The following is a 285,562-nucleotide window of genomic DNA, read 5'->3' as shown; positions in this document are numbered from 1 at the left end:
GAGAGGATTGGTTGGGGTTGAGGGCAGAGAGAATTGGTTGGGATTGCAGGCAGAGAGGATTGGTTGGGGTTGTGGGCAGACAGGATTGGTTGGGATTGTGGGCAGACAGGATTGGTTGGGATTGCAGGCAGACAGGATTGGTTGGGGTTGTGGGCAGAGAGGATTGGTTGGGATTGCGGGCAGACAGGATTGGTTGGGATTGCAGGCAGACAGGATTGGTTGGGGTTGCGGGCAGAGAGGATTAGTTGGGATTGCAGGCAGAGAGGATTGGTTGGGGCTGAGGCAGAGAGGATGGTTGGGATTGCGGGCAGACAGGATTGGTTGGGGCTGAGGCAGAGAGGATTGGTTGGGATTGTGGGCAGACAGGATTGGTTGGGGCTGAGGCAGAGAGGATTGGTTGGGATTGCAGGCAGAGAGGATTAGTTGACATTGCAGGCAGACAGGATCGGTTGGGGTTGCGGGCAGAGAGGATTGGTTGGGGCTGAGGCAGAGAGGATCGGTTGGGATTGCAGGCAGAGAGGATCGGTTGGGATTGCAGGCAGAGAGGATGGTTGGGATTGCGGGCAGAGAGGATGGTTGGGATTGCGGGCAGACAGGATTGGTTGGGGCTGAGGCAGAGAGGATCGGTTGGGGTTGCGGGCAGAGAGGATTGGTTGGGGCTGAGGCAGAGAGGATTGGTTGGGATTGCAGGCAGAGAGGATTAGTTGGGATTGCAGGCAGAGAGGATTGGTTGGGGCTGAGGCAGAGAGGATTGGTTGGGATTGCGGGCAGAGAGGATTGGTTGGGGTTGCGGGCAGACAGGATTGGTTGGGATTGCAGGCAGAGAGGATTGGTTGGGGCTGAGGCAGAGAGGATTGGTTGGGATTGCAGGCAGAGAGGATTGGTTGGGGTTGCGGGCAGAGAGGATTAGTTGGGATTGCAGGCAGAGAGGATTGGTTGGGATTGTGGGCAGACAGGATTGGTTGGGATTGCAGGCAGACAGGATTGGTTGGGGTTGCGGGCAGAGAGGATTGGTTGGGATTGCGGGCAGACAGGATCGGTTGGGATTGCAGGCAGAGAGGATCGGTTGGGGTTGCGGGCAGACAGGATTGGTTGGGGCTGAGGCAGAGAGGATCAGTTGGGGTTGCGGGCAGAGAGGATTGGTTGGGGTTGCGGGCAGAGAGGATCGGTTGGGGCTGAGGCAGAGAGGATTGGTTGGGATTGCAGGCAGAGAGGATTGGTTGGGATTGCAGGCAGAGAGGATTAGTTGGGATTGCCGGCAGAGAGGATCGGTTGGGGCTGAGGCAGAGAGGATGGTTGGGGTTGCGGGCAGAGAGGATTGGTTGGGATTGTGGGCAGACAGGATCGGTTGGGATTGCAGGCAGACAGGATCGGTTGGGATTGCAGGCAGAGAGGATTGGTTGGGATTGCAGGCAGAGAGGATTAGTTGGGATTGTGGGCAGACAGGATTGGTTGGGATTGCAGGCAGAGAGGATTGGTTGGGGTTGCGGGCAGAGAGGATTGGTTGGGATTGCGGGCAGACAGGATTGGTTGGGATTGCAGGCAGACAGGATCGGTTGGGGTTGCGGGCAGAGAGGATTAGTTGGGATTGCAGGCAGAGAGGATTGGTTGGGGCTGAGGCAGAGAGGATTGGTTGGGGTTGCGGGCAGAGAGGATTGGTTGGGATTGTGGGCAGAGAGGATTGGTTGGGGCTGAGGCAGAGAGGATGGTTGGGATTGCCGGCAGACAGGATTGGTTGGGATTGCAGGCAGAGAGGATTGGTTGGGGTTGCGGGCAGAGAGGATTGGTTGGGGCTGAGGCAGAGAGGATTGGTTGGGGTTGCGGGCAGAGAGGATTGGTTGGGATTGTGGGCAGAGAGGATTGGTTGGGGCTGAGGCAGAGAGGATGGTTGGGATTGCCGGCAGACAGGATTGGTTGGGATTGCAGGCAGAGAGGATTGGTTGGGGTTGCGGGCAGAGAGGATTGGTTGGGGCTGAGGCAGAGAGGATTGGTTGGGGTTGCGGGCAGAGAGGATTGGTTGGGATTGTGGGCAGACAGGATTGGTTGGGATTGCGGGCAGAGAGGATTGGTTGGGATTGTGGGCAGACAGGATCGGTTGGGATTGCAGGCAGAGAGGATTGGTTGGGATTGCGGGCAGAGAGGATTGGTTGGGATTGCGGGCAGAGAGGATTGGTTGGGACTGAGGCAGAGAGGATCGGTTGGGGTTGCCGGCAGAGAGGATCGGTTGGGGCTGAGGCAGAGAGGATAGTTGGGATTGCGGGCAGAGAGGATCGGTTGGGGCTGAGGCAGAGAGGATCGGTTGGGATTGCAGGCAGAGAGGATTGGTTGGGGCTGAGGCAGAGAGGATGGTTGGGATTGCGGGCAGAGAGGATGGTTGGGATTGCGGGCAGACAGGATTGGTTGGGGCTGAGGCAGAGAGGATGGTTGGGATTGCGGGCAGACAGGATTGGTTGGGGCTGAGGCAGAGAGGATTGGTTGGGATTGCGGGCAGACAGGATTTGTTGGGGCTGAGGCAGAGAGGATGGTTGGGATTGCAGGCAGAGAGGATTAGTTGACATTGCAGGCAGACAGGATCGGTTGGGATTGCCGGCAGACAGGATCAGTTGGGGTTGCGGGCAGAGAGGATTGGTTGGGGTTGAGGCAGAGAGGATTGGTTGGGATTGCAGGCAGAGAGGATTGGTTGGGGCTGAGGCAGAGAGGATGGTTGGGATTGCGGGCAGAGAGGATGGTTGGGATTGCGGGCAGACAGGATTGGTTGGGGCTGAGGCAGAGAGGATCGGTTGGGGTTGCGGGCAGAGAGGATTGGTTGGGGCTGAGGCAGAGAGGATTGGTTGGGATTGCAGGCAGAGAGGATTGGTTGGGATTGCAGGCAGAGAGGATTAGTTGGGATTGCAGGTAGAGAGGATTGGTTGGGGCTGAGGCAGAGAGGATTGGTTGGGATTACAGGCAGAGAGGATTGGTTGGGGTTGCGGGCAGAGAGGATTGGTTGGGATTGCGGGCAGAGAGGATTACTTGGGATTGCAGGCAGAGAGGATTGGTTGGGGCTGAGGCAGAGAGGATTGGTTGGGATTGCAGGCAGAGAGGATTGGTTGGGGTTGCGGGCAGAGAGGATTGGTTAGGGCTGAGGCAGAGAGGATTGGTTGGGATTGCAGGCAGAGAGGATTGGTTGGGATTGCAGGCAGAGAGGATTAGTTGGGATTGCCGGCAGAGAGGATCGGTTGGGGCTGAGGCAGAGAGGATGGTTGGGATTGCCGGCAGACAGGATCGGTTGGGGTTGCAGGCAGAGAGGATCGGTTGGGGTTGCGGGCAGAGAGGATCGGTTGGGGCTGAGGCAGAGAGGATGGTTGGGATTGCCGGCAGACAGGATCGGTTGGGGTTGCAGGCAGAGAGGATTGGTTGGGATTGTAGGCAGAGAGGATTAGTTGGGATTGCCGGCAGAGAGGATGGTTGGGATTGCCGGCAGACAGGATCGGTTGGGGTTGCAGGCAGAGAGGATTGGTTGGGATTGCGGGCAGAGAGGATCGGTTGGGGCTGAGGCAGAGAGGATTGGTTGGGATTGTGGGCAGACAGGATCGGTTGGGGTTGCAGGCAGAGTGGATTGGTTGGGGCTGAGGCAGAGAGGATGGTTGGGATTGCGGGCAGAGAGGATCGGTTGGGGCTGAGGCAGAGAGGATGGTTGGGGTTGCGGGCAGACAGGATTGGTTGGGATTGCAGGCAGACAGGATCGGTTGGGGTTGCGGGCAGAGAGGATTGGTTGGGGCTGAGGCAGAGAGGATTGGTTGGGATTGTGGGCAGACAGGATCGGTTGGGGTTGCGGGCAGAGAGGATTGGTTGGGGCTGAGGCAGAGAGGATGGTTCGGATTGTGGGCAGAGAGGATTGGTTGGGATTGCAGGCAGAGAGGATTGGTTGGGGCTGAGGCAGAGAGGATTGGTTGGGATTGCAGGCAGAGAGGATTGGTTGGGGCTGAGGCAGAGAGGATGGTTGGGATTGCAGGCAGAGAGGATTGGTTGGGATTGCGGGCAGAGAGGATTAGTTGGGATTGCAGGCAGAGAGGATTGGTTGGGGCTGAGGCAGAGAGGATTGGTTGGGATTGCCGGCAGACAGGATTGGTTGGGGCTGAGGCAGAGAGGATTGGTTGGGATTGCGGGCAGAGAGGATTAGTTGGGATTGCAGGCAGAGAGGATTGGTTGGGGCTGAGGCAGAGAGGATGGTTGGGATTGCCGGCAGACAGGATTGGTTGGGGCTGAGGCAGAGAGGATTGGTTGGGATTGTGGGCAGAGAGGATTAGTTGGGATTTTGGGCAGAGAGGATTAGTTGGGATTGCAGGCAGAGAGGATCGGTTGGGGCTGAGGCAGAGAGGATGGTTGGGATTGCCGGCAGACAGGATTGGTTGGGATTGCAGGCAGAGAGGATCGGTTGGGGTTGCGGGCAGAGAGGATTGGTTAGGATTGGTTGGGATTGCAGGCAGAGAGGATTAGTTGGGGTTGTGGGACTGAGAGCAGTGTTGGACTTGGTGGACAGATTGGATAGGTTGGCATTGGGGAACAGAGATGAGTGGCTGGAGTAGGAGGACAGAGAGGAGTTGTTGAGTTTAGGGGATAGAGATGAGTAGTTGGGTTTGGAGCACCAAGAAGAGGGTTTGGGAATCTGAGAGGAGTATTTGGTTTGGGGGACTGAGAGTCATTTGGGACAGAGAGAAGTGGTTTGTGTTGGGGAACAGGGAACAGTGGTTGGGGTTTGGGGAACAGAGTGGATTGATTGGGGTTGAGTACAGAGAATATTGGTTGGGTTGGAGGGCAGTGAGAAGTGGTTGGCTTTAGTGGTGAGGTACAAAGAGGAGTGGTTGTGTTTGAGGAACAGAGAGGAGTGGTTGGAGTTGGGGATAGAGAGAATTCATTGGTGTTGGATGACAGAGAACATTGGTTAGGGTTTGAGTGACAGAGAGGAGTGGTTTGATTTTGGGGACAGAGAGAATTGTTTGGTGTTGGGTGAACAGACAGAAATCATTGGTGTTGGGGGTCAGAGGGAAGTGGTTGGGGTTGTGTTCAGGGAGGAGGGACTGGGTTTGGGGGACAGAGAGGAGTGGGTGGGTTTGGGGGACAGAGAGGAGTGGGCGGGTTTGGGGTACAGACAGGAGTGGTTCCGTTTTGGCAAACAGAGAGGAGTAGGTAGATTTGGGGGACAGAGAGGAGTGTGTGGGTTTGCGGGACAGAGAGGACAGGGTAGGTTTGGGGACAGAGAGGAGAGGGTAGGTTTGGGGGACAGAGAGGAGTGGGTAGGTTTGGGGGACAGAGAGGAGAGGGTAGGCTTGGGGGACAGAGAGGAGTGGGTAGGTTTGGGGGACAGAGAGGAATGGTTGGTGTTTTGGGACAGGGAGCAGTGGTTGGGGTTTGGACACAGAGGGGATTGGTTGAGATTGGGGGACAGAGTAGAGATTTGGGTTTGAGGGATAGAGAGGATTGGTTGGTGTTGGGAGACAGAGGGAAGTGGTTCCTGGAAGTTAGAGAAATCAAAGTTTTTTTATTTAGAGATTCAGCTTGAGCTAGCCTTTCTGGCCCTTTGAGCCAATTTAACCCTAGCTTAAACAGAAAAGTCAATCTTACAATGACCAATTAACCTACTCATTGGTATGTCTTTGTACCATGGGAGGACACTGGAGCACCTGGAGGAAACCCATGCCCTCATGGAAAGGAACGTACGAAAACCTGCTTACAGAGGACGCTGGTATTGAACAAACTCCAACCCTGTAATACTCTCGCTCTAACTGCTGCACCATTGACACTGTCAGCTTGGAGACTACATCAATATAACGTGTTGTTTCTCTGATCGGTGTCCAGCTTCTTCGCAAGGAAGGAGTTCCCAAATACAATACCGAATATCTCAGGTCCCAGATACCATGCCCAATATCTCAGGTCCCAGATACAATACCCAATAGCTCAGGTCCCAGATACCATGCCCAATATCTCAGGTCCCAGATACAATACCCAATAGCTCAGGTCCCAGATACCATGCCCAATATCTCAGGTCCCAGATACCATGCCCACTATCTCAGGTCCCAGATACCATGCCCAATATCTCAGGTCCCAGATACAATACCCAATAGCTCAGGTCCCAGATACAATACCCAATAGCTCAGGTCCCAGATACCATGCCCAATATCTCAGGTCCCATATTCTCAATGCTGCCTGTGAAGAGTTATACAAACTCTTGCAGTCATGTATTCTCCCCGTGACTGCATGGGTTTCCTCCAGGTGCTCTGGTTTCTCCCATTGTCTAAAACTTACCCATGCTTAGGCTAGGATTAAATTGGGGGATAGCTGAGTGTTTTGGCTCGAAGAGGTGGAAGGGCAACTCCATGTTGTATCTCAATAAATAAATAAACTCTTTTGATTGGATTTATGTTTTTGGATAATTATTTTAAAGTTAATGTGAGCCTCTTAAATGCATTCTGAATCAGGTTAAGTAAAAAATACTGGCGTATCTACATCGGAATCAAAATCAGGTTTAATATCATCCACATATAACCATATAACAACTACAGCACGGAAACAGGCCCTCTTGGCCTTTCTGGTCCTTGTCGAACAATGCAATACATAACAATGGAGAGGAAAAGCTATGAATTACCATATGAATGTATACAGAAGTTTTCATGCTTTATTGTCTTTCAAAATTAAATCACAGTAGATTTAATTCGGATTATTTGACACTGATCAACAGAAAAAGGCTCTTTCATGTCAAAGTGAAAACAGATCTCTACAAAGTGATCTAAATTAATTACAAATATAAAACACAATAATTGATTGCATAAGTATTCACCCCTTTCAAGTCAGTATTTAGTAGATGCACCTTTGGCAGCAATTACAGCCTTGAGTCTGTGTGGATAGGTCTCTATCAGCTTTGCACATCTGGATACTACAATTTTCCCCATTCTTCTTTACAAAACTGCTCAAGCTCTGTCAGTTTGCATGGAGATTGTGAGTGAACAGCCCTTTTCAAGTCCAAACACAGATTCACAATTGCATTGAAGTCTGGTCTTGGCCACTCCAGGACGTAAACTTTGTTGTGTTTAAGCCATTCCTGTGTAGCTTTGGCTTTATGCTTCAGGTCATTGTCTTGCTGGAAAACAAATCTTCTCCCAAGTTACAGTTCATGTGCAGACTGCATCAGGTTTTCCTCAAGCATCTCCCTGCATCTTGCTGTATTCATTTTACCCTCTACCTTCACAAGCCTTCCAGGGTCTGCTGCAGTGAAGTATTCCCACAACATGATGCAGCTACCACCATGCTTCACGGGTGTGTTTTTGATGATATGTGGTGTTTGGTTTATACGAAACATAGCATTTAGTCTGATGGCCAAAATGCTCAATTTTGGTTTCAGACCATAGAACCTTCTTCCAGCTAACTTCAGAGTCTCCCACATGCCTTTTCGCAAACTCTTGCCATGATTCCATGTGAGTTATTTTCTCAACAGTGACTTTCTCTTTACCACTCTCCCATAAAGCTGCGGCTGATGAAACACCCGGACAACAGTTGTTGTATTCGCAGTCTCTCCCTTCTTGCACGGTCACTCAGTTTTTGAGGATGGCCTGCTCTAGGCAGATTTACAGCTGTGCCATATTCTTGTCTTTTTTGATGATTGACTTAACTGTACTCCAGGGATATTCAGTGACTTGGAAATTTTCTTGTATCCATTTCCTGACTTGTTCTTTTCAAAAACCTTTCCGTGGAGTTGTTTGAAGTGGTTATTTTGTTTTCATGGTGTAGTTTTGCCAGGATCCTGATTCACCAGTAGTTGAACCTTCCAGATACTGGTGTACTTTACTACAATCACTGTGACTGCACACAGGTGATCTCCATTTAAGTAATTATGTGACTTCTGAAACAAATTGGCTGCACCAGTGATGATTTGGTGTGTCATATTAAAGGGGTCAAACACTTATGCAATCAATTGTTTTGTGTTTTATAATTAATTTAGATCACTTCATAGAATCTGTTTTCACTTTGACATGAAAGTCTTTTTCTGTCAATCAGTATCAAAAATGCCAAGTTAAATTCACTGTGATTCAGTAGTGTAAAACAATAAAACATGAAAACTTCCAAGGGAGGGGGAGGTGTGAATACTTTTTATAGGCACTGCATGTGTATCTAAAATGTTAAATTAAATAAGTAGCAAAAAGAAAAAAAGTAGTGAGGTAGTGTTCATGGGTTTAATGCCCATTCAGAAATCGGATGGCAGGAGTGGGGGTGAAGAAGCTGTTCCTGTATCGTGGGTCTTCAGGCTTTGGTGCTTCCTCCCTAAGAACAAGGCATGTCCTGGGTGATGGGGGTCTTTGATGATGGATGCATTTTTTGAGATATAACTTAGATATCTACATGGAGGATTCAGAAGCCGCTGAATATACATTGCTAAATCCTCCACACAGCTAACAGTGTGTGATTTCTGTTAGTTCATCCATATTCATGCAATTACACATCCCATTGTCTGTAAACCCAAGGGCAATCTCCTTCTGTTTGTGCTTTTAAATGAGTTGTTAGACTCACAGCAACTGTTACACTTCCACCAGATGGAATTTTAAACTCATTACCTATTCTGCTGAGCCACTGAAATACACATTTCCCATCTTGCATGTACCAGAAATATCTCCAAATTACAATCTTAACTGTCTGATGTAATCTAACAGCCCATTACTAAATGCTGCATTTCAATGTATTGATTTTACAATTCATGTCATGTTCTTGATATTTAATGCTTATTATTATTATTATTGCACTTTATTTTTTCTCAGCTCAGACAGGTAAAATCTAAGATAGGGACATAGCCTAGCACACACATTTCTCAATTGCTAAGAACTTTCGGACTATCCAATGGTGTTTTGTATTGTGGCTTTCTGAAGATTTGCATACATATGGCTGTGTAGGGCTAATGCTATTGTGTAGTGCTTTTGTGATGATGACCATAAGATGAGGGAGCACAATTAGGTGATTTAGCCCTTCGAGTCTCGTCCGCTATTTCATCATGGCTGATCCATTTTCCTTCTCGGCCCCAATCTCCTGCCTTCTCCCCGTATCCCTTCATGCTCTGAATAATCAAGAATCTGTCAATTTCTGACTTAAATATACCCAACAACTTGGGTGTGATAATAAATATTACTATTAGGCCTTTCAATCTCCTCTTTTAACTCAGTATTTTCTGGTGTTTTCCACATTGCTTTCTGTTTGTTGTGTGTGTTTGCAATGGCTGTAGCTATGAAGTAAGATGTTCTTGCTTGTTTATCCTGTATTATTATATCCAGTTGGTTATTATGAATTGTCCTAACTATAATAACCGATAAATCGTACATTATTTCATCATGGCTGATCCATTTTCCCTCTCAGTCCCAGTCTCCTGCCTTCTCCCCATTTCCCTTCATACCCTGACCAATCAAGAAACTAAATGAAGTTTAAATATACCCAGTGACTTGGCCTCCAGAGCCGCCGCCTGTGGCAACAAATTCCACAGATTCACCACTCTCTGGATAAAGAAATTCCTCCTCATCTCCATTCTAAAGTGACGTGCCTCTATTCTGAGGCTGTACCGAGGACATCTTCAAAAGGCAATGCCTCAAAAAATGTGTGTGTGTGTGTGTGTGTGTGTGTGTGTGTGTGTGTGTGTGTGTGTGTGTGTGTGTGTGTGTGTGTGTGTGTGTGTGTGTGTGTGTATTTACTGTAATTCACATTTTTTCTCTATTATTATGTACTGCATTGTACAGTCGGCCCTCTATAAGTAACCTAGAGATGATTTAAATATACGGGAGGATGTGTGTAGGTTACATGCAAGTACTACGCTATTTTATATAAGGGACTTGAGCATCTGCGTTTTTTGGTATCCGCGGGGGGGGGGGGTCCCAGAACCAATCCCCTGTGGATAAGGGGAGGCTGACTGTATTGCTGCTGCATAACAACAAATTTCACAACATATGCCAGTGACATTAAACCTGGTTCTGATTCCTGTACTGCTTCTCTGATGGTGTTGGTCGAGGTGTTGAGGATCCTTCATGATGGAAGCCGCCTGCGGAAGATGTCTTCCCTGGTGTCATAGGGTCATAAAAAAAAGTACAGCATAGAAACAGACCCTTCAGCCCATCCAGTCCATGCCAAACCATTTAAGTTGTCTGGTCCTATCAACCTGCACCGTCCATCACCCTCCATATCCCTCCAATTCATACACCTATCCAAACTTCTCTTACATGTTAAAATCAACCTTGCATGCACCACTTGTGCTGGCAGCTCATTACACACTATCACCACCCTCTGAGTGAAGAAGTTTCCCCTCATGTTCCCCTTAAACTTTTCACCTTTCACCCTTAACCCATGACCTCTGGGTGAAGTCCCTCCCAGCCTCAGTGGAAAAAGCCTGTTTGCATTTACCCTGTCTATACCCCTCATAATTTTGTGCAACTCTATCAAATCTCCTAATCTTCTACATTCCAAGTAAGGGTTGGAAGGGATTGCCTGTGATGGGACTAGGCAGAGTAACAGCTCAGTATGGACTAGATGGGCTGAAGGGCCTGTTTCTGTGCTGTCATGGCTTTATGACTAATGTAAATGAGCAGGTGATGGTCACCAGTTAATAGATGAGCTGCTGGTTATCACATTATTGTAACCCAATGCCTGCGAAGCACTGAAGCAAGGTAAATCATGCTTTACTGCCAAACACTCAACAAACTGCATTACCTAGTCCCACTGCAGGATTTGTTTGGAAAGCGAGGGTCTTTGCTGTAACTTCAAGAGGACAAACATAGTATACTCCAAAATAAATGATTCTGGCATTGAAGGGCTTGTCATATGAGGAGCATTTGACGTCAGCAAAATCAAGGAACTGATTATAGACCAGGAGAGGCAAGCCAGAGGTCCATGAGCCAGTCCTCATCGGAGGAGCAGAGGCGGGGGAAGTCAGCAACTTTAAATTCCTGGGTGTTATTATTTCAGAGGATGTGTTCTGGGCCAGCACTTGAGTGTAATTGCGAAGAAAGCACTTCCTTAGAAGTCTGCGGAGATTCAGCATGACATCTAAAACTTTGACAAGCTTTTATAGATGTGTCATGGACAATATATTAACTGGCTGCATCACATCATGGAATCACCAAAGCCTTTGAATGGAAAATCCTACAAAAGGTAGTGGATTCAGCCCCAAGAGGACTTTGCATCATGGGTAAAGTCCTCCCAACCACTGAGCACATCTACATAAAATGCTGTCGCAGGAAAGCAGCATCCAGCATCAGGGACCCCACCACCCAGGACATGATCTCTTCTCACTGCTGCCATCAGGCAGAAGGTACAAGAGCCTCAGGACTCACACCACCAGGTTCAGGAACAGTTACTACCCCCAACCATCAGGCTCTTGAACAAAAGGGGATAACTACACTCACTTGCCCCATCACTGAAATGTTCCCACCCAACCAATGATCTCACTTTAATGACTTTATTTCATTATCTCACATTCTTGTTATTTTATATTTGCATGTGCACAGTTTGTTGTCTTCTGCACTCTGGTTGATCTTTCATTGATCCTGTTATAGTTACATTTCTATAGACTTGCTGAGTGTGCCTACAGGAAAATGAATCTCAGGGTTGTATGTGGTGACATACATGTACTTTGATAACAAAATTTACATTGAACTTCTAACATGCAGTTAAATACAATTGATAAAAAAATCAGTTTTTGTGTGTTACTCTGGATTTCCAGCATCTGCAGAATCTCTTGTGTTTATAATTCTGAGAACATGAGTTGTAAAGAATCCTTGAAAGTGGGTCTGCAGTTTGTAGAATTGGTTCAAAGTTGTGATGAATGATGTTATCCAGGAGTTGGTTTCACCACCTCTCCCTGCCCCCCACCCCACCCTCGCTGCCATTTATGCTCTTTCCTGAGCTGAGGGCAGTTCCGAATGCAAAGGGCCCATGGGGCTGCATTGTTAGGGGCAGAATCTGACGCCTTGCTAGACTCCCCACTGAACACCTTTCATAGGATCCACGCCCTGGGCATTCTATGTCAGACAGATCACCGTAACACTGGTTAAAAGTATACAAGGCCAAGTTATAGAGCCTCAGGACATCCCATAATAATTATATTAAAGGGCAGATTGACAGTATTGCAATTAGTGTAACTCTTTGTAGCGCCAGTACCAGAATCAGGTTTAATATCACCCGGCATATGTCACGAAATGTGTTGTCTTTGCGGCAACAGTACAGTGTAATGCATAATAATAGAGTAAATACTGTGAATTACAGTAAGTATAGAGTTAAATTAAATAAGTAGTGCATAATAGAAATTTTTTAAAAAAGTAGTGAGGTAGTGTTCATGGGTTCAATGCCCATTCAGAAATCGGATGGCAGAGGGGAAGAAGCTGTTCCTGAATCACTGAGTGTGTGTCTTCAGGCTCCTGTACCTCCTCCCTGATGGTAACAGTGAGATGTCCTCGGTGATGGGGGTCCTTAATGATGGATATTGCCTTCTTGAGGCATTGCTCCTTGAAGATGTCCTGGATACTATGGAGGCTGGTGCCCATGATGGAGCTGACTGATTTTACAACTCTCTGCAGCTTACTTTGATCCTGTGCAGTGGACAACCACACCACCCCCCACCCCCACCCCCCCATACCAGGCAGTGATGCAGCCAATCAGAATGTTCTTCACGGTACATCTGTAGAAACCATCAATCAGGGTTCAATTCCTGCATTTGTCTCTAAAAGGTTTCTGTGTTCTCCCCATGACCTCGAGGGTATCCTTTGTTTGCCCCAGTTTCTTCACACGTTCCAAGGATCTATGGGTTAAGGTTAATAAATTGTGGGCTTGCTATGTCGGTGCCAAAAGTGCATGACTACGTGCATGGGCTGCTCCCAGCGCCTTCTCGCCGATCTGATCTGACAGAAGCGATGCACTTCCCTGTTTATTTCAACATGCATTTATTCAGTTATTGAGGTACAGCGAGGAATAGCCCCTCTGGCCCAGCAATCCCCTGATTTAATGTTAGCCTAACCACAGGACAATTCACAATGAGCAATTAACCTGCCAACCGGTAAGTCTTTGGACTGTGGGAGGAAACCGGAGCACCCAGAGGAAACCCATGCGATCATGGGAAGAACGTACAAACTCCTCACAGGCAGCGCAGGAATTCAACCCAGGATGCTGTAGAGCGTTGTGCTGCCCCAATCCAGTCCTCTGGAACCGTTCAGAATGTGGTGATTCATTACTAACGACTCCACAATCTCTTCAGCGGCCAAACTCCAGTGACTGTGTGTCACGGTAGTGTAGTGGTTAGCACGACACTTCACAGTGCCAGTGTTCAGAAGATCCGGGTTCAATTCCTGCCACTGTGTGTAAAGAGTTTGTCTGACCTCCCTGTGGCCAAGCAGGTTTCCTCCACACTCCAGTGAATCAGGTTCAATCTCACTGATATATCTCATGAAATTTGTTGTATATGGTACAATATGTAAAAAGCCTATAAATTACTATAATATTCAGTATATTGTTCATTATGTGCCATATTGTATGATGTGGGAGATTATGGTCTTGACCATGATTGTCCTTGACAGATTTTTCTACAGAAGTGGCCTGCCATTGCCTTCTTCTGGGCCGTGTCTATTCAAGACGGGAGGAATATCTTTAGCTGGAGGATGGTGAATCTGTGGAGTCCGTTGTCACAGCCAGTTGTGGAGGCCAGGTCACTGAGTGCATTAACACAGAAGCTGGTAGGTTCTTGATTAGATAGGGCATGAGAAGTTACGGGGAGAAAGCAGGAGAACGGGGTTGAGACAGAAATGGATCAACTATGATGGAATGGAGGAGAAGATTCGACAGGTCGAAAAGCCTAATTCTGCTCCTTTGTCTTATGGTCTGAATGACCTCAGTTACTATCAATACTCTTCAGAGATTTACCACCTGGCATCAGTGGTCGCATAACCAGGACTTGCGATATGCACCAGCAGCTCATACGACCCACCGCCATCTGCTCCCGTGGTTTCACATGACCCTGACTGGGGAAGGGACTAAGCAGATGCTACACCTTGCCTGAGGGTGATCTGCAAGCTCGTGGAGGGAAGGAGTGCCTTACACCTCCTTTGGTAGTTGTGGGCACGCTATGTTGGTGCCGGAAATGTGCCAACACTTGTAGGCTGCTCTCAGAACATCCTCAGACTGTGCTGATCGTTGACGGCAAAATGATGCATTTCGCAGTATGTTTCAATGTTTCGATGTGAGAAATAAAGCTGACCTCTCTCTTTAAATCTTTTCCTGGTTATGTGACAAACTCCAAGACGTTCACAGCCTTTTTTGTTGGGTTTGGAGGCTTGCGTGCCTCAGTGACCCAGGGAGCTATGCTGGCTGGAGTCAGGGCTTTACGCTTTGGCTCTTGGTAGGGGCACCAGTGCCAAAGAGATCAAAGAGTAATGGCCAGAGGAAGAGCGGTCCCTGGTCCTCCTGGCTTGGACTTTCAGCTCAGGGCTGTCAACCCTGACTTGTCAGACAAAACTATTACAGAAACAACAGTGAAGAGTCATTCTACATCTGAGTGTGACGGTATTCCTGAGTCTCCACACGGGTCTTGTACAACTGACAGTAGTGAAAACTGAGAGGAAGCTACTGACACGATGAAGGAAGCCCTGAACACCACCGGAGATGGAGGATCTTCTTTGCTGCCCTAAATGCCGAGAGTGTAATAGTCAGAATAGGATCGGGTATGTGACAAGAGAGGGAAACTCTGTGATTCCATCCCAATCAGCTGCCCTCAAGGACAAAAGAACAAGTGAGTTTCAGTTACAAAGAAGGCATGACAGCAAACAGGAGTTTGAGGACATTTGGTATGTCACCAAAGACACTTGCAAATTTCTACAGATGTACCATGGAAAGCTTTCTAACTGGTTGCATCCCCGTCTGGTACGGCGGGGGGTGGGGGGTGGAGGGCACTGCACAGGATCAAAATAAGCTGCAGAAAGTTATGAACTCAGTCAGCTCCATCATGAGCGCTAGTCTCTCACCATCCAGGACATCTTCAAGGAACAATGCCTCAAAAAGGTGGCATGCATCACCCATCACCCAGGATATGCCCTTTTCTGATTGCTACCATCAGCGAGGAGGTACAGGAGCCTGAAGACACACTCTCAATGATTCAGGAGCAACTTCTTCCCCTCTGCCATCTGACTTCTGAATGGACATTGACCCCATTAACACTACCTCTCTTCCCCAAACATTGACTGTTTTACTCCCGTCCATAGACTTTACCTGGCCTGCTGAATTTCCCCAGCATTTTGCGTGTGCTTCTTGGATTTCCAGCATCTGCAGATTGTCTCATTTTAACACTACCTCACTAATTTTTAAATCTATTTTTGCACTACTTATTTAACTATTTAATGTATATACTTACTGTAATTCTTGATTTTTCTATGACTCTCCATTGCATTATACTGCTTTATTTAACTTTATATATTTCACACTGTAATTCACAATTTTTATTTTTATGTATTGCTTTGTACTGCTGCCACATAACCACAAATTTCTCAACATATGCTGGTGATATTAAACCTGATTCTGAAAGTGAGAGAAACAATCCCACAAAGGTTCATTCTGGTATCCCGTCTAATCTGTTTAAAAAAATATGCAGATCCCTGAATAATAGATCACTTGCTAATTATGTTATAAAGCAAAAACTGGTGATTTGCAACCTATCCTTTGTCCAAAGGTGAGCAGGATTATTGGATTCCCTAATTGTTTCTAGATTAGGCATCTTCACTTTAAATACACATACATTTACCCAACAATGGGCTGTCACTGTTAGAAGTGTCTGATTTGACTGAGGAATGTGAATACACAGGACATCCCTGAGATAAGTAATGCAGCCTATGGTCCAGATCCCAGCCCAAGGAGTATAAATCCTGGGAGAGCACTGGGAGTGACAGTAACTACTGCCCAGGTAACTGCCAGCTGCTGGAGATCGGCAGAGGAACATTGCACCTCCCAATGTCTGACTTCAGCATCGACACCATCCTCTCCAAGGGGGCGGACAGATATGCTTCCAATCGCTTGGCCTACCCCTGTCAGCCTTTCCTGCTCCATTCTGCAGACAGTTTGGTGCCCAGCCACTGCAGCGTCAGCTACATCGGTCTCTACCTGGACCCTGTTTGTGTGCCGGCTGCAGGTGCCGTAACTGGCGAGGATTTCTACTTCGGCCACAGTGTGGGTCCGTGTTGTCCCCATAGGGCCCACCAGCCCCAGCATCACTACTGCCCAGGACAAGCAGGTAGGTCAAATATGATGGCAGAATACAGCATTAATACAACTTGGCAGTTTGGAGGATCAGAGGGATCTTGGGTCCGAGTCCATAGGACACTCAAAGCTGCTGCGCAGGTTGACTCTGGTTAAGAAGGCATATGGTACATTGGCCTTCATCAATCGTGGGTTTGAGAGGTAATGTTACAGCTATATAAGACCCTGGTTAGACCCCACTTGGAGTACTGTGCTCAATTCTGGTCGCCTCACTACAGGAAGGACGTGGAAACCATAGAAAGGGTGCAGAGGAGATTTATAGGGATGTTGCCTGGATTGGGGAGCATGCCTTATGAGAATAGGTTGAGTGAACTCGGCCTTTTCTCCTTGGAGCGACAGAGGTGTACAAGATAATGTGAGGCATTGATCATGTGGATAGTCAGAGACTTTTCCCCAGGGCTGAAATGGCTAGAATGTGAGGGCATAATTTTAAGGTGCTTGGAAGGAGATGTCAGGAGTAGTTTATAAGCAGAGAATGGTGAGTGCATGGAATGGGCTGCTGATGGCGGTGGTGGAGGTGGAAATGATAGGGACTTTTAAGAGACTCCTGAATGGGTACATGGTGCTTAAGAAAATAGAGGGCTATGAGTAGGGCCTAGGTAGTTCTAAGGTAGGGACATGTTCGGCACAACTTTGTGGGCCGAAGGGCCTGTATTGTGCTGGAGGTTTTCTACAAACATGTATACTTCTATGTAACGATTATGGCCTTTCACTGTGTACCAGCATGGACATCTTTCCAAAGAGATCCTGGGAGGTTACTAACCTTACTTGTAAGACCTTAACCATAACACCATAAGGTATAGGAGCAGAATTAGGCCATCTAGCCCATTGAGTCTGCTGTGCCGTTTCATCATGGCTGATCCATTTTTCTCTCAGCTCCAATCTTTTGACTTCTCCCTGCTCCAATCTTTTGACTTCTCCCTGTAACCCTTCATGCCCTGACTAATCAAGAACCTATCAACTTCTGTGTTAAATATACCCAGTGACTTGGCCTCCACAGCTGCCTGTGGCAATGGATTCCACAGATTCACCACTCTCTGGCTAAAGAAATTCCTCCTCATCTTTGTTCTAAATGGACATCCCTTTATTCTGAAGCTGTGTCCTCTAGTCTTAGACTCCCCCACCATAGAAAACATCCTCTCCATCAAGGCCATTCTCCATTCGATAGGTTTCAATGAGGTCACCCCTCATTCTTCTGAATTCCAGTGAGTAGAACCAGCAAACGCTCCTCGTATGATAAGACTTCCATTCCCGGAATCATTCTCGTGAATCTCCTTTGAACCCTTTCCAATGTCAGCACATCCTTTCTCAGATAAGGGGCCTTTTTAGTTGTTGTAGAGGAAACCCATACGTCTTTGGAAGGTGGGAGGAAACTGGAACACAGAGAAGAAACCCACATGGTCACAGGGAGAACATACAAACAGAGTGAGAATTGAACCCCTTACTGGTGACTGCTGGCAGTGTAACCACTATTACCTGTTGGTCAGGGCTGCTCTGTCAATCCAATCTTTTGATCAGTCGAGACTTTAATCATTTAGCCATTGGTGCCCGTGGCTCGGAGTTCTGGAATTCCTTCCCTCATCCTCTCCAAATCTCTTCTGAGAAACACCCAGCCGACCGGAGCATAGAAAAATGAGGGGAGATTTGATGTATACAAAATGGTAGGATGTTGTAGTTTAAGGGTGTTGTAGCTTAGGGTGGAAATGGGATAAGCTCCCGCAAACTACAAGTGCCTATAAAAAGTATTCCCCCCCCCCCCCCCCACCCATGGAAGTTTTCACGTTTTATCGTTTTACAACATTGAATCACAGTGGATTTAATTTGGCTTTTTTTGACAATGATCAGCAGAGATAGAATCTTTTGTGTCAAAGTGAAAACAGATTTCTACAAAGTGACCTAAGTTAATTACAAATATAAAACACAAAATAACTGACTGGATAAGTGTTCACTCCCTTCAAGTCAGTATTTAGTAGATGCACCTTTGGCAGCAATTACAGCCTTGAGTCTGTGTGGATAGATCTCTATCAGCTTTGCACATCTGGACACTGCAGTTTTTCCCCATTTTTCTTTACAAAACTGTTCAAGGTCTGTCAGATTGCATGGGGATCGTGAGTGAACAGCCCTTTTCAGGTCCAGCCACAAATTCTCAATTGAATTGAGGTCCAGACTCTGACTTGGCCACTCCAGGAGATTAACTTTGTTGTTTTTAAGCCATTCCTGCATAGCTTTGGCTTTATGCTTGGGGTCATTGTCTTACTGGAAAACAAATCTCCCAAGTCGCAGTAGCATCAGGTTTTCCTCCAGGATTTCCCTGTATTTTGCTGTATTTATTTTACCCTCTACCTTCACAAGCCTTCCAGGACCTGCTGCAGTGAAGCATCCCTACAGCATGATGCAGCCACCACCATGCTTCACGACATGCAGTGTCTGGCTGATGCTAAACAAAGCATATAGTCTGATGGCCAAAAAGCTCAATTTTGGTTTCATCAGACCATAGAACCTTCTTCCAGCTGACTTCAGAATCTCCCACATGCCTTTTCGCAAACTCTGGCCAAGATTTCCAGTGAGTTTTTTTCAACAGCGGCTTTCTCTTTGTCACTCTCCCACAAAGCTGTGACCGGTGAAGCAGCTGGATAACAGTTGTATGTGCAGTCTCTCCCTTCTTGCCCGGTCACTCAGTTTTTGAGGACGGCCTGCTCTAGACAGATTTACAGCTGTGCCATATTCTTGTCTTTTTTTGATGATTGGCTTAACTACTCCAAGGGATATTCAGTGACGTGGAAATTTTCTTGTATCCATCTCCTGACTTGTGCTTTTCAACAACCTTTTTGTGAAGTTGCTTGGAGTGTTTTGTCTTCATGGTGTAGTTTTTGCCAGGAAACTGATTCACCAACAGTGGACCTTCCAGATACAGGTTTATTTTTACTACAATCAATTGAAACACCCTGACTGCACACAGGTGATCTCCATTTAACTAATTAGGTGATTTCTAAAACCAATTTGCTGCATCAGTGATGAATTGTTGTGTTATATTAAAGGGGGTGAGTGCTTATACAATCAATTATTTTGTGTTTTATATTTGTAATTAATTTAGATCACTTTGTACAGACCTGTTTTCACTTTGACACGAAAGAGTCTTTTCCTGTTGATCAATGTCAAAAAATGTCAAATTAAATCCACTTAGATTCAATGTTATAGAACCATAAAACATGAAAACTTTCTCGGGGGTGAGTACTGTTCACAGGCACTGTATTAATGCTCCCAATGGCGTGTTCCTGAAATAGCCTCGGACAACCAGCTCCTGGCCTTCACGTGTGGCTTAGGTACTAGACCCAATGGAGCCATTTCTACTGACAGTAAAAGGGCCAAAGGCAGGTTACTGGCATCTTAAACCATTCACTTCGGATGGGTCTTGTCAGCTGTGGCTGACAGTTCATCTAGGAGAAGGAAGACCCTGATCTCAAATCTCTGCTGCCTTGCGGGTATATTCACTCATGGGGAGGGGGCTTCGGGAGTAAACCCCAAGGGAAAATCCGGTGCTGGAATCCCTAAGGACTCCCTAAGTTGAGTCCCCCAACTATGTTGGCTGACTGGCAATTCCTGCGATGGTGCTGGTGCCAAACTGTATTGGTCTCTGCCGTTCCTTTGGGTTCATTAGTTGCATGGAGAGGGGGAGCCCGCTACATGGGCAACAGCTTGCTCTCCATATTGTTCCGCCCTGGCTTGTGTATCTAGACAGCTTGGATGCAACATCGATGGCTGATGCAGGCCTCAACTTAGATAGGATAAATGCAAGCAAGGCCTTTCCGCTGAGCCTGGCTGAGAGGTCATGGGTGAAGGGTGAAAGGTGAAATGTTTTAGTGGAGGAAGAGGGGAACTTCTTCACTCAGGGTGGTGAGAGTGTGGAACGAGCTGCCAGCAGTAGTAGTGGATGTGGGTTTGATTTCGACATTTAAGAGAAATTTGGATAGGTAATGGATGGAAAGGGTATGGAGGACTTCGGTTTTGGTGCAGGTCAATGGGAGTAGGCAGAATAATAGATCAGCATAGACTAGATGGGCCAAAGGGCCTATTTCTGTGCCGTAGTGTTCTGTGACTCTAGTACTTGTTCATTTGCTCCAATCACTGCTCAGCTTTGTTCACTCGTGATCTTTCTGCCGGATCCCTTGGTCTTGCTGACGTGAGCTGTTTCTGGGCCCCAGCACTAGGTATCTTGAATCCAGCCCCTAAGGGTCAGATGAAACTTCATTCCCTGGCCCAGAAGGCGAAGAGGAGACGGAGGCATAGAACAGTTTTCACACAGCAGCAGTTGGAATATCTGGAAAACCTCTTCAACACATCAAGTTACCCAAATAGCAGCACCAGGGAGAAGCTGGCCAGGAAGACCCATCTCTCTGAGGAGACCATCAAGGTATGTGGCTTCCAGTCAAAGGACATTTGCAAGCAGAAACCAAATGGATGAATACCTGCATTACTGTAGCACCTGTTACATTCCCTTTCACAGCATAGAACATCGAACAGTACAGCACACAGTACAGGCCCTTCAGCCCACTATGTTGTGATAACTTTTTAACCTATTCTAAGATCAACCCAACAATTCCCTCCTACATAACAGTCCATTTTTCTGTCATCCATGTGCCTATTTCTTAAATGTTTCTTAAATGCCCCTAATGTATCTGCCTCTACCATCACCCTTGGCAGGACGTTCCATGTTCCCACCACTCTCTGTGTATAAAAAAAACTATCTCTGACATCCCCACCGCCCTCCGCCACATAATTTCCTCCAATCACCTTAAAATTATGCTTCCTTATATTTGCCATTTCTGTCTCTGTCTGTCCAATCTATGGCTCTTATCATCTTGTACACCTCTATCAAGTGACGTCTCCTCCTCCTCCTCCTTCACTCCAAAGAGAAGACTCCAAGCTCACTCATAAGACATGCTCTCTGATCCAGGCAGCATCCTGGTAAATCTCCTCTGCACCCTCTCTAATCCAGGCAGCATCCTGGTAAATCTCCTCTGCACCCTCTCTAATCCAGACAGCATCCTGGTAAATCTCCTCTGCACCCTCTCTAATCCGGACAGCACCCTGGTGAATCTCCTCTGCACCCTCTCTAAACCAGGCAGCATCCTGGTGAATCTCCTCTGCACCCTCTCTAATCCAGGCAGCATCCTGGTAAATCTCCTCTGCACTCTCTCTAATCCAGACAGCATCCTGGTAAATCTCCTCTGCACCCTCTCTAATCCAGGCAGCATCCTGGTAACTCTCCTCTGCACCCTCTCCAAAGCTTCCACATCCTTCCTAAAACATGGCAGCCAGAGCTGAGCACAATATTCCAAGTGTGGTCTAGCCAGGGTTTTACAGAGCTGCAACGGTACCTCGTGGCTCTTCTACTCAGTCCCCTGACCAACGGTAGCGTAGTGGTTAGCACAACGCTTCACGGTATAGGCGATCTGGATTCAATTCCTGCTGTTGCCTGTAAGGAGTTTGTACATTCTCCCCGTGGAATACGTGGGTTTTCTCCAAGTGCTATGGTTTCCTTCTACAGTCCAAAGATGTACCGGTTGGTAGGTTAATTGGTCATTGTAAATTGTCCCGTGATTAGGCTTGGGTTAAATTCGGTTTGAGATGCCAGAACGGTCTATTCAGCGCTGTATCTCAATAAAAATTAATGAATAAATAAATAAATATTAATGACCAAAATAAATATTAACTAAATGCAGTTTCTGTTGTAATGTGGGAAATGTGTCACCATGTCTGCGCATAGCAAGATCCCATAAATGACAATGTGACCATCTACTTTTGGCATGTTGATCGATGGATTGTATTGTAGATTACTGCAAGTCTGGTTCACTGTATTAATGCTCAAACTCACTGAGTTGCCTCAGTGGTTGTGCGGACCAGACCCTCGTGCAGCGGTGTCACCTGACGCGGCCGCCCAGGGAGGAGATGCTGGAGGTGGTGTGAGGCATAGCGGGGTGTGCTGGAGTCCTTGCTGGGTTGGGCGTTGGCCTCTTCCGTCAGTGCTGCTCTCCAAGGTTCGCGCAGTGTAAGACAAGCTCGATTGCATTTGTCTGTGGCTGCACTTGAGTCAGATGAGAAACTGCTAAGGGCTTGATCTTACAGAAACATGGCTCCAGAGCAACATCTCATGCACCATAAAACTTCAGGCTATGACTCTCAGGAACTTGGGCTATAATATGGTTTTTTTGTGTGATTGTATGTTTTCCTGCTATTATAACATAATGTTATATGTTCCTTGTGTTGTGTGTGACTGTTGGTATTGTATTTACACCTTGGCCCCAGAGGACACTGGTTTCTTTGCCTGTATTCATAAGACCATAAGATTTAGGAAAAGGATTTGCCCATTTAGTCCACCATTTCATGGCCGATCCATGTGTATGGTTGAATGGCAATTAAACTTGAATTTAGCCCAAAGACACCCCTACTCATCCTAGGTGTAATAGTAATTAAATCATTTATATCTACCTCAGATAGTCATAGGACCCAAAAAGGGGAATTGGAGAAGTATGAGGGAAAATAGGAATAAATTAGGGCCAGGGTTTTATGTAGAGGTTTAGTCTTTGTCACAATAAATCCTAGTCTGACATCTCTTCCAAAAGACAGTGTCTCCAACTCCCTTAGGACTGTGCTGGGAAACATTTATCCAGGGCATCGTCATAGGGTGATGCCTCAAAAAGGCAGCATCCACCATTAAGGACCTCCATCACCCACTGATTCATGAGAATGTTTCTAGGAATGAAAGGGTTAACACATGAGGAAAGTTTGATGGCTCTGGACCTGTACCCGCTGAAGTTTATAACAATGGGGGCGGGGGAATCTCATTGAAACTTCGAATATTGAAAGGCCGAGATAGAGTGGACATGGAGAGGATGTTTCCTGTAGCGGGGAGTCTAGGGCCAACGGGCACAGCCTCAGAATAGAAGAATGTCCCTTTAGAATGGAGAAGAGGAGGAATTTCTTTAAATAAAGAGTGGTGAATATGTGGAGGCCAAGTTATTGGTTTATAGGTAAAGCAGAGGTTAATGATTTCTTCATTTGTAAGGGTGTCAAAGGTGATGGGGAGAAGGCAGGTGAAAGGGGTTGAGGGAGATGATAAATCAGCCATGATGAAATGCTGGAGAAGACGCGACAGGCCGAATGGATTAATTCTGCTCCTATGTCTTATGGTCTGTAGTTGTTAAATAAATTCACCTTTGTAGTAAATGACCTGGAAACAAGAGGAACATAAATCAGCCAAATTGTCCATGTCTTGGTTCATTCACTTACAGAGAAGGTAAGAAGACACAACTGGAGTTAGTTGTGATTCCACCACAACTGATGGTGACACAGCCAGTTAGAATGCTCATCACGGTACCTCTGTGGAAATTTGCAAGTGTTTTTGGTGACATACCAAATCTCCACAAACTCCTAATGAAATACAATGTCTACAAAAAATATTCACTCCCCCCCCCCCCCCCGTGGAAGTTTTCACGTTTTATTGTTGTACAACAGTGAATTACAGTGGATTTAATTTGGCTTTTTTGACACTGATCAACAGAAAAGGACTCTTTCATGTCAAAGTGAAAACAGATCTCTACAAAGTGATCTAAATTCAAATATAAATTACAAAATAATTGATTGCACTAGTGTTCACTCCCTTCAAGTCAGTATTTAGTAGATGCACCTTTGGTAGCAATTACAGCCTCAAGTCTGTGTGGATAGGTCTCTATCAGCTTTGCGCATCAGGACACTGCAATTTTTCCCCATTCTTCTTTACAAAACTGCTCAAGCTCTGTCAGATCTGGGGATCATGAGTGAACAGCTCTTTTCAAGTCCAGCCACAAATTCTCAATTGAATTGAGGTCCGGACTCTGACTTGGCCACTCCAGGACATTGACTTTGTTGTTTTTAAACCATTCCTGTGTATGCTTTATGCTTAGGGTCATTGTCTTGCTGGAAAACAAATCTTCTCCCAAGTCGCAGTTCTCTTTCAGACTGCATCAGGTTTTCCTCCAGGATTTCCCTGTATTTTGCTGCATTCAATTTCCCCTCTACCTTCACAAGCCTTCCAGGGCCTGCTGCAGTGAAGCATCCCCACAGCATGATGCAGCCACCACCATGCTTCACGGTAGGGATGGTGTGTTTTTGATGATGTGCTGTGTTTGGCTTATGCCAGACATAGCGTTTAGTCTGATGGCCAAAAAGCTCAATTTTGGTTTCATCAGACCATAGAAACTTGTTCCAGCTGACTTCAGAGTCTCCCACATGTCTGCTGGCAAACTCTAGCTGAGATTTCCAGTGAGTTTTTTTCAACAGTGGCTTTCTCTTTGCCACTCTCCCATGAAGCTGTGACCGGTGAAGCACCCGGGCAACAGTTGTTGTATGTGCAGTCCCTCCCATCTCAGTCACTGAAGCTTGTAACTCCTCCAGAGTTGTCACAGGTCTCTTGGTGGCCTCCCTCACCAGTCCCCTTCTTGCACGGTCACTCAGTTTGTGAGGACGGCCTGCTCTAGGCAGATTTACAGCTGTGCCATATTCTTTCCATTTCTTGATGATTGACTTAACTGTACTCCAAGAGATATTCAGTGACTTGGAAATTTTCCTGTATCCATCTCCTGACTTGTTCTTTTCAATAACCTTTTTGCAGAGTTGCCTGGAGTGTTCTTTTGTCTTCATAGTGTAGTTTTTGCCAGGATACTGGCTCACCAGCTGTTGGACCTTCCAGATACAGGTGTATTTTTACTAAAATTAATTGAAACACCTTGACTGCACACGTCTCCAAAAACAGATCCCCATTTAACTAATTATGTGACTTCTAAAACCAATTGGCTGCACCAGTGATGATTTGGTGTGTCATTTTAAAGTGTGGGTGAATGATTATGCAATCAGTTATTTTGTGTTTGATAATTAATTTAGATCACTTTGTAGAGATCTGTTTTCACTTTGACATGAGTCTTTTTCTGTTGATGAGTGTCATAAAAGCCAAATTAAATCCACTGTTAATTAATATTGTAAAACAATAAAACATGAAAACCTCCAAGGGCAGGGGAGGAGTGAATACTTTTTATAGGCACTACATATCTATTTAAAATGATAAATTAAATAAGTAGTGTAAAAAGATAAAAAAAGTTGTGAGGCAATGACCATGGGTTCAATTTCCTTCTGATGGCAGAGGGGAAGAATCTGCTACTGAATCATTGAGTGTGTGCCTTCAGGCTTCTGTACCTCCTCCCTGATGGTAGCAATGAGAAGAGGGCACGTTCTGGGTGATGAAGGTCCTTAATGAAGGATGCCGCCTTTTTGAGGCATTTCTCCTTGAAGATGTCCAGTATGCTGGGGAGACCTTTGCCCATGATGGAGCTAAGTTTACAATTTTATGCAACTTATTTTGATCCTGAGCAGAGCCCCCCACCCCCATACCAGATGGTGATGGAGCCAGTTAGAATGCTCTTTACAGTATATCTGTAGAAATTTGCAAGTGACAAACCAAATCACCTCAAACTCTGAATGAAATATAACCGCTGTCGTGCCTCTCTTGTAGCTGCATCGATATGTTGGCCCAGGACAGATCCTCGGAGATATTGTCACCCAGGGACATGAAACTACTCCCCCTTTCCACTGCTGATCCCCTGATGAGGACTGGTGTGTTTCCCTTGTCTTACCCTTTCTGAAGTCCACAATCAATTCTTTGGTCTTACTGACATTGAGTGCCAATTTGTTACTGCAACACCTCTCAACCAGCTGATCTATCTTGCTCCTGGATGCCCTCTCATCACCATCTGAAATTCTGCCAACAATAGCGGTGCCATCAGCAAATTTATAGATGGCATTTGAGCTGTGCCTAGCCACACAGCCATGGGTGGAGAAAGAGTAGAGCAGTGGGCTAAGCACACACCCCTGAGGTGTGCCAGTGTTGACTGTCAGCGAGGTGGAGGTGTTTTTTTCCGATCCACACAGACTGCGGCCTCCCGGTGAGGGAGGTACAGAGGCCCAGGTTTTGGAGCTTATCGATCAGAACTGTTGGTATGATTGTGTTAAAACACTGAGCTGTAGTCAATAAACAGCAGTATGGCAACAACAGTATTAGTAACAGAATGCCATGGTGTGATTTTAAAGAGAACCGGGGGGCAGGGGGTGTTGATGTGGTGTCCTGCTCTGTACCCATCCGGGTGGCATAGGAGCATAGCGGCTAGCATAACACTTTACAGCACCAGCTGTATGATCAGCTTTCAACTAGAGCCACTATTGCAAGGAGTTTGTACGTTCTCCCCATGCCTTTCCTCCAGGTGCTCCGTCCTTCACCAACAGTCCAAAGACGTGCAGTTAGTTCAAGGTTCAAAGTAAATTTATTATTAAAATATGTATGTTCACCATATATACTGTGAGATTCATTTTCTTACAGGCAAGGTTAGTAAGTTGTGGGCGTGCTATGTTGGCGCTGAAAAGCATGGAGACACTTGTGTGCTGCCGCCAGCACACGCTCGGACTGTGTTGGTTGTTGAGGCAAACCATAAGATCATAAGAAAATAAGACATAGGAGCAGAATGAGGCCATTTGGCCCATCATGTCTGCTCTGCCATTTCATCATGGCTGGTCCATTTTCCCTCTCAGCCCCAATCTCCTGCCTTCTGCTCCTGTGCCTTCACACCCTGACTAATCCAGAATCTATCAACCTCTGCCTTAAATATACCAAGTGACTTGTCCCCCACATCTGCCCATAGCAACGAATTCCACAGATTCATCACTCTCTGATTTCATGATCCTCTGGTCTTAGATTCCTCCACTATAGAAACATTGTCTCCACATCCACTCTTTCAAAGCCTTTCACCATTTGATAGGTTTCAATGAGGTCACCCTTCGTTCTTCTGAATTCCAGTGAGTGCAGGGCCAGAGATATCAAACGCTCTTCATATGACAAGCCATTCAATCCTGGAATCATTTTCGTGAACTTCCTTTGAACCCTCTCCAATGTCAGCACGTCCTTTCTCAGATAAGGGGCCCAAAACCGCTCACAGTACCCAAAGTGAGGTCTCACCAGTGCCTTATAAAGCTTCAGCATTATACCTTTGCTTTTATATTCTAGTCCTCTCAAAACGAATGCTAACATTCCTGACGAAGGGTCTCGGCCCGAAACGTCGACAGCGCTTCTCCTTATAGATGCTGCCTGGCCTGCTGCGTTCCACCAGCATTTTGTGTGTGTTGTTTGAATTTCCAGCTTCTGCAGATTTCCTCGTGTTTGCTAACATCACATTTGCTTTCCTCACCACTGACTTCACTTGCAGGTTAATCTCACATGAGAACTCCTAAGGCCTCAGATTTTTGAATTTTCTCTCCATTTAGAAAATAGTCTACACTTTCATTTCTTCCACCAAAGTGCATGACCATACACTTCATAACACTGTATTCAATATGCCACTTCTTTGCCCACTCTCCCAATCTGTCTAAGTCCTTCTGTAACCTCTCTACTTCCTCAAAACTACCTGCCCCTCCACCTATATTCTCATCGTCCACAAACTTTACAATCGATACATTTCACTGAATGCTTTGATGTTTCAATGCACTTGTGACAAGTAAAAGTAATCTCTAAATTTACCTCACAGAGAAAGTTACTTAAGAAAATCAGTTCACAAAGTATTGGGGCATTCAGTACATATGCGAGGTGTTGTATTTTGGGAAGTACCCAAACCCAAGGCACAAACAAAATGCTGGAGGATCTCAGCAGGTCAGGCAGCATCTATTGAGGGGGAAAGCAGCCAATGTTTCTGACCAAGACCCTTCATCGGGATATGACTCACAGAGAATAGCAGGGCCCTGGGGGAGTATTGTGGATCAGAAGAATCGATAATTACAAGTACACGATTCCCAGAAGTGATGGCTCAGGAAGACGGTGGGGGGGGGGGGGGGCGGGTGGGGGTGAAGGTGGTGCTTTAACATTTAGTTCAGGCCTAGGATGGCGGAGTAGAGTTATAGGGAGAGATTGGGCAGACTTTATTCCTTGGAATGTAGGAGACTGAGTGGTGAACTTCAGAATCAGGGTCAGGTTTAATATCACCGGCACCTGTCATGAAACTTGTTAACTTTGTGGTAGCAATACAACACAATACATGATAAATACAGAAATAAACTAAATTATAGTAAGTATATACATGTATATCAAATAGTTAACTTCAAATAAGTTGTGCAAAAACCGAAATTTAGAAAACTGATGATGGGGGGGGGGGGGGGGTGGGTGAACCTGTTCCTCAATTGCTGAGTACATGCCTTTAGTCTCCTGTACCTCCTCCCTGATGGTAGCAATGAGGAGAGAGCATGGCCTGGGTGATGGGGGTCCTTAATGATGGACGCCGTCTCTCTGAGGCAGCACTACTTGAAGATGTCCTGGATACTATGGATGCTAGTGCCCATGATGGAGCTGACTGAGTTCACAAGTTTCTGCAACTTACTTTGATCTTCTGCAGTAGCTCCTCCATCCCAGACAGTGATGTAGCCAGTCAGAATGCTCCCCATAGTACATCTGTACAAGTTTTCAACCCAATCTCCTCAAACTCCCAATGAAATATAGCTACTGTGTTGCCTTCTTTATAGCTGCATCGATATGTTGGGACGAGGTTAGTTCCCCAGAGACGTTGTACCCAGGAACTTGGAGTTGCTCACTCTCTCCACTTCAGATTCCCCTGTGAAGTCTTGTGTGTTTTCCCTTGTGTTTCAGAAGTCGACAATCAGTTCTTCACTCGTACTGACGTTGAGTGCAAGGTTGTTGCTGTGACACCACTCAACCAGCTGACATATCTCACTCCTGTACGCCCTCTCGATACCATCTGAGATTCTGCCAACAACTTACGGGAGGGCTTAAAAAAACATGAGGAGGCAAATGTATACAATCTTTTCCCCAGGGAAAGTGTATCAAAAACTAGAGAGCACAGGTTTAGGGTGAGAGGGTAAAGACCCAAGGGACAACTTCTTCATGCAGAGGGTGGTGAGTGTATAGAACGAGCGGCCAGAGGTCATGGTTGAGGCAGGTACATCAGCAACATTTAAACTAAACTCGGACAGATACAATGGAATCTGTTTAGTTGGGACAGCTCATAACGTAAAAAGCAACACACACAAAATGCTGGAGGAACTCAGCAGGTCAGATACCATCCTTGGAAATTATATTAAAAAAACAGTTGATGTTTGGGGCCAAGACCCTTCTTCATGACTTTGAATTTCCAGCATCTGCAGACTTTCTTGTGTTTATCAGAAAAAAACAAAAACTAAATCAAGAAAATAGGCAGGATTCCCTTTGTTTATTTGGGACAACATGCCGCTTAATTGAGACAGGAGACTGTTGCTGAATAGTTTCTAACTAGCATCAGTTGTGTGCACTTCTGTGGCTGTTAGAAATACTCTTGAATGTTACAATAAAAGTGAAGATTTGGAGGAAGCAATCATTTAAAGCATTGTATGTAGGCAGTCCATTATCTACTTTAGGAGTCTGATGATATTGCTAATTTACAGTCAATCAAAAGAACGCAGCAGATGAATTCCTTCATTGATAACTATTAGGAACTAATACACAGATTTATAGTACTGTAGTAGACCATAAGACATAGGAGCAGAATTAGGCCATTCAGTCCATTGAGTCTGCTCTGCCATTCCATAATGGCTGATCCCAGATCTCACTCAATCTCATACACCTGCCTTCTCGCCTTATCCTTTGACGCCCTAACCAATCAGAAAATTATCAACCTGCCTTAAATAGACCCACAGACTTGGCCTCAACCGCAGTCTGTGGCAGAGCATTCCACAGGTTCACTATTCTCTGGCTAAAAAAAATCCTCCTTACCTCTTCTAAAAGATCACCACTCAATAGCCCATAACTGTTGACAATATTCCAAATGCGGTTTGACTAGTGCCTTATAAAGGATCAGCATTAGTTCCTTGCTTTTATATTCTATTCCCCTTGAAATAAATGTCAATATTGCATTTGCCTTCTTTACCACAGACTCAACCTGTAAATTAACCTTCTGGGAGTCTTGCACGAGGTCTCCTAAGTCCTTCTGCACCTCTGGTGTTTGAAGCTTCTCCCCATTTAGATAATAGTCCGCACTATTGTTCCTTTTACCAAAATGCATTATCGTACATTTCCCAACACTGTATTCAATCTGCCAATTTTTTTGTCCATTCTTCCAATTTGTCTAAGTCCTGCTGCAATCACATTGCTTCCTCAGCAATACCTACTCATCCACCTATCTTCATATCATCCACGAATTTTGCCACAAAGATAACAATTCCATTATCCAAATCATTGACAAACAACGTGAAAAGTAGTGGTCCCAATACTGACCCCTGAGGAACACCACTAGTCACCGGCAGCCAACCAGAAAAGGTCTCTTTTATTCCCACTCGCTGTCTCCTGCCTGTCAGTCATTCCTCTATCCATGCCAGTATCTTTCCTGTAATACCATAGGATTTTATCTTGTTAAGCAACCTCATATGCTTAATGTGCAGGGTGCAACCTTAATAAATGTCTTCTGAAAATCCAAATATATGATACCCACTGCCTCTCCTTTGTCCACCCTGCTTGTTACTTCCTCGAAGAACTCTAACAGATTTGTCAGGCAAGGTTTCCCTTTACAGAAACCGTGCTGACTTTGTGACTTATTTTATCATTAGTCTCCAAGTACCCCAAAACCTCATCCTTAATAATAGACTCCAACACTTTCCCAACCACTGAGGTTAGGCTAACTGGCCCATAATTCCTTTTTTTTTTTATCTTTCTTCCTTCTTAAAGAGTGGAGTGACATTTGGAATCTTCAAGTCTTCCGGGACCATGCCAGCATCAAGTGATTCTTGAAAGATCTTGACCAATGCATCCGTTATCTCTTCAGCAACTTCTCCCAGGACTCTGGGATGTTGTCCATCTGGTCCAGATGACTTATCCACCTTAAGACCTTTCAGTTTGCTGAGCTCTTTTTCCTTTGTAATAGCAATGGCACTCACTCCTGCTCCCTGACGCTCACAGGCCTCCGACACATAGCGAAGACTGGTGCAAAGTACCCATTAAGTTCATCCATTGCTACCTTACCAACATCATTTTCCAGTGGTCCAATATCAACTCTCACTTCCTTTTTACTCTTTATATAACTGAACAACTTTTAGGTTCTTGTTTTATATTACTGGCAAGTTTGCCCTCATATTTCATCTTTTCCCTTCTTACAGCTTTTTTAGTTGCTTTTTGTTGGATTTTAACAGCTTCCCAATCATCCAACTTCTCACTCACTTTTGCTACCTTATATACCCTTTCTTTGGCTTTTATGCAGTCCTTAACTCTCCTTGTCAGCCATGGTTGCCTGGCTCTGCCATCTGAGAAATTCTTCCTCTGTAGGACATCTCTATCCTGCACCTTCTGAACTATTCCCAGAAACCTTAGCCATTTCTATTCTGCTGTCACCCCACCAGTATCCTCCTTCAATCCACCTGGGTAAACTCCTCTCATGCCTCTGTAATTCCCTTTATTCCATTCCAATGCTGATACATGTGAGTTATGCTTCTCCTTCTCAAACTGTAGTATGAATTCAAACATATTATGATCACCATCTCATAAGGGTTCCTTTACATTAATCTCCCTAATAAGATCTGGGTTATCACACAACACCCAGTTTATGATAGATTTTCCCCAAGTAGGCTCAAGCACAAGCTGCTCTACAAAGCCATCTCATCGGCATTCAACAAATTCCCTCTCTTACAATCTGACACCAAACTGATTTTCCTAATCCCCTTGCATTTTGAAGTTCCCCATTACAATTGTGTAATTACCCTTATTACATGCCTTTTTCAGCTCCCTTTGCAATCTCAACCCTACATCTTGTCTACTATTTGGAGGCCTATATATGATTATTGTACTATAGTAGTATATGATTTTATATATGATTATATATAGTAGTATTGGTAGTGTTCTGATTTGTTCTGTATTTAATTTAGATACATAATTTGTTATTCAGTTAAACAGTGGTTTGGTTTTTTTTATTTTAAGGTGCAGCCGCTAAATTGGGCCAAAATGCACTGGTCCCAGTGTGTCCCAATTAACCAGAATCCACCTGTATGTCGATAGGAAAGGTTTAGGGCAGGGGTTCCCAACCTGGGGTCCACAGATTCCTCAATTAATCGTAGGGGTCCATGGCATAAAAAAAGGTTGGGGATCCCTGGTTTAGAGGGATATGGGCCAAACATGGGCAAATGGAACATGGAAGGGTTGGACAGAGGAACAGATTCTGTGTTGTACCAGTCGTTAACCCAGATAAATGTGAGGTGTTGCACCTCGGTAGGTCAAATACAAGAAGACTGCTCAGCATCACTGTTAAGGGCAAGATCCTTAACAGTGATGCTGAGCAGGGAGATCCTGGGGGTCCAAGTTCATAGCTCCTTGAAAGTGGCTACACAGGTTGATAAGGTGGTTAAGAAGGCTTATAAAATGCTTGCTTCTATTAGTCAAGGCATTGAGCTCAAAAGTCAAGAGGTTACGTTGCAACTTTATAAATCTCTGGTTGGGCCACATCTGGAGTTTTGCACACAGTTCTGGTCACCCCACTATAGGGAGGATGTTGAGGCTTTGGAGAGGGAGCAGGAGAGGTTTACCAGGATGCTGCCTGGTTCAGAGGGCATGTGCTGTCACTAGAGGCTGGATAAACTTGGGTTGCTTTCTCTGGAGCGGCAGAGGCTGAGGGGAGATCTGATGGAGGTTTATAAGATTATGAGAGACATGGACAGAGTAGACAAGGAGTATCTGTTTCCCAGGGCAGAAATATCTAATACCAGAGGACATGCATTGAATGTGTGTGTGGGGCGGGGGGGTAGGTTCCAGGGGGAGGTGAGGATGTTTTTTACTCAGAGAGTGGTGGATGCCTGGAATGTGTTGCCTGGTAAGGTGGTAGAGGCAAATACATTAGAGGCTTTTAAGAGATGTTTGGATAAGCACATGGATGTGAGGAAGATGGAGGGATGGGGACATGGTGTAGGGAGGAGAGATTAGTGTTTGGCTGTTTTTGATTTGCTTTTTAGCTGGTTTGGCACAACATTGTGAGCCGAAGGGTCTGTTCCTGTGCTGTACTCTTCTAGGTTCTATGATATTATAACTCTGTTGTGTGTGAGTTTGCTGGATAGAGGGACCAGAGGGCACATTATCAGAATTCAAAAATGTCCCTTTAAAGCAGAGACTAGGAGGAATTTCTTCAACCAGAGGGTGATGAATCCGTGGAATTCCTTGCCACAGACAGCTTGGAGGTCAAGTCACTGGGTATACTTATAGCAGAGGTTGACAGGTTCTTGATTATTCAGGGCATCAAAAGATATGGGGAGAAGGCAGGAGGATGGGGTTGAGGCCCTTCACTGGTTGGGGTCAACTATGGATGTTGCGTCTAGCGCCTTTGTTGTGTACACAAGCCAGGGCAGTATGATATGGAGAGCAAGCTGTTCCCCACGCAGCAGCCCCCCTCTCTGTATAGCCAATGAATCCAAAGGAACAGCAGAGACCAAAACTATTTGGTACCACCAGCATTGCAGGAGTTGCCAGTCAGCGTTAAACTCAACACTGGACTGTCTTAGGACTCCAGCTTCGGATTCTTCCCTTGGGATTTACTCCCGAAGCCTTCCCCGTGAGGCAGCGGAGGCTTGAGATCAGAGTTTTCCTTCCCCCTGATGAGCTGCCAACCATCTGCTCGAAGCAACTAGTTTTAAGGCACCAGTAACCCGCCTTTGCCCCACTCCTGTCAGTAGAAACGGTTCCACCGGGCTTGGTAGCTAAGCCACATGTGAAGGCCAGGATCTGGACTTGGTTCTCAGAGGCTGTTTGAGGTGCACAACATTGGGAGCATTTAATAGGTAGTGGGAGCTTGTCCCCATTACCACCCTCCATGGCTATGATAATTAAGGAACTGAATGGGGTTGAGCAGCATAATAAGTCAGCCATGATGGGATGGTGGAGCACACTCGATAGACCAAATGGCCTAAACCTGCTTCTATGTCTTGTGGTATTACAACAGTGACTTCATTGCCCATGAAGTGCTTTGGGAAACCACGAATGACTGAGAGGGTGGGCAAATTCTCAGGCAAGACCCCATCTGAAACCTGACAATCTGAGACTGCTGCACTCCCTAAACCGTTGCTGAGCCCTTCTTCCTAAACACTCCTCGTTTCCACGTAGGTCTGGTTCAAAAACCGAAGGGCCAAGTCAAGGAAACAGAAGGCGCCCCTCCAAGGGAAGGCGAGCACGTGTGACGTTGTGGAGGGTGCAGGCGAGGTCCCAGTCCATTCCGGTACCATGTCATGATGCATCAGAGTGGAGTGAGTGGCTGCTGGTGTCGCACCCAAACGCTCCCAGCTTCTGGGCGCCACTCTGGCATGGATTTTGTTAAACAGCAAAGCATGAAAGTATATTTACAAAATACAGTATCTACTGGAAGGAAAATGCTCGACATCACCTGATTAAAGTGAACAAGAGAAAATCTGCAGATGCTGGAAATCCGAGCAACACACACAAAATGCTGGAGGAATTCAGGAGAATCTAGGAAAAGGGCACAGTCGACATTTCTGGCCAAGACCCTTGATTTTACCTTAACCATTCACCTTAATCACTTATGCGTGACCACTTGCCGTGTCAAGGGCATTGTCACAACAAATGGTTCGATCCAAACTTTGAACTGACGCCAGCTGGGTTTTTTTCCACGTTTTGACTTGTCCAAACTCTGCGGATCCCGATCTGAATTACTGCAGACCAGCTCTGCAAAGATTCTCCAAGCCTCTCAAAAAGACATGGCTCGAATCCCGATGGTGAATGGTGCTTGCTTTGCACAAAGCCTGGTATTCATTTTTGGTTTGAAGATTTACTCTTCTGCTTGGTGAGCTGGCAATGGTGAAAGAAATCAGATAGAGTTGTAGTGTGATTAATTACATAGTATCAAGATGACTGGACTGAAGCAACAAGAGTTCAAACCCTGCTACAGTAGCTTGGGATTTTAAATTAAGTCAGCTTGGAATGAGAAGATTCTCAGTAATGGTGCACATGATGTAAACACCTACCTGCTGACAAATATCCTTTAAAAGAGGAAATCTGTGGTCTTTAACTAGTTTGGTCTTTTGTGACTCTGGGCCAAACAGTGAAGTCAAACTTTATTGAGGAAGAATTGAACTTTGACAGTATTGGTCAACTTTGCCACTAAATATCAGTCCTGTGAAGGGATAATAATAAGAGTAAAGAACTTTATCCACTCTGGGAGATTGTATCTCATTTTATATATATATATGTGTGTGTGTGTGTGTGTGTGTGTGTGTGTGTGTGTGTGTGTGTGTGTGTGTGTGTGTGTGTGTGTGTGTGTGTGTGTGTGTGTGTGTGTGTGTGTGTGTGTGTGTGTGTAAGAGAGAGAGAAGGGAGGGCGGGGAGAGGGAGAGAAAATGAGGGAAAGAAGAGGGGAAAGAAGGGGTAACAAGAAGAGGCAAGGGGAGAGAGGTTGGGAGAGGGAGATAGAAAGGGGGGAGAAGTGAGAGAGAGGAAGACAGAGAGAGGAGAGAGAGAGAATATATGTTTATCTGTGTGTACATGAGAGTATGTATGTTTTTGCCAGGGTTTCTGTTCTACTGTGAACACCCACAAGGAAGTGAATCTTAGGGTTGTATAATAAATTTTCTTTGAACTTTGTTATTGTGTGCTTCTATATGTAAGTTTGTACTTGCTTGTGTTCTACATTTGTGTGTATTTGCATATATGTCTGTGTACGTGTGTGTGTGTGTACACACGTGCATTTGCATGCAGACATGTGTATCTATCTGCCTGGAGCACAGGGACGTGCCCGCGGGTACCAGACCCACGTGCCAGCTCTGTCCACAGCCACAGTCTGTTGACACTCAGAAAACGAACAGCTGCCATCACCTACTGGCTCCATCCGCCGTCCCGCAGAACCTCAATCGTGGAAGTTTACAGTACCAGCCACTTGGCCCATTGTGGCTCTCCCTACCAGTCTAGGTTAAATCCACTCCCCAGCTCCCAGTGCTGCAGATTCATCGCCCTATCAGGTAAATTGTTTTTTTTTAATGCTGAGGATTTTTGGCCAGGCTGATATCCAGACTCCTGTCCTCTGACTGGGAACATTTTTCCTCATTCCACCCCTACCCCCCCCCCCCCCCCCCCCATCTGGGCAACAATTTTACTGCCAGGTCAATTACACCTCCCTTCAGCCTTCCAAAAAAACTCACTCACAGCCTCACCACACTCCAGTGCACGAGGTCGGAGGAACTGCACTCCAAGCCAAATAACTCTTTTAAACCACCCTAGAATGCTGTGTGAAAAGATCACAAAATTATCATTATTTACCATTGAGGAGAATTGCCTTCTGGAATGGCCGCAAAGCTTGAAACAAGCTCCCCCTCGTGTCCACAGAAGACAAGTACAGAGCTGCAGAACTTTCAAACACAAGAGAAGCTGGAAATCCAGGGTCTTCTTCTTAAGCCAATCATGCCTGCTGGGCCAAAGGCCACCGGAAGTATCTCTCCAGAGACCTCTGTCCTGGACTAGTCTTTCAAGTTTTCTCCATGTATAGCCCATCTTCAGAGATCCTTTATATCAACCTCTGCCTTAAATATACCCAATGACTTGGCCTCCATAGCCACCTGTAGTGACAAATTCCACAGATTCACCACTCTCCGGCTAAAGAAATTCCTCCTCATCTCCATTCTAAATGGAAGTCCCTCTATTCTGAGCCTCTGTCCTCTGGTCCTAGACTTCCACCATAGGAAACATCCTCTCCACATCCACTCTATCTGTGTCCTCTGGTCCTAGACTTCCACCATAGGAAACATCCTCTCCACATCCATTCTATCTGTGTCCTCTGGTCCTAGACTTCCACCATAGGAAACATTCTCTCCACATCCACTCTATCTGTGCCCTCTGGTCCTAGACTTCCACCATAGGAAACATCCTCTCCACATCCACTCTATCTGTGCCCTCTGGTCCTAGACTCCCCCACTATAGGAAACATCCTCTCCACATCCACTCTATCTGTCCCCTCTGGTCCTAGACTCCCCCACTATAGGAAACATCCTCTCCACATCCACTCTATCTAGGCCTTCTAACATTCGACAGGTTTCAAAGAGATCTCCCTTCATTCTTCTGAATTCCAGTGAGTACAGTAGGTACAGAGGAGATGTCAGGGGTAAGTTTTTTACTCAGAGAGTAGTGAGTGTGTGGAATGGGCTGCTGGCAACGGTGGTGGAGGCAGATACGATAGGGTCTTTTAAGAGACTTTTAGATAGGTACATGGAGCTTAGTAGAGGGCTATAGGTAAGCCAAGTAATTTCTAAGGTAGGGACATGTTCGGCTCAACTTTATGGGCCGAAGGGCCTGTATTGTGCTGTAGGTTTTCTATGTTTTCTATGTTCTATGTTCTACAGTTGAAGAAACATCAAATGCTCTTCGTATGATAAGCCTTTCATTCCCAGAATCATTTTGCGAACCTCCTTTAAACCTTTTCCAATGTCAACACATCCTTTCTCAGATGAAAGGCCCAAAACCACCCACAATACTCCAAGTGAGGCCTCACCAGTGCCTTATAAAGCCTCCACATCACATCCTTGCTTTTATATTCTCATCTTCTCGAAATGAATGCTAACATTGCACTTGCCTTCCTCACCACCAATTCAACCTGCAAATTAACCTTTAGGAAATCCTGCATGAGGATTCCCAAGTCCCTTTGCACCTTAGATTTTTGAATTTTATGGGATGTGGTTGCTAGCCCCAGGCCCAACCCTCCTACTTTCATAGCCGGACTTGGGACCATCCATGGCGGAACTGGAAACCCAGAGTACCGCAAAATGCCAGAGGAGCTCAGCAGGTCAGGCAGGAATAAACAATCCATGTTTCTGGCCAAGTCTCTTCATCAGGGCTGTCCCCCTAGCCCCCAAACTGTTGACTGCTTATTCATTTCCATAGATGCTGCCTGACCTGAGTTCCTCCAGCATTTTGTATGTGTTACCACTCAAAACCTTTACCCCTGGCGTTCAAGACATACTCAAGTCTGTAACCAGTCCCAGGAGCTTGTTGACCACTTATGGCCAATAATTCATCACTGGGAGGCGCTCATCCTAAAGTACGTGGATAAAATCAGGTCCACAGATTGCTTTGTATTGCTATAGCACCTTTCACGGCCTTGGGATGTCCCAAAGCTGTGAATCTGTGGAATTCGTTGCCACAGGCTACTGTGGAGGCCAGGTCATTGGGAGTATTTAAGGCAAAGGTTGACAGATCCTTTATTAGTCAGGGCATGAAGGGATTCGGGGAGAAGGCAAGAGACATAGGATCATAGATAAGTACAACACATGAACCAGGCCCTTTGGCCCGTCTAGTCCATGCCAAACAATTTAAACTGCCTATCTCATCGCATGCACCCGAGACCACAGCCCTCAATGTACCTATCCAAACTTCTCTTAAACATTGAAATTGAGGTAGCATGCACCACTTGTGCTGACAGCTCATTCCACACTCCTACGACTCTCTGAATGAAGAAGGTTCCCCTCATGTTCCCCTTAAACTTTTCACCTTTCACCCTTAACCTCTCATTGTAGTCCACCAAACCTCAAAGGAAAAAAGCCTGCTTCATTTACTCTATCTATAATTCTTTTAATTTTGTACACCTCTATTGAGTCCCTTCTCACTCTTCTACATTGCATGGAATAAAGTCCCAACCTATTCATTCTCTCCTTATAACTCAGGTCCTCCAGACCCAGCAACATTCTTGTAAATTTTCTCTGCACTCTTTCAACCTTCCTGTAGGTGGCTGCCCAAAACTGCACACAGATCTCCAAATTAGGCCTCACCAATGTCTTATACATCTTCACTTTAACAGAATGGTGTAGAGCAGGAAATGGTCAGCCATGATGGAATGGTGGGGCAAACACGAATGGCCTAATTCTGCTTCTCTATCTTATGGTCCCAAAGGTGAGTTACTTTTAAGATACAGGCACGAATGAAATGGAGGGAATGCAGTCATTCCGATACAGAGAGAGCTCCTGCAAACTCCAGTGAGATCCGTGATGGCAGTTCTAACCGGAGAGCGGGATCAAACGGGGACTTTTCTGGTCGGCTCATTACGGGAAGGATGTGGAAGCTTTAGAGAGGGTGCAGGGGAGATTCACCAGGATGCTGTCCGGATTAGAGAGGGTGCAGAGGAGATTTACCAGGATGCTGCCTGGATTAGAGAGGGTGCAGGGGAGATTCACCAGGATGCTGTCCGGATTAGAAAGGGTGCAGAGGAGATTTACCAGGATGCTGTCTGGATTAGAGAGGGTGCAGAGGAGATTTACCAGGATGCTGTCTGGATTAGAGAGGGTGCAGAGGAGATTCACCAGGATGCTGTCTGGATTAGAGAGGGCGCAGAGGAGATTTACCAGGATGCTGTCTGGATTAGAGAGGGTGCAGGGGAGATTCACCAGGATGCTGTCTGGATTAGAGAGGGTGCAGAGGAGATTTACCAGGATGCTGTCTGGATTAGAGAGGGTGCAGAGGAGATTCACCAGGATGCTGTCTGGATTAGAGAGGGCGCAGAGGAGATTTACCAGGATGCTGTCTGGATTAGAGAGGGTGCAGGGGAGATTCACCAGGATGCTGTCCAGATTAGGGAGGGTGCAGGGGAGATTCACCAGGATACTGTCTGGATTAGAGAGGGTGCAGGGGAAGTTCACCAGGATGCTGTCTGGATTGGAGAGGGTGCAGAGGAGATTTACCAGGATGCTGTCTGGATTAGAGAGGGTGCAGAGGAGATTTGCCAGGGTGCTGCCTGGATTAGAGAGGGTGCAGAGGAGATTTACCAGGATGCTGCCTGGATTAGAGAGTGTGCAGAGGAGAGTTACCAGGATGCTGTCCGGATTGGAGAGGGTGCAGAGGAGAGTTACCAGGATGCTGTCCGGATTAGAGAGGGTGCAGAGGAGATTTACCAGGATGCTGCCTGGATTAGAGAGGGTGCAGAGGAGAGTTACCAGGATGCTGTCTGGATTAGAGAGGGTGCAGAGGAGATTCGCCAGGATGCTGCCTGGATTAGAGAGGGTGCAGAGGAGATTTACCAGGATGCTGCCTGGATTAGAGAGGGTGCAGAGGAGATTTACCAGGATGCTGCCTGGATTAGAGAGGGTGCAGAGGAGATTCACCAGGATGCTGTCTGGATTAGAGAGGGTGCAGAGGAGATTCGCCAGGATGCTGCCTGGATTAGAGAGGGTGCAGAGGAGATTTACCAGGATGCTGCCTGGATTAGAGAGGGTGCAGAGGAGATTTACCAGGATGCTGCCTGGATTAGAGAGGGTGCAGAGGAGATTTACCAGGATGCTGTCTGGATTAGAGAGGGTGCAGAGGAGATTGACCAGGACGCTGTCTGGATTAGAGAGGGTGCAGAGGAGATTTACCAGGATGCTGCCTGGATTAGAGAGGGTGCAGGGGAGATTTACCAGGATGCTGTCTGGATTAGAGAGCGTGTCTTATGAGGGTAGGTTGAGCTAGCTAGAGCTTTTCTCTCTGGAGCGAAGGGGAGTTAATAGATGATCAAATGGACAGCCAGAGACTTTTCCCCATGTAGTCCTCCAAAATACAGGTTCTCCAGTCCACAACGTTGTGCCAACCTTTTAACCTACTCTAAGATCTGATACTCCTACATAACCCTCCATTTTTCTATCATCCATGGGAGAAAGGGAAGGAGGAGGGGACCCAGAGGAAGGTAATGGGCAGATGAGGAGAAGGGATGAGAGGAACCAGAATCAGGAATGGAAAGGGGGGGGGGCTTGTAGAAATTATCAGGTTAGATAATCAGGTATTCCCATCGGATTGGAGGCGACCCAAAAGGAAGATGAGATGTTGCTCCTTCAGCCTGAGTTTGGCCTCATAGTGGCAGTAGAGGAGGCCAGGGACAGACGTGTCAGAAGAGGGAGTCACATTGGGAGGCCACTGGGAGATCCTGCACTTGTGGGGCCTGTACTGAGACTATACAGAGATCGTACTGGGAGCACCAGATTCAGTAGGGCAACCCCAACAGACTCTCAGGTGACGTGTTGCCTCACCTGGAAGAACTGTTTGAGGTCCTGAATGGTGGTAAGAGAGGAGGTGTAAGGGAACTCTTTTTGGAGTTTTGGCTTCATATTGAGCCAGAAATCTTGACAAAAAAGCTACTAACAATTAAACATCAAGTACAGTTATTGAATAAGTTGATTTCTGGTTCTCTAACGTGTAATTCTCATCAATGTTTCTGGCAAAGCACAGTACTGTAGTAATTTTATGTATTGTGCTGTACTGCCGCCACAAAAAGAAAACAAATTTCATGACGTGTGTGAGTGATGATAAACCTGATTCTGATATGGGTTTCTATTGTGGACTGAGAGTGGGAAGGGGGCAGAGAGAGGGGGATCTTGGTTGGAAAAAGGGGAAGGGAGAGGGGAGGGAATGGGAAGCACCAGAGAGACATTCTGTAATGATCAATACACCAATTATTTGGAACCAAATGACCTTGCCTGGTGTCTCAGGGTTGGGTGTGTCTGCACCTGTTCCACCCCCTGCCCCTGGCACTCCTTCTCTGTCACCTGTCCCACACCCCTCCTGTGGCGCTCCACCCTCACCATTCCCCACATCCTTTGCTCCTCGAGTTTACAAACACGCTCGCTGCCCCACATTGACTCATACTGTACTGTGTAAAAGTCTTAGGCACGTAGCTGCAGGTGCCTAAGACTTTTGCACAGTGCTGTAAAATCTATAACTGGCAAACATTTCTCCATGAAAATTTTAAAAAACTATTTCAACACAAATGAAGTTTCACTAAAATTCAATCAATCTTTACAGAAACAAAATTCGAACTGCAGTTTTGGGTCTAATGAGAGCATTTCTGTGAAAGGCTACAGGATATTTTCCTTATGAAGCTGCCATAGAAATACTTGTTGCACTGGAAGACATTTACAATTTGAATAGATATTGAACAGAGATGAGGAGGAACTCCTTTAGCCAGAGGGTGGTGAATCTGTAGAACTCATTGCCACAGATGGCTGTAGAGGCCAGGTCAGTGGGTATAATTAAAATGGAGGTTGATAGGTTCTTGATTAGTCAGGGTGTCAAAGCTTATGGGGAGAAGGCAGGAGAATGGGGTTGAGAGTGATAACAAATCAGCCATGTTGGAATGTCGGAGCAGATTCAATGGGCCAAATGGCCTAATTCTGCTCCTATGTCTTCAGGACCAGCTGTTGACATCCTGTACATTTCTTCCTGACTTGGATTTGTGAGGATTCTGGAACAGTGAAAGGTAATTAGCGGATGTATTAATAGTCAGCTCCATTATGGGAACTAGCCTCTCCAATATCCAGGACATCTTCAAAGAGCAATACCTCAAAAAGGTGGCATTCATCATTAAGGACCCCCATCACCCAGGACATGCCCTCTTCTCATTGTGGACAAGGTACAGAAGGCTGAAGGCACACACTCAACGATTCAGGAACAGCTTCTTCCCCTCTTCCATCACTTTTAAATGGACATTGAACCCAAGAACACTACCTCAATACTTCTTAAAATTTCTATTTTGCACTACTTATTTAATTTATATATACACACCTATATATATACTTCTTACTGTAATTTACAGTATTTATTATTAGGTATTACAATATACTGCTGCTGCAAAGACAACAAATTTCATGAGATATGCCAGTGATATTAAACCTGATTCTGATTCTGAAAATTAACCATGTGGCATGATATCAGCGTGAGGTCAGGCTGAACCTGGAGGTAAAGGGTTAAACGTGCTCAGTATTATGTTCACGAGAAAGATCCCAGGAATGAAGGGGTTAACATATTGAATATTGAAAGGACTCGAAAGAATGGATGTGGAGAGGCTATTTCCTATAGATTAGCCTAGATGAGCACATTAGTCGACATGGTCCAGTTGGACTGAATGACTAGTTTTCAAGCTGTAGTTCTCTTTTACTCTAAGAAACCTACTGAATATTGAAAGGCCTGGATAGAGTGGGCATGCAGAGAGTGTTTCTTGGGTAGTGGGATCCCAGAGACGGTGCTGGAGGAGCCTCAGCCCTTGAGCTTGTCCAACAGGTCTGAGATTCCTGCCCCCCGTGTGGGTGAGAGTGGGGGCTGTAGGAAGGATGAGCAAACTAACTGTGGCTCCGTAGTTCAGGGAGCCATTCAAGAGGGAGAAAGAGGAGAAATGTAGTGGTAATTGGGGATAGTACAGTCAGGGGAATAGACAGAGATCTCTGTCGCGAGGATAGAGCGTCCCGAAGGCTGTGTTGCCTGCTTGGTGCCCGGGTTGGGACATCGAATCTGACCTGCAGAGGAATTTTCAGTGGGAGGGGAAAGATCCAGTTGTCATGGTCCATGTGGGTACCAATAATATAGGTAGAATGAGGAAAGAGGTTCTGCTGAAGGAATTTGAGCAGCTGGGGACTAAATTAAAAAGCAAAACCAAAAAGGTGGTAATCTCTGGATTACTACCTGAGCCAAGTGCAAATTGGCACAGGGTCAAGGAGGTTAGAGAGTTAAATGCGTGGCTCAGGGGTTGGTACGGGAGAAGTGGGTTTGAGTTCATGGTAAACTGGCACCAGTATTGGGGAAGGAGGGAGCTGTACCAATGGAACGGGCTCCACCTGAACCGTGATGGGACCTGGATCCTAGCGAATCGCATAACTAGGGCTGTGGATAGGACTTTAATCTAAATAGTATGGGGTGGATTCAACAGATTGAGGAAGTATCGATAAAGATAAAGAAAAAGCAAAAGATTTTGGATTTTCATTTGATGTTGTTAAACGTATGAAAATAAACATACTCTAACAGCAATTCATTCTATCTCATCACATCAACTCTTAACATCGCGATGGATTAGCTGCCGGTGTAATGCTTTACAGTGCCAGGGACGCAGGTTCAATTCGTCCTGCTGTCTTTAAGAAGTTTGTCCATTCTCCCCACGACCGTGTGCATTTCCTCTGGGTACTCCGGTTTCCTCTCACAGTCCAAAGGTGTTCTGCTTAGTAGGTGAACTCACAAGAATCCAGAAGAATGAGGGGTGACCTAACTGAAAGCTATCGAATGGTGAAAGGCCTAGATAGAGTGGATGTGGAGAGGATGTTTCCTATAGTGGGGGAGTCTAGGACCAGAGGACACAGATAGAGTGGATGTGGAGAGGATATTTCCTGTGGTGGGGGAGTCTAGGACCAGAAGACACAGATAGAGTGGATGTGGAGAGAATGTTTCCTGTGGTGGGGGAGTCTAGGACCAGAGGACACAGATAGAGTGGATGTGGAGAGTATGTTTCCTATAGTGGAGGGAGTCTAGGACCAGAGGACACAGATAGAGTGGATGTGGAGAGGATGTTTCCTATAGTGGGGGAGTCTAGGACCAGAGGACACAGATAGAGTGGATGTGGAGAGGTTGTTCCCTATAGTGGGGGAGTCTAGGACCAGAGGACACAGATAGAGTGGATGTGGAGAGGATGTTTCCTATAGTGGGGGAGTCTAGGACCAGAGGACACAGATAGAGTGGGTATGGAGAGAATGTTTCCTGTGGTGGGGGAGTCTAGGACCAGAGGACACAGATAGAGTGGATGTGGAGAGGATGTTTCCTATAGTGGGAGAATTTAAGACCAGAGGACACAGCCTCAGAATAGAGGGACATCCATTTAGAACTGAGATGAGGATGAATTTCTTTAGCCAGAGTGTGGTGAATCTGTGGAATTCATTGCTCCAAGCCTTTATATTGGGGCTGAGAGGAAAAATGGATCAGCCATGATAAATTGAGGAGCTGACTGGATGGGTCAAATGGCCTAAATCTGCTCCTATTTCTTACGGTCTTATGGTTAGTTGGTCACATGGGTGTAATGGGTTCATTGGGCCGGAAGGACCTGCTACCGTACTGTACCTCCAAATAAATCAAAATACAGTAACTTTTCATAGTCTTTATTTTGCTTTGTCTTACTTTACATAATAAACAGCTTTTTTTAAAATCTATTAGATCCCATTTGACATAAAGTGAATCACTCAGGAACACATCACCCTCAGAATCTCACCGGCCCAGTAAAATCTCACGTCACCATCCCTTCAATTAACCTCCTTTGTATATAAGTGAAACAATTGATGCCTCAATGGGATCTAAAAATGCAAAACAGAGGGAGTACATATATCCTGGGTTTTAAGTTACACACTATAATTGTGACAATTAGTTTTTCATCAGTATTTTCAGTCAATCATTAAACAGGAACCACAAACCAGCATCATATAATTGTGCATATAATATATATATTACATTTTATATATATATTATATTATATTATTTATATACGTGCGTGTGTGTGTGTGTGTGTGTGTGTGTGTGTGTGTGTGTATAAACAAAAGAGATTCTGCAGATGCTGGAAATCCCAAAGAGCAATACACACAAAGTGCTGGGGGAACTCAGCAGGTCAGGCAGCATCTATGGAGGGAAATAAACGGTCAGTGTTTCAGGCCAAGACCCTTCATCAGGACTGGAAAGTAAGGGGGAAGACTCCGGAATAAAAAAAAAGTTGCAGGGGAGGTGGAGGGGAAGGAGGACGAGCTAGCAGGTAAACACAAGAGATTGTGCAGATGCTGGAACTCCAGAGCAACACACACAAAATGGTGGAGGAACTCAGCAGGTCAGGCAGCGTCTGTGTAGAGGGATAAACAGTCGACATTCCGGCTGAGACCCTTAATCAGAACTGGAAAAGAAGGGGGAAGAAGCCAGAATCAATAGGTGGAGGGAGGGGGAAGGAGTACCACCTGTCAAGTGATAGGTGAGACCAGGTGAGGGGAAGGTGGGGAATAAAGTCAGAAGCTGGGAGGTGATAGGCAGAAGAGGTGAAGGGCTGAAGAAGGAGGAATCTGATAGGAGAGTGGACCATTGAAGGAGGAGGAAGAGGAGAGCCAGAGGGAAGTCATGGGCAGGTGAAGTGATAATATAATATAATATATATATCTTCCAGTCAGTGTATCAAATGAATGGTTATTCCATCTACTGAAACAACTGTTAATGGAGGGATACGTCATTGGGATCAAGGCACTAGAGTCAACTATGTCTGTAACTGGGTGAACTAGTAACGAGACCGTTATCCGCAGACTGTTTCCGAAGCACAATAACGAACAGAAGTTGAGGAGGAAGAACAGAGTCTGAGGAGAAGGGTGAGGAGGTTGTGAGGAGGTTTTTGTTTGTTTTACGACTGCATTTCTGCTCTCAACATCCACGGGAACCAACAGCAGAAAAGTAATCTGAAATGAGAAGAGACAGCAGAGAACAGCGAGTTGAGACTGAGAGCACAGAGTGATCAGAGGTTGGGAGAGGGTGCTCAAACCAACTAAAAGGAGGATAAGCCCAACTATCCCATTCACACCAATCTACGTCCACATTACTCAAAGCCAACGCCAATGTAAATTTATTATCAAAGTACATTCGTTTCACCACAGCCTTTTTTTGCACTATCTATTTACACACACACACACACACACACACACACACACACACACACACACACACACACACACACACACACACACACACACACACACACACACACACACACACACACACACACAATGTTCTACGAGGCTGTGGTGGCCAGTGCTATCATGTTTGCTGTTGTGTGCTGGGGCAGCAGGCTGAGGGTAGCAGACACCAACAGAATCAACAAACTCATCCGTAAGGCCAGTGATGTTGTGGGGGTGGAACTGGACTCTCTGACGGTGGTGTCTGAAAAGAGGATGCTGTCCAAGTTGCATGCCATCTTGGACAGTGACTCCCATCCACTCCATAATGTACTGGTTAGGCACAGGAGTACATTCAGCCAGAGACTCATTCCACCGAGATGTAACACTGAGCGTCATAGGAAGTCATTCCTGCCTGTGGCCATCAAACTTCACAACTCCTCCCTCAGAGTGTCAGACACCTTGAGCCAATAGGCTGGTCCTGGACTTATTTCCACTTGGCATGATTAACTTATTATTATTTAATTATTTATGGTTTTATATTGCTATATTTCTTCACTATTCTTGGTTGGTGCCGCTGTAACGAAACCAAATTTCCCTCGGGATCAATAAAGTATGTCTGTCTGTGTCTGTCACTCACTCACTGGCCACCTTTTTTCGGTACAGGAGATATCCTGGTGTGGTCTTCTGCTGCTGTAGCCCATCCACATCAAGGTTCGTTGTGTTGTGTGCTCAGGGATGCAGTTCTGCATGCCACTGTTGTAACGTATGGTTATGTGGGTTACTGTCACCTTCCTGTCAGCTTGAACCAGCCTCCTCTGATCCCTCTCATTAATAAGGCATTTTCACCCACAGAACTGCTGCTCACCAGATGAGTACTTCTGTTTTTGTTTTTCACACAATTCTCTGTGAACTCTGAGGACTGTTGTGTGTGAAAATCCCGGGAGATCAGCAGTTTCTGAGATCCTCAAACCACCCTGTCTCTGGCACCAACAATCATTCCACGGTCAAAGTCACTGAGATTTTTCTTCCCCATTCGGATACTCGGTCTGAACAAAAACGGAACCTCTTGACGATGTCTGCATGCTCTTCTGCTGTCGCATTAGATATTTGCATTGACGAGCAGCTGTACCTAACTGAGTGGCCACTGAATGCCTATCTATTTTTAATTGTCCAGTAATTCATTGCCTTTATATTGGAATGTACTTCAGTCACAAAACATCAAATTTCACGACACATGCTATTAATAATAAACTTGTTTCTGATTCCTTTGAGGTTTTTTTGTAGACATTTACAGGAAAATAAAGAAATACAGCAGAATTTATGAATAACTATACATAAATAAAGACTGACAATGTGCAAAAGAAGACAAATTTCATAACTGTCAGACAAAGTAATAACTTGTTTAAATGAAGTTCAGATATTCTAAATCAAGGATGTAAGAAATAAAGTCAATTCAATCAAGTCTTTAGGCCTTTCAACTGCCTGTAAGGAGTTTGTACGGTGACAGTGTGGGTTCCCCCCGGTGCTCTGGTTTCCCCCCACAGTGCAAAGATGTACGGGGTTAGGATGTTTTGGGCGTGCAGATTTGGTGCCAGAAGAATGGCAACATATCGCAGGCTGCCCTCGGCACAACTTCAGACTGTGCTGGTCATTGACGCAAAACCGACACTCTCGCCGGATGTTTCGACGAACACGTGACTAATAAAACTAATCTTTAACAAGCTTTATCTTCTTCACATACCGTAGGTGTTTCTTGAACCTGAGGGTGTAGTACAGTCCCAGGTGACTCAATTTCTCACATTAGGCTAACCCTCACATCTCCGGAATCAACTTGGTGAATCTCCTCTGCACCGCCTCCAAAGCCTTTCCTCAAGGAAGTTCAAAGTTCAAAGTGCATTCGTTATCAAAGTATGTATACTTTATACAACCTTGAGATTCGTCTGGCAACAGGCAGCCGCAAAAGAGAGAAACCCAAGAGACCCCATTAAAAAAGAGCTTCAAGCACCCGGTGTTCAGAGAAAAGGAAAGAGAAAGTTACTCATACAAACAGTAACTGCAAGCAAGTAGCGTTCTGAACTGAGTTCCACAAAGAGAGTCTGGGACGCATAGTTCGGTGCAGAGCTGAGTAAACATCATGGAGCAGTAGGCTGAACCGGGTGCCCATCGCTCGCCTCAGGCCCCAGCACCCTGACCTTTCCAATCTGGTCTATATCATCATCCAATCAGTGTGTTCAGTCACCTCGATACACACTCGGGCCTGGGCCGAGGCACCTCGATGCCGCCTGTAACTGACCTTTCTGATTCGGCATGGCGCTTAAATCAATGGAACCTCGCCCAGTGCCTCACCTCGCCTTGGTTCTGCCGCATCTAATTGCCTCCAATGGGAAGTTACAGACTATTGCTTGCAATGATAGTTTGCCAGGGAAAAAAAGTGATTAGCAAAGTATTTCGTTGTTTTCCTTGTTTTAGTTAGCTACCGGCCAGGAGTTGCTAAGATTCAACAGCGCCATTCTTAAACCACAGAAAGGAGACCCGACCTGCACGCAGAACTCCAGGTCTGGCCTCACCAGTACCCTGCGATGTTGCAGCATAACTTTCCTGCTCTTGAATTCAATCCCTCTGGCAATGAAGACGACTTGCCTTCTTGACAGCCAGCTGCACCTGCAAAGCAACCTCCCGTGATTCACGCTGAAGCACCCCCAAGTTCCTCTGCACGACCGCACGGTGCAGTCTCTCACCGTTTAAATAATAATCTCATCTTCTATACCGCAGATACGAACGTGACGTGGACAGGTGGCCCTCCCTCTTCCCAAACCCATCAGGAGCCATGCTGACTCAGGTGGAGGAGCGTCCATGGGCCAGCGGCTGCTCCCTGAAGAGGCAACCTCAGGAGAAGCCCCACCTCCTGGGCTCCATTGAAATTCTACCCCTTCCTCAACCCGCCTCATATATAGCCAATCACTGGCAAGTATAAGAATGGTATTTGTTATTTGTGAATTCAGTGCTGTATTTAGCTCTGTAATGTTCTTTGTGAACCCTCTGTGGTACAAGTAAAGATTCTAAGTTCACAAGCTGGGTGTCCTGTGGTCCATTATCAGTCACACTTACCACTGGAACCACGGTGTTAGTTTCATGCTGACAGGGCCTGAAAATAACACTGCATTGTGCCTGAACCTCTCAAAATTTGACCCGAGGACCTCTGGCCTAGGAAGGCTCCCGGTCCCTAATGCTGGGTGGTTTCAGGATTTTGGATTCAAATATACAAAGTCAAAACCAACATCAAATTTATTATCCATGTATATATTACCATACACTACCTTAAGGTTCATTTTCTTGCAAGCATTTACAGGGAAAAAAGAAATACAATAGAATTTAAGATTTAAAAAAAACTATACATAAACAAAGAATGACAAACAACCAACGTGCTAAAGAACTGGAATCAGAATCAGGTTTAATATCACCGGCTTACGTTGTGAAATTTGTTGTTACACAGCAGCGCTACAGTGCAATACATGATAATAGAGAAAAAATGTGAATTACAGGGGATATATATAAATATATAAAATAGTTAAATTAACTAAGTAGTGCAAAAATAGAAAATAAAAAGGTAGTGAGGTAGTGTTCATGGGTTCAATGTCCATTCAGAAATCGGATGGCAGCGGGGAAGAAGCACTGAGTGTGTGCCTTCAGGCTCCTGTACCTCCTCCCTGATGAGAACAAAGTACGTCCTGGGTGATGGGGCTCCTTAACGATGGATGTCAACTTTTTGAGGAACTGTTCCTTGAAGATGCTCTGGATACTACGGAGGCCAGTGCTCATGATGGAGCTGAGTTTACAACTGTCTGCAGCTTACAGATAGTGCAAATATTAATTAAAAAACTAAGTAAATAAATAATACTGAGAATCACAGCTGGGTCACAACCATTAGTGTCCAAATCCTCCATTGCGAATGTCACTGAGCCATTGTCATTTTGGGGCAGGCAAAGATGGTTAATCAAGCGCCTCTTATGGAAAATTTCAGTGAAGGCTGAGTTCACTCCTTAAAGGGGTCTGATACTCAAGCAGGCAGGGTCGGGGTGGGGGGAGAGGACGAGGGGGAGAGATGTGAACTGTGTACAGGTGGGAGAGGATGGGAAAGGAGCAGTAGAGTTGGGTCTCCCATTCTGTCAGTGTTCTCCAATGCCTCTGCCCACTGTTGAAGCCCAGGAGGCTAAAGGAAAGGTTCAACACACCAACAAAGTTCAAAGTAAATTTATCAAAGTACGTATATGTCACCATATACAACCCTGAGATCCATTTTCCTGTGGACATTCACAGTAGAAGAAACAAATACAACTGAATCAGTGAAAAACTACATCAAACTTAGTGGAGCTAAGATGTTGCCAGAAGACGGCTTCTCCGAGCTCATCTGTGAAACAGCTTAATTTTTTCCCTTTAATGTCATTTTTTTCCTTTTTAAGGTGGATGGGGTTCTGTCGGAGTCTGTGATTTACAGCTGCACTCAAACTGTTGTTCCTGCTCACAGAGCTTAACGTCAGGCTGTTTTTCGATATCCCCAGGATGCTGCCTGGAAGACACGCACCTTCGGGGTAAGGCCCTGCAGTCCCATGAACGAACCAATTCCATGCTGGAGTCACCAACTGAGACGTTGCTGTAGAAACAGAGCATCGCGAACAGCGGATCAGCTGTCGCAGGCATCTGCTCTCGGGCGATCACTCACTTTCTCTCGATAGTAGGGGAGCGTTTGCTTCCGATTCTCAAGTCAGAAAAGCGACACGGCGGACTTTAACATCGTAATCAGTGAGCTGTTTTGTTTTGCTGGTCTCCCCTCTCGGTGCAGAAAAGGGCTGACACCTCTCTGCCCCTTGTTAGGGACAGAGAGAGCGCCTCTGGCATGTCAAATTGTTGGGTGACCAATAGATTCTATTGGACTGCAGATCATGGTCTCTCTTTGGGGGCTTTGCTACTGCTTGCTTGGTGGGTGCTGGGTGCTTCTGCTGGACCAGTGAGGGGAGGGAGAGGAGAGGGGTTGGTGCTTTGCCACTGCTCATGCCTGGGAGAGGGAACTTCAGGGATCTAAAGTTTTCCTGTCATTCATTCTTTGGGGTTTTCTCCTGTTTCATGGATGTCTGTGGACAGTAAGAATTTCAGGTTGGATACATTCTCTGATATGAAATTGAACCACTGAACCACTGAACCAAACGAAATCTGACAAACACAAACAAAAAACATAATAAGAAAAAAAGGAATTAAATAAAACTGAGGACGTGAGTTGCGGGGCCCTTGAAAGTGAGCAAGCACTACATGGCAGATGCTGTTACCTGGATATGGAGCTCTCTGACGCAATATCTTTGGGGGTCCTCACAGTCGCCAAGTTCTTCTTGGGTTGAGTCACTGCAGAAAATGCCCACAAAAGCAGAGATCACCAAACACTACACTGGACAATTGTACACAATTCCACAACGCCTAGACCCCATGGGAACATGTTCAGTTCCGTTCCAGTACAGGATTGCTGTCCACGGTGAGCTAACTCCTCACAGCTCGCAAGGCTTGGGTCCCAAACAACTCAGTTAAAGCAATTTTACTCTGACTGTAGTCAGAACCCCAGTGTCATGTATTTAATATTTCAATAATACTTGAGTAATCTTGGTTGAGTAAGTATTCTTGTTAGTTTAAATAATTCATTACAGGTTACATGTATAAATATGCTACCATGTGATACATATGCAAGTACAAAGTTAAACCCACAGTTCTGGACTCCCACACCTTCCTTTGAATTAGATTAATGTTTTGAAGTTACAAAATATAACACCCCAGAACACAAAGCTATCTACATTTTAGTACTTAGCACATAAAATTGTACAGCATAACAGGGGCCTTATAGCTGACCGGTTCCATTATCAACCTAACCCTCCCCTCCTACGCACTGCCCATAATCCTCCAAAGGTAGGTCCTACACAGTGAATGGTAGGGCAGTCCTGAGTGTGGTACAGTACCGCGATCAGAGAACACAGGTCCATAATTCATTGGAATTGGCCTCATAGGTTGTGAAGAGAGCTTTTGGCACGTTGGCCTGGATAAATCAAAGCATTGAGTACAGGAGATGGGATTTTACGTTGAAGTTGTATAAGATATTCGTGAAGCCTAATTTGGAGTGCTGTGTGCTTTTTTTGGTCACCTACCTACAGGAAAGATGTAAATAAGGTTGACAGAATACAGAGGAAATTTACAAGGATGCTGCCGGGTCTGGTGGACCTGAGTTATATAGAAAGATTGAAAAGGTTGGGGCTTTATTCCTTGGAACACAGAAGGTTGAGAGGAGATTTGACAGAGGTATACAAAACTAGGAGAAGTATAGATAAGGTAAATGCAAGCAGGCTTTTTTCGCTGAGGTTGGGTGGGACTACAACCAGAGGTCATGGGTCAAGGTTGAAAGGTGAAAGTTTCAGGGGAACATGAGGAGGGTTTGAGAGTGTGTCGAACGAGCTGCTGGCACAAGTGGTACATGTGTGGCAATGTTTAAGATAAATTTGGATAGGTATGTGGATGATAGGGGTATGGTCCAGGTGCAGGTCGATGGGAGTAGTCAGTATGGCATGGACTAGATGGACCAAAGGGCCTGTTTCTGTGCTGTGCTTTTCTATGACCCTACCTTCATAACCCACCCAGGCCTTGGAATTATGGAACATTTCCCAACTTTCATTAATATTCAAAAATGTTGGTAAAAAAGTAAGAGTCCAAGAATGGGATTTTAAGGTGAGTGGAGGGAGGCTTAGGGGAGATGTCAGCAGTGGGTTTCTTTTAAAACCGAGAGTGGTGGGTGCCAGGGGTGCTGGAGGTGGTGGAGGCAGGTACATCAGGCAGTGTAGGAGCTACATAAACTTCACTGTGTATTTATTACATGTACTATAGAAATTCAACTGCCGGTCTTCCATTAAAAAAAACCTTGCCCAGGCTTGCGCCCTGGGAACTTTCCAAGGCGCAAATCCATGGTCTATCAAGACTAACAGAGGCCTACAATACTACAGAAACTAGTCACATGGGTTGGGAGTGTGGTAAAAGCGAAGGGAATAAGTTACGCATTCATCCTTACTTGCGGCAGTTCGTACATTGGGACCGCGGAGGTCCTATCTTTTGCTGACTGCTGGCATAATGCTCAATAATGCTTAACCGTATGTTTGCTAATTGCTAATAAAGGATCAAACCAGGGAATTCAACTCTTTGGAGCCATGGGCGTGTCACACACGTGTAACAACTCTGTCTGGGGTCACAGGCTGGCAGTGATTGTTTTGTTTCGATTTTGGATCAATTTTGCCACTACAGGGACATTTAAAAGACTCTTAGATAGGCAATCGGATGAGAGAAAATGGAGGGTTATAGGCTGTAGGACACAAGGGATTAGATTGACTGTGGAGTAGTTTAAAAGGTTGGCATACCATCACGGCCTCCAAGAGGACCACAACCTTGTTGTGGTCTGGAGGTTTATGTGCCTCAGTGACCCAGGAAGCTGTGTTGGCTGGAGTCAGGGCTTTGTGCTTTGGTTCTTTGGTCACCCATACCAAACGGGTCAAAGGGTAGAGGCCAGATTAAGCGCGGTCCATCAGTCTTCCAGGTTTGGGGGTTCAGTTCAGGGCTAACAACCCTGACTGGTCAAAGAAAATGTAACGGAAACAGGAATGAAGAATCCTTCTACATCTGAGTGTGACGGAATCCCTGAGTCTCCACCTGGGACTTGCATGATTGACAGTAGTGAAAACTGAGAGGAACTACCAAATGATGAAGGAAGCCCTGAACACCCACAGAGATGGAGGACCTTCATTGCTGTCCTTAACGCCAGTGGTGTAATGGGCAGAAACACCATCGTGGGCCGAAGGGCTCATACTGCGTTCTAATGTTCCATGTTCGGTTTGATTCCTCTTACAGTGAGTTAGCCCAGGTATGATGGGCCAAATGGCCCTGCTTCAATGAACAATCTATTTCAAGCCAACCCTCTCACATGATCTAAACGTACTTGTTACTTGGTGAATTTTTTTGTTGACGGTTCCATCACCCGAAGGAGTTTTAGGGCCCCCAATCCTGAAAAAGAAGTGAAAAGAAAAAGAAATGTTAAAAGAGAGAAAAAAGCCTCCTTCCCCTCTGCCCACCAGCTTTTTATTCCGGCACCTTCCCCCTTCCTCCTCAGTCCTGAAGTAGGTTCTCGGCCTGAAACGTCGACCGTTTATTCATTTCCACAGATGCGGCCTGACCTGCTGAGTTCCTCCAGCATTTTGTGTGTGTTACTCTGTCCATAGACACTGTCTGACCTGCCGAGTTCCTCCAGCATTTTGTGTGTGTTACTCTGACCATAGACACTGTCTGACCTGCTGAGTTCCTCCAGCATTTTGTGTGTGTTACTCTGTCCATAGACACTGTCTGACCTGCTGAGTTCCTCCAGCATTTTGTGTGTGTTACTCTTTCCATAGACACTGTCTGACCTGCTGAGTTCCTCCAGCATTTTGTGTGTGTTACTCTGTCCATAGACACTGTCTGACCTGCCGAGTTCCTCCAGCATTTTGTGAGTGTTACTCTGTCCATAGACACTGTCTGACCTGCTGAGTTCCTCCAGCATTTTGTGTGTGTTACTCTTTCCATAGACACTGTCTGACCTGCTGAGTTCCTCCAGCATTTTGTGTGTGTTACTCTGACCATAGACACTGTCTGACCTGCTGAGTTCCTCCAGCATTTTGTGTGTGTTACTCTGTCCATAGACACTGTCTGACCTGCTGAGTTCCTCCAGCATTTTGTGTGTGTTACTCTGTCCATAGACACTGCCTGACCTGCTGAGTTCCTCCAGCATTTTGTGTGTGTTACTCTGTCCATAGACACTGTCTGACCTGCTGAGTTCCTCCAGCATTTTGTGTGTGTTACTCTGTCCATAAACATTGTCTGACCTGCTGAGTTCCTCCGGCATTTTGTGTGTGTTACTCTGTCCATAGACACTGTCTGAGTTCCTCCAGCATTTTGTGTGTGTTACTCTGTCCATAGACACTGTCTGACCTGCTGAGTTCCTCCAGCATTTTGTGTGTGTTACTCTGTCCATAGACACTGTCTGACCTGCCGAGTTCCTCCAGCATTTTGTGTGTGTTACTCCATCCATAGACACTGTCTGACCTGCTGAGTTCCTCCAGCATTTTGTGTGTTACTCTGACCATAGACACCACCTGACCTGCTGAGTTCCTCCAGCATTTTGTGTGTTACTCTGACCATAGACACCACCTGACCTGCTGAGTTCCTCCAGCATTTTGTGTGTTACTCTGACCATAGACACCACCCGACCTGCTGAGTTCCTCCAGCATTTTGTGTGTTACTCTGACCATAGACACCACCCGACCTGCTGAGTTCCTCCAGCATTTTGTGTGTTACTCTGACCATAGACACCACCCGACCTGCTGAGTTCCTCCAGCATTTTGTGTGTTACTCTGACCATAGACACCACCTGACCTGCTGAGTTCCTCCAGCACTTTGTGTGTGTTACTCTGACCATAGACACTGTCTGACCTGCTGAGTTCCTCCAGCATTTTGTGTGTTACTCTGACCATAGACACCACCCGACCTGCTGAGTTCCTCCAGCATTTTGTGTGTTACTCTGACCATAGACACCACCTGACCTGCTGAGTTCCTCCAGCACTTTGTGTGTGTTACTCTGACCATAGACACTGTCTGACCTGCTGAGTTCCTCCAGCATTTTGTGTGTTACTCTGACCATAGACACCACCCGACCTGCTGAGTTCCTCCAGCATTTTGTGTGTTACTCTGACCATAGACACCACCTGACCTGCTGAGTTCCTCCAGCACTTTGTGTGTGTTACTCTGACCATAGACACTGTCTGACCAGCTGAGTTCCTCCAGCATTTTGTGTGTTACTCTGACCATAGACACCACCTGACCTGCTGAGTTCCTCCAGCACTTTGTGTGTGTTACTCTGACCATAGACACTGTCTGACCTGCTGAGTTCCTCCAGCATTTTGTGTGTTACTCTGACCATAGACACCACCCGATCTGCTGAGTTCCTCCAGCATTTTGTGTGTTACTCTGACCATAGACACCACCTGACCTGCTGAGTTCCTCCAGCACTTTGTGTGTGTTACTCTGACCATAGACACCACCTGACCTGCTGAGTTCCTCCAGCATTTTGTGTGTGTTACTCTGACCATAGACACCACCTGACCTGCTGAGTTCCTCCAGCATTTTGTGTGTGTTACTCTGTCCATAGACACTGTCTGACCTGCTGAGTTCCTCCAGCATTTTGTGTGTTACTCTGACCATAGACACCACCTGACCTGCTGAGTTCCTCCAGCATTTTGTGTGTTACTCTGACCATAGACACCACCTGACCTGCTGAGTTCCTCCAGCATTTTGTGTGTTACTCTGACCATAGACACCACCTGACCTGCTGAGTTCCTCCAGCACTTTGTGTGTGTTACTCTGACCATAGACACTGTCTGACCTGCTGAGTTCCTCCAGCATTTTGTGTGTTACTCTGACCATAGACACCACCCGACCTGCTGAGTTCCTCCAGCATTTTGTGTGTTACTCTGACCATAGACACCACCTGACCTGCTGAGTTCCTCCAGCACTTTGTGTGTGTTACTCTGACCATAGACACTGTCTGACCTGCTGAGTTCCTCCAGCATTTTGTGTGTTACTCTGACCATAGACACCACCCGACCTGCTGAGTTCCTCCAGCATTTTGTGTGTTACTCTGACCATAGACACCACCTGACCTGCTGAGTTCCTCCAGCACTTTGTGTGTGTTACTCTGACCATAGACACTGTCTGACCAGCTGAGTTCCTCCAGCATTTTGTGTGTTACTCTGACCATAGACACCACCTGACCTGCTGAGTTCCTCCAGCACTTTGTGTGTGTTACTCTGACCATAGACACTGTCTGACCTGCTGAGTTCCTCCAGCATTTTGTGTGTTACTCTGACCATAGACACCACCCGATCTGCTGAGTTCCTCCAGCATTTTGTGTGTTACTCTGACCATAGACACCACCTGACCTGCTGAGTTCCTCCAGCACTTTGTGTGTGTTACTCTGACCATAGACACCACCTGACCTGCTGAGTTCCTCCAGCATTTTGTGTGTGTTACTCTGACCATAGACACCACCTGACCTGCTGAGTTCCTCCAGCATTTTGTGTGTGTTACTCTGTCCATAGACACTGTCTGACCTGCTGAGTTCCTCCAGCATTTTGTGTGTTACTCTGACCATAGACACCACCTGACCTGCTGAGTTCCTCCAGCATTTTGTGTGTGTTACTCTGACCATAGACACCGTCTGACCTGCTGAGTTCCTCCAGCATTTTGTGTGTGTTACTCTGACCATAGACACTGTCTGACCTGCTGAGTTCCTCCAGCATTTTGTGAGTGTTACTCTGACCATAGACACCGTCTGACCTGCTGAGTTCCTCCAGCATTTTGTGTGTGTTACTCTGACCATAGACACTGTCTGACCTGCTGAGTTCCTCCAGCATTTTGTGTGTGTCACTCTGACCATAGACACTGTCTGACCTGCTGAGTTCCTCCAGCATTTTGTGTGTGTTACGACACTGTCTGACCTGCTGAGTTCCTCCAGCATTTTGTGTGTGTTTGTTACTCTGTCCGTAGACACTGTCTGACCTGCTGAGTTCCTCCAGCATTTTGTGTGTGTTACTCTGACCATAGACACTGTCTGACCTGCTGAGTTCCTCCAGCATTTTGTGTGTGTTACGACACTGTCTGACCTGCTGAGTTCCTCCAGCATTTTGTGTGTGTTACTCTGTCCGTAGACACTGTCTGACCTGCTGAGTTCCTCCAGCATTTTGTGTGTGTTACTCTGTCCGTAGACACTGTCTGACCTGCTGAGTTCCTCCAGCATTTTGTGTGTGTTACTCTGACCATAGACACTGTCTGACTTGCTGAGTTCCTCCAGCATTTTGTGTGTGTTACTCTGATCATAGACACTGTCTGACCTGCTGAGTTCCTCCAGCATTTTGTGTGTGTTACTCTGACCATAGACACTGTCTGACTTGCTGAGTTCCTCCAGCATTTTGTGTGTGTTGCAAAAGAAATTATTAGTTAGAAATCTCTCCCAGCAGCGCCTTACATGTGACCACGGTGATGAAAACTCCTAATGCTCCATGTAATAATCTGGAAGTGTAGGAAGAGCAGATTTTTTGGATTAATGAATGCTACTTCGGTTATGACTCCAAACACAAAAGTAACCAGCGTCTCTACTTTCCCGGGAGCCTAACGAAATTCAACAAAGGATGTGCTGACATCGGAGAGGTGTCAAAGGAGGTTCACGAAAATGATTCCAGGATTGAAAGGCTTGTCATATGCAGAGTGTTTGATGGTTCTGAGTATCTGCTCACAGGAAATCAGAATGAGGGGTGACCTCACTGAAATCTATCGAATGACGAAAGGCCTCGATAGAGTGGACGTGGAGAGGATGATTCCTATGGTGGGTGAGTCTAGCACCAGAGGACACGGCCTCAAAAATGAGGGGCGTCCTTTCGGAACAGAGACGAGGAGGAATTTCTTTAGCCAGAGGTGGTGAATCTGTGGAATTTATTACCACAGGCGGCTGTGGAGGCCAAGTCAATGGGTGCATTTAAGGCAGAGGTTGATAGATTCTTGATTAGTCAGGGCATGAAGGGATACGGGGAGAAGGCAGGAGATTGGGGCTGAGAGGGAAATGGATCAGCCATGATGAAATGGAGGAGCAGATTCGATGGACCAAATGGCCTAATTCTGCTCCTATATCTTATGGTGTTAAGTCCCCTTTGAAACACCGTTCTTAGTGATAAAACATAGAAGACATCCTATCTGGATGCATAGTGACTTAGTACGGCAACTGCTCTGCACGTGACTGCAAGAAACTGCAGAAAGTTGTGGACACAGCCCAGAGCGTCACTAAAAACAGCCTCCCCTCTACAGAATCTGTCTATACTTCTCACTGCCAGTACAATCCAAGACACAGGAGCAGAATTAGGCCATTCAGCCCTTTCAGTATGCTTCACGATTTGATCACGGCCGATACATTTCGCCCCTCTCCTGCTCCTGCATTTTCCCCATAACCTTTCACACCACGACATATCAAGTACCTGTCAGCCTCTGCCTTAAATGCACCCCAGTGACCTGGCCTCCTGGGTGGCGAGATAAAATTCAAACTCACTACAATTCACCAGCCTCTGGCTAAAGAAACTCTTCATCATCTTCCTTCTAAATATATACGTCTCTACCAAAGTAAAGTGCTTCTTCCCTCCACTAGCCTGCAGGTCACCCTTGGACAAGGTGTAGCACCTCCTTAGCCCCCCCCTACCCGCCCCACCTCAGTCAGGGTCACGTGAAGCCATGGGAGCAGGTGGTGGATGGTCGTACGAGCAGCCGGTGCAGATCACAAGTCCTGGTTATGTGACCACAGACGCCAGGCAGACAATCTCTGAAGAGTACTGATAATGGCTGAGGTCACCCGTCTTGCAAAGACACTGCCCAGAAGAAGGCAATGACAAACCACTTCTGTGGAAAAATTTGCCAAAAACTATCATGTTCATGGAAAGACCATGATCGCCCACGTTATATGACTTGGCACATAATGATGATGTCACACGATACGGCACAGAGTGAATGAATGTCCTGGCCTCCACTGCCGCCGGAGGCAATTAATTCCACAAATTCACTAGCCTCTGGCTAAAGAAATTCTTCCTCATCTTTATTCTAAACGGACGCCCCTCTATTCTGAGGCTGTGTCCTCTACCCCACCAACAGTAACATCCTTTCCACATCCACTCTATCTAGGCTCTTCAACGTTCAATACATTTCAATGAGATCCCCCCCCCCCCCTCATTCCTCTGAATTTGAGTGAGATGAGGCCCGGAGCCATCAAATGCTCCTCATATGACAAGTCTTTCAATCCAGGAATTATTTTTGTGTAACTCCTTATAACCTACTCCAATGTCTTCACCTCACTGCTTCCGTAAAGCAACCAGCATAATGAAAGACCCCACCCAACCCAGCCATTCTCTCTTCTACCCTCTCCCACCACGCAGAATATTTAAGCCTTTGAAAGCATGCACCACTAGGTACAAAGACAGCTCCCAACAAGCTGTTGTAAGACTGGAATGAAGCCCTAGTACAATAAGATGGACTCTTGATCATACAATCTACCTGGTTGTGACCTTGCACTTTGTTATCTGCCTGCACTGCACTTTCTCTGTAATTAAAACTCTATTCTGCAAACTGCTATTATTTTTCTTTGTACAACCTCAACGCATTGTTGTGATGAAATGATTTGTATGGATATGCAAAACAAAGATTTTCACTGTACCTCGGTACATATGCCAATAATTAACCAATTTACTGAATTTTAATTGTTGCACTGAAGTCCAAAGTTCAATGTAAATTTATTATCAGAGTGCATATATGGCTGACGGCTTACATCCCGGATGTAAATGTAGAATTACCTGGTTTTACTACGGTAAGATTTGACAGAGATGCCAAAAAGTGTGGGAAGAAGAAAGGAGGGGGACTCACTGTCTACATTAACGTAAGATGGTGTAACCCCGGGCATGTGAGTACAAAGATCTCCGTTTGTGAAAAGGATATTGAGCTGATAGCCGTGAGTATGAGGCCATATTACTTGCCTCGAGAATTCGCCAGCGTCATTGCGGTGATTGTGTACGTCCCGCCGCGTGCCGACGCAACGGTAGCGTGTGACGTCATCAGCTCCGCCGTTGCTAAGCTTCAGACACAACACCCTGAGGCACTGGTGTTAATTACAGGGGACTTCAACCATGTGACTTTGGACAAGACACTACCTGCTTTCTCCCAGTACGTGGATTGTTACACCAGGGGTAACAGGACTATTGACCTGCTGTATGCAAACGTACAGGATGCATATAGTGCATCCCCGCTGCCTGCACTGGGGAAAGCTGATCACAACCTGGTTTTGTTACAGCCCAGATATAAATCAATTGTGATGAGGCATCCCACTACCACACGCTCTTTTAGGAAGTGGACTCCTGAAGCTGAACAGGCCCTGAGAGACTGCTTCGGTACTACTAACTGGGATGTACTGCAAGGGGGGCTCTGTGGGGGCGTTGAGGAGGTCACTGTATGCACAACGGACTATATTAATTTTTGTGTGGATGCCGTTGTTCCTGTTAGAACTGTTCGCTGCTATCCCAATAATAAGCCCTGGATCACTAGTCACATCAAAGGCCTCCTAAACCAGAAGAAGAGGGCCTTTAAAGATGGTGATCGGTTGGAGCTTAAAAGAGTTCAGAAGGAACTCAGAGTACAGATAAGGGGGGCAAAGGAGCAGTATAGGAGAAAGTTAGAACAAAAGCTGCAGAAAAAAAGCATGAAGGAGGTGTGGGATGGGATGAAGATCATCACCGGATGTGGTGCAAAGCGGGGGGCAAACATAAGTGGAGATGTGGAGAAAGTGAACCAGCTGAACAACTTCTTCAATAGGTTCGACAGCACAATCTCACCCTCACCGCAGAACTCCACACCAGGCTTACTTCCCTCACAGGAAAATAGCCACTCACAGGAGACCTGGCCCACGCCCAGGTTTACGGCTGTACAGGTGGAAGGTCAACTGAGGAAGATCTGTACCAGCAAGGCGGCTGGACCGGATGGAGTTTCCCCACGATTACTGAGGGCCTGTGCGACTGAACTGGGAGAACCACTACAGCGCATCTTCAACATGAGTCTAGATCAGAGAAGAGTACCCAGACAGTGGAAAACATCCTGTATTGTCCCGGTACCGAAGAAACCACAACCAAAGGAGTTGAATGACTTCAGACCTGTTGCCTTGACGTCGCACGTGATGAAGACCATGGAGCGGCTGATAATACAGAATCTGAGGTCACAAACCAGGCACGCCCGGGATCCGCTTCAGTTTGCGTATAAGGAGAAGGTGGGAGTGGAGGATGCTATCACGTATTTGCTGCACAAATCACTCTCTCACCTAGATGGGGTCAGTTGTGCTGTGAGGATTACATTCCTTGACTTCTCTAGTGCCTTTAACACCATCCAGCCCAAGATCTTAAAGCACAAACTAACGGAGATGGGAGTAGACTCTCACATGGTGGATTGGATAGTGGACTACTTGACAGATAGACCTCAGTATGTGCGGTTGGGAGACTGTAGGTCTGACACGGTGGTCAGCAGCACAGGAGCGCCACAGGGAACCGTACTCTCTCCGGTCCTGTTCACCCTGTACACATCAGACTTCCAATATAACTCAGAGTCCTGTCATGTGCAGAAGTTCGCTGATGACACGGCCATAGTGGGGTGCGTTAGGAATGGACAGGAGGAGGAGTATAGGAAACTGATACAGGACTTTGTGATATGGTGCAACTCAAACTACCTGCGTCTCAATGTCACCAAGACCAAGGAGATGGTGGTGGACTTTAGGAGATCTAGGCCTCATATGGAGCCAGTGATCATTAATGGAGAATGTGTGGAGCAGGTTAAGACCTACAAGTATCTGGGAGTACAGTTAGACGAGAAGCTAGACTGGACTGCCAACACAGATGCCTTGTGCAGGAAGGCACAGAGTCGACTGTACTTCCTTAGAAGGTTGGCGTCATTCAATGTCTGCAGTGAGATGCTGAAGATGTTCTATAGGTCAGTTGTTGAGAGCGCCCTCTTCTTTGTGGTGGCGTGTTGGGGAGGAAGCCTTAAGAAGAAGGACGCCTCACGTCTTAATAAGCTGGTAAGGAAGGCGGGCTCTGTCGTGGGCAAAGTACTGGAGAGTTTAACATCGGTAGCTGAGTGAAGGGCGCTGAGTAGGCTACGGTCAATTATGGAAAACCCTGAACATCCTCTACATAGCACCATCCAGAGACAGAGAAGCAGTTTCAGCGACAGGTTACTGTCGATGCAATGCTCCTCAGACAGGATGAAGAGGTCAATACTCCCCAATGCCATTAGGCTTTACAATTCAACTGCCAGGACTTAAGAACTTTTTTTTTTTTTTAAGCTATTATTAATGCTTTTTGAGTTAGTGATTTAGATGCATATCATATTATTACTGAGTTAAGTATTGTATGTAATGAGTTTTTGCTACAACAAGTGTATGGGACATTGGAAAAAAATGTTGAATTTCCCCATGGGGATGAATAAAGTATCTATCTATCTATCTATCTATCTATCTATCTATGTCACCGTCTACAACCCCGAGTTTCATTTTCTTGCGGGCATAATCTACAACAGAATCAATGGAAGATCAACCAGAGTGCAGAAGACAACAAACTGTGCAAATGCAAATATAAATAAATAACAAGAACATGAGATATTGAGATAAAGAGTCCTTGAAGTGAGATCAATAGTTGTGGGAACATTCCAATGATGGGGTAAAAGAGTGAAGTTATCCCATTTTGTTCAAGAGCCTGATGGTTGAGGGGTAGTTCTTGAACCTGGTGGTGTGAGTCCTGAGGTTCTTGTACCTTCTACCTGATGACAGCAGTGAGAAGACAGCATGGCCCTGATGATGGATGCTGCTTTAATATGACAGCGTTTCCTGCAAATGTGCTCATTGGTTGGGAAGGGCTTTACCTGTGATGTACTGGACTGAATCCTATCTTTTGTAGGACTTTCTGTGACTACAGCAAGTTTATAGTGAGCAGGCCCTGGGACTACTGACATTTCTGACCCTAACCCTAACCCCAGCCACACACCTGTCTCCAGTTCTGCACATACACCCTGACTGCACTGGGACTTCTGGCTCACATTCTGGACTAATGCGTGAACCAGGTGCTGGCTGAACCACTGGGATTTCCAAACAATCAGATAGAGCCATAGAAAAGTAGAGCACACAAACAAGCTCTTTGGCCCTTCTAGTCTGTACTGAACCATTTAAGCTGACTACTCCCATGGTACTGCACCAGGACCATAGTCCTCCTTACCCCTACCATCCATGTACCTAGCCCAACTTCTCTTAAATACTGGTCAAGTCAAGTCAAGTCAAGTCACTTTTATTGTCATTTCGACCATAACTGCTGGTACAGTATATAGTAAAAATGAGACAACGTTTTTCAGGACCATGGTGTTACATGATACAGTACAAAAACTAGACTGAACTGCATAAAAAAATCAACAACACAGAGAAAGCTACACTAGACTACAGACCTATACAGGACTGCATAAAGTGCACAAAAACAGTGCAGGCCTTACAATAAATAATAAACAGGACAACAGGGCAAGGTGTCAGTCCAGGCTTCGGGTATTGAGGAGTGTGATAGCTTGGGGGAAGAAACTGTTACATAGTCTGGTTGTGAGAGCCTAAATGCTTCGGAGCCTTTTCCCAGACGGCAGGAGCGAGAAGAGATTGTAAGAGGGGTGCATGGGGTCCTTCATAATGCTGTTTCCTTTGCGGATGCAGCTTGTAGTGTAAATGTCTGTGATGGCGGGAGGAGAGACCCCGATGATCTTCTCAGCTGACCTCACTATCTGCTGAGCTTGTGTGCACTGGCAGCTCATTCTACGTTCTCATAACCTTCTGAGTGAAGAAGCTTCACCTCAAATATTTTACCTTTCACCCTTAACCCATACTTATATCAAATCTCCCCTCAATCTTCTACAATCTGGGGAATAAAGTCCTAACGTATTCAATCTTTTCTTACAACTCAGGTCCTTCAGTCCCGGCAACACCTTGGTAAACTTTCTCTGTACCCTTTCAGCCTTGTGTTGGGATATCCGGTGTTTACTCTAGTAAGTCAGCCTGTTTCTGTCGTAAGCAGTGCACTGGTGTGGTGGTTGGCTCAACGCTTTACAGTGCTGGCGACCCAGGTTCAGTTCCCACCGCTGCCTGTTAAGGAGCTTGTTCGCTCTTCCCGTGATCTCATGGGATTCCCCAGGGGCCCCGGTTTCCTCTCACAGTCCAAAGATGCACCGGTTGGCAGATTAGCTGATCATTGTAAATTGTCCTGTGATTAAGCTAGGGTTAAAATTGGGGGATTGCTGGGCGGTGTGGCTTGAAGGGCTGGAATGGCCTATTCCATGCAGTATCCCAATAAATAAATAAATAAATATAAATGCCACACACTGAGTGCCGATTTATCTTTGTACGTTCAGCACAGATTTCTGCCCCACAACAGACGCTGGCACTCTGCACGATGGGAACATGGCGGAGAAAGCTCTAAAGATGCGACAAGCACCCAACAGGTCAGGCAGGAGCTACGGAGAGGGAGACAGGTTTAACAGTTCAGTTTGATGATCTTTTATTACAGCTCATTTAAGAGGCTGTTAGAATATGCAGGGGATGGAGCAGTTTGGCTATGTGCAGGCAAAAGAGGTTAAGTTTGATTCAGCATTGTGTTCAGAACAGACATTGTGGGCCGAAGGGCCTGTTCCCGCGATGTACTGTTCTATGTTTCACTATACACTTTATTGGTACATCTGTACATCTCCGCAATAATGTAAATATCTAATCAGCCAGTCATGTGACAGCAACTCATTGCATAAGAGCATGCAGGCATGGTCAAGAGGTTCAGTTGCTGTTTGGACCAAACGTCAGAATGGGCAAGAAATGTGACCTAAATGGTGATTGTTGTGCCAGATGGGGTGGTCTGAGTATCTCCTGGGATTTTCACACACAACAATCTCTAGCACTTTCAGAAAATTGTGCAAAAAACAAAAAATTATCCAGTGGGCAGTAGTTCTGTGGTAAAAACGCCTTGTTAATGAAAGAGGTCAGAGGAGAATGACCAGACTGGTTCAAGCTGACAGGAAGGCAAGAGTAACTCAAAAATCCACATGCTACGACAGTGGTGTGCAGAAGACATGAGTGATCGTGGTCTTTCCATGATCAAGATTGTTCTTGGCAAACTTTTCTATAGAAGTGGTTTGCCATTGCCAAGACAGGCAACACCAGCCATAATCAATACTCTTCAGAGATTGTCTGCCTGGCGTCAGTGGTCACATAACCAGGAGTTGGTAATATGCACCAGCTGCTCATAAGACATAGAAACATAGAAAACCTACAGCACAATACAGGCCCTTCGGCCCACAAAGCTGTGCTAAACATTTCCTTACCTTAGAACTACCTAGGCTTACCCATAGCCCTCTATTTTTCTAAGCTCCATGTATCCATCCAGGAGTCTCTTAAAAGACCCAATCGTTTCCACCTCCACCACCGCCATCAGCAGCCCATTCCACGACTCACCAATCTCTGTGTAAAAAATACTTACCCCTGACATCTCCTCTGTACCTACTTCCAAGCACCTTAAACCTGGGTCCTCTCGTGCCAGCCATTTCAGCCCTGGGAAAAAGCCTCCGACTATCCACACGATCAATGCCTATCATCATTTTATACACGTCTATCAGGTCACCTCTCATCCTCTGTCGCTCCAAAGAGAAAAGGCCAAGTTCACTCAACCTATTCTCATAAGGCATGCACCCCAATCCAGGCAACATCCTTGTAAATCTCCTCTGCACCCTTTCTATGGCCTCCACATCCTTCCTGTAGTGAGGTGACCAGAACTGAGCACAATACTCCAAGTGGGGTCTGACCAGGGTCCTATATAGCTGCAACCACCATCCACCAACTACTCCCGTGGCTTCACATGACCCCAGCTGGGGTGCTACACCTTGTGCAAGGGCGACCTGCAGGCTAGCGGAGGGAAGGAGCGTCTTACACCTTATTGGGTAGAGATGTATCTCCACCCCGCCCCTCTGACATATATGTACTTTGATCATAAATTTACTTTGAACAGTGACGATACTGCCCGCGGAGTCATGGCTGACAACACTAGTGTTGAAGGTTACCTCTGCACTCTGGATGGAGGGGCAAACACCCCATACTTCGGGGAACAAGTGTAGTATCGAACTCCAAACACTGAGCCGTCGTGCTTCCCGGTCGCCTTGTCCAGCTCTATCCCATACCAGTATCCTGAGGGGACAACAAGTGAACAGAAACAACGGTCAGTGGGAGATACTCCATACCAGCAGAGGTCAAGATTCAAGGTAATTTGTCATGTGTACATCAGACCATACAATAAAATACATTCTTTGCGTTAACAAGCAACACGCCCAAGGACGTGCTGGGAGCAGCCCGCAGGTATTGCCACACATTCCAGCGCCAATGTAGCACGTCCACAATGCTCGGCGGAACAACACAGAACACAACAGTTGCAGATACGGACAGAGAAATGGCAGATGGAGTTTAACCCAGATGAAGGAGGTGGGGCAGTGTTAAGATGGCGCTAAATGGCGACTTCTTTGCTTGCATCTTTGGAAAACAGCTTTATTTCTACCTTTGATACCTCATTTTTTTCCTTTTCAAGGTTCTTTTGAAGACCCTGGCCTGGAGTTACACTCTGACTTCAGTTCTTTGCGGGAATGGGACCCGCTCTCAGGGCTTCACGGCCCGCCGCTTTTCGATATCCCAAGGACACGGCCTGGAAGACGAGTGCGTCTTCAGGTTTTCGGAATTTCATGGCTCTGGGCGCGTGCTGATTCTAGGCCGGTGCCCCTGACTGAAGTGTCACGGGAGAACACAGAACTTCAGGAGCAGCAGGTTAGCTGCTGGGGGTTGTGTGTCCGAAGAGCTTCGCCTTTTTGGTGCCGACTCTCTGGGCGCAGAGCTTGGAAAAAGCGACGCAATGAGTTGGGGAAGTCCAGAACGAGGGGTCACAGTTTAAGGGTAAAGGGGAAGCCTTTTAGGACCGAGATGAGGAAAAACTTCTTCACGCAGAGACTGGTGAATCTGTGGAATTCTCTGCCACAGTAAACAGTTGAGGCCGGTTCATTGGCTATATTTAAGAGGAAGTTAGATATGGCCCTTGTGGCTAAAGGGATCGGGGGTATGGAGAGAAAGCAGGTACAGGGTTCTGAGTTGGATGATCAGCCATGATCATACTGAATGGCGGTGCAGGCTCGAAGGGCCGAATGGCCTACTCCTGCACCTATTTTCTATATTTCTATGAATGTTTAACATTGTAAATCAGTGAGTTGTTTTTTTACTTCTCCCCTCTCACTGTGAAATGGGAACAGCTCTTTTTCCCTTACTAAGGAGTGTCAAATTATCAGGTGAACGTGTATTTTTTTTGGGTACTGCATGTCTGTGTCTTTATTGTTGCTTTGCTGCATGCTTGAGTGCTCCGTGGGGGGTGCTGATGCTGGTGGGGGTGGGGGGATCGTCACTGTGCTGCTGCTTGTGCATGGGAGGGAGGAGCTGGGGGCTTTGGGGTTCTAATGTTTTAACTGTCATTCATTCTTTGGGGCTCTCTGTTTTTCGTGGATGCTTGAGAAAACAAAGAATATCAGGATGTATATTGTATACACTTATCTGACATTAAAGTTACCTATTGAAATGTGAGGTGTTGAACCTCGGTAGGGCAAAAGCAAGGAGGCTGTACGTTGTTAAGGGCAAGATCCCTTAACAGTGTTGCTGAACAGAGAGATCTGGGGGTCCAAGTTCATAGCCCCTTGAAAGTGGCTACGCAGGTCGATGAGGTGGTTAAGACGGCTTATGGAATGCTTGCTTTCATTAGTCAAGGAAGGCACTGAGTTCAAGAGTCAAGAGGTTATGTTGCAACTTTATAAAACTCTGGTGAGCCCACATCTGGAGTATTGTATACAAATCTGGCCACCTCACGATAGGAAGAATGTTGGAGATCATACAGAAAAGATTTACGAGGTTGCTTCCTGGTTTAGAGGGCATGTCATCAATGTGTTAGGTCCAGGATAGATCCTGAGATATACTGACACCCAGGTCAATATTGGTTGTTTGTCAGTGAGTGTTTTCATAAATTCTATTGTGTTTCCTTATTTTCCTGTAAACGCCTGTAAGAAAATGAATCTTGGGGTAGTATATGGTGACATACGTGTTCTTTAATAAAATATTCATTGTCTTATTCGATGAAGCTACAAAGAAGGCATGATAACAGCTAGACTTCATTAGGAGTTTGAGGATACTGAGGATATTTGGTGTGTCACCAAAGACACTTGCAAGTTTCTGCAGATGTACCCCAGAGAGCATTCTAACTGGCTGCATCACAGTCTGACATGGGTCGTCGGTGGGGGGCAGTTTCTGCACAGGATTGAAATAAGCTGCAGAGAGTCAGCTCCAGTGTGGGAATTATCCTCTGTATTATTCAGGACATCTTAAAGGTGCCTCCAAAAGGTGGCATCCATCATTAAGAACCCCCCATCACCCAGGTCATGTCTTGTTCTCATTGCTACCATTAGGGAGGAGGTACAGGAGCCTGAAGGCACACACTCAGCGATTCAGGAACAGCCTCTTCCCCTCTGCCATCAGATTTCTGAATGGACACTGAATCCAAGAATACTACCTCATGACTTTTTTTCATTTCTTTTTTTGCACTACTTATTTAATCTAAGTATTTAACCAGAATCAGAATCAGAATCAGGATTATTATCACCGACATGTGTCATGAAATTTGTTAACCTAGTAGCAGCAGCTCAATGCAATACTTAATATAGAAGAGAAAAAAAATAATAAATAAGTAAATCAATTTCAGTATACATATATTGAATAGTAAAAACGTGCAAAAAACAGAAATAATGTACTGTATATTTTTAAAAAGTGAGGTAGTGTTCAAGGGTTCAATGTCCATTTGGGAATGAACGGCAGAGGGGAAGAGGCTGTTCCTGAATTACTGAGTGTGTGCCTTCAGGCTCCTGTACCTCCTACCTGATGGTAACAGTAAGAAAAGGGCATGCCCTGGGTGCTGGAGGTCCTCAATAATGGACGCTGCCTTTCTGAGACACCGCTCCCTGAAGAGGTCCTGGGTACTTTGTAGGCTAGTACCCAAGGTGGAGCTGACTAGATTTTCAATTTTCTGCAGCTTCTTTCGGTCCTGTGCAGTAGTCCCTCCATACCAGACAGTGATGCAGCCTGTCAGAATGCTCTCCACGGTACAACTATAGAAGTTTGTGAGTGTATCTGTTGACATGCCAAATCTCTTTAAATTCCTAATAAAGTATAGCCACTGTCTTGCCTTCTTTATAACTACATCAGTATGTTGGAACCAGGTTAGATCCTCAGAGATCTTGACACCCAGGAACTTGAAGCTGCTCACTCTCTCCACTTCTGATCCCTCTATGAGGATTGGTATGTGTTCCTTCATCTTACCCTTCCTGAAGTCCACACTCAGCTCTTTCATCTTACTGACGTTAAGTGCCAGGTTGTTGCTGCGGCACCATTCCACTAGCTGGCATATCTCACTCCTGTACGCCCTCTCGTCACCACCTGAGATTCTACCAACAATGGTTGTATCATCCGCAAATTTATAGATGGTATTTGAGCTATGCCTAGCCACACAGTCCTGGGTATATATAGAGTAGAGCAGTGGGCCAAGTACATACCCCTGAGGTGTGCCAGTGTGGATCGTCAGCGAGGAGGATATATTATCACCGATCCACACAGAATGTGGTCTTCGGGTTAGGAAGTTGAGGATCCAATTGCAGAGGTAAGTACAGAGGCCCAGGTTCTGTAACTTCTCAATTAGGATTGTGGGAATGATGGTATTAAATGCTGAGCTATAGTCGATGAACAGGTGTTTGTGTTGTCCAGGTGGTCTAAAGCCATGATGGGAGCCACTGAGATTGCATCTACCATTGACCTATCATGGCGATAGGCAAATTGCAATGGGTCCAGGTCCTTGCTGAGGCAGAAGTTCAGTCTAGTCATGACCAACCTCCCAAAGCATTTCATCACTGTCGATGTGAGTGCCACCAGGCAATAATCGTTAAGGCAGCCTACATTATTATTCTTAGGCACTGGTATAATTGTTGCCCTTTTGAAGCAAGTGGGAACTCCACCCGTAGCAGTGAGAGGTTGAAAATGTCCTTGAATACTCCTGCTAGTTGGTTGCCACAGGTTTTCAGATATATACCTAATGTAAATTCAGCCCTTTTTTCTATATTATTATGTATTACATTGAACTGCTGCTGCACGGTCAACAAATTTCACAACATATGCTGAGGATATTAAACCTGATTCTGATTCTTCAATGCAGCCAAACATCAAGCCCTTAAACGCTGGAATTCACTTTATAAACCCCCCACCCCCACTCTCTCCCTTTGTAAGATGCTCCTTAAAGCTTACCCACTTTACCAATAAGTTGGTCAACAGTTCTTGGTTAGCTATGGGTCTCGATGTCATGACCTTTGATGTCACTACTGCAAAGCACCTTGGGACATTTTACCATATTAAGGTTGTAACAAAGGTTTAGATGCTACAGACGAAGAGGTTGCCTTGTGCTATTCCAGTTGCCACACTACAGGAAGAAAGCAGATGCACAGCAGAGAATCACAAGGATATTGCCTGGAATAGGGAATACCTGTAAGGAGAGGTTGGATAAACTTGGGCACAAAGTGCTGGAGGAACTCAGTAGGTCAGGCATCGCCTACGGAGGGGAATGAATAGTCAATGTTTGAGGCTGAAACCCTTCATCAGGACTGGAAACGAAAGAGGGAAGAAGCCAGAATAAATAGATGGGGGGCAGGGTAAGGAGGACAAGCTGGCAGGTGAGGAGTAATGAAGTAAGAAGCTAGGAAGAAGTAAACAAATTGACGAAGAAGGGATCTGATCGGAGAACAGTGAACCATGGGAGAAAGGGAAGGAGGTGGGGAACCAGAGGGGTGAGATGGGCAGAGGGAAACCTGAATGAGGCCTTGGGGAGACATGTCAGAATGGGATTGGGAAGTGAAATTGAAATGGGTGGACACTGGGAGATCATGCCTTTTGCAGTAGACAGAGTGAAGGTGCTCGACAAAGCCGTCCTCTAATCTGCATCAGAGATACAAAGTACATTTATTCTGCAGTAAGGTTCAAGCTTCTTGAATCTGTCTATTCCATGGGTTATTTGTTATCATAAGATGTTGTTATCTCTCTAGTCTGATCTAGTTTTTCTTTAAGACAACCATGACCTCTTCGTTCCTTCTCTCTTTTCCTCTGCTTCTTTGCTCTTGTAATACTCAATAAATGGCCGTGAGCAGCAGGTTTATGCCTCTTTCTTGACTTCTAAGGAGAAGAAGTGGGGAGGGTCAGCAACTTTAAATTCCTCAGTGTTTATCATTTCAGAGGATCTGTCCTGGGCCCAGCACACAAGTGCAATTACGAAGAAAGCACAGGGGTTTGCTGGGACTCGGCGTGACACCTAAAATTGGTGACATTTGTGTATTTTGATTTTTTAAAAATCCATAAAACCACAAGATATAGGAGCAGAATTAGGACATTTGGCTCATCAAGTCTGCTCCACCATTTCATCATGGCCGATCCATTTTCCTCTCAACCCCATTCTCCTGCCTTCACCTCGTAACTAATCAAGAACTTATCAACCTCTGCCTTAAATACACCCAATAACTTGGCCTCCACAGCCGCCTGTGGCAATGAAATTCACTGCTTCTGACTAAAGAAATTTCTCCTCACCTCTGTTCTAAGTGGACATCTTCGATTTTGAGGCTGTGCCTCAAATTCCTCCTCATCTCCATTCTAAATGGGCATCCATCTGTTTAGAGGCTGTGTCCTCTGGTCCTAGAGGCCACAGCCTCAGCAAGGCCCAGATTCTCAACAAAGAAAATTCCACTGTAGATTTTATTGCCCACTCATATCCTTTCTGCAAATCTCTACACCATGAAAAGCATGGCGACAAACCCCTAGGAACCCCTCCGCCTTTCAAAGTGGTTTGATTTCCATAGAACAAGGGCTCCAAAAAACCATCCCAGTAGTGAATAACTAGAACACAGGAACTCACAAACACCACACCCCGGCTTCACACACCTGGTGCAAAGTCCGTTTTGCCATAATACCGAATAATTCCTGGCTTCTGCCCGGCCACCAGGACCTGGTCTCCAATCTTGATCTTCGTGCCCTCTGGGTCCAGGCTGCCCACCGACATCGACTTCCTTCTCAAGGCTGTGGAGAGATACAGGAATGGAAGAACAGATACCAAGGTGAAATGGTTAGTCATCGAAGAGTGATCTCTGGCCATGGTGGGCGTAACACTTTAATAGCACCCGCAGTATGATCAGGGTTTAATTGCAACTGCGGTCTGTAAGGAGTTTGTATGTTCTCCCCATGACCGTGTGGGATCCCCCCCACCCCTGGTGCTTCGGTTTCCAACCACAGCCCAAAGACATACCAGTTAGGGGTTGGTAAGTTGGGGCCATGCTATGCTTGCACCAGAAGTGTGGTGACACTTGCAGGCTGATTTGATTGGATGAAAATTACACATTCCACTGTATGCTTTGATCATACAGCTATCAGGCTCTTCAACCAAAGGGATAACTTCACTCAACTTTGCTTGCCTCGTCACTGAAATGTTCTCACAACCAAGGAACTCACTTTCAAGGACTCTCCATCTTTGTTCTCGATACTTATTGCTTATTTGTTTATTCTTATTATTTCTTCCTGTTTATATTTGCATGGTTTGTTGTTGTCTGCACTCTAGCTAAATGCCTAAGTTGGGTGAACTTCCATTGATTCTGTTACAGTTATTATTCTATAGATTTGTTGAGACTGACTCTCAGGGATGGATATGGTGACAGATACGTTCTTTGATAATAAATTTACTTTGAACTTTTTGCCCTTGGTAAATCGATGCTGGCTCAGCCCAATCCTATCACTGCTATCTAGATATGCCACTATTTCATCTTTAATAATGGACTCTAGCATCTTCCCCACTACTGATGTTAGGCTGACAGGACGATAGTTCTCTGTTTTCTCCCTCCCTCCTTTTTTAAAAAGTGGGATAACATTAACCATTCTCCAATCCTCAGGAACTGATCCTGAATCTAAGGAACATTGGAAAATGTTTACCAATGCATCCGCAATTTCCAGAGCCACCTCCTTTAGTACCCTAGGATGCAGACCATCTGGACCTGGGGATTTGTCAGCCTTCAGTCCCATCAGTCTACTCATCACCATTTCCTTCCTAATGTCAATCTGTTTCATTTCCTCTGTTACCCTATGTCCTTGGCCCATCCATACATCTGGGAGATTGCTTGTGTCTTCCCTAGTGAAGACAGATCTAAAGTACTTATTAAATTCTTCTGCCATTTCTCTGTTTCCCATAACAATTTCACCCAATTCATTCTTCAAGGGCCCAACATTGTTCTTAACTATCTTCTTTCTCTTCACATACGTAAAAAAGCTTTTGCTATCCTCCTTTATATTCCTGGCTAGCTTGCGTTCGTACCTCATTTTTTCTCCCCGTATTGCCTTTTTAGTTAAGTTCTGTTGTTCCTTAAAAATTTCCCAATCATCTGTCTTCCCACTCACCTTAGCTCTGTCATACTTCTTTTTTTTTTAATGCTATGCAATCTCTGACTTCCTTTGTCAACCACCGTGGCTTTTGCGACTGTCAAACATTCCAACATTCAGGTTGTTGGTCAGTAGAGCGAACAAATAAGAAAGATGGCAAAGGAATGTGTAAGGAGTTTCACCACCCTCACTACATTGGATTTAACAGTGAGGTTTAGGTTTCTTTAGTTAAAGTTATCATCAACCATTAACTAGATTCTGAAAACTTGCAATCACTCAACCACACTTCATTTACTTTGTGCATAAGGTGCACAGCATGGCCCCTGTCACTGAACTGTTCAGAACGTTGAACAAAAATATGTCAATTTTAAGTAGAAATTGACTACTTAGATCCTCCAAGAGGTTCATAACCTTGTCATAGGGTTTGGAGGCTTGTGAGAGCCCTGACCTGCACAGCTATATCGGCTGGAATCAGGACATTATGTTTTGGTTCTTGGTAGGGTCACCCATTGCCAAACAGCCCAAAGGGAAGAGGTCAGACTAAGAGTGGCCCATGTTCTGGGGTTTGTTTGACCCTGACTGGTCAAACAAAACTGTTACGGAAACAGCAATGAAGAAACCTTCTGCATCTGAGTGTGACGGTATTCCTGAGTCTCCACCTGGGACTTGTATGACTGACAGTAGTGAAAACCGAGAGGAAGCTACTGACACGATGAAGGAAGCCCTGAACACCCCCAGAGATGGTGGACCTTCATTGTTGCCTTAAATGCCAGTGGCATAACATGCAGTAGAGTGTCTAGTTGGATACAGATATTGACCAATTGGTAACTTACTGTATGGTCAAATTCTTACTTACATAATAAACCGCCAATCACACTCCAACACCACAGGTATAAATAGCCAATAGAATTTATGCATTAACATCCAATAATACTACAGAATTATTAAAGTAACTGACCAATAGTAAGTGTCATCCTAGGGTCCTTAATTTGCATCTTTATCTGGCCTCGATATGTCAAATGACTCTGGTCCCTGCTAAGTACAGGGAAGCTATGCTCTTTAAGAGATCTTTCTTCAAAAGCCTCACTTGTCTGGGTTGACTGCACACTACAGTAGATTCCACTCAATTGGACCACTGGTAAATCAGACCAGCTGCTTATTTGGGACAACTCTTAAAGAAAAAAAATGAAACGGGAAAATAGCCGGGATTCCCTCGGCTTGATTGTGGTTGGTTGCTGCAGATTTTGCATTGAACTCACAACTCGGCCTTGTAAAACAGACAAATGCTAAAGAAACTGCAAGGTTGTCACCCGATGCACCAAACAAGGTGCGGGGAGGAACTAACTGGGGCAGGAGACTTGCTGAACTGTTTCTAACTAGCGTCAGTCGTGTGCACTTGTGTGTTCACTGTGCTTAAAGTACACTGTTTTTAAATAGCATCAGTTGAATGTGTTTGTGTTCAAAAAGCATAGATTTTTGTCACTGATAGCTGGCGAGAAATAAGCCGTGGGACGATTCAGAACAGTTTTGCTCACTGTGGTTTCAAGCATTCAGACTTGGAGATGCCAGAGAGAAAATGAAACTATTTCTCTACTTCAACAAGTTAAGAACTACAAAGAACTTGAAGGTATCAACAATCATCTTGAATGTTACAATGAGAATGAAGATTTGGAGGATGCAATTGTTAATAACATTGTATGAGGGCAGTCCATTATCTACACTAGGTGTCTGCGCTGATTTTGTTCATTTACAGTCAATCAAAAGAACACGACAGATGAATTCAGTCAATAACTATGAGGAACTAATACACAGTTTTATATTACTGTAGGAGTATTGATAGCGTTTTAATTTGTTCTGTATTTTATTTAAATACATAATTTGTTATTCAGTCAAATGGTAGTTTGCCTTTTTTAAAATCTTTTAACTATTTTCATGAAAATTCAGCTAATTTGGGCAGCTGGTTAATTGGGCCAAAATGTACTGGTCCCGATACGTCCCGATATTAACTGGAACCTACTCTATTTGTAAATTATCTTTGCCTGGATGTTACACTTTGCAGCAACTTCCACGAAGGCTCTTGACTACACAAGTGCTCATGTGTGGGTTACCACTGGACAAATAGCAGTGGGCCTCTGGGTGCTGTCAATGTGGAGTCCGTCTGTTCTCCCTGTAACCATGCAGGTTTCCGCTGCATGGAGTTAATTGTGGAATGAACTTTTAATTGGCTATTTTTAGGTGGTACACATGCAATCACCCTTGGACAAGGTGTAGCACCCGTTTAGCCCGGTTAGGCTCGCATTAAGCCATGGGAGTTGGTGGTGCATGGTCATATGAACATATCTCCAAGTCTTGGTTACGTGACCAGGCAGACAATCTCTGAAGAACACTGATAATGGCTAGGGTCACTTGTCTTGCAAAGACACTGCTCAGGAGAAGGCAACGGCAAACCACTTCTGTAGAAAAATTTGCCCAGAACAGTCGTGGTCTTGATCGCCCACATCACACAACATGGCACATAAGGATGATGATTATATACAGAATGCTAAATTTAACGGTGAATTTATCATACCCTTCTCAAAACTCTGTGCATACCGACACCTAAATCCACGGCTGCTCCAGTTTCCTCCCACATCCCCAAGGCTTGCAGGTCAGAAGGTTCATTTGCTCCTATTGACAGGTGAGTGGCAGAATTTTGGGGGCAGGGATTGATGAGAATACAAGGCGGGTTGAAGTAGAGTGAACGTGCAGTTGGTGGTCGAGCACAGACCCGATGGGCCGAAGAGCCTGCTTCTATGCTGTGTGCATCTCTCTCTGGCTGAGGTGGATTTAAATAACCGATGCGTGTTGTTGCCAATGCAAACTGCTCACGTGTTAAGTGCCTGATGCTTTTCTACCCTTCCTAATGTGCACATCTAATAAAATTACCTTTCTTGTCCTTTTTGGCCTTCCCCGTCATCCGTGCAAAATCCATGCGGGGCGTTTTGGGTGTCGATGTGACTGAAGAAGGGGTTTGGTCCAGGATTTTGCTGATTTTAGACACGGGAGCAAAATAACCTGAGGAACAGATGCACAGTGACAGCATGAAACAGAGAAACAGGAGCCACCTGACCTCGCACTCTCACCCGGACTTTCACAGCTCCACCCCGGCCCAGACTAAGGTTCATAGTGTTAAATGTTCTGCAAAGTGTTCTCGGGTAGCGGCGTGGAGGTAAGATGACAAGGTGCTTCATAAAGTGCTGGTGAACCAATTAGAAGCTGAAGATATTGGAGGAAGTATATCTTACAGGGAAAGGGGTGGAGATACGCATCAACCAAAGGAGGTGAAAGGCACTCCTTCCCTCCATTTAAACTGCCTACTCCCATCGACCTGCACCAGGACCACAGCCTTCCACACCCCTAACATCCATGTACCTATCCAAACTTCTCCCAAACATTGAAATTGAGCTACTTGCGCTGGCAGCTCGTTCCACACTCCATAAAAGGTCTATATTCAATGGGGAAAGTTAAAACAGATTTCTGTGGGGCAGCGTGTTAGCGCGGGTGGTTAGCATAATGCTATTGCAGCGCCAAAGACCCAGGTTCAATTCCTGCCGCTGCCTGTAAGGAGTTTGTACGTTCTCCCCGTGGCTGCATGTGTTTCCTCCGCATGCTCCAGTTTCCTCCTACAGTCCAAAGATATATGGATTAGGGTTACTAACATGCAGACTTGCTACGTTGATGATGCCTGTTGGGCTACCCAGCACAATCCTCGCTGGTTAGATTTGATCTGATGCAAGTTTTATGTTTCAAAATACATGTGACAAATTAAAACTAATTATTCTAACAGAAGTATCTCATGCGTCACCTGATGCAGCTTCCCCAGGGGCAGGGGAATGTTCCCAGGGCAAAGGCTCCCCTCCTTACCGTGCTTGGAAGGGCAGATGAAGTAGCTTATCCCTCCAACACTTCCATCATTCTTCCCCTCAGGTTCGTCCAGCTCCACGCCGACCCACTGGCCGCTGGCAAACTCGGCGGTGCCGCAGAACCGCAGGGTTCCGGCCTGCAAAGAGCAAACGGCTGCTGTGAAGCGTCCTGGGGCAGAACTGGCTTCTGCACCCGAGCTGTGGGCCCCTTGTTTCGGCAAGGATGTGCCGAAACTGGAGGGGGATCAGCGGAGGTTCAGAAGAATGAAAAAGTCATCATATGAGGAGCATTTGATGACTCTGGGCCTGTACTTACCGGAATTTTGAAGAATGAGGGGGCAACCTCATTGAAATCTATTGAATGCTTCAAGGCCTAATAGAGTGGATGTGTAGAGAATGTTTCCTCTGGTGAGAGAGTCTAAGACCAGAGGACACAGCCTCAGAACAGAGGGATGTCCCTTAGAGTGGAGATGAGGAACGCCTTTATCCAGATTGGTGGACCTGTGGAATTTATTGCCACAGGTGGCTGTGGAGACCAAGTCATTGGGTGTATTTAAAGCAGAGGTTGATAATTTAGTTAGGGCATGAAAGGATACAGGGAGAAGGCAGGAGAATTGGGGCTGGGAGGGAAATGGATCAGCCATGAAGAAATGGCAGAGCAGACTCGATGGGCTGAATGGCCTGATTCTGCTCCTATGTCCCATGGTCTTATGGTCTTTTAAACGGCTCCTGGATTGGCCTTTTGGCCCATCAGATCCTTGCTGTTGTTGGCCACCTGTAATTCTTTAAATACTCCCACAATGATTATCCAGTCAAATACGTTTGCCTCTCCTGCCAAACACTGTGGTTTGCCATCAGGACTTGAAATCTTTCAGCATCCTGCAAGCAGGGTTGATTCAGGGGAACCTGTAGATGGAGTATATTGAGATTGGTGTGCCACAATAGCAACGTGGTTAGCGCGACACCATTACAGCCCAGTGCGTCGGATTACAGATTAGGCGAGGATTAAATCGGGGGACTGCTGGGTGGCAGAGCTCGAAGGGCTGATTCCATGCAGTATCTCAATAAATAAGTAAAAACATTGTGGGATCTGTTCCCTGGAAGGGCAGAATGGGCCTTAGTTCAACATCGTCTAGAAAAGAACTCTGTAATCCTTAGCAACACACTGCACAATAAAGTGCTGGGGAACTCAGCAGGTCAGGCAGCATCTATGGAGGAGTGTAAACAGTCGACGTTTTGGGCCAAGACCTTTAATTGTGGGCTGAACTTCCAGTAATTGCCCCCCATCTTCATCATTCCCCATTTCTGTTTCTCTCTCTCAACTTCTCTCCTTACCTGTCTGTAGCCTCCCTCTTGTGCTCCTCCTCTTTCCCTTTCTCTGGTGGTCTTCTGTCCTCTCCTCTCAGACTCCCCTTTCTCCAGCCCTGTATCTCTTTCACCAGTCAACTTCCAGCTCTTTACTTCACCCCCTCCCCCTCCCAGTTTCACCCATCACCTGCCATCTTCTCATCCCCCCCCCCCCCCCACCACCCCCAGCTTATTATTCCGACTTTTCCCTTCCGTTCCAGTACTGAAGAAGGGTCTTGGCCCAAATCATTATTCCGTGGATGCTGCCTGGCCTGCTGAGCCCCTCCAGTAGTTTGTGTTTGTTGCTCTTTCCCCTTACCTTCTCCCCATCCACAAGGACGCGGTCCCCCAGCTTGAGGCCCAGCGAGGTCAGCATTAGGTTGCCGGGGATGTTGTCGTAGTTGGGCAGGGTGACCTTGGGGAGGTTGCAGCTCAGGGGCACGGCGTCCAATAACAGCTGTTTCAGCTCCTTGGCAACCATGGCTGCCTCGGCCTTGTCCAGGCTCATGTCCATTGGGTCGGGAACGACATCGGCAGGAACTTGCCCCTTGCGGTTCTGTTGGGCAGGAAAAGGGAGGAGCTTAAGAACAAAGAGAGCCTCAGGGATAGCATTCCTGCTGGACAGAGCAGGATCTCCACTCAAGTGAGGAGTATCAAGGCCCAGTACGCAGGCATTAAGGGACGGCAGAGAGACAAACACTGGGACATTCAAGCCTCAGGCTCCACCAGAGACCCTGGGAACTGCATCGACTGGAACTGCAGGACCGTGCATGCAATGGACAGAATGGACTTGGCGGCAAAGAGTTAATGATTTCCAAAGGAGCAGGTATGGAAAAGGAGGTACACAGGAAAGGAGAGGGATGGGGGACAGAGGGAGACGGGGGGGGGGGGGGGGAGCGATGGAGGGAGTTGGGTGGGAGAGGGGGATGGAGGGTGGCAGGTGGGAGAATGAGACAGAGATGAGAAAGATGGGGGAGAGAGGGACAGTGGGAGATGGAGAGAGAGAGCGGGGAGAGGGGGATGGGGAGATGGGAGAGAGAGGGATGGGGAGATGGGAGAGAGAGGGATGGGGAGATGGGAGAGAGAGGGATGGGGATGGGGAGACAGGGAGGAAAGAGGGATATGGGAGATGAGGAGGCAGAGAGAGGGACTGACGGAGAGGGGAGAGAGAGCCACAGAGAAATGAGGGGTGTAGAGAGTAGGATGCAGTGAGACAGGAGGGGGAGATGGGGAGAGAGGGATGGAGGGAGGGGAAAGAGGGTTGGGGAGATGGAGGGTGATGGGGTAGATGGGGGAGGAATGGGGAAGAGGGAGAGGAATGGAGGAGGGGAGAGGAATGGAGGGGGAGAAGAATGGAGGGAAGACAACAGAAATTGACACAGGGCCATCTCATGCCATCTTTTAGCTCCTCATTTGTTCCTACTTGTCTACACCTGCAAAGAACCTCTTCTTTTATTCTCAGGCAGAGCTTAATATCTCTTGAAAACCAAGATTTCCTACACCTATTATCTTTACCTTTTATTCTGACAGGCACATACAAGCTTTGTACTCTCAAAATTTCATTTCTGAAGGCCTCCCACTTACCAAGTACACCTTTGCCAGAAGACAACCTGTCCCAATCTACACCTGTCAGATCCTTCCGAAACAATCAAAATTGGCATTTCTCCAATGCAGAATCGCAAACAACAGACCAGAACTAATTTTTTTCCATATTTATTTTGAAACTAATGGGATTGTAATCACCAGGTGCAAAGTGCTCCCCCCCACCCCCACACAAACTTCTGTCCCCTGCCCTGTCTCATTCCCTAATAGCAGATCCATTATCGCACTCTCTCTCTCGTCAGGACTTCTATGTACGGATTAAGGAAACTTTCCTGAACGTGTCTTGACAAACTCTATCCTATCTGCTCCTTTTACAGCATGGGATTCCCAGTCAATGGGGAAAGTTAAAATCACCTCCTATAACAACTTTATGTTTCTTGCCACAGTCCTTCCAAATTTGTCCCTCTAAGTCCCTGGTCATTTTTCCCTGACTAGTAACGCCACCTCTCCTCCTTTAATCCCTCCCTCTCTGTCAAGCCTAAAACAGCAGAACCCAGGAATATCGAGCTGCCAGTCCTGCCCCTCCTGCAACCAAGTCTCACTAATAGCTATTAAATCATAATTCCACGTGTTGATCCATGCCCTGACCTACTCTGAGAATAATCTAGTAATTCCTTCCCACATAGCCCTCCATTTTCCAGTCATCCAAAAAAGTTCACAGTACATTTATTATCAACGTATAACCTTGAGATTTGTCTCTTTACAGGCAGTCGTGATACAAAAATACTCAATAGAACCCATAAAAAATAAAGCCATCAGCAGAAAGAGGAAAACAAATCGTGCAAGCAACATTCTAAGAGTCTATCTAAGAGTGTCTTAAATCTCATCTAAGAGTGTCTTAAATCTCAGAATCAGAATCAGGTTGAATATCACGGGCATTTGTCGTGAAATGTGTTGTTTGCAGCAGCAGTACATTGAAGGTGAATGCACCTCACAGTCTCTGTGCACTAAAACCTCCCTCCCAGTACTTTCCTCCAATCACCTTAAAATTATCCTCCTAGAGGACCACAACGCTGTCGTAGGGTTTGGAGGTTCTTGTGCCTCAGTGACCCGGAGAGCTATGCTGGCTGGAGTTGGGGCTTTGGCTCCTGGTAGGGTCACCCTTGCCAAACAGGTCAACAGGTAAAGGACAGGCTAAGAGTGGCCCTCTAGATGATCCTCCAGTCTCGGGGAGGCTCAGCTCAGGGCGAACAACCCCCGACTGGCCAAACAAAATTGTTACAGAAACAGCAATGAAGAATCCTTCTACATCTGAGTGTGACGGTATTCCTGAGTCTCCACTCGGAATTTGCAGGACTGACAGTAGAGAAAACCGAGAGGAAGCTACTGACACGATGAAGGAAGCCCTGAACACCACCAGAGATGGAGGACCTTCACTGCTGCCCTGAACACCAGCGGGATAACAGGCAGTAAGTAAGTACCTTAAAATGATGCCCCCTTCTATTAGTCATTCCTGACCTGGGAAAAAGGCATTGGCTATCCCTCTATCTATATCTCTATCTATCTATATTTTACTCACCTCTATCCTCCTCCCACCTCTCATCTTCATTTGCTCCAGACAGAAAAGCCCTGGCTCTCTCAAAAGCCCTAACCTCATAAGACATGCTCTCTCACCCATGCCTTAATCGATAAATCCTGTACCTCTAAATAAATAATTCTCCTGTGACCCTCTCCAACAGGGGAGGGGCATTAAGGGAAGGGAGGAGAGGAGGCGGGGCCGTGGAGAGTTGGTACGATGTGTTATATTATAGGGAGGTGGGAAGAGGCTTTAACTTCGTTGAGCAGACGATCGGACGCACGCGCACATTCGCTGCTTACCCGTACGGCCGGATTCGCCCCGTGCTCCAGCAGACACTTGACCGCTCCCAGGCAGAGGTTAGAGGCAGCGATGTGCAGGGCTGTTCCATGGTTGAAGTCACTGCAGGTGGAATTCAACACTGCAAACACAGGGGAGGCTGCAGTGAGCCCTAGTGTGTCCCATGGGTGGGGAGAAGATCGAGACCGACAGCCCACAGAAAGACCCAGACGTTACCAGCTGCACTCAAGCCACCAGTGAAAGGGGTGAAAGGCTGGAGGAATGGCCAGTGGCTGTGAAGGAGAACCTTGGCATCAGAATGACAAGTGGCCCATGGGTAGAACCACTGCCTCGTAGATACAGAGAGACTGAGATAGACAGACAGAGACAGAGAGAGACAGCGTGACAATGACAGTGAGTCTAAGACAGAGAGAGAGAGACAGAGAGTGAGGGGGGAGGGTGAGAGAGAGAGAGAGGGGAGGAGAGAGGGGGGGAGGGAAGAGACAGAGGGGAGGGGAGAGACAGGGGAAAGAAGGGGAGAGAGAGGGGAGGGGAGAGAGGGAGATGGGGAGAGAGTGGGGGACAGTGGGGAAGAGAGAAGGGGGACAGGGAAGAGAGAAAGGGGAGGGGGGGAGAGAGAGGAGAGAGAGGGGGAAGAGAGAGAGAGGGGGGGAGAGACAGAGGGGGAGGGGGGGGCAGGGAAGAGAGAGAGGGGGAAGAGAGGGTGGGGGATGGGGAAGAGGGAAGAGGGAAAAGAGAGGGGGAGGAGACAGAGGGGAGAGAGGGCAGAGAAGGGGAAGAGAGAGGGGGAGAGAGGGGAAGAGAGAGAGGGGGAGAGAGGGGAAGAGAGAGAGAGAGAGGGGGAACGAGGGGAGGGGCAGAGAGAGGGAGAGGGGAAGAGAGAGAGGAGGGGAGAGACAGAGGGGAGAGAGAGAGAGGGGAGGGAGAGACAGAGAGGGGAGAGAGAGTGGGGAAGGGAAGAGAGAGAGAGGGGAGAGAGGGGGCAGGGAAAGGGAGAGAGAGGGGAGAGAGAGGGTGGGGGACAGGGAAGAGAGAAAGGGAAGGGGAGAGAGGGGGGAGAGAGAGAGGGTGGAGAGAGGGGGAATAGAGAGGGGGAAGAGAGAGGGGGAGGGGGAGAGGGGTGAGGGAGAGAGGGGTGAGGGAGAGGGGGGGAAGAGAGCAAGAGAGACTGAGAGAGAGAGAGAGAGAGAGGAGAGAGAGGAGAGAGAGAGAGAGAGAGAGAGAGAGAGAGAGAGGAGAGAGAGAGAGAGAGAGAGAGAGAGAGAGAGAGATGACCCTCCTCTCTTTTCATTGAATGGAAATCCCAAACTGCATCCAACCACACCGACCGGAAACTCCAGTGGAACAGGAACCTCACCCACGACCCAGAACACTAGCACCCTCCCCCACCGCTGCACCCTCGACAAAGCGCACGGTAGTTATGAGCCCGCTCTACTCCCAGACCTGCCGCTCAACCAACATGAAGGCTCGGTGAGCCATGTGCACACAAAGGGGCCACAGGCTCCAGATTTGAAATATTGTTAGTCCTTCATTGTCGCTCGGGGTCCACACCCTGGAAATTCCTCCCCAGTTTGCACCATGGGAGCACCTTGGCTGGGAAGGAAGCTTTGCTGAGGCTGAACGCCTCTGTCCCGGAAGGATAGACTGGCCTGCCTGGGGTAGCCCATAATCCATTGCTGATATACACCTACCTTTTGATTTGTGAGCCTTAAGCAGGATGCGAGTGATTTCCGGCACGTCGAAGTAAGCGGCGTAGTGTAGGGCGTTCATGTTCGTCCAACGACTACGTAGACCGACGTCAGCTCCAAGGGAGATCAGCTGGTTGCAGAGGCGAGCCGCCGCTACAGGGTCCCCTGCACGGAAACAGCAACCTCACCCACAATGAACCAACTGAATCGAACCCAGAGTACATCCGGAAGCCTCACAGGAACAGGCCCTTTGGCCCATCTAGTCCACGCTGAATGTTAATCTGCCTATCCCCATCGACCTGCACACTCACACCACCCTCTGAGTGAAGAAGTTCCCCTCATGTTCCCCCTAAACCCATGACAAGTTTTGGTCTCAGCCAATCTCTGTGGAAAAAGCCTGTTTGCACTTAATTTTGTATGCCTCTATCAAATCTCCCCTCATTCTCTTATGCTCCAGGGAATAACATCCTAACCTATTCAACCTTTCCCTATAACTCGGCTCCTCAAGTCCCAGCAACATGCTTGTAAATCTTCTCTGCACTCTTCAAAGCACATTTATAATTAAAGTATATAACCCTGAGAGTCATCTCCCCCCACAGACAGTCACAAAACCAAGAAAACCATGGAACCCGTTCAGAGAAAGCATCGAACACCCAACGTGGAAACAAATAAGAACAAATCGCGCACTTGGCAAAAGAAATGAGTGAAAAAACACAGAATATAAAACATCAAACCACAGAGTCGTCGAAACAGTCCAGCAGCGTTCAGTTCAGTTTAAGGCTGCATTGTTCGTTGACTGCAGGCCACAGAGCTCAGTCCGCCCAAATCAACATCACACAAAATACCAACAAAAAAAAAGCAGTAACCCGAAGCCAGGGACGCGGAACATGAACCACAGAGTCTCAGTGACATCTTTGCAGCAACTGATTAAAGCTTGGTCCAAGGGGTGTGGGGGTGTTTAGGAAGGAGGATGGAGAAGGTTTAACAGCCACCATTATTGGAATACCTCTCCCTCGTTTCTTGCTGCCAGAGGCTTGACACTGGATAGGGTTTGATTGGCCCGGTTTGTGGGGACTCATTTTTAGAGGACTCTACAGTTCATGTTATGATGACTGGTTTCTGGTTACACCTCTTTTTTAAAAATCACTATTTTGTGTGATTTTGATCGGGGCTGACTGGCTCTGAGGCCTACAGACAATGAAGCCATAACTTGAACGGAACTGAACTAAACTGAACATTCCTAGGCACTGCGGTTTGACATTTAATATCCAGTGTGTTATTCACCTCTTTCTTTTTGTTGTTTGCACGTTGAATGTTTGATTTTATTTCTTTGAATGAGTTCCATAGAGTTTGTTAGTTTTCTGGCTGTCTGCATGAAGATGAATCTCAGGGTTGTGTACTGCATACACACTTTGATAATAAATGTACATTTGAATCTTTGTATAATCAAATCACAAAATGTAAGTGGTCAGAATTGCAAATGAACGTCACTAGGAGGTTACAGAGAGAGAGAGGGAGAGAGAGAGAAAGAAAGAGGGATAAGAAAATAAAAGGCTTTGATAAAAAGGGCAAGAATCAATCTCTCTCCCTGCTTCCTTCCCCTTTCTCCCCCCACTCCCCCTCTCATGTTGGTGACACAGCAGATCGTAACATTGGAATTGTGAGCTGTTCTCCGCTCTGACTGTTGCAGGAGTGATATCTCTCTCTCTCCCTCGCTAGTGATAGAGAGAGCTTGTCTGAGATGTCAAGGTGTTGGGATGGACAGTAGTGTTTGATGGACTCTAGATCATGGTCTCTGGAGGGCCTGTTGTTGCTTGCGTGGTGGGTGATCCTTCTGCTGGAGCAAGTGGGAGTAGGAGGAGGGGGTGTTGTTGCTTTAAGGGCTGCTCGTGTATGGGAGAAGGAGGGTGGGCATTGGGGTTCTGACGGCCCTGTCATTCATTCTTTGGGATTTTCCTCCTGTTTCGTAGCTGCCTGTGAAGAGTAAGAATTTCAGGTTGTATACACTCTCTGATATTAAAATGAACCATTTGAATCTTGGGCAATTTTCAAACTGGGGTGTTGGGAGCAGGGAAAGCGGGGAACAGCGGACACACTACTGGCAGAGCCCAGCGGGTCAGGCAGCATCTGTGGAGGGAAATGGGCGACTGACGTTGCGGGTGGAGGCCTTCACCTGGAATGAAATTTACAGGCGAGATGGCCGGTGTGAAGAGGTGGAGGGAATGAGTGGAATAAAAGCCAGCAGGAGGAGCGATAGGTAGATGAAGGGTGGGAATAGTGACAGAGACTGGGAGGTGATGGGTGGATCCAGGTGAGGAATGGTGAGAGGTAGGTGGAGGTGGGAATAGTGACAGAGAGACTGAGAGGTGATGGGTGGATCCAGGTGAGGAATGGTGAGAGGTAGGTGGAGGGTGGGAATAGTGACAGAGGACTGGGAGGTGATGGGGTGGATCCAGGTGAGGAATGGTGAGAGGTAGGTGTGTGGGTGGGAATAGTGACAGAGACTGGGAGGTGATGGGTGGATCCAGGTGAGGAATGGTGAGAGGTAGGTGGAGGGTGGGAATAGTGACAGAGACTGGGAGGTGATGGGTGGATCCAGGTGAGGAATGGTGAGAGGTAGGTGGAGGGTGGGAATAGTGACAGAGACTGGAAAGTGATGGGTGGATCCAGGTGAGGAATGGTGAGAGGTAGGTGGAGGTGGGAAATAGTGACAGAGACTGGCAGGTGATGAGTGGATCCAGGTGAGGAATGGTGAGAGGGTAGGTCGAGGTGGGAATAGTGACAGAGACTGGGAGGTGATGGGTGGATCCAGGTGAGGCAACTTGTGTTAATATTATTTTGTGTCTGTATGCACCGGATTGTAACTATACGTGCTGCGTGTGACTGTATAGGCTGTGTTTTGCATCTTGGCCCCGTAATATGGAGAGGTTAACTTATTTTGCCGATCGAAAATTGTTCTGAAAGTCGCTTCCACCGTGCCGGTTACTGACGATGTGTAGCTGCCTTCCCACTGGTTAACTCCAGGCACCCATTTCTGCTCCCAGGCCAATGTGCCGTCCGTCATACCTGTGGCTGCCTTTCAGTCCTCAGCTGTTATAACGGTGAGTGGAGTGAGTGAGTCTCTCCAGGCTGTGAGTCGCAGGCAGCACTGGCGAAACCTTTTGGAAGGTGTATTTGGAAGGTGTATTACAGTTCCAAAGTAGTGTTAAGGTAGCGGCGGTAGGCAAGAGCCGGGCCAGATTGAAAAGGTCAGGGTTGCCGAGCCAGATTGAAAAGGTCAGCGTGCCTGGGACTGGGGGCAAGAGCCGGGCCAGATTGAAAAGGTCAGGGTGCCGGGACTGGGGCAAGAGCCGGGGCCAGATTGAAAAGGTCAGGGTGCCGGGAACTGGGGGCAAGAGCCAGGCCAGATTGGAAAGGTCAGGGTGCCGAGACTGGGGGCAAGAGCCGAGCCAGATTGAAAAGGTCAGGTTGCCGGGACTGGAGGCAAGAGCCGGGCCAGATTGAAAAGGTCAGGGCGCCGGGACTGGAGGCAAGAGCCGGGCCAGATTGAAAAGGTCAGGTTGCCGGGAACTGGAGGCAAGAGCCGGGCCAGATTGAAAAGGTCAGGTTGCCGGGAACTGGAGGCAAGAGCCGGGCCAGATTGAAAAGGTCAGCGTGCCGGGACTGGGGGCAAGAGCCGGGCCAGATTGAAAAGGTCAGGGTGCTGGGAACTGGGGGCAAGAGCCGGGCCAGATTGAAAAGGTCAGGGTGCCGGGACTGGGGGCAAGAGCCGGGCCAGATTGAAAAGGTCAGGGTGCCGGACTGGAGGCAAGAGCCGGGCCAGATTGAAAAGGTCAGGTTTGCCGGGACTGGAGGCAAGAGCCGGGCCAGATTGAAAAGGTCAGCGTGCCGGGACTGGGGGCAAGAGCCGGGCCAGATTGAAAAGGTCAGGGTGCTGGGACTGGGGGCAAGAGCCGGGCCAGATTGAAAAGGTCAGGTTGCCGGGAACTGGAGGCAAGAGCCGGGCCAGATTGAAAAGGTCAGGTTGCCGGGAACTGGAGACAAGAGCCGGGCCAGATTGAAAAGGTCAGGTTGCCGGGAACTGGAGACAAGAGCCGGGCCAGATTGAAAAGGTCAGGGTGCCGGGACTGGGGGGCAAGAGCCGGGCCAGATTGAAAAGGTCAGCGTGCCGGGACTGGGGGCAAGAGCCGGGCCAGATTGAAAAGGTCAGGGTGCTGGGAAACTGGGGGCAAGAGCCGGGCCAGATTGAAAAGGTCAGGTTGCCGGGAACTGGAGGCAAGAGCCGGGCCAGATTGAAAAGGTCAGGTTGCCGGGAACTGGAGACAAGAGCCGGGCCAGATTGAAAAGGTCAGGTTGCCGGGAACTGGAGACAAGAGCCGGGCCAGATTGAAAGGTCAGGGTGCCGGGACTGGGGGCAAGAGCCGGGCCAGATTGAAAAGGTCAGGGCGCCGGGACTGGTCTTCACACCAATCCGCGATGTTTGCTCTTGCTCCATGCTGGACTACAGCGACACCTGGCTTTGTGTCCGTGGTCTCGCAACACTTACTCGGCTTTGGAATGTACCTGTGCCAGCTCCAGCAACACCTGGCTTTGCGTCTTTCATAAAACCAGTCCTGAAGCTATTTGCTTACTTTTGATTGTGCACATGATTTTTAAAACTCTTTCTCTCTGTGCATTGGGTCTTTTTTTGATGAGTTCTTTTGGGTTTCGTTGTTTTGTGGCTGCCTGTAAAGAGATGAATCTCAAAGTTGTATGACAATGCTTCGATAATAAATGTACTTTGAACTTTGAGTTATTGGGGAGGGGGGAACTCATGTTTCGGGTAAATACTCTTCAAGTAGTTGTTAATTGCTTGTTTAATGTTGTGTAACTTGGACAGATTTAGCAAGTGCATTGAATGCGAGCGGTTTCTATAGTTTGAATGACTTGGATGAGTGCTTGTTCGATTTACGGGCGTGTAAAGTGTTTCACTGCTTGCTTGTGAATGAGGAGTTGCTGTACTTGCTCGCAATCGGCGCCCGCTGTCCCACTTACCGAACCCAACAGCTATTCAGTTGTACGCATGCGTTGGGTTGAATGACAATAAATTTCAAAGACACGGGTGACCCCCCCCCCCCCCGCCATTATCCGCCCCACCCGGGCGCAAACGCACACACTGAGCACCCTCACCCTCACCACCTACCGACGCCGTGCGCTCCGGCCTTGCAGGCGTAGTGCAGCAGGGTCATGTCCGTCAGCCCGTCACGGTCGTTAACGTGGCAACCCCTCTTGAGAATCTGCATTGGCAACAAAGGTAAATCAGCAAGAGGCATTCTCGGTAATCGAGGGGAGCGGGGGAAATCTCGTTCATCCCATGCTAAAGCAGGTCAGACGTGCATATTAATAAAAGGCAGAGGTTAACCTGGGTAAAAGTGGACCACCAGATATTTGAACACCAGGTCTCAAGTCCTGGATGCCCCCGGGACTTAGAGACAAGAGATAAAGGGGGAGGCTGGGCAGTCTAGGACTTTAGTCCCCGGAGCATGGGAGAATGAGGGACGTATACAATCGTGAGGTCCCTCATGACAGACCCAGGTTCCCTTATTTTTTCCACATGTATGTCAAAACGTCCAGTGAAGAACTCACAAAAAAGCTGGAGGAATGCAAAGGAAAAGGAGTTGGTCTTTCTGGCCGAGTCTCCTCACCAGGACAGGAAAGGAAGGGGGAAAAGGCCTGAATAAGAAGGTAGGGAGGTGGAAGGTGATATAGAGAGAATAGGTTTAAGTGAAGCCAGGTAAAGGGGAATATTCAGTACTGTGCAGTTAGCCACATAGCTAAGACTTCTGCACAGTACTGTAGTAATTTTGTGTTTTGGACTCTGCACTGCTGACTCAAAAACAAATTTCATGACATATGTGAGTGATGATAAACCTGATTCTGATCTGGATCTCTATTGTGGGCTGAGACTGGGAAGGGGACAGGAAGAGGAGAATCACGGTTGTGAAAAGGGGAAGGGTGAGGGGAGGGTGCGGGAAGCACTAGAGAGGCATTCTGACTGGAATCAAATTACCTTGCCTGGTGTCGCAGGGTTGGATGTGTCTGCACCCTCACCGCCCCCCCCCCCCCCACCTTAAACCTATTCTGTCTATATCACCTTCCAGCCCTCAATCGCCCAGTTCATGCCCTCTTCTCATTGCTACCATCAGGGAGGAGGTACAGGAGCCTGAAGACACACACTCAACGATTCAAAAACAGCTTCTTTTCCTCTGTCATCCTATTTCTAAATGGACATTGAACACGTGAACACTACCTATTTTGATTTCCCTCTTTTTGCACTAGTCATTTAATTCAACTTTATATGTTTACTGTAATTCAGCTTTATGTATCGCATTGTATATATTTACGGTAATTTTCAGTTTTCATTATCATGTATCGCATTGTACTGCTGTCACAAAGACAACAAAATTCACAATGTACGCCGGTGAAATTAAAACTGATTCAGTTCTGATTCAAAAAGGTGGCATCCATCATTCAGGACATCCATCACCCAGGACAGGCCCTCTTCTCATTGCTACCATCAGGGAGGAGGTACAGGAGCCTGAAGGCACACACTCAACGACTCAGGAACAGCTTTATTCCCCACCCCAACCCCACCATCCAATTTCTAAGTGGACATGAACACTACCTCACTACTTTTTATTCTCTTCTTTTGCACAACTTACTTAATTTCACAAAATACCTTGGACTTTAATCTTGCCCTTCGGCAGATCTGGCAATTACAGCGGCATTTGAAGCATTACAGAAGAAAAGGAAATAATGGAAAGGTGGACAGAGTACCATTCAGAACTGTACAACTACCAGAGTAAAAGGGATCCAAGCATGCTGAATGTCCAGGAACCTTCCAATGAGGACATATATCCTGTAATTCATAGTTTTTATTATCCTGCATTGCAATTTACTGCTACCGCAGAGCATCAAATTCTACGACATATGGCAGTGATATTAAACCTGATTCTGATATACAGGATCACATGTACCTGAAAAGCTTGCCTTGCACTCTATTCATACGGATCGAACCATTAAACAGAGCACTGAGATAGAACCAGGCGGACCAATAAGACAATACAGATCCCAGCGTAACAGCCAGAGAGAAAGTGCACTGCAGTTAGACAATGAGAGGCGGGCTCAGAACGACAGAGCTTACAAGGCTGACGGACCCGAGCAGCAACTTCTTCACACAGGCAACGGTGAGTACACGGACAAGCTGCCGAAGAACGTCGTTGAGGCAGATACAGTACAATAAAGCTTTCAGGGAACACTTGGATAAATACGCAGGTATTAGGTTGTTTGGAAGGATGTGGATCAGACACAGGCTTGGTAGGCACCATGGCCAGCATGGATGAGTTGGGCCAAAGGGTCTGTTTTCCAGCTGCATTGGAAGGGGAGTGGGGAGGGTAGATGCTTTGCTGCTGCTTGTGCATGGGAGAGGCTTTGGGGTTTAAACGTTTTTCTCCCTGCCATTCATTCTTTGGGTTTTTTTCTGTTCGGTGGATGTCCGTGAAGAGTAAGGATTTCAGGTTGTATACTGTATCCATTCTCTGACATTAAATTGAACCATTACTCTTTGAATTGATGGCCAAACCAGAGATGGACAGATTTAGGTGGAGAGAGATATAGAAGGTTACAGAGCCAAGCAGGTAGGTGTGTTCAGGCACACATCATAGATGGGGGTAACTACTGGGAAACTGGTCCCCCCCAACACCTGAGGCATCTAATATTTTCTGGCTTATATGATAGATGGAGCCCAAACAGCCTGAAGCATTGTCGAGAACCCCTACACCCATTGCACAATCTCTTTCCATCAGGAAAGAGGTACAGGAGCATCAGGACTGGGACTGCCAGACTGGGTAACAGCTTCTTCCCCCAGGCTGTGAGGCTAATGAATACCCTGCCACCCCCGGGGTCTTGTCCCTACGACAGCCAGCTGTTTACTGCTTACCTCTGCCTCACACTATATGAATTTTGAATTGTATTTTATGAATTTATTTATGGTAATATACTGTTTTATGTACTGTGTGTAATATATGTTTTGTGGGTGTTCTGTGGTCCAGAGGAACATTGGTTTGTTTGGTTGTATATATGCAAGTCAGATGATAATAAACTTGAATTTTCTAATGCCTGCCAGCTTGTACTCCTTCCTCTCCCCTCCACCTTATTATTCTGGCTTCTGCCCCCTTTCCTTTGCGATCCCGATAAAGCAGAAGTTCATTGTCCCCACAGTTAAGGGCCCATGGCATAAAAAGATTGGGAACCCCTTGTGATAAAAGGTCTCAGCTGAAACGTTGACTGTTCACTCCCCTCTACCGCCGAGGGCTCGTCTCTATGACAGCGAGCTGTTTACTGTCTGCCTCTGATGCATGCTACATGCATTTTGAATGATATTTTATTAACTTATGGTAATATATAGTTTTATGTGATGTATGTTGTGCGGGTACACCGTTGGTTCGGAGAAACATTGAATTGTTTGGTTGCGTTTATGTACAGTCAGATGACAATAAACTTGAACTTGAGCACTTGAAAGCACAGAAGGCAACAGCTGGTAAATGGGATTAGTCCAGACGCGTCCTTGATGGCCACAATGGACAAGATGGGCTGAATGGCCTGTTCACATCAGATCAGAAGGAACACCGGGAGATACACATGTACCTGACTCCTCCACGTACTTTCCTCCAGCACCCAGGGCTTGCCCTTTTCTCACTGTTGCCATCTGGCACACACTCAGCGATTCAGGAACAGCTTCTTCCCCTCTGCCATCCGATTCCCGAATGGACTTTGAAACCTTGGACACCACCTCACTTTTTTAATACACAGTATTTCTGTTTTTGCACACTTTTTAATAATCTATTCAATATGTGTAATTTACTTGTTCATTTATTATTATGTTTCATTTTATTTATTATTACTATTTTTTTTCTGTCTCCTGTTAAATCGAAGCAAGAGGCCGAGAGGGAAGAAATAAAGGCATCTCGGAGAGAAGCCTTTTTTTAAAAAACTGATCGGTAGCGTGCCAAAGGTTTAAAAAGGAGAGGAATTTTTCAACGGTCTTTTAAATCGAAGCAAGAGGTGGAGAGGGAAGAAGTAAAGGCATCTCGGAGAGAAGCTGGGAGTGGACTGAGTCAGAGTGAGACGGCTTCGGCTGTGAACAGGCAGAGGCGAGGGTAGGTTCCGGTAAGTTTTGTTTTGTTCATTTAGAGTAGAGAGAATGCCAGGCAGGATGCTGGAATGCTCCTCTTCTAGGATGTGGGAAGTCAGGGAGACCTCTGGTGTCCCTGACAGCAATACCTGCAAGAGGTGCATCCAGCTGCAGCTCCTAACAGACTGCGTTAGGGAACTGGAGCAGGAGCTGGATGACCTCGGGATCATTTGGGAGAATGAGCAGTTTATAGATAGTAGCTTCCGGGTGGTAGTTACACCTAAGGAACAGGGCACAGGTAATTGGGTTACCGTCAGGCGAGGGAAGGGGAAAGAGCAAGCAGAGCAGGGTTCCCCTGTGGCCATTCCCCTCAACAACAAGTGTACAGATTTGGATACTGTTGGGGGGGGGAATGACCTACCTGGGACAAGCTGCGGCAGCTGGATCTCTGGCACTGAGACTGGTTCTGCAGTGCAGAAGGGAGGGGGGAAGAAGAGGAGAGCAGTAGTGATAGGGGACTCGATAGATGTACAGACAGGAGGTTCTGTGGTCGTGACAGAGACTCCTGGCTGGTTTGTTGCCTCCCAGGTGCCAGGGTCAGGGATGTCTCTGATCACGTGCACAGCATTCTGAAGTGGGAGGGTGAGCAGCCAGATGTCACGGTACACATCGGTACCAATGACGTAGGAAGAAAGAGTGAGGAGGTCCTGAACAGTGAGTGTAGAGAGTTTGGCAGGAAGTTAAAAAGCAGGACCTCGAGGGTGATAATCTCCACTGAGGGTAAGAATAGGATGCTCTGGAGGATGAACACGTGGCTGATGAACTGGTGTATGGGGCAGGGTTTCAGATTTCAGGATCATTCGGACCTCTTCTGGGGCGGGTGGGACCTGTACAAGAGAGACGGGTGACACCTGAACTACAGGGAGTCCAATATCCTTACAGGGAGGTTTGCTAGTGCTATTGGGGGGCGGGGTTTAAACTAGATTTGCAGGGGTATGGGAACCAGAGTGCCAGAGTAGATAGTGGAGCGGGGGTGAAAATAAATGATGTTAAAGGTGCATGCAAAGTCACAAATAGAAGGGTTGTGTGTGGTGGTAATAATCTTCTGAGGTGTGTCTATTTCAATGCGAGGAGTATTGTGGGGAAGGCTGATGAGCTGAGGGCGTGGATTGACACGTGGAATTATGACATTGTAGCCATTAGTGAAATTTGGCTACAGGAGGGGCAGGACTGGCAGCTTAATGTTCCAAGGTTCCGTTGTTTCAGACATGATAGAGGCAGAGGGATGGCGGGGGGGTGGCGGGGTAGCATTGCTAGTCAGGGAAAATGTTACAGCAGTGTTTAGAGTCTGCTGGAGTCCTCTATTGCATCCGGTGCTCCCGGTGCGGCCTCCTCTACATCGGTGAGACCCGAACCAGATTGGGGGACCGCTTCATCGAGCACCTCTGCTCCATCCGCCACAACAGACAGGAACTCCCGGTTGCCACCCACTTCAACTCTGCCTCTCATTCCCATCTAGATATGTCCATACATGGCCTCCTCTACTGCCATGATGAGGCCAAACTCAGGTTGGAGGAGCAACACCTCATATACCGTCTGGGTAGCCTCCAGCCTGGTGGTATGAACACTGAATTCTCCAATTTCCGGAAATTCCCTCCTCCTCCCCCTTCCCCTATCCCAGGTCGCTCTCTGCCTCTCTCCACTTTCAACTTTCTGCTTCTTTATCTCTACAGTTCTTTCATGTTTATCTCTTCCCCCTCCCCTCTTTATCTTTCCTCTGATTGGTTTTCCACCTGGCGCCTCTAGGCCCTACCCCCTCCCCTATCTCTATTACTGGGCTTCGGCCCTTTCTTCCCCCCCCCCCCCCCATTCCTGATGAAGGGTCTCAGCCCAAAACGTTAGCTACTCTTTTCTCATGGATGCTGCCTGACCTGCTGAGTTCTTCCAACGTTGTGTATGTATTCATGGATTGGGACAGGTTGTTCTCTGGCAAGGACGTCGTTGGTAAGTGGGAGGCCTTCAAAGGAGAAATTTTGAGAGTGCAGAGTTTGTATGTTCCTGTCAGGATTAAAGGCAAAGTGAATAAGGATAAGGAACCTTGGTTCTCTAGGGATATTGGAACTCTGATAAAGGAGAGAGATGTATGACATGTATAGGAAACAGGGAGCAAATAAGGTACTTGAGGAGTATAAAAAGTGCAAAAAAAATACTTAAGAAAGAAATCAGGAGGGCTAAAAGAAGACATGAGGTAGCTTTGGCAGTCAAGGTGAAGGATAATCCAAAGAGCTTCTACAGGTATATTAAGAGCAAAAGGATAGTAAGGGATAAAATTGGTCCTCTTGAAGATCAGAGTGGTCAACTATGTATGGAACCAAAAGAAATGGGGGAGATCTTAAATGGGTTTTTTGCATCTGTATTTACTAAGGAAACTGGCAAGGAGTCAACGGAAATAAGGCAAACAAGTAGTGAGGTCATGGAACCTATACAGATTGAAGAGGAGGAGGTGCTTGCTATCTTGAGGAAAATCAGAGTAGATAAATCCCCAGGACCTGACAGGGTGTTCCCTCAGACCTTGAAGGAGACTAGTGTTGAAATTGCAGGGGCCCTGGCCGATATATTTAAAATGTCGGTATCTACGGGTGAGGTGCCGGAGGATTGGAGGATAGCTCATGTTGTTCCGTTGTTTAAAAAAGGCTCTAAAAGCAATCCGGGAAATTATAGGCCGGTAAGTTTGACGTCGGTAGTAGGTAAATTATTGGAAGGAGTATAAGAGATAGGATCTACAAGTATTTGGATAGACAGGGACTTATTAGGGAGAGTCAACATGGCTTTGTGCGGGTAGGTCATGTTTAACAAATCTATTAGAGTTTTTCGAGGAGGTTACAAGGAAAATGGATGAAGGGAAGGCAGTGGATGTTATATACATGGACTTCAGTAAGGCCTTTGACAAGGTCCCGCATGGGAGGTTAGTTAGGAAGATTCAGTTGCTAGGTATACATGGTGAGGTAGTAAATTGGATTAGAAATTGGCTGAATGGGAGAAGTCAGAGAGTGGTAGTGGAGGATTGTTTCTCTGAGTGGAGGCCTGTGACTAGTGGTGTACCACAGGGATCAGTGCTGGGTCCATTTTTATTTGTCATCTGTATCAATAATCTGGATGATAATGTGGTAAATTGGATCAGCAAATTTGCTGATGATACAAAGATTGGAGGTATAGTGGACAGTGAAGAAGGTTTTCAAAGCTTGCAGAGGGATCTGGACCAGCTGGAAAAATGGGCTGAAAAATGGCAGTTGGAGTTTAATACAGACAAGTGTGAGGTATTGCACTTTGGAAGGAAAAACCAAGGTAGAACATACAAGGTAAGTGGTAGGGCACTGGGGAGTGCAGTAGAACAGAGGGATCAAGGAATACAGATAGAAAATTCCCTAAAAGTGGCGTCACAGGTAGATAGGGTAGTAAAGAGAGCTTTTGGTACATTAGCCTTTATAAATCAAAGTATTGAGTATAAGAGTTGGAATGTTATGGTGAGCTTGTATAAACATTGGTGAGGCCGAATTTGGAGTATCGTGTGCAGTTTTGGTCACCGAATTACAGGAAGGATATTAATAAGGTTGAAAGAGTGCAGAGAAGGTTTACAAGGATAAACCTTCCCAAGGATAAATGTTCCCACAGGTGTTTCTGTGCTGTAATGTTTTATGGTTCTATGGTTCTAGATTATGTATTGCATTGAGCTGCTGCTGCTAAGTTAACAAATTTCACGTCACATGCCGGTGATAATAAACCTGATTCTGATTGTTCTATGACATTGCTAAAAGTGTACCTTACAGACCAAGCCTGAAAACTAACTGGTTGTTAAGTTAACAAAGTTCAAAGTAGATTTATCATCAAGATACATATTGTATATAAGACCACAAGATATAGGAGCAGAATTAAGCCATTTGGCCCATTTCATCAGGGCTGATCCAATTTTCCTCTCAGCCCCAATTTCCAGCCTTCTCCCCGTATCCTTTCATGCACCGACTAATCAAGAATCTATCAACCTCTGCCTTAAATACACTCAATGACTTGGCCTCCACAGCTGTCTGTGGAACAGAATTCCACAGATTCACCAGTCTCTGGCTAAACAATTTCCTCTCCATCTCCATTCTGAAAGGGTGCCCTTCTATTCTGAGGCTGTGTCCTCTGCTCTAAGACTCTCCCATCATAGGAGACATCTTCTCCAAACCCACTCTATCGAGGCCTTTTCACCATTCGATGGGTGACTTCACTAAAACCTCTCATTCTTCTGAATTCTAGTTAATACAGGCCCAGAGCCATCAAACATTCTTCATATGACAAGCCATTCAAAGAACATGATTTAAACCCTCTCCAGTTTCAGCACATCCTTTCTAAGATAAGGGGACCAAATATTCTCATAATACTGTGCTCTAGGTGAGGTCTCACAAATGCTTTATAAAGTCTCAACATTACACCTTTGCTTTTATATTCTAGTCCTCTTGAAATGAATGCCAGCACTGCATTTGCCTTCCCCACCACAGACTCAACCTGCAAATTAACCTTCAGGGAATCCTGCACAAGGATTTCCAGGTCCCTTTGCACCCCAGTTGTTTGTATTTTCTCTCCATTTAGAAAATAGTCAACCCTTTCATTAATTCTACCAAAGTGCATGACCATACACTTCCCAACACCGTATTCCATCTGCCCCTTCTTTGCCCATTTTCCAAATCCGTCTAAGTGCTTCTGTAGCCTCTCTACTTCTTCAAAACTACCTGCCCCTCTGCCTATCTTTATATCGTCGGCAAACTTTGCAACAAAGCCATCATCATCCATATCATTGACATATAACGTAAAAAGAATCTGTCCCAACACAGACCATTGTGGAAGACCACTAGTCATCGATATATGTCACCAAATACTACCCTGAGATTCATTTTCTTGCAGGCATTCACAGTAGAACAAAGAAATACAATAGAGTCAATGAAAAACTACGCATAGACTGAAAAACAACCAGCAAGTAAAAAGAAGACAAACCGTGCAAATAAGTAAATAAAATAAATAATACTGAGAACATAAGTTGTAGAGTCCTTGAAAGTGAGTCTGAAAAAAAAACTTGTGGAACTTACTTATTCCACAAGTAAGTTGTGGAATAATTTCAGAGTTTAAGGTGAGTGAAGTTATCCACACTGGTTCAGGAGCCTGATGGTTGAGGGGTAATAATTGTTCCTGAACCTGGTGGTGTGGGACCTGAGGCTCATTGTGGTGAGTGAAGTTATCCACACTGGTTCAGGAGCCTGATGGTTGTGGGGTATTAACTGTTCCTGAACCTGGTGGTGTGGGACCTAAGACTTCTATGCCCCCTGCCCAATGGCAGCAGAGGGAAGAAAGCATGGCCTGGATGGTGGGGCCATTGACAATGGATGCTGCTTTCTTGCAGTGGATGAAGCAATACACAAGATCTGCCAGCGTTCCTATCCAACAGTTCACCCCACCTGACTATACTGAAGGTCAGATGTCCCTGTTCAGACTGAGCTCGCATCTGTTTAAAATCAGCAATCGATCACTAAAGCACAGCTGGACCGGGGTTAACTGAGTCATACACACGGTATATCAAGGGGATATACAGCTCTGAAGAATCAATGTTCCCTTAGGCTTTCATCCACCAATATTCATCACTGCTCCAGTAATGCTTCATAAATAACCTCCTGTTTCTCCCTTTGCATCACTGCACTGATTTATTTATCGATGCCTTTTACAGACAGAAAAGAGAGGCTCACACACAAAATGCTGAAGCAATTCAGCAGGTCAGGAAGCATCTATGGAGAGGAACAAACCGTCAATGTTTCGGGCCATGAAGGGTCTCGGCCCAAAACCCACCTTATTCTGCCACCTTCACCCTTTCCAAATGTCAACTGTTTATTCATTCCCACATATTCTGCCTGACCGGCTGAGTTCATCCAGCATTTTGTGTGTGTTGCTCTGGATTTCCAGCATCTACAGAATCTCTTGTGTTTGAGATTTATGGCCTGTGCAATACCCAAATATTGAATTAACTTTATCACTGCATTACCCAATTGTCCCACTTCTTCCTGTCTACACACAGACCACCACCGTCCCCAGAGTGAGATACATGTAAAGGCCGTTGCCCTGTTAAACGACAGTCACTTCATCCTCCCCAGTTTCCTGAATCATGATTAGAGATTCTTTGTCTTTACAGCTCTCCCCACTATTGAGCATATCTACACTGAGCACTGCCACAAGAAGGCAGCACCCATCATCCCCACCATCCAGATCATGTTCTCCTCTCACTGCTACCATCGGTCAGGAGGTACAGAAGCCTCAGGTCCCACACCACCAGGTTCAGGGACAGTTATTACCCCTCAACCATCAGGCTCCTGAACCAGTGTGGGTAACTTCACTCACCACAATGAGCCTCAGGTCCCACACCACCAGGTTCAGGAACAGTTATTACCCCACAACCATCAGGCTCCTGAACCAGTGTGGATAACCTCACTCACCACAATGAGCCTCAGGTCCCAGGCCACCAGGTTCAGGAACAGTTATTACCCCACAACCATCAGGCTCCTGAACCAGTGTGGATAACTTCACTCACCACAATGAGCCTCAGGTCCCACACCACCAGGTTCAGGAACAGTTATTACCCCACAACCATCAGGCTCCTGAACCAGTGTGGATAACCTCACTCACCACAATGAGCCTCAGGTCCCACACCACCAGGTTCAGGAACAGTTATTACCCCACAACCATCAGGCTTCTGAACCAGTGTGGATAACTTCACTCACCACAATGAGCCTCAGGTCCCACACCACCAGGTTCAGGAACAGTTATTACCCCACAACCATCAGGCTCCTGAACCAGTGTGGATAACTTCACTCACCACAATGAGCCTCAGGTCCCACACCACCAGGTTCAGGAACAGTTATTACCCCACAACCATCAGGCTCCTGAACCAGTGTGGATAACTTCACTCACCACAATGAGCCTCAGGTCCCACACCACCAGGTTCAGGAACAGTTATTACCCCACAACCATCAGGCTCCTGAACCAGTGTGGATAACTTCACTCACCACAATGAGTCTCCGGTCCCACACCACCAGGTTCAGGAACAGTTATTACCCCACAACCATCAGGCTCCTGAACCAGTGTGGATAACTTCACTCACCACAATGAGCCTCAGGTCCCACACCACCAGGTTCAGGAACAGTTATTACCCCACAACCATCAGGCTCCTGAACCAGTGTGGATAACTTCACTCACCACAATGAGCCTCAGGTCCCACACCACCACGTTCAGGAACAGTTATTACCCCACAACCATCAGGCTGCTGAACCAGTGTGGATAACTTTCCATGACCATGATAGTTCTTGGCAAATTTTTCCACAGAAGTGGCTTGCCGTTGCCTTCTTCGTCTTTACAAACCGGGTGACCCCAGCCATTATCAATGCTCTTCAGAGATTGTCTGCCTGGCGTCAGTGGTCACATAACCAGGACTTGTGATCTGCACCGGCTGCTCGTACGACCATCCACCACCTGCTCCCAAGATTTACGTGACCCTGATCAGGGTGTTGGGGGGGGGGGGAGGGTCTAAGCAGGTGCTTCACCTCGCCCAAGGGTGACCTGCAGGCCAGTGGAGGGAAGGAGCACCTTACACCTCCTTTGGTAGAGACATATCTCCATCAAATGCCTCTATCAAATCCATCAAATGCCTCTATCATATCCATCAAATGCCTCTATCATATCCATCAAATACCTCTATCAAATCCATCAAATACCTCTATCAAATCTCCCCTTCTTCTCCCACACTCCAGGGGATAAACTAAACTATTCAACCTCTCCCTGAAACTCAGGCCCTCAAGTCCTGGCAACTAATTGATATTGTTGGTTTGAGAGGTGTGGCTGTGATAACATATTTGCTGCCTGTCTCCTACTGAACCTGCCTGCTTTTATTTGTTTGTTTATTTATTTATTGGGAACCTTCCAGCAATCCCAATTTAATCGACAGTGACCTTATCTTGGGGCAATTTACAATGACCAATCAAACTGCCAACTGGTATGTCTTTGGGGGGAAACTGGAATGGCCAGGGGAAACCCACGTGTGGTGACGGGGAGAATGTACCAACTCCTTACAGGCAGCGGTGGGAATTGAACCTGTGTCGCGGGCCACCATGCCGACCCTGCACTGCTGTAGTCGGTGTGGTGTGGAGCCCTCATGGAACATGACTCAGATTAACGAGTTCGCGCACCAACTCACTTCGTTTCCGATGGTGTCAATTTTGTGTTGCACTTGGGGAACCCACTGCCGGATGATTGCAAAGAGCTCAGGGACGGTCGTCTGCGGGTTGAAGAGGATTTCCTGACAGGCTGGGTCGTTCGGATCAAAGAAGGTGAAGGCTGTTTAGAATGGGGAGAACAACATTCCAATCAAACACTGGAGGTGGAGCTGAAAACATCTTATCTCAGAGGAGAGGAGTTGCACGTGGAGGCAGGGTGGGTGAGAGGGATAAAGAAGGGTGAGGGGAGAAGGGAAGATATTGGGAGGGAGGGTGAGGGCAGACATGGGATGAAAGGGATGTGAGGGATATGGGTTGGGAGATTGGGAGGGTGAAAGAGAGATATAAAGAAGAGTGGAGGGGAGGGGAGGAGGTAAGGGAGGGTGGGAGGCAGGAGATAAGGAAGGTATGAAAAGAGGGTGAGGGAAGAAGTGATAGATGGAGGGAAGGCAAGAGGTGGGGAGGGAATGGGGCATGAGATGAGGGAGGGTGGTAGGCAAGAGGCAAAGGAGGTAGAAAAAAAGGGGAGGGAGGGACAGAGGGGGAGGCTTTGAGGACAGGAATGGGAAGAGGTGAGAGAGGAAGAACTGAAGAGCTACCATAGTCCTTGGGCAGTGGTGCTGGGGCCGAGGGGTGAACCATGGGCTTCTTGCGTCTCTCCATCACCGGGCTGTGGAAGTCCACAGGCTGCACTTGTGGCTCAAGGGGCTCCTCCTCAGACGCCACATCTGCCACATTCTCCTTCGTCATGTTTAAATGCGGCCTGCAGAACACAGAGAGATGGCGACATTAGGATCAACAGCCACGGGTATAAACAGGATCAGAAACGGGCTGAGGATAAAACCACAGAGGGAACTACTCTCTGTTGCTTTCACAGCCACCACTGGAAAAGGAACGTTCAAAACCTATTCATCAAAGTACAAACATGTCACCATATACACCCCGAGATCTGTTTTCTTGCGAGTATTCACAGTAGAACAAAAAAATACAACAATTCAATGAAAACCTACACAGGGACAAACAAACATTGGGCAACAGAGGGCAAACAATGTAAATACAATAAATAAATAATACAGAGAACACGGGTTGTAGAATCCTTGAAAGTGAGTCTGCAGGCTGTACAATCAGTTCAGTGTTGTGGTGAGTGAAGTTATCCACACTGGTTCAGGAGCCTGATGGTTGTGGGGTAATAACTGTTCCTGAACCTGGTGGTGTGGGACCTGAGGCTCATTGTGGTGAGTGAAGTTATCCACACTGGTTCAGGAGCCTGATGGTTGTGGGGTAATAACTGTTCCTGAACCAGGTGGTGTGGGACCTGAGGCTCATTGTGGTGAGTGAAGTTATCCACACTGGTTCAGGAGCCTGATGGTTGTGGGGTAATAACTGTTCCTGAACCTGGTAGTGTGGGACCTGAGGCTCATTGTGGTGAGTGAGGTTATCCACACTGGTTCAGGAGCCTGATGGTTGTGGGGTAATAACTGTTCCTGAACCTGGTGGTGTGGGACCTGAGGCTCATTGTGGTGAGTGAGGTTATCCACACTGGTTCAGGAGCCTGATGGTTGTGGGGTAATAACTGTTCCTGAACCTGGTGGTGTGGGACCTGAGGCTCATTGTGGTGAGTGAGGTTATCCACACTGGTTCAGGAGCCAGATGGTTGTGGGGTAATAACTGTTCCTGAACCTGGTGGTGTGGGACCTGAGGCTCATTGTGGTGAGTGAGGTTATCCATACTGGTTCAGGAGCCTGATGGTTGTGGGGTAATAACTGTTCCTGAACCTGGTGGTGTGGGACCTGAGGCTCATTGTGGTGAGTGAAGTTATCCACACCGGATCAGGAGCCTGATGGTTGTGCGGTAATAACTGTTCCTGAACCTGGTGGTGTGGGACCTGAGGCTCATTGTGGTGAGTGAAGTTATCCACACTGGTTCAGGAGCCTGATGGTTGTGGGGTAATAACTGTTCCTGAACCTGGTGGTGTGGGACCTGAGGCTCATTGTGGTGAGTGAAGTTAACAACACCGGTTCAGGAGACTGATGGTTGTGGGGTAATAACTGTTCCTGAACCTGGTGGTGTGGGACCTGAGGCTCATTGTGGTGAGTGAAGTTATCCACACTGGTTCAGGAGCCTGATGGTTGTGGGGTAATAACTGTTCCTGAACCTGGTGGTGTGGGACCTGAGGCTCATTGTGGTGAGTGAAGTTATCCACACTGGTTCAGGAGCCTGATGGTTGTGGGGTAATAACTGTTCCTGAACCTGGTGGTGTGGGACCTGAGGCTCATTGTGGTGAGTGAAGTTATCCACACTGGTTCAGGAGCCTGATGGTTGTGGGGTAATAACTGTTCCTGAACCTGGTGGTGTGGGACCTGAGGCTCATTGTGGTGAGTGAAGTTATCCACACCGGTTCAGGAGCCTGATGGTTGTGGGGTAATAACTGTTCCTGAACCTGGTGGTGTGGGACCTGAGGCTCATTGTGGTGAGTGAAGTTATCCACACTGGTTCAGGAGCCTGATGGTTGTGGGGTAATAACTGTTCCTGAACCTGGTGGTGTGGGACCTGAGGCTCATTGTGGTGAGTGAAGTTATCCACACTGGTTCAGGAGCCTGATGGTTGTGGGGTAATAACTGTTCCTGAACCTGGTGGTGTGGGACCTGAGGCTCATTGTGGTGAGTGAGGTTATCCACACTGGTTCAGGAGCCTGATGGTTGTGGGGTAATAACTGTTCCTGAACCTGGTGGTGTGGGACCTGAGGCTCATTGTGGTGAGTGAAGTTATCCACACTGGTTCAGGAGCCTGATGGTTGTGGGGTAATAACTGTTCCTGAACCTGGTGGTGTGGGACCTGAGGCTCATTGTGGTGAGTGAGGTTATCCACACTGGTTCAGGAGCCTGATGGTTGTGGGGTAATAACTGTTCCTGAACCTGGTGGTGTGGGACCTGAGGCTCATTGTGGTGAGTGAGGTTATCCACACTGGTTCAGGAGCCTGATGGTTGTGGGGTAATAACTGTTCCTGAACCTGGTGGTGTGGGACCTGAGGCTCATTGTGGTGAGTGAAGTTATCCACATTGGTTCAGGAGCCTGATGGTTGTGGGGTAATAACTGTTCCTGAACCTGGTGGTGTGGGACCTGAGGCTCATTGTGGTGAGTGAGGTTATCCACACTGGTTCAGGAGCCTGATGGTTGTGGGGTAATAACTGTTCCTGAACCTGGTGGTGTGGGACCTGAGGCTCATTGTGGTGAGTGAGGTTATCCACACTGGTTCAGGAGCCTGATGGTTGTGGGGTAATAACTGTTCCTGAACCTGGTGGTGTGGGACCTGAGGCTCATTGTGGTGAGTGAAGTTATCCACACTGGTTCAGGAGCCTGATGGTTGTGGGGTAATAACTGTTCCTGAACCTGGTGGTGTGGGACCTGAGGCTCATTGTGGTGAGTGAGGTTATCCACACTGGTTCAGGAGCCTGATGGTTGTGGGGTAATAACTGTTCCTGAACCTGGTGGTGTGGGACCTGAGGCTCATTGTGGTGAGTGAAGTTATCCACACTGGTTCAGGAGCCTGATGGTTGTGGGGTAATAACTGTTCCTGAACCTGGTGGTGTGGGACCTGAGGCTCATTGTGGTGAGTGAAGTTATCCACACTGGTTCAGGAGCCTGATGGTTGTGGGGTAATAACTGTTCCTGAACCTGGTGGCCTGGGACCTGAGGCTCATTGTGGTGAGTGAGGTTATCCACACTGGTTCAGGAGCCTGATGGTTGTGGGGTAATAACTGTTCCTGAACCTGGTGGTGTGGGACCTGAGGCTCATTGTGGTGAGTGAAGTTATCCACACTGGTTCAGGAGCCTGATGGTTGTGGGGTAATAATTGTTCCTGAACCTGGTGGTGTGGGACCTGAGGCTCATTGTGGTGAGTGAAGTTATCCACACCGGTTCAGGAGCCTGATGGTTGTGGGGTAATAACTGTTCCTGAACCTGGTGGTGTGGGACCTGAGGCTCATTGTGGTGAGTGAAGTTATCCACACCGGTTCAGGAGCCTGATGGTTGTGGGGTAATAACTGTTCCTGAACCTGGTGGTGTGGGACCTGAGGCTCATTGTGGTGAGTGAAGTTATCCACACCGGTTCAGGAGCCTGATGGTTGTGGGGTAATAACTGTTCCTGAACCTGGTGGTGTGGGACCTGAGGCTCATTGTGGTGAGTGATGTTATCCACACTGGTTCAGGAGCCTGATGGTTGTGGGGTAATAACTGTTCCTGAACCTGGTGGTGTGGGACCTGAGGCTCATTGTGGTGAGTGAAGTTATCCACACTGGTTCAGGAGCCTGATGGTTGTGGGGTAATAACTGTTCCTGAACCTGGTGGTGTGGGACCTGAGGCTCATTGTGGTGAGTGAAGTTATCCACACTGGTTCAGGAGCCTGATGGTTGTGGGGTAATAACTGTTCCTGAACCTGGTGGTGTGGGACCTGAGGCTCATTGTGGTGAGTGAAGTTATCCACACTGGTTCAGGAGCCTGATGGTTGTGGGGTAATAACTGTTCCTGAACCAGGTGGTGTGGGACCTGAGGCTCATTGTGGTGAGTGAAGTTATCCACACTGGTTCAGGAGCCTGATGGTTGTGGGGTAATAACTGTTCCTGAACCTGGTAGTGTGGGACCTGAGGCTCATTGTGGTGAGTGAGGTTATCCACACTGGTTCAGGAGCCTGATGGTTGTGGGGTAATAACTGTTCCTGAACCTGGTGGTGTGGGACCTGAGGCTCATTGTGGTGAGTGAGGTTATCCACACTGGTTCAGGAGCCTGATGGTTGTGGGGTAATAACTGTTCCTGAACCTGGTGGTGTGGGACCTGAGGCTCATTGTGGTGAGTGAGGTTATCCACACTGGTTCAGGAGCCAGATGGTTGTGGGGTAATAACTGTTCCTGAACCTGGTGGTGTGGGACCTGAGGCTCATTGTGGTGAGTGAGGTTATCCATACTGGTTCAGGAGCCTGATGGTTGTGGGGTAATAACTGTTCCTGAACCTGGTGGTGTGGGACCTGAGGCTCATTGTGGTGAGTGAAGTTATCCACACCGGATCAGGAGCCTGATGGTTGTGCGGTAATAACTGTTCCTGAACCTGGTGGTGTGGGACCTGAGGCTCATTGTGGTGAGTGAAGTTATCCACACTGGTTCAGGAGCCTGATGGTTGTGGGGTAATAACTGTTCCTGAACCTGGTGGTGTGGGACCTGAGGCTCATTGTGGTGAGTGAAGTTAACAACACCGGTTCAGGAGACTGATGGTTGTGGGGTAATAACTGTTCCTGAACCTGGTGGTGTGGGACCTGAGGCTCATTGTGGTGAGTGAAGTTATCCACACTGGTTCAGGAGCCTGATGGTTGTGGGGTAATAACTGTTCCTGAACCTGGTGGTGTGGGACCTGAGGCTCATTGTGGTGAGTGAAGTTATCCACACTGGTTCAGGAGCCTGATGGTTGTGGGGTAATAACTGTTCCTGAACCTGGTGGTGTGGGACCTGAGGCTCATTGTGGTGAGTGAAGTTATCCACACTGGTTCAGGAGCCTGATGGTTGTGGGGTAATAACTGTTCCTGAACCTGGTGGTGTGGGACCTGAGGCTCATTGTGGTGAGTGAAGTTATCCACACCGGTTCAGGAGCCTGATGGTTGTGGGGTAATAACTGTTCCTGAACCTGGTGGTGTGGGACCTGAGGCTCATTGTGGTGAGTGAAGTTATCCACACTGGTTCAGGAGCCTGATGGTTGTGGGGTAATAACTGTTCCTGAACCTGGTGGTGTGGGACCTGAGGCTCATTGTGGTGAGTGAAGTTATCCACACTGGTTCAGGAGCCTGATGGTTGTGGGGTAATAACTGTTCCTGAACCTGGTGGTGTGGGACCTGAGGCTCATTGTGGTGAGTGAGGTTATCCACACTGGTTCAGGAGCCTGATGGTTGTGGGGTAATAACTGTTCCTGAACCTGGTGGTGTGGGACCTGAGGCTCATTGTGGTGAGTGAAGTTATCCACACTGGTTCAGGAGCCTGATGGTTGTGGGGTAATAACTGTTCCTGAACCTGGTGGTGTGGGACCTGAGGCTCATTGTGGTGAGTGAGGTTATCCACACTGGTTCAGGAGCCTGATGGTTGTGGGGTAATAACTGTTCCTGAACCTGGTGGTGTGGGACCTGAGGCTCATTGTGGTGAGTGAGGTTATCCACACTGGTTCAGGAGCCTGATGGTTGTGGGGTAATAACTGTTCCTGAACCTGGTGGTGTGGGACCTGAGGCTCATTGTGGTGAGTGAAGTTATCCACATTGGTTCAGGAGCCTGATGGTTGTGGGGTAATAACTGTTCCTGAACCTGGTGGTGTGGGACCTGAGGCTCATTGTGGTGAGTGAGGTTATCCACACTGGTTCAGGAGCCTGATGGTTGTGGGGTAATAACTGTTCCTGAACCTGGTGGTGTGGGACCTGAGGCTCATTGTGGTGAGTGAGGTTATCCACACTGGTTCAGGAGCCTGATGGTTGTGGGGTAATAACTGTTCCTGAACCTGGTGGTGTGGGACCTGAGGCTCATTGTGGTGAGTGAAGTTATCCACACTGGTTCAGGAGCCTGATGGTTGTGGGGTAATAACTGTTCCTGAACCTGGTGGTGTGGGACCTGAGGCTCATTGTGGTGAGTGAGGTTATCCACACTGGTTCAGGAGCCTGATGGTTGTGGGGTAATAACTGTTCCTGAACCTGGTGGTGTGGGACCTGAGGCTCATTGTGGTGAGTGAAGTTATCCACACTGGTTCAGGAGCCTGATGGTTGTGGGGTAATAACTGTTCCTGAACCTGGTGGTGTGGGACCTGAGGCTCATTGTGGTGAGTGAAGTTATCCACACTGGTTCAGGAGCCTGATGGTTGTGGGGTAATAACTGTTCCTGAACCTGGTGGCCTGGGACCTGAGGCTCATTGTGGTGAGTGAGGTTATCCACACTGGTTCAGGAGCCTGATGGTTGTGGGGTAATAACTGTTCCTGAACCTGGTGGTGTGGGACCTGAGGCTCATTGTGGTGAGTGAAGTTATCCACACTGGTTCAGGAGCCTGATGGTTGTGGGGTAATAATTGTTCCTGAACCTGGTGGTGTGGGACCTGAGGCTCATTGTGGTGAGTGAAGTTATCCACACCGGTTCAGGAGCCTGATGGTTGTGGGGTAATAACTGTTCCTGAACCTGGTGGTGTGGGACCTGAGGCTCATTGTGGTGAGTGAAGTTATCCACACCGGTTCAGGAGCCTGATGGTTGTGGGGTAATAACTGTTCCTGAACCTGGTGGTGTGGGACCTGAGGCTCATTGTGGTGAGTGAAGTTATCCACACCGGTTCAGGAGCCTGATGGTTGTGGGGTAATAACTGTTCCTGAACCTGGTGGTGTGGGACCTGAGGCTCATTGTGGTGAGTGAAGTTATCCACACTGGTTCAGGAGCCTGATGGTTGTGGGGTAATAACTGTTCCTGAACCTGGTGGTGTGGGACCTGAGGCTCATTGTGGTGAGTGAAGTTATCCACACTGGTTCAGGAGCCTGATGGTTGTGGGGTAATAACTGTTCCTGAACCTGGTGGTGTGGGACCTGAGGCTCATTGTGGTGAGTGAAGTTATCCACACTGGTTCAGGAGCCTGATGGTTGTGGGGTAATAACTGTTCCTGAACCTGGTGGTGTGGGACCTGAGGCTCATTGTGGTGAGTGAAGTTATCCACACTGGTTCAGGAGCCTGATGGTTGTGGGGTAATAACTGTTCCTGAACCTGGTGGTGTGGGACCTGAGGCTCATTGTGGTGAGTGAAGTTATCCACACTGGTTCAGGAGCCTGATGGTTGTGGGGTAATAACTGTTCCTGAACCTGGTGGTGTGGGACCTGAGGCTCATTGTGGTGAGTGAAGTTATCCACACCGGTTCAGGAGCCTGATGGTTGTGGGGTAATAACTGTTCCTGAACCTGGTGGTGTGGGACCTGAGGCTCATTGTGGTGAGTGAAGTTATCCACACTGGTTCAGGAGCCTGATGGTTGTGGGGTAATAACTGTTCCTGAACCTGGTGGTGTGGGACCTGAGGCTCATTGTGGTGAGTGAAGTTATCCACACTGGTTCAGGAGCCTGATGGTTGAGGGGTAATAACTGTTCCTGAACCTGGTGGTGTGGGACCTGAGGCTCATTGTGGTGAGTGAAGTTATCCACACCGGTTCAGCAGCCTGATGGTTGTGGGGTAATAACTGTTCCTGAACCTGGTGGTGTGGGACCTGAGGCTCATTGTGGTGAGTGAAGTTATCCACACTGGTTCAGGAGTCTGATGGTTGAGGGGTAATAACTGTTCCTGAACCTGGTGGTGTGGGACCAGAGGCTCATTGTAGTGAGTGAAGTTATCCACACTGGTTCAGGAGCCTGATGGTTGTGGGGTAATAACTGTTCCTGAACCTGGTGGTGTGGGACCTGAGGCTCATTGTGGTGAGTGAAGTTATCCACACTGGTTCAGGAGCCTGATGGTTGTGGGGTAATAACTGTTCCTGAACCTGGTGGTGTGGGACCTCCTGTGCAATGGTAGTAGTGAGAAGGGAACATGGTCTGGATGGCGGGCGTCCTTGATGATGGGTGCTGCTTTCCTGCAACTACGCTCCTTGCAGATGTGCTCACTGGTGGGAAGTTTTCTGTGAAGGACTGGGCTGTATCCACTACTTTTTATAAGCCTTTTAGAACTGGTGCAGGAGAGGGCCATTCCGCTCATAAAGCCTGCACAGTCAGAACAATAAGACAAGTGGGGCATGCGAGCTTGATTTCAACGTCTAAGAGAAGTTTGGATGGTTGCATGAATTTTAGGGGGATGGAGGGCTGTGGTCCCGGTGTAGGTCGATGGGTCTAGGCAGTTTAAACGATTTGGCATGGCCTCGATGGGCCAAAGGGCTTAGATAGGAACATAAAAACATAATCAATAGGAGCAGGAGTCAGCCATCTGGCCCATCGAGCCTGTTCCACCATTCAATAAAATCGTGGCTGATCTGACCATGGACTCATCTCCATCTACCTGCCTTTCCCCCATAACCCTTAATTCCCCAACTATGCAGAAATCTATCGAACCTTGTCTTAAGCATATTTACTGAGGGAGCCTCTACTGCCTCCCTGGGAAGAGAGTTCCACAGGGTCACCACTCTCTGGGAAAAGCAGTTTCTCATCATCTCCATCCTAAATCTACTCCCCCAAATCTTGAGGCTATGTCCCCTAGTTCTAGTCTCAACTACCCGTGGAAACAACTTTCCTGCCTCTTCCTTATCTATCCCTTTCAAAACTTTATATGTTTCTATAAGATCTCCTCTCATTCTTCTGAATTGTCCTTTTCTGTGTTGTACTTTTCTATGACTCTGTTTCTGACTTCTCATCTTATCTCCCCTTTAAAATACCATAAAAATAACCAATGGGTTACATCACAGTCAGTATGGACTGGAAATAACATCCCGTCCTCACTGACAACTAACACCGGCACTTCTCAAGAATGCTCTTCTCTCTCATCGTTCACTACCGTGTGATTAGGCACAGTTCAAAAGGTGTTGAAAATTTGCTGATGACACAACTGTTGTCAGCAGAGTGTCAGACGATGACGAGGAGGCGTACAGGAGCGAGCTGGATCAGCGGGTTGAGTGGTGTTGCTGCAACATCTTTGCATTCAGCATCAGTAAGACCAAGGAACTGAGTGTAGGCTTCAGGAAGGGGAGGGTGAGGGAACAAACGCCAGTCCTCATTGAGGGATCAGCAGTGGGGAGGGCGAGCAGCTTCAAGTTACCGGGCATTAATATCTCTGAAGATCTATCCTGGACCTGGTTTATAGGTTCCAATGCACAAGATTGCAGGAGGCTGCAGAGAGTTACAGGCTCAGCCAGTTCCATCACGGACGCACCACCAAGGCCATCTACGAGAGGCAATGCCTCAAGAAGGTGGTATCTACCTCCAAAGATCTTCACCATCCAGGACGTGCCCTCTTTTCATTGCTACCATCAGGGAGGAGGTACAGGAGCCTGAAGCCACACACTCAACATTTTAGGAACAGTTTCTTCCCCTGTCATCGGATTTCTGAATGGACATTGAACCCATGTACACCACCTCACTATTTCTTTTTTTCACACTATGTATTTTTTAATTGCATCTTGTAGTAATTTTTATATATTACACTGTAGTGTTGCTACAAAGCGACAAACTTCATGACATATGTCGGTGACAATAAACTTGATGCTGATAACAGAATATCTACAGGGGGACCCACATGGTCACAGAGGGAACGTGCAAACTCCATGCAGAGAGCAGGATCTACCCCCAAAACAGTGAGACAAGTTCAAAGTAAATTTATTATCAAAGTACATTTATGTCATCATATACAACTCTGAAATTTGTTTTCTTGAGGGCATACTTAATAAATCCATAGAATAATAACCATAACAGAATTAATGAAAGACTGCACCAACTAGGGCGTCCACCAGAGTGCAGAAGAGAACAAGCTGTGCAAATACAAAAAGAAAATAATTATAATAAGTTAGAAAGCAATAAATATTGAGAACATAAGACGAAGAGTCCTTGAAACTTAGTCCATTGGTTGTGGGAATATTTCAATGATGAATGAGGTAAGTAAAGTTGAGTGAAGTTTCTCCTTTTGATTCGTGAGCTGGTGGTTGAGGGGTAGTAACTGTTCCTGAGCATAGTGGTGCGAGTCCTGAGGCTCCTGTACCTTCTTCCTGAAGGCAACAGTGAAAAAAGAGCATGTCCTGTGTGGTGGAGGTTCCTGATGACTGATGCTGCTTTCCTGTGACAATCTTCGTGTAGATGTTTCCAATGGTGGGAAGGACTTTACCCGTGATGACTGGGCCACACCCACTACTTCTGTAGAATTTTACATTCAAGGGCATTGGTGTGTCCATACCAGGTTGTGATGCAGCCGGTCAATATACTCTCCACCACACATCTATAGAAGCTTGTCAAAGTTCATGCTGAATCTTCGCAAACTCCTAAAGTTTTTGAAATTACACTTACGTGCTGGGCCCAGGACAGGTCCTCTGAAATAATAACAATGAGGAATTTAAAGTTGCTGACCCTCCCCACCGCTGAATCTCCGATCAGGTCTGTCCCATGCACCTCGGGTTTCCTTCCCCTGAAGTCAATAATCAGCTCCTTGGTCTTGCTGACATCGAGCAACAGGTTGTTGTACCGGCACCAACAGGTTATAACAACAACCTCTTACAAACACAAGAAAGTCTGCAGATGCTGGAAATTCAGAGCAACACGCACAAGATGTTGGAGGAACTCAGCGGGTCAGGCAGCAGCTATGAAAAAGAGTGAAGAGTCAGCATTTCGGGCCGAGACTCTTCTTCGGGATTGAGAAGGAAGGGGGAAGGTGCAGAATTAAAAGGTGGGGGGAGGGTGTGATGTCTTACGTTTGGTCTTTTATAGATTTTGTCAATTGGAAGAGATTGTGCTCAGGGTGCTGGGATCACCAGTTCACGGTCAGTCAGACCCAGTATAAATGTCAGTGTTCTGTACCCTTTCCCTGAGTACAGGAGCTTGTAGATCCATATTCAACCTGACGAGCTGCTCCTATATCTTCTGTTCCAGTCCTAATGAAGCATCTCGGCCCGAAACATCATCTGTTTACTCATTTCAATAGAAGCTGCCTGGCCTGCTGAGTTCCTCCAGCATTTTGTGTGTGTTGCTCTGACCATAGACACTGTCTGACCTGCTGAGTTCCTCAAGCATTTTGTGTGTGTTACTCTGTCCATAGAGACTGTCTGACCTGCTGAGTTCCTCCAGCATTTTGTGTGTGTTACTCTGTCCATAGACACTGTCTGACCTGCTGTGTTCCTCCAGCATTTTGTGTGTGTTACTCTGTCCATAGACACCGTCTGACCTGCTGAGTACCTCCAGCATTTTGTGTGTGTTACTCTGTCCATAGACACTGTCTGACTTGCTGAGTTCCTCCAGCATTTTGTGTGTGTTACTCTGTCCATAGACACTGTCTGACCTGCTGAGTTCCTCCAGCATTTTGTGTGAGTTACTCTGTCCATAGACACTGTCTGACCTGCTGAGTTCCTCCAGCATTTTGTGTGTGTTGCTCTGAATTTCCACCATCTGCAGATTTTCTCTTGTGTTCTTATATCAGCTGTTTTCCCTTATCTAGTCAAGTTTATTGACAAGTGCACAAGTACGGTGAGGTACAATGAAAAACCTGCGTGTGTCAGCTTTGCAGGCATGAAGGTACAGAAAGCACATGATATAAATTAAATAGTGTAACATAAACCATAAAAGAGAGAGAAGAAGATGAAGACTGCAAACACAAAGGCACAGAGTCAAAGCCATTGTAATTCAAGAGGTGGTCCATAGTGTTCCATTGCTGGGGAAGGGTTAGGTTCATACAGGCTGGCTCTGTCCTGGTAGTTACCATTAGAAAACAAGACATAGCAGCAGAATTAGGCCATTCAGCCCATCGACTCTGCTCTGTTATTCCATCATGGCTGATCTATTATCCCTCTCATCCCCATTCTCCTGCCTTCTCCCCATAATCTTCGACGCCCTGACTAATCTAGAACCTATCTACTTCCGCTTTAAATACACTCAATGACTTGGCCTCCACAGCCGTCTGTGGTCACGAATTCCACAGTTTCACCACCATCTAGCTAAAGAAATTCCTGTTCTAAGGGGATGATCTTCTATTCTGAGGCTGTGCCCTCTGATCCTAGACTCACTCACTATAGGAAACATTCACACCACATCCACTCTATCTAGGCCTTTCAATACTTGATACGTTCCAATGAGATCCTCCTCTCATTCTTCTAAATTCCAGTGAGTACAAGCCCTGAGCCATCAACCACTCCTCATGTATTAACCTTTTCATTCCCAGAATCATTCTTGTGAATCTCCCCTGGACCCTCTCAAACACATCTTTTCTTAGATAATTGGCCCAAAACTGCTCACAATTCATCAAATGTGGTCTGACCAATGCCTTAAAAAGCTTCAGCATTCGATTTTTGCCTTTATATTCCAGTCCTTTTGAAATAAATGTTCACTTTACATTTGCCTTCTTCACTACCAACCCAAGCTGCAAGTTAACCTTTTGGGAATCCTACATGGTGACTCCCAAGTCCTTTTCCAGTTCTAATTTTTGAAGTTATCCGCATTTTGAAGATAGTCTCTGCCGGGAGTTCCCAACCTGGGGTCCATGGACCCTTTGCTTAACGATATTGGTCCATGGCATAAAAAAGGTTGGGAATCCCTGGTTTACAACTTTATTCCTTCTGCCACAATGCAGGACCATACACTCCCTACACTATACCCCATCTGCCAGTTCTTTGCCCATTCTCCCAACCTGTCTAAGACCTTCTGCTTCACCGACATTATCGAAGCAAACTTGGCCACAAAGCCACAAATTCCATTACAACAGTCTTGTCAAAACTAGTTTCCCTTTCGTTAAGCTATGTTGAGTCTGCCCAATCCTATTATCATTTACTTAGTGAAATCATTCAACAAATCTACAAGGAGCATCCACAAGAAAGCGGCATCCATCATCAAACACCCCTAGACCATGCTCTCTTCTCACTACAACTTTTGGGCAGGAGGTACAGGAGCGTTAGATTCCACACCACCAGGTTCAGGAACAGTTATTACCCCACAACCATCAGGCTCCTGAACCAGTGTGGATAACTTCACTCACCACAATGAGCCTCAGGTCCCACACCACCAGGTTCAGGAACAGTTATTACCCCACAACCATCAGGCTCCTGAACTAGTGTGGATAACTTCACTCACCACAATGAGCCTCAGGTCCCACACCACCAGGTTCAGGAACAGTTATTACCCCACAACCATCAGGCTCCTGAACCAGTGCGGATAACTTCACTCACCACAATGAGCCTCAGGTCCCACACCACCAGGTTCAGGAACAGTTATTACCCCACAGCCATCAGGCTCCTGAACCAGTGTGGATAACTTCACTCACCACAATGAGCCTCAGGTCCCACACCACCAGGTTCAGGAACAGTTATTACCCCATAACCATCAGGCTCCTGAACCAGTGTGGATAACTTCACTCATCACAATGAGCCTCAGGTCCCACACCACCAGGTTCAGGAACTGTTATTACCCCACAACCATCAGGCTCCTGAACCAGTGTGGATAACTTCACTCACCACAACACTGAACTGATTCCACATCCTACAGACTCACTTTCAAGGACTTTACAACTCATGTTCTCAATATTATTTTTTATTTGCACAGTTTGTCTCCTTTTGCACATCAGTTGTTTGTCTGTTTATATACAGTTTTTCATAAATTCCACTCTATTTAGACCATAAGACCATGATAAAGGAGCAGAATGAGGCCATTTGGCCCATCGAGTCCGCCATTTCATCATGGCTGATCCATTTTCCCTCTGAACCCCAATCTCCTGCCTTCTCCCCGTATCCCTTCATGTCCGGAATAATCAACCAATATTTCTTTATTTTCCTGTAAATGCCTGCAAGAAAATGATTCTCAAAGTAGTGTATGCTAACATAGACGTACTTTGATAATAAATTTACTATGAACTTTGAACCACTCTACCTAAAATCTGATCATAGTTGTCCATAGTTCAAGTTAAATTCAACCACACATGAATACAGCCAAATGAAACAGCGTTACTCTGGGGCCAAGTTGCAAAACACAGTCCCAACAGTCACACGCAGTACAAGGCACATATAGCGCATATAGGATCACAAGCACATATAAGATATCAGTAAAATACTTATCAGTCTCCTCCAAGAGGAACACAACCTTGTTGTTGTGTTTGGAGGTTTGCATGCATCAATGACCCGAAGATCAATGTTGGCTAGAGTCAGGGCTCTATCCTTTGGCTCTTGGTAGGGTCACCCATGCCTAACAGGTCAAAGGGTAGAGGCCAGACTGAGAGTAGCCCACCTGTCCTCCAGGTTCGGGGGTTCAGCTCAGGGCTAACAACCCTGACTGGTCAAACAAAACTGTTACAGAAACAGCAATAGAGAATCCTTCTACATCTGAGTGTGACGGTGTTCCTGAGTCTCCACCCGGGACTTGTATGACTGACAATAGTGAAAAATGAGAGGAAGCTACTGACATGATGAAGGAAGCCCTGAACACCGCCAGAGGTGAAGGACCTTCACAGCTGCCCTTAACACCAGCGGTGTAACAGGCAGCAAGCAGTAGTAGTACAGTCACATATGAAACAATTATAGTCCGATGAATGCCTCAGAAATCTGCAAGCTTGTCATCTGCCGAGTGAACACTGGGGGGCAGCACAGACCACAGCCTGGACGCCATGCCACACTGCCTCCAGTGGAGCACACCAACTACGCCTCTTGTTCATAAAACACAGAACAGGCCCTCTGGCTCGCAATGCTGTGCTGAACATTAATTAAACACCTATCCAATCACTATAACCTACTCAAGGACTGGTTTAAACACAACGATGCAGCAGCACAAGCATCAACTCTCCTCTCACCTGTCTCGGTGAAAGCACCTGCTCCCCCCTCTCCACCACCTGCCATGCAAGCAACACCAAGGCCCCCAAAAGCACCACGCTCCAGAGTCCCTCAAAAAAAACTGTCCATCCCAACAGATTCTCTCTCTCCCTGACGAGGGAGAGAGAGGTATCACTCCTGACACAGTGAGAGTGGAGACCAACCACATAACAATTACAGCACGGAAACAGGCCATCTCGGCCCTTCTAGTCCGTGGCGAACGCTTACTCTCACCTAGTCCCACCGACCTGCACTCAGCCCATAACCCTCCATTCCTTTCCTGTCCATATACCTATCCAATTTTACTTTAAATGACAATATCAAACCTGCCTCTACCACTTCTACTGGAAGCTCGTTCCACACAGCTACTACTCTCTGGGTAAAGAAATTCCCCCTCATGTTACCCCTAAACTTTTGCCCCCTAACTCTCAACTCATGTCCTCTTGTTTGAAACTCCCCTACTCTCAATGTAAAAGCCTATCCATGTCAACTCGATCTATCCCCCTCATAATTTTAAATACCTCTATCAAGACCCCCCTCAACCTTCTACGCTCCAAAGAATAAAGACCTAACTTGTTCAACCTTTCTCTGTAACTTAGGTGCTGAAACCCAGGTAACATTCTAGTAAATCTTCTCTGTAATCTCTCTATTTTGTTGATATCCTTCTTATAATTCGGTGACCAGAACTGTACACAATACTCCAAATTTGGCTTTACTAATGCCTTGTACAATTTTAACATTACATCCCAACTCCTATACTCAATGCTCTGATTTATAAAGGCCAGCATACCAAAAGCTTTCTTCACCACCCTATCCACATGAGATTCCACCTTCAGGGAACTATGCACCATTATTCCTAGATCACTCTGTTCTACTGCATTCCTCAATGCCCTACCATTTACCATGTATGTCCTATCTGGATTATTCCTACCAAAATGTAGCACCTCACACTTATCACATTAAACTCCATCTGCCATCTTTCAGCCCACTCTTTAACTGACCTAAATCTCCCTGCAAGCTTTGAAAACCTACTTCATTATCCACAATGCCAACTATCTTAGTATCATCTGCATACTTACTAATCCAATTTACTATCCCATCATCCAAATCATTAATGTGTATAACAAACAACATTGGACCCAGTTCAGATCCCTGAGGCATACTACTAGTCACCAGCCTCCAACCTGACAAACAGTTATCCACCACTACTCTCTAGCATCTCCCATCCAGCCACTGTTGAATCCATTTTACTACTTCAATTATTAATACCTAACGATTGAACCTTCCTAACTAACCTTCCGTGTGGAACCTTGTCAAAGGCTTTACTGAAGTCCATATAGACAACATCCTCTGCTTTACCCTCGTCAACTTTCCTGGTAACCTCTTCAAAATATTCAACAAGATTTGTCAAACATGACCTTCCACACACAAACCCATGTTGACTGTTCCTAATCAGACGCTGTCTATCCAGATAATTATATATACCATCTCTCAGAATACTTCCTATTAATTTACCCACCACTGACGTCAAACTGACAGGCCGATAATTGCTAGGTTTACCCTTAGAACACTTTTTAAACAATGGAACCAAATGAGCAATACGCCAATCCTCCGGCACCATCCCCGTTTCTAATGACATTTGAAATATTTCTGTCAGAGCCCCTGCTATTTCTACACTAACTTCCCTCAAGGTCCTAGGGAATATCCTGTCAGGATCCGGAGATTTATCCACTTTTATATTCCTTAAAAGCGCCAGTACTTCCTCCTCTTTAATCATCATAGTTTCCATAACTACCCTATTTGTTTCCTTTACCTTACACAATTCAATATCCTTCTCCTCAGTGAATACCGAAGAAAAAAAATCGTTCAAAATCTCCCCCATCTCTTTTGGCTCCACACATAGCTGTCCACTCTGATTCTCTAAGGGACCAATTTTATCCCTCACTGTCCTTTTGTTATTAATATAACTGTAGAAACCCTTTGGATTTATTTTCACCTTACTTGCCAAAGCAACCTCGTATCTTCTTTTAGCTTTCCTAATTTCTTTCTTAAGATTCTTTTTACATTCTTTATATTCCTCGAGCACCAACAACTGGCTGTCTCGATGTTACAGTCTGCAGCATCACTTGTTTCAACAGCAGCGTACACTGCTGTCTCGATGTTCTGATCTCCCGCCGTGCTTCAGTCAGCGACAACCCTGAGGGATCGGTTGTGGAGGCCAAGTCATAGGGAATACTTCGAGCAGGGATTAATTGCTGAGCGGATAAGCATTACAGGGAGAAGGAAGGAGAACGTGAGCATGCTGTGTTAATACCGGAACGTGTGGCAAAAACTTGTGGGCACATCCTTAGGCTGTGTTGGTTGTAATCGCAAACGGCACATTTCATTGGATTTTTCGATGTACATGATTAATAAATGCATCTGAATTGGAATAGTTTGAGAAAAACAATCAGCCATGATGAAATGGCGGAATAGATCTAATGGCCTGAATGGCCCAATTTGGATCCTATACCTATTTTATTTAGTTATTGAGATACAGCGTGGAATAAGCCCTTCGAGTCGCACCGCCCAGCGATACCCCAATTAAACTCTAGTCTAATCACAGGACAATTTACACTGACCAATTAACCTACAATGGGTATGTTGTTGGACTGTGGGAGGAAACCAGAGCACCCAGAGAAAACCCACGTGGTCACGGGGAGAACGCACAAACTCTTTACAAACAGCAGCGGGAATCAAACCTGGGTGGCCGGTCTGTTCCCTCCAAGCTGTGCGTGCGCACACGCGTTTTCTCAACCAGCGCACAAAGGAAATTAATGTGCGCACAAAAGGTTAGGTATCTAAAATAACGTAGTAAATAATAATTATACTTAATGAAAATAATCTTTTAGCTAAATGTTTCTGTTAACTAGTTAGTTGGTTTTTCAAATACCACAATGCACGTCTCTAATTTACGTCACCTCACCTTTCCTGTTCCGGTTTGTACAGCCGCATCGTGGCGGCAGCCATCTTTGGCAGACAGTGTTCATATCGTAAAGCTTACAGAGATCTGTTTCAAATCCTGTAGATAGCTTACTAAGTTTTTATTGAAAAAAATATTGACTATGTCAAATTCAAAAGAAGCGAAGGGCGAGAAGTGCAAAAGAACTGCAAATTTGTTTAAAGTTGAATGGCTTAACAAAATAGTAGAAACTGCTACACCGAAAACGTCACAGCAGATACAAGTTCGCTGTTGAGTTTTATAAATAGTCTTTGTGTTCATTTAGAAGAAAGGTTTCCTGAAGATGAGGTACCAGAATGGTCAACTTGATTTCTCTGCAACTGCAGATTGTGACGTCACATTTGGCGACGAACAAGTTAATGCCTTATGCCTAAAATATCATGATTTTCTAGCTGAAAATACTGTAACAGTTAGACAGTTTAGTGATTTCAAATTTTCCGTGCAAGAAAAAGTTAAATCCAAACTGATTTCAAACTTTGCTCAAATGGTGGCATTTGTGCTTCAAAATGAACAGTTCTGCGACCTTGCACAGTCGATGGAATTGGGGGAACCTTTCTTGCGTCTCCAGTTTTATGTCAAATATTTTGTAAACCTACATAAACTGTGCCATGTGTGCATTCAGTGCGCACATACTTTTGTCACAGGAAAAAGTTTGCACAACGTAAGATTTTTACGCACGCTGACTACTAAAATTCAGAGGGAACATCGGTGGCCGATATTGTAAAGCATTGTCCTAACCACTGATAGTCTCGTGGTGTGTCACAGAGAGCCAACCAGTTATCCGGAGGTTTGTGGTCCTGATCCTAAACCTTCAGTGAGAGGAAACTACTCCGTATCTGCACTGTCAAGCTCTCTAAGAAACTTTCTTCTAAAAACAACCCTCTCACCTGGGCTCAGGCACCATCTTGGCTCGTTAGCTAACTCTGCCCACAGCCACCTGACTCAGTGGTGAGAAGGCTGCCTTTCGTAAGCAATACAAGTCCAGGGTCAGTATGATTTGAGGTTCAACCATACAGGAACATTGGGACGTTCCGATTAAAGAAACCTCAATTTCAACGAATGCTGCGTAAATGCTACCCATACAGAATTATCGGTGGCCCAGAAATAACAAACGTTCACCAGCATAAAATTATAAAAGAAGTATATTTACCAGATTTGCAACTTTATCAAACAGTTAACAGAGAAAGAAAAAGAAAGATAAAAGAGCCTGTTACAGTTAAACAAGTCTAAGTGTGCACATAAACGTTGGAGCTTGTTTTTTTAGTAGCTTTACTCATGCCCTTGAATTCTCATCACTAGCCACAGGTACAGCTTCCCTTCTCGAAGCACTCCCTGTCAAAGGGTCTCCTCTTCAGATGGGACCCTCCGAACATCTTCCCTAGTGTTTGTCTCTCCACACCTTCCACCAAAAGACCCCAAACCAGACTACTGCCCTTCAGAAAACTCTTCCCGCCCAGCTCTCTAGAACCGTCTCTGATATCCCACAATCCTGACTGGTTGACACAACATTCCTTAGTTGGACAACGTGGCTCCTTAGCTTTAGCTGAAGCCAAGACACTCTTAGCAGCAGAACACACTGCTTTTGCAGAAACTGCTAAAGTAAAATACCTCACAACATAGCAGTAGAAATCGTAACCCGGGAATTACATAAACTTCAGGGGTTCAAACCTTGATCAACGCTGGGATGATCAAGAATTGAACCAAAATTATTCAATAACTTTAAGGACTGCACAAATTCTCATTTAAAAGGTCAGGATTTGGGAAACCTACAGAACTACGGGTTGATGCCTTGTGAGATGAGCCATTTCATTAATACCACACATTCAGGGGGATGTTAAGGTTTATTTAGCACTACTTGGCTCTTCCTTGGTCCATTTATCTCTCCTTCCATGTTGCTGATGTATAAGCAGTAGTGGGATCTTGCTCTGCATAAATTGACAGCCATGTCTCCAACACTGAGACATTGTCAATGGTTCCATTTAATATCAGGGAAGGTATACGGTATACTACCTGAAATTCGTACTCTTCACACACATCCACAAAACAAACCCCACAGAATGAATGATAGAAACATTCAGCAAAGCCCTGAAGCCCTGCCTGCCCCCTCCCTTCACACACGCAGCAGCAAAGACATCGACACTCCCCCTCCCCCTCGCTTGCTCCAGCAGAAGCACCAACCCCTCATTCCCCTTCCTTCCCCCCCCCCAACATGGGCTCTCTCTCTCTCTCTCTCTCTCTCCCCCCCTCCCCCTCTCTCTCTTTCCCCCCCCACCCCACCCCTCGCTTGCTCTGAAAAAAATTGATTTCCAGGGTATTGTATATAATTTGCGGCCATCAGGGAGCCGCTGTCAATATGCCGGAGACTCCCGGAACTTCCAGAAGAGGTGGGACGTTTGCAGTCTGGGAGCCCGATGGCTGCAGGCCACAGGCACAGAGTCTGTCCAGCTCAAAGGCTGGTCCGGGAGTCCGATGGCTGCAGACCACAGGCACAGAGGCCGTTCAGCACTGTACTAGTCCGGGAGCCCGATGGCTGCAGGCCACAGGCACAGAGGCCGTTCAGCGCTGTGCTAGTCTGGGAGCCTGATGGCTGCAGGCCACAGGCACAGAGGCCGTTCAGCACTGTACTAGTCCGGGAGCCCGATGGCTGCAGGCCACAGGCACAGAGGCCGTTCAGCGCTGTGCTAGTCTGGGAGCCTGATGGCTGCAGGCCACAGGCACAGAGGCCGTTCAGCACTGTACTAGTCCGGGAGCCCGATGGCTGCAGGCCACAGGCACAGAGGCCGTTCAGCGCTGTACTAGTCCGGGAGCCCGATGGCTGCAGGCCACAGGCACAGAGGCCGTTCAGCGCTGTGCTGGTCCGGGAGCCCGATGGCTGCAGGCCACAGGCACAGAGGCCGTTCAGCGCTGTGCTGGTCCGGGAGCCCGATGGCTGCAGACCACAGACACAGAGACACGTTAGTGCTGAGTTGAGCTGAGAGCCCGATGGCGGAAAAGCTATGGTGAGAAGAGGAAAATGTGGCTGCCAACAACACTCTAAATGACTGAACCACTAAAAAAATTAAACAAATCCAACGACGGCTGATCGCAAAGTTGGAGTTAATCCCATCTGGTGAGAGAGGTGAGGGTAACTGCAGAGTAGCAGTTAACACATTGCTTTACAGCACCAACGATCACTGAGCAGGGTTCAATTCCCGTCGCTGTCTGAGAGGAGTTTGTACGTTCTCCCTGTGACCGTGTAGGTTTCCTCCCACAAACCAAAGATGGACGGGTCAGGATGAGAGAGGTGTGGGTATGCCAGATATGTGGTGGTACCAGCAGGCTGCCCCAGCACAATGCCCACTGATTTGATGGATACAAAATGATGCATTTCACACCCCTTTCCTCCTCGGGCCTTCCCATCCCCGCACCTGAGGTTCAGATCCAAAGATGGGTGATGGGGTGGCGATATGTCTCTACCAAAGGAGGTGTAAGGCACTCCTTCCCTCCGCTAGCCTGCAGGTCACCCTTGGGCGAGGTGTAGCACCCGCCTAGACCCTCACCCCTGATCAGGGTCATGTGAAGCCAGGGAGCAGCTGGTGGATGGTCGTACGAGCAGCCGGTGCAGATCACAAGTCCTGGTTATGTGACCACTGACACCAGGCAGACAATCTCTGAAGAGTATTGATAATGACTGGGGTCACCCGTCTTGTAAAGACACTGTCCAGAAGAAGGTAATGGTGAACCACTGCTGTAGAAAAGATTTGCCAAGAACAATCACGGTCATGGAGAGACCATGATTGACTACATGATACGACCCAGGATATAACGATGACGATGAGATATATTAAAGGCTTAGTCCAACAAATAATCATAATCCAGCTCACCATTAAACAATGAGTGGCAAGTCCCCGGAATGTACTGCCAGGGAAAATGGTCTAACAGTTCAACTTAATATCAGAGAATGTATACAGAATACATCTGAAATTCGTACCCTTCACAAACATCCACGAAAGAGAGAAAACCCCAAAGAATGAATGACAGAAAAACCTTAGAACCCCAAAGCCCCATCCCCTCCCCCCTTCCGCACAGGAGCAGTGGCAAAGTATCAACCCTCCCCACACTTGTTCCAGCAGGAAACATCAACACCTCCCCATCACCCACCCGGGAAGCCATAGCAAAGCTCCCAAAATCTATAACCCAGCACTTCGACATCCCACAGGCACATTCACTCTCTCTCTCTCACTCTCACTCATTCTCACTCACTCTCTCTCACTCTCTCTCACTCTCTCTCTCACTCTCTCTCACTCTCACTCTCTCACTCTCTCTCTCTCTCTCACTCTCACTCTCTCTCACTCTCTCTCACTCTCTCTCACTCTCTCTCTCTCTCACTCTCTCTCACTCTCTCACTCTCTCTCTCACTCTCTCTCTCACTCTCTCTCTCTCACTCTCTCTCTCTCTCACTCTCTCTCTCTCTCTCTCTCTCACTCTCACTAGCGAGGGAGAGTGAGGTATCACACCTTCCACAGTGAGAGGGGAGACCAACAACTCACTGTTTCGATGATACTATCATTACCGATGATACTGTCATTACAGATGCTGCATAATAATATTGAAGAGACTCTTGGGCAAATGAGTATGCCGAGAAGGCAAGAATATAGCCAATGGACTAGGAAAGCAGATCTGATTAATTAGTTGTTCATCTAATTAGTTCAGTGCAACATCACTGTCGAAGGGCAGGTCTTGTGCTGTTCTTTTCCAGTTTCTATGTAACGTTATTCCTAACTGCCTTCTACCGCTGTAATCAGCAACAATTTCTACTTCAAACCTGCCGATGGGTGTGAGCTGATCCTAAACCAAATTCACAACTGTTGTATGCTGTGGGTAATTGCAAACCCCTTCCCCTTCACCATCCCCTTTCCTGTTACCCTCTTTCACCCTACCTACCCATCACCTGCCTCTGGTGCTCCTCCCCCTTCCCTTTTTCTGTGGTCTTCTGTCCAATCAGATTCCCTCTTCTCCAGCCCTTTATCTCTTCCACCAATCAACTTCCCAGCTCTTTACTTCATCCCTCCCCCTTCCAGTTTCACCTGTCACCTAGCACCTTGTATTTCTTCCTCTCCGTCCCCCCCCCCCCCCACCAAACCCTCTTACTCTGTCTTTTCCCCTTCCTTTCCAGTCTCGAAGGGTCTCGGCCCGGTGTTCGCTCTTTTCCACAGACGCGGCCTGACCTGCCGATCCCTCCGCATCTTGTGGGTGTCGCTCTGGACTTCCAGCATCTGCAGATCTTCTCATGTTTGTCTTATGCTGTGGTTTTCCCAACTTCTGAGGATACAATCCCTTCGGTGCGGGATTTCAAGGTTGCTACCCATTTCAATCCCATTCCCATTCTCACCTCCGTCCATGGTCACCTTACTATATTTTGTAACTTCAAAACGATAAATTAATTCAAAGAAACTCACGGGGGGTGCCCCAAAATATGGGTGCACTTCCAGTTCGCTTTAAGTGAGGTGTGCATGTATCACGTGGTAGCATGAGGATATATGGAATTCACCGTATTTATAACCCATGAATTATTTAAACAAACAAGAATACTTAATCAAATATATATACACACACACACACACACACACACACACACACACACACACACACACACACACACACACACACACACACACACACACACACACACACACACACACACACACACACACACAAGATTACTCAAATATTATCGAAGTATCAAATACACATTACTCCTCTTCTGCCAAGATGAGGCCACTCTCAGATTGGAGGAGCAACACTTCATATTCTACCTAGGTAGCCTCCAACCAGATCACATGAACATCATGTCCTCCAGCTTCTGGTAATTTCTCCCTTAACCCTCCTTCTCTCTTTTAATTCCAGATGGTCTCTCACCCCTTCTCTTCACCTGCCTATCATCTCCCTCTGCTGCTCCTCCTTGTTTCCTTTCTCCCATGGTCCACTCTCCTCTCCTATCAGATTCCTTCTTCTTCAGCCCTTTACCTCTTCCACCTACTTCATCTCCCATCCCCACTCACTCGCCTTCCTCCTCACCTGGTCTCATCTGTCACCTCCCAGTTTGTACTTCTTCCCCTCCCACCAATTTCTTATTCCAGCTTCTTCCGCCTTTCTTTCCAGTCCTGATGAAGGGTCTCAGCCAAAACATTGACTGTTTATTCCCCTCACAGATGCTGCCTGACCTGCTGAATTCTTCCCACATTTTCTGTGTTGCTCAAGATTTCCAACATCTGCAAAATATTTTGTGGTTACTGTCTGAAACCCTTCCTTCATCAAAAGAGTAACCAAGTTCTAATGGACCCATTTACCTCCCACAAAGATCTGGTGGTCTTAAAGAGAAAATTACCATTCCAACATGTCGGTCCATAGCCTCCTCTTCTGCCACAATGGGGCCATTCTCAGTTTGGAAAAGCAATATTTCATATTCAGTCAAGCTGGCCTCCGACTTGATGGCGTGAACATTGATTTCTGCAGCTTCCAGTAACTTTCCCCACCACCCCCCTTCCATTCCCCATTCTGGTCTCCCTCTTACCTCTTCCCCTCACCTGCCTATCACCTTTCCCTGGTGTCTCTCCTCTTTCCCTTTCTCCTATCAGATTCCTCCTTCTTCAGCCCTTAACCTCTTCAACCTATCACCTCCCAGCTTCCCACATCACTCACCCCTTCCCACCCATCTAGCTTCACCTATCACATTCTAGACTGTAATCCTTCCCCTGCCCCCGCCTTTTTAATCTGGCATCTGCCTTTTTGCTTCCCAGTCCTGAAGAAGGGTCTCAGTCCAAAATGTTGACTTGTTATTCCTTTCCATAGATGCTGCATAACCTGCTGAGTTCCTTCAACATTTTGTGCGTGTTACGCTGTCCAGCTTAACTGTGGGACAATGGATTCCACTGCTTTCAGCAAGAGTGCATTCCTTTCTACCTTTTCAGCTGCAGATTTAGTACCATACAGATTTAATATTCCTGGACATTGGTGCCTTGAGGATAGGTAGACTACAGAGCATGTCTCATGGGAAACATTCATCAATATCATCATTATGTGCCATGTTGTAAGACATGGCAATCTTTGTCTTTCCATGACTGTGATTACTTTGACACATTTTCCTACAGAAGTGGTTTAGCACTGATTTCTTCTGAGAAGTGTCTTTACAAGACGGGTGATCCCAGCTTATTTCTTTATTATAATTATTATTTTTCTTGTTTTTTTGTGTGTTTTTTGTTTGTTTCTTTGTATTTACTGCGAAATCCGCAAGAACATCAATCTCATGGTTATATATGTTGACATATAGGTACTTAATACATTAATAATAATGTAAGGGGTTTCTTCTTTCATGTTACTGTTAAGGCTAATAAAATGGCTTCTTTGTTATTTAGAAATAAAAATGCTTCTTTGTTATGGTAACTGCTGAGAAAGTGCTTTTCTGGGTTTTGTTTGGGTTATAATTACTGATAACGAGAATTGTATTCATTTGTTAACCAATTGGGATAGATGTTATTCTTTCTTGTGGGTCTGTAAACAGTTGTTTCGCGGGCTTTGGGGAGAAGGCGCGATGGGGATAGAGAGAGGAGACGCGATGCTGTAAGCTGGGTGACGGAACAGACCCCGAGCGGGAGCCCGAGGCCCAGGGTCTTCGACGAGGAGAGGAGACGAGGCCAGATTCGTGTGGAGCGTCTGGTCGACCACCATTGTTGGTCCCAGGCAGCGGGTCGAGGAGGTCGAAGGGGATCGAATGGTGGCAAGAAAACTTCGTTAACTGAGCTCCAACGGTTGTGCACGAAGTGGTTGGACTTTGATAAGTTTGGCGTCTTTTAATTTTAAATTGTATCTCTACTAAATACATAGTTCCAGTAAGATCGATAAAGTGTAATCATTTAATTGCATATGGTGTACTGTCTGTTATTGGGTTTGGTGGGGACATCACACAGCATCTACACAAGCTGATTATCCAGTTTGGCGGGGCCGAAAGCTGCTCCCCCTAGACAAGAATGAGCTGAGCGAGACTGAGGCTTACCAGGGGGGCTACAATAATAATTTTACTTTCTGAGCCCAAGAGCCACAAGGTAATGTTACCAAACCCTGGTTAGACCACACTTGGGAGTATTGTGTTCCATTCCAGTGACATTATAGGAAGGATGTGGAAGCTTTAGAGAGGGTGCAGAGGAGATTCACCAGGACGCTGTCTGGATTAGAGAGGGTGCAGAGGAGATTGACCAGGACGCTGTCTGGTTTAGAGAGGGTGCAGAGGAGATTCACCAGGACGCTGTCCGGATTAGGGAGGGTGCAGAGGAGATTTACCAGGATGCTGCCTGGATTAGAGAGGGTGCAGAGGAGATTTACCAGGATGCTGTCTGGATTAGAGAGGGTGCAGAGGAGAGTTACCAGGATGCTGTCCGGATTAGAGAGGGTGCAGAAGAGATTTACCAGGATGCTGCCTGGATTAGAGAGGGTGCAGAGGAGATTTACCAGGATGCTGCCTGGATTAGAGAGGGTGCAGAGGAGATTTACCAGGATGCTGCCTGGATTAGAGAGGGTACAGATGAGATTTACCAGGGTGCTGTCTGGATTAGAGAGGGTGCAGAGGAGATTTACCAGGACGCTGCCTGGATTAGAGAGGGTGCAGATGAGATTTACCAGGGTGCTGTCTGGATTAGAGAGGGTGCAGAGGAGATTTACCAGGACGCTGTCTGGATTAGAGAGGGTGCAGAGGAGAGTTACCAGGATGCTGCCTGGATTAGAGAGGGTGCAGAGGAGATTGACCAGGATGCTGCCCGGATTAGAGAGGGTGCAGAGGAGAGTTACCAGGATGCTGCCGGGATTAGAGAGGGTGCAGAGGAGATTTACCAGGAAGCTGCCTGGATTAGAGAGGGTGCAGAGGAGATTCACCAGGACGCTGCCTGGATTAGAGAGGGTGCAGAGGAGATTTACCAGGATGCTGTCTGGATTAGAGAGGGTGCAGAGGAGATTCACCAGGATGCTGCCTGGATTAGAGAGGGTGCAGAGGAGATTTACCAGGATGTTACCTGGATTAGACAGGGTGCAGAGGAGATTTACCAGGATGCTGTCTGGATTAGAGCGGGTGCAGAGGAGATTTACCAGGATGCTGTCCGGATTAGAGAGGGTGCAGAGGAGAGTTACCAGGACGCTGCCTGGATTAGAGAGGGGGCAGAGGAGATTGACCAGGATGCTGCCTGGATTAGAGAGGGTGCAGAGGAGAGTTACCAGGATGCTGCCTGGATTAGAGAGGATGCAGAGGAGATTTACCAGGATGCTGTCCGGATTAGAGAGAAGGCAGAGAAGATTTACCAAGACGCTGTCTGGATTAGAGAGGGTGCAGAGGAGATTTACCATGATGCTGTCTGGATTAGAGAGGGTGCAGAGGAGAGTTACCAGGATGCTGCCTGGATTAGAGAGGGTGCAGAGGAGATTTACCAGGATGCTGTCTGGATTAGAGAGGGTGCAGAGGAGATTCACCAGGATGCTGCCTGGATTAGAGAGGGTGCAGAGGAGATTTACCAGTATGCTGCCTGGATTAGAGAGGGTGCAGAGGAGATTCACCAGGACGCTGCCTGCATTAGAGAGGGTGCAGAGGAGATTTACCAGGATGCTGCCTGGATAAGAGAGGGTGCAGAGGAGATTTACCAGGATGCTGTTCGGATTAGAGAGGATGCAGAGGAGATTTACCAGGATGCTGTCTGGTTTAGAGAGGGTGCAGAGGAGATTCACCAGGACGCTGTCCGGATTAGGGAGGGTGCAGAGGAGATTTACCAGGATGCTGCCTGGATTAGAGAGGGTGCAGAGGAGATTTACCAGGATGCTGTCTGGATTAGAGAGGGTGCAGAGGAGAGTTACCAGGATGCTGCCTGGATTAGAGAGGGTGCAGAGGAGAGTTACCAGGATGCTGTCCGGATTAGAGAGGGTGCAGAGGAGATTTACCAGGATGCTGCCTGGATTAGAGAGGGTGCAGAGGAGATTTACCAGGATGCTGCCTGGATTAGAGAGGGTGCAGAGGAGATTTACCAGGATGCTGCCTGGATTAGAGAGGGTGCAGATGAGATTTACCAGGGTGCTGTCTGGATTAGAGAGGGTGCAGAGGAGATTTACCAGGATGCTGCCTGGATTAGAGAGGGTGCAGATGAGATTTACCAGGGTGCTGTCTGGATTAGAGAGGGTGCAGAGGAGATTTACCAGGACGCTGTCTGGATTAGAGAGGGTGCAGAGGAGAGTTACCAGGATGCTGCTGGATTAGAGAGGGTGCAGAGGAGATTGACCAGGATGCTGCCCGGATTAGAGAGGGTGCAGAGGAGAGTTACCAGGATGCTGCCGGGATTAGAGAGGGTGCAGAGGAGATTTACCAGGAAGCTGCCTGGATTAGAGAGGTTGCAGAGGAGATTCACCAGGACGCTGCCTGGATTAGAGAGGGTGCAGAGGAGATTTACCAGGATGCTGTCTGGATTAGAGAGGGTGCAGAGGAGATTCACCAGGATGCTGTCCGGATTAGAGAGGGTGCAGAAGAGATTTACCAGGATGCTGCCTGGATTAGAGAGGGTGCAGAGGAGATTTACCAGGATGCTGCCTGGATTAGAGAGGGTGCAGAGGAGATTTACCAGGATGCTGCCTGGATTAGAGAGGGTACAGATGAGATTTACCAGGGTGCTGTCTGGATTAGAGAGGGTGCAGAGGAGATTTACCAGGACGCTGCCTGGATTAGAGAGGGTGCAGATGAGATTTACCAGGGTGCTGTCTGGATTAGAGAGGGTGCAGAGGAGATTTACCAGGACGCTGTCTGGATTAGAGAGGGTGCAGAGGAGAGTTACCAGGATGCTGCCTGGATTAGAGAGGGTGCAGAGGAGATTGACCAGGATGCTGCACGGATTAGAGAGGGTGCAGAGGAGAGTTACCAGGATGCTGCCGGGATTAGAGGGGGTGCAGAGGAGATTTACCAGGAAGCTGCCTGGATTAGAGAGGGTGCAGAGGAGTTTCACCAGGACGCTGCCTGGATTAGAGAGGGTGCAGAGGAGATTTACCAGGATGCTGTCTGGATTAGAGAGGGTGCAGAGGAGATTCACCAGGATGCTGCCTGGATTAGAGAGGGTGCAGAGGAGATTTACCAGGATGTTACCTGGATTAGAGAGGGTGCAGAGGAGATTTACCAGGATGCTGTCTGGATTAGAGCGGGTGCAGAGGAGATTTACCAGGATGCTGTCCGGATTAGAGAGGGTGCAGAGGAGAGTTACCAGGACGCTGCCTGGATTAGAGAGGGGGCAGAGGAGATTGACCAGGATGCTGCCTGGATTAGAGAGGGTGCAGAGGAGAGTTACCAGGATGCTGCCTGGATTAGAGAGGATGCAGAGGAGATTTACCAGGATGTTACCTGGATTAGAGAGGGTGCAGAGGAGATTTACCAGGACGTTGTCTGGATTAGAGAGGGTGCAGAGGAGATTTACCAGGATGCTGCCTGGATAAGAGAGGGTGCAGAGGGGATTTACCAGGATGCTGTCTGGATTAGAGAGGGTGCAGAGGAGATTCACCAGGATGTTACCTGGATTAGAGAGGGTGCAGAGGAGATTTAACAGGACGCTGTCTGGATTAGAGAGGGTGCAGAGGAGATTTACCAGGATGTTACCTGGATTAGAGAGGGTGCAGAGGAGATTCACCAGGACGCTGCCTGGATTAGAGAGGTTGCAGAGGAGATTTATCTAGATGCTGCCTGGATTAGAGAGGGTGCAGAGGAGATTTACCAGGATGCTGCCTGGATTAGAGAGGGTGCAGAGGAGATTTACCAGGAAGCTGCCTGGATTAGAGAGGGTGCAGAGGAGATTCACCAGGATGCTGCCTGGATTAGAGAGGGTGCAGAGGAGATTTACCAGGATGCTGTCTGGATTAGAGAGGGTGCAGAGGAGATTCACCAGGATGCTGCCTAGATTAGAGAGGGTGCAGAGGAGATTTACCAGGATGTTACCTGGATTAGAGAGGGTGCAGAGGAGATTCACCAGGACGCTGCCTGGATTAGAGAGGGTGCAGAGGAGATTTACCAGGATGCTGCCTGGATAAGAGAGGGTGCAGAGGAGATTTACCAGGATGCTGCCTGGATTAGAGAGGGTGCAGAGGAGATTTACCAGGATGCTGCCTGGATTAGAGAGGGTGCAGATGAGATTTACCAGGGTGCTGTCTGGATTAGAGAGGGTGCAGAGGAGATTTACCAGGATGCTGCCTGGATTAGAGAGGGTGCAGATGAGATTTACCAGGGTGCTGTCTGGATTAGAGAGGGTGCAGAGGAGATTTACCAGGACGCTGTCTGGATTAGAGAGGGTGCAGAGGAGAGTTACCAGGATGCTGCCTGGATTAGAGAGGGTGCAGAGGAGATTGACCAGGATGCTGCCCGGATTAGAGAGGGTGCAGAGGAGAGTTACCAGGATGCTGCCGGGATTAGAGAGGGTGCAGAGGAGATTTACCAGGAAGCTGCCTGGATTAGAGAGGTTGCAGAGGAGATTCACCAGGACGCTGCCTGGATTAGAGAGGGTGCAGAGGAGATTTACCAGGATGCTGTCTGGATTAGAGAGGGTGCAGAGGAGATTCACCAGGATGCTGCCTGGATTAGAGAGGGTGCAGAGGAGATTTACCAGGATGTTACCTGGATTAGAGAGGGTGCAGAGGAGAGTTACCAGGATGCTGCCTGGATTAGAGAGGATGCAGAGGAGATTTACCAGGATGCTGTCCGGATTAGAGAGAAGGCAGAGAAGATTTACCAAGACGCTGTCTGGATTAGAGAGGGTGCAGAGGAGATTTACCAGGATGCTGCCTGGATTAGAGAGGGTGCAGAGGAGATTCACCAGGACGCTGCCTGGATTAGAGAGGGTGTAGAGGAGATTTACCAGGATGCTGCCTGGATTAGAGAGGGTGCAGAGGAGATTTACCAGTATGCTGCCTGGATTAGAGAGGGTGCAGAGGAGATTTACCAGGAAACTGCCTGGATTAGAGAGGGTGCAGAGGAGATTCACCAGGACGCTGCCTGGATTAGAGAGGGTGCAGAGGAGATTTACCAGGATGCTGCCTGGATAAGAGAGGGTGCAGAGGAGATTTACCAGGATGCTGTCTGGATTAGAGAGGGTGCAGAGGAGATTCACCAGGATGCTGCCTAGATTAGAGAGGGTGCAGAGGAGAGTCACCAGGATGCTGCCTGGATTAGAGAGGGTGCAGAGGAGATTTACCAGGATGCTGTCTGGATTAGAGAGGGTGCAGAGGAGATTCACCAGGATGCTGCCTAGATTAGAGAGGGTGCAGAGGAGAGTCACCAGGATGCTGCTTGGATTAGAGAGGGTGCAGAGGAGATTTACCAGGATGCCGTCTGGATTAGAGAGGGTGCAGAGGAGATTTACCAGGATGCTGCCTGGATTAGAGAGGGTGCAGAGGAGAATTACCAGGATGCTGCCTGGATTAGAGAGGGTGCAGAGGAGATTTACCAGGATGCTGCCTTGATTAGAGAGGGTGCACAGGAGATTTACCAGGGTGCTGTCCGGATTAGAGAGGGTGCAGAGGAGAGTTACCAGGATGCTGCCTGGATTAGAGATGGTGCAGAGGAGATTTACCAAGACGCTGTCTGGATTAGAGAGGGTGCAGAGGAGATTTACCAGGGTGCTGCCTGGATTAGAGAGGGTGCAGAGGAGATTTACCAGGATGCTGTTCGGATTATAGAGGAGATTTACCAGGGTGCTGCCTGGATTAGAGAGGGTGCAGAGGAGATTCACCAGGACGCTGCCTGGATTAGAGAGGGTGCAGAGGAGATTTACCAGGATGCTGCCTGGATTAGAGAGGGTGCAGAGGAGATTTACCAGGATGCTGCCTGGATTAGAGAGGGTGCAGAGGAGATTTACCAGGAAGCTGCCTGGATTAGAGAGGGTGCAGAGTTGATTCACCAGGACGCTGCCTGCATTAGAGAGGGTGCAGAGGAGATTTACCAGGATGCTGTCTGGATAAGAGAGGGTGCAGAGGAGGTTCACCAGGATGCTGCCTAGATTAGAGAGGGTGCAGAGGAGATTTACCAGGATGTTACCTGGATTAGAGAGGGTGCAGAGGAGATTCACCAGGACGCTGCCTGGATTAGAGAGGGTGCAGAGGAGATTTACCAGGATGCTGCCTGGATTAGAGAGGGTGCAGAGAAGATTTACCAGGATGCTGCCTGGATTAGAGAGGGTGCAGAGGAGATTTACCAGGAAGCTGCCTGGATTAGAGAGGGTGCAGAGGAGATTCACCAGGACGCTGCCTGGATTAGAGAGGGTGCAGAGGAGATTTACCAGGATGCTGCCTGGATAAGAGAGGGTGCAGAGGAGATTTACCAGGATGCTGTCTGGATTAGAGAGGGTGCAGAGGAGATTCACCAGGATGCTGCCTAGATTAGAGAGGGTGCAGAGGAGATTTACCAGGATGTTACCTGGATTAGAGAGGGTGCAGAGGAGATTTACCAGGACGTTGTCTGGATTAGAGAGGGTGCAGAGGAGATTTACCAGGATGCTGCCTGGATAAGAGAGGGTGCAGAGGGGATTTACCAGGATGCTGTCTGGATTAGAGAGGGTGCAGAGGAGATTTACCAGGATGTTACCTGGATTAGAGAGGGTGCAGAGGAGATTTAACAGGACGCTGTCTGGATTAGAGAGGGTGCAGAGGAGATTTACCAGGATGCTGTCCGGATTAGAGAGGGTGCAGAGGAGATTCACCAGGACGCTGCCTGGATTAGAGAGGTTGCAGAGGAGATTTACCTAGATGCTGCCTGGATTAGAGAGGGTGCAGAGGAGATTTACCAGGATGCTGCCTGGATTAGAGAGGGTGCAGAGGAGATTTACCAGGAAGCTGCCTGGATTAGAGAGGGTGCAGAGGAGATTCACCAGGATGCTGCCTGGATTAGAGAGGGTGCAGAGGAGATTTACCAGGATGCTGTCTGGATTAGAGAGGGTGCAGAGGAGATTCACCGTGATGCTGCCTAGATTAGAGAGGGTGCAGAGGAGATTTACCAGGATGTTACCTGGATTAGAGAGGGTGCAGAGGAGATTCACCAGGACGCTGCCTGGATTAGAGAGGGTGCAGAGGAGATTTACCAGGATGCTGCCTGGATAAGAGAGGGTGCAGAGGAGATTTACCAGGATGCTGTCTGGATTAGAGAGGGTGCAGAGGAGATTCACCAGGATGCTGCCTAGATTAGAGAGGGTGCAGAGGAGATTTACCAGGATGTTACCTGGATTAGAGAGGGTGCAGAGGAGATTCACCAGGACGCTGCCTGGATTAGAGAGGGTGCAGAGGAGATTTACCAGGATGCTGCCTGGATAAGAGAGGGTGCAGAGGAGATTTACCAGGATGCTGCCTGGATTAGAGTGGGTGCAGAGGAGATTTACCAGGACGCTGCCTGGATTAGAGAGGATGCAGAGGAGAGTTACCAGGATGCTGTCTGGATTAGAGAGGGTGCAGAGGAGAGTTACCAGGATGCTGCCTGGATTAGAGATTCTAATTAGATGACTTCTGAGGATAGATTGAGTGAGCTCGGGCTTTTCTCTCTGGACCGAAGGAGGATGAGAGGTGACAAGATGATAAGAAGCATTGATTGAGTGGATCGTCAGAGACTTTTTCCCAGGACAGTAATGGTTAACAGAAGCGAGCGTGATTGGAGGAAAGTTTTGTGAGGTAATATTTTTACACAGTGTGTGGTGGGTGAATGGAAACCTGCCAGGGGTGGTGGTAGAGGCAGATACATTAGGGACATTTTTTTGGGTAGGCACACACAGGAGAAATCCAGAGCACAATATCCAACACACAGATGGCTGGAGGAACTCTGCAGGTCAGGCAGTATCTATGAAAATGAATAAAACAGTCAACGTGTCATGCCGAGACCCTTCATCAGACCTATTTATTCCTCTCCATAGATGCTGCCTGACCTGCTGACTTCCTCCACCATTTTGACCGTGTGTGCGTGTGTTTTGTTCTTAGATTTATTTAGTGATACAGCACAGAGTAGACCCTTCAGTCCCTCTTAGCCACACTGCCCCAATAGCCCATGACAAACCCAATTACCGTGAACCTAATCATGGGACAATTTATAACGACCAATTAACTACCTGGTACGTCATGGGACCCTGGGAGGAAACCAGAGCACCTGGGGAAAACCCGCGCATTCCACGGGGAGAACATATGGACTCCTGACAGATGGTGCCAGAATGGAACTCTGAAATGCCCCAAGCTGTGATAGCATCGTGTCAACTAGGCACATTGAAAAATGGACAGCTATGTGGGAGGGAAGGGTTAGATTGATCTGGGGTAGGTTAAAAGGTAGGCTTAAAGTTCAAAGATTCGAAAGTACATTTATTATCAAAGTATGTACGCAGAGTACGACCCTGAGATTCATCTTCCGCACAGACAGCCAGGAAACAAGGTTACACCATGGAATCAGTTCGAAGAAACCATCAAACTCCCAATGCACAGAACTAAATCGCGCAAGCGGCAGGAAAAGAATTAGCAAACCCCACAGACTATAAAACACCAAACCACAAAGTTATCGAAAGAGTCCGGGCATATTCAGTTCTGTTCAATCTAGCGCTGTGTCGATCATTGACTGCAGGCCGCAGAGACGGTCCACCCCAATCAAAGCTGCACCAAACAACAACAAAAAAGGAGCAACGATTGTGGGCTGAATGGCCTGAACTGTGCTGTACTGTTCTATTTTCTACTCCTGACAATATCCCCACACTGGAAAATCTATGGGCGATCTGGGAATATCAATAATGGTTGGAAGCTGGTTTTTGTGCCAAGGAACCACGGGAGACGGTGACTATGAGAGCAGTCATCGTCCTTCTGGGCACGGCCTGTTTAGGACAGGGTTGTGGTTAGCGTCAAGCTTACCAGCGATCACCGTTCAGGGTCCGATTCCCGCCGCTGTCAATAAGGAGCTTAAACGTTTCCCCCCCCCCCCCGACTGTGTATGTTTCCCAAGGGCCTGCCCACATTCTCCCACATTCCCCCACTGTTCCATTCTCCCACTGTTCCTCCCACATTTTAAAGACGCACGGGTAAGGGTTATGAAGTCACACTGGAAGCATGGCAACATTTGCAGATTACCCCCGGCACATCCTCATCTCACTGAGCACCTACGCTCTGTCCGCCAGAGAAAGCAGGATCTCCCAGTGGCCACACATTTTAATTCCACGTCCCATTCCCATTCTGATATGTCTATCCATGGCCTCCTCTACTGTCAAGATGAAGCCGCACTCAGGTTGGAGGAACAACACCTTATATACCGGCTGGGTAGCCTCCAACCTGATGGCATGAACATTGACTTCTCTAACTTCTGTTAATGCCCCTCCTCCCCTTTTACCCCATCCCTTATTTATTTTTTTCTCTTTTTTTCTCTCTCTGCCCCTCTCACAATCACTCCTTGCCTGCTCTCCATCTCCCTCTGGTGCTCCCCTCCCCCCTTCTTTCTCCCTCGGCTTCCCGTCCCATGATCTTTTCCCTTCTCCAGCTCTGTATCCCTTTTGCCAATTACTTTCCAGCTCTTAGCTTCATCCCTCCCTCCCTGTTTTCTCCTATCATTTCAGATCTCCCCCTCCCCCTCCCACTTTCAAATCTCTTACTATCTCTTCTTTCAGTTAGTCCTGACGAAGGGTCTCGGTCCGAAACGTCGACTGTACTTCTCCCTATAGATGCTGCCTGGCCTGCTGCGTCCCACCAGCATTTTGGGTGTGTTACTTCCTCATCAGTGTTGGTCATCATCACAGAACAGTGGAGAGCATTCTAACTGGCTGCATCACCGTCTGGTATGGGGATGAGGGGTGGGGGAACACTGCAAAAGATCAAAATCAGGAGCAGAAAGTTGTGAACTCGGTCAGTTCCATCATGAGCACTTGCCTCTCCAGCATCCAGGACATCTTCAAATAGTGGGGCCTCAAAAAGGCAGCACCCATCATTAAGGACACCCATCACCCAGGACATGCCCTCTTCTCATTGCTACCGTCAGGGAGGAGGTACAGGAGCCTGGAGGCACACACTCAATGACTCAGGAACAGCTTTTTCTCCTCTGCCGCCTGATTTCTGAATGGATACGGAACCCATGTACGCTACCGCCTCACTACGATTTTTAACTCTTTTTGCACTATGTATTTAACTTTTTCAATATATACATACTTCTTCCTTTACAGCTTTTATTATTGGTTATTGCATTGTACTGCTGCTGCATTACAACAAATTTCATAACATAAACCTGATACTCAGTCTGTGCTTGTGGAGAAGATGTTTTTAACAGTGGGAGAGTCTAGGACCAGACAGCACAACCTAAGAATAGAAAGTCGTCCCTTAGCAACAGAGATGAGGGGGAATTTCTTTAGCTAGAGGGTGGTGAATCTGTGGAATTCACTGCCACATTTGGCTGGATTATTGGGTAAATTTAAAGCAGAGGGCAGACAAGACGGTAAGATGATAAGATAAAGGAACAGAATTAGCCAGTTAGCCCATCGAGTGCACCCCGATTCCTCTCGGCCATTAGATTTCTGAATGGACGTTGAACCCACAAACTCTAACTCACTACTTTTTAAAAATATTTTTGCAGGACTTATTAATTTAACTTTATATGCAGTTAAATTAAATGAATATCTACTGTAATTTACAATTTTTTAATGTATTGCAATGCACTGTTACAGCAAAAAAACAAATTTCACGGCACATGCCGGTGATATTAAACCTGATTCTGACAATGCACTTGACTATATATTTCAAAGTACACGTCACACATAAAGCTAAACTTTTATCTTGAGGAGGGCACGCAACGAAAGTGGCGCAGCTGGTAGGGCCGCTCCTCCACAACTCCAAGGACGCTGGCTCCGCGCTGGTTTCTGGTGCTGTCTGCACATTCTCTGCTCTGTGCTCGGGCTTTACTTCCTTGCTGATTTATTCAGAGGTACTGCACGGAATAGGCCTAACCCCTCCAAGAGGACCACAACCTTGTCATCGGGTTTGGGCGCACTGTGCCTCAGTGACCCGGGGAGCTGTGCTGGCTGGAGTCAGGGCCTTGTGCTTTGGCTCTTGGTAGGGTCACCCATGCCAAACAGGTCAAAGGGTAGAGGTCAGACTAAGAGTGATCCACTGATCCTTCAGGTTCGGGGGTTCCGCTCAGGGCTAACAACCCTGACTGGTCAAACAAAACTGTTACGGAAACAGCAATGAAGAATCCTTCTGCATCTGAGTGCAACGGTATTCCTGCGTCTCTGCCCGGGATTTGCATGACTGACAGTAGTGAAAACCGAGAGGGAGCTACTGACGTGACGAAGGAAGCCCTGAACACCGCCAGAGATGGAGGACCGTCATTACTGCCCTAAACGTCAGTGGCACAACAGGCAGTAAGTAACCTACCCAGCACCCGGGGGGAGCCTACACACTCCATGGGGAGGACTTTCAGAGAATCCTTACAGAGGACAACGGTATTGAATTCTGAATCCCCGAGCTGTAATACTGTCGCGCTGATCACTTCACTACCACAGCACCCGCGACCCAGAGTCGTGCAGTTGGTAGGTTAATGGTTACCAGGGTGTTGGTGAGTGATCAGAATCAGAATTAATAACACCAGCATTCACTGTGAAATTTGGTGTCTTTGCGGCAGCAGTACGAAGCAATACATAATGATAGAAAAATGGGAAGTACAGCATATATATTAAATAGTTAAATTAAATCAGTAGTGCAAAATAAAAATTATAAAGTAGTGAGGTGGTGTTCATGGGTTTGCTGTCCATTCAGAAATCGGATGGCAGAGGGGAAGAAGCTGTTCCTGAATCGTTGAGTGTGGGTCTTCAGACTCCTGTACCTCCTCCCTGATGGCAGAGGGGAAGAAGCTGTTCCTGAATCACTGAGTGTGTGTCTTCAGGCTCCTGTACCTCCTCCCTGATGGCAGAGGGGAAGAAGCTGTTCCTGAATCACTGAGTGTGGGTCTTCAGGCTCCTGTACCTCCTCCCTGATGGCAGAGGGGAAGAAGCTGTTCCTGAATCACTGAGTGTGTGTCTTCAGGCTCCTGTACCTCCTCCCTGATGGTAGATATGAGAAGAGGGCACGTCCTGTGTGATGGATGCTGTTTTTCCAAGGCATCGCTCCTTGAAGATGTCCTGGATACTACAAAGGCTAGTGCCCATGATGGAATCAGGAGGAAACTTCTCAAATGTAGAGAGAATAAAATATTTTCATTGTTGGTATTGGGGTGGGGGAGGGGGGGGGGAGTGTGCTTGATAGGTCGGTTCAGAGGGGCTGAAAGGCCTGTGTGCTTGCTGTATGACCGAACAACTTTGTGGCCAGAGGCAACCGGGCAAGAAGGGAGGCAGAGGCGGGAGAGTTTAGAGGGAAGGAAGGGCGAGGGAATTCTGGTCAAGATGGTACAGAGCTGCCAGGTCCGTCATCCAGGCTTAGACTTTGTTTTTTTCACCTTGCTAGGGATGGTTTTGGGGACAGTGTAGGGAGTTAGGGTTCAGGGACAGGAATAAGGACGAGTTGGAGGTGAGGGAGGGGCTTGCTTTGCTGTTGTTGTTCTGCTGAACACTGTCGACATGCAACGTTGGTGCCAGAATGTGTGGCAACCCTTCGGACTGCCCCCGCCCCTAGCATTGAATGAAAGTGACACATTTTGCTGTAAATGAATCTGAATCTGACTGACTTCTGCCAAAGATTAAAGGTTAGCCCTATTTATCACATTGAAACGTACAGTAAAATGCCTCGTCTTTTAACAACGAACACAACCTGAGGATGTGCTGGGGCAGTCCGTAAGTGTCACCGCAGCCTACCCACAACTTACTCATCCCAACCCGCAAGTCTTTGGACGGGGAAGGATGTACAGACAGCGGCGGGATCGAACCTGAATTTGGCAGCTGGCACAGTAAAGCGATGCCCTGACCGCTCCGCTTCCACGACACCCCGAAAATTAAATGATGCCATTTTGATAATTACAGTTTAAAATAAACACTGGTCTTCACTCGTCTCAGACAAGGATGGGAGGGAGGGAGATGAGGAGGCGTGAGGCCAAGTGTGTGTGTGTGTGTGTCTGGGCAAAGATGGAGAGGAGGGATATGTCAGGGGGGGGGGGGGGAGCAGGGCGGAAAGGGAAGAAAATATTCACCCAATAAAAATCTTCATTATTTTGGAGTTTTTCTACATTTAGTTTTGAAATAATCTCAGCAGATCAGGAGCAAAGCATCACAGTGCATAGCTAAATTCAAGATGAAACGTGTTCATCCATTCCACTTCACACTCCTTCAATAAACCTGTCAAAATTACCCATCCTCATCAGTGGCAACAGCTGGTAACAGTTCATAAACCTGAGAACTGACCAAAACATATTTTAACTAACAATAAACCCGGTGGAAGCTATTTCACACTGGGAGGTGGGAAAGGTCCTTTACAATTTTTTTTTTAAAAACACAAAATGCTTTCTAATCTTTAAAAGCAAAAACTATTACTTTGAGGGGAAGACAACCAGACAATAACATATTTTACCAAGTATATTATTTGAGTGAAAAAAAAATCAACCAGGCAATGAGATATTTTAGCAAATATGTTATTTGAGTGGGAAATCAGTCGGCAATGATAGATTTTTACCACATATATTATTAAATGTCTTCAATAATAAATAGTATTGCTCAGTTAAAAAAAAATCTATATTGTATAATCAGACACATGATCAAGCAATACAAGAAACCTTACCGTGTTTTTTTTCCAATTGATTTATGTGTTGAATAATAATTCTGATGTTTATCAGTAATAACTGTGGCAATATGAACAATTTTAAAAGGAGCTAGTCGCTGCCGATTTGCCAAGCCTGCATTGTTAAGGTTTCTGCCTTGTTTTTGCTGCGTGTTTGTTTTTTTGGACCCAGCAGCAGACGAGGATGCTTACAGACAATAGGCACAGCATCAGCAGCTGCAAGGCTTGCAAACTGCGTCAGTGAGAAAAAAAACACGAGACTCCTCCAAAAGCAAGCATTAAATGCTACCGATATTTCTGTGGACTCCCCTCTCCTCTCCATCGTTCACGTCCAGCAAGAATCAGAAATATCTGAGAGTGTCAAAACACCATTTTCCGAAGTATCCCTTTCGCCCGACCAGCGCCCTTCGAGACATCGAACAACAGGGCAGTAACATATGCTTCAAAGTCAGATTGTTGCAATGTTACACCCGTGTCGCAACAAAGGAAAAGACAAAGGAGCTACCATTATATGAAGATTTCGGTCTTACCAGGCGGCTCCGCTCGTCTCTGTAGTGTGTTGGTGGATGTCTCCTCCTACTCTCTCTGCCCAAGATGCTGGGCTTTCTGTCGCCGCCTGCGTCAGACCTTCTGGCTCTGGCACTCGCGATTCCTCCCCTGACGCGAGGCTTCGCGTTCTAGAAACCACTTCCATTCAGGGCGGGCGGGCTACTAGGCTTTGACGAAGAAGAGAATCGTCTAACAGGCCTAAAGTAAAATATAACAAAATTCACCATATGTGATGGAAAATAAATAAATACAATAGAATTTGTTAAAACCTATACAGTACATATATAAAGACTAGCCAACAACCAATGTGCCATTTCCAGAAATGCCGAAAACATTTATTTATTTATCAATTCATTCATCCATCTATCAACCTATCTATCTATCTATCTGTCTGTCTGTCTATCTATCTGTTTGTCTGTCTATCTGTCTGTCTTTCTATCTGTCTGTCTTTCTATCTGTCTGTCTGCCTGTCTGTCTGTCTATCTATCTATCTGTCTGTCTGTCTATCTATCTGTTTATCTGTTTGTTTGGCTGCCTATCTGTCTGTCTGTCTGTCTGTCTATCTATCTGTTTATCTGTTTGTCTGTCTATCTATCTATCTATCTATCTATCTGTCTGTTTACCTGTCTATCTGTCTGTCTTTCTATCTGTCTGTCTGCCTGTCTATCTGCTTGTCTATCTGTCTGTCTATCTGTCTATCTACCTATCTATTGATTGATTGATTGACTGATTGAATGATTGATTGAGAGAGATACAGCACAGAACAGGCCCTTCCAGCCCTTCGTAATGCGCCGCCCAGCTGTCCCCCGATTAACTCCAGCCTAATCACGGGGCAATTTAGCCTACTAACTGGTACGTCTTTGGATTGTGGGAGGAAACCAGAGCACCCGGAGGAAACCCATGTGGTCACTGGGAGAATGTACAAACTCCTTACAAGCAGCTGGTGGGAAGTGAATTGAGGTTGCTTGTACTGCAGTGAGTTACACCACCCTGCTTTCTATGGAAGGAGAAACAAATTTGATATTTCAAGTCTAAGATATCAAATTTCCAGCAAAGCAATTGTTGAAATATTTTTGAAATATAATTTTTGAATTGTTCTAGATTAACAGCAATATGTTACCCAGCCATTAAATGTTAACTTTTGTAATTGGTGTATGCAATAGTTTGTGGGTTGATTAAGAGTGGCTGTTATTTGTGTATGTGAACCTTCAAAACAGACATCATCACCCTTAAGCTAAAGGGCACTCTTAGTCTTAAGCAATGAACTTGGATAAGACAAAGTCAATGATAAGACATTGTCTTATCAATAGTTACTTACTGCCATCTCCAGCCCCACAACATTATGTCTTGAATCCATCCTTTAACTCCTCTGTACTTATAATCTGTTAGAAACACTGGAGTAGGAATAACAGAAGAAGATGCCGAAAGAACTCAGTGGGTCAGGCAGCATCTGCAAAATGGACAGTTGACATTTCAGGTTGAGAACCCTTCATTAAGTTGAAGGGTCCAGATGAAATTACACTGTCCATTTTCCTCCTCAGATGTTGCTGGACTTGCTGAGTTCCTGCAGCATCTTCTTAGTTGCTCCAGGTTCAGAGTGCTTCTGCTTCCTTAAGAGTTTACAGCAGTGCTTCTACTTCCTTAGACATTCGCAAAGATTTGGCATGACATCTAAAACTCTGACAAACTTCTATAGATGTGTGATGGAGAGTATATTGACTGGTTACATCACAGCTTGGTACGGAAACACCAATGCCCTTGAATGGAAAATCCCACAAAAAGTAGTGGATACGGTTGAGTCTATCACAGGCAAAGCCCATCCTACCATTGAATACATGGACACGGAGCGTTGATGCAGGAAAGTAGCATCCATCATCAGGGACCCCCACCACCCTCATGCTCTCTTCTCACTGTTGCCATCAGGAAGAAGGTACAAGAGCCTCAGGAATTGTACCATCAGGTTCAGGAATGGTTACTAGCCCTCAACCATCAGGCTCTTGAACTGAAGGGATAAATTCACTCAAGTTCAGTTGCCCCATCACTGAAATGTTCCCACAACCAATGGCCTCACTTTCAAGGACTCTTCATCTCATGTTCTCGCTATTTATTGCTCATTTATTTATTATTATTTCTTCTTTTTGTATTTGAACAGTTTATTGCCTTCTGTACACCCTAGTTGGGCAGGCTTTCATTGATTCTGCTATGGTTATTATTCTATAGATTTATTAAGTGTGCCCACAAGAAAATGAATCTCAGGGTTGTATAGGGTGCCATATATTTACTTCGATAATAAAATTTGCTTTGAACTTTGAGTGTCTTGTGTCCCCACAGGAACAAGAAGAGGAAAGTTAACTCTCAATACTCCACCATTCAAGGAAATCATTTGTTAACAGATAGTGTTAAATAAAATGTATCAATCTCAAATTTAAAATTAGTTAATAGCAACAAATGCCTACCATAAATTCTTGTGTACACAAGTGCTACCAAAAAGCATGATTCTGATATTTAATATATGCCTCCTAATCCTAGATGCCCAAACCAACTTTCTCTTAATATATCATATAATTTGCCTTCAACCTGTACAGAATTATTCAAATTATTACATGCCAGTGAACATGACTCCAGTTTGTCACAGAGTCATAGAACTCTGCAATACAGAAACAGGACCTTTGGCCCATCTATTCTGTGTCAAACTATTAATCAGCCTAATCCCATCGGCCTGCTCCTGGACCATAACCATCCATACCCCTCCCATCCATGTACTTATCCAAATTGATTTTAAATGCTGAAATTAAACCTGCATCCACCACCTCTGCTGGGAGCTCGTTCCACACTCTCACCACCCTCTGTGAAGACGTTTCTCTTCAACATTTCAGCTTTCACCCTTAACCCTTGACCTCTAGTTCTGGTCACACCTAACATCAAGTGGGAAAAGCCTGATAGCATTTACACTTGCATCATTTTGTATAGCTCGATCATATCTCCCTCCTTCGGAACCTGGGAATTCTTCCCATTTTGTATTCCTTACTGAGATTGTGAACACGCAGTTTGGTGCTTCGTTAAACATCAATGTCTCCAGAACAAAAATGCAGGAAGGAATGAATTTCATTCTCTAACTTGAGGTCCATGGACCCCTTGGTTAATGGTAAGGCTACATGACATAAAGAAAGTTCAGGCAGCATTAACGTTTTGGGCTGAAACCTTTCTTCAGAACTGTGGAAGGGTCTCAGCCTGAAATGTTGACTGTTTATTCCCCTCCATGATGCTGCCTGACCTGCTGAGTTCCTTTAACATTTTGTGTGTCCGCATTGATTTGGTTTTCCAGTATCTGCAGACTTTCCTGCCTTGATGGCATATATTTTAAAAAAAATTGGGAGCTCCTGAAACAAAGAAAGAAAACAGGGGCATTATTGCCACAGAGAAGGGGAAAAAACATGGTTAGATGCCACTAAGTAGATGGCAATGCCTTAACCATTTGTGTGTTGTAAGGCCACTAGGGCCCCTTCCATCCTTATCAAGGGGAGTGCTAACCTTCTCTCCTTTCATACAACACAACCTTCAACCTAACAGGAATGCTATTTAAAGCTTAGAATTTTGATACATTTTAAGGTAATGATGGGTAATTCAATTATTATATATTTCCTAGTTCACATTCTCAATTTTACATGAAACAATATGATAATATTTTATGTCTGTGTATTGAGCCTGAATTTCATATTTTATTGCGCTTCTAAGGCAATTGCTTTAATTATGCTAATTTATGCAGAGTTTCAGCCAATTATAATTCACTAAATATGTTAGCTATAGGGCGTCTCTGAAAGTTTGTGCAAAAATCAAACGAAAAAGCCTGGATGTTACACAATGCGGTATGGAAAGGAATAATTTTACGGCGGGTTAAATTAACGCGAAATTTACTCGTTTAGACTTGCGCATGCTCAATGGGTGTCCCGGCGCTCCGACGATATAAGATCGGTAACTTGCAGTCAAAGATCGAAGATTGTTTAATGTCATTTCTGGTACAAATGTATAAAGCAGAACGAAATAATTGTTACTCCGGATCCGATGCAGCACAAGAAGAAACATAAGATAAAGAACACAATAATAATTTAAAAAGACAAGATAGTTTATATACATAGATCGAATGACTGTTCATTAAGTAACAATCAGAATCAATTTTAATACCACCGACATTATGTAGTGAACTTTCTTGTCTTTGCGGCAAAGTACAATACCTACTAATAGAAAAAAACGTGAAATACGGTAAGTATATGCAAAATAGTTAAATAAGTAATGCAAAAAAATTAAAAAGTAGCGAGGTAGTGTTCGTGTGTTCAATGTCCATTCAGAAATCAGATGGCAGAGGGAAAGAAGCTGTTCCTGAATCGTTAAATTTGTGTCTTCAGGCTCCTGTACCTCCTCCCTGATGGTAGCAACGAGAAAAGGGCATGACTGGGTGATGGGGGTCCTGGGTGATGGATGCATCGGAGCGATGTCCTGGATACTTACAGAAGCTAGTGCCCACGGTGGAGCTGACTGAGTTTACAACTCTCTGTGGCTTATTTCGATCCTGTGACCCCCCCCCCCCCATGCCAGACTGTGATGCAGCCAGTTAGAATGCTCTCTATTGTACATCTGCAGAAATTTGCAAGTGTCTTTGGTGACTAACCAAATCCCCTCAAACTCCTAATGAAATATAGCGACTGTCATGTCTTCTTTGTAGCTGCATCGATGTGTTGGGTCCAGGATAGATCCTCAGAAATACTGAGACCCAGAAACTTGAAATTGCTCACTCTTTCCACTTTGACCCTGGTGTGTGTTCCATCCTCTTATCCTTCCTGAAGTCCACCATCAGTTCTTTGATCTTATTGACGTAATGTACATAAGGTGATTCTGACAGGAAATGATAAAAGTGGTGGTGCTCAGTGGGTGGAGGTGTTGATCAGCCCTGCTGCTTGGGGAAAGGAACTGTCTTTGAGTCCGGTGGTCCTGGTGTGGACTCCTCCCTGATGGGATTGGGACAAACAGTCCATGGCAGGGCGGGACAGCTTTGACAACCCGTTGTAGAGCCTTCCTGTCGGCCGCAGTGCATTTTCTGTACCGTGCAGTAATGCAGCTTGTTAGAACGCTCGCAGCTGCGCACTTGTAGAATGGCACGAATATAGCTGTGTGTTGTTTGGCTCTCTTCACCCTCCTCAGGAAACAGAGGTGTTGGTGAGCTTCCCTGATCGTGTGGAATGTGTTCTGGGACCACGAAAGGTTGCACTGGATGTGCACTCCCACAGCAACAGCTCCACAGCAGATGCGTCATCTTTGGCTCTTCTCTCAGCCCTGGAACATCTGTACTGCAAAGATGCATTCATCAGGATGCTCTTCATTGACAAAAGCTCAAACATCATCCCCTCAAAACTAATCAATACCTCTATTCTCCACTTCCTCACTCGCAGACCCCTGCCCGTTCAGATTGGCAACATCTCCTCCCTGGTCTCCGTCAGCACAGGGGCGCCACAAGGCTGTGTGCTTCGCCCCCTGCTCTACTCACTTTACATTTATGACTGTGAAAGAAGTACAGCTCCAATGCCTTATTCAAGTCATGGGCTGAATCAAAGGTGGTGACGAATTGGCAAATAGGAGGGAGATTGGAAATCTGGCTGAGCGGTGCCATAGCAACAATCCCTTTACTCAACGACAGCAAGACCAAGGAGCTGATTCTTGACTTCAGGAGAGGGAAACCAGAGGTCCCTGAGTCAGTCCTCATCGGAGGATCAGAGGTGGAAGGGTTAGCAGCTTTAAATTCCTACGTGTTTTTATTTTGGAGGACCTGTCCTGGGCCCACAGGTAAGTGCAATTATGAAAAGTAAACATGACAGTGCCTCTGCTTCCTTAGCAATTTGCAAAGATTTGGCATGACATCTAAAACTTTGATAAACTTTTATCAAGGTGTTATGAAGAGTGTATTGACTGGCTGCAGCACAGTCTGGTATGGAAACACCAATACCCTTGAATAGAAATCAGCGTCCATCATCAGGGACCCCCACCACCCAGGTCGTGCTCTCGTCTCACTCTTGCCATCAGAAAGAAGGTACAGGTTCCTCAGGACTTGCACCACCAGGTTCAGAAACAGGTATTACCCCTCAGCCATCAGGCTCCTGAACCAAAGGGTGTAACTTCATTCAAATTCACTTGCCCCATCACTGAAATGTTCCCTCAATCAACAGACTCACTTTCAAGGACTCTTCATTCCATGTTCTCGATATTTATCTTTTCTTCTTTTTGCTTTTGCAGTTTATTGTCTTCAGTGCTCTGGCTGAACGCACTAGTTCAAGACAAGTCAAGTCACTTTTATTGTCATTTCAACCATAACTGCTGGTACAGCACACAGTAAAAACAAATCAACGTTCCTCCAGGACCATGGTGCTACATGAAACTACACAAAACTACACTAGACTACCTGAAACAACACAAAACTACACTACACTGTGTGAAGGAACACAAAACTACATTAGATTTCAGACCTACACGATACTACATAAAGTGCACAAAACAGTGCAAGACAGTACAATAATTAATAAACAAGACAATATTTCAGTGATTAGTGGTTATTATTCTATTTATTGAGTATTCACACTCAATAAGGTTTGCATATGGTTTGATAATAAATTTACTTTGAACTTTGAAGGGAGAAACAAAATGATATAATTGAAACAGCATTCTGAAAGTTTTTGGCCAATGAAGACATGCGCATGCGCTTTAATTACCCTAGCCGGGTGCCGGCGGCCGGTACTGGGCGTGCTTTTCAGTCACGGTCAGGCAGTCGTCGGTATTGCGCATGCCTACTGGCTGCTTGGCCCTTTGACCCCTCTCCCCTTTTGACGGAGCCGCGTGTGAAGGCCTGTGTTCTTGGTGCGGAACCTGGGTTTTGAGTTCTCCTCTCCCCCGGTGACAGAGCCATGAGTGCCATTGAGCAGATGCGGGCCAATGTGGGCAAGCTGCTAAAGGGCATCGACCGGTGAGTGCGGGAGCCGGGGCTATGGAGGGAAGGGGAGCGGGAGAGCGGAGGAAAGTCCGGGAGGGGTGGGAGAACGCTGAGAGAGGGGTAGAGTAGTAGTGGGGGAACGGTGACCCCAGTGGTCGCTGGGGGACCGGATGGGGGGGAGGGTTGGTCCGGGGTACCGAGATGGGGCGAGGGGGTAGCAGATGCTGGAGAACTGGGGGAAGGTGGAGTAGCGTCTAAGACCAAGGAGGATTAGTATGGGTGTGTGTAGGGAAAGTATGAGGTGGAGGCCTGTCCAGGGCTGTAGCCTCGATAATTCGGTAGGTTCAAGTCAAGTTACTTTTATTGTCATTTCGACCATAACTGCTGGTAAAGTGCATAGTAAAAATGAGACAATGTTTTTCAGGACCATGGTGCTACATGACACAGTACAAAAACTAGACTGAACTACGTAATAAAAAAACACAGAGAAAGCTACACAGGACTGCATAAAGTGCACAAAAAAGTGCAGGCATTTACAATAAATAATAATCAGGACAGTAGGGCAAGGTGTCAGTCCAGGCTTTGGGTATTGAGGAGTCTGATAGCTTGGGGGAAGAAACTGTTACATAGTCTGGTTGTGAGAGCCCGAATGCTTCAGAGCCTTATCCCAGACGGCAGGAGGGAGAAGAGATTGTATGAGGGGTGCATGGGGTCCTTCATAATGCTGTTTCCTTTGTGGATGCAGCGTGTAGTGTAAATGTCCGTGATGGCTGGAAGAGAGACCCCAATGATCTTCTCAGCTGACCTCACTATCCGCTGCAGGGTCTTGCGATCTGAGATGGTGCAATTTCCGAACCAGGCAGTGATGCAGCTGCTCAGGATGCTCTCAATACAACCCCTGTAGCAGGTGTCAGTAGATCCAAGCCCCTGGGTCAACTTTAAAGATTCATGGGTCTTTAAAGTTGTGATAGTATTGAAGTTAGGGGAAGGAATGGGGTGGGGGGGAGGGGCTATCCGGGGCTGGAGTCTCGATGATTCAGTAGGTGACGGCGTCACTAGATTCAAATTTCAAAGTAAATTTTATTATTAAAGTACGTATATGTCACTGAGATTCATTTTCCTGTGGGTATACTCAGAATAGTGTGCCAGCTGGTGGCATCAGCACCAGACTTCGGAGCGATCTGTAACTATAACAGGACCAATGAAAGATCAACCAGAGTGCAGAAGACAACAAACTGTAATAAATAAATAACAAGAACATGAGATAAAGAGTCCTTAAAGTGAGATCAGTGGTTGTGGGAACATCTCATTGATGGGGCGAGTGCGTGTGATTATCCCCTTTGTTTAGGAGCCTGATGGTGAGAGATAGTAACTTCTTGAACCTGAGGCTCTTGTACCTTCTACCTGATGGCAGCTGTGAGAAGAGAGCATGGCCTGGGTCTGGGGTAGGCAACTACGGCCTGCGGGGTTTTCTAGCATGCATTATTCATTAATTTGAGGCAAAACATAGTCAGATGTATTTAAATGGATAATTCCCATATTTCAGATTTTTTACGGCATTTATCTGGCCCACCATCCGCTCATTAATATGCGATCCGGCCCACAGAGGCATAAAGGTTACCGACCCCTGGCCTGGGTGGTGGGGATCCTTGATGATGGACAGTGCTTTCCTACAACAGCATTTCATGTAGATGTGCTCAATGGTTGGTAGGGCTTCACCCATGATGGACTGGGCCGTATCATTACCTTTTGTAGGATTGTCGTGATGCAGCCAGTCAATACACCCTCCACTACACATCTGTAGGTGTGCTGGAATCTCAGTGAAGAAGCTGACGAGCCTTCCTTGTAATAAAATTGACATAAGTCGGTGCGGGAGCCATGTATCTATTTTGTGTCTGTATTATATTTTGTGGCGTGTTTATTATGGGTAATTTGCCTTGTGGTAGAAGCAAGTGAGTATAGTTACATTGGTTTTGTTTAGTGGAGGGGGGGGGTGAGCCATGGGGAATGTTTTTTTTTGTTGACCGCTAACTAGATCACTATCATTGCTAATTATGCTTAGTTTTGCTTAGTTATGTTGCCAATTAGGCCGTTTAGTTACTCTGATTTGAATGCTAAGGTCGCTACATCACTAATTCAGTTATAGGGCATCACGGTAGCGTAGTGGCCAGCACAATGCTTTACAGTACGGGTGACTAGCATTCAATTCCCACTGCTTCCTTTAAGGAGTTTCTACTTTCTCCCCGTGACCATGTGGGATTCCAAAGACATACTGGTTGCTTTGTTAATTGGTCATTGTGAATTATCCCACGACTAGGCTAGGATTAAATCAGGGGATTGCTGGGCAACATGCCTCAAATGATCAGAAGGGCCTATTCTGTGTTGTATCTGAAATAAATGGCTTCATTAGTTTTTTTTAAAATCACTACAAGATTGCTCATCTTTGCTGGTTTCATAATAAAGGATCAAATGTACCTTTTTGGATTTGGAAATTCATTATTTGGAAGGATGTCATACAGTGTCGATTACCTTAGTCTCTCAGCGGGTTTGGTTTGTTTTCAAGGAACCACTATAGTCTGGAGTTTACCAACATATCAAAAGGAGCCATTTGGGGTTTTGTGACACTCCAACACATGATTCATATCCTCAAGCTTCGCTAATTTCTATGCTTAAAATTATTTGCTCAGGTTTATCGATTGGTGTGAAAGGAGGGTGTGTCTAATTCTTTGCCCTCTCCAACAGATATAACCCTGAGAATCTCTCAACTTTAGAAAGGTACGTGGAGACTCAGGCCAGGGAGAATGCCTATGATCTGGAAGCCAATCTGGCAGTCCTCAAACTGTGAGTATAAATCTCTTCATAAGTGGTAGAGGGGTGACTCACCCCTCTCTGTGATGAACTGAGACCAAAGCTATGGGCCTACACGGGTTTGGATTGATGGACTCAGTTTGGTTCTGAGTGCTGTTGCTTGCTTTTATAGTGTGCACTGTTTTTTCTCCCTCCTTCTGCAGGTAGGAGGTTGGTCTTTTTTTTTAATTGGGTTCTTTTGCGAAATGGGTGTTGGACTTTTTTTTAATTGGGTAGTTCGGGTTTCGTATTTTGTGGCTGCCTGTAAGCAGGTGAATCTCAGGTTGTATAATTTATATATTGATAATAAATGTTCTGATCTAAAGTATCACAGCTTCTTTTCAAGAGGCTCACGGCTGAATATATCTCAGAACTTTTTGGGTTCAATCTCCAAATTTCTGGGGTCTGTAGTATCTTGCTTTTATTTTTCTAAATTTATCGATACAGCACGAATTAGGCCCTTCCAGCCTTTTGATCCGTGCTGCCCCCTGCAACCTTGACAATCCCTGCTACCCTGAACCTAATCACAGGACAATTTACAACGGCCTTTTAACCTACCCGGTACGTTCTGGATTGTGGGTGGATACCGAAGCATCTACACATCCCGCGGGGAGGGTATGCAGACCCCTTGCGCTCGGAATGGATCTCCGGAGTGCCCTGAGCCGTAATAGTGTCGCGTTACTCTGCTGCCTGAAAAATAAATCATTAGCCCAGGTGGGACGTTTGTAGGATATCATTGACAAAACCTTAATGTTTTGTCCCTGTATTGTTTTTCCCGAATAACACTGATCTGTTGAAACATTTTAAGTCTGATTCCCATTCCTGTTTGAACATGTCGGTCCATGGCCTCCTCTTGTGTCAAGGGTGGAGCAGCAACACCTCGTATTCTGTCTGGGTAACCTCCAACCTGAGGGCATGAATATCAATTTCTCCTTCTATTAAACAAATTCTCCCCCTCCCCCTTCTATTCCCCACTCTGTCCTTTCACTTCTTCTCACCTGCCTATTACTTCCCCCTGGGTCCCCTCCTCCTTCCCTTTCCCCTATGGTCCACTTTCTGTCCTATCAGGTTACTTCTTCTCCAGTCCTTGACCTTTCCTACCACGTGATGTCTGCCGTAGACCTATTTTGGCAATTGGGCAATTTGTAGTGGGTCCAGGTCCTTTGTGTTGCCTCTAGCCTCTCCCGGAAATGTTTCTTGGCTCTTGAAATAGCCTCTGCAAGTTGTAGCTGGTTTTCTTACAGAGACCTGGATCGCCAGATGCAAATGCGCAGATCTACCCCTCAGTAGACTACAAACCTGCAGGTTCATTCACAGCTTTTGGTTTGGGAATGTACATCAAGTTTTCCTAGGTACACAGTCATCCACACAGGTTTTAATGAAGGCGGTGACAACTGCAGCATACTCATGCAGATTCAATGATGATTCCCTGAACACAGTTCAGTCCACTGATTGAAAGCAGTCCTATAAGCACTCCTGTGCCTCCTTGGTCCTAACTACTGGGACTGCCGTCTTCAGTCTCTGCCTATACTCGGAGAGTAAAAGTGCAGCCAGTTGATAGGATTTTCCAAAGTGTGGGATGGCGCGGTAGGCATTATTGAACCTAGTGTAACTGTGGTCCAGTGTGTTATTTCCTCTGGTACGATAGGTGATTTGTTGATTATTATTTAGTGACTTATCAAGCTGGCCTGGTTAAAATCCCCCAAATTGATGGAGAAGGCATCTGGATGTGCTGTTTCATGCCTGTTGATTACATTGCTCAGTTTGTCTGGAGCCTGTTTGACATTGGCCTGAGATGGAACGTACCGAAATGATCAATGAAATCTCCGTGGCAAGTAAAATGGCCAACACTTAATTGTGAGGTATTCCAGGTCTGGTGAGCAAAATTGGGACGTCACCGACATACTAGTACACCAAAAGTTGATCATGGGGCACAAACCTCCATTTTGACTAAGTTATCTTGATAGTATATTGTGAATCCGTCTATTCAAATCGCATCTGGCACGGAAGGGGTTAACAAAGATTCTGTAAAACAAAGGATGCACATGTTCCTAACGTCCCTCTGATGTAGCACCCTAGCTCTGAGATTGTCATTTTTATTATATACGCACCAGGGACTACATTTGCCAGCAAGGTAGTTGGTATTGGGAGTCGAAAACCTCTTCTTAAAAAAAATGCACCAACAAGCCAGCATGTTGACCCCTCTTTTGCTGGCAGCTTCTTAAAGGGACAGTGTGCCAGCCAGAGTCCAGTCTATTTCAGTCAGTTTTAAGCAGCTGTAGTTCATTCAATCGCATTAAAACTTCATCACTAACTGTACACATGGTTCTCAGCCCTAGCAGGCCAAAATGAGAATACTGATGTTTTGCATCACTTTCAATGAGAGCTGCCGTTTGGGTTGTCTCTGGTGTTGGCGCCCTGGATGTGGACTAAACTGATTAACTGAAACAGAAATGGGTGTAGAAGGAATCAAATTGGGTGAAGGACAACCAAACTAAAAGGTGTGGCCGATGTGACAGTTTAACCTTCAAATCATCAATTCTTACACCATGGCAAGAGTGAGCACAGCAACAAGACACAAGGTGGTTATCCTGCATTAGCAGTATGGGCAAGGTTGAGGACCAGAAACGCAGTGGTCGGCCACAGAAACCGAGTGCAGCAGATGAGAGAGACATCAAACTGACGTCCCCTCTAAATTGGAAAAAGTCCAGCACTGCTATCAGCTTTGAATTTGCACTAGAACTGAAGTATGCCCCTCTACAATCCGGAGAAGAATTGTCAGAAGTAGTCTTCATGGAAGAATTGCTGCCAAAAAGCCATTCCTCCGAAGTGGAAACGGCCAAGAGACTCACCTAAACACAAGGACTGGGATGCTGAACAATGGCTGCAAGTGCTCTGGATGACAAGTCCACGTTTGAAATTTTTGGATCAAACAGGAGGCTGTCTGTTCGTAGAAAAGCTGGAGAGTGCTACATGGACAAGTGTCTGCAGCCAACAGTGAAGCACAGCGGAGGTTCCCTGCAGCTTTAGGGCTGTGTTTCTGCAAATGGAGTTGACGTTCTGGTCAGAATTAATGGAATCCTCAATGCTGAGAAATACAAGCCGATTCTCATCTGTCACGCAATACCATCAGAGAGGCATCTTATCGGTCCCCACTTCGTTCTGTAGCAGAACAATGACCTCAAGCACACGACCAAAATCATAAGGAACTATCTTCAGCAAAAAGAAGAACAAGGAGTTCTGGAGTGGTGTGGCTTCCTCAGGGCTCTGATCTCAATATCATCGAGGCTGTCTTGGATTACCTAGAGAGACGGAAACAAGTGGGACAGGAAGAACTGTGGGTGGCCAGTTCTCCAAGATGCTTGATTTTCTTATAAACCTGCACAACAGTATACCCAAGAGAACTGATGCAGTTTTAAAGGCAAAGGCTGGTCAAACCAAATATTGATTTGTTTAGTTTTTTTTTTACTCATTACTGCTGTATATAGTATTCTTTTTGATATTTAGAAACTTTTCATTATTTTTGAAGCATTTTTGCTTTACAGCATTTTTACATGTGCCGAAGACTTTTGCACAGATAGGCTAGCTTATATACATTTATTGTATGTCCTTAAAGTTACATGAGTCTGTACATAAGGTACAGGAAATGATAAAGCAGTGGTTCAAAAGTTTAAAATTTTATTTATTATCAACGTATACAACACTGAAATTCTTCTTCTCCAGATAGCCATGAAACCAAGAAAGAAAAGAATGGCAACACAATCATCAACCCCCAAATCCCCCCTCCTGCACACAAAAAAACAAGAAAGACCAGGTGGAAAACAGAATATAAACTATACGACTGAAGAAAAGTCTATAGTCCAAGTCCCTATCCAAAATGCAGAAAACTTGGGTAACATTCTCCAGGCACAGCAGCAGGCCTTTCTCAGCAGAGCGATCCCACCAGCTTTCAAAAGGCAGGCAGCCGGTGCTTGCCTTCACCATTGCCCTCGATGTTTCAATTTCCCTCGGTGAATGGGGGTGTGGAGGGGTGGGTTAATGGAGGTGTTGATCAGCTTTACGGCTTGAGGAAAGTAATGGTTCTTGAGCTCGGTGGTCCTGGCGTGGATGCTACATAGCCTTCCTCCCTGATGGGAGTGGGACAAACAGTCCATGAGCAGGGTGGGTGGAATCCTTCACGATGTTACTGGCCCTTTTCCAGCACCTTCCCAAATGTATGTCCTTGACTGTGGGTAGGCTGGTGCCGGTGAGTCTCCCAGTTTGACTCAGTTCTTTGGGCATTTTATACTACAGAGATCTGTAGTACTTGTGGTGTAAAATATTCTCACTCTTCCTCTGTCAGTTCCTTTAAATTTGTCTCATCTGGTTAGTGACTCACCTGTGAGTGAAAATTCACATCTTGTGTATTTCAAGTTTGGTTTATTGTCATTCAGCCTTTGGTGGTACACATGTATACCATCAAAGGAAACGACGTTCCTCTAGACCAAGGTGCAATGTACTTCTTGCAAGGTTGAAGTTTGAAAATGGCTGATTTGATTTTGTAATTTGCTGCCAAAGACCCTGTATTTGCTGACTACAGGCTTGTTAATGCTTGATGGTCCCCTTTTCTCTGAAATAAACTCCATACTGATAACCCTGTGAAGTGCCTAAACCCCCGCCATTCTGGGGTCTTGTTCACCGCTAACATAATTGCTGCTCTATTAGTACTGTTGGATGGCAGGAAGAAGATAACACTCCTACCAAAGGAGGTGTAAGGTGCTCCTTCCTTCCTCTAGCCTTGGGCAAGGTGTACCAACTACTTAGCCCCCCCCCCCCCCCCAAAAAAAAAATCAGGGTCACGTGAAGCCATGGGAGCAGCTGGAGGAAGGTTGTATGAGCAGCCAGTGCATATCACAAGTCCTGGTTATGTGACGACTGATGCCAGGTAGACAATCTGAAGAATATTGATAATGGCTGGGGTTATGGTAGTGTGATGGTTGGCACGATGCTTTACAGTACTGGTGATCTAGATTCAATTCCCACCACTGCCTGTAAGGAATTTGTGCATCTTACCCGTGACCGCAGGCACGTCCTTCCACATTCCAAAGGCGTACTGATAAGTAGGTTAATCGATCTTTGTAAATTGTCCTGTGATAAGGCTAGGTTAAATTGGGGAAATCGCTGGGCGTCTTGGCTCAAAGGGCCTCTTCCGCGCTGCATCTCAATAATTTTTTTAAAAAATGAATGTTCAATGTAAATTTATTATTCAAGTACGTATACATTCAGTGGCCACTTTATTGGTACACTTGCTTGTTAATGCAAGTATCTCATCAGCCAACCATGTGGCAGCAATCATGTGGGTCAGTTGTTCAGGTCAGACATCAAAATGGGAAAGAAATGTGATGTGAGTGACTTTGACTGTGGAATGGTTGTTGATGCCAGGTGGGGTGGTTTGAGAATCTCGGAAACTACTGATATCCTGGGATTTTCTCTCGTTCACAGAGAACTGTGCGTAAAACAAAATAAACACCCAGTTCTAAAACACCCTGTTAATTAGAGGTCAGAGGAGAATGGCTGGTTCAGGCTGACAGTAACTCAAATAATCAAGGTGTACAGAAGAGTGTCTCTGAGTGCACAGCGTGCCAGTCCTTGAAGCAGACAACCACAAACATACACTCAGTGGCCACTGTATTAGGTACAGTGCAGGCATTCAGAGTAGAACAAATGAGTAACTATGTACTAGTAACATTTGCATCATAATAAAAGGTGAACAGCAACAGGTGATGGGAGTGTCTTCGGCAGGGGGCGAGCCGTAATGGGAACGTCTTCAAATGCAAGGGGAAAAGATGGCCACTGCAGTGATCCATTTGTTTTCTGTTCCTTGCAGGTACCAGTTCAATCCCGCGTTTTTCCAGACTACCGTGACTGCACAAATCTTGCTAAAGGCCCTGACTAACCTGCCACACACAGACTTCACGCTCTGTAAGTGTATGATCGACCAGACACATGTATCTTTACCCAAACGGTTGCTGATTGAGGGGTCACCCAGTACTGTGCTTTGCAGGGTTTTCATGCTGGAGGTGGGAAGGGGGGTGAGGGGAGCTGGAGTGCAATAATTCAATTTTCAGGTTTTATTTCTGTGCCGTAGAAAAATACAGCACAGAAGCAGATCTGTCATCCATGCCGAGCCATTTAAACTGCCTATTCCTATTGGCCTACACTGGGACCATAGCCTTGCTTACCCCTGCTATCCATGTACCCATCCAAACGTCTCTTAAACATTAAAATCGAGCTGTCATCCATCACTGGTGCCGGCAGCTTGATCCACCTTCTCCTGACCTACTGAATAAAGAAGTTTCCCCTCCTGTTACCCTTAAACCTTTCACCTTTCACCCTTAAGCCATAGTTCCACCCAACCTCAGTGGAAAAAGCCTGCCTGCTTTTATCCTCTATACCCCTCATAATTTTGTATACCTGTATCAAATCTCCCCTCAATCTTCTACGTTCTAAAGGAAAAAGAAAACAGATTAAACCATCACTAAAGCATAGAGCTGCTTCCCTCCCCTTGATTATAAGATAAATCAAAGAACAGGGAGGCAGTCTTTCTCAGGGTTAAGGAGAGAGAGGTGTTGTCCTACATTGCAGGATTTGAACCTGGATGTTTACAAGATGCATCTCAGAATGAGAATCGGAGTTGGGTTTAATATCACCAGCGTTTGTCGTGAAATCTGTTGTCTTTTCAGCAGCAGCACAATGCAATACATCATAAATATGGGGGGGGAAACTGAATTGCAGTATAATGTGTGTGTGTGTAAATATATAGTGTGTGTGCATGTTTATGTACATGTGTTTCTGTGTATATGTATGCAGATATATTAGTTGAATTAAAATAAGTAGTGCAAGAACAGAAATAAATAAAAGTGGTGAGGTGGTATTCATGGGTTAATGTCTATTTAGAAATGGGATAGCAGAGGGGAAGAAGCTGTTCCTGAATCGTTGCGTGTGTACCTTCAGGCTTCTGTACCTCCTTCCCGACAGTAACAATGAGCAGAGGGCAAGTCCGAGGTGGTGGAGTCCCTTAATGATGGATGTCAGCTTCCTGAGGCACCACTCCTTAAAGATGTCTTGGCAGCTAGTACCCATGATGGAGCTGACTAATTTTACGACTTGCTACAATCCTGTATGGTAGCCCCCCCCCCCCCACATACCAGTTGATGCAGCCAGTCAGAATGCTCTCTCTGTAAAAGTTTGAGTGTTTTACATGATAAACCAAATATCCTTAAACTCATAATGAAATATAGCCACTGTCTTGCCTTGCCGCCTTTGTTGGAACCAGCCGTGAAAAGGGAAAGCAACATGTTTCAATTGTGTGCTTGGTTTGCACAGAAAATCAATCTGGTCCCACTTGCAAAGACCTGCAGGCCAGGGTTAGTAAGTTGTCGGCATGCTCTGGTGCTGGAAGCGTGGCGATTCCTGCAGGCTGCTCAGCACAGTCCTCTCTGATTTGATGCAAGTGACACATTTCACCATATGATGTACAGTACTGAGTAAAGTCTTAGTGCATGTCTCAGTGTGTCTGAGACTTCTGCACGGTACTGTATTTGTCAGAAGCGGGAAGTGTGAGCAATTTCAAATTCCAAGGGTTAGTATCTCTGAGAATCTAACCTGGACCCAACATATCGATGCAGCTACAAAGAAAGCAGTAGCTATATTTCTTGGGAGCTCAAGAAGATTTGCTGTGTCACTAAAGGCACTTGTACATTTCTGCAGATGTACCGTTTCAGAGCATTCTCACTGGCTGAGTCACCATCTAGTATTTGTGTGTTGGGGGGGGGGGTGCATTGCACAGGTTTAGAAAAATGCTGCAGAGAGTTGTAAACTTACTCCCCTCCAGCATGGGCACTAGTCTCCATAGTATCCAGGACATCTTCAAGGAGTGATGCCACAAAAATGCAACATCCATCATTATTAAGGACCCCCTCACTCAGGATGTTACGTTGACGTCGTATAAGACAATGATGAAGCCTGATTTGGAGCATTGTGTGCAGCTTTGGCCACCTACTTGCAGGAACGGTGTAAATAAGGTTGAAAAAGTACAGAGAAAATTTACCAGGATGATGCCGATCCTGGAGGACCTGAGTTATAGGTGAAGGCTGATTAGGATAGGAATGTATTCTTTAGAACGTAGAAAATTGAGAGGAGATTTGATAGAGATATACAAATTAAGAGGGGTATAGATAAGGTAAATGCAAGCAGGCTTTTTCCACTGAGGTTGGGTGGGTCTACAACCCGAGGTTGTTTGGATAGGCATAGGGATGGTAGGGGTATGATGGAGGGCTATGGTCTCGGTGCAGATCAACGGGAGTAGTCAGTTTTAAAAGTTCAGTACAGATTAGATGGGCCAAACGGCATGTTTCTGTGCAATACTTTTCTATGACTTTAGTTGACATCCAGTTGGGTTTGTGTCAAAGCCAGAAACTATCCTGAGCAGAGGAGAGTGCTAGGAGAAATACTGGGGTATTCTGAGATACGAAGCTGTTTTCTGGAAATTAAAAGTCATTAAGTGCAGCGGCATCCTGTTAAAACCGAGTAGTTAATCTGCCATGGTTAAACTTGCCTGATAGAGTTACTTACGATAAGCACGGGATGTGTAAACGACGTTTCCTTCATCCTTTGATGCTGGGCAGAGCCCTGCTGAGAGTTTTAAGATGAGCCTTCCTTAACCAAGCGTACACAGCAGGAGGAGCGGCCGATCCAACAAATCCTAAACCTGGGCGACCTCTTAGAGACCTGTCATTTCCAGGAATTCTGGGTGAGTAAAATGCCTTTGGTCTTTGTTCATGTTGGAGATTCTCCGGTAAATGTACCTTATTTGTTCGTGTGTGAAACCTGAGCCGTCCTTGTGGGTAGTGACATTGCTTTGTTGTGTTCATTTCAATGGATGTGCACATTATACAGTCGGCTTTCTGTCCACAGGCCCCCAGCGATCTTTCAGAATCAGGTTTAAAATCACCAGCATATGTCGTGAAATTCGTTAACTTCACAGCAGCAGTACAATGCAATACATGATAAATATAGAGAAAAAGATCTGATTTACAGTAAGTGTGAAAAAATAGTTAAAATAAGCAGTGCAAAAAAATGGTAGTGAGGAGGTGTTCATGGATTCAATGGCCATCTAGGAATCGGATGGCAGAGTGGAAGAAGCTGTTCCTGAATCGCTGAGTGTGTGGCTTCAGGCTTTTGTATCTCTTACCCAACCATAGCAATGAGAAGAAGGCATGACCTGGGTGATGGGGAGGTCCTTAATGATGGATGCGCCTTTTTGAGGCATCGCTCCTTGAGGATGTCCTGGATACTACGAAAATGCTAGTGCCCATGATGGAGCTGACTGAGTTCACATGTTTCTGCAACTTGCTTGCCCCCTAGTTGTCTGACAGCTAGGACACAACATCCATGGCTGACCCTGACTGATGGAGGTCTCACTCATTAACACATCTCTAGAAGCTGGTCAAAGTTTTAAATGTTGGCAGTGTCACAGAAGTTGCTGTTCCATGTTGAACTCAACTCAGACCTGCCTTGGGGACTTCAGCTGCAGATTTTTCCTCGGAGTTCACTGCTGAAGCCTTCCCCATTAGTTGGTATAGCCACAGGGCAACAAAGGTTTCAGATACGAGATTTCCTTCTAGATAGCTGCAAACCACAGCTGGGATGCAACATCCAAGGTCGCCCCTGACCAATAAGAGGGCCTCATTTACTATAGCACAGTACAGCCCTTCAGCCCATGTTATTGTGCCAACCTTACAACCTACTCTAAGACCATTCAAACCCTTCCCTCTTAGCCTTCCATTTTTTTTCTTAAAATGATGTCCCTTCCAGCATTTTGTGTATATTGCTCAAGATTTCCAGCATTTGCAGGATCTCTTACATTTATGGTTATCCTGGTGAATCCATTTTGGAATGCCTCCAGTGCTGTTATATCCTTCTCTCGGACACGTCCTCACCAACACCTTGTACAATCTGAACAAAACATCTCTTTTTCTAAACCACAGAACCCTTTGCAATAAAGGCCAGTATGTCATTGTTACAAGAATCGCCCCTTGTAATAATGATTAGGAAGGCACAGAGAGAATCTGTACTTACCGACATGTACCTTTAGTGCCTCATGGAAGAACTCGTGAACTTACAGAACCAAATACCAGTGTGCACACCTAATAAGTTTTCATGACCTGCCATGAATAGTCAAACAATAAAAATAGTAATACCGGTTAAAATAAGTCTTTGCTGCCGGCCACATGTTCTTCATAGTTCCATTGCAAATCTCCACATCTGTGAGGCACCTGACATCCTCGATGGTGAATCTCCTAGAGTCATCGGTGCCAGCACACTTGAAGCATCGGCTTTTAAACGCATTGCTTATCAATTCAAATATTGCATTTCAGTGTCTTTGGCTACAGGTCAAGAGTCTGACCCTTAACACATTTTTATTGGCTCTGCTCCAATCCAGCATCAGTTTATTGCCCTCTTCCCAGCAAGTGACAATCGGTAATCAATCTCTTTGTTCTCAATCAGCAACCGGTTTGAATAACATGAGGCAAATACAGATGCCAGCAGTCACATACCTGGATGTTATATCCAACCAAAGAACACCTCACAAATAACTTCTTATTTGGAAATGAGCTCTAGTTCAGCTGATTACCTGAGGCATCATTGTGTTGACGTTAAAACGTGAGTCCAGCCAAACAAAATGGAGAACACAGAGTCTCTTCATAAAATGGCAGCCTCCATCTCCATCCTCATGGCAAGAACAAAGGCAATTAGTCTGTCTACTTCCACTGTCATTCCAATTCACTGATATGTAGACAAGTTCTTTCTGGCCAAGATCATTTACCTTCTTGTCTACTTCTGGCCCTTACCAGCTAACTCTTTCTGTCTGATTCAGAATCAGTTTTATTACACTGGACAACAATTTTTTTTTGGGTGTAGCCTCCTCAGATTTTTTTTTGGTTTATGATAGACTGCTTGAAGCTGAACACATATAAATTCAGACTATTGGTATCACATAGGAATTTGGAGAAATGAAATTAACTTTTATTGAATACAATGCATTTAATTGCAAAACAGTGCTGATGCTTTGCAAGTTTGTCTAAGCTAAAAATGTTTTGTTTATGATTTCCATTTGTACTCAGTGTCTGAGGCTTCACACTTAAGTGTCCAACAATAATCAGCCAGTATTAATGGATTCCAGTTGCCCTGATACCGTTTCTCCATGCCCTGGTGAAATCTTTCACCATGCTCGTCACTGACAGCACCAAGTTGCAGGGAAGGAGAATGCAGAAAATGAATCTTTAGTGACGTGCATTTCTTGGTTTTGTATGTTGTCAACCATTTGCACGTAGTTTGGTGCTCTGTAGTTGCCAAGAAAATTTTCAACAACATCCTTGAATGCCTTTCATATAATTTTCTCCGGTCCCACTGGAAGTTCTTCAAATTACCTGTCATTGATGACCTGTTTGATTTGTTGACCAACAAAAATGTTTTCTTTAATCCTGGCATGAGTTATTCTGGGGAAACATCTGCCTTAAATATAGATAGATAGATAGATAGATAGATAGATACTTTATTCATCCCCAAGGGGAAATTCAATGTTCCTCCAGTATGATATCACATAAACACAAGACAGACCAAGACTAACTGACCAAAAAACCACATAATTATAACATACAGTTACAACAGTGCAAAGCAATACCATAATTTGATAAGAGCAGACCATGGGCACGGTAAAAAAAAAAGTCTCAAAGTCCCAGATAGCCCATCATCTCACGCAGATGGCAGAAGGAAGAAACCTCCAACGTGGCAAAACTTCCCGATGCAGCCTCTGGAAGCACCCGAGCACAGCCAACTGTGAGTCCGTCCGAAAACTTCCGACAACTTCGTGCCTCCGACCAGCCCTCCGACACCGACACCGAGCACCGAGCACCATCTCTGAAATCCTTCATGGAAATTTATAGCTTTTCTAAAACCTGACCTGCCACGCAGCATCTGCACTGCTTAAGCATGCCTAGACAAGATAGAAAATGTTTCAGCTTACATTGTGGGCAACATTTTAATTGACTTGAATTATGAATTGAAATAACAAATGTGGCCAATTTTTTTAAAATGGTGTGTGATAGGGAAATTTCATGGTGATTTTCAAGATACACCCAAAAGCAAAGTTTTTGTTGTCTAGTGTTATCACTGATGTATGTTTTGCAGCAGTCTATTATAATACATTAAATATACCATAAATTAAAATAATAAATAAATAAAAATGTAAATAGTGCAAAAGAGTGTTCATGAGTTCATTACTTACAGCCCATTACGCCCCTGGTGTTTAGGGCAACAATGAAGGTCCTTCATCTCTGTCTGTCCATACCGTTGCACAACGATGTAGAAGGATTGTTCATTGATGTTTCCATAACAATTTTTTTTATGACTCATCAGGGCTATTAGCCCTGAGCTGAACCTGGAGGACCAGTGGACCACTCTTAGTCTGGCCTCTACCCTTTGACCTGTTTGGCATGGGTGACCCTACCAAGAGCCAAAACACAAAGCCCTGACTCCAACCAATGTAGCTCTCCAGGTCATTGAGGCATGCAAGCCTCCACACCCTACGACAACATTGTGGTTCTCTTGGAGAATAATTTTGTATACCTCTATAAAAACTCTTCTCAATCTTCTACATTGCATGGAATAAAGTCTGACCCTATACATTCCTTCCTTATAACTTTAGTCCTCCGGGCTTGGCAACATTTTTGTAAATTTTTTCTGTGCTCTTTCAACCTTATTGACGTCTTTCCTGTAGGTAGGTAGGTGACCAAAATTGCCCACAATACTCCAAATTAGGCCTCACTGATATCTTGTACAACTTCAACATAACATCCCATCTCCTGTACTGGAGGCATGGGTTCACGGTCTATTCAGAAATCTGTTGGCAGAGGGGAAGAAACTGTTCATAGAATGTGTTTTCCAGGCTCCTATACCTCCTCCTTGATGGTAGTAATGAGAAGGGGGCAGTTCTGGATAGTGATGGTCCTTAATGATGTTTGCCCCCTTTTTGGTGCCTCACTTCTTGAAGAAGTCCTCGATGGTGCCCATGGTGGAGCTGGCTGAGTTTACAAACCCTGCGCACAAGAACACCTCGATCTCTCTGTACAGTTTGCAGTCTCTATCCACTTAGATAATTTGTCTTTGCTTCCTCTTACCAGAATGCATGTCATCAGTTCCCCACATTTAGCTGCACTTGCCAAGTTTTCGCCCACTCACTCAGTCTATCTATATCCTCTGCAGATTCGTAATATCCTCATTAGAGCTTCTGTCTACATCTGTGCCAGAGTGAGCACAACAGTTGTCCAAGTGACACAGTGCATTTAATTAAAAGATGAACTAGGGCAGCAAAAGGCGGGGGGGGGGGGGGGGCAGAATCAATGCTTGGGCAGTGAGATGCAGAACGCAGGATTTGCTTGTAAACTTGAAACTAAAGAGAAAGCTGGAAATACAGCATCTGTTAGTCTGCTGTATAGCACAGAAATGGGCACTTCGGCCCATGTAGTCTGTGTTGAACTGTTATTCTGCCTAGTCCAGGGACTCCCAACCAGGAGTACGTGGTTCAATGGTTCATTTAATATCAGAGAAAGTATTCAGTATACAACCTGAAATTCTTAACTCTTCGCAGACATCCGTGAAACATAAAAGAAACAAAGATTGAATGACAGAAAAAAACATAACCCCAATGCCCACTACCCCTCTCTCTCACACAAGCATCAGCAAGCAGCATCAACCCTTCCCCCTCCCCACACACCCCACTCAGTCTAGCATAAAGCATCAGCATTCCCACCACCCACCCTGCAAGCTGCAGCAAAGCCCACCAGAGAGAGACCATGGTCTACAGTACTTAAAAAAAATTAACTTCATTCCAACATTTTTGACATGCCTCTGCCTCACACAAAAGGGAAGGACAGATATTGCTCCTTCCACATTGAGAGGGGAGGCAAACAGTCGCTGTTTCAATGTTACAGTCACATCTGAAGTGTTGCTTTAATTTCGAGTTCCCTTATCCGCAAATCCACAGTAAAGTCATTCACTCCTGTGTGTGTGAGAGAGAGATCACCAAGTGCAGAGCCTTCTGACTGCTGCTCTAACTGTCTTCAATGTTCCAAACTCCTGCAATGCTTCAGTTTGCGATGGAACCACCTCCCCAATGGTAATTAGAAGAGGGCGTGTCCTGCATGTTGAGGGTCCTTAATGATGTACATAGTCTTTTTGAGGAGTTACCTCCTGAAGATGACACTTGCTTAGTGATATTGGGAACCCCTGGCCAAGTCGCAACAATCCACACCGGAACCATAGGCCTCTGTTCCCTTCCTATTCATGTGCATATCCAAAATTCTCTTGAATGTTGAAATGAGCCTGCATCCACCACTTCCGCTGGCTGCTTGTTGCACACTCAGTGAGGTTCCCGTTAAATATTTCATCCTCAACCTACAACCTCTAGTTCTAGTCTCATCCAAGCTCAATGGAAAAAGCCTGTTTTCCCTATCTATCGACCATTCATTATGGGTAATGGGGTGGAGATGCAGCTCTACCAAAGGAGGTGTAAAGTGCTTCTTCCTTCCCCTAGCCTGCACTTGGGCCAGGTGTAGCACCTGCTTAGCCACACCTTCCCCCGCCCAGCTGGAATCAGAGTCACGTGAAGCCATAGTCATACAAGCAGCTGGTGCATATCATAAAGTCCCTGGTTATGTGACCATTGACTCCAAGCAGGTACTAGCAGGAAAGACAGCAGAACAGCAATGGCTGAAATTTCTACGAAAAATGAGGGAGGTGCAAGACAGATATATTCTAAGTAAGAAGAAATTTTTGAATGGAAGAAGGACACTACCGTGGCTGACAAGTGAAGTCAGAGCCAAAGTAAAAGCAAAAGAGAGGGCATACAAGGAAGCCAAAGCTAGTGGGAAGATAGAGTATTGTGAAGCTTTTAAAATCTTGCAGAAGGAAACCATTAGGAAGGAAAAGATGAATTATGAAAGGAAGCTGGCGACTAATATCAAAGAAGATACTAAAAGCTTAAGTATATAAAGAGTTAAGGGTAGGTATAGGACCAATAGAAACTGACGCTGGAGATATTGTAATGAGAGACGAAGAGATGACAAAGGAACTAAATGTGTATTTTGCATCATTCTTCAGTGGAAGACATCTGTAGTATAGCGGATATTCAAGATTTTCAGGGAAGTGGGGTGTGTGCAGTGAAAATTACGACTGAGAAGGTGCTCAGGGAACTTGAGGTGGATAAATCTGATGGAATGCATAGCTGGAGAGATTGCGGAGGCATTAACAATGATCTTTCAAGAATTGATAGATTCTGGCATTGTACCAGATGACTGGAAAATTGCAAATGTTACTTCACTATTTAAAAAGGGTGGGAGGTAGCAGAAAGGAAACTATAGACCCGTTAGCCTGACATCAGTAGTTGGGAAGTTGTTGGAATTGATTATTAGGGATGAGATTACGGAGTACCTGGAGGCACATGACAAGATGGGCCAAAGCCAGCATGATTTCCTGAACGGAAAATCCTGCCTGACAAACTTACTGCAATTTTTTGAGGAAATTACAAGCAGGGTAGACAAAGGAGATGTGGTGGATATGCTGTACTTGGATTTTCAGAAGGCCTTTGACAAGGTGCTGCACATGAGGCTGCTTAGCAAGATAAACCTATTGATAATTGCTGGGGACACTGGTCTTGTAAAGACACTGCAGAAGAAGGCAATGGCAAACCACTATTGTAGAAAAATTTGCCAAGAACAATCATGATCACCTATGTCACTATCTATATTCTATTATACTTCATTCTCCTACACTGCCAAGAAATTAAATCCTAACCTATTCAACCTATCCCTATAACTCAAGTCCCAGCAACATCCTTGTAGGTTTCCTCAGAACTCTTTAAGAACTCAGAGCAAATTTATTATCAAAGTACATTCTGATGTACTTAGGTTCGCTCCTGAGAACTGCAGAACTGTTTCCGGTGACCAATCCCCACCCCTCCCCACTAAACCTTTAGTTGTTGCTTATCAGCCTTACTTGCTGTCTTGCCATTCATTACAATACGGCAACGGTATGGATACCATGTTGTGATCTTTTGTATTATCCAACTTGTGGACAGAATTGACTTGGGGACATCTGTAAAGAAGGAACCCTTCATTACTCTGGATGGCCTGTATGTGAAAGTGAGGGCAGGGTGGAAAAACCTTTCAACAAAAGAAATTCTGCAGATGCTGGAAATCAAAAGCAACACACACAAAACGGTGGAGGAACTCAGCAGGCCTGGCAGCATCTATGGAAAAGAGTAAACAGTTGATGTTTTACGCTGAGACCCTTCAGCAGGACTGAGAGGGAAGGGGGAGATGCCTGAATAAAAAAGGTGGGGGGGGGGGGAGGCTAGCTGAAACCAGTTCAGTGGAAAAGTCGAGGGCTGGGGAAGAAAGAATCAGATAGGAGAGGAGAATGGACAATATGTGAAAGGGAAGGAGGAGGGGACCCAGAGGGAAGTAATAGACAGGTGAGAAGAAGTGAAAAGTCAGAGTGGGGAATAGAGGAAGGGGATCATTGGAGTTTGTTCACTGGAAGGAGAAATCAATATTTATACCATCAGGTTGGAGGCTACCCAGAGAGAATATAAGGTATGGCTCCTCCACCCTTAGGTTAGCCTCATCTTGGCATAAGAGGGGGCCATGGATGGACATGTTGGAACGGGAGTGAGAATGGCTATTAAAATGTTTGGCCACACAAAGAAGTCACGCTTGTAGCGAATGGAGTGGAGGTGCTAGACAAAGCGCTCCCCAATTTACAACAGGTCTCGCCAATGTGGAGGGGCAACATTGGGAGCACTGGACACAATAGACCCCAGCGGATTCACAGGGGAAGTGTTGCCTCACCTGGGGGGGGGGGGGGGTCTGAATGGAGGTGAGGGAGGATGTGAAAGGCTAGGTGTAGCACTTTGGACACTTTCAGGGATAAATGGCAGGAGGGAGATTAGTGGGGAGGGATGAAGGTAAAGATATGTTTAGTGGTAGAGTCCCTTTGGAAATGGCACACGTTGTGGAGGATAATTATCAGAAAGCAGTTATTCAGCCCATGGAGTCCTGCTGGCTGCTCTGTTAGTCATCCCATTACCTTCTATTTTCCTATGACTCTGCAAGTAACACTAAATTACAGTGACCAGTTAACATACCAGCTCATCTTTGAGATATAAAATGAAGCCAAAACACTTGAAGAAAGCCATACAGTCAAAGAAAGAATTGCAAACTCTGTACTGTTGGTACCAGAGATTGGTCGAACATCTACAGTTGTTTTTTGTTTACAGGCTAGTTACCTTGTATTACCAGTACATTTCTAGTCACTGCCCAGAAAGTAGTAACAGTAGCAGCCAAGGGTTTAGGGTGGTGAAATGTAGACGAGAAAGTTATTGGAGTTAATGATGAAAATAATCTGGCTTTTTTTCTCCTTGTTTCCTGCTAAAGGGGTATGGGTTAATAAGGTTTTATAAGTTGTGGGCCTGTTGATACCAGAAGCATGGTGTCACTTTCCCCAGCACATTTTCAGAGTGTGTTGGATGTTGATGCATTTCACTCTATATTTTGATGTGACAAATAAAGCTAATCTTTATAACAACCTTATAATTAGTCTCCCTCTATAATGTGTGTATAATTGGTGAGCTACTTAGTGCGCTTTTGAAGGCAGAGAAGTTAGGTGGTTTGCATGTGTTCATAAATAAAATTTCCCTTGTCTACTGTATCCGGTGCTCCCAATGTGGCCTCCTCTACACTGATGAGAACCTCTAAGGTGTGTCTGTGTGCACGCACACATCCTTTGCTACTAGCGTACAAAAGGTTGTCACCCTCTACCTTGTTGGCACATTAAGTATATTAAACAATCACATTTCCTTCTCTGGTTTCTGATGTGGACGGTGTTGACAACGTGGAGGTTGCGATGATTTGTCTGCAGATTTTAGAACTGGTTTATTAACCCTGTTTTTATTGAAGAAATTACCGATGTCCTATGTCGAATTCCAAAGAAGCAGAGGGCATGAAGCGCAAAAGAACTGTGAGATCATTTAAAGCAGAATGTCTTAGTGAAACAGTAGAAACTGTTACACTGTAAGCTCGTGAGGTCAGGAATGTGCAGCTAGCAGAAATATTTATGTATGATACAGGAACTGGTGTTACCTGCGTGTATTGTCACGATGCAAAAGTTGCTGGCGAATTTGAGAAGTGGAGTGATATTTGGAAACTTGACTTATTAACGCCTCGTTTAGCAAGGAAATCATATAGATGGTGTGCAAAAGCTCTGGCGAGAATGCCTTTCATTGCCTGTTACCTGTGTTTTGTGAGAGTGCAGGTGAACGAGAGCGAAAATGATCAAACCCAGAGGACAGCAAAATTCTTATTGAGAGTGTATTGCTGTTAAAATAAATACCTCTGTACATTCAGTTGAACGCGTGGAAAAGTGTGTGAGAAATAAGACTCATTGGTGTGTATTATTTCTTTTAAACAAGGAACGACAATCTGGACTTGGTAGTTTATTATCCTTAGAATGGCTTCAGATTTACTTCCACTTAAACTTTCAGTGTGCACATGTTGTCACAGGGCAAAAAGTTGCACAGCACGGAGATTTGTACACACACTGGTCATTACAAATTAGAGGGAACATTGGTGAGACCCCGTCATAAATTAGGGGACCACTTCGTCGAGCACTTTCAGTCCATCCACCAAAAACAAACCTCTGGTGGCCAAACATTTTAATTCCAATTCCCATTCGACATGTCAGTACATGACCTCCTCTTGTGCCAAGGTGAGGCCATCCTCAGGGTAGAGGAGCAATAGTTTATATTCTATGTGGGTAGCCTCCAACCTGATGGCATGAATAAAGATTTCTCCTGGTTAAAACACAATTTCCCTCCCCCTCCCCTCTTCTATTCTCCATTCTGGCCTCTTGCCTCTTCTCACCTGCCCATCAGCTTCCCTCCTCTCCAGAGATCCAACCTCCTCTCCTGTCAGCTTCTTTCTTCAGCCCTTTACCTTTCCTCACCCCACTCACTTCTTTTATTCTGGCATCTTTCCCCGTACTTTCCTGTCCTGATGAAGGGTCTCAGTCCAAAACACTGACTGTTTATTTCGTTACACAGATGCTGCCAGACTTGCTGAGCTCCTCCAGCACTTAGTGTGTGTTGATTAAAATCTCTCTCAGAGCTCACCTCAGCAAACACTCTGCCTATGCTTATCTGCTGTCTACAAACTTGATCTAGTCATCAATTCTTTTGGCCACATTGAGTCCCTTTCACACATCAGTTTCTGTCTGGTATTGGATCTTGCTTAAGCAACAACTCTAAACTCTTTTCTCTTGTTCTCGAATCACTTCATGGTTTGCTCTTGATGCCTCTTTACCTTGTACAGTTATAGACAGTAAGACACATGAGCAGAATTACGGTGATTGGTCCATTGTGCCAACTCAACGAAGGTTTGTCACAGAAGATGTTTGGTTATTTGGCCATGGTGTGCTGTCTTTTGTCTCCAAGGGAGAATCATCTAGACTAATCTCACTTTCTGGCTCTATCTGAAACCTAGATAATAATGTCAGTTGCACCTGTAAGGATGACACTATCTTTGACCTCGGTTAATTGGTCATTGTAAATAATCCCATGATTAGGCTAGGGTTAAATTAGTGAGTTGTTGGGAGGCACAGCTCGAAGGGCCAGAAGGGCCTTTTCTGTGCTGTATCTCCATAAATAAATAAACATATGATACATATAGTGTGTGCTTGTGTATGCTTTTCTGTTTTCGTCTGTGTGCGCAAGTATCTTGTCTAAGGACAGGGCATGCATATGTGCACGCACACACACAGAAGCACTCAGATGAAAATACACATGCAAGCTCGCTCACTCCAAAATGTAATTGGTCTACCACCAGTAGTTTTGCCTTAAGGTGTCTAATCACAAAATTCTGGAACAACCTCCTCATATCCCTCTGACTCATTTGAGGCTCCTTAGCCCAGTTCCAAGTTCTGCAGTGCAAACTTCTTTTTTTAAATATAATTCTGAAGTTTGCTAGTTTGAAAAATGTAAGTATTTTGTATATCAGAATCAGGTTTATTATCACTGGCATGTGTCATGAAATTTATTAACTTAGCAGCAGCAGTACAATGCAATGTACTGTAAGTATTACTAGCTATAAAATGTAAATATTTGTTTCAGACTGTGGTGTTTTATTTATTGGGTGGCAAGGTGGAGACTCGTCTCTACTAAAGGAGGTGAAAGGCGCTCCTTCCCTATGCTAGCCTGGGCAAAGTGTAGCAGCTGCTTAGACCCCTCCACCTCCCCCAGATCAGGGTCACGTGTAGCCATGGGAGCAGGTGGTGGATGGTTACCACTGACACCAGGCAGAGTATTGATAATGGTTGTGTGGGGGGGGGGGGGGGGGGGGTCACCCATTTTGTAAAGACACTGTCCAAAAGAAGGCAATGGCAAACCACTTTTGAAGAAAAATTTGCCAAGAACAATCATGGTCAGAAGATCATGATGGCCCACATCATACAACACTGCGTATAATGATAATGATTGTATTTATGGACGGCTGGTAAACAGTTGGGGTGTATGCTTCACTCTGTATTTTGAGGCTGATGTGTTAATTGGCTAAATTGCACCTGAAGTGTAGGTGAGAAGTAGAGTATGAGAAAGATTAATGAGAGTTGGGAGACAATAATATGGTTGGGATAGACTCAATGGGCTAAAGGGCCTGTTTCTCTCTCTGAGAGATCTATACTCTTTTCTCTTTCCTTCCCCATCCAGCGCAATCTAGAAGAAAATGCTGAGCTAATTGATGGAATAACAAGTTTTGAAGATTCTGTGCGTAAATGTGAGTACAAGTCATGATTAATAAGTTCCTTAGATTTTATTTTGATAAATGGGAAGAGGGAAGGGGACTGTGCAAGGGAGCCAAATTGGCCGATATTGTAATAGGTCCCAGATACCACTAGAATTTAAAACCTCTGTACTTCGATCTCTTTCTTTTGATGGTGGGGCCGAGTTTGTTGCTGATTCCTGAGTCGGAGATTTTGGGTTGGGAGGGAGGGGAGCAACACGGCGGACTTTAACATTGCTATCAGTGAGTTGTTTTCTGTTTTTTAAATCTCCCCTCTCACTGTGTGACACCTCTCTGTCCCTTTATTATGGGGGGGGGGGGAGGGAGAGAGCCTGTGGCATGCCGAATTTGTAGGGGTGAACGATTAGTTTTTTTGTCATAGTCTCTTTTTAGGGGGTGGGTGGTGGGTGCTGTTGTGTTTGATGCTTTGCAGCTGCTTGTGCATGGGAGGGGGAGTGGGGGGCTTTGGGGTTCTAATGTCTTTACTATCACTCATTCTTTGGAATACCCTTCTGTTTTTCTTGGATGCCTGCGAAGAGCAAGAATTTAGGTTACATAATGTATACATTCTCTGATATTAAATGGAACCATTTGAAACCAGTAAACTGCCTGTGTTATCGAGGATATTGTGAAACAACATATCTATGCAAGTGTAACAACAGCAGCAGACATTTGCATGGCTCCTTTAAGATCCCAATGCCCTTCACAGGAGCTTAACTCTTTATTGAAGAATTGTGATCCACAATCATCACTGGACTTGTTTACTTAGGAAGTCACCATTTTTAATTGATGTCTGCTTTTTCAATACTAAAACTTGACTTAGAAAGCATTTGGTCAAATGGTGCAAACTGAATCATCAGCAGCTCAACATCAGTAAGACAAAGGAGATGGTGATGGGCTTCGGGAGTAATTGAACCCCAGTCGTGATTGTTAGTGTTGTAAAGTGATATGGTAACTACTACACTACAATGCCAGTGAAGAACTCCTGAACTGTAGGCACTGGTGTGATGTAGGGAACGCGGCATAGAAAGCTGTTGCAAATTCCAATATAATTATCACCAGATCTATTTTAGAGATGAACAAAGATTACTCTGAACTCTGATGCCTCGAGCTGTAATAGTGTAACGACAGCCACAAATGTTGCATGGTGTCCTTTCTGAAGTTTTCAACTCCTAATTTGTGAACTTGTTGCACAAATTAGTACAAAGAGGTATGATTTAGTGGAGATGAGCTTGCAGGGTGGGGAGGATTGGGAATTAAATATCCAAGGATATCAGGTAATATGGAAGGATAGGCAAGAAGGTAAGGGAGGTGCAGTAGCGCTCTTAATAGAGGATGAGATCAGGGCGATAATGAGGGCCGATATAGCATCTAAGGAGCAGATTTTTGAATCCATCTGGGTAGAGATCAGGAATAGTAAAGGGGGAAAAACACTGATGGGAGTTGTCTATCGGCCATTGAATAATAACATTACAGTGGCACAAGCAATAAACAGAAATATCTGAGGCATGTAAGAATGGAACAGCCGTTATCATGGGGGACTTTAACTTGCACATAGATTGGGTGAATCAAGTTGGTCAAGGTAGTCTTGAGGAGGACTTTATAGAATAAATCTGTAATGGCTTTCTTGTACAGCATGTTACTGAACCTACAAGGGAACGTGCTATCTTAGATCCAGTACTTTGCAATGAGACAGGTAAAATTAATGATCTTGTAGTTAGGAATCCTCTTGGAAAGAGTGGTCATAGTATGATTAAAGTTTTCGTACAAATGGAGGGTGCATACAAAGTCACCAAAAGTAGTAGGAAACTGAAAGATTGGGAAAACAACTAAGTAATAAAGAAAGGTAAGCTAGATTATGGAAAATAAACTAGCTCAAAATATAAAAACGGATAGTAAAAGTTTCTATAATTATATAAAGCAGAAAAGGGTGGCTAAAGTGAATGTAGGTTCCTTGGAGGACAAGAAGGGGGAATTGATATTGGATAATGAGGAAATGACTGAGGCTTCGAATGACTATTTTGTGTCTTCACGGTACATCTAACATGCCAAAGAGAGAGGTTATAGATGCAATGGGAGGTGAGGACCTCGATACAATAGCTATCACTAAAGAGGTAGTGCTGAACAAACTTGTGAGCGTGAAGATAGATTAAGTCCACTGGTCCTAATGGAATACATCCCAGGGTACTGAAAGAAATGGCAGAAGTTATAGTGAAGGCTTTAGTGATGATTTGCCAAAATTCCCTGCACTCTGGGCAGGTACCGGCAGATTGGAAGATGGTGAATGTCATGTCATTGTTCAAAACAGGATGTAGGCAAAAGGCAGGTAACTATGGGCCAGTTAGTTTAACACCTGTAGTTACGAAAATGCTTGAAGCTACCATAAAGAGGGAAATAGCGAGGCATTTGGAAAGAAATGGATCCGTCAGACAGATGCAGCATGGATTCAGCAAAGGCAGATTCTGTTCGAGGATATAACGAGCGCAGTGGATAGAGGGGAACAGATGGATGTTATTTATTTGGATTTCCAGAAGGCGTTCGATAAGGTGCCACATAGAAGACTTATTGATAAGGATGCATAGAGTTAGGGATGATGCATTAGCATGGATAGAGGATTGGTTAACTAATAGAAAGCAGAGAGTTGAGTTACATGGGTGTTACTCTAATTGGCAATCTGTGGTGAGTGATGTGCTGCAGGGGTTGGTGCTGGGCCTGCAACTGTTCACGATATACATCAACGATCTGGAAGAGGGGACAGAGTGCAGTGTATCTTAAGTTTGCAGATGATACTAAGTTGATTGGAAAAGCAAATTGTGCAGAAGATACAGAGTCTGCAGAGGGACATGGATAGGTTAAGTGAATGGGCAGGGGTGTGGCAGATGGAGTACAATGTTAGTAAATGCAAGGTCATCCACTGTGGAAGGAAAAATGAAAGAGATTATTTAAATAGTAAAAAAAAAATGCAGAGGGACTTGGGAATGCTTGTGTATGGATCACAAAAGATTGGTTTGCAGGTGCAACAGGCTATCAAGACGACAAGTGGAATGTTGGCCTTCATTGCTTTTGGGATTGAATTTAAGAGCAGGGAGGTTATGTTGCAACTGTACAGGGTACTGGTGAGGCCACACCTGGTGTACTGCACACAGTTCTGATGTCCTTACTTGAGGAAGGATATACTGGCTTTGGAGGTGGTGCAGAGGAGGTTCTCCAGGTTGATTCAGAGATGAGAGGGTTAGACTATGAGGAGAAATTGAGTTGCCTGGGACTGTACTCACTGGAATTCAGAAGAATGAGAGCAGATCTTATAGAAACATATAAAATTATGAAAGGGATAGATAAGATAGAGGCAGGAAAGTTGTTTCCCTTGGTAGGTGAGACTAGAACAAGGGTACATAGTCTCAAGATTTAGGACAGAGATAAGGAGGAACTGCTTTTCCCAGAGTGGTGAGTCTGGAATTCTCTGCCCAAACAGTGGAAGCTACCTCAGTAAATATAAATAAGACAAGGTTGGACAGATTTTTGCGTAATAGCAGAATTAATGATTTTGGGGAAAAGGCAATTAGGTGGAGATGCGTCCATGACCAAATCAGCGATGATCTTATTGAATAGCGTAGCAGGCTAGACGGGCCAGATGGCCTACTCCTGCTCCTATCTCTTATGTTCTAATTCAATATGAGCTACATATATTGCTTTATCCCACTTCCATTAATACACAAATGTAAAGATAGTTTTATAAATAAGTAATTTATGTTTGGAGGTTGTTGAATAAAAATTCACTCTGTTGCTGACTATACTGTACAGGATTTAGGGTGTCTAACACTTAAAAACAAATTCTAGAATTCTGATTAGCTCAGAAAAGTGAATAATTTAAAGGAGACATATACAGTCTACAAATACTGCTGGGCTAAATATAACAGAATACATCTAAAGTTCCTAAGCACTGGATAGTTTGTCTGTTTATTGAGATACAACGCATAATAATAGGCCCTTCTGGCCTTCCGAGCCAAGCTGTCCGACAACCCCCAATTTAACCCTAGCCTAATCACAGGACAATTTACAACGATCTATTCAATAACCTGCCAACCAGTACATCTTTGGAAACCAGAGCACCCAGAGGAAAGCCATGTGGTCACAGGAAGAAGGTACAAAATCCTTACAGACAGCAGTGGGGAAGTGTCTAAAACATAGTGTTAACAGCCCAGAATTTTAAGTTTGTACCCTATTTAATTCCTTCGGTCTGAGAGTTATTGTACAGAGTTACTTGAGTTTAGAAGATGGGGGGGGAGGGGATCTTATGAAACCTATTGAATATTTAAAAAGTGAACGTGGAGAAGGTGCTTCCAATTGTGGGGGAGCCTAGGATCTCAATACAAGGACTGCCCTTTAGAGCAGAGATGTGTAGGAATTTCTTTAGCCAGAGGACAGTGAATCTTTAGAATTCATTCCCACATATGCCTATAGAGGCCAGGTCATTGGGTATTTTTAAAGAGGAGGTTGATAAGTTGTTCATTAGTCAGGGCATCAAAGGTTATGAGAAGAAGAAAGAAGAATGGCATTTGAGAGGGATAATAAATCAGCCAGAATTGAATGGTACAGCAGACTCTATGGGCTAAATGGCCTAATTCTACTCCTGTGTCTTGTGATCCCAAGAGAGGAAAATATGGCTCTGTACTCTGCCCATTCTCAGCATCTGCTTTGTTAAAAGGGAGCCAATACCTTGTCTAATTTGATGGATTGGTGATTCCAATGCTCTGTATACTTGGTTCAATGTCCTCTGGTTCAGGTTTAACAGCAATCTGCATTACACAAATAATCATTTTGCTACCAGTTTCTTGGCAATGCTCGTCAGTTTAGTGTAACACACACAAAATGCTGGAGGAACTCTGTAGGTCAGGCAGCATCTATGAAGAAGGAATAATCAGGTGGGCACTTTGGGCCCAGACTTTCCATTAGTTCTGTGTACGTGAATTTTTTTGTTATAAGTCCTCTGTCGGTCGAGGTCGACCTTGGATGTTGTGTCCTAGCTCTTTAGAGATGCAAGCCTGGGCAGTACAATATGGAGAGCAAGCTGTTGCCCATGTAGCAAGCACCCCCCCCCCTTCACGTGTCTGATGAGCCCAAAGGAATGACAAGAGACCAATACAGTTTGGCACCAGCAGCAACATAGGAACTGCCAGTCAGCACTGAACTCAACGTAGGGGTGCCATAGGGACTCCAGCTCCAGATGTTCCCCTTGGTGTTTACTCCTGAAGCCTTCCCCATGAGTGGGTATAGCTGTAAGGCAGCGGAGGTTTGAGATCAGAGCTTTCCTTCTCCTTGGTGAGCCGACAAGCCGTGAATTGACTGGTTTTAAGGCACCAGTAACCTTTGCCCCTTCCCCTGTCAGTAGAAACTATTCCAGTGGGCTTAGTCACTAAGCCACATGCGAAGGCCAGGAGCTGGACTTGGTTGTCAGAGGCTACTTGAGACGCATGCCATTGGGAACATTTAACAGATAGTGAGAGCTTATCCCTGGGCTCTAACAACCTTAAGGAACCTGCTGCTTGAGGGCAGCACCTCAGCATAGTGGTTAGCACAACGCTTCACAGTACAGGCGACCCAGGTTCAATTCTCACCGCTGCCTGCAAGGTGTTTGAATGTTCTCCATATGACCGCGTGGGTTTCCTCCAGTTCTCCGGTTTCCTCGCACAGTCCAAATATGTACTGGTTGGTAGGTTAATTGGTCATTGTAAATTGTACTGTGATTAGGCCAAGATTACATCAGGGCATTGTTAGGCGGTGTGGCTCAAAGGGACTATACTGTTCTGAATAAATAAAAATAAAGACAGGATAACACTGCTTTTGCCCAAGTGCTCTCCAGTGCACCTTGAAAGGATCTGGATCATGGAGGGTAATTACATAATTTTTCTTAAAATTAAAGTGTGGCAAAGGAAGCAGATACCATCTGTTGTGATAAATGATTTTGTATTAATTTGATGCATGAATAAAACATGGCCAAAATAACTGATGTTCCCCTGTACTTCCTCTAAGACAAGGGTTCCCAAACTAGGGTCCACAGGCCTACCAATGAATGGCAGGTGTCCATGGCATAATAAAGGTTGGGAAGCCCTGTACTAATCTGCCTGGGATGGAACTGTTGAAACTGTCCTGTCAGGGATATGCTCTAACGTATGGGAATTCTTTTCGCAGTTATCTGTCATGTGGTTGGAATCACATATCAAACAATAGATAAGTGGCTGCTGGCTGAAATGTTAGGAGACCTGACAGGTAAGAATCAGTGCAGACTTGGGGGGGTTGAGTGGGGGGAATTGTGTCGTAAACTGCCGTAACCCCTGCCGGTACAGTACTTTGCATCTGTCTCTAGGATCCCCAAGACTTTTGCACAGTACCATATTCAGGAACAGCTTCTTCCCCTCTGCCATCAAATTTCTAAATGGACATTGAACCCATAAACACAAATTCTCTATTTCTATTTTTGGACTTTTTTTTCCTATATTTATCTTGTATTGCATTATACAGCAGCCATGAAGTCAACAAAGTTCACAACATATATCGGTGATATTAAACTTGATTCTGATTTTGCACGTTACAGTACTTGTCAACATGGAGCAGGGTGAGTTTGTATACCTGGTGGTTTACAAAGGATGTTGGGAATGGTGAGAGTGGAATGCCGTGAGAGGACTGTGGGACAGATGGCAGAGAAGGAGTGCAAGGGGCGGGGGTGCAGACACCCCCAGTACTGAGATACTAGGCAAGGTCATTTGTTTCCAAACAATTGGTTTATTGATCATTACAGAATGTCTCTCAGGTGCTTCCCACTCCTTCCCCTCCGTAGTACTACACAAGTCTTAGCACCCTACCTATATATGCGCCTAAGACTTTTGCACTGTACTATAAGTTCTTTAGCACTAAATTTAAATATAAAGCAATATATTACAAATGTATCAGAAATGTCTCAATTTTTACCCCTCCCCTCAAAGTTTCAGTCTAACATTGATGTCCTGACTTAATTTATTCTTTCTAAGGAGCCTAGGATTGTGAACTGCCCATTCCTGTTCTACTCCTTGTGGTCTTTCAGTGCTCCTGAATTTGTTCTAAGTAGACCTGTCTCTATTCAGAGGCTGTGTCCTCTGGTCTTAGAATCCCCCACCATAGGATATATCCTTTCTGTGTCCATTCTGTCGTGGCCTTTCAATACTCAATAGGTTTCAGTGAGATCCTCCTCATTCTTCTGAATTCCAGTGAATACAGGCTCAGAGCCATCAAGCACTCTATGTATGATAAGCCTTCTAATCCTGGAATCATTTTCTTTGAACCCTCTCCAATGTCAGCACATCCTTTCTCAGATAAGGAACCCAAAACTGCTCACAATACTCTGAAGTCTCAACATTATGTACTTGTTTTTATATTCTAGTCAAGACTATTCCAAAATAAATCTAGCCTTTCCCTCCTGTATAATAATTTGGCCTGTTATAATAATGTTGAGCTAGATAATAATTTGCTCCTGGATTTCCATTTAAGAACCCAGGTTACTGAGTTCCTGTTGACCTGCTGAGAGATCCTGTTGCTACAGCTTACATTGTTCACACCAGAATCGGCCAGTAGAGTGTGCTCCGCCATTCCATCTTGGCTGGTTTATGGACCCTCTCCTGACTTCTCTCTGTAACCTTTGATGCCCTGACTAATTATCCTCTGCTCTAAATTTACCCAAAGACCCAGCTGTCTGTTTCAATGAATTCCCCAGATTTAACCCCACTCCTCCCCCCCCCCCCCCCCAATCACCAATGGCTAAAGAAATCCCTCCTTATCTCTGTTCTAAATGGACATCTTTCTATTCTGAAGCTATGCCCTCTGGTCCTACACTCCACTCTATCTCAGAATCAGTCAGGTCTAATATCACTGGTTTACGTTGTGAAATTTGTTGTTATGTGGCAACAGTACAAAGCAATACATAATAAAAGCTAGAGTAAGTATTTGTAAATTTATTAAGGAAGTTGAATAGGTAGTGCAATGAGGGAGGGGAAAAAATCTAGTGAGGTAGTGTTCATGGGTTCAGTGTCCATTCAGAAATCAGATGGTAGAGGGGAAGAAGCTGTTCCTGAATCACTAAATGTGTGTCTTCAGGCTTCTGTACCTCCTCCCTGATGGCAGCAATGGGAAGAGGGCATGTCCTGGGTGTTGGGAGTCCTTCATAATGGAAGTGCCCTTTTTGAGGCATCGCTCCTTGAAGATGTCCTCGATGCTGGGGAGGCCAGAGCCCGTAATGCAGATGACAGTTTACAACTTCCTGCTGCTTATTTCAATCCCCCACCCCACCATACTAGACGGTGATGCAGCCAGTTATCTGCTCTCCATGGTACATCGGTGGGAATTTGCGAGTGCCTTTGGTGACATTCCAAATCTGCTCAGACTCCAAATGAAATATAGCCACTGTTGTGCCGCCCTTGTAGCTGCATCGAAATGTTGGGCTAGATCCTCAGATGTTGATGCCCACGAACTTGAGATTGCTCACTCTTTCTACCTCTGATCCCTCTAACAGGATTGGTATGTGTTCCCTCGTCTTGTCCTTTCGGAAGTCCACAATCAATTGTTTGGTCTTTCAATATTCTAGGCCTTTCAACATTCAATAGGTTTCAAATAGATTTCTCCACCCCCCACTCCCCTTCTAAACACAAGTACAGGCCACAAGCCCAGAGCCATTAAATGCCTCCTTATACATTAACTTTTTCATTCCTGGGATCATTCTCCAGAACTTCCTCTAGATCAATGCCAGCACATCTTTTTAGATAAGGAACCCAAACTGCTCAATATGCCATAGATTTCAGTAAGGTTCTTCCCCACCCCCCCATTCTAATGTAAATAAACACTCATCTTGTGGGAGTCAAATATGATATTACTCTTTTCAATCCTTCTTCCCCACTCAGTATACTGCTCACATCTGTATCAGGGGTTCCCAGCTTGGGGCCCACAGACCCCTCGGTTAATGGTAAAGGTCCATGGCATAAAAAAGACCAGGCATCCCTGCTCTAGGCTGACTTTGTGTGATGCCTCTTTCTGTGATGTTAAGCAGACTACGACTTTCCTATTGAAAAAAAAATTGAGCTCACAGAATAACAAACTGTAAGCCTGATTTGGACTCTGTTTATGCTCTCCAGTTTCTAGTGAACAGGTAGATTTTCACCCCAGTATGTGAATTCTCTGTCATCACTGGTGTGGGGTATTCCTGGACAAATACTCTTAAGACTTAAACTAATGATTCAGGCAGTGGAGTTTTAAAATCAGATTAATATCATTGTCATGTGCCGTGTCATGTGACTGTGGGCGATCGTGGTCTTTCCATGACCATGATTGTTCTTGGCAAATTTTTCTACAGAAGTGGTTTGCCATTGCCGCCTTCTGTGCAGTGTCTTTACAAGATGAGTGACCCCAGCCATTATCAATACTCTTCTGAGATTGTCTGCCTGGTGTCAGTGGTCATATAACCAGGACCAGCTGTTCAAACGACCATCCACCAGCTGCTCTTGTCGCTGCATGTGGTCCTGATCGGGGGTACTGAGCAGGTGCCCAAGGGTGACCTGAAGTCCTGGGTGCAGACTTGGGAATACAGTCTCACTCAGATGTAGGAGCATTCTTCATTGCTGTTTTGTTTTTGTTTTACCAGTCAGGGTTGTTGGCCCTAAGCTGAACCCCCAAACCTGGAGGGCCAGTGGACCATTTTTAATCTGGCCTCTAACCCTTGACCTGTTTGGCATGGGTGACCCTACCAAGAGTCAAAGCAAAGCCCTGACTCCAGCCAGCATGGCTCTGCAAGGCTCCAAACACAACAAAGTTGTGGTCCTCTTGGAGTTTACACCTGTTGTAGTAGAGACATATTTCCACCCTGCCACCCAACAGAATAATATCAATTTAATAAAAGTTATCATGAGGTTAATGAATTAGCATTAAAGCTTGTAATTATTGTATATTTTGATGGTAAGGAATATGCTTTCCTTTCTCCTACCTGTGGCTTTGCATGCACACCACACAGCTGTAACTCTCAGCCGGCGCCTTGCTCTTGATTCCATTTGACTTTCTCAGAGTAAGGAGAGAGGAGTTGTTCCCTACCTTTCCACTAAACCACATCCATAGGATGATTTTTTAGGGTCTGTTTAATATAGGACAGTCCTTTGATCTTAGTCCTTCAGGTGAACATCTTCCCTTATATCCAGATGAAGATGTTGGTTTAGATAGAGTATTAAAGCATAGTACAGTCCCTTCAACCCACAATGTTAATCAACCTGCAATATATAAAACTACTCCAGGATTAATCTAACCCTTCCCTCCCACATAGCCCTTCATTTTTTTAAAAATCATCCATGTGTCTGTCTTGGAGTCTCTTAAATGTCCTTAATGTTTTATCTGCCTCTACCACCACCTCTGGCAGCACATTCCATACACCCACCAACCACTCTTTAAAAACCTACTGCTAATATCCCCCCCCCCACTTTTCTCCAAGCACCTTAAAATTATGCCTCTTTGTGTTAGCCATTTCCCCCCCCCAGGAAAAAGGCTCTGGCTCGTCCTATTCTTATCATCATGTATACCTCTATCAAGTCACTTAAGCACTTGAACTTTCAGAGTACGGACTCCCTGATCGATGTAGCAGTTTGGAGCGAGGGTAGTTTTCCTTTTGCCAAGCTCTTCAGGCAGAGCTTATCCACAACCCAACCTGAACTCAACGCAGATAATGCCATTAACTCCTGGACTTCGTAATGCTGATCCGCCATCGTGCAGTTATATACCACAAGGTCTTCTGGTGCCTTTTTAATAACCGATACCAAGATCTCACTTAACACATTAAGCAGTCGATGTTTTGGGCCGAGACCCTTCATCAGGACTCCTCTCCATGGATGCTGGCTGACCTACTGACTTCTCCAGCACTTTGTGTTACTATGGATTTGCAGAATCTCATGTTCAGGATGTCAAGAGCTGTTTGTACTTGGGTCTCCACTAGTTGGTAGACGTTTAAGAGACCATTAAAGCCCTTTGCTGGGGACCTTGAGCCCCTCTCCTTTGGGTCACGGCTGTGTCAATGGGGAATGAATCTACATCATTAGTACAGCATTGCTGTACATTTCAGGAGAGGGTCAGAGATGCAGAGGGTCACCACTTCAAGTTCCTGAGTGATACTATTTCAGAGAACCTGTCCTGGACCCAGTACAACATTGCAATTGCAAAGAAAGCACGGCAGTGCCTCTACCTCCTTAGAAGTCTGGAGATTCAGCATGACATCTAAAACTTCGACAAACCTCTATAGATGTGTCATGGACAGCATATTGACTGGCTGCATCACAGCCTGATATAGAAACTGTCTTTGAATGGAAAATCCTTCAAAAGGTAGTGGATTTGGCCCAACACATCACGGGTAAAATCCTCCGAACTATCGAGCATATCTACATAAAGTGCTGTTGTCGTAGGAAAGTAGCATCCATCATCAGAGACCACCACCCAGGTTAGGCTCTCATCAGCAAGCTGGTACAAGAGTCTCAGGACTCACATTACCAGGTTCAAGAACAGTTACAGCCTTTTAACGATCAGGCTCTTAAACAAAAGGGAATATCTTCACGCACTTGCCCCATCATTGAAATGTTCCCACAACCAGTGGTCTCACTTTAAGGACTCTATCTCATGTTCTGATTATTTATTTATATTTGCAGTTTGTTGTCTTCTGCACTTTGGTTGCTCTTTCATTGATCCTTTTCTAGATTGCTGAGTACGCCCACAAGGAAATTAGTCTCATGGTTAAATATAGTGACATATGTACTTTGATTATAAAATTGGCTTTGAACTTTTAGTGTGGATTGGAAAGAGCTCCAGATTTCATCATGAATAATCAGTGATCCATTTACAAGCTTCATAACCTCTCCGAATATCTTCTTCAGATTCCCAGTTGCAAGCTTGGATGAGCAAGTATGGGTGGACAGAGTCAGAACCTGATAAAATCTTCATTTGCAACCAAGAAGAAAGTATCAAACCTAAGAATATTGTGGAGAAGATAGATTTTGACAGTGAGTAAAATGTGGCCCACATGAAAGTGGCCCATAGTCTTTTAAAGGTGCATGTATTTTTTTTCAAGTTCTAATTTCTAAACATGATGATGTTGATGTGTGCAATTCTTTGCTTTCCAGGTGTGGCAAGTATCATGGCTTCATCACAGTGAAACCCTGAAGTGTCTCAGTTTCGTTTTCAGACCAAATAATGCTTTCTATAATACATTATTGACAATAAAGTTGAAATCACTTACATTGTCTGGTTGGAATGAATTGTCAGCTGAAGGTGTCCAGTGGTATGGAATATTCCGTCGTGTCTCCTGAATGACTTGCTGTGTTTATTGATTTGTTCTTCAAACACTATTTCTAGCCTCTTGCATCTCTCTCCCACTCCCCTGCCCCTCACACAAAAAAGATAATAACCACAAAGAGAAAATCTGCAGATGCTGGAAATCCAAGTACAAACAAGAGAAAAATCACCCATTTTAATTTCACTTCCCATTCAGACATGTCCATCCTTAGCCTCCTGTACTGTTGTGATGAGGCCACACTCAGGTCAGAGTATTGTATTCCGCCAGGTTAGCCTCCAACCTGATGGCATGAACATCGATTTCTTGAGCTTCCAGTAATGCCCCCCCATTCCCCTCTCACTTTGCCTGCCCATCACCTCCCTCCGGTGTTCCTCCCACTTTTACTTTCTTCCATTGCCTCTCTCCTCTCCTATCAGATTCCCCCTTCTCCAGCCCTGTATCTCATTCATCTTTTTCTCCTGCTGAAGGGTCTCAGGCCAGATCATCAATTTTGCTCTTTCTCGTAGATGCTGCCTGGCCTGTTAAATTCCTTGCCAATTTTAACCATCTCCTCTAACCTTCAAACACATTACTTGGTTGGGGGGGGGGGGGGGCGGTGGAAGGAAGGTTATGGTGGTCACTAGTAGCTCAATGCTTAACTGGGCAACTCTGCCATGGGGGGGTCTTGAGTCTGGCTGCTAAAAGAGGAGGGTTGTGCATGGGGCTAGCAACCCCATCCCGTAAAAACCCAGAGCTACAGAAACAACAACAGAAGCTCCAAAGTCACTTCCTCTCCTCGCGATAACATCTTTGAAAATGGGCTACACCTGAGGACTGTCCAGATCTGCATGTACTTGGGTCTCCACTAGTTGGTAGACATTTAAGAGACCATTAAAGACAGGCCTGGTGCAGAGGAATCGGGTGAGCTGCTGCGGGCAGCATATACCCCAGTTGGGGTGATGGGCTTAACTAACTGAGCTCACAGCATTCATTCACGGGATGAGGAGGAACAGGGCTTGTTCTGCTGTTGTGTGTGTTCTGCTCAACATGGTGGGCATGCTATGTCGGTACCAGAATGTGTAGAGACACTTGTAGCCTGCCCCCAGCATATTCTTACATTGTGTTGGTTGTTAACAAACAGTGCATTTCACTGTATAAATCTCAGTGCTGGAACTCTTCACAACAGCACCGGGAGCAGTTGTATTCAATTGAGGAAGCTGCCTGATGTCTGCATGCTCAAGGTGAATTGCCAGCTTCGTCAATGACAACCACATTATGGGAATTAATTTTATGACTTCCAGTAGATATTAATTACAGGTTCAGTAAAAATTGTTTTAACAGCAGAAGAAACCAACTATTGTCTAGTCTCAATTATATCAGAACAAGTAGTGTTTGCTTGGGGGGGGGGGGGGGGAGGGGGAGGAATCATAGCAAATAGTTTGCTCACCAACTACAACTGTCCAATCAATGTTAATTGCCTGCAGATTAACAGCAAAAGGGATTACACTGGACAACAAAGATTTTGTTTCCTGAATACTTTTGGGAGCATCTTATTGATTTTGGGCTATTGATCATGAAAATCACCATGAAATTTCCCTATCCCATGCACCATTTAAAAAAAAATGCCTACTTTGTTATTTCAATTCATAAATCAAGTCAGAATAGTTGATGCTAGGACCAAGTAAGGCATTTTGTTGGTCCACAGATCAAACACGCCATCAACGACAGGCAATTCGAAGAACTTCTAGAGGGACCAGAGAAAATCGCAAGGAAGGTATTCAAGGACGTTGAATATTTTCTTGGCAACTACAGAGCACCAAACTATATTCGGCTGGTTAATGACATGCTTCAAGCGTACAAAACTATAAAGTGCAACATATCACTGAAGATTCATTTTCTGCATTCCTATTTGGACTTCTTACCAGCAAACTTTAGCGCTGTCAGTGAAGAGCACGGTGAAAGGTTTCACCGGGACATTGCGGTCATGGAGAAACGGTATCGGGGCAACTGGAATCCATCAATGCTGGCTGATTATTGTTGGACACTTAAGTGAGAAGCCTCAGACACAGAGTACAAATGAAAGTCATCAACAAAATATTTTTAGCTCAGTTGAACTATTGCAAAGCATTAGCACCATTATGCAATTAAACACATCTAATAGAAGTTAAGTTTCTTGTTTCTCCAAATTCCTATGTGATACAAATAGTCTGAAAGTATATTTTCATTCAGCTTCAAGTTGGTCAATCATAAACAACAAAAATATCTGAGGAAGCAACGCTTTCAGAAAAATGTGTTCAATGTTACTGTATTTATAGCTCCAGTGGAGACCTAGGGGAAAAGAATCATTTATCTCAGGGGTTCCCAACCTGGGGTCCACAGACCCCTCATTTAATGGCATAAGAAAGGTTCAGAACCACTGATTTAACTTAATATTTGGAGTATCACTATAACGTAGTGTAAAGCTATTACAACAGCAACGATCTAAGATAGTTGTTCAATTCCTGCCACTGTTGACAGAGATAACTGATACAGAGGGCATGTATTGATGGTGAGAGTGGGTAGTTTTAAAGGGGATGTGGGGGGTAAGTTTTGTTTTTACTCTGAGAGTGGTGGATGCCTGGAATACACTACCTGGTGTGGCAGTAGAGGCAAATACATTAGAGACTTTTAAGAGACGTTTCGATCGGCACATTAATATGAGGAAGATGGAAGGATATGGATATTGTGTAGGTAGGAAATTTTTAAACTTACTTTTTACCTGGCTCAGCACAATATTGTGGGTCAGAGAGTCTGTTCTGTGCTGTACTGTTCTATGTATTCCATGTGCCCGTGTGGGCTTCTTCCTGATGCTCCAGTTTCCTCCCACATTCCGAAGGTGTATGGTAGGGTTGGCAAGTTGGCACCAGAAGCATCGGCTGCCCCAGCACAAACCTTGCCCATCTGACACAAACGACCCATTTCAACAGTTCCATTTAATATCAGATCAGACCATATTGTATGCACCCTGCAACTCTTACTCTTCACAGACGTCCACAAATGAGGAAGAAAAACCCTGAGAATTAATGACAGGTAACGTCGGAAGTCCACAGTCCCCCTCTCCCTCCCACAAACAGCAGCAAAGGCATCAACCCACCCCCACACTAGACATGCAATAGCAAAGCCCCAGAGACCTTGAACTGGGTCCATAACCCAGCACTTCTCTCTTATATACTGTATATTGTTCCCGCCACAAACGAGAGCGGGAGACCGGCAGCTCGCCGTTTCGGTGTCCCCCGACGCGAGGACCGGCAGGCTCGAGTGCAGGGGCCTTCCGATAGCAGCAGTCCCGATGTTTCCGTCTTCCGCGACGCTTCGGTCGGTGGCATCAGCGGGGAACCGGGTCGTCCACAGGGCCCCACCCCGAAGGCACACCTGCAGATATCGAAACACCCCAGGCCGCACGTTTTGATGTAGATGTGATGAACATTGAAACGAATCTACTGCTCTAATGAATAACAACACCTGAAAAGTTTCACTACAGAGAGTTGTATATTTTTCTGGGCGCGGGGAGTGGTGAGTCCGGTGTTAATTTACAAACACTGAACACAGACAGACTGGAGGGGAAGATAATGCGAGAAATGGAGTAACTATTATCACTATTGGAAGGTACTTACTGCCCCGATACCCGGCTGGCGTTTAGGGGAGCAATGAAGGTTCCTCCTGTCTGTTCATACCGTCACACTCAGATGTAGAAGGATTTTTCCCATTGCTGTTTCCGTAACAATTTTTTGACCAGTCAGGGTTGTTGGCCCAGAGCTGAATCCCCCGAACCTGGAAGACAGCTGACCACTCTTTTACCCTTTGACCTGTTTGGCTGGGTGACCCTACTCCAGCCAGCATAGCTCTCCGGGTCATTGAGGCACACAAGCCTCCAAACCCTAAGACAAGCTTGCGGACCCTCTGTTTATTGAGATACAGCGCGGAATAGGTTCTTCCTGCCCTTGGGTGCCCAGCGACCCACCGATTTAATCCTGGCCTAATCACGGGACAATTTACAATGACCATTTAACCTGCCAACCGGTACGCCTTCGTACAGCGGGACGGAACCAACGCGCTCTCGGGAGGAAACGTTCGAATAGCGGCAGGAATTGGATCGGTGTCGCCTGTAAACTGTAAAGCGTTGTGCTGAACACTACGCTACTGTGCCGAAACCGACCGTCCTTTTGGAGAATTATTGGAATATATTGACTTTTTAAAACAATTTCTGTTGTAACTTTTTTTTCAAAAAATGGGTGCGCCGTTGTAAAAGAAATAATAACATGAGCAGAAACTGGGAGCAACTGGATATTTTTCCTTAAAGGGGTAACACAGGGGCGATGGGCCGACTGACCAGCATTCTCCGATCTAAAATTTTGGCCAGGAATGTTCGCTCGTTCTGGTTTGGGACGAGGTTGCCCCACCCGCTCCATGACGTTGGACCTCCGGGGCTGGATTCGCTCACTTCCCTCTTCCTGTATAGAGAAGGCAGCGGTGTTATATACACCATGTACCCGGTGCCCTGGAGCGGTGGCGATCGGAGACCGGGCTTCTACGACAACAGCTCGGTGCTGCTGAGGAATGCAAACTGCCAGCACAACCCCGCGGCCCCTAAACTTCCCCAGCCTCGTCCCGGAGCCGGGCTCTTCGAGGACCCGCACTTCCCCGCCGACAACTCGTCCCTGCACGGCCCGGGACGAACTTCTCGCTTCAACGTCGCTGTGTCAAGCTGGAAGCGACCTCAGGTAAAGACTGGGACAGGCTGGGGGGCTTGTCCATGGGGGATATCGTCGGGGGCCATAATTTTAATGTGATTGGAGGGAAGTATGGGGGAGATCTCAGAGATAAGATTTTTTTTTACACAGGGAGGGTGGGTGCTTTGAACGCACTGTACAGATAAATGAATGCTAACATTGCATTTGCCTTCCTCACCATCAGTTCAACCTCCAAGTTAACCTTCAGGGAATCCTGCACAAGGACTTCCAAGTCCCTTTGCTCCTCAGATTTTGAATTTTCTGGCAATTTAGAAACTAGTCTGTGCTTTGGTTCCGTTTACCAAAGTGTATGGCCATATATTTCCCAACACTGTTACCCACCTGCCACTTCGCTAAAGCCTCCCCGCTTCGTCAACACTACCTGCCCCTCCACCTATCTTCATATCATCTGAAAACTTGGCCATAAATCTATCAATTCCATCATTGAAATGATTGACATTTAACGTAAAAAGCAGTCCTAACCCCGGTGGAACACCACTAGTCACTAGCACCAATCAGAGAAGGCTTCCTTTATTCCCACTCTTTGACCCCTGAAAACAGCTACTGGCCTATCCATGCTAGAATCTTCCTTGTGATGCCCTGGGCGCTTAGCTCATTCAGCAGCCTCGTGTGGCACCTTGTCAAAGGCCTTCTGAAAGTCCAAGTACACAACATCAACTAATTCTCCTTTGTCTATCCTGCTTGTTATTTTCTTAAAGAATTCCAACAGATTTGTCAGGCAAGATTTTCCCTTAAGGAAGGCATGCTGACTTTGGCTATTTTATCAAGTGCCTCCAAATATCCTGAGACCTCATCCTTCACAATGGACTCCAACATCTTCCCAACCACTGTTATCAGCTCTATCAATTCCTTTCTTCTGCCTCTTGTTGGTATTCTTTGAGGAGATTGCAAGTAGAATAGATAAAGGGTATGCAGTGAATGTTATATTTGCAGGATTTGCAGAAGGCTTTTGACAAGGTGGCTGCTTACCAAGTTAAGAGCCCATGGTGTTACAAGAAGGTCACTGGCATGGTTAGAGCATTGGTTGATTCATGGAGGCAGTAAGTGGGGATAAAGGGATTCTTTTCTGGTTGGCTACCAGTGACTAGTGGTGTTCTGCAGTGAAACATAGAAACAGAAAACTTACAGCATAATAAAGGCCCTTCAGCCCACAATGCTGTGCCGAACATGTACTTACTTAGAAATTACCTAGGGTTACCCACAGCCCTCTATTTTTCTAAGCTCCATGTACCTATCCAGGAGTCACTTAAAAGACCCTATCGTATCCGCCTCCACCACCTTCACCGGCAGCCCATTCCACACACTCACCACTCTCTGCGTAAAAAAAAACTTACCTCTGATATCTCCTCTGCACCTGCTTCCAAGAACCTTAAAACTATACCCTCTCGTGCTAGCCATTTCAGCACTGGGAAAAAGCCTCTGACTATCCACACAATCAGTGCCTCTCATCATCTTGTATACCTCTGTCAGCTCACCTCTCATCCTCCGCCACTCCAAGGAGAAAAGGCCGAGTTCACTCAATCTATTCTCATAAGGTATGCTCCCCAATCCAGGCAACATCCTTGTAAATCTCCTCTGCACCCTTTCTATAGTTTCCACATCCTTCCTGTAGTGAAGCAACCAGAACTGAGCATAGTGCTCCAAGTGGGGTCTGACCAGGGTCCTATACAGCTGTACCTCTTGGCTCTTAAACTCAATCCCACGGTCGATGAAGGTCAATGCATTGTATGCCTACTTAACCAGAGATTTAACCAGTGCAGCAGCTTTGAGTGTCTTATGGACTCAGACACCAAGAACCCGCTGATCCTCCACACTGCCAAGAGTCTTACCATTAATGCTATATTCTACCATCATATTTGACCTACCAAAATGAACCACCTCACACTTATCTGGGTTGAACTCCATCTGCCACTTCTCAGCCCAGTTTTGCATCCTATCGATGTCCCGCTGTAACCTCTGACAGCCCTCCACACTATCCACAACACCCCCAACCTTTGCGTCATCAGCAAATTTACTAACCCATCCCTCCACTTCCTCATCCAGGTCATTTATAAAAATCATAAAGAGAAGGGGTCCTAGAATGGATCCCTGAGGCACTCCACTGGTCACCAACCTCCATGCAGAATATGACCCGTCTACAACCACTTTTTGCCTTCTGTGAGCAAGCCAGTTCTGGATCCACAAAGCAATGTCCCCTTGGATCCCATGCCTCTTTACTTTCTCAATAAGCCTTGCATGGGGTACCTTACCAAATGCCTTGCTAAAATCCATTTACACTACATCTACTGCTCTACCATCATCAACGTATTTAGTCACATCCTCAAAAAATTCAATCAGGCTTGTAAGGCCTGCCTTTGACAAAGCCATGCTGACTATTCCTAATCATATTATGCCTCTCCAAATGTTCATAAATTCTGCCTCTCAGGATCCTTCAATCAACTTACCAACCACTGAAGTAAGATGCACTTGTCTATAAATTCCTGGGCTATCTCTACTCCTGTTCTTGAATAAGGGAACAACATCTGCAACCCTCCAATCCTCCGGAACCTCTCCTGTCCCCATTGATGATGCAAAGATCATTGCCAGAGGCTCAGCAATCTCCTCCCTCACCTCCCACAGTAGCCTGGGGTACATCTTGTCAGTTCCTGGTGACTTATCCTATTTGATGCTTTCCAAAAGTTCCAGCACATCTTCTTTCTTAATATCTGTATGCTCAAGCTTTTCAATCCACTGTACGTCATCCCTACAATCGCCAATATCATTTTCCGTAGTGAATACTGAAGCAAAGTACTCATTAAGTACCTCTGCTGTCTTCTCTGGTTTCTACATACTTTTCCACTGTCACACTTGATTAGTCCTATTCTCTCACATCTTATCCTCTTGTTCTTCACATACTTGTAGGATGCCTTTGAGTTTTCCTTAACCCTGCTCGCCAAGGCCTTCTAATGGCTCCTTCTGACTCTCGTAATTTCATTGTTAAGCTCCTTTCGTAAGCTTCTCTTCTTGACTAGATTTTCAATGGCCTTTATATACCATGATCCTGTACCCTACTATCCTTTCCCTGTCTCATTGGAACATACCTATGCAGAATGCCAGGCAAATATCCCCTGAACATTCGTCACATAATCTGCCGTACAATTCCCTGAGAACATCTGTCTGAATTTATGCTTCCAAGTTCCTGCTGATAGCTTCATATTTCCCCTTACTCCAATTAAACGCTTTCCTAACTTGTCTGTTCCTATCTCTCTCCAACGCTAAGGTAAAGGAGATAGAATTGTGATCACTATCTCCAAAATGCTCTCCCACTGAGAGACCTGACACCTGACCAGGTTCATTTCCCAATACCAGTTCAATTACAGCCTCTTCTCTTGCAGGCTTATCTACAAGCGATATCATATCAGGAATCTTCCTGAACACACTTAACATACTCTACCCCACCTAGACCCCTTGCTGTAGGGAGATGCAAATCAATATTTGGAAAATTAAACTCTCCCACCACGATAACCCTGTTATTACACCTTGCCAGAATCTGTCTCCCTATCTGCTCCTCAATGTCCCTGTTATTATTGGGTGATCTGTTAAAAAACACCCAGTAGAATTATTGACCCCTTCCTGTTTCTAACTTCCACCCACAGAGACTCAGTAGACAATTCCTCCATGACTTCCTCGTTTTCTGTAGCTGTGACACTATCTCTGATCAGCAGGGCCATGCCCCCACCTCGGTGTTTGGTCGGTGTTGGGACCGTTTCTTTTTATGCCCTATGTCAATGATTCAGATGATGGAACAGATGGCTTTGTTGCCAGGTTTGCAGATGATATGAAAATTGGTGTTGAGAAAACAGGAAAGCTGCAGAAGGACTTGGACAGGAGAATGGGCAAGAAAGTGGCAAATGAAATACAATGTGGGAAAATGCATGGTCATGCACTTTAGTAGTAGAAATAAACATGCAGACGGTTTTCTAAATGGGGAGAAAATCCAAAAATCCGAGATGCGAAGGGACTTGGGAGTTCTTGAGCAGAACATCCTAAAGATTAACTTACAGGTTGAGTCAGCGGTGAGGAAGGCAAATGCGAGGTTAGCATTCATTTCAAGAGGTCTAGGATACAAGAGCAAAGATGTGATGCTGAGGCTTTATAAGCCGCACCTTGAGTATTGTGAACAGTTTTGGGTCCCTTATCTAAGAAAAGATGTGCTGGCATTGGAGAGGGTCCAGAGGAGGTTCACAAGGATGATTCCGGGAATAAAAAGGCTATCATATGAGGAATGTTTGATGGCTCTGGCCTGTACTTGCTGAAGTTTAGAAGGCTGAGGGAGATCTCATTGAAACCTTTCAAATGTTGAAAGGCTTATACAGAGTAGATGTGGAAAGGATGTTTCCCATGGTGGGGGAGTCTAGGACAAGAGGGCGCAGACTCAGGATAGAGAGGCATCCACTTAAAACAGGGATGCAGAGAAATTTCTTTAGCAAGAGGGTGGTGAATTTGTGGAATTTGTTACCACGGGTAGCTTTGGAGGCCAGGTTTGGGTGTATTTAAGGCAGAGGTTGATGGGTTCTTGATGGCCACGGCGTGAAAGGCCAGAAGGTCAAAGGGAGAAGGTTGGGGAGAGGGGCTGAGGAGGGGTAAAAAGGATCAGCCATGATTGAATGGCAGAGCAGTCTCGATGGGCCAAATGGCCTAATTATGCTCCTATGTCTTATAGTCTCCAGAATAGCCTTTTTGCTAGTGGGCTCAACCACAAGCTGCTCTAAAAAGTCATCTAGTAGGCATTCTACAAATTCTCTCTCTTGGGATCCAGCACCAACATGACTTTCCCAAACTACCTGCATATTGAAATCCACCATGACTATTGCCCTTTTGACATGTGTTTGTAGTTTGTAGCCCACATCCTGGCTACTGTTCAGAGGCCTGGATATAACTCCCAACATGGTCCTTTTTACCCTTGCAGTTTCTTAAATCTATTCACAAGGATTCTACATCTCCTGATCCCATGTCACCTCTTTCTAAGGATTTGGTTTCATTTTTTACCAGCAGAGCCATCCAACCCCTCTGCCTACCTGCCTGGCAATAATACAATCTGTATCCTTGGATGTTAAACTCCCAACTTCTTTCAGCCACAATTCAGAGATACCCATAACATCATACGTGACAGCTTTTGACTGTGCCACAAGATCATCTACCTTATTCTGTATACTGTGTGTATTCGGATATAACGCCCTCAATCCTGTATTTGTCACCCTTTTTGATTTTGTCTTCGTGTTGCACTTACACATTATCCCACTGACTGCAATTTTGCCCCATCATCTGCCTTGTCCTTCCTCTCAGTCTCACTACTCACTGCAACTAGTCGTATGCCAACTGCCCCATCCTCAACCCTATCTCTCAGGTTCCCAGCCCCCCTGCCAATTTAGATTAAACCCTTCCCAACAGCTCCAGCAAACCTGCCCACAAGGACATTGGCCCCCTCTCGCTTTCAATTGTAACCCTTCCCTTCCTAGAAGAGATCCCAATGATCTGGAAGTCTGAACCCCTGCCCCTTGAGCCAGTTCCTCAGCTATGCATTCACCTGCCAAATTATCCCATCCCTGCCCTCACTGGTTCCAGGTGCCAGGGTTTCCTCCCACAGTCCAAAGACGTGCTGCTTAGATGATTCATTGGTCATTGTACATTGTCCTGTGATGTCATCATCACCATCTTGGGCCTTGTCGTAAGATATGAGCGATCATGACCATGATTGTTCTTGGCAAAATTTGTCTGCAGGAGTGGTTTGCCATTGCCTTCTTCTGGGCAGTGTCTTTACAAGACGGGTGACCCCCAGCCATCATCACTACTCTTCAGAGATTGTCTGCCTGGTGTCAGTGGTCACATAACCAGGACTTGTGATCTGCACCGGCTGCTCATACAACCACCTGCTCCCATGGCTTCACGTGACCCTGATCCGGGTGGGGTTGTCGCCAAGGGTGACCTGCAGGCTAGTGGAGGGAAGGAACTCTTCACATCTCCTTTGGTACAGACGTTTGGACCTTAGCTCCAGAGGAACGCTGTTTTGTTCGGCTGCATTCATGTATGGTCAAACGGTAATTAAACTTGAGCTTGATTTAATTTGACTTAATTCCACCCCGCCACCCAGCCTATGATTAGGCTAGGATTAAATAGGTGGGTTGCTGGGCTACGCTGCTCATTGGGCCGGAAGGGCCTATTACACACTGTATTTCTAAATAAAATTTAAAAATAAATAAGCAAGAGCAATTAGGGCAATAAGAGGCAGATTGTGCAAAGACTCACACATGCACTGGCCGATTGTGCAAAGACCACACATTTCCTTTTCAATAAGGGAAGGAAGGATTCTGATTGGATTAATGGGTATGGGTTATACAAAGAGGTTGGACGAATTGGAATGTTTTCCCTGAAGCATTTGGGACTGAGGAGAGATCAGATAGGCTTATAAGGTTATGTAAGGCAGAGATAGGATAGATTGAGTCTCATTCCTGTGGTGGAAATGCCAAATGCCAGAGGGCAGAGGTTGAAGGTGAAAGTTCTTGCACAGAGTTGTGGTGGGAGCAGGTATGGTAATGGGGTTTGAGGCATTTAGACAGCCATGTGAACATGGAAGGGGATACAGTACAGTGCAGAAGTCTATGGCACATATACTATATATAGCTAGGGTGCCTAAGAGATTTGCACAATATTGTAGCAATTTTACGTTTTACACTATACAGCTGCCACAAAAAAAAAACAAATTTCATGACGTGAGTGATGATAAACGTGATTCTGAAATGGGTCTGTATTGTGAATTGAGAGTCGGAAGGGGTCAGGGAGAGGGGAATCATGGTTAGGAAAAGGGGAAGGGAGAGGGGAGGGAGTGGGAAGCACCAGAGAGGCATTCCGTACTGATCAATAAACCTTGTGTTTGGAATTAAATGACCTTGCCTGGTATCTCAGGGCTGGGTATCTCTACAGATTTACAAACTCACTCTCTGCTCCACATTGGCAAATGCCGTACTGTGCAAAAGTCTCAGGCACCCTAGCTGTAATATATATGCCTAAGACTTTTGCACAGTACTGTATATGTCACCTTATACTACACTGAGATTCATTTTCTTGCAGGCATTCACAGTAGCACAAAGGAATACAATAAAATCAGTGAAAATTACAAATGAAGACGGACAATGTGCAGAAGGGACAATCTGTGCAAATACAAAAATAAATAATATTAATAAATAAATCATGAGAAAATGAGTTGTAAGTTCCTTGAAAGTGAATCCACTAGCACAGTTGTCAAATGTCTCAACATTTTATAGTTTCACAATGCACCTATCTTCCTGCCCACAGGAAATTTGTGCCAGTCCTCAGTTTGTTGTCGATGGGACCACCAGAGCCGACATCTGCCAGGGAGCCTTGGGTGAGAACCGCTGATGTGGGGTAATGTTAACATTAGAAATATTTCCTTGTGAGAGTATGCACAGAGTTTGGAAATAAACATCCAGGAAAATTATTCAAAGATTGCACCAAATAGCAAATAAAGATTTTGAGGTGAGTCACTGAAATGGAAGGTGAATTTGACTCTGAGCTTAAGCTCATAAAACATAGCAGCAGAATTGGGCCATTTGGCCGATCTAGTCTGCTCCATCGTTCCATCATGGCTGATTTATTATCCCGCTCAATCCCATTTTCCTGCCTTCTCCCTGTAACCTTTGACACCCTGACTAATCAGGGACCTAACAACCTCCACTTTAAATATATCCAGTGGTTTAGCCTCCATAGCCATTTGTGGCAATTAATTCAACAGATTCAATACCCTCTGGCTAAAGAAATTCCTCCTCATCTCCATTCTAAATGGACAGCCTTCTATTTTGAGGCCATGCCCTCTGGTCCTAGACTCTCCCTCCAAAAGAATCACCCTCTTCACGTCCACTTTATCTAGGCCTTTCAATATCGATAGCTTTCAATGAGAACTCCCCTCATTCTTCTAAATTCCACTGAGTAAAGGCTCAGACCCATCAAACGCTCCTCATATGACAAGCCTTTCCTTCCCAGAATCATTTTCGTGAACCTCCTCTGAATCCTCTCCAATGTCAGTGCATCATTTCTTAAATACGGAGCCCAAAACTACTCGTGATCCTCCAAGCAAGGCCTCACCACTGCCTTACAAAGCCTCAGTATTGCGTCCTTGCTTTTGTATGAAAGGAATGCTAACATTCCTCATCAGCGCTTACCCTCTGCTTCCCGACTCTCAACCGGCCTTGAATACTGTGAAAGGCAGGTAATTCATTGCTACAGGTGGCAGTGGAGGCCAACTCATTGAGTATATTTGGAGCAGAGAGGGAGAGTACAGGCTAGATCGAAGCTACGGGTTCTAGGCCCCAGAGCATATCAGAGCAACTGTTAGGTCAATGATTTAGATTCCGGGACAGATTGAAAAGGTCAGGGCCCGAGGTGAGGGTTGGGCTGATTCAGCTCGCTGCTCTGTAACGTTTACCCAGCTCTGCACTGAACTATGGGTTCCTGGACGGACTTCCTTGTGGTCTTCAGTTCAGAACACTATTTGCTTGCGTTTAGAGTTTGCACAATTTGTTTCATTTCTGTCCGCACATTGGGTGTTTGTTGTTTTTTTTTTTTTAAATGGCTTCTTTTGGGTTTCTTTATTTTGTGGCTGCCTGTCAGGAGATGAAGCTCAAGGTTGTATAATGGTTGATGACAAATGTACTTTGAGGCTGATAGGTACTTAAATACCTAAAATTTACAGGGAGAAGGCAGGAGAATGCGTTTGTGAGGGGAAATAGATCAGTCATGATGGAATGGCAGAGAGCAAACTCGATGGACCACATGGCCTAACTCTGCTCCTACAGTCTTTTGGAGTAGTTATTCATGTGGAACTTTATCAAAAGTTTTTCTAAAATCTATGCGGACTAATTGGACATTAACCCTCTAAATTCTGTGGAATGTACCACTGAGAGCAAATACAGTTTATTGGCCCTGACAGGCACCCAAACAGGTGCCTTGATATGGGGAAAAAAACTGAAGCTGTTGGAAATCTGAGTTAAAAATAGACTCATCATATTAAAGACTAGCTTCATTCAGAATGCACAGTGAAATGCGTCGTTTGCAACTGACCAAATCTGCGAGGATTGTGCGGGGCAGCCCGCAAGTGCTGCCGTGCTTCTGGCGCCAATACAGAATGCCCCCGACTTGCCGATCGTAAGCAACACGCACAGATCACTGGAGGAACACTTTAAATCTGATTCCCATTCCCATTCTGACATTTCAATCCACGGCCACCTCTTGTGCCAAGATGAGGCCACCCTCAGGGTATATCCTGAGGGAATATCGATTTCTCCTTCTGGTGAACCAATTCCTCCCTCTCACTCCCCCCCCCCCCCCCACCTCTGCTTTCCCCACTTTGACCTCTCACTTCTTCTCATCTGCCTATTACTTCCCCCTGGGTCCCCTTCTCCTTCCCATTCTCCTCTCCTATCCTTTTCCAGCCCTTGACCTTTCCCACTCACCTGGCTTCACCTATCAGCTCCTTCCCTTCTCCCCACCTTTTTATTCTGACAACTTCTCCTGTCCTTCTCAGTCCTGAAGAGGGTCTCAGCTCGCAAAGTGGACTATTTATTCTTTTCCACACATGGTGCCTGGCTTGCTGAGCTCCTCCAGCATTTTGTGTGTTTTGCTCTGGATTTCCAGCATCTGCTGACTTTCTCATGTTTGTTACTAACTGTAACCCAGGAGAAGCACACTTGGTCACGGTGAGAATGTACAATCTCCTTACAGGCAGCGGTGGAAATCCAGCTCCGACCAAATGATGGGGCGCTGTTCAGCAATGTGCTGATCGCAACGCTACCTTGCCACCCCAGACAGCGTTTGGTGAAAGGAAGCCATATTTTCTGATGAAGGAACTTTGATTTGAAATAACCCTTCTGCCACAGATACTGCTTGACATGCTGAGTGTTTCAAAGATTCAAATTACATTTATTATCAAAGAAGCACACAACGTCCAGCCAAGCTGGTCACTCTACCCTACATCAAGAACATAACAGAAATGACCAACAGATTTCTACAGCCATTTGCCATCACAGAAGCACACAAACCTACAGCCACACTACACCAATATCTATCAAGGATAAAAGACCCCCTACTTACAATGCACAGAACGAACACCATATACAAAATTCCATGTGTATAAGCATTATATAAGCGGCAAGCATTCTATTGGACAGACTGATAGGAAGCTACCAACAAGGGTACATGAACACCAACTGCCTGTAAAGCCGTCATGATCAACTTTCCCTTGTATCTATACATTGTGACAGCGAAGCACATCAGTTCAACTGGAGCAATGTCACTATCCTAGGCCAAGCTCGTCAATGACAAACCCAAGAATTCTTAGAGGCTTTGTTCTCTACACAGAATTCTATCAACAAGCACGTTTACATCCCACTCAGGCTACATCCACACTAAACCGGATAATTTTGAAAACGCTGGTTTCGCGTAAAAACGATAGGCGTCCACCCTATACATTTTTTTTAAATATCTCTGTCCACACTGAAACGGAGATTTCAGCGAATCTCCTGCTACTTCACATGTGCAGAACACTTCTACCAAAAACAAGCAACCTGTTTGGTGTCGAACCTCACTGTGAAAGACGGTGCGTGTTTGTTCAGTTACAGACTAGAAAAACTTAAACAATGGGCAGCTGTTGGCTCTCGTGTGGGAGGACTTAAAAGTAAAAAAAACACAAATACTGAAGTGTATGGAGGCAACCAACAGGGAGTTCATGGACAATATGACCCGGCTGACGACGAACATTGAAAAACTGACTAATTCTGTTGCATTAATAAAGCACCTTGTTAAATGTATAAAACATGTCTGCATCAGTGTTATCTTGTATTTCCATACAATGTTACATTAGGCTGTTACACATCTATTGTCAGAGAAATACTTGCATAAATAGGTAAACCACTTTCATACGAGCGAGGACAGAAACAGGGCAAAGTGAGTATACTTATTTATTCAGTAAGTTATGGGTCAAGGTACTTGGTGAGTACATTTCTAACTCTTCTGGCTTCAGTCTCGTTGCTGTCTGTTCTGAAATTGTTAGGTTGCGTTCAAGAAAACAATGAAATGGCGTGCTGCCACCTGACATCGTTTTCAAAAGTCTCTGGTTACCCCATCCACACTGATCTGCCCAAGCAGAGTTTTCAAAATTACACACCCTGGAAAGCGTTTCTGAAAAGCTCCGGTTTCAGGGGACGAAAACGCCGTTTTAGTGTGGATGGAGGGTAAAACGAAGAGAAAAAGCTTCTGTTACGGATTTATCCGGTGTAGTGTGGATGTAGCATCAGTGTCAAGTCATTAGTTCAGAGCCAAGAGCCAATTCACACCTGATTACACACGCCAATCAATGAGGATGGCGTCAACTAACTCAGCCTGGACAACAATTATTACGTAATCGGATTTTAACGAACCAATCGCAGATTACATAATCTGTACCCAATAGAAATGGCAAGTATACACACACACACACACACATACATAATACAATTCACAGGACACATAAAAGACAAACAATATGGATCACCAACATTTCATTCAAAGTTGCACTGGGTAACGAGACGTCTGCAAGCTAACAGGCCAGCTGGGCGAGCCACTCAACAACATTATCGAAGTACGTATGCAGTATAACCCTTGAGATTTGTCTTCCCACGGACAACCACTGAACAAAGAAACCATGGAACTCATTCAAATAAAAACTATCAAACCCCCAACATGCAAAACAAGAGGAACAAATTGCCCAAATGGCAAAAAAGAGTGGAAAAACATCAAGCCGCATCGAAACAGTCCGGGACTGTTCAGTTCAGTTTAAGATGGCGCAGTTTCTATTTTTGTTAAAGCTGCTGCCTTTATGGTCGAGGTGTTTCTGAATCCCATAGAGACTGAGCTGCGAGAGGTATTTGGGTCACTGCTGTGTTTCTGTGCGGTGTGTTACGGCATATTTTGGAATGAGGGTATATAGCAAGTATTAACTTCACCAGCAACCAATCTTCAGACATGAACGTGGAGTTGTAGATAAAATCTAAAATGCGGCCCTGAACTATAATCTTCCCGGAGCTGTGGACTGGAGTTGATTGCAAACCAGACAATGCTGATTAACGATCACTTTTGGTGTCTGGAGTGTGGGGGTGTGAAGACTATATGTAATTCAAAGGAAGCATTGTAGATACATTGTAACTCTAGAATTGTCTTGCTGTTAACTTTGATGTTTAACATGTAAAGTGTCATGTGATATTGGGTTGCGGTATAAAACGGTGTCTCAGTATCATGCCTGCCACTCTTTATGTTGAATAAAGCACATCTGTATCCACTAGCTTCAGTGTCTCTCCAGTGACTTTGTTCCCGACACAACAGTGTGCGCAAAGTGCTGTACATCTTCTGATCTTTACCATCTTGTTGCCAGGCGACTGCTGGTTCCTGTCTGTCATCGCTTGCCTCAGTCTCAACAAGGATGTGATGAAACAGGTGATCCCACCAAACCAGGGATTCGGCACCGGTTACTCAGGGTGTTTCCGCTTCAAGGTATGTCCTGATCGTTCGTGCCCTTTTGCTGTCTGTGAGGGGTTTGTGCGTTTGCCCTGCCATCGTGTGGGTTTCCTTCAGGTGGACCAGTTGGTAGGTTCATTGGTCATTGTAAATTGCCCTGTGGTTAGGCCAGGGGTAACTTTGGGGGATCGCTGGGTGATGCAGCTGAAGAGTCTCAATTTTTTTTTAAAAAGAGAAAGAAACAGTAGTCACCAATAATTCGTAATTGGCTTGTTTTAGTCACGTGTACCAAGATGCAGTGAAGAGAACTGTTTACTTGCCACCCAAGGGTCAGATCATTCCAAATACAAGTACTTTGTTAATACAAAAGTCAAAACAATAACAGAAAGAAGAAGCATGCACACACAAAATGCTGGAGGAACTCGGCAGGTAAGGCAGCGTCGATGGGAATGAATAACTGTGAACATTTCGGGCTGAGACCCTTCTTCAGCAGTGAGAAGGAAGGGGGAGGATGGCAGAGTAAAAAGGTTGGGGGGGGAGAGGTAGGAGGACAGCTAGAGGGTAATAGGTGAAGCCAGGTGGGTGGAAGGTCAAAGGGTGGAGAAGGAGAGAAGAGTGGAGCATAGGGGAAAAGGAAGGAGGAGGAGGAGGTAGCCTAGGGGGACGTGATGGGTAGATGAGAAGAGGCAAGAGGCCAGAGTGGGGAACTGAGGAGGAGGGGAAGATGTGGGGGGGGGGGGGTAACTTGGTTCACCGGAAGGAGAAGTTGATATTCATCAGGTTGGAGGCTAGCCAGATGGAATATGAAGTGTAGCTCCCCCGCCCTGGTGGTGCCCTCACCCGATAATCTATTCTGTACCTGACAATAGTTAATTTATGTGCTTTCTAAGTTGTCGTGTGTGCTACTGTGCATTACACCCTGGTTTGGAGCAGCATGGTCCCATTTGATGATGTACATGTATATCGTTAAATGACAGTAAACTCGATTTGAAGGGGAAGAAAGTAAATTTGTAAAACATCAGAGAATTGAGTTGAATTGGCAGAGAAGAGGAGTTGTATTGCCCACGATCAGGTGTTGTGATATCAACTGGACAGTCAGCCAAACTCCATTCAAAAATAACACGAGAGTCTGAGTATGGCCTCCCAGCAACTTGGTTTTACTGCAGACTCAATGGCACGGCATGGAGAACAAGGTCATTGTTCCTCTCCACACCTTGTGGTGCATCAGCCAGCCATCTTGCCATTTCCTTAGCATTTTGTCTGTGTTTTTGAGGCTGAGTTGCTAGCTCGACACTCAACCTAGCACGGATGGAAACTGTGCAAGGAGCCAGCCGGATTTGAACCCACGTCTACTTGCCTCAGAGTCCGGTGTTGATGCCACTACGCCAACGTCTGGCTATAGTGAAACTGATAAACAACAAAATAGAACGTAATCACTGATGTTCCTTTCACACAGATAAGTAATGACTTGGCTAAGTTTTCTGCAGATAAATATTATAAGATTCTGACAAGTAAATACTACAGGTAAATACTTGTGTATACCATTGGCATCTAGGTGAGTGCCAAAAAAACCTCAAAATTAACATTTTATTTCAGCAAAATCTTATTGATACCTTCTGATTAATTTCTAAACAATATAATACTGACTTACAAGCAATGCTTCTGCTGGGAAAACAACAGGATGGCTTTAGAAAGAAACTACTCTTGATCCTAACAAACGTCTGGCATTTTGCCAGCCAATGTGCCTTCCTACTCACTACTTGCTGACTGAACAGAAAGTGGCCTAATACAGATCTGAAACTGCTCATTTCAAGATAAAAGCCGAACATGCTTAATCACATGATTTAGAAAAATAAACTTGTATCAGTTGCCTGAAGGACAGAACAGGAGGTGAGGCCTGGGGCCAATCATCTGTGATCACATTGAATTGTGGGGTAGGATTGAGGGGCCAAGTGGTCTCTTCTTGTTGCTATCTTTTCCAGGAGGTTGTGGGTTGGAGTTCCATTCCAGACACACAAGTTTGGCTTATGCCTCTCCCACCCACCTCCAACTTCCTTTCCAGTCCCAATGAAGGGTCTCAGCCCAAAATGTCAGTTGTTTATTCCCCTCCGTAGATGCTGCCTGACCTGTTGAGTTCCTCCAGTATTTCGTGTGTTTTGATTTAGGTTAGTGCTGCTGAGCTGTTTGAAGAGAAAGCCCTGGTTTGCTGCTGACAGTCTAATGTTTTATATTGCCTTTTATTTCCACAAGTTCTGGCAGTATGGGCAGTGGGTCGAGGTGATCGTCGACGACCGATTGCCCACCGTTGACAACAAGCTGGCATTTCTCTACTCCAGGAACAACAATGAGTTCTGGAGCCCTCTCCTGGAGAAGGCCTATGCCAAGTGAGTACCTGCTGAGAGTTCCACGGTGACTGAGCGCCCACAGTAACAGTTTGTGTAGTGGTTCCTTGCAAAAACCGCTGAGAGACTGAGCAAGGGACTCAATACTGTATGATGTGCTTCCAAATAACTGAGATCAGAGCCAAGCAAAAAGTGTTCGATCCTTTATTATGAAACCAGCAAAGACGAGTGATCTATATCTGTGAAATGAGAGTAATCAGCATAACCAAATTAGCAAAACTAGTGATATTAACAATATAAGCAAAATAACGTTAATGATCAACATAAAGTATTGATTCTCTGGCCTCTCCCCTTCACTAGCTAAACTAATGGCACAGAAGATTAGGTTGTGTTGTTCTCTGAACTTGGCAATTTACTTGCAATCGTTCCGTCAGAGCGCCATTGATTGTGGTGTGTCCTCCAAACGCTTGGCCTTTGTATACTTATCCATCAGCTGAGTTGACATCATTTTGAAAACTCGATTGAGAGGTAGGGAGGAAATCTCATTGCTGGCTGGCTGTGTGACGAACTTCATGCATTGAACTTCTGGAACTTTGCCCACTCTGGCTCAATAGGATCGAGGTCTACATGTTTGTTTATAGAATTGTTTGTGGAAAACCCACCTTTCTAGGAATTATCTTGCATGCCATGTGTTCCCTTGTGCCGTGACTACCTCTGATGCCCAGTTGAATTTGTGCCTCTCTTGACCTTCATGAGTAGAGACTAGGGAGAGTTGGTCGTGTCACTTTACAGCCGGGCGATGTTCATGGATCCTTGTCGATGGTTTTCTCCCAGTCTGGCCAACGTAACATTTGCTGCAGTCCCCACATTGGATTTTGTAGACCACATTGGTCTCGTCCAATAGCTTTGTTCGTTCTTTGGTTTGCAAAGTACTCTCCTCAACGTTACTTTTGGCTTGTGCACAAATGAAATTCTATGACCTTGGAGCAGTCAGGCCAGCATTTCCGAGATATTTCTCACGAACGGTATGGAAGGGTAATTCGTTTGGTCACTTCTTGGTTGGTGCGTTGTCGACCTCGTAGGCATCTTCGTGTGAAGTTCCACGAGTATCCGTTCCATGTGAGTACTTTGAAGAGATGCTTCTCCTCTGTATACTTCAGCTCCGCACAAAGGGTGATTACATACTCATTCATTTCTCCCATGCCCAAACCCACGTGACAAGCAAACATAACCCGTAACAAAACACACAATACGATGCAGACAGATGCGTAGCTCCTACAGTCTGTATTCCTCAAATGCCTTTGATGCATCTAAAGATGTCCCAGAACAAGCTAAATATGGCATCAGCACAAATTAGTCAAAAGAATTGTTGACAGAGATAGAAAGGTACAGAGGTTTAGTAACTTGAGGTATCAGACATAAGACTCTTAGACATAGGAGTAGATTCAAGCCAATCAGCCTAGCGTGTCTGCTTTGTCTTCTCTTAGACATCCTAATTAAGAGCCTATCAACCTGTGTATGTGTGTCTAGATTAAATAAAACACACACACACACACACACACACACACACACACACACACACACACACACACACACACACACACACACACACACACACACACACACACACACCACCTCCCCACCCCCCCAAGACCTCTGCACAGTACTGTATGTGTCAATGTGGAGCAGAGAGCGAGTTTGTAAATCTAGTGGGAGCAAAGGGTGTTGGGAATGGCGAGGGTGGAGCACTGTGGGGGGGCTGGTGGTGGTGTGGGTGTGAAACCAGGCAAGGTCATTTAATTGCAAGCAATTGGTTTACTGATCATTACAGAATGTCTCTGTGGTGCTTCCTGCTCCCTTCCCTCTGCCTCCTTCCCACTCTCAGTCCACAGTAGAGACCCGTATCAGAATCAGATTTGTCATCACTCACGTATGTCATGAATTTTACTTTTATTTTTGTGACAGCAGCACAGTGCAATAATTAAAATTACCACCGTACTGTGCGAAAAGTCTTGGGCACCTGAGTATGTGCCTTAGACCTTTGCATCGTACTGTACAGCCAATGATTTGGCCTCCACAGCCGTCTGTGGCAGTGAATTTCACAGATTCACCGCCTCCTGGTTTTGTTGGAGCTGGAGTGTTTGGCATCGCGGTGGGACCAGTGCAGTGGACGTTAGGTGGTCGGTGCTTTGTGCAGTGTCGTGGTTAACCAAGGCCTTCCGTTCTCTCATTGCACAGGCTGAAGGGGTGCTATGAATCGCTGTACATTGGTTACCCTCTGGAAGCCATGGTCGATCTAACCGGGGGAGCCCCTGAATCCCTTCAGGTTGACGAGATGCCCAAGGACCTTTGGAAATTCTTGAAGAAACTCCTGGACAAAGGCTCCATAGTTTGCTGTGCAAAGCCGGTAAATAGAAATGACATTCAGAAAATAATAGCCGCATTTTCATCTGGAGGGTGGTGTTGGATCTCCGTTTATTTTCAGATCCTTGGGGACCTTCCGGGAGTCAGGAATAGTGTACAGTGTTAATTCCAAGATACCAGTTTATTTTAGAGTACCAACAACCATACAAATACTGAGCAAACTAAATAAAGAGCTGAGAAACTCTGCTCTGAGGGGACGAGGGAATAAAGAAACCAACACAGTGCCTCTGAAAATCCGTCGCTGTTATAGATAAGATATTCCTTAGATGGAGATAAACTAGATAGACACTTTATTGATCCCAAAGGAAATTACAGTGTCACTGCAGCATTACAAGTGCACAGCTATAAGTATTAGAAGAGAACTAGAAACAGTCTTCAAACAGTCTAACAGGACCAGATCATTACTTCCCCGGCTATAGATTGACTCATTATAGAGTCTAATGGCTGAGGGTAAGAATGATCTCATTTACCGCTCTTTGGAGTAGCGCAGTTATCTTAGTTTATTACTGAAAGTGCTTCTCTGTTCAGCCAAGGTGGCGTGCAGAGGGTGAGAAACATTGTCTGGAATTGCCAGGATTTTCTGTAGGGTCCTTTGTTCTACCACAGCCTCCAGTGTGTCCAGTTTGACTCCTATAGCAGAGCCAGCCTTTCTAGTCAGTTTATTGACCCTGTTGCTATCACCCATGTTGATGCCCAGCACACCACATCTTAGAAGATTGTACTGGTGACAGCAGACTGGTAGGACATCTGAAGGAGAGGCCTGCATACTCTAAAGGACCTCAGTCACCTCAGGAAGTAGAGACAACTAGTGAATAGGCTACATAATTAAAACAATTACATCACACGGGTACTGTGCTAATACTTGGCCAATAAGAAGTGACAAAGTTGATAAGACCATAAGACATGGGAGCAGAGTTAAGCCATTTGGCCCATCGAGTCTTCGCCATCATTTTTCCTCTCAGCCCCGATCTCCTGCCTTCTCCTCACATCCCTTCGTGCCAATCAAGAATCTGTCAACCGCTGCCTTAAATATACATCAGACGTGGCCTCCACAGCTGCCTGTGGCAAAGGATTCCACAGTTTCACCACTCTCTGGCTAAAGAAATTCCTTTCTAAAAGGATACTTCTCTATTCTGAGACTGTGCCCCCTGGTCTTAGACTCTCCCACTATAGGAAACATCCTCTCCACATCCACTCTATCAAAGCGTTTCACCATTCAATAGGTTTCAATGAGGTCACCACTCATTCTTCTGACTTCCCGTGAGCCTGAAGACACACACTCAACGTTTCAGAAACAGCTTCTTCCTCTCGTCCGTCAGATTTCTGAACAGTTCATGAACCCATGAACACTACTTCACTATTTTTATTGTCTTTTTTTCATTACCGATTTATCAACGCACACAAAATGCTGGAGTAAGTCAGCAGGTCAGGCATCATCTATGGAAAAGAGTTTCTGCTGAGACCCTTCTTCAGTCCTGAAACGGCAGCTGCTTTCTTCTTTCCGTAGCTGGTCCTTGAGCTGCTGAACTCCTCCAGCACTGTGTGTGTGTGTGTGTGTGTGTGTGTGTGTGTGTGTGTGTGTGTGTGTGTGTGTGTGTGTGTGTGTGTGTGTGTGTGTGTGTGTGTGTGTGTGTGTGTGTGTGTGTGTGTGTGTGTGTGTGTGTGTGTGTGTGTGTGTGTGTGTGTGTGTGTGTTGCTTCGGCTTTCCAGCATCTCTGGACTGCTTCTAGGGTAGAGTTTTGGTACAGCAGTTAGTGCTGCCATTAATCCTTTGGAGTTTTATCTTCTATTTTGAGGATGTCTGTGAAGAGTAAGAATTTCAGGTTGTATTCTGTGTACATTCTCTGATATTAAATGGAATGTATAAAGACCCATTGTCTTTAGAAAAGATGAGAATAATAGACAGGAGTAGACTGGAGATAGTGTGGGGGAGTTAGGAATGTGAGAGAGATGGGGGGGGGGAGGAAGGATTGGCACCTGGAACTCACTACAAGGGTAAGCGTTATTTGCAAATATGATAGCAACACTAGCAGTTAGCGTAACACTTTACAGTACCAGTGACCCAGTATCAATTCTCACTGCTGTCCGTGAGGAATTTCTGTGTTTTCCCCCGGTGACTGCTTGGATTTCCCTGGACACTCTGGGTTCCTGCCACAGTTCCCAGATGTACCAGTTAGTAGGTTATTTGGTCACATGGATGGAAGTGGGTGACGTGGGCTTGTTGGGCCGGAGGGGCCTCTTCCATGCTGAATCTCTAAATAAATAAATTTAGGCTTATAAAAAAAACTGCAGACTTTTTTGTTTATTATTTATTAATATTTCTTATTACATCTGAGTGTAGTGTTGTGCCACAAAACAATAAATTTTACAGTGTATTTTCGGTTGTTGTAAACCTACTCCTGATGTTGATTCTCAACTTGGTGAAATAGATCACCCTTTAGTGCCAGCAACCTGGGGATGAGCTTCGAGGAATAAGAGTGTAAAATATTTTTTAAAAATTGCAGAAGTTTCATAATATGATGAGTGAGATGTAATCCTCCTCGTTCTCTGCACAGGGTCCAGTGGGAGTATTAGGTGAACAAGGCATTGTAACTGGACATGCGTACTCCGTGACTGGTGTTGACAAGGTGAGCTGTGGCTGTTGGGCGATGCGGTTGTGTGTGACCCCTCTCAGCTTTCTCTGCAGTTGGTACTGCTGGCTGATGGAATGATAGGTGACCTTCTCAGGGCCTCAGTAAACCTCCAGCTCAGCCAGACATCCCGTGAAATAAGTCTCCCTCACACTGTGGTTCCTTCAGGTTGCCATAGCCTTAGAAAGGGGCGTGGGTAATGGGGATATGCCCCCACTACCTAGTAAATGCTCCCAATGGCATTCATGTCAAGTGGCCTCTGACAGCCAAGTCCAGCTCCTGGCCTTCATGTGTGGTTTAGCCTCAAACGGTCAGCATATGGGGCAGAGATTAGGTGGGGGATGAATGCGTGGTTGAGGGATTGGAGCAGGGGGCAGGGATTCAAGTTTCTGGATCATTGGGACCTCTTCTGGGGCAGGCGTGACCTGTTCAAGAAGGACGGGTTACACTTGAATCCTGGGGGGACCAATATCCTAGCGGGGAGGTTTGCTAGGGCTACGGGGCAGACTTTAAACTAGTAAGATGGGGGGGCGGAAATCAATTTGAGGAAACTATGGGAGAGGAGGTTAGTTCACCAGTAGAGCAAGTAAGTAGACCGTGTGTGAGGGAGGACAGGCAGGTGATGGAGGAGGGATGCGCTCAGCCCGAAGTTGTAGGGGAGAAGAAAGAAAAGGATAATAAATTTGAATGCATTGCTAGGGATGAAAAGAGAGGAGGAGGTGGAGAGTATCTTAAATGTATCTATTTTAATGCTAGGAGCATTGTAAGAAAGGTGGATGAGCTTAAAGTGTGGATTGATACATGGAATTATGATGTTGTAGCTATTAGTGAAACATGGTTGCAGGAAGGGTGTGATTGGCAACTAAATATTCCTGGATTTAGTTGCTTCAGGTGTGATAGAGTAGGAGGGGCCAGAGGAGGAGGTGTTGCATTGCTTGTCCGAGAAAATCTTATGGCGGTGCTTTGGAAGGATAGATTACAGAGCTCCTCTAGGGAGGCTATTTGGGTGGAATTGAGGAATGGGAAAGGTGTAGTAACACTGATAGGAGTGTATTATAGGCCACCTAATGGGGAGCGTGAGTTGGAAGAGCAAATGTGTAAGGAGATAGCAGATATTTGTAGTAAACACAAGGTGGTGATTGTGGGAGATTTTAATTTTCCACACATAGATTGGGAAGCTCATTCTGTAAAAGGGCTGGATGGTTTAGAGTTTGTGAAATGTGTGCAGGATAGCTTTTTGCAACAATACATAGAAGTACCGACTAGAGATGGGGCAGTGTTGGATCTCCTGTTAGGGAATGCGATAGGTCAGCTGACAGATGTATGTGTTGGGGAGCACTTCGGGTCCAGTGATCACAATAGCATTAGCTTCAATATAATTATGGAGAAGGACAGGACTGGACCTAGAGTTGAGATTTTTGATTGGAGAAAGGCTAACTTTGAGGAGATGCGCAGGGATTTAGAGAGAGTGGAATGGGTCAAGTTGTTTTATGGGAAGGATGTAATAGAGAAATGGAGGTCATTTAAGGGTGAAATTATGAGGGTACAGAATCTTTATGTTCCTGTTCGGTTGAAAGGAAAGATTAAAGGTTTGAAAGCGCCATGGTTTTCAAGGGATATTAGAAACTTGGTTCGAAAAAAGAGGGATGTCTACAATAGATATAGGCAGCATGGAGTAAAGGAATTGCTCGAGGAATATAAAGAATGTAAAAGGAAACTTAAGAAAGAGATTAGAAAAGCTAAAAGAAGTTACGAGTTTGGTTTGGCAAATAAGGTGGAAGTAAATCCGAAAGGCTTCTACAGTTATATTAAAAGCAAGAGGATAGTGAGGGATAAAATTGGTCCCTTAGAGAATCAGGGTGGTCAGCTATGTGTGGAGCCGAGGGAGATGGGAGAGATTTTGAACGATTTCTTCTCTTCAGTATTCACTAAGGAGAAGGATATCGAATGGTGTAAGGTGTGGGAAACAAGTAAGGAAGTTATGGAACCTATGACAATTAAAGAGGTGGAAGTACTGGCGCTTTTAAGAAATTTAAAAGTGGATAAATCTCCGGGTCCTGACCGGATATTCCCCAGGACCTTGAGGGAAGTTTGTGTAGAGATAGCAGGAGCTCTGACGGAGATCTTTCAGATGTCATTAGAAACAGGGATTGTGCCGGAGGATTGGCGTATTGCTCATGTGGTTCCATTGTTTAAAAAGGGTTCTAGAAGTAAGCCTGGCAATTATAGACCTGTCAGTTTGACATCAGTGGTGGGTAAATTAATGGAAAGTATTCTTAGAGATAGTATTTATAATTATCTGGATAGACAGGATCTGATTAGGAGTAGCCAGCATGGATTTGTGCGTGGAAGGTCATGTTTGACAAACCTTATTGAATTTTTTGAAGTAGTTACGAGGAATGTTGACGAGGGTAAGGCAGTGGATGTAGTCTATATGGACTTCAGCAAGGCCTTTGACAAAGTTCCACATGGAAGGTTAGTTAAGAAGGTTCAGTCGTTAGGTATTAGTGCTGGAGTAATAAAATGGATTCAACAGTGGCTAGATGGGAGATGCCAGAGAGTAGTGGTGGATAATTGTTTATCGGGATGGAGGCCGGTGACTAGCGGGGTGCCTCAGGGATCTGTTTTGGGCCCAATGTTGTTTGTAATATACATAAATGATCTGGATGATGGGGTGGTAAATTGGATTAGTAAGTATGCTGATGATACTAAGGTAGGAGGTGTTGTGGATAATGAGGTGGGTTTTCAAAGCTTGCAGGGAGATTTATGCCGGTTAGAAGAATGGGCTGAACGTTGGCAGATGGAGTTTAATGCTGAGAAGTGTGAGGTTCTACATTTTGGCAGGAATAATCCAAATAGAACATACAGGGTAAATGGTAGGGCATTGAGGAATGCAGTGGAACAGAGAGATCTAGGAATAACAGTGCATAGTTCCCTGAAGGTGGAGTCTCATGTAGATAGGGTGGTGAAGAAGGCTTTTGGAACGCTGGCCTTTATAAATCAGAGCATTGAGTACAGAAGTTGGGATGTAATGTTAAAATTGTACAAGGCATTGGTAAGGCCAAATTTGGAATATTGTGTACAGTTCTGGTCACCGAATTATAGGAAAGATATCAATAAATTAGAGAGAGTGCAGAGACGATTTACTAGGATGTTACCAGGGTTTCAGCACTTAAGTTACAGAGAAAGGTTGAACAAGTTAGGTCTCTATTCATTGGAGCGTAGAAGGTTGAGGGGGGATTTGATCGAGGTATTTAAAATGTTGAGAGGGATAGATAGAGTTGACGTGAATAGGCTGTTTCCATTGAGAGTAGGGGAGATTCAAACGAGAGGACATGATTTGAGAGTTAGGGGGCAAAAGTTTAAGGGAAACACGAGGGGGTATTTCTTTACTCAGAGAGTGATAGCTGTGTGGAATGAGCTTCCTGTAGAAGTAGTAGAGGCCAGATCAGTTGTGTCATTTAAGGTAAAATTGGATAGGTATATGGATAGGAAAGGAGTGGAGGGTTATGGGCTGAGTGCGGGTAGGTGGGACTAGGTGAGATTAAGAGTTCGGCACGGACTAGGAGGGCCGGAATGGCCTGTTTCCGTGCTGTGATTGTTATATGGTTATATGGTTATAGATGCATTGCACCCTCCTTGCTGAATTTATCCCTCCCCAAGGTCTTGTTGTGATGGAAATGAGACAGATTCTTTGGCTCTCAAAGGCAAGAGCTCTGGACACACAGTTTTAATAATAAGGAGTTTATTTACAGGGGGAGAAAAGCTTGGGAACAACACAAGTGGCTACAATATTTGCACAAACGCGCTTGGAATAGACGAGTGTGGGAAAAGTCAGGTCGGCAGTACAATACACAGGAAAACGTTGTGGGGACAGAGTACAGGTACACATACAGGCAAGGGAAAATAACTACGATACCTGCCACCCCTTCACTATGGGCAGGCACGGCTCTCTGCTACAGGGACAGCAATAAATGCTCCCACAACCCTATTCAATGCACAACTTACCACGTGTCTCCAGCGCTGTTCTGCAGTCTTCAGTCTAGAGTGAAGCAGGGTGGTCCCTCGAGGATGGCAAAAAGAGAGCGAGCCAAGCACATGTAGCACCCTTTATAGGTCAGGGGGCTGGAGGGTCCAGCCCAGGTGATTCACCGGGGCCAACGGCTTGGTGCTAGATGGGTTAATCCAATTAAGGTGGCCAATGGTTAAGCGTGCATTGATTAGTTGGGAGGGGCGAAATGTTGACTGGCATGCAGTGTGACCTCCGACCAGGTGGGGGCAGTGCTGTCACGTGACAGGCACGGCTTTCTGGATACAGGTCTCCATGTGCTTCCCAAAGTGGAAGGGCCTGTTCTTCAGTCAGTGCCAGTTTCAAGATTTGTCTGCTCCTCGCCTGTTGAAGTTTGTGAGGTGTTTGGAGACTTGGTGATCACTTTTGTTTTGTGAATTTCCCAGGTTCAACTCAAGACAGGCCAAGTGGAGTTGGTGCGAGTTCGCAACCCGTGGGGGAGAGTGGAGTGGAGTGGTGCCTGGAGCGATGGGTAAGGGGAGAGAGAGATCTGGTCAAAGGATCTCACCCCTAAATTCTTATTCCTCTGCATAGGTGCTCTCTGACCTGCTGAGTTCATCAGGCATGTCCAAGTTCAAGTTCAATTGTCATTCCACCATACATTTTTCCAGTGAGGTTGGGTGAGACTGCAAGCAGAGGTCATGGGTTAAGGGTGAAAGATGAAAATGTTAAGGGGAAACTTCTTCACTTAAGAGGGTAGTGAGATCGTGGACCAAGCTGCCAGCATAAGTGTGCCACGTGAGCTCGGTTTCAGTGTTTAAGAGAAGTTTGGATGGTGGGGGGGGGGTATGTACTCTGACTCCTGTTGCAGACGGCAATATGATCTGTAACAAGTCATAGAAAAGTACAGCACTGAAACAGGCCCTTTGGCCCATCTAGTCCATGCCAAAACCATTTAAACTGCTTAGTCCCGTCAACCTGCACCGGTACCATAGACCTCCATATCCCTCCCATCCATGTACCTATCCAAACTTCTCTTAAATGTTGAAATTGAGCTTCCATGGACCACACTCTCACGGTCCTCTGAGTGAAGAAGTTGCCCCTCATGTTCTCCTTTCATCCTTAACCCATGACATCTACTCGTAGTTCCACCCAACCTCAATGTAAAAAACTTGCTTGCATTAACCCTATCTGTATCCCTCATAATTCTGCATACCTCTATCAAATCTCCATGTGCTAAAGAACAGTCCCAACCTATTCAAACTTCCCATATAACTCGAGTCGTCCAGACCTGGCAACGTCCTTGTAACACACACAAAATCACAAGATGCTGGTGGAACACAGCAGGCCAGGCAGCATCTATAGGGAGAAGCACTGTCGACGTTTCGGGCCGAGACCCTTCGTCAGGACTAACTGAAAGGAAAGATAGTAAGAGATTTGAAAGTAGGAGGGGGAGGAGGAAATCCAAAATGATAGGAGGGGGTGGGGTGGAGCTGAGAGCCGGAAAGGTGATTGGCAAAAGGGATACAGAGCTGGAGAAGGGAAAGGATCATGGGACGGGAGGCCTCGGGAGAAAGAAAGGGGGAGGGGGAGCACCAGAGGGAGATGGAGAACAGGCAGAGTGATGGGCAGAAAGAGAGAAAAAAAAGGGGGGGAACTAAATATGTCAGGGATGGAGAAGAAGGGGAGGAGGGGCATTAACGGAAGTTAGAGAAGTCAAGGTTCATGTAGGCTTATAGTAGATATCAGTAGATAAGCCGTCTCCAGAGATGGAGACCAGAAAGATCAGGAAAGGGGAGGGAGGTGTCAGAAATGGACCAGGTAAATTTAAGAGCAGGGTGAAAGTTGAAGGCAAAGTTAATGAAGTCGACAAGCTCAGGATGCATGCAGGAGGCAGCGCCAATGCAGTTGTCGATGTAGCGAAGGAAAAGAGGGGGACGGATATTGCAAAGGGAAAGAAATCAGGCCTCCCGTCCCATGATCCTTTCCCTTCTCCAGCTCTGTATCCCTTTCGCCAATCACCTTTCCAGCTCCTAGCTCCACCCCACCCCCTCATTTCTTCTCCTATCATTTCGCATTTCCCCCTCCCCCTCCTACTTTCAAATCTCTTACTATCTTTCCTTTCAGTTAGTCCTGACGAAGGGTCTCGGCCCGAAACGTCGACAGCGCTTCTCCCTATAGATGCTGCCTGGCCTGCTGTGTTCCACCAGCATTTTGTGTGTGTTGTTGTTTGAATTTCCAGCATCTGCAGATTTCCTCGTGTTTGCTTTGGAACATCCTTATAAATTTTCTCTCTACTCTTTCAACCTTATTTGCGTCTTTCCTGTAGTCCTGCTCCTCCCCCATTGATCCGCTTGCTAGTGGGGTAGACCTGCTGTACTAATCTGTAAAAAAGATGTAACGGGTGAACAGTTATACCTACCTTTGGAGCCAGAGAAGCCACCACCATCATGCACGCCGCCATCTTACGAGAAGTGGTAAGATCTTACCGGGTGTTACTCTGGATTTCCACACCAAGGTTTTATGCACTGTTTCAGTCTCTGGGGTGGGGAATATCTAGGTGCTAGTGTAGTGTGAGGTGTACCCTTCTCCTTCTCTCCACAACGCTTCCACTTCCCCTTTTCTGGGTTGCCACACGGGATCTCTGAACGTTCCAGGTGGCGCTCCCTGCATTTGCAACGTGCTCTCAGGATCACAAATCAGGTTTAATAACACTGGCGTATCTCGTGAAATTTATTGTTATGCAGCAGCAGTACATTACAAAACAGAATAATAAAAATTGTAAATTAGAGTCAGAAGTATACATTTTAAAGTTAAGTAATGCAAAAATAGAAATTTAAAAAGTAGTGAGGTAGTGTTCATGGATTCAGTGTCCATTTAGAAATCAGATGGCAGAGAGGAAAGAAGCTGTTCCTGAATCGTTGAGTGTGTACCTTCAGGCTTCCTGATGGTAGCAATGAGCAGAGGGCATGTCCTGGGTGATGGGGGTGCTGAATGATGGAAGCTGACATTTTTGAAGCATCACTCCTTGAAGATATCCTGCATGCTGGGGCTCTCACCATTATATTCTGAGCGGGAAGATTTGATCACTTCTGTCTCTCTGCAGGTCTGCAGAGTGGAACCAGGTCTCAGAACAACACCGTTCCTCGATGGTACACTTGGAAGATGGGGAGTTTTGGTAAGAACCTCTGTTCATTTCCCACTAACTATTCAACAGTTCCTCCAGCCTTGAGAAGAGATCTGTGAAGGGTCTGATGAAAGTGAAGTGATGGGGGCCAGGGAACTGAGAGTTGTTGAGATGGTGGTGAGTGTGCCAGACATCCCTGATTCCCAGATGTAGGTGAGAAGGGACTAGGCCTGGCAGGACAAGATGGAGTCCAGATGTAGGCTGTCAACCCAGAGAGCATCAATGTCCAATCCTTCCACAGATGCTGCCTGACCCGTTGAGTTCTTCCAGTGTAATCTGTGTTGTTTAATACCTTCCAACTCCACTGCCTCAATCTATAACAGTCATTAGAGACACCATCAAAACAGAATTAGAACCAGCTTTATTATCAGCGACATTTGTTGTGAAATTCGTTATAGTGCTGCAGCAGAATAGTGCAATACAGAAAGTACACTATCGTTACAATTATCATTAAGTGCCATGTTGTATGATGTGGACGATCTTGGTCTTTCCATGATCATGATTGCTCTTGGCTAATTTTTCTGCAGAAGTGGCTGCCATTGCCTTCTTCTGGGCAGTGGCTTTACAAGACGGGTGACCCCAGCCATTATCAATACTCTTCAGAGATTGTCTGACTGGTGTCAGTGGTCACATAACCAGGACTTGTGATATGCACCGGCTACTCAAACGACCATCCACCACCTGCTCCCATGGCTTCACGTGACCCTGATCGGGTGGGGGGTGGGGGGTGCTAAGCAGGTGCTACACCTTTCCCAAGGTGACCTGCTGGCGAGTGGAGAGAAGGAGCGTCTTACAGATCCTTTGGTGGAGATGCATCTCCACCTTGCCACCCAAAATAAGTAAGCAATGCAAAAAGAGAGCAAAAATATTGTGATGTTTAGTGTTCACAGGTTGATGGACCAGAAATCTGATGGCAATGGGGAAAAAACTGTTTCTAAAACGTTGAGTCTCCCTAATGGTAGCAATGAGAAGAGGGCATGTCCTGGATCATGGGGATACGAGTGCCAAGATCGTTCACGTGGAGGTGTGGAAGCAGGTTTTCCAAATTATACTAGGGGTGATTGATAAGTTCGTGGCCTAGGGTAGAAGGGATCAATTTTAGAAAACCTAGCATATTTATTTTTCAACATAGTCCCCTCCTACATGTACACACTTAGTCCAGCGGTCGTGGAGCATACAGATCCCTTCTTTGTAGAAGTGGTCCATAGCAGGGGTGATTGATAAGTTCGTGGCCTGGGGTAGAAGGAGATGAGTTATTAAGTTCAAACTTTCTGCATTATTACTCAGAATTGAACTGCATGTGCATGTAACGAGAGCATCTTGGACCTCCAGGTGATCCACAGCAGGGGTGATTGATTTGATAAGTTCGGGGCCTAAGGTAGAAGGAGATGAATTATACAGCTCTTGTTACATGCACGTGCAGTTCAACTCTTTAAGTGAAAATGCAGAAAGTTTGAACAATAACTCATCTCCTTCTACCCCAGGCCACAAACTTATCAATCACCCCTGCTGTGGACCACTTCTACAAAGAAGGGATCTGTATGCTCCATGACCGCTGGACTAAGTGTGTACATGCAGAAGGGGACTATGTTGAAAAATAGATGTGCTAGGTTTTCTAAAATTGACTCCTCCTACCTTAGGCCATGCACTTATCAATCACCCCTTGTAGTATCTGATGACAAACGAGAAAATCTGCAGGTGCAAATTGTATCTGATGTTTGGGTACAGAAAGGTTACCCTCACTGACCCTGGGGGGCAAATGTGGTCTTTGTACCATGAACAAAGTGTGCTGATTGACAATGGAAGTTTTGTCTAGAATAGGATGTCCTAGTTGCTTCACAACCAATGTTGGGCAGTTAGGCTTGTTCTGAAACGTGGTCACTGTTGTAATATAGGAAACATGACCACGTTGGACACGCGACTGAAGCTTGCCATGCAAGCTGACAAGTTGGCTAAGAAGGTGTACGGTGTGTTAGCCTTCATCAGTCAAGAGATTGAGTTGAAGAACCGCAAGGTAATGTGCAGCTCCATAAAACCCTGGTGAGACCACACTTGGAGTATTGTGTTCAGTTCTGGTCACCTCATTCTAGGCAGGATGTGGAAACTGCAGAGAGGGTGCAGAGGAGATTTACTGGGATGCTGTCCAGTTTAAAGAGCATGACTTATGAGGAAAGGTTGAGTGGGCTAGGGCTCTTCTCTTTGGAGGCGACTTGATAGAGGTGTACAAGATGGCATAGATCGAGTGGATAGGCAGAGTGGAAATGGGACATGCTTTTAAGGTGATTGGAGGAAAGTATGGGTGGGGTGGATATCGTGGGGAGGATTTTTCATGCAGAGAATGGTGGGTGTGTGAAATACCCCACCAAGTTTGGTGGTAGAGGCAGATACATTATGGGCATTTAAAATGGCACATGGATGACAGAAAAATGGAGGGCAATGTGGGAGGGAAGGGTTGGATTGGATTTAGAGTAGGTTATAATGTCAGCATAAAATTGTGGGCCGAAGGGCCTGTAAGGTACTGTAATGTTCTCTGTTCTATGCTCTGGAATTCAGAAACACGAGGGGTGACATCATTAAAACCTATCAAATGTTAAAAGGATGTGGAAAGGGAATATCCTGTGGTGGGAGAATCTAACACCAGAGGACACAGCCTCAGAATAGAGGGGCATCATTTTAGAATGGAGATGAGGAGAATTTCTTCAGCCGGAGAGTGGTGAATCTGTGGAATTCGTTGCCACAGGCAGCTGTGGAGGCCAAGTCTTTGAGTATAATTAAGGCAGAGGTTGATAGATTCTTGACTAGTCAAGATATGAAGGGATACGGGGAGAAGGCAGGAGACTGGGGCTGAGAGGGAAAATGGATCAGCCATGATGAAATGGCAGAGCCAACTCGATATTCTGCTCCTGTGTCTTATGGTCTTTGTGAACACCAGTTGTTGAGGAATGGACGTTGGCTAACATACCGGGGAGAACGTCTTTGCAGTAGTAGTGTGTGGTCTTCCATGTCCGTCTGGGGGTTGGTGAGCTCACAGATTGGTGACGGTTTGGAAAGGTGTCGGGTGAGCCAGTGGGTGAGGGGGAAGCAGCTTGAACATTTCACCAGTATGCTCCTACCGCAAACATTTCATCTTCGCCTCTAACAGTGCCGAACTCTGTCCAGGAGCATCAGCCTGTTTCACTTGCTAAAGGCTCCTTTCTTGAGAAAAGATGAATTCATTTGTTACGTGTTCTGCCGAGCAGTTTGGGCCTGCTGTGATGGGGCTGGAATGTGTGGCGACTCTTGTGACACCAGCACTCTCTCACCATATGTGAGATATGAACAGTAAACTTGAATCCTGATTTTTAATAAGCTGAACCTCCTTAACCTTCAAAGAACGTAAAAATATTGGACTGCCTTTCTTAAAGATTAAATCACTTTCATTCCTCAAGGCCCTGGCCCAGGTACAAGGGTCTGGCAGATGGAGTATTTTGGTAAATGCAAGGTCATCGGCTTTGAATATCAGATTGTTATTGAAAGGGTGAAAGATTGTAGCGTGCTGTTATATCAAGGGACTTGAGAGCACTTCAGTATCAGAATCAGGTTTAATATCACTGGCATATGCTGTGAAATTTGTTGTCTTTGTGCCAGCAGTACAATGCAATTCATAATAATAGAAAAAACATAAATTGCAGTAAATATATATAATGGTTAAATTAAATCAGTAGTGCAAAATAAATATTAAAAAGTAGTGAGGTGGTGCTCATGGGTTCAATGTCCATTCAGAAATCGGATGACAAAGGGGAAGAAGCTGTTCCTGTATCTCCTCCCTGGGTTTTAGAGGTCCTTAATGATGGACACTATCTCTCCTTGAAGATGTCCTGGATACTGTGAAAGCTAGTGCCCATGATGGAGCTGACAAACTTTACATCTCTCTGCGGCTTATTTCAATCCTGTGCAGTAGCTCCTCGCTACCATCCCCACCGCCCCGGGCTTCTGTATCTCCTGCCTGATGGTAACAGTGAGCAAAGGGCATGCCCTGGTGCTGGAGATCCTTAGTAATGGATGCTGCCTTTCTGAGACACAGCTCCCTGAAGATGCCCTGGGTACTTTGTAGGCTAGTGCTCAAGATGGAGCTGACTAGATATACAACCTTCTGCAGCTTCTTTCAGTCCTGTGCAGTAGCCCCTCCATACCAGACAGTGATGCAGCCTGTGAAAATGCTGTCCATGGTACAACTATAGAAGTTTTGAGTGTATCTGTTGACATGCCAAATCTCTTCAAACTCCTAATAAAGTATAGCCACTGTCTTGCCTTCTTTATAATTACTTTGATATGTTGAGACCAGGTTAGATCCTCAAAGATTTTGACACTCAGGAACTTGAAGCTGCTCACTCTCTCCACTTCTGATCCCTCTATGAGGATTGGTATGTGTTCCTTCGTCTTACCCTTCCTGAAGTCCGCAATCAGTTCTTTCACCTTACTGACATTATGCCAGGTTGTTGCTGTGGCACCATTCCACTAGTTGGCATATCTCACTCCTGTACGCCCTCTCGTCACCACCTGAGATTCTACCAACAATGGTTGTATCATCAGCAAATTTGTAGATGGTATTTGAGCTATGCCTAGCCACACAGTCATGTGTATACAGAGAGTAGAGCAGTGGGCTAAGCACACACCCCTGAGGTGAGCCAGTGTTGATTGTTAGCGAGGAGGAGATGTTATCACCAATCTGCACAGACCGTGATCTTCTGGTTAGGAAGTCAAGGATCCAATTACAGAGGGAGGTACAGAGGCCCAGGTTCCGCAACTCTCAATTAGGATTGTGGGAATGATGGTATTAACTGCTGAGCTATAGTCGATGAACAGCATCCTGATGTAGGTGTTTGTATTGTCCAGGTAATCTAAAGCTGTCTGAAGAGCCATTGAGATTGCGTCTGCCATTGACCTATTGTGGCGATAGGCAAATTGTAATGGGTCCAGGTCCTTGCTGAGGCAGGAGTTCATTCTAGTCATGACCAATCTCTCAAAAGCATTTCATCACTGTCGATGTGAGTACTACCTGGCAATAATCGTTAAGGCAGCCCACATTATTCTTCTTACGCACTGGCATATGCTGTGCATATGCATATAATTATGCATTATCCAATTATGCATATAATTGTTGCCTTTTTGAAACAAGTGGGAACTTCTGCCCGTAGCAGTGAGAGGTTGAAAATGTCCTTGAATACTCCCGCTAATTGGTTGGCCCAGGATATGTTGGACCCAAGAAAGATCCTCAGAGATGTTGACACCCAGGTACTTGAAACTGTTCACTCTTTCCACCTTTCATCCCTCTGAGGACTGGTGTATGTTCCCTTGTCTTACCCTTTCTGAAGTCCACAATCAGCTCTTCGGTCTTATTGACTTTGGTGTTCCTGCAACACCACTCAACTAGCTGGTATATCTCACTCCTGTACGCCCTCTGAATTTTTGCCAACAATAGTTGCATCATAAGCAAATTTACAGATAGCATTTGAGCTGTGCCTAGCTGCAAAGTTTTGAGTGTTGAGAGAGTAGAGCAGTGGGTTAAGCACATATCCCTGGTGTGTGTCACTACTGATCATGGAGGTTCAACTAAGCTAGAAATGTTTCTTGATGATTCTCATTTGTACTCAGTGTCTGAGGCTTCTCACTGAAGTGACCAACAATAATCAGCCAGCACTGATGGATTCCAGTTTCTGATCCCTGATACCGTTTCTTCATGACCGCAATGTCCTGGTGAAACCTTTTACCGTTGTCATCACTGACAGCGCCAAGATTTGCAGGAAAGAACTAAATGGGAATGAAGAAAATGAATCTCTAGTGACATGTTGAACTTCATGGTTTTTGTATGCTTGAAGCATGTTGTCAACCAGCTGCACGTAGTTTGATGCTCCGTAGTTGCCAAGAAAATTTTCAACAACATCCTTGAATGCCTTCCATGTGATTTTCTCCGGTCTCACTGGAAGTTCTTCGAATTGCCTGTCATTGATGACTTGTTTGAGCAACAAAAATGCCTTCCTTAATCTTGGCATCAGTTATTCTGACTTTAATTATGAATTGAAATAACAAATATAGGCGTCTTTAAAAAATGTGCATGATAAGGATATTTCATGGTGATATTCGTGATCAGCAGCCCAAAATCCATAAGATACGCCCAAAAGTATTCAGGGAGCAAAATCTTTGCTGTCCTGAGTATTCAGGGAATAGACTGTGCAAAGGTTTTGGGTGATAAGTCTTTTGCTCAGACTGCAGTCATTTTATGTACTGCACTATACTGCTGCCACAAAAGAAACAAATTTCATTACGTATGTGGGTGATGATAAACCTAATTCTGATATGGGTCTCTAAAATGGATTGAGAGTAGGAATGGGACAAGGAGAGGGAATCAGGGTTAGGAAAAAGGGAAGGGAAGGGAGAAGGGAGGAAGCAGGAAGCACCCGAGAGACATTCTGTAATGATCAATAAACCAATTATTTGGAATCAAATGACCTTGCCTGGTGTCTCAGGGCTAGGTATGTCTGCACCCGTGACACTGCCCATCCCTGGCACTCACTCTGTGCCACCTTTCCCACCCCTCTCCCATGGCAGTCCACCCTCACCATTCCCAACATCCTTTGCTCCCACCAGATTTACACACTCGCTCTCCGCTCCACATTGAGAAATGCTGTACTGTGCAAAAGTCTCAGGCACCCTAGCTGCAGTGTGTGTGTGTGTGTGTGTGTGTGTGTGTGTGTGTGTGTGTGTGTGTGTGTGTGTGTGTGTGTGTGTGTGTGTGTGTGTGTGTGTGTGTGTGAGTGTGAGTGTGAGTGTGAGTGTGAGTGTGAGTGTGAGTGTGAGTGTGTGTGTGTGTGTGTGTGAGTGTGAGTGTGAGTGTGTGTGTGTGTGTGTGTGAAAAAAAAATACTGTGTGCCTAAGACTTTTGCACAGGACTGTACTTAGCAGGAATATTAGGCATTATGGTGAGTAGGTAGGCGGAGCTGAGCCCACTGCCAAATCGGAACGGCCATATTGAATGGCGGAGTGGGCTCGATGGGACAAAATGGCTGACTCCTGCTCCTAGTTCTTATGCGGGACTTGAACCCACAACCTCCAGAAGCAACATATAACACACAGAGCCGCGGCTGACAGTTTGTGACTGTGTGCGAGTGTGGGTTATTTTCCACCCTGATGCTGATTAATCGGCCGGTTCTTTTGTGTGTGTTTGCTTCAATGAGGATGTCCATTGAGGACTTCAAGAAAATATTTTCCTGCGTGGAGATTTGCCATTTAAGTCTGGATCTGCTCTCCAACCCAGAGGGGAGGCTGAAACCCTGGGTCCAGATGATCTACGAGGGTCGCTGGATTCGGGGCTTCTCTGCTGGAGGCAATTTACACTACAAAGGTACGATGCACGCGTCGAGCCTCGGCCGTCGTCTCCACCGTCCGGTTGGGTGATCAGAGCAATGTTAGGGGTGTCCCGCTCTGGAGCAGGGAAGGTCAGCAGGATTTTCATCCCTGAACCAATCTCACTCCTGGTCTTTACCCTGTGAGGACCCCTTCCCTCTTCCACCACCCCTGAACCAGGGTCTCCCGGTGGCCACCCTGCTTGTCATTCCTATTCTGATATGTCAGTCCTTGGCCTCCTCTACTCCAGTGATGGGGCCACACTCAGGCTTAAGGAGCCTCCAACCTGATGGCATGAATATCGATTTCTTGAAATTCTGGTGATGTTCCCACCCCTCCTCCTCTTCACCATTCCCCATTTCCCTCTCTCACCTTATCGCCTTACCTGCCCATCGTCTCCCTCTGGTCCTCCCCCTTCCCCCCACCTTCCCTTCCTTTCGTGGTCTTCTGTGTTCTCTTATCAGATTCCCCCTCCTCCAGCCCTATATCTCTTTCACCAATCAAGTTCCCAGCTCTTTACTTCACCCCTTTCCCCGTCTCTGGGTTTCACCTATCACCCACTACCTTGTACTTCTTCCTCCCCTCCTCCCCCTCCTTCTTACCCTGGCTTCTCCCCTTCCTTTCCAGACCTGAAGAAGGGTCTCAGCTGAAACATCAGCTGCCTGGCCTGCTGAGTCCCTCCAGCAGTTTGCATGTGTCACCCCTGTCCTGTACACGGTGGGGGCCCATTCCTTTTACCACCACCCCTGAACCAAGCTTACTCCTGCCCCTTTCCCTCCTTCCCGTTTCCGTTAACCAGAGCTTCATCTGAACTCGGTTCCGTTTCCAATCTGTACGCGTTATTCCTTTACTTACTGATCTCCCTACCCACGTCCAGCAACACCCGATTCTAATTCTTCATTCCTGCTGACAGCCTTCACCTCCAAGCCCAGCCGTGCCTCCAGTTCTGGCTCGTCATCCATCACCAGCTTCATTCAGAATTAGATTCGTTCATCACGCGTTCCCCAAAGCATGCAGTGAACTGCCTCACTTGCGTTAACAACCAGCACAGTCTGAGGGTGCGCTTGGGGGCGGCCCACAAGTGTTGCCAACACAGCGCACCCACAGTGTTCAGCAGGACAACACAGAACACAACAGGCAACAAAAACAGAGCATCCGTTTAAAAACAAACAAAACAAGTCCCTTCCCCAATTTCCAACCCACATTGGAAGACAGGCTTCCAACCCCAGGACAGGCCTTTAGTGTAGCCTTGCGTGTACATTGAAACATACAGTGAAAAGCATCGTCTGTGTCATAGTCGTAGAAAAGTACAACTCATAAAGGTGCTTTTCAGCCCATCTAGTCCATGCTGAACCATTTAAACTGCCTATTCCCATTGACCTGCACTGGGACCATAGCCCTCCATACCCCTACCACCCAGGTACCTATCCAAACTTCTCTTAAACGTTGAAATTGAGCTCGCGTGCGCCCGTTCTGCTGGCAGCTCAGTCAACAACCAACACGGTGTGAGGATTGTGCTGGGGGCAGCCTGCAAGTGTTGTAACGCTTCCAGTGCCAGAAGAGAGTGCCCACAACTCACTAACCCTAACCCTTTGGAATCGTCTTTGAAATGTCAGAGCCACTTTGTGGGAAGAAGACACTTCGGCCCATCGAGTCAATACCGGACTTGCAGAGTAATCCCATTCCCCACCATCCTGGATGGAGAGTGCCCCACTCTCTCCCCACCTTCCCATCGACGCACTTCGCCGTCACACGAGGGGCAAATACATAGCAGCTGAACAACCCACCATGTCTTTGAGATGTGGGAGGAAATTGTTGCCCCCCAGTGGGAAACGCGCGCAGTCGCGGGGAGAACACACAAACTCCACGGCAGGAGCTCTGCCCATTGTTGCACTGTCCCGGCCACCTCTTGAGTTTCAAAGTTCAAAGTAAATATAATATCAAAATACATGTACGTCATCATATACAACCCCGCGGTGTGTTTCCTTCTGGGCATTCACAAATCCGTAATAGAATAATAACCATAACAGAATCAGTGAAAGACTGCACCAACTTCGGCATTCAAGCAGTGTGCAGACAACAGCCTGTGCAAATACAGAAAGAAAAGTTAGTAATAATAAATAAATAAGCAATAAATATCAAGAACATGAGATGCAGAGTCATTGACAATGAGCTCATAGGTTGTGGGAAATTTCAGTGAAGGGGCAGGTGAAGTTGAGTGAAGTTATTCCCTCTGATTCAGGAGCCTGATGGTTGTGGGGTAATAACTGTTCCTGAACCTGGTGGTGTGGGACCCGAGGCTCATTGTGGTGAGTGAAGTTATCCACACTGGTTCAGGAGCCTGATGGTTGTGGGGTAATAACTGTTCCTGAACCTGGTGGTGTGGGACCTGAGGCTCATTGTGGTGAGTGAAGTTATCTACACTGGTTCAGGAGCCTGATGGTTGTGGGGTAATAACTGTTCCTGAACCTGGTGGTGTGGGACCTGAGGCTCATTGTGGTGAGTGAAGTTATCCACACCGGTTCAGGAGCCTGATGGTTGAGGGGTAGTAACTGTTCCTGAACCTGGTGGTGTGGGGCCTGAGGCTGATTGTGGTAAGTGAAGTTATCCACCCCGGTTCAGGAGCCTGATGGTTGAGGGGTAATAACTGTTCCTGAACCTGGTGGTGTGGGACCTGAGGCTCATTGTGGTGAGTGAAGTTATTCCCTCTGATTCGGGAGCCTGATGGTTGAGGGGTAGTAACTGTTCCTGAACCTGGTGGTCTGAGTCCTGAGGCTCTCCTACCTTCTACCTGATGGTAGCAGCAAGAAGAGAGAGTGTCCTGGGTGGTGGGTGTCCCTGATGGTGGATGCTGCTTTCCTGCGACAGCGTTCAACATTTACCATAGAACCTGGGAGTGTCGTAGAGTCATAGAAAAGCACAGCACAGAAACAGGCCCTTTGGCCCATCTAGTCCATGTTGAACCATTAAAACTGCCTACTCTCGTCGACCTGCACCAGGACCGTAGCTCCCCGTACCCCCAACATCCAATCTTCTGTGAGGTGTTGGACTCAGGGTCACACATGCACCACTTGGACTGGCAGCTCGTCCACACTCTTACCATCCTCACCATCAGCTGTAGGAGTTTCCCCTCATGTTCCCCTTAAACGTTTCACCCTTCACCCTTAACCCATGACCTCTGGTTGTAGTTCCTCCCAACCTTGTTAAGATTAGCATGACCTTTGAGTGGTTGAAGGGTTATGCTTGCCTGGTTTCTGATGCCTTCTGCTCCCTGGGTTGAGGAATGAGCTGTGCGGGGTGCTTGTTATTTATTTATTTAGAGATACAGCACAGTACGGGTCCCTCTGCTCCAACGAGTCTGCACTACCCAGTTGCACCCATGTGACCGATTAACCCACAAGACCATAAGATAAATGCGGGAGCAGAATTCGGCCATTTTGGACCATCGGGACTGCTCTGCCACTTCATCATCATGGCTGATCCATTTCTCTCTCAGCCCCAATCTCCTGCCTTCTCCCCGTATCCCTTCATGCCCTGACTAATCAAGAATCTATCACCCTCTGCCTTAAGTACACCCTATGACTTGCCCTCCTGTGACTCCCCCACCAAAGGAAACATCCTCTCCACATCCACTCCATCGAGGCCTTTCAACATCAGATAAATTTCAATGAGGTCACCCTTCATTTTTCTGAGTTCTAGTGAGTCCAGGCCCAGAGCGATCAGACAGTCTTCGTACAACAAGCCATTCAATCCTGGAATCACTTCAAGCACGTATGTCTTTGGACTGTGGGAGGAAACCGGAGCACCCGGAGGAAATCCACGTACAAACTCCTTGCAGATAGTGGCAGGAGTTTCATCCAGGTCTTATTTTGATTGAGATATAGTACGGAGTAGACTCTCCCAGCCCTACGAGCTGCACCACCCAGCAATCCCCCGGTTTAACCCTAGCCTAACCACATGACAATTTACATTGACCAATTAACCTACCAACCTGAGAACATACAAACTCCTTACGGGCAGAAGCGGGAGTTGAACCCCTATTGCCGGCATTGTATGGGGGCTGTGCTACCCACTGCTCTACCGTGCCGCAGTTTTGATGGATTCTATTGACTGATGCTGTAATAGCATTACGCTGACCGCTACGCTACTGCGCCGCCCCTTTACGCAACTCCCTCTGCCTTGTTGCTCTCAGACAAGTACTACTGGATGAACCCACAGTTTAAGCTCACCCTGCTGGAAGAGGATGACGACTCGGAGGACCCTGAGGTGAGCTGTACCTTCCTGGTGGTCCTAATGCAGAAACACAGGCGCAGAATGCAGCTGACGGGAGTCAACTTCCTGTACATCGGCTTCGACATCTTCCAGGTGAGGTCACGCCGCGCGGCCTCGTTATTACTTCACCCGCCGCCGACTCGCACCGCTCACTCCCTCCGTCCTCCTCTGCAGGGAGACCCCGCGAAGGCTTTCCTGACGTTTGAGGATCTGCGGAGGGCGGCACCCTTGCTGTCCACGAAGGAGCACAGAAACGCCAGTGAGGTGACACTACGAGGCCGTCTCCCGCCTGGACATTACATCATCATTCCGTCCACGGCCAACCCCAACGAGGAGGGTGAATTCCTTCTACGAGTCTTTACCGAGAAGGGTAACCTAGCCAAGTAAGCAAGAGCTTTTTTGTCCCAAAACCAGGCTACTGAGAGTTGGATTCAATTATCCATCCACCCACCCACCCACCCACTCACTCACTCACTTCCGGCCCTTTGAACTGCAGCGCCCTGCAATCCCCTGATTTGACCCTAGCCTAATCACGGGACAATTTACAATGACCAGTTAACCTATGAACTTGTACATCTTTGGACTGTGGGAGGAAACTGGGGCACCCGGAGGAAACCCACGCAGCCACAGGGAGAACGTACAAGCTCCTTACAGACAGCGGCGGGAGTTGAACTGGTGTTAACCTATGTTAGGTTGGGCAAGGATGGCATGGTAGTGTAGTGGTTAGCGTGATGCTTTACAGTGCCATGGTTCAGTCCCAGCGACTGTCTATAAAGCGTTTGTACGTGGTCCTGAGCAGCAGGCAAAGCGCTGGAGGAGCTCGGCAGACCAGCCAGCATCCATGGAGGCGAATAAGCAGCCTACGTTTTGGGACAAGACCCTGCTTCAGGACTTCTGTGTTCCTCCGGATTTCCACCAGCTTCAGAATCTCCTCTGTTTCTATGTCGTTATGTGCTTCTCGTGTCCGCGTGAGTTTCCTCCGGGTGCTCCGGTTTCCTACCACGTTCCAAAGACGTACAGGTTAGAGTGACTCAGTTGTGGGCCCGCTATGTTGGCGTCAGGAACATGGCGATGCTTGCAGGCTGCCCCCCCCCCCCCCCTTCAGAGTGTGCTGCTTGTCCGGGGACGTGCTGGGGGCTGCCGGCCAGCGGGGAAGTCTGGCAGGAGTGGGGACGAAGCCTTTCTGAGTCGAGTCACCCCGGGCTTTCAAGCTCTTGTGTCTTCTCCCTGATAGTAGAAGAGAGAAAAGGGAATAGTCACAGTGGCTGGTATCCCCAATGATACTCACAAAAACCAGAAAATCTGCCAATGCTGGAAATCCAAAGCAACGCACACAAGATGCTGGAGGAACTCAGCAGGCCAGGGCATCCTGAAGAAAGGGCCTCAGCCCAAAGCGTCGACTGTTTACTCTTTTCCGTAGATGCTGCTGAGCTCTCCCAGCATTTTGTGTGTGTTTTCCTGATGATATTGCTGGCTGCCTTGAGGTAACGCACCGTGACGGGGCGCTGGATGGAAGGGAATAACAAGCGGATGATGGAAGGGGGGTGTTGAGCACTCTCCGCAGGTTACGTTGGTCCTGAGCAGAGGTGCCAGAACCGGGCTTCAAGGCTAGTGGAGGGAGAGAAACGCTGGGACAGGTTACTCAGTGCGGCCTGGCTTCATTTGGAAGGTGCGGTGGACGCAGTCAGTTTTACAGAGAGAGGTCTTGACACACAAGAGAGATAGTGGGGTTTGGGGGGGGGGGGTGAGGCAGGCTACAGTTAGTGCTGCTGCCTCACACTTCTGGGGTTCCCAAGTTCGATCCTGGCTTTGGGTACTGTCAGTGTGGATTTGAATTTTCCCCCTGCCTCTGCGGTGTGTTCCAGCTTCCCCCCACGTCACCAAAGGATCAGCTGGATTGCTGAACTGGCCCTCAGTGTGGATAGGCGGTTTAAAAACATTCAAGAAGTTGGGAGGAATGTGAGAAGGTATAACAGAGAACAGAGAGGTGGGGAGTGGGGTAGCATGGACCCAATGGGCAGAATGGCCTCCTTTGATGTATCAGCAGTGAGATGAAAATCTTAGAGTCGCAAAGGGAGAGAGGAACTAATTGGCGAGCTATTCCCAAAGAACCCACGGTTTGATGGTTGTGCAACCTGTGGAGACTGCCTCGACTCCCCTGGGGGCTCAGTCTTCCAGCTGGGTGGACCCTGGTTCAGCACCAGTCGATTCAGAGCCTCCTAAGGAAGGCAATGGGCTTCGTTGCTGTAAACTACACCAGGGTTTAAGCTTCAGAGCCCCACTCTGGAATCCTCTTCCCCACCCCACAATTGAGCAGATCAGGTCCTTTAGGGTAATCCTCCCAACTCCCTCACTTTGAATCTTTTTAACCATTCATCCACATCAGGGCCAGTTACCCACCCAACTTATCTTTGGTAATGTGGGAGGACACCAGAGCCCCGAGGACAAACTCCTGTCGCGACAGGGAGAATGTGCAGTGGAAGGGAGTGAGGACGGAGGTCATGGACCTCGGGGATCGTGTCATACCCCGTACACGTACCGCTGGGAATTGAACTCTGATCAATAGCATCACCAGTCAGTGAATGGCACAAAATGTTTCTGTGTCTTCATGGTGAACGGTTGATCGAATGCTTCTCTCCCTTAGGCCAGTAGAGAGGAACACGTCGGCAGCTGAGACTCCACAGGCAAGTGCAGGGGTAAGTGTGTGCGTACGTGCCCACATGAATGTGTGTGGACACTCGTGTGCATGTATGTATGTGTCGTTGTGTGCACAGGCGAGTTTGAATGTATGCGTGTGTGTGAGCACTGCTGTGTCTTTGTGCACGTGGAGGTGAACACGCTGGGCTGAGCTGTTCTCCGGTCTCGGCAATCGATTTGCAAACGTTTCATCGCCGTACGGGGAGACATCGTCAGTGTGCTGTTTACTTGTGAGACTGGAGAGCAACTCAACCCAACCGTGCGCCACATGAGCGACACATTTTCCGAGTTATTTCCACGTGAACGTGTGTTTGTAAGTGTATGTCTGTGCCTTTCTTTTCAATTCGTTCGGATGTGAGCTAGTGAACTGAGGCCAAACATTTGGGACTGAGAGATGTGGACCATCAGAGGCAGGTAAATGCTCTATCACTGAAATTATAGGTCACTGGTGAACTAAATACTCAGAGCCGCATCTAGCTCCCCTTAAAAAGCTGCCATGGCACAGAAACAGGCCCTTCGGCCCGTCAAATCCAGAGCAGCCCTCAACACCTGTATGGAAACACCAATGCCTTTGAATGGAAAGTGCTACAAAAGGTAGTGAATCCGGCCCAGTCCGTCATGGGTGAAGCCCTCAACCATTGAGTACATCTACATGAAAAACTATTGTAGGAAAGCAGCATCCATCAACAGAGATCCCCACCACCCAGGACATGCTCTCTTCTCACTGCTGCCATCAGGCAGAAGGTACAAGAACCTCAGGACTCACGCCAACAAGTTTAAGAACTGTTACTACCCCTCAATCAAGAGGCTCTTGAACAAAAGGGGATAACTACACTCATTTGCCACATCAATGAGATGTTCCCACAACCAATGATCTCACATTAAGGACTCTTTATCTCATTATTTTATGTTCTCATTATTTATTGCTATTTATTTGTATTTACATCTGCACAGTTTGTTGTTTTTTTGCACTCTGGTTGATCTTTCATTGATCCTGTTATAGTTACTATTCCATAGGTTTATGAGTATACCTGCCAGAAAATGAGTCTCGGGGTTGACTTGTGTCCCTAAGGCAGTTTGATGTTGTTTACAACTTCACTCTGGCAACCTCTGCGACGACACTGGTGCCAAACTGTATCGGCGCTTCCCTTCTCTTGGACTACATCAGTGACGTGGAGAGGGGGATCCCACTGCATGAGCAACAGCCGGTTCTTCAAATCTTCCCTGGTGAGGACACAGTCCACCAGAGGCGCAAACCCACGGCCCCCTGGGATCAACGGCTTCCTACTACTATATGTACTTTGATAATAAAATTTACTTAGAACTCTGAACACTAGCCCCAGGTTGGGCCATTGTTAAGGCCAGTCACGGTGGGTATAATATCCATGAATCAGAAGCAGAAATAGGTTTAATATCACTGGCATATGTCGTGAATGCAATACGTAGTAATAGAAAAAACTGTGAATTACAATAAGTGTGTGTGTGTGTATATATATATATATATCTTTAGATTATATAATAAAGTCTATATGATGGCAACAATGAGAAGAGGGCATGTCCTGGGTGATGGGGTCCTTAATGATGGATGCCACCTTTTTGAGGCATCATTCCTTGAGGCAGAGGGGTCTGCTAGTGAAGAATGGCAACAGATGATGCATTATGATCAGAGATTAAGGGAGATAGGGCTTTACTCTTTGGAGAGAAGGAGGATGAGAGGAGACATGATAGAGGTATACAAGATATTAAGAGGAATAGATAGAGTGGACAGCCAGCGCCTCTTCCCCAGGGCACCACTGCTCAGTACAAGAGGACATGGCTTTAAGGTAAGGGGTGGGAAGTTCAAGGGGGATATTAGAGGAAGGTTTTTCACTCAGAGAGTAGTTGGTGTGTGGAATGCACTGCCTGAGTCATTGGTGGAGGCAGATACACTAGTGAAGTTTAAGAGACTACTAGACAGGTATATGGAGGAATTTAAGGCGGTGGGGGGGATATATGGGAGGCAGGGTTTAAGGGTCAGCACAACATTCTGGGCCAAAGGACCTGTACTGTGCTGTACTCTTCTATGTTCTAGATCGGTGGAAAGATGTGACATAGGTTTGGGAGATGTTGAATCCTTGTGGGTTGAGTTAAACTGCAAGGTAAAAGGACCCTGATGACAGTTATTTACAGGCCTCCCTATGGTAGCTGGGATGTGGACAACAGATTACAACAAGAAATAGAAAAGGCATGTCGAAAGGGCAATGTCATGATATAGTCATGGGAGATTTTAACATCCAGGTCGATTGGGGGAAAATCAGGTTGGTGATGGATCTCAAGAGAGTGAGTTTGTTGAATGCCTACAAGATGGCTTTTTAGAGCAGTTTGTCGTTGAGCCTACTAGGGGATCAGCTATACTGGATTGGGTGTTATGTAATGAACCTGAGGTGATTAGGGAGCTTAAGTTAAAACAACCCTTAGGAACCAGTGATCACAATATGATTGAGTTCAACTTGAAATTTGATAGGGAGAAAGTAAAGTCTGATGTCGCAGTATTTCCGTGGTACAGAAATTACAGCGGTATGGGAGAGGAGTTGGCCAAAGTAAATTGGAAGGAGATGCTGGCAGGGATGACAGCAGAGCAGCAATGGTGGGAGTTTCAGGGAAAAATGAGGAAGGTGCAGGAGAGATGTATTCCAAAAACAAAGAAATCCTCAAATAGCAGTATAGTACAACTGTGGCTGACAAAGGAAGTCAAAGCTAATGTAAAAACAAAAGAGAGGGCATAAAACAAAGCAAAAATTAGACAGTGAGTGGGAATAAAAGGATCCTTGTCTGATTCGCTGCCAGTGACGAGTGTTCTGCAAGGGTCAGTGTTGGGACCACATTTTTATGCTGTATATCAGTGAATGCAAGAGCAGAGATGTGATGCTGAGGCTTTCTAAGGAACTGGCGAGGCCTCACCTTGAGTACGGTGAACAGTTTTGGCCTCCTCATCTAAGAAAAGATGTGCTAGCTTTAGAGAGAGTCCAGAGGTGGTTTACAAGGATGATTCCGGGAATGAAAGGGTTATCAAACGAGGAACGTTTGATGGCGCTGGGTCTGTACTCACTGGAATTCAGAAGGATGGGGGTGTAGGGGGGGGATCTCATTAAATCCTTTCAAACATTGAAAGGCCTAGACAAAGTAGATGTGGAAAGAATGTTTCCCTTGGTTGGGGAGTCTAGGACTAGAGGGCACAGCCTCAGGATAGAGGGGCGTCCGTTTAAAACAGAGATGCAGAGAAATTTCTTCAGCCAGAGGGTGGTGAATTTGAGGAATTTGTTACTACAGGCAGCTGTGGAGGCCAGGTCGTTGGGTACAGTTAAGGCAGAGATCGATAGGTTCTTGATTGGATACGGCATAAAGGGAGAAGCCTGCGGAATAGGGTTGAGGAGGGGGGAGAAAGGATCAGACATGATTGAATGGCAGAGCACTCAGTGGGTCAAATGGCCCAATTCTGCTCCTATGTGTTATGGTCTAAAATATCCTAGATACAATGAGACTAGTACCCATGATGGAGCTGACTAAGTTTACAATTCGATGCGGCTTTCTTCAGTCCCATGAACACTACCCTACTATTTTGCTCTCTATTTACACTAATTTATATTTTATATATTCTTTTTGTAACTTGTGGAGATTTTTGGGTATCGCACTGTCCTGCTGCCACAATACAACAGATTTCACAACATATGCCATCGATAATAAACCTGATTCTGATACAAACAGGAGCACTTTAGATTCCCCTTGAGCCTGCCTCCTTATTTATGAATATAAAGCTCAAAGCAAATTTATTATCAATGTACATCTATGTCACCATATACAACCCTGAGATTAATTTTCCTGTGGGCATACTCAACAATTTCCTAATAGAATAATAATATATTAATGGAATCAATGAAAGACCACACCAACTTTGGCATTCAACCAAAGTGCAAAAGACAACAAACTATGCAAATGAAAAAGAAAGAAAGAAATAATAACAAATGAATAAACGATAAATATCAAGAACATGCAATGAAGAGTTCTTGAAAGTGAGTCCATAGGTTTTGGGAACGTTTCAGTGATGGGGCAAGTGAAGTTATCCCCTTTCGTTCAAGAGCCTGTTGGTTGAGGGGTTGTAACTGTTCTTGAACCTGGTGGCGTGAGTCCTGAGGCTCCAGTACCTCCTTCCTGATGGCAGCATGGCTAATCCAAGACACGGGAAAGTCTGCAGATCCTGAAAATCCAAAGCGACATACACAAAATGCTGGAGGAACTCAACGGGTTAGGCCGCATCTATGAAAATGAATAGATAGTTGATGTTTCAAGTCAAGACCCTTCTTCAGGACCTGAAGTAGCGACTTGTATAAACCTACTCCACGATCAATCTAACCCTTCCCTCGTGAATCAAACGTTCCCCGATCTGTTTATTTTTCTATTTATGATCAGAATTATAAATCTTAACTGATCTTGGAGGGGAGTTTGGTGATCCTGTGTCTGTGGTTCCAGGATGGTGGAAGGCCCCAGGTTTGAGGGCTGCTCACAGGTTGTGTTTTGATGACGGGGCACGTTGAAGGAGGGTTGCACACTTGCCCTGACCACCAGCAGACAGGCAGTGTGTGTCTTTGCCCATCTTGTGTGAAGAGCGACAATACTCATAGAGCACTACAGCACAGATACGTGCCCTTCGGCCCATCTACTCCATGCTGGATATTTTATTCTGCTCCGTCCCATCCACCTGCACCTGGACCATAGCTCACCGTACACCTTCCGTCCATGTACTTATCCAAACCCCTCTGCTGAAGAAGCTGGACTTGTTTCAGCCACCCAGGGAAGAAGGCGTCAGAGGCAATGCGTGGAGATGGTGCATGATCCAGCAAGCAAAGTGATTGGCTCAGACAGTTTTATTATGATCATAAGGTCCTGTTGAACATTGGTACTGTGGAATACTGAGAATCCAGTTCATTGGTGAGACCGACGGCAGGGGAGCTACATGGCTTCGAAGGTAGCCCGGACCAGCTCCTCGTGCCTCGGGGTCGCCTGTTGCAATCTTCGTGGAAGGAGAACCAGAGCTGGACTCCGTACTGGATTGGGGACTGGCCTCTCCTGTCGGTGCTGCTCTCCTGTGTTCGCTCAGTGGAGCACAAGTTGGATTGTGTTCATCTGTAGCTGCACCTGAGCGAGATGAGGAACTGCTACAGGCTTGTTCTTGCGGAGACATGGCTCCAGGATAGCATCCTTGCACCATCAGGCTACGACATTCAGGGATGTGGACTATATTAATATTATTATTATTTTGTAACTGTGTCTTTCTGCTGTCATGATTATATTTATGTATTTTGCACCTTGGCCCCGGAGGAATGCAGTTTCATTGGACTTTATTCGGGGGTTTGGTTGACAATTAAATTTGAATTTGAGCCAAGTGTTGTAAATAATCCCATATCCACCACTTGCGCTGTCAGCTCTTTCCACACTCCCATCACCCTCTGAGTGAAGAAGTTTCCCCTCAAGTACCCTTCGATATTTCACCTTTCACTCCTAACCCATGAGCTCTAGCTTTAGACTTGCCCAACTTCAGTGGGGAAAGCCTGAGGCCATGGGCAGATTAGTTACCAGACGAAGTCGTCATGCACCCAGACGGGATAACCTCCTGTAGCAAATTGATCTAAGGAGGAGTTTGGTGAACCTGCACACCTGTGTCTGTGGTGAGAGGCCCCAGGTTTAAGAGCAACACTGCAGGTTGTGCTTTCGACAGCAGGACAGGTCAATGGAAGGTGCACGCCGTGAGCTCGATCCTTACCCTGGTTGCCAGCGCACAGGCTGCGTGTGGCCTTTTCACCTCATGTGAAGAGCGATGGTCTTTGCCTGAGAGCGTTAACTATTAACTATGTCAATAGTTCAGCTGGTAGGATGCAGGGTCACAGCTGTCATTCTTTGTGTGTTAACAAATCACTAGCAAGTAATCCATTTCAGTGCTGCTGTTTCACGCCGCAGTCCACAGACGCCTTGCTTAATGCCGTTGGGCCACGTCATTAAAAACCCCTGCTGCACACATTTGAAACAAAACTGTAAATAAGACCATAAGACATAGGAGCAGAATTAGGCCATTCAGCCCTTCGAATCTCCTCCACCATCCATCATGGCTCATTTTATTACTCCTCTCAACCCCAGTATTCTGCCTTCTCCTTGTAACCTTTGACTCCTTGACTGATCAAGAATCTATCAGCTTCTGCTTTAAATATACCAAATGACTTGGCCTCCACAGCCGTCTGTGGCAATGAATTCCACAGATTCACCGCCCTCTGGCTAAAGAAATTCCTCTTCGTCTCCGTTCTAAATAGATTTCCCCCTGTTTTGAGGCTGTGACTTCTGGTCCTAGGTATAGATGGGTTCAATGTTCTTTCAGAAATAGATATGTATGGGTTCAATGTTCTTTCAGAAATCGGATGGCAGAGGGGAAGAAGCTGTTCCTGAATCACTGAGTGTGTGTCTTCAGGCTCCTGTAGCTCCTCCCTGATGGTAGCAGTGAGATCAGGGCAAGGTCTGGGTGATGGGGGTCTTTAATGATGGATGCCACCTTTTGAACTCCAGCGAGTTCAGGCCCAGAGCCATCAAATGCTCCTCATAAATTAACCCTTCCCTTCCTGTGGACCTAGTACTGATCGTGTTTAACCCTTTATTCTCCAGGTTCAGCCCGACCTTATACACTGCCCCCTTCCGCCTGCTGAAGATTCCAGGGAATTGTTTAACAAGTACAGTGGGCCGGTGAGTTTGTACTCAATTCATCACCAGATTTCCTCGGCCCTCTTTCAGGCTGCAGCCTTCCACGTTGGATAGGCTTCTCCTTCGGGCTCACCCACCTGGTGTGGAACTGGAATTGGAATTGGTTTGTTATTGTCAAATTTTGTCTCGCTTCTCTGGTTGATTTCTGATCCTGGGGATTCTTCCAGGAATGACGAGAAGTCTTAATTCCCATATTTCAGTTTATTTTAAAGTACAAGCAACATATAACATGATACAAAGACAGAAGAATAAAGAAGCAAAGCGAAAGATGGTGCCTCTGAAAAATACATCATTTTTGTAGAGAAGAAATTCCTTAGATAGCAACAAACTAGTTAATAGGATACATAATTAAAACAATTACATCACGTGGGTAATGGGCTAATAGCTAGCCAATGAAAAATGAGAAAGGGGATAAACCGTTAGTTTAGCTGCTATACTGCTTTCTGCCAGTGAGTGGGGATGGACCAACACGTACTGTGAAAAATACATGAGTTTGTTAAAAAGTACAAAGCCTATAGAAAGTATTTTTAAAAAACCAGTGATTTGCAACAATACAGATGAAATCATTACACAGTGGATTGAGGCAGAACATGGTAAGACCATAATAGAAGGCAGAATAAAGTACAGAGAAGATGGAGAGCAGGTAGACAGAGTGCCAGATCTAAATGAGGTAGATTGTGAGGTCAAAGGTCCACCGTACCGCGCAAGAATCCGGTAACCGTGAGGTAGAAGCTGTCCTTGAGCCTGGTCGTACATACATTCAGACGTTTCTATCTTCTGCCCAGTGGGAGAGGCAAGAAGAGAGAAAGTCTGGGATTGGAGAGGTCTTCGATTTGACATCTGGATGCTTTACTGAGGCAGCGAGAAGTGTAGACAGAGGGGAGGGATGGATCTCTGCTTAATTTCTGAATCTTAGGGTTCTTCCGGGAGTCAAAGAAATGGCAAGCAGTCTTAATTCTAACAAAAGTTTATTTTAGAGTACAAGCAGACACACTAATACTGAGCAAACTAAATAAAGAGCTGAGATATGACGCCGAGTGGTGAATGCAAAGACAAAAGAAGCAAAAGGAAAGATGGTGCATCTGAAAACACATCACTTCTATAGAGAGGAAATTCCTTAGACAGAGAGAAACTAGTTAATAGGCTACTTGATTAAAACAATTACATCAGGTGGGTAATATGCCAATACTTAGCCAATGAAAAAGGTGATAAACCGTTAGTTTAGCTGCTATACCGCTTTTTGCCAGTGAGTGTGAGAAATACATGAGTTTGTTTAAAAACTACAAATCTTATAAAACCTACTATATTTTAAAAAAAGTGGTTTCCAACAAATGCAGACCAGACCATTACACAGTGTATTGAGCTAGGACAAGGTAATGCAGAATAAAGTACAGAGAAGTTGGAGATTGGGTAGACAAAGTGCATGAATGTAATGAGGTGGATTGTGAGGCCAAAAGCCCATCTTGCCATACAAGAGATCTGACAGTGTTGGGACAGAAGCTGTACTTGAGCCTGCTGGGATGTGCTTTCAGGCTTTTCAATCTTCTGCCTGATGGGAGAGGGGAGTGTGTCTGGGGTGGGTGATGTTTCCGACTTGAGGTCTGGCAGTGAGAAGTGTAGACAGAGGGGAGCAATGCAGAAAAAAAAAAGCTCAAGCATCTTTGGAGGGAAATGGGCAGTCAACGTTCCAGGACTGAGAGATAAAGTTGAGAGTTTAATACATAGTGAAATTTGTTGTTATGCGGTAACGGTACATTGCAATACATAATAATAAAAACTGTGAATTGCAATAAGTATATATAAAATAGTTAAATAAATAGTGCAAAGAAAGTAGTGAGATAGTGTTGATAGGTTCAGTGTCCATTCAGAAATCTGATAGCAGAGGGGAAGAAGCTGTTCCTGAATCACTGAGTGTGTGTCTTCAGGCTCCTGTACCTCCTCCCTAATGGCAGAGGGGAAGAAGCTGTTCCTGAATCACTGAGTGTGTGTCTTCAGGCTCCTGTATCTCCTCCCTGATGGCAGAGGGGAAGAAGCTGTTCCTGAATCACTGAGTGTGTGTCTTCAGGCTTCTGTACCTCCTTCCTGATGGTAGCACTGAGAAGAGGGCATGTCCTGGGTGATGGGGGTCCTTGATGATGGACGCTGCCTTTTTGAGGCATCGCTCCTTGAAGATGTCCAGGATGCTGGGGAGGCCAGAGCCCATGATGGGGCATCTGAGTTTACAACTTTCTGTAGCTTATTTCGATCCTGTGCAGTGGCCCCATACCAGATGCTGATGCGGCCAGTTAGAACGCTCTCCACAGTACATCTGCAGAAACTTGCAATTTCCTCAAACTCTTAGTAAAATATAGCCAATTCTTTGTAACTGAATCAATATGTATTGACACTGTATGACGTGCTTCTGAAATAAATAGCTTTCAAGTTGAAAAAGTACATTCGATCATGTATTACGAGACCAGCAAAGCTGGACCGTCTTATAGAGATTTTTTAGAAAATTAATTAAACTAAATTAGTGATACAGCAGAATTATTAGTGAAGTTAGCGGTCAACAAAAAAATACCATTCCCTTGGCTTACCCTCTCTCAACTAGACTAAACTGATTGGCTAAGACAAAGAGAGAATACGGAACTATATGCTTTGCTTCTAGCACGCCAACCCACGTGACAAATTATCCACAATACACGCGCAACACAAAATACAACACAGACAGAAAATAGATGTATGGCTCCTACACACTGTACCTGTGACAAATAAAGCTTTCTATCTTCAATGTCAATGCAGGATGAGGCAATATCAGCGCTGGAGCTTCAGAAACTGCTGGCAGAGATTCTGCAGAAAACTGGTAGGTATTTTGATTTTTTCTTATTCCCATCAGAGTTAAGAGAGGCGGGACTGCGCAGGCGTGTGACGTCGGGCAGTGAAGCGGGGAAGATTTAAAAAAGACACAGCCTTAAACAGCGGGCAGTGGAGTGAGCCGGGCGCAGAGTGTAGGCTTAAGGGCTTTGGCTCAACTGGCTTAGGCGGAAGCGGGCGAGGCAAGGTAGGTTTAGGTTTCAGTTTTTCCTGGTACAGTTGGCCGTCCTTATCCACGGATTCCATATGCGCGGATTCAACCAACCGCGGATCGGGAAGACCCGGAAGTTCTCTCTCCAGCACTCGTTGCTTGAGCGTGTACAGACTATTTTTTCTTGTCATTATTCCCTAAACAATACAGTACAACAACTATTTACGTAGCATTTACATTGTATTAGGTATTATAAGCAATCTAGAAATGACTTAAAAGTACAGGCATTTCCCCGGGTTATGAATGAGTTCCGTTCTTGAGTCCGTCTTTAAGTCAGATTTGAAGTCAGAACAGGTACATCCAGTATTATTTAGAGTCAGTTAGTCAAATGTTTTTCTTAGTATATAGTACATATTTTACCTTTCTATGCATATAAAACACTTAAGAAACATACGTATTTCAATAATTTAACCACTGCGTTGCTTAGTAATAATTGTAGCTTTCATCAGGGCAGGGCCTTTTGCATGCTCCATTAAAATTGTTCCGATCGTTGACCGACTGTAGCCTAACGCTTTTCCAATGACCGATGGCGTTTCACCTCTTTCCGATCTCTTTATTACTTCCACCTTATTTTCAATCACGCTCGTGATTTTTTTTGTGAACAGAAACGCTGCGGATTTAGAGCTGCGCCGCCAGGTCCTAATGTCCACCACACGTAGACATGTTAAATAAAGTCCAGGGTTCCACTGGGTCCTAAAGACCTACGCACTGATACATGTTAAATAAGGGACTTGAGCATCTGCGAATTTTGGTATCCACGGGAGGTCCCAGAACCAATCCCCCGGCAGATAAGGAGGGCCGACTGTATTTGAGGAAAGGGGAAGTATGAGTGTGAGGGCAGCTTGTTCTCGGTGTCGGATGTGGGAGGTCCTGGAGTCTCCTAGCCTCCTGGACGTCCACATCTGCGCCAGGTGAACCGAGCTGCAGCTCCTAAGGGACGGTGTTAGGGAACTGGAGCTGCAGCTCGATGACATTCGCCTAGTCAGGGAGAGTAAGGAGTTGATAGAGAGGAGTTACAGGCAGGTGGTCACACTGGGGCCACGGGAGGCAGACAAGTGGGTCACGGTTAGGAGGGGGAAGGTGAAGAGTCAGGTACTAGAGAGTACCCCAGTGGCTGTACCCCTTGACAATTTAAGAAGGGGGCAAGGAAGCAAAAAGGAAATTATAGACCTGTTAGCTTGACATCGGTGGTTGGGAAGTTGTTGGAGTCGATTGTCAAGGATGAGGTTACAGAGTACCTGGAGGCATATGACAAGATAGGCATAACTCAGCATGGTTTCCTTAAAGGAAAATCCTGCCTGACAAACCTAGTGCAATTTTTTGAGGAAATTACAAGTAGACTAGACAAGGGAGATGCAGTGGATGTTGTGTATTTGGATTTTCAGAAGGCCTTTGACAAGGTGCCGCACATGAGGCTGCTAAACAAGATAAGAGCCCATGGAATTACGGGAAAGTTACATACGTGGATAGAGCGTTGGCTGATTGGCAGGAAACAGAGAGTGGGAATAAAAGGATCCCATTCTGGTTGGCTGCCGGTTACCAGTGGTGTTCTACAGGGGTCCGTGTTGGGGCCGCTTCTTTCTACGTTGTATATCAACGATTTGGATTATGGAATAGATGGCTTTGTGGCTAAGTTTGCTGATGATACAAAGATAGGTGGAGGGGCCGGTATTGCTGAGGAAACAGAGAGTCTGCAGAGAGACTTGGATAGATTGGGGGAATGGGCAAAGAAGTGACAATTGAATTACAATGTCGGAAAGTGTACGGTCATGCACTTTGGTAGAAGAAATAAACGGGCAGACTATTATTTAAATGGGGAGAGAATTCAAAGTTCTGAGATGCAATGGGACTGGGAGTCCTCGTGCAGGATACCCTTAAGGTTAAACTCCAGGTTGAGTCAGTGGTGAAGAAGGCGAATGCAATGTTGGCATTCATTTCTAGAGGAATAGAGTATAGGAGCAGGGATGTGACGTTGAGGCTCTATAAGGCACTGGTATTCCTCACTTGGAATACTGTGTGCAGTTTTGGGCTCCTTATTTAAGAAAGGATGTGCTGACATTGGAGAGGGTTCAGAGAAGATTCACTAGAATGATTCTGGGAATGAGAGGGTTAACATATGAGGAACGTTTGACCGTTCTCGGACTGTACTCCTTGGAGTTTAGAAGAATGAGGGGGGACCTCATGGAAACATTTTGAATGTTGAAAGGCATGGACAGAGTGGATGTGGCAAAGTTGTTTCCCATGGTGGGGGAGTCCAGTACGAGAGGACATGACTTGAGGATTGCAGGGCGCCCATTCAGAACAGAGATGCGGAAAAAAATTTTTCGCCAGAGGGTGGTGAATCTATAGAATTTGTTGCCATGGGCGGCAGTGGAGGCCAAGTCATTGGGTGTATGTAAGGCAGAGATTGATGGGTATCTGAGTAGTCAGGGCATCAAAGGTTATGGTGAGAAGGCAGGGGAATGAGACTAATGGGGAGATTGGATCAGCTCATGATGAAATGGCGGAGCAGACTCGATGGGCCGAATGGTCGACCTGCTCCTTTGTCTTATGGTATGACTGAGGGTTCAGACACTTGCAGTCCCTTCTCTCCCTTGGACAAAAGAGCTAACCAAGTGAAGTGGGTTTCCCAGACCCGCCTGTGTATCTTGACGAGACGAGGTTCAAAGTAAATAAATCGGGTAAAGAATAGGAAACGAATCATGAGGTGGTAAGGTAGCATAGTGGTTAGCATAACGCTTTACAGTACCAGTGACCCAGGTTCAATTCCCGTCACTGCCTGTAAGGAGTTTTTACGTTCTCTCTATGACCACGTGGGTTCTCCAGTTTCCCCCTACAGTCCAAAGACCTTCTGGTCAGTAGGTTAATTTTAGGCGAAAGTTCAATCAGGGAAATGTCGGAAAATGCTGGGTGACACGGCTCAAAAGGCCAGAAGGGCCAACTCAGTGAGTATTTCAATGAATAAATTTATTATCGTAGTGCATATGCTGTCTGTCACCCTGAGATTCATTTTCTTGCAGGCATTTGCAGAAACACAATAGAATTTTATGAGAAACTATGCATAAACAAAGACTAACAAATAACAGATGTGTAAGAGAAGGCAACTGTGCAAATATAAGATCAGTAACTCCTTTTGAACATGGTGGTGTGGGACCTAAGGCTGCTGTACCTCCCTCCTGATGGTAACAGCAAAAGAGAGCGTGGCCTGGGTGGTGGGGAGCCTTGATGAGGCTAAGGGGTAAGTTGATGGATGGTTACACAATTTGATGGAAGGGAGAGGCCAGAATGGGTATGAGTTGTAAGAATCATACAGCATTATTACAATAGTTGGTTTTTTTTTTAAACACTCTTTATAAGACATTAGATGAATTAATATAGGACTAAGGCCATAGTTTAATTGTTATTTGTACTTTTTCAACAAACTTGTGTATTTTTACATAGTTTGTGGTGGTCCATCCCCACTCACTGGCAGAAAGCGGTATAGCAGCTAAACTAACGGTTTATCACCTTTCTCATTTTTCATTGGCTTAGTGTTTGCACAATAACCATGTGATGTAATTGTGCAATCGTTGATCGGTTTATTCTTACCTAAGGAGTTTTCTGTTATCTGGATTATAAAAGGTGATGGGTTTTTCAGAGGCGCCATCTTTTCTTCATCTTCATCTTTTTATCTTTGCCTTTGCTTTTTATTTCTTTGCTCCTCAGCTCTTCGTTTAGTTTGCTTATGTCTGTTTAAACTTTGAAATAAACTATCTTTAAGAATTAAAACTTCTCACCATTCTTGGCCTCCAGAAGAACACTAAGGATCAGAAAAACAGCACAGATCCAACCCAAGCCATCACATCTGCACTGAGCAGTGGGCACCCATCTTGTCAGTCATTGTCTGTGTGTTCCTTTTCATTGTATTTCTTTATTTTCTTGTGAATGCCTGCAAGAAAATGAATCCCATGCTGTATGTCAATAAATAAATAGATAGATAATCTTGTAAGCCTGTATCAAATCTGCCCTCAGCTTTCATCACTTCAGAGTAAACATCTCCATAGATGCTGCCTGACTGCTGAGTTCCTCCCACACTGTGTGTTTTCATCAGGGATTTTTGACTTTTGAGATTACAACAATTCAAATCTTTAATTTTGGGCAAGAACTACAGTCACCTTCTGTCTCATTGACCTCCTAGGTCTCGGTGAGAAGTGGGATCAGTTTGGACTGGATGCCTGCAGAAGCCTCATTTCGCTAACAGATGTATCCTTTTGTGGCCTCGATAAGCACCTGCGCGGGAGGATGAATGTTCAGTATGCCCTGTCCCTCCCCCTCAGGCTGGGCTAAGGTCCTGCAGGGGCCACGTCAGAAGCAAGCCCAGATTTTCCATCTGCCTGAACAACCTGCCACTGAAGATGTTGCAGACAAGGTGCACCCAGAAACAACATTTGAGTTAAGGGAGAGACCACTGATCTAACTAGACCATGATTGTCTGATAATCCAGTTTGAGCACGTCATATCACTAGCAAGCGTCAGTAGTTTTTTGGTCTGGACCTCACAAAGTGGTGGGATACTAGTTCGGTCTGCACCCATTGGTCTCCCAAGTCATTATCCTGAAGAATGTGCAACTTCAGCCAGATGGACTACTGACCAACGCTGATATCCTCTGCACGCCAAATATGGTTGGTTTGCCCACGTCAAATTCGGTTGGCTTGCCCAGGTCACATATAGTTGTTTACCCACATCATAAGGTTGAAAGAGTGCAGAGAAATTTGGCAAGGATGTTGGTGGGATTGGAAGGCCTGGGTTATAAGAAATTATTAAAAATGTTAGGACTTCAGTCCTTGGGACATAGAAGTTTAGGGGAGATTTGATGGTATACAAAATTATGTGGGGTATAGATAGGGTAAATGTAAGCAGGCTTTTTTCACTGAGGTTGGGTGGAACTACAACCAGAGGTCATGGGCTAAGGGTGAAAGATGAAAAGATTAAGGGGAACATGAGAGGAAACTTCTTCACTCAGAGGACTGTGCGAGTGTAGAACAAGCTACTAGCACAATTCAAACTCAATTTCAACATTTAGGAGAAGCTTGGATAGGTACATGGATGGTAGGGGTATGAAGCTTATGGTCCAAGTGTAGTTCGATGGGAGTAGGCAGTTTAAATTATTCAGCACAGACTAGATGGGCCAAAGGGCCTGTTTCTGTGTTGTAATTTTATAGTTGGCCTACCCACATTAAATGTGATCCCTTGCCCACATCAAATATGGTTGCCCTACCCACATTAAATACAGTTTATTACCCATATCAAATATGGTTGCTTTGCCAACATCAAATATGGTTGCCTTGTTTACAACAGAGATGGCTGGCCCTTTTGGTATTTATGCATTTCAAAATCCCATTGTGTTTAGGTGGTATTTCCTTAACCTGAGATAAACAGAACCATGGCTTTGGAAAAATGCGATTTGAGGGATTTAGTCATCTCTGGACTAAAATCTGCCATTGGACAGTGAGTATTGGCAAAGGATCTTTACCCTGTTCTGCAGAAAGGTCTTGTTATAATATACAGAGGTCTGGTGGTTGAGTGGGACAGGGATGGGAAAGAGACTGAGGTGGGGTAGGGTGGGGGTGTTGGCTATTGGAAATATGTTAACCAACCTCTTATTTTTCACCTCAAATCTCAGAATCAAACTTGGAGCTTCCTTGTCAATGTTGTTGTGGTGGGACTTAATAGTTTATTTCTAGTTTTTCGTTGGTTCCACAGGTACATACATTGGTATACAGGCCACCAGAATGCCTGCTGCCTGGACTATTTTGTAGAAGTACCAAGAGCGTAGAAGGAAAGGCATTCACGTTTATGACATAGAAACACACCCCATTTACCTGTCCAGGAAGTTGGAGAGAGATGTAGAAAGCTCCCAACAATAACTTAAAGTGGATTTATCCAAAGTCCTGTCACCTGGTTCCCATCTCACACTGACATAGAGTAATTATTATTTTTAATTAAATATTCCAAGGTTCAAAGGTTTATTTTATTATCAAGGTATGTATGCAGATTACAACTCTGAGATTCATCTTCTCCAGATAGCCTCAAAATGCAGAAAACCAAAGAAGTGATTGAAAGAAAGGCATCAATCCCCCGTACCAACAGAAAAAGAAACAAAAACTCGCAAGCCCCAAACACCCCCCCACCCCTCCCTCACACAAAAACTAACAGATCACCCAAACCCCAGCCCGTGTATCAGCAAGAAGAAAGCATGGGCGAGCACACAAAAAAACAGAACTGAAAGAGGCCAATGTCCAGTCCATAAAACTCAGAACTTCAATAACATCCCCAAGAGCATCGGGACCCAGGAGCCTCCCCGAGGGCGATAACTCAAACCAGCAGCCCCTCCGAGGGCAGCGACTCAAACCAGCGGCTTACCTGAGAGCCACTCGCTCTCCTCTGCATTTGCCTCGATGTTTCAATCTTCTTTGATGCTGTAATCAGCAAGAAATGTAGTCGATCATGGCCCCTCGTCTCGCTCTGAGCTTCTCCTTGTGGTAGTCAATCACAGCCTCTCGTCTCTCTCTCAGCTTCTCCTTATGGTCGATCATGGTCCTTCGACTCTCTCTGAACTTCTCGTAGTCGATCATGACCCCTCGTCTCTCTTGCTCTCAGAGCTTCTCCTCATGGTCATCATGACCCCTCGTCTCTCTCTCTCTCAGAGCTTCTCCTCATGGTCCCTCATCTCTCTCTGAACTTCTCGTAGTCGATCATGACCCCTTGTCTCTCTCTCTCTCTCTCTCTCAGCTTCTCCTCGTGTTGGCTCGTGTTCACGTTTCCCTCCTGGCGTTTTCTAGCTCACTTGATCGAACTACAGACTGTTAAGTTACAGGCTCCAACAGTTGCAAAAACAAAATGATGACAAAAAAGAGTAAGTAGAAGACATGGAAAAACTGAAATGATTTACTATCTGGAGGATGTTGGTTGAGGAATCTTTCGCTTGCTCCTCTCTGCCCTCAGAACCACCACCCCTCAACTCTCCAAGATCGCCGAGTCCCTCCAGTCGTGACCACTCTTCCAACATTACCTTCCTGCAGTTTACCACTGGCTGCCGTGCCTTCAGCGACCGGGCCCCGAGCTCTGGAATTTCACGTCACGTCACATGCCGCTGATAATAAATCTGATTCTGAACCCTGTCTGGCTCTCCCCACTCCTTTGTGGCGGTGTTGCTCAGGGCACGACTCGTAACAAAGCCAACAATGTGCAAAAATTAGAAAGGATCCAAAGATCCAGAGTACATCTATTATCAAAACATGTATGCAGTATACAACGCTAGGATTCGTCTTTGCCACAGACAAATGAAACAAAGAAACACCATGGAACCAACCAACCCGTTCAGAGAAAAAAATCAACACCCCTCCCCCCATGCACAAATAAACAAAAGCACAATTGGCAACAAGAAAAATGAGCAAAAACACACAGGCATATTTCAGCTCGTTATCTGCCGGCTGCCCTGATTCAGAATCGCCGAAACTAGCCACTAGAATAGGAGCGACCAGAAACACATAAACGTGAATTAGAGTCCACGTTCCACAAACCACGTTGATTAAACCGTGCTCCAGTACCACCCTGAAACCCTCTGACAGCATCGAGGGAGAAAGAGGGATCATACGAAAGCAAGGACCTTCCCTCGGCAGCAGCGAGCGAGAGACCCGTCACATGCAGACACCTTCTCCAGCAGCAGCGAGTGGGAGGATGGTAGACAGCGCTGAACACTCGCCCGTCCCACCCGCCTCGATTCCAATCTTTCCCGGCACTTTAATCATCAAGATGGGCGGGAGACAGAGTCGATCGTTGGCTCAAGCCCCGTTTCCGTGCCTCCACGTCGCACACTTTGCTCACAGCCTCGCGGAACCCTCACAGAGACGGCAAAGCGCCAGATCTGCCCGAAAACACACTGCCAGAATGTAGACAGCAGGCTCCAACAGCAGCACAACCACGTCTGGAATAAAAAGATGTAAAATAAATGAAAGGAGTCGCTTCGTGACCCGTCTTAGTCATGTTGTTCACCATCTTCCAAACATCAGAATTATGTGAAGAATAAAAATAAAGTTAGAAGCATAGATATGGAATAAAATGTACATAAGTACAGTATATAAATACCAGCATGTATTTACAATGTAGATAGCATTATAAAAAGTGGTTTAAATTATTTACAGTGCAGTGATAGAAGGGGAAGGGTGGGGGGGTAACTAGAATGATTGATGAGATTAACTGCCTGGGGGGAGAAAGTTTTAAGATGGTGTGAAGTTTTGCTTTTAATAGCCCTATAGCTATTGGGGTGGTGCGGTGGAGATATGGAGGTGTAAGGTGTTCCCTCCCTCCACTACCCTGCAGGACATCCTTGGACAAGGTGTAGCACCTGCTTCGCCCCTCCCACACCCCTCTCTCCACTGATCAGGGTCACGCGAAGCCACGGGAGCAGGTGGTGGATGGTCGTATGAGCAGCCGGTGCATATCACAAGTCCTGGTTATGCGACCACTGACGCCAGGCAGACAAACTGGAGAGTACCGATAATGGCTGGGGTCACCCGTCTCGTAAAGACACTGCCCAGAAGAAGGCGATGGCAAACCCACTTCAGTAGTAAAATTTGCCAAGAGCGGTCACGGTCATAAAACCACAATCGCCCACGTCACATGATATGGCACATGATGATGATGTTGGCGCTTTCTGGAAGAGAGCATTTGGAAAAGGTCGCTCGCAGGGTGAGTAGTGTCCAGAGTGGTTTTCCCTGCCCGCTACTTTGTCCTGGACACATACAAGTCCTGCAGTGATGATAGACGGTAGCCAGTGATATTTTCTGCTGGCCTGACAGCTCTCTGTAGTTTTCGTCTATTGTGGGAGGGTGCTGCACCAAACCAGACAGTCATGGCTGATGTGAGGATGCTCTCGCGGATGACCGTGTAGAATTGCACCCTGATGTTCCGGGAAGGTTGGAATTTTACCAGCTGCCACAAGAAGTACATCCTCTGCCGAATATTTTCGTCGCTGGAGCAGATGTAGTTCTCTCTCGTGAGGCTTTGTGAAACAATGATGCCCGGGAACCGGATGGTGAAACGGTGCCAGCCATCGAGCTGTCGCTGGTGACTGGGTGGCGAGGAGGCACGTTTCTCCTGAAGTCAATGTGCATCTGCGTGGTTTTGGGTGCATTCAGTTCCAAGTTACTGTGATCGCACCTTGTGTTAATTAGAGTCACAGAGCACTGCAGCACCGAAACAGGCCCTTTGGCCCTGCGAGTCCGTGCCAGACCATTTAACCTGCCTAGTCCCATTGACCTCCACTGGGACCATAGCTTCCATATCCCTGCTATCCGTGCACCTATCCAAACTTCCCTTAAATCGCATGCACCACTTGCCCTGGCAGCTCGTTCCACACTCTCACCACCCTCCGAGTGAAGAGGTTCCCCATCACATTCCCTTAAACATTTCACCTTTCACCCTTAACCCATGACCCCTAGTCGAAGACTCACCCAACCTGATTGGAAAAAGCTCGCTTATATTTACCCTATCTAGAATCAGAATCAGGTTTATTATCAACAGCATGTGACGTGAGATTTGTTAACTTAGCAGCAGCAGTTCAATGCATTACAGAATGTAGCAGAGAAATAAAAATAATAAACAAGTAAAGCAATTACCTATGTTGAATAGATTAAAAAACAGATGTGCAAAAGCAGAAATACTGTATATTTATTTAAAAAGTGAGGTAGTGTCGAAAGATTCAATGCCCATGTAGGAATCGGATGGCAGAGGGGAAGAAGCTGTTACTGAATCGCTGAGTGTGTGTCTTCAGGCTTCTGCACCTCCTCCCTGATGGTAACACTGAGAAAAGGGCATGCCCTGGGTGCTGGAGGTCCTTAATAATGGACGCTGCCGTTCTGAGACACTGCTCCCTGAAGATGTTCTGGGTACTATGTGGGCTGGTGCCCAAGATGGAACTGACTAGATTTACAACCTTCTGCAGCTTCTTTCGGTCCTGTGCAGTAGCCCTTCCATACCAGACAGTGATGCAGCCTGTCAGAATGCTCTCCACGGTACAAATATAGAAGTTTTTGAGCTATACCCCTGATGTCAAATGTATACTCTATCAAATCTCCCCTCAATCTTCTACTTTCCAGGAAATAAAGTTCTAACCTTTTCAACCTTTCCCTGTAACTCAGGTCCTCCAGACCCGGCAACATCCTTGTAAATTTTCTCTGTACTCTTTCAGCCTTGTTTTCATCTTTCCCGTAGGTAGGTGACCAAAACAGCACACAGTACTCCAAACTAGGCACCAGTAGGTACATTTATTGTCAGAGAAATGTATACAATATATATCCTGGAATTCTTTTTCTTCACAAACATCCACAAAAACTGAGTGTCCCAACGAATGAATGAGTTAATTGTTAGAATCCCAAATCCCACCCCCCCAGCTCTCCCCTCCCACACACAAACACCACAGCAATGACCCCCCCCCCCAACCAGCAAAAAAGAATCCGCACCCCCCACCGAGCATTCAGGCGTGCAGCAAAGCATCAGTAAAGACACGGACTTGCAGTACCCCAAAGACAACTCGTTCACCTGGTAATTCGACATACCACAGGCTCTCTCTCTCTCTCCCTAATAAGGGGAAAAGAGGTGTCCCTGTTTCACAGCGAGAGGGGAGACATAACTAAACAACTGGCTGATTTATGGTGTTAAAAGTGTGCTGTGTCCAAAAACCTCGTGTCTCTGGGCACACAGCCAACGGGCAGCTGGGTGCTTTCGATCTTCTGTGTGCTGTCACACCACGTTAGCACTGGCCTTGAATCTGCCCATCTCCAGACCCATGAAAATCCGGCACCCTGAAGGTGCTCTAGTCTTCCGGGCTCCATCCTTGGAACCAATGTCTTCAACATAACATCCTATCTCCTGTATTCAATACATTGATTCTGAAGGCCAATCTTTTCTTATGACCCTATCTACCTGTGAAACCACTTTCAATGAATTATGAGCCTGTATTCCCAGATCCCTTTGTTCTACCACGCTCCTCAGTGCCCCGCCGTTCACTGTAATTAATTAAATTTTAGCTGGTATTGAGTGGATGATTTTATTGTGATAATGAGCATAATTTCATCTGCTGAAAGTGTGGGCGTTGAATGATATGGACACAGACCTTCATTGACATTCTGTCTGCAGCCTATCCCACCATTTGGGAAATGCAGGTGGGAGATATGACACAAGTAACTAACTCTACAAGTTCTCAAAGGGATTATTTATTTACATTCCGCAAGTAGCGTGGCGATTACCGCAACGCGATTACAGCTTGGGGAGTCGGCGTGTGGAGTTCAGTTCCGACATCATCTGCAAGGGGCCTGTACTTCTCCGTGAAATGCTTGGGTCTCCTCCCACAGTCCTAAGACGTACCGGTTGGTAGGTTGGTTGGTCATTGTAAATTGTCCCATGATTGGGCCAGAGTTCAATCGGGCTGCTGGGAGACACAGCTCACAGGGCCTGTTCCATGCCATAGCTCAATAAAACTGAATAATTAATAATTGAAGGTAATGCAGTTTATCACAGGATGATCGTGCGCTGAGAATCCTTTTGTGTTTTGCCGTTTCCTCCAGCAAGTCTTCATTCGATTCGATAAGAATGGATCAGGGACCATGGACAGTCAGGAGATGTTTGGAGCTCTGCAGGTAGCAGGTGAGGGGATAGAGACGACTGCGATCCAGGCGAGACAGTAACGCGCACGGTAACACACACGATAATGCACTCGGTAACACACTCCTGACATAGACACAGAGATTCTGCAGATGCTGGAAATCTACAGTAACGTACACTAAATGCTGGAGGAATTCAAGTTAGGACAAGTCTATTGCTATTTAACTATATACATGTATGTAGCATATAACTGAATAATGTATATAGAAACATAGAAAACCTACAGCGCAATACAGGCCCTTCAGCCCAGAAAGTTGTGCTGAACATGTCCCTACCTTAGAAATTACTAGGCTTGCCTATAGCCCTCTATTTTACTAAGTTCCATGTACCTATCCAAAAGCCTCTTAAAAGACCCTATCATATCCACCTCCACCACTGTTGTTGGCAGCCCATTCCACGCACTCACCACTCTCTGAGTAAAAAACTTACCCCTGACATCTCCTCTGTACCTACTCCCAGACACCTTAAACCTGTGCCCTCTTGTGGCAGCCATTTCAGCCTTGGGGAAAAAGCCTCTGACTATCCACACGATCAATGCCTCTCATCATCTTGTACACCTCCATCAGGTCACCTCTCATCCTCCTTCGCTCCAAGGAGAAAAGGCCAAGTTCACTCCATCTATTCTCATAAGGCATTCTCCCCAATCCAGGCAACATCCTTGTAAATCTCCTCTGCACCCCTTCTATGGATTCCACATCCTTCTGATAGTAAGGTGACCAGAACTGAGCATAGTACTCCAAGTGGGGTCTGACCAGGGTCCTATATAGCTGCAACATTACCTCTCGGCTCCTAAACTCAATTCCATGATTGATGAAGGCCAATACACCATATGCCTTCTTAATGACAGAGTCAACCTGGGCAGCTGCTTTGGGTGTCCTTTGGACTGGGACCCCAAGATCCCTCTGATCTTCCACACTGCCAAGAGTCTTACCATTAATACTATATTCTACCATCATATTTGACCTACCAAAATGAACCACTTCACACTTATCTGGGTTGAACTCCATCTGCCACTTCTCAGCCCAGTTTTGCATCCTATCAATGTCCCACTGTAACCTCTGACAGCCGTCCACACTATCCACAACATCTCCAACCTTCGTGTCATCAGCAAACTTATTAATCCATCCCTCCACTTCCTCATCCAAGTCATTTTTAAAAATCACGAAGAGTAAGGATCCCAGAACAGATCCCTGAGGCACTCCACTGGTGACCGACCTCCATGCAGAATATGTCCCATCTATAACCACTCTTTGCCTTCTGTGGGCAAGCCAGTTCTGGATCCACAAAGCAAGGCCCCCTTGGATCCCGTGCCTCCTTACTTTCTCAGTAAGCCTGGCATGGGGTATCTTATCAAATGCCTTGCTGAAATCCATATACACTACATCTACTGCTCTTCCTTCATCAATGTGTTTAGTCACATCCTCAAAATTGAATCAGGCTCGTAAGGCACGAGCTGCCCTCGACAAAGCCATGCTGACTATTCCTAATCATATTATATCTCTCCAAATGTTCATAAATCCAGGATCTTCTCCATCAACTTACCAACCACTGAGGTAAGACTCACTGGTCTATAATTTCCTGGGCTATCTCTACTCCCTTTCTTGAATAAAGGAACAACATCCGCAACCCTCTAATCCTCCGGAACCTCTCCCGTCCTCATTGATGATGCAAAGATCATCGCCAGAGGCTCAGCAATCTCCTCTCTCGCCTCCCACAGTAGCCTGGGGTACATTTTGTCTGTTCCCGGCAACTTATCCAGCTTGATGCTTTCCTAAAGCTCCAGCACATCCTCTTAATATCTACATGCTCAAGCTTTTCAGTCTGCTGCAAGTCATCACTACAATCACTAAAATCCTTTTCCATAATGAATACTGAAGCAAAGTATTCATTAAGTAGCTCTGCTATTTCCGCAGGTTCCCTACACGCTTTTCCACTGTCACACTTGATTGGTCCTATTCTTTCACGTCTTTTCCTCTTGCTCTTCACATACTTGTAGAATGCCTTGGTGTTTTCCTTAATTCTGCCCACCAAGGCCTTCTCATGGCCCCTTCTGGCTATCCTAATTTCCTTCTTAAGTTCCTTCCTGTTAGCCTTATAATCTTCCAGATCTCTAACATTACCTAGCTCTCTGAACCTTTTGTAAGCTTTTCTTCTTCACTAGATTTACTTCAGCCTTTGTACACCACGGTTCCTGTACCCTACCATAACTTCCCTGTCTCATTGGAGCGTACCTATACAGAACTCCACATAAATATCCCCTGAATATTTGCCACATTTCTTTTGTTCTTTTCCCTGAGAACATCTGTTTCCAATTTAAGCCTCCAGTTTCCTGCCTGATAGCCTCATAACTCCCCTTACTTCAATTAAATGCTTTTCCAACTTGTCTGTTCCTATCTCTCTCCAATGCTATCTGTACAAATGAGAAAATGTTTCCTTGAACCATTGTAGAGCTCAGTGATGCATGAGACACCTGGTACACGGTAACTTATGAAGGTAAGGATAAAATTTACAGGTGAATCACACATAAATAACAAACTGAAATACGTTAATTAAATATTGTAAGATACTGAACAGATTAACCAGTGACACTTCGAATGCAATGCAGTAGGGAGTTCAGAAGCCTAACAGCCTGCGGGAAGAAGCTGTTTCCCACCCCGACCATTCTTGTCTTTATGTATCGGAGTCTCCTACCTGATGTAGAATGTCAAAGAGGATGCTGGATGGGTGGGAGGGATCCTTGATAACACTAAGGGCCCTGCGTACAGAGAGCTCCTGATAAATGGCCCTGATGGATGGGGCATTCTCAGCTGTTCTCACAGTCCTTTGTAGGGACTTCCAGTCTGATGCTCAGCTGCTCCCAGACCAGATGGAGATGCAGCTTGTCAGGACGCTCTCAACGGTGCTCCTGTAAAATGCAGTTAGGATGGAGGGAGGTGGTGGCTGGTCAGCAGGCCTAAGGGGGGCCTATGGTAACAGTCGATGTTTCGGACTGAGACCCTGTAATAGGACTGGAAAAGAAAGGGGGAAGAGGCCAGAATAAGAAGGTGGGGGTAGGGGAAGGTGTACAGGCTGACTGGGGGAAGAGGGGGGGGATGTAGGATGAAGGATGGGATAGGGGATAGGATCGGCTTTGACAAGCATCTTCACTCCATCTATCTGGTAATTTCTCCCTCCTCCCTTCCCATCCTCTCTTTTTCCATTCCCCATTCTGATCTGCCTCTCATTCCTTCTCTTGCCCTCAGCTGCCTCTCATCACTCTCTGGGTCCCCTCCTTCCCTTTCTCCTATGGTCCACTCTCTTCTCCTATCAGATTCCATCTTCTTCAGCCCTTCATCTCTTCCACCTATCACCGACCAGCTTCTAACATCATCCCTCCATCTTCCCCCTCACCTGGTCTGCCAACATGTACTCCTCCCCTTCTCTGCTACCTTCTAATTCTGGCTTCTTCCCCCCTCCTGTCCAGTCCAGATGAAGGGTCTCAGCCCAAATGGTTGATAGTTTGTTCCCCTCCATAGATGCTGCCTGACCTGCCGAGTTCCTCCAGCATTTTGTGTGTGTTACTCTGACCATAGACACTGTCTGACCTGCTGAGTTCCTCCAGCATTTTGTGTGTGTTACTCTGACCATAGACACTGTCTGACCTGCTGAGTTCCTCCAGCATTTTGTGTGTGTTACTCTGACCATAGACACTGTCTGACCTGCTGAGTTCCTCCAGCATTTTGTGTGTGTTACTCTGACCGTAGACACTGTCTGACCTGCTGAGTTCCTCCAGCATTTTGTGTGTGTTACTCTGTCCATAGACACTGCCTGACCTGCCGAGTTCCTCCAGCATTTTGTGAGTTACTCTGTCCATAGACACTGTCTGACCTGCCGAGTTCCTCCAGCATTTTGTGTGTGTTACTCTGACCATAGACACTGTCTGACCTGCTGAGTTCCTCCAGCATTTTGTGTGTGTTACTCTGACCATAGACACTGTCTGACCTGCTGAGTTCCTCCAGCATTTTGTGTGTGTTACTCTGTCAATAGACACTGTCTGACCTGCTGAGTTCCTCCAGCATTTTGTGTGTGTTACTCTGACCATAGACACTGTCTGACCTGCTGAGTTCCTCCAGCATTTTGTGTGTGTTACTCTGTCCATAGACACTGTCTGACCTGCTGAGTTCCTCCAGCATTTTGTGTGTGTTACTCTGACCATAGACACTGTCTGACCTGCTGAGTTCCTCCAGCATTTTGTGTGTGTTACTCTGTCAATAGACACTGTCTGACCTGCTGAGTTCCTCCAGCATTTTGTGTGTGTTACTCTGACCATAGACACTGTCTGACCTGCTGAGTTCCTCCAGCATTTTGTGTGTGTTACTCTGTCCATAGACACTGTCTGACCTGCTGAGTTCCTCCAGCATTTTGTGTGTGTTACTCTGACCATAGACACTGTCTGACCTGCTGAGTTCCTCCAGCATTTTGTGTGTGTTACTCTGTCCATAGACACTGTCTGACCTGCTGAGTTCCTCCAGCATTTTGTGTGTGTTACTCTGACCATAGACACTGTCTGACCTGCTGAGTTCCTCCAGCATTTTGTGTGTGTTACTCTGTCAATAGACACTGTCTGACCTGCTGAGTTCCTCCAGCATTTTGTGTGTGTCACTCTGACCATAGACACTGTCTGACCTGCTGAGTTCCTCCAGCATTTTGTGTGTGTTACTCTGTCAATAGACACTGTCTGACCTGCTGAGTTCCTCCAGCATTTTGTGTGTGTCACTCTGACCATAGACACTGTCTGACCTGCTGAGTTCCTCCAGCATTTTGTGTGTGTTACTCTGTCAATAGACACTGTCTGACCTGCTGAGTTCCTCCAGCATTTTGTGTGTGTTACTCTGTCCATAGACACTGTCTGACCTGCTGAGTTCCTCCAGCATTTTGTGTGTGTTACTCTGACCATAGACACTGTCTGACCTGCTGAGTTCCTCCAGCATTTTGTGTGTGTTACTCTGTCAATAGACACTGTCTGACCTGCTGAGTTCCTCCAGCATTTTGTGTGTGTCACTCTGACCATAGACACTGTCTGACCTGCTGAGTTCCTCCAGCATTTTGTGTGTGTTACTCTGTCAATAGACACTGTCTGACCTGCTGAGTTCCTCCAGCATTTTGTGTGTGTCACTCTGACCATAGACACTGTCTGACCTGCTGAGTTCCTCCAGCATTTTGTGTGTGTTACTCTGTCAATAGACACTGTCTGACCTGCTGAGTTCCTCCAGCATTTTGTGTATGTTGAAAGCACACTCCTGTCCTCGAGTGACAGACAAGGAGCACTGCAGCTAGACTTTAATAGATGTTCAGATAATACTGAGAACATCAGTTGTGGAGGCCTTCAGAGTCAGTCCATAGTTTGTGGAGTCAGTTCTATGTTGAGGTGAGTGAAGTTATCCACACTGGTTCAGGAGCCTGATGATTGTGGGGTAATAACTGTTCCTGAACCTGGTGGTGTGGGACCTGAGGCTCATTGTGGTGAGTGAAGTTATCCACACTGGTTCAGGAGCCTGATGGGTGTGGGGTAATAACTGTTCCTGAACCTGTACATGTAGCCTTTGTAGGCTGTGGGATTGGGGGCAAATCCAGAGGGTCGACCTCTTGCGTGACACATAGCAAGATACTGGAGAACTCACCAAGTCAGTCAGCATCTCTGGAGGGGAATAAACATGATGAAGAGTCTCAGCCCGAAATGTCGACTGTTTGTTCCCCTCCAAAGATGCTGCCTGACCTGCTGAGTTCCTCCAGCATTTTTTTATTGGGATACATTGCAGAATAAGCCCTTTCAGATCTTCAAGCTGTGCCACCCAGCAAAACCCGAATTTAACCCTAGCCTGATCATGGGACCAGTTAACCTACCAACTGCGTTCATCTTTGAACTGTGGGAGGAAACCAGAGCACCTGGAGGAAACCCACACAGTCACTGGGAGAACGTACAAACTCCTTGGACCCAAGCCCCTGGCACTGTAAAGCATTGTGCTAACCACTGTGCTACTGTACGGCCCCGTTTTATGTGTGTTGCTCAAGATCTCCAGCATCTGCAGAATCCTTTGTGTCTCCAGTCGAAGCTGATAAAACCTGTGTGAGCCATAACTCACACCACCAATATTTCAGCCGTGTTTCAGTGCTTGATTACTTTCCCCTAGGATTCCAGATGGATGAGTTCTTGCTGCAGCTGATCGGCCTGAGGTACACAGATCCCGATCTCACCCTCAGTTACGTGAACTTTATTTGTTGCTTGACAAAGCTGGACACCATGATCAGTAAGTAATTTGCATTTCTCTCAGCCCCAGCAGGCACTGGGAGCTCCCCGGGGTCCTAGTGCTGGTCGAGTGTCCTCTGACCAACCCAACGACTGTGCCCCATAATCTCCTGAGCCGCGGTTCTGGGATCCGAAAAATCAGCTTCAATTAAACTGGAGCATAGATCAGGATCAAATTTGTTGTTCTGTAGCAGCAGTACAGTGCAATACATAAAATAATACATAAACTATAATTATAATTACAACTATAACAATAATTATACTTGTGGCATGCGGGAGAATTCCTAGAAGCATGGTTTTCCATGATCAATTCTGTGAACAGACATGGAGAGCTCAATCGTATTTATGAACCAATACGGGCAAAATTTGAGACCACAATGCACAGAGTTTGCCATGCAGCCAATCAGTGGCCAGATTTCCTCCCTACATCACAACTGAGCTTCTGTAGTGACCAATCAGCTGATGGATAAGTATACAAAGGCCGAGCATTCGGAGGACACACCTCAATCAACCGCACACTGGTGGTGTCTCCTCGCATGGTGGCGAAATGTTTGCAAGTAAATTAAGTAAAAATAAAGTCTCCTGTACCTCCTCCCTGATGGTAGCAGTGAGAAGAGGGCATGGCCTGGGTGGCGGGCACTGATCCCTCAGAGCTGTGCGGGTGTATGGCCCTGCAGTAACTGCAACGTTTCAACGGTAAACCAGCCCGTCTTCCTCACGCACCAGTCACTCAAATGGCAAGTCCCCCTAGAGACACCTCCCTATCTACACTTGAGTGAACAGGGTATGGCAGGGCTTAATGCTCAATCTTGATTGGCTAGCTCTGAATCGTCTATTCCTGATTGGTTAGTTTGAATTGGCCTTGTTCTGATTGGTCATTTTTTTTAGGAACCGTCTTTAGGAGTGAGTACTATCTTTACACTCTTGGAACCTGCATTTAGGTTCCCCACATGCTCCATCTCTCGTGATTCCCTAATCTTGCTCTTGTAGACATTCCCTTCCTTGCCAAGGATGTTGGCCTCACCAATCCTTGGTCAACGTGAGCACGATAAGCAGCGTTCAGTGATCCCACTTCGTTCTGCTCTCACATTTTTTTAAGGCACTCTTATGTTCTATCCTGGTCTTCAATGGCCTCCCAGTCTCACCAATGTATACCTTTTGGCATGGTGATAGAGGTGTGTGTGTGTGTGTGTGTGTGTGTGTGTGTGATTTGCACCTTGGAAAGTTTCCAGGGCGCAAGCCTGGGCAAGGTTTTTTTTAATGGAAGACCGGCAGTTGCCCAAGCTGCAAGTCTCCCCTCTCCACGCCACCGATGTTGTCCAAGGGAAGGGCATTAGCTAGAGGTATGGCGTACACAACTGCCTCCTGATACCATTCGTTGGGTCTTCTAGGTGCCACTTTGCTTAGCCTTTTCCTAATTCTGTCCTCAGTTAGATTCTGAGAGTGTAGCGAAAGTTCCAGTCTGGGACCACGCATTCCTAAAGAGGGTTTGACCTAGTCAGTATCTGGAAGTATGTGACTGTTAAGACCAAGGAATAGTATAGAAACATTTGATGACCACTCACAAAGCTTCTATAGTCTGTCATGACTGTTCTTGGCAAATTTTTCTACAGAAGTGACTTGCCATTGCCTTCTTCTGGGCAGTGACAAGATGGGTGACCCCAGCCATTACCAGTTGACTGCCTGGCATCAGTGGTCACTTAACCGGGACTTGTGATCTGCACCGGCTGCTGGTACGATCATCCACCACCTGCCCCCGTGGCTTCTAATCAGGGGCTTGACAAATTTCTTCGACCTCGCTAATGGTCACACCGGGGGCACCAGATACAGTAGAAGACCTGGACAGACTTGCAGGTGAAGTGTTGAGACCCTGAATGGAGGTTGTCTAGCATTCGTCCGGCTTGCAGGAATAAGTGCCGGTAGGATGGTCAGTAGAGAGGAACGAGTGAACGATGCAGAGCGCGATCCCTTTGGAAGCCGAGAGTGGGATGTGGGGAAGATGTGCTTAGTGGCAGATCCCTCTGCAGCTAGTATCCACAGACGCTGCCTGACCCGCTGAGTTCCTTCTGCAGTTTGAGTGTGTCATAAGGGGACAGGAGGCTGGACCCAAGTGCAGGACGCAGGCAATAAAGTACCAGGGGCAGGACGGGAACAACTAAACGAGAGACAAGCTGTGGAGACTGTAGTGTGCATGAGGGACGTGACATTCAAGGTGATGCTGGGGTTCCGAGAGAGTCTTAGAGTTCAGGCAGGCAAGGAGGGATCCCGGAGTTCACTGGGCAGGCCGCATAACTCCTAGGCAGGGCCCGGACCTCTCAGGCAGGAACACGGGGGCTTGAGCAGGTCGCGGGGCATCTGGGTAGGTTGCGGGGCACAACCCGTCGGCAGCGAGGGATGGAAAGGGGCAGAGCGCCCCACCGGGCAACGGCAATCCAGCCAGGCTTGCCCGACGGAGGCAAGGGATGGGAGGGGAACTAGGTCCAGGGTGACTGCCAGACTTCCTCGAAGAACTCGTCTTTAACGAGGGGAACTCCAAGCCACAGCAGCCAGATGAGCAGGACAACCCCCAACTCCACTCATTTCCAGAGCCCCCTATCTACACCGCCAGCCAATGGGCATCAGGTGCGCCTCCTTGAGCCCCAACAAGCCACGATGATCCACAGGTGTGACTAATCGGGCTCAAGGGCAAAAGGAGGGACGGCTACAAGACCCGGAGTCCGCGGACCAGATCAAGACCCGGAATGCGGGCTCCGGACCGGACCATGACAGTACCCCCCCCCCCCCACCCCAAAAGGGAGCCTCCAGGCGACCGAGGCGGGTGTCTAGGGCCAGAGAAGATACGGGTGGGTGGGGGGGGAGAAATGTTCAGACAAGAGGGGACCCCAGGGTGACAGGACATGACTACAGTGCCTGCATTGCTGGGTCCATGCTGGGGGGGGAGTTGTTCTGTCATAAGGGGACAGGAGGCTGGACCCAAGTGCAGGATGCAGGCACTGAAGTACTAGGGGCAGGACAGGAACAACTAAACAAGAGACAAGACATGGAGTCCATGGTGTGCATGAGGGACGTGATGTTCAAGGTGATGCTGGGGTTCCAAGAGAGTCTTAAGAGTGCAGGCAAGGCAGGATCTTGGAGTACACTGGGCGGGCCGCATAACTCCTGGGGAGGGCCCAGACCTCCCAGGCAGGAACACGGGGGCCTGAGCAGGTCACAGGGCACCTGGGTAGGTAGCAGGGCACAACCCATCAGTAGCAAGTCAAGTCAAATCAACTTTTATTGTCATTTTGACCATAACTGCTGGTACAGTACACAGTACAAATGAGACAACGTTTTTCAGGACCATGGTTTACATGACACAGTACAAAAAACTAGACTGAACTACATAAAAAAACACAGAGAAAGCTAAACTAGACTACAGAACTACACGAACTGCATAAAGTGCACAAAAACAGTACCGGCATTATAATAAATAATAATCAGGACAGTAGGGCAAGGTGTCAGTCCAGGCTCTGGGTATTGAGGAGTCTGGTAGCTTGGGGGAAGAAACTGTTATATACCGTAGATTCCGGACTACAGAGCGCACCTGATTTTAAGCCGCTGGCTCTAATTTTAGAAATAAAATCATTTTTTTAATTGTAAAGGCTGCACCGGATTTTAGGCCGCACCGGATTTTCGGCCGCAGGTGTCCCACGTTGTAATATGAGATATTTACACAGAAAGATATTACACGTGAGGATTTTTTTAACTTTTAATTAAATCCATATGGTAACAAAAACAAATACATATTGCAAATGCTTTTTTTCGAACCGTGCCAGTACGCGGCTACTTTTAAATATACGTTGCGTATACTTCTTTACTGAACAACATTCCAATATCTCCTAACGACTGGTAAAAAAATATATATATTGCAGCCTACCAGGAAAAGTTATTGATTGCCTTTAACTTAAAAGCAGCGTTCGCTCGGATCCAAAGCCGCTCGCGTAATGCGCTCCCCCCCTCCTTTCCGTTTCATCGCAAACCGGCATTTTCCCACAAGACACCGCGAAACCGGGTGTGACATCATAGCATCCCGCGATGTAGTACAGAAAACAAATATAGTTTAAACTAACTAGGCAGCACAATGCTTCGAGTGTTTTCCATGTTGATGAGGGTGAGTACAAATGACTGATTTACAATAATTTAATTGTGAAAGTGCGCTTGATTTATCGTACAATTTCATTGGACCTCTGTGAACTACTCATCAATTTTATTGGTCTACTGTTACGAGGCAAAATGTTTACGAGGCGGCATGAAAAAAACCATGCATTAGCCGCTTCGAATTATTGGCCGCAAAGTTCAAAGCTGTTCAAAATGTGGGAAAAAAGTAGCGGCTTAAAATCCGGAATCTACGGTAGTCTGGTTGTGAGAGCCCGAATGCTTCGAAGCCTTTCCCCAGATGGCAGGAGGGAGAAGAGATTGTATGAGGGGTTTGTGGGGTCCTTCATAATGCTGTTTGCTTTGCGGATGCAGCGTGGTGTAAATGTCCGTAATGGCGGGAAGAGAGACCCCGATGATCTTCTCAGCTGACCTCACTGTCCGCTGCAGGGTCTTGCGATCCGAGATGGTGCAATTTCCAAACCAGGCAGTGATGCAGCTGCTCGGGATGCTCTCAATACAACCCCTGTAGAATGTGATGAGGATGGGGGGTGGGAGATGGACTTTCCTCAGCCTTCGCAAAAAGTAGAGATGCTGCTGGGCTTTCTTTGCTATGGAGCTGGTGTTGAGGGACCAGGTGAGATTCTCTGTCAGGTGAACACCAAGAAATTTGGTGCTCTTTACGATCTCTACAAGGAGCCGTCGATGTTCAGCGGGGAGTGGTCGCTCTGTGCCCTCCTGAAGTCAACAACCATCTCTTTTGTTTTGTTCACATTAAGAGACAGGTTGTTGGCTCTGCACCAGTCCGTTAGCCACTGCACCTCCTCTCTGTAAGCTGACTCATCGTTCTTGCTGATGAGACCCACCACGGTCGTGTCATCGGTGAACTTGATGATTTGGTTTGAGCTGTGTGTTGCAGCACAGTCATGGGTCAGCAGAGTGAACAGCAGTGGACTGAGCACACAGCCCTGGGGAGCCCCCGTGCTCAGTGTGATGGTGCGGGATGGAAAGGGGCAGAGTCCCCCACCAGGCAACAACAATCCAGCCAGGCTTGCCCAACAGAGGTAAGGGATAGGAAGGGAACTAGGTCCAGGGTGACTGCCAGACTTATTCAAAGAATTCATCTTTAACAAGGGGAACACCATACCAGGACAGCTGAATGAGCAGAACAACCCCCAACTCCATTCAGTCCCAGGGCCCCCTATCTACACCGCCAGCCAATGGGCATCAGGTGCGCCTCCTTGAGCCCCAACAAGCCATGATGATCCACAGGTGTGACTAATCGGGCTCAAGGGTGAAAGGAGGGACGGCTACAAGACCCGGAGTCCGCGGACTGGATCAAGACCCGGAATGCGGGCTCCGGACCGGACCATGACAGAGTGTGGTCATGGATCCCAGCATCTGCCTGAATTCTCTGCCTAGTGTCTATTTTCTCACAGAGACTTTGGGCATCCTCGATAAGTTAAGCCCTCCTTGGGCCGGGGGTGGAATTCAAAAGTTCGCAGTTTGAAGTCAGTTTGTTTTATATGTCACCCTATACTATCCTGAGATTTATTTCACAGTTAATACAGAGAAACACGACGCTGAGGCTTCCGTTGGTCAGGGTCGGCCATGGACGTTGTGTCCTAGCTGTCTAGATACACAAGCCAGGGCAGTACGACGTGGAGAACAGGCTGTTGCCCATGTAGCGGGCTCCCCCTCTCCACGCAGCTGATGAACCCAAAGGAACAGCAGAGACCGATACAGTTTGGCCCCAGCGGCAGTGTTGCAGATTAAACTCAACGTGGGACTGCCCTAGGGACTCCAGCTCCAGATTTTTCCTCAGGGTTTGCTCCCAAGGCCTTCCCCATGAGAAGGTATAACCACAAGGCAGCCGGAGGTCTGAGATCAGAGTTTTCCTGCTCCTTGCTGAGCTGCTGACGATCCCCATCTGTCTGAAGTAGCTCACCTTTTGTCCTTCTCCGGCCAGTAGAAACAGTTCCTCTGGGGTTAGTCGCTGAGAAGCACACCATTGGGGGCATTTGATAGGTAATGGGAGCTCATCCCCATTACCTCCCCTGACTAGGACAACCTTAAGAAACCAAAGGAACACAGTAGCTTTACACGCTTCATAGTGCAAGCGATTTGGGTTCAATTCCTGCCACTGCCTGTGAGGAGTTTGCACGCTCCCCTCCGTGACCTCGTGTGTTTCCTCCGGGTGCTCCGATTTCCTCCCATTGTAAATTGTCTGTGATTAGGCTAGGGTTAAGATCAGGGGGGCTGCTGGGCACAGCAGCTCAAAGGGCTGGAAGGACCTATATCTCAATGAATAAAACAAACAATCCCGAGATTCATATTCCTGTGGGCGTTCACAGTAAATGCAAAGAAACACAAGAGATCCAATGAAAGACCAAAGGAATCAGCTCCTCTCTGCGGACTCTGGCCAACTTTGATCTGAGCTCACAGCACGAGCAGTGGTGTGGCAAGCAGCCACTGGTGGAAAGCAAAAATCTAATCGCAGTTTACAATGATAAATATGATGCAGAAAGGAATTTAAATTCTGTAATATTAGCCCCAGGGGAAACAAAATATCACTGTGGTGTAATACACTCTGTAACCTCCAGGGGGCAGTCGTGGATCAGATTTCAGCCATGCCCCATTAAAAATGATGCAAGATTATAATAACAATACTGTCACTCCACCCTGTCCAGACGCTCCTGTTTATGAGACAGATTAATTGGGGCTTTATTAAGAGCAGATTGACAAGGGCAATGCCACACCCTCTTTAACCCAAGTTTCCTCTGCTAAAAACTAGCTTGCAGCACACACAAAATGCTGGAGGAACTCAGTGGGTTGGGCAGAATCTATGGAAGTGAACGGATTGTCGATGTTTCGGGCCGAGATCCTCCTCCTTCTGGGGAGAAATATTAAACAGCCTCAAAATAGAGGGACATCTCTTTAGAACGGAGATGAGGAGGAATTTCTTAAACCGGAGCAGAGCTTGATGGGTTCTTGATCAGTCAGGGTATCAAAGGTTATCGGGAGAAGACAGAAGAATGGGGTTGAGAGGGATAATAAATCAGCCATGATGGGTCAGATTTGATGGGCTGAATGGCCTAGTTCTGTTCCTGTGTCTCAAGGGGTTTCAGTGGTAATGCTATTTATTGTTAATGGGGTGCATAGAAGCGTAGTAGTTGGCGTAACGACCCATGACCGTGTGGGTTTCCTCCCACACTCCAGATGATGTGCACACAGTTGAGGGTTAGTGAGTTGTGGGCATGCTATGTTGGCGCCAGATGCTCGCCGACACTTGCAGGCTGCCCCCAGCCCAATCCTTGGAGGGCGTTGGTCGTTGATGCAAATGACACATTTCACATCTGACAAATAAAGCTGATTTTTAATCTGTATTGTCCACCAAGGCAAGAGGCAGCCATGCAGTGTAGCATGTGACTCAGATACAGAACAGCGCAGCACCAAGACAGCCCCACAGCCCATCTAGTCCATGCTGAATTATCCATCTGCCTAGTGTTAACCACCTGCACCCAGACCATCGCCCCATCGATGTACCTATCCAAACCTCTCTTAAGCATTGAAATCGAACCAGCATCCACCACTTCCACGAGCAGCTCGTTCCACATTCTGAGTGAAGAAATTTCCCCTCATTTTCCCCTTAAGCTTTTCACCTTTCACCCTTAACCCATGACCTCTGGTTGTCGTGTCACCCAAGCTCATGCTTGCATTTACCCTATCTATGCCCCTCGTAATTGTGTATACCTCCATCAAGTCCCCACCTCAATCTTCTACATACTAGGGAATAAAGTCCTAACCTATTCAACCTTATAACTCGGGTCCTCAAGTCCCGGCGGCATCCTTGTCAATTTTCTCCGCACTCTTTCAACCTTGTTTACATCTTTCCTTTAGGTAGGTGACCAAAACTGCACACGATACTCCAAACTGGGCTTCACCGATGTCTTGTACAACTTCATCGTGACATCCCATCAATGTGCCAAAAGCTTTCTTTACGACCCTGCCTTGTGTAGCCACGTTCAATGAATTCTGGGCCCGTACTCCCAGATCCCTTTATTCCACCGCACTGCTCGGTGCCCTACCGCTCGCTGTGTAAGACCCACCCTGGTTGGTCCTTCCAAAATGCAACACCCCACACTTGTCTGCTTTAAAATCCATCTAGCATTCTTCTCAGCCCGTTTTTCCAGCTGGTGAGATCCTGCAACAAGGCCTGATAGTCTTTCTTGATGTCCTCTACACCCCCCGATACTGGCGTCATCTGCAAAGTTGCTGATTCATTTAACCACATTATCACCCAGATCTCTGGTATAGATGACAAACCACAGCACCGATCCCTGCAGCGCTCCGCTCGTCACAGGCCTCCAGTCAGGGAGGCACTACCGCTCTCCAGCTTCTCCCTCAAAGCCAATTTGCTGCCTCATTTTGAATGCCGAGTGACTGAACCTTCATGACCAACCTCCCACGCGGGAAATTGGGAGATGGGACACCGTGGGATTTTTGTCTCCCTCTCAGGCTAGGTGGGTTTTCCCAGTAGTTTGACTTTTATTTTTAACTAGCACTGTCAAATACTACATAATTTATTGAAATTGGTTCTGACAACTTTGCCCTCTTGGGATTTGAACTCTGGTTTGCTCCCGCGGCGCGACCTCACGGCACTGTTGTCCATGCCCCAGTCCTGGGCTCTCGACCGTGCTCCTCCCAGATTTCCTCAGTTCCATGGGGTGTTTGTCAGCAGCTTGGCGAGGAAACTGATCTCCTCCCCTGCATTTCTCACTTAGGGCTACAGTCCCGCCCTTCCACAGTAACGTCTGGGGTGATGTTCCAACTTGTTTCTGGTACTCTGTTCCCATGAGGGCTTATTCACCACCGGGGGAGGTTTTAAGGAACAGGAACTCCAGCTGAAACCAGTAGTTAAGTTGTCTTTAACCCACCTACTGTTCCCTTGAGAATTTTATGGTATATAAAGTTCATGTGCTGACATCATATTGTTATAAAAGTTAAAAAGATAAAGATTAGCTTTATTTATCACTGTACAGTGAGTGACACACTTTTTGCGTCAACAGTCCACGCAGTCCAAGGATGTGCTGGGGGCAGCCCACAAGTGTCTCCACACTTCTCACGGCTTCCCGACTCTAACGGGTTCGCCTTCGGAACGGAGCACGCGGAGGAAACCCACACGGTCACGGGGTAAACGTGGGCATTGAACCTGGGCCGCTGCTCCTGTAAAGCTTTGTGTAACAACTACACGACTTGCCAACCTTCTGAATACCACGGACCAACACCATTAAGCAAGGGTTCAGATGAAGGGTACCATTAAGTCAAAGTATAGAGATGGAATAAAAGTGGTTTAAAGTGTTTACAGTGCAGAGTCTAAAGTAGTAGATGGGGGTGGGGGTGGAAGTCTAACTAGATTGGTTATAGAAAAGTACAGCACAGAAACAGGCCATTCAGCCCATCTCGTCAGTCCCATTGACCTGCACTGGACCATACCCTTCCGTACCCCCACTATCTGTCTACCTATCTAAGCTTCCCTTTCACTTTGAAATCAGGCTTGCACGCTTCACTTGCTCTGGCAGCTTGTTCGACAATCTCACCACCCTCGGGTGGAGAAGTTCTCTCTCACGTCCCGTTAAAGGTGTCACCTCTCACCCTTCACCCTGACCTCTCGCCGTACCCCCCCCCCCCAAATGGAGACAGATGTCCGTGAGGCACGAGAGTGCAGATGCTGCGGCCGCGCTCACAAAATGCAGGCCAGGCAGCGTCTGTGGACAGCTGATGCTTCGGGTTGAGGCCCTCGAGCGGGGTGAAACATAACCGTCCATTTGCTTGCACAGATACTGTCCGGGCCTGGGCCTGCTGAGCTCCTCCAGCTTTACGCTCGTTTCTCGCCTGCAGCATGCGAATTCAGATGAAAACAGCAGAATCAGATTTACTACCACTGGCTAATGAGATAAATAATTTGTAAAATATGACTCATCGCGTACGGCCTCCTCTTTTCACATCTTGAGGCCACCCTCAGGGTGGAGGAGCAACACCTCATCTTCCTTCTGGGGAGCCTCCGGCCTGATGGCACGAACATCGATTTCTCCTTCCGGGACATTATTTTTTCCCTCCCCCTGCCCCCTCTCCTGAGCATTTATTTGCCGAGATACATTCCGGAATAGGCTTTCCCAGCCCTTAAGGCTGAGCCGTCAGCGGCCCCCGATTTCACACTAGCCGAATCACGGGACAATTTACAATGACCAATTAACCTACTAGCTGGCACGTCTTTGGACTGTGGGAGGAAATCAGAGCACCCGGAGGAAACCCACGAGGTCACGAGGAGAGCATTTGAGCTCCACTCTGGCCCCTTGCCTCTTTTCCTCACCTGCCGATCACCTCCCCCTTCCCTTTCTCCTCTGGTCCACTCTCCTCTCCTATCAGATTCCTTCCTCTCCAGCCCTTTCCCACCCGCCTGGCTTCACCTATCTCCTTCCCCCCCCCCCCCCCCACCTTTTTGTTCCGGCATCTTCCCCCTTCCTTCTCAGTCCTGAAGGAGGTTCTCAGCCCAAAACATCAACTGTTTATTCATTTCCATAGGAGCTGCCTGACCTGCTGAGTCCCTCCCACATTCTCTGTGTTACACTGGATTTCCAGCATCTGCTGAATTTCTTGTGTTTTCAGCATAAAAGTTGTTATGTAGCTGTGTAAAGGCATAAAAATCTATAAATTAAATGTTTAAAAAATACAGGTAAAAAGGGAGTAACAAAGACAGTGTTCATGGCCTGTTCAGAAATCGGATGGCAGAGGGGAAGAAGCTCTCTGTGAACTGTTGGGTGTGGCTCCTGTACCTCCTCCCTGGCGGTAGTTATGAGAGGAGGGCATGTCTTCGATCTGAGGGTCCTTTTGGGTTGATACCACCTTCTTGAGGATGTCCTCGTCTTCCACCAAGCTGAGAAGGGAGAGGGGGCTTGGTTTAATCTTCTGTGCCAACTGTGGCGCACTACCTTGGTGACCGTACAGTCTGCCTGCGCTGCCCCATTCCCCGTCCTAACTGCATTGGCCACTGGTCTGCCCAGCCCGACCCTGTACCTACCCTCCAGGGGTAATGATACATACCCTTGAGGTGTCAATGAACTCCCCTCTGCCTGTTTTCAGATTACTCACACATCTTGGGGAAGCAAACAGAACTTCCAGCATGTGGAAAGTTCATGGGAGTTCAAATTCTTTTGGCAGTGTTCTCACGAGGGTCCAGGAATGCTGTGAGGAACTGGGTCTGACTCGTCCTCATGAAGCTGAAATTTCACTGTGCCTGAGACACTAACACACACGCACACACGCACGCATGCACACACGCACACCACACACACACACACACACACCACACACACACACACACGTACACACACCACACACACGCACACGCACTCACACGCACACGCACTCACACACACACCACACACACTCACACACACACACTACACACTCACACTCACCACACACACACACACACACACACACACACACACACACACACACACACACACACACACACACACACACACACACACACACACACACACACACACACACACACACACACACACACACACACACACACACACACACACACCCTTACCCTTGCTGATGCTGGAACTGGTCAGATTAGATGCCACACATAACTCCGTGCTACGCCCTGCCTACACTTGCGCAAAGAAGCCCTGTTTATTTTACACTGGAATGCTGGGTCAAGGCCCAAAGTACGAGATACCAAAGAAAGGAAGTTCAGATGAGATAAATGACGTGATATCTGTTCTACTGTTGTGACATGAGTTTCTACAGCCTTATGGCGAGATAAAGAAGTGAGGGTGTGGATTACAGTTCACTTTGGGCTTTACCTGCCTCGAGAACCCCTCTTTAACCGCTGTCACAGGTAGAAGGTCCAGGTGGAAGATAAACTCTTCTAGGTAGATGGTGATTTGGTTTAGTGATGTCAGACGTTCCGAGGCACAGTAAAACACTCTCCTTGCATGCTGTTCACCGGATCGGATCATTACACGGTGCGTCCAGGTAGAACAGTAACAGAATGCAGAATAAAGTGCCACAGCTACAGAGAGAGTGCAGTGCAGTTAGACTATTAGGCGCAAGATCATAACGAGGTAGATTGTGAATCAAGAGTTCATCTTTATTGTTCTAGGGACCTGCTTAATAGTCCTATAACAGTGGGGTAGAAGCTGTCCTTCAGCTTGGTTATGCATCCTTTCTGACTTTTGTATCTTCTGCCCGATGTACGGGGAGAAGAGGGGATGTCCAGGGTGAGTGATTACACTGGCTGCTTCACCGAGGCAGTGACGGAGACCACGGAGGGAGAGCAGCACACACAAAATGCTGGAGGAACTCGGTAAGTCGGGCAGCATCTACGGAGGGAAATAAAGAGTTGATGTTTTGGGCTGAAACCCTTCATCAGGACTGGCCAGATCGTCCGCAGATGCTGCCTGACCTGCTTTGTGTGTTGCCCAAGATTTTCAGCATCTGCAGAATTTCTTGTGCCTCCTTTTGGCACGTTGGCCTTCATAAATCAAAGTACTGAGTACCGGAGATGGGATGTCATGTTGAAGTTGTATAAGATGTTGGTGAAATCTAAATTGGAGTATTGTCTTCACTTTTGGTCACCTACCTACAGGAAAGATGTAAGTGTAGCATCCGTGCCCCCAATTTACCCCCGTTCTAGGGTGAACCGCCGTCACCCCCGCCAATAGTGCAATACTTAGGTGTAAATACGGTGTAATGCCCCCCTGGTACACGCTCGCAACACAAATATCAGACAATACACCAAAGGCAAGTAAATAATCGCAACTTTACAGTTATTTCCTAGAGATGGGTTAGTAGAGACAGATAACCTAAAGGCACCAAATCAGTAAGTTTATCAGTTTGCGCACATAATATTTTAATGCGTTGGAGCTCACGCCTCCGGTTCCATCCACAACGACCTTCCGAGCCTCCGGCCACCGTCCGAACCGCCGACATCCAGTATCCGCCGCCCTGGAACCGCTGTCCGCTCCTCACACGTCCGTCCTCCTCGCTCGCCTCCCGAAAAAGACCCCGAACTCCCGCTCGGCTCACAGATACAAGATAGCATAACAATTCTCCACTGGTCAGTTCCCCCCTTACCTGCAGTTATAACCCAAACATTCCAGATACAGAAACCCATTACAGCATTAAGTAAACATTACAGAGAAGCCATTTCATTATCACAGTACAGAGAAGCCATTTTGTTAGCCTGAACAGTTAACAGCACAGTTACTGGGACTGAGAGCCCTACATAAGTAAGATTGAAAAACTACAGAGAAAATTTACAAAGATGTTGCTGGAATTGAAGGACCTGGGTTATAAGGAAAGATTGAGTAGGATAGGATTTTTACTCCTTGGAATGTAGAAGATTGAGGGGAAACTTGACAGAAGTATACAAAATTACAAGGGGTGTAGATAGGGTAAATGCAAGCAGGCTTTTTCCACCAAGGTTGGGTGGGACTTCAACCAGAGGTCATGGGCTAAGGGTGAAAGGTGAGAAGTTTAAGGGGAACGTGAGGGGAAACTTCCTTCACTCGGAGGGTGGTAAGAGTGTGGAATGAGCTGGCAGCTCAAGTGGTGCTCGATTTCAATGTTTAAGAGAAGTTTGGATAGGTAGAGTACATGAATGTAGGGCTGTGGTCGATGGGAGTAGTCCGTTTAAATGGGTTGGCACATACTAGATGGGCTGAAGGGCCTGTTTCTCTGCTGTACTTTCTAGACTCCTATGGAGGGAGACTAGTTTCTGTGTTCACAACTGTCTGCTGCCATACCAATGCATCCAGACAAAATTGTTCTTCAGCTTCATTCTTTACAGTTCTAAAATCCTCTGAATGTTGATTTAAGGTAACAGAATCTAATTCTTTTCCAGGGGCTTTCAGAACTCTGGACAAGTTTGGAACCGGAGTGGTCAATATTGGCTACAAAGAGGTGAGCTTGGATGCACAAGTGCTTGAAGAACGCAGCAGGTCAGTCAGCCTCTGTAGAGGAAGGAACCAAGCTAATAAAGTGCCAATTTTTTTAAAAAAGTATTCATACTCTTCCCCCCCCCCCCCCCCGCTCTCCCGGAAGTTTTGATGTTTTATTGTTTTGCAACATTGAATCACAGTGGATTTAATTTGGCTTTTTTGATACTGATGGAAAGAAAAGGACTCTTCTGTGTCAAAGTGAAAACAGATCTCTACAAAGTGATGTAAATTAATTACAAATATACAATGTAAATTAATGATTGGATGAGTATCCATCCCCAAAAATATGACACGTCAAATCGCTACTGGTTTTAGAAGTCACATAATTAGTTAAATGAAGATGTTTTGGAGACCTGTGTGCAGTCAAGGTGTTTCAATTGATTGCAGTAACAATACACCTGTATCTGGAAGGTCCAACTATTGGTGAGTCAGTATCCTGGCAAAGACTACACCATGAAGACAAAAGAACACTCCAAGCAAATTTATTGAAAAGCAAAGGTCAGGAGGTGAATACAAGAATATTTCCAAGTCACAGAATATCCCTTGGAGTACAGTTAAGTAAATTTGCCTAGATCAGGCCGTCCTCAAAAACTGAGTGACCGTGCAAGAAATGGATTAGTGCGGGAGGCCACCAAGAGACCTGTGACAACTCTGGAGGAGTTACAAGCTTCAGTGGCTGAGATGGGAGAGACTGCACGTACAACAACTGTTGCCCGGGTGCTTCACCAATCGCAGCTCTACAAGAGAGTAGCAAAGAGAAAGCCACTATTGAAAAAAGATCATATTGAAATCTCAGCTAGAGTTTGCCAGAAAGCATGTGGGAGATACTGAAGTCAGCTGGAAGAAGGTTCTATGGTCCGATGAAACCAAAATTGAGCTTTTTGGCCCTCAGACTAATCTCTATGTTTAGCATAAGCCAGACACCGCACATCATCAAAAACTTCTCTACCGTGAAGCATGGTGGTGGCTGCATCACGCTGTGGGGATGCTTCACTGCAGCAGGCCCTGGAAGGCTTGTGAAGGTAGAGGGTAAAATGAATGCAGCAAAATACAGGGAAATCCTGGAGGAAAACCTGATGCAGTCTTGCAAGAGAACTGTGGCTTTGGAGAAGATTTGTTTCCAGCAAGACAATGACCCCAAGCATAAAGCCAAAGCTACACAGGAATGGCTTAAATACAACAAAGTTAATGTCCTGGAGTGGCCAAGTCAGAGTCCAGCCCACACTGCAATTGTGAATTTGTAGCTGGACTTAAAAAGGGCTGCTCACTCACAATCCCCATGCAATCTGACAGAGCTTGAGCAGTTTTGTAAAGAAGAATGGGAAAAAATTGTAGTGTCCAGATATGTAAAGCTGATAGAGACCTATCCACACAAACTCAAGGCTGTAATTGCTGCCAAAGGTGCATCTACTAAATACTGACTTGAAAAAGTGAATACTTATGCAATTATATGTTTTATATTTGTAATTAATTTAGGTCAGTTTGTAGGAACCTGTTTTCACTTTGACATGGAAGAGTCTTTTTCTGCTGACCAGTGTCAAAAAAGTCAAATTAAAACCATTGCGATTCAATGTTGTAAATCAATAAAACATGAAAACTTCCAAAGGGGGTGAATATTTTTTTATAGGCACTGTACTTCAGGTTAACAAGCCTTCATCAGAACTGCGAAGATCAAGAAGTTAAGTCAGTTCTAAATTGGAGAGAAGAGTAGGAGGGTTAGAGTTCAAAATAAGTTTACTTTGAATGCAAAATCCTACAAAAGGTAATGGATTTGGCCCAATACATTACAGATAAAGCCCTCCCAACCCACGGAGCACATTTACAGTGTATGAAAGGCTGTCACAGGAAAGCAGCGTCCATCATCAGAGATCCCCACCACCCAGGACACGCTCTCTTCTCGCTGCTGCCATCAGGTAGAAGGAACAAGAGCCTCAGGACTCACACCACCAGGTTCAGGAACAGTTACTACCCCCCAACCATCAGTCTCTTGAACAAAGGGGACAACTACACTCACTTGCCCCATCATTGAGATGCCCCCACAACCAATGATCTTACTTTAAGGACTCTTTATCTCATTATCTGATGTTCTCGTTATTTATTGCTATTTATTTATATTTGCATTTACACAGTTTGTTGCCTTCTGCACTCTGGTTGATATTTCATTGATCCTGTTATAGTCACTATTCTATAGATTTGGTACGTTTGCCCACAGGAAAATCAGGGTTGTATGTGGTGATATATATGTACTTTGATAATATTTATTTTGAAGATTGATATATGCCACCACATACAACCCTGAGATTCATTTTCTCAGGGTTTCACAGCAAATACAAAGAAACACAATAGAATCAATGAAAGACAGCACACGACAGGACGGACAACGTGCAAAAGAGAACAAACTGTGCAAATAAGAAAAGAAAAATAATAAATAAATAAACAATAAATATCAAGAACATGAGATGAAGAGTCCTTGAAAGCGTGTCCATAGCTCAGTTCATTGTTGGGGTGAGTGAAGTTATCCCCTCTACGTGAGCCTGAGAGGTGATAACTGTCCCAAAACCTGGTGCTGTGGCTCCTGGGGCTCCTGCACCTCCTTCCTGATGGCAGCAACAAGAGGAAAAAAGGGAGGTCTCGACACCAGGAATGATTGAATGCCACATTCGAACAGTACACAATGTCACGCCAACCTACATAAATAATATTTCACCATCAATCCTACGCAGCCCATCGTCCTGCATGTTTCCTACATCTATCTGCCTAGCTAAGTCTCTCTTAAATCTCCCTAATTTTATTTAGATTATTTGTCTTTTTTTAAAAAAATGTTTATTTAGAGATGCAGCACAGAACTGGCCTTTCCAGCCCACAGTACACAGCAACCCACGGATTTAACCCTCGCCTAATCACGGGGCAATTTGCAATAATCAATTAGCCTACTAACCAATAGGTCTTTAGACTGTGGGAGGAAGCCAGAGCGCCTGGAGGAAAGCTGTGCACGCGCATGTGAAGAGCTTCTTACAGAGGACGCCAGAGTTGAACTCACAACTGCACGCAGAGCTGTAGTAGTGCTGGGCTAACTGCCAGTCTACTCTGCCGCCCCGCCTGTCAAGCTCTAGCGCCACTTCCGGCAGCGTATTCCAGGCACCCGGTCGTGCTCTGTGTTTAAACCATCTCCGACATCTCCCCCAGAGTTTCCCCCACCCACCACAAACAGATGTCCTCTGCTATTGGGCATTGTTGCCCTGGGAATGGTGACACACTCTCTTCTGCCCCTAATAAGCTGTAACACCTCTACCAAGTCAGCTCCCACCCTCCGTCGCTCCGAGGGAAACAACCCCAGCTCACACATAAGACGTGCTCTCTAATCCAGGCAGCGTCCTGGTGAATCTCCTCTCTGCAGTTTCTTCCTCTAGCAAGGTGACCAAATACTTTGGGGTTGGTGTAATACTTGACAGCACAAGCGATGGCGATCAGGGTTCAGTGTTGATGTAGCTACAGAGAGGGCCCGGCAGCAGGTATATTTCATTTGGAATTTAAGGATATTTGGTGTGCCATAAAAGACACTTGCAAATTTCTACAGATGTACCATGGAGAGCATCCGAACTGGCTGCATCACCGTCTGGTATTTGGAGGGGGGAGGGGGCTACTGCACAGGATCAAAGTAAGCTGCAGAAAGTTGTAAACTTAGTCAGCTCCATCATGAGCACTGTCCTCCGTATTATCAGGACATTTTCAAATGCCTCAAAAAGGTAGCACCCATCCTTAAGGACCACCCTTACTCAGGACATGCCCTCTTCTCATTGCTGAGGTGGTGGTACGGAAGCCTGAGGACACACACTCAGCGATTCAGGAACAGCTTCTTCCCCTCTGCCATCCGATTTCTGAATGGACATTGAACCCATGAGCACCACCTCACTACCTTTATTTTTCTTTTTTTGCACTACTTGTTTAACCATATATCCTTCCTGTAATTCACTTTTTTCTATTATCATTGCCGCCGCAAAGACGACAAATCCCAAGATATGAAACCTGATTCTGGTTTCTGCCGCTGTCTGTAAGGAGTTTGTATGTTCTCCCAGTCACTGTACGTGTTTCCTCTGGGTGCTCCGGTTTTCTTGCACGGTCCAAAGACTCCCAGGTTAGATTTTATAAATCGCGAGCTTGCCCAAAGTGTGGCAACACTGTGAGCTGACCCTGACACATCCTAGACTGCAACTCTTTGTCACAGCAGTGATGACGGTTCCTATGCATAAGTTTTCGCCAGGGTGGCAAAACCCTTCTTTGCCTGTAAAACTCTGAAGGATGATCCAAGAGGGACAAGAATGGTGATTTAGAAATTTTTCTCTCTTCAGTCTTTAAGGAGGAAAGTATACAAATACTATCAGCGACTCCTCTAAACACTGTCACCATATGCGCATTTACAATGAATTACCCTGATCTGTAATAACTGCATTATTGTTTGGTTTTCCTTAAAAAAGTAACCACTCTTGTTCTTACCTCCAACAGTGGCTGCAGATGACCATGTACAGCTAAGACCCTATGAAGCGTCTACTGTAGATCTGGGATACTGTGGACCATTCAATGGACATCTAAGACACTTTGGACCATTCAACGGACAGCTTAGACACTATAGTCCGTTGATTAGACAGCTGAGACCTCGTAAACCATCCAATGGACAGCTGAGACCCCGTGGACCATCCAATGGGCTACTAAGACCTTGTGATACATCCAAGGGACAGTTAAGACCCTGCAGACCATCCAATAGACTGTTAAGACCCTGCAACCTATCTGATGCACAACTGAGACCCTCTGATCCACCCAATGGAGAGCTAAAATCTTGTGGACCATCCAATGGACATCTAAGACCCTTTGGACCATCCAATGGACAGCCTAGACACTATAGGTCATCCAATATACAGCTAAGGCTATGTGGGCAATCCAATGGAAAGCTGAGACTCCATAGACTATCCATGGACAGCTGAGACCCTGTGAACCATCCAATGGACTGTTAAGACCCTATGAACCATCCAGTGTAGAGCTGGGACCTGATGAACTATCCAATATATAGCTGGGATCCCGTTGAACATTTTATGTACAGTTGAGATCCTATAAAGCATTCAATGTCCATCTAGGGTCTTGTGGACCATTCAATGTCCATCTAAGGACCCATGGACCATTCAATGACCATCTAGGGTCTTGTGGACCATTCAGTGACCATCCAAGATCCTGTGGACCATTCAACGTCCACCAAGGGTCCTGTGGACTATTCAATGTATGGCGAGGATACCATTCTCTATATACTACTGGGATCCTGTGAAACATGCAATATGCAGCTGGGATTCTATGGAGCGCTAACTCTCTGAAGCAGATACCCACAGCCTAATTCTGAGCAGAGAGCCCGGTACACATTCACAAACACAAACTGTGGGCTTTGAATGGTTCCTTGTATCTGGCCATCTCCACCCATGGCACTGTCAGCTCCAGCAGGACGATGTGTTTTGCTGCCTCTGAGCCCTGGAGGATATCTGGTCTTAAGGTGGTCTTGATGATGTGCTGTAGGAACTTTAAAAATATCTAAAGCAGAGGGAGTGCATTGAAGGTGAGAGGGGGTAGGTTCAAAGGGGATGTGAGGGAGAGAGTGGTGGATTTTACTCAGAGTGGTGGATGCCTGGAATGTGCTGCCTGGTACGGTGATAGAGGCAAATACATTAGAGGCTTTTAAAAGACCTTTGGACAGGCACATGAACATCAGGAGATGGAGGGAGGATACGGACATTGCGTAGGTGGGAGGGATTAGTTCTTGGAGATTTTTTATTTGCTTTTTAGCTAGTTTGACACAACATTGTGGACTGTTCCTGTACTCTTCTAGGTTCTATCTACATCAAGCCATACAGTGAAATGTTGGTGTTACCCATTTGTGTTCAAGATCAAGGTGTGCTGGGGGCATGTCCACAATTCTTGGCAAAACAATACAGAACACAGCATCCACAAAAAAAACATAAAGTTTATACATAGAATTTAGTATAGTACAGGCCCTTCGGCCCACGTAGTTGTGCCAACATTTAATCTGTTCTAAGATCATTTGCACACAGGGGTTCCCAACCTGGGGTCCAAGGACCCCTTGTTTAATGGTATTGGTCCATGGTGTAAACAAGGTTGGGAACCCCTGATCTTAACACACTCTTTCCTCATATTCTTCTATTTTCCTATCATCCATGTGCCTATCTAAGAACTTTTTAACTGTTCCTAGCAAACTGCCTCCATCACCGCCCCGACAGTGTCTATACCTCTGACATGCCCCTGTACTTTCCTCCAATCAGCTTACAATTGTGGCCGCTGGTATTAGCCATTTCTGCCCTGGGGAACAAAAGTACTGGCTTCCAGTACAATGGTATTAGTTAAATACAGGAAATGTAGGGTCCATCTGCTGTGTGTTCATATCACCACTGTAGCAGAGGTGGTTTCTGGTGTATTGCGTTGTTGTGATGTGAACAAGTCGCTGGAGACACCGCTGAAGCTAGTGCATACAGAAGTGTTTGTTCAGTAAAAAACGAGCAGTAGTCATCATATTGACACACTCTAAGAGGAAGAGACCTCCTGACCCAATATTACACAACATTTTTATATGATAAAGATCTAAAGGTAACAGCAGGACAATTTTATGGTCACTGTGTATCCATAGTTCTTCCTTTGAATGACATATAGTTTGACACACCACCACCCTCCCACCCACACTCCAGACACCCGGAATGAAAGTTAATCAGCTGCAATCCACGGCTCCAAGGGAACCATTGTTCAGGGCTACATTTTAAGTTCAGTCTATAATCCACATTGTGAAGGTTGGTTGCTGGATAAATTAATATTTCCTATATACCCAAACTCCAGAATATGCCCCGAAACCACAACAGGGTGTTTCGAAGAAGGGCCTCAGCCTGAAAGGTCGACTGTTTATTCCCCTCCATAGATGCTGCCTGACCTGCTGAGTTCCTCCAGCATATCGTGTGTGGTTCTCTAATTACTTTTACCGTTCTTTTGAGGAGCTTACAGTTTGCAAAATGGCTGTTTCCTGCATTCCAACACTTCAAAATTAAATAGAATTAATGAAAACTACAGACAAAGACGAACAACCACTGTGCAAAAGATGCAAATACAGAAAATAATAATAAATAAACAAATAATGTATATTGAGAGCCTCAGTTGCAGAGTCTTTGAAAGTGAGTCCAAAGGGTTGGGGAATCAGTTCAGTGTCAAGGTGAGTGAAGTTACCCACACCGGTTCAGGATCCTGATGGTTGTGGGGTAATAACTGTTCCTGAACCTGGTGGTGTGGGACCTGAGGCTCATTGTGGTGAGTGAAGTTATCCCCTTTGGTTCAGGAGCCTGATGGTTGTGGGGTAATAATTGTTCCTGAACCTGGTGGTGTGGGACCTGAGGCTCATTGTGGTGAGTGAAGTTATCCACACCGGTTCAGGAGCCTGATGGTTGTGGGGTAATAACTGTTCCTGAACCTGATAGTGTTGGACCTGAGGCTCATTGTGGTGAGTGAAGTTATCCACACCGGTTCAGGAGCCTAATGGTTGTGGGGTAATAACTGTTCCTGAACCTGGTGGTGTGGGACCTGAGGCTCATTGTGGTGAGTGAAGTTAACCACGCTGGTTCAGGGGTAATAAATTCAGTAACTTCGCAACACATCAAAATTACTTCACTGATTGTCATTTGTTTTGGGATGCAGAACAATAGAATTGTATTTTTTTCCCAATTCTCTCTGCAGAAGCTATATTCAGGAAAATAGTGAGATACAGTATTCACAGTTATTTGCATTTATTTGTGTGTATTGCTTTGGATTTGCAAAAGTCTTGTTATTTGCAATAATATTTTTGAGTGCTGTTCTTTAACATGGTAATTGCATCAAAGAATCCAATTCAAAAAACCTTAACGGCAATAGATTTATGTTTTCAAATGTTTCTTGTCTTTGGAAAACACTGATACTCAGGGTTAGGTGGTCAAAGTAAAGATTCTGATTTATTTATCACACGTACATTGAAACATTCAGTGAAATGCCTCGTTTGTGGTAACAACTAACACACCCAAGGACGTGCTGGGGGCAAGTGTCACCACACACATTCCGGCACCAGCATGGTGTGCCCACAATGCTCAGCAGAACAACACAGAACACCACAAGCATCAAAGCAACAAGAGCAAAACAAGGCGTGTTCTCCTCCTTCCCACCCTCTGAAAGACACAGACAGCCCTCCATCTCCAGGACAGGCCTCTGGGCCCTCGGGCTACAACTCCTGGACTTCTGATTGACCTTCAGGGTACAATCCTCAGCATTTTATTGAGGTACAACCGTGCTGCTTCAGCAACCCCCCCATTTAGCCCTAACCTAGCCACAGGACAATGTACAATGACTAATTAACCTACCCGGTACGCCTTTGGACATTGGGAGGAAGCCAGAGCACCTGGAGGAGAGTCACGCCTTCCACGGGGAGGACATACAGAGACTCCTTACGGAGGATGCCAGGATCGAACTCTGAACTCTGACAACCTGAGCTGTGACTGTGTCACGCTGACTACAGCTCTACTGATCCCCTGATGATGGGACAAGGTTTTGCAGACAAGGCTGCTGTTTGGTACACAGTGAAGAAGGTTCTGGGGAGTCCAGGGAAGGGAAGCGCATCTGGTGAAGGAGCTTGTCATTTCCATTCAGGGCAGCTGACTCACCTTTGGTCCCCACCGGACACTCAGCTCTCACCTGTGGCTCCAAGTAGCTGTTTGCATGCGACACAGCCCCATCCCAGTAGTTTGCTTCGACAGGCGGGCTAAACCAGGTGAGGGTTGCTGACGAGCCTCGTACCCCAGTGAGACAGGAACATACCTGTCCTAGCATGCAAAGTCAGCTCTAGTGGGCTGGCTGGATGAGATCCAGTGGCCAGTAAGGTGGTTCTGCAATGCTTTGTGGTGACTACTGCAAACAAAGAAGACCCCAGTTTGTGACGACTGCTGGACCCCAACTCCCGAGGTTGAGAGAGTGGAACTGCCCCAGTTTGCAGACTCTCCTGCACAGGTCTCAGACTGGGAATCAGAATCAGGTTTAATATCACAGGCATTTGTCATGGACTTTGTTGAATGCAATGGACAACTGCCGAGGAGGTACTGATGTTTCTTCAGTATTCCCAAAATTTGAAGGGCTAGGGTGTATGTGATGGACTGAATGGCCTTGTTTGTGTTTCAGTGATTCCAAGGGCTGGTTCTGAAAGTAGCTCCAATGCAGGATGAAAATTGTCCATCTAATCACAGTGTTGTGACTGTGAACAAAGTCGCTGGAGAGACACTAAAGCTAGTGGATACAGAAGTGTTTATTCAGCAAAACCAGCAGCAGGCATCATTTTCGAGCCTGTCTAGGAAGAAGAGGCCTGCCTGACCCAATATTACATGACATTTTTATATGCTAAAGATCAATGGTTACAGTGGACAATTCCATAGTTACAATGCATCCACAATAGTTCCTTTGAATTACATACAGTTTTCAAACACCTCCTTCTTCTCACCCTCACTCCAGACACCCAAAATGACTCTGGACTGCATTCATGCATATGGAGGCATCTGAGGTCCAAGTGCCGCTGTCTGTAAGGAGTTTGTACGTTCTCCCTGTGACCGCCTGGGTTTCCTCCGGGTGCTCCAGTTTCCTCCCACAGTCCAAAGATGTACAAGTTCATAGGTTAATTGGTCATTGTAAGTAGTCCTGTGATCAGACCAGGATTAAATTGGGAGTTGCTGGGCGGCGTGGCGTGAAGAGCCAGAAGGGCCTATTACACACTGTATGCCAATAAGTTAAAAAAAAAAATTAAAAAGTAGTGAGATAGTGTTCACGGGTTCAATTCTATTCAGAAATCGGATGACAGAGGGGAAGAAGCTGTTCCAGAATTGCTTAGTGTGTGCCTTCAGGCCCCTGTACCCCCTTCCTGATGGTAACAATGAGAAGAGGGTATGTCCTGGGTGGTGGGGGTCCTTAATGATGGATGCCGCCTTTTTGAGACATCGCTCCTTGAAGATGCCCTGAGTACTACAGAGATTAGTGCCCGTGATGGATCTGACTGTGTTTGCAACTCTCTGCAGTTTATTTTGATCCTGTGCAGTAGACGGTGATGCAACGTTACAACAGCGGTGTGCAGAAGAGCATCTCTGAACACACGGCACATTGAACCTTCATCTTCATAACTGGAGCAGTCTCGACGCCAACAAACAATTCTGCGGTCCTTCAGGAAAGGGGCATTCCACCCACTGTCCCCGTGCGCGGCAGCATAGTAGTGGTTAGCACATCACTTTACAGTGCCAGTGACCGCGGTTGTGAAGATTTGTACGTTCTCCCCCTAACTGTGTGGGTTTCCTCCCACAGCCCAAAGACATACCAATTGGCAGGTTACTTGATCATTGAAAATTGTGCCATGACTAGGCTAGGATTAAATCAGGGGTTGCTGGGTGGTGCAGATTGAAGGGCCGGTGGGACATTTCCCATGCTGTATCTCAATAAATCAATAATAAACAGGAAACATAGGATCCAGTCATCTG

The 285,562-nt window shown here is 46.2% G+C and overlaps 3 protein-coding genes and 1 non-coding gene across 8 annotated transcripts; 2 read left to right on the top strand and 2 right to left on the bottom strand.

Moving 5' to 3' along the window:
• Positions 1 to 45,636: 45,636 nt before the first annotated feature.
• On the bottom strand, positions 45,637 to 143,792 carry clip3 (CAP-GLY domain containing linker protein 3). Of its 3 annotated transcripts, none has more exons than XM_073063802.1 (14): positions 143,644 to 143,780; positions 103,470 to 103,633; positions 102,852 to 102,991; positions 90,593 to 90,686; positions 85,414 to 85,575; positions 83,725 to 83,843; positions 80,624 to 80,860; positions 78,959 to 79,094; positions 77,981 to 78,109; positions 73,574 to 73,708; positions 67,591 to 67,714; positions 54,803 to 54,867; positions 52,113 to 52,185; positions 45,637 to 46,575 (listed from the first exon to the last, which is right to left on the bottom strand). In XM_073063802.1, the coding sequence occupies exons 2-14, from the start codon at positions 103,618 to 103,620 to the stop codon at positions 46,521 to 46,523; spliced, it is 1,620 nt and encodes a 539-aa protein (XP_072919903.1). In that variant the 5' UTR covers positions 103,621 to 103,633; positions 143,644 to 143,780; the 3' UTR covers positions 45,637 to 46,520. The 3 variants fall into 3 exon arrangements, with proteins under 3 accessions (XP_072919903.1, XP_072919904.1, XP_072919902.1); XM_073063803.1 differs by lacking the exon at positions 45,637 to 46,575 and adding an exon at positions 50,110 to 51,920 and having other exon boundaries at positions 143,644 to 143,792; XM_073063801.1 differs by lacking the exon at positions 45,637 to 46,575 and adding an exon at positions 51,924 to 51,999 and having other exon boundaries at positions 143,644 to 143,792.
• A 3,296-nt stretch (positions 143,793 to 147,088) lies between these two features.
• Positions 147,089 to 147,215, bottom strand: LOC140737454 (U6atac minor spliceosomal RNA). The gene has a single exon (XR_012101155.1). It is a non-coding gene; the product is annotated as a U6atac minor spliceosomal RNA (small nuclear RNA).
• A 3,288-nt stretch (positions 147,216 to 150,503) lies between these two features.
• eif3k (eukaryotic translation initiation factor 3, subunit K) lies at positions 150,504 to 186,694 on the top strand. The gene is made up of 8 exons (XM_073063799.1): positions 150,504 to 150,668; positions 153,378 to 153,476; positions 159,349 to 159,469; positions 162,199 to 162,273; positions 174,340 to 174,406; positions 180,602 to 180,679; positions 186,334 to 186,459; positions 186,580 to 186,694. The coding sequence occupies exons 1-8, from the start codon at positions 150,610 to 150,612 to the stop codon at positions 186,609 to 186,611; spliced, it is 657 nt and encodes a 218-aa protein (XP_072919900.1). The 5' UTR covers positions 150,504 to 150,609; the 3' UTR covers positions 186,612 to 186,694.
• Positions 186,695 to 191,232: 4,538 nt separating this feature from the next.
• On the top strand, positions 191,233 to 282,179 carry LOC140737350 (calpain-9-like). 3 transcript variants are annotated; one of them, XR_012101114.1, is made up of 21 exons: positions 191,233 to 191,491; positions 198,854 to 198,923; positions 203,979 to 204,097; positions 206,312 to 206,445; positions 208,642 to 208,810; positions 211,383 to 211,454; positions 215,913 to 215,998; positions 218,573 to 218,644; positions 225,868 to 226,034; positions 230,229 to 230,401; positions 230,483 to 230,691; positions 232,953 to 233,004; positions 239,690 to 239,767; positions 242,567 to 242,627; positions 247,027 to 247,091; positions 248,268 to 248,336; positions 254,456 to 254,534; positions 260,723 to 260,839; positions 262,452 to 262,692; positions 274,898 to 274,956; positions 279,498 to 282,179. XR_012101114.1 is itself a non-coding variant. In XM_073063798.1 (20 exons), the coding sequence occupies exons 1-20, from the start codon at positions 191,255 to 191,257 to the stop codon at positions 279,522 to 279,524; spliced, it is 2,115 nt and encodes a 704-aa protein (XP_072919899.1). In that variant the 5' UTR covers positions 191,233 to 191,254; the 3' UTR covers positions 279,525 to 282,179. The 3 variants fall into 3 exon arrangements, 1 of the variants encoding a protein (XP_072919899.1); XM_073063798.1 differs by lacking the exon at positions 262,452 to 262,692; XR_012101115.1 differs by lacking the exon at positions 191,233 to 191,491 and having other exon boundaries at positions 198,869 to 198,943.
• The last annotated feature ends 3,383 nt before the right edge of the window (positions 282,180 to 285,562 follow it).

Source organism: Hemitrygon akajei, chromosome 12, assembly GCF_048418815.1.
Source record: "Hemitrygon akajei chromosome 12, sHemAka1.3, whole genome shotgun sequence".
NCBI classification, from domain to species: domain Eukaryota; kingdom Metazoa; phylum Chordata; class Chondrichthyes; order Myliobatiformes; family Dasyatidae; genus Hemitrygon; species Hemitrygon akajei.
This window is presented reverse-complemented; position numbering and strand designations above follow the sequence as displayed.

Bases quoted from the DNA above. Each gene is read 5' to 3' on its own strand.
- clip3 (XM_073063801.1), bottom strand. From the start codon at position 103,620: ATGACGAAGGAGAATGTGGCAGATGTGGCGTCTGAGGAGGAGCCCCTT. The intron at 80,861-83,724 runs GTAAGCAGCGAA...CCTGCCCAACAG, and splicing joins GGGCGAATCCGGCCGTACGG to AACCGCAAGGGGCAAGTTCC. The intron at 78,110-78,958 runs GTAAGGAGGGGA...TCTGTTCCTCAG, and splicing joins CATCTGCCCTTCCAAGCACG to GTTATTTTGCTCCCGTGTCT.
- eif3k (XM_073063799.1), top strand. From the start codon at position 150,610: ATGAGTGCCATTGAGCAGATGCGGGCCAATGTGGGCAAGCTGCTAAAG. The intron at 159,470-162,198 runs GTATCTTTACCC...AAGCGTACACAG, and splicing joins GTATGATCGACCAGACACAT to CAGGAGGAGCGGCCGATCCA. The intron at 180,680-186,333 runs GTAAGAATCAGT...TATCTTCTTCAG, and splicing joins AATGTTAGGAGACCTGACAG to ATTCCCAGTTGCAAGCTTGG.
- LOC140737350 (XM_073063798.1), top strand. From the start codon at position 191,255: ATGTACCCGGTGCCCTGGAGCGGTGGCGATCGGAGACCGGGCTTCTAC. The intron at 230,692-232,952 runs GTAAGCAAGAGC...TCTCTCCCTTAG, and splicing joins GAGAAGGGTAACCTAGCCAA to GCCAGTAGAGAGGAACACGT. The intron at 274,957-279,497 runs GTGAGCTTGGAT...TACCTCCAACAG, and splicing joins TCAATATTGGCTACAAAGAG to TGGCTGCAGATGACCATGTA.